General features: G+C 35.4%; 5 protein-coding genes across 14 annotated transcripts; 3 read left to right on the top strand and 2 right to left on the bottom strand.

Moving 5' to 3' along the window:
- The first annotated feature begins 5,355 nt into the window (after window positions 1–5,355).
- On the top strand, window positions 5,356–82,713 carry LOC123563963 (ras-GEF domain-containing family member 1B-like). Of its 6 annotated transcripts, none has more exons than XM_045357161.2 (17): window positions 5,356–5,640; window positions 30,500–30,550; window positions 53,645–53,698; window positions 66,645–66,740; window positions 69,681–69,770; window positions 70,886–70,963; window positions 72,381–72,469; window positions 73,192–73,333; window positions 76,138–76,290; window positions 76,678–76,845; window positions 77,259–77,402; window positions 77,765–77,899; window positions 78,084–78,179; window positions 78,434–78,490; window positions 78,868–78,934; window positions 80,273–80,345; window positions 80,601–82,713. In XM_045357161.2, exons 1-17 carry the CDS (start codon window positions 5,566–5,568, stop codon window positions 80,617–80,619), a joined length of 1,587 nt encoding a protein of 528 aa, XP_045213096.1. In that variant the 5' UTR covers window positions 5,356–5,565; the 3' UTR covers window positions 80,620–82,713. The 6 variants fall into 6 exon arrangements, with proteins under 6 accessions (XP_045213096.1, XP_045213097.2, XP_053392579.1 ...); XM_045357162.2 differs by lacking the exon at window positions 5,356–5,640 and adding an exon at window positions 11,287–12,488; XM_053536604.1 differs by lacking the exons at window positions 5,356–5,640; window positions 30,500–30,550 and adding an exon at window positions 43,830–43,913.
- Window positions 82,714–87,704: 4,991 nt separating this feature from the next.
- LOC123563960 (LYR motif containing protein 1-like) lies at window positions 87,705–104,657 on the bottom strand. Of its 3 annotated transcripts, none has more exons than XM_045357155.2 (5): window positions 104,538–104,657; window positions 98,821–99,036; window positions 97,128–97,188; window positions 91,342–91,373; window positions 87,705–88,132 (listed from the first exon to the last, which is right to left on the bottom strand). In XM_045357155.2, exons 2-5 carry the CDS (start codon window positions 98,971–98,973, stop codon window positions 88,016–88,018), a joined length of 363 nt encoding a protein of 120 aa, XP_045213090.1. In that variant the 5' UTR covers window positions 98,974–99,036; window positions 104,538–104,657; the 3' UTR covers window positions 87,705–88,015. The 3 variants fall into 3 exon arrangements, with proteins under 3 accessions (XP_045213090.1, XP_045213092.1, XP_045213091.1); XM_045357157.2 differs by lacking the exon at window positions 104,538–104,657 and adding an exon at window positions 104,355–104,467; XM_045357156.2 differs by lacking the exon at window positions 104,538–104,657 and adding an exon at window positions 100,922–101,042.
- LOC123563959 (TGF-beta-activated kinase 1 and MAP3K7-binding protein 1-like) lies at window positions 104,652–156,157 on the top strand. The gene is made up of 7 exons (XM_045357154.2): window positions 104,652–104,824; window positions 125,806–125,945; window positions 145,214–145,364; window positions 150,092–150,178; window positions 151,183–151,321; window positions 153,000–153,228; window positions 154,415–156,157. The coding sequence occupies exons 1-7, from the start codon at window positions 104,765–104,767 to the stop codon at window positions 155,295–155,297; spliced, it is 1,689 nt and encodes a 562-aa protein (XP_045213089.2). The 5' UTR covers window positions 104,652–104,764; the 3' UTR covers window positions 155,298–156,157.
- On the top strand, window positions 106,344–113,302 carry LOC123533797 (tigger transposable element-derived protein 6-like). Its single transcript, XM_053536601.1, has 2 exons — window positions 106,344–108,126; window positions 111,697–113,302. The coding sequence occupies exons 1-2, from the start codon at window positions 108,063–108,065 to the stop codon at window positions 112,401–112,403; spliced, it is 771 nt and encodes a 256-aa protein (XP_053392576.1). The 5' UTR covers window positions 106,344–108,062; the 3' UTR covers window positions 112,404–113,302.
- Window positions 156,158–165,894: 9,737 nt separating the features above from the next.
- Window positions 165,895–169,186, bottom strand: LOC123563958 (uncharacterized). Of its 3 annotated transcripts, none has more exons than XM_053536598.1 (2): window positions 169,066–169,186; window positions 165,895–168,313 (listed from the first exon to the last, which is right to left on the bottom strand). In XM_053536598.1, exon 2 carries the CDS (start codon window positions 167,947–167,949, stop codon window positions 166,093–166,095), a length of 1,857 nt encoding a protein of 618 aa, XP_053392573.1. In that variant the 5' UTR covers window positions 167,950–168,313; window positions 169,066–169,186; the 3' UTR covers window positions 165,895–166,092. The 3 variants fall into 3 exon arrangements, with proteins under 3 accessions (XP_053392573.1, XP_053392575.1, XP_053392574.1); XM_053536600.1 differs by having other exon boundaries at window positions 165,895–167,983; XM_053536599.1 differs by having other exon boundaries at window positions 165,895–168,118; window positions 169,066–169,184.
- Between the last annotated feature and the right edge of the window lie 34,698 nt (window positions 169,187–203,884).

The raw sequence follows: 203,884 nt of genomic DNA, 5'->3' as shown, positions 1-203,884 counted from the left end.
TTTTTAAAATAACTTCCAAAAAATTTTTAAAATACCCCCTTTGGAAAAAAAAGACAATTTTTTTCCCCCCCCCCCCCAATAACCAAATTTTAACCCCCCAACCCCCTTATAAAAATTTTCAATAAAACCATTTTCTCCCCCCCCCCCTTTTTAATTTAAAAACCCAAATTTTTCCCAAAAACCTCATTTAAAAATAGGTTTTTTTTAAAAAATTTTTTAAAAAAATTTAAAAAAAAAGGTTAAAACTCCCCCAACCCCTTTATTTAAATCAGCCCTTTTAACCCAGAATTTATTATTGGCTTTTTTTCAAGTCCTTTTTTTCCCCCCCCACCCCCCCTTTAATTGGGGTTTTAGAGGTTTTCATTTAAACTTAAACATAAACCCCCTGATTTTTTTTAATTGGCATCCCCCGGAAAAAGTTTCCCAATTTCCTGGGGGAGGAATTTTTTTGGTATTCAGTGCCCAAACTTCAGCACTTTTTGTTTACCTTATTCAACCTGAAAAAAATCAAAAAGGAAAATTTCGTTATTTTAAAAAAAAAAAAAACCAAGACGATGCATGCCAGGTGAGCTGAAAATAAAATTTACAGTTTTAACCCTGAACTGAGAAACGGACACCAGCTCGCTCACCAATAGATAAAAAATATTTCACGGTACATGATGTGGGTTTTTCCTTGTAAGGAGATGCAAGCGGTATTTGCTGCCCCATGACAATTCTGTGTAAAGTATATAGTTGATAAAAATACTGGGGAGCAACACTGAAAGTACCATCACTGAACCATACCAGGCTGTGACACAGGTGCCTCAAATGCATATCAGTACAAAATATAAGTAGACATTCATTACTTACTAGCTGGTGATCACACAGTAGCCATTGCTCACCAGTGCTAGTTATGTCTCCCACACCACTGTGGTGGGAGACATATTGATTTACTCCTGTCTGTGTGTCCATGCATCTGTCTGTCACAAATCTTGTCCGCACTCTTAAGTTGAACATTTCTCATCCGATCTTCACTAAACATGAACAAAATGTGTTTGCCAATAAGTCCTCAGCCAAGTTTGATAACTAGCCAAATCGGTCCAGGCAGCTCAGAATTATGGCCCTTGAATTACCGAAAATCTCTGTGTGTCTGTCTGTCACAAATCTTGTTTGCACTCTTAAGTCGAACATTTCTCATCTGATCTTCACCAGACTTGAATAAAATGTGTTTGCCAATAAGTCCTCAGCCCAATTCAATAAATAGCCAAATCGGCCTAGGCACTTCAGAATATTATGGCCCTTGAATTATCGAAAATCACTCTGTACACAGATGCCAGTATCCACACACTAAGCATCGGCATGGTTGACTCAGATACATAACTATTCAGATGATTAGGCTGTTGTGGGAGACATATGCTTCTCAAAAGCAGCTCTAGTTTTCTGCCAAATTTTAGGAAGACTGATCTCACTTATGGAGAGAGGTATTTCTGGAAGCACTTTACGGAGCTGATGTTGAATTGTCTGTTTGATGGTAGATTCTTCTGGCCAATATCCGCAATCCTTTGGAGAAAAAGTTGTAGCAAGCTCCTTATTTAGGATTTTAGATGGCGCTTCATGAGAAGATCCCGCAGCATCTCTAATGCGCGCAACCGATTGTTGCACTACCAAATTGGCTATATCTGGCCCATGAAGATCATTCAGATGTTTCTTTAATAACACATTCGTCCGATGTTATTACTCTCCTTTTACATTTACAATTGTTGCATCTCCAGTATATTTTAGTCTCTGTCTTTACAGTAACCGTATCCTTTCAGCCCTAATTCTCTAGCTCCATGAGAACTTAAAAAGAATGTCATTTTTTCTTCCATCTTTACTTTTCAAGTATGCTGTGACAAATTTTACACAAAACCTTATAAAATATAACATAAAAACTTACCTTGATATGAATTCAACATTCTTACACCAGTTCAGTAAAAATGTTCTGTAAAATGTGTTCACATTTATCATAAGCCGATGGCATATTTGATGAGAATTCTACTCAGTGCAATCAAACAATCAAGAAGACCCAAAAATACACATGTACACAAAGAACTGAAAGTAAGTAGGTAATTGTAACTGCGTGCGACAATTTGTCAAATTTCTGCTATCACCTTTCGACCAAGTGTCGCAGTTTTAAATGTTCATTTCGACCAAAGGTTTGGACGAACTTGTCATAATCAACAAACAATTGACAAACTGTAGTATTCGACCAAATGTCTTTTAGTGAGTTGTTGTGCACCGAAATGAGAGACCGAAAGATAATAATTTACCTAAATGGACACTTTATAAGATAAAGATGTAATGTATCAATTTGACAGATATTTTACTGTAAAAAAAAAAACAGGCAATTTTGTCACTTGAGACCATTTGAATGAGTGACATTAAAAATGTTACTACATAATACTTGAATTTGTAATCCTACCTGTTTGTCAAACAAACATGAAAGGCATTTAATTTGTGGGAAGTTTTCATGACAGGTGTTGTAATCTAAGATCATCTCCAGAGTTCTTCCCATAATTGACAAAATAAGGTAAGGTTTAATAGTGTCATCATTAGTGTCTTGTTATACTCCTGTGAATAAAGTTTAGGATATGGGAGTCACCATGCACCATGTGCCCGTGCAGATCAGCGATGAAGAGTTAGACTTAAAATTCAGCATAATGTTGATGTCCGTTTGATAACTTATTCAGTGTGAATGAATTGAATTCAGTTATGGTACACAGGTATACGGTTATAAAAAATACAGACCAAGTTCAATTTCAGTTATAATCTATTGGTGGAGTTATGGCCCCTTATTGTACCCCCCGACAACGAAGTTGTAAGGGGGGGGTATACTGGTTTCAGGTTGTCTGTCTGTCTGTCTGTCCGTCTGTCCGTCTGTCCGTAGACGCAATCTTGTGCGCACCATCTCTCCTTATCCCCTTGACAGAATTTAATGAAACTTCACACAAGTGATCAGTACCAACAGTAGTTGTGCATGGGGCATGTGAGGTTCTTTTAGAAAAAAAATTTGCAGAGTTATGGGACTTTGTTTTTTTTGTTACTATACTATAAACATAGACACAATCTTGTGCGCACCATCTCTCCTCATCCCCTTGACACAATTTAATGAAACTTCACACAAGTGATCAGTACCAACAGTAGTTGTGCATGGGGCATGTTAGGTTCTTTAGAAAAAAAATTTGCAGAGTTATGGGACTTTGTTTTTTTGTATTACTATACATAACATTTGACCAATCTTGTGCGCACCATCTCTCCTGATCCCCTTGACAGAATTTAATGAAACTTCACACAAGTGATCAATACAACAGTAGTTTGCATGGGGCATGTTAGGTTCTTTAGAAATAAATTTGCACAGTTATGGGACTTTGTTTTTTGTTACTATACTATATACATAGACCAACAATCTTGTGCGCACTCTCTCCCATCCCTTACAGAATTTAATGAAACTTCACACAAGTGATCAGTACCAACATAGTTGTGCATGGTGCATGTGACGTTCTTTTAGAAAAAAATTTGCAAAGTTATGGGACTTTGTTTATGTTATATACAAATACATATATACAATCTTGTGCGCACCATCTCTCCTCATCCCCTTGACACAGTTTAGTGAAACTTCACACAAGTGATCAGTATCAACAGTAGTTGTGCATGGGGCATGTTAGGTTCTTTCAGAAAAAGAATAATTGCAGAGTTATGGGACTTTGTTTTTTTGTTACTATACTATATACATAGACACAATCTTGTGCGCACCATCTCTCCTCATCCCCTTGACACAATTTAATGAAACTTCACACAAGTGATCAGTAACAACAGTAGTTATGCATGGGGCATGTTAGGTTCTTTCAGCGACAAAAATTGCAGAGTTATGGGACTTTGTTTCTTGTTAACATACTATGTACATACAGTCTGCATATGCAATCTTGTGTGTGCCTAATCTACCAAACCCTTACACACAATTTAATGAAACTTCACACAAGTGATCAGTACCAACCCTAGTTGTGCATGGTGCATGTTACATTCTTTTAGATAAATATTCTGCATAGTTATGGGACTTTGTATGTATACAGTTTAGTAACAAAAAACAGTCTATATACATACAGTCCACATAATTATGCAATCTTGTGTGCGTCAAATTGCAATGTACTGTGTCAGTGCATGCGGGGGGTACATTCATCACCTTTAGTGATAGCTCTAGTTTACTAAATACTTAAAATTTGATTGTTCAGTAACAGATGACTGGATTGAATTTATTTTAAATACAGAAGTATATGATCACAAAATCTCTTTCAACTTTAGTTTCAATCAACCAATTTTTTGCAGAATTACGGCCCTTTTTTTGACTTAAACTTTTGCAAAATGTCAATGACTGTTCCATAACTTTTGAAAGGATAAATAGATTGAATTCATTTTTGGTACACAGGTATATGATTAGAAGATAAGACCAGGTTTGATGTCAGTTTCAATGCACCAGTGTGTACCAAAGTTATGGCACCTTATAGACTTGAAAATAGGTTTTGTTCAGTAACTCATGAATTGATGAATGGATTAATTCATTATACCCTGTAAACCTGTCATGTCACTGTACAAGTTGTCATTTTACAGCTGTGAAACAGGTCTTGAGTTCATACAAGAAGGTGATGTTACAGGTGCTAAATGACCAACAGTTTTAGTATTAACCTAGTCAGTGAAATAGTCCTTCGGAAGAGCTCCAAACAGTTTCACCAGGTTCACCTTATATTTACATTGAATAGAGATGTCACACCGTTTTCATTGTAGTTGTCATAATTTGTAAGTTTTATAGTTAAAAGCCATCTTCTTAGGTTTTTGACTTGTATGTGGTTTGACATTACAAGGGTAAGACATATATGTTGCATAAACACTGACCAAGCTTTGGGAAACGTAGCTTGGATGGTAAGTGACAATTAATGTTTTAGCGAATGCTAAATAGGAAAAGAAACAGAGTTGGACCAGATCACATCACATGACATTGCTATGGGGACTAACATTTACTTACTAAAGCCATACTTTGCATTTTGTACAACTAAAAGTCACCTGGTGCTGTATCCCTGTAACAAGGTTTGCATATCTTTAATATCATGATACAATTAACTTTTTTTTGTTAAGTCCAGCAGCCAGTATACTACTTGGGACTGGTCAAAGTACAATGGGTATATTTAAAACTGTGAAACAATTTGTTTTGTAATGTTTCATCCCTTCTGACTGTTTGCCAAGAATGTATTTCACACTGAATGGGACCCCCACCTACTTGTTAGGCCACATTCATTTGTCATTTAATCTTTTTTGCAGTAGGGCAGGTGTATGTGATATAATAATACATTTCTAATCATTTAATTGAGAAACTTACTGAAGTAAGTGACAGCTGCTGCATCTCACAGTGCTGCACATCGCTTATACAGGAACAAATACTCCAAGATGCTTGAATAGAACTGGACAGCTTGTTATTTCGTTGTTTTTTTTTGTGTTACTTCTTTCGTAAAGTGGAATTTTATTTTTCATTTGTTTTTGTTGCGGACTATAGACAAGATGTCATTTTGGAGACAGAGAAGGAAGTATACAGTGCAAGCCCGAGATGCTCTCAAAACATGGATGTTCTATACTGTTTGTACATTACTAATGCCTTTTTTGTTGAATTACTTTTATTATACGCCCGAAGGGACGTATTATGTTATGACGCTGGTGTCCGTCTGTCCGTCTGTCTGTCCGTCTGTCCGTTAGCAATTTCGTGTCCGCTCTGTAACTCTTGAACCCCTTGAAGGATTTCAAGGAAACTTGACACAAATGTTCACCACACCCAGACGACGTGCAGAGCGCACGTTCCAGATGTCTCGCTTCAAGGTCAAGGTCACACTTAGGAGTCAAAGGTCATATCAGTTTGTTTCGTGTCCGCTCTGTAACTCTTGAACCCCTTGAAGGATTTCAAAGAAACTTGACACAAATGTTCACCACACCAAGACGACGTGCAGAGCGCATGTTCCGGATGACTTGCTTCAAGGTCAAGGTCACACTTAGGGGTCAAAAGTCATATCAGTTTGTTTCGTGTCCGCTCTGTAACTCTTGAACTGCTGGAAGGATTTCAAAGAAACTTGGCAGAAATGTTCACCACATTGCAACGATGTGCAGAGCGCATGTTCCGGATGACTCACTACAAGGTCAAGGTCACACTTAAGGGTCAAAGGTCATATATGACTTTGCTTTGTGTATATTGCTCTGCATTGCAGTGCTCTTGTTTTTATTTGGCAGATCTCTTTTTTTGTACCTACAATAATTTTTTTTGAATTACTTCCCTTTTATGTTACTATAAATAGCTTATTTTGAAACTTTTTTATTATTGGCCGTAGGGAAAAGCCGAGACCACTTTTCTGTGGTACAACATGGATGGTACCTCCAATTTTAAGGAGTATTTTTACATACCTGTACCTGATAAAGATTTTTTTGTAGACTTTGAATTTTTTTTTTGTGGACTTAGATTTGTTTTTTGAAGTTTTCCTTTTGTTGTTCCAGTCCTTTGGGGCTTCAACAGTCAAGTTCTTAAAATTTTGCTCCTATCCTATGATGTAAGCCTTCGGGCGTATATTGCCCCGCTTGGCGGCGCTCTTGTTTGTAGAAAACATGATATTGTAGGTAAATAGCAGCAGTCATGGTATTCAGAATTTACCATTGAAACTTGTGATGATGTAAGAGTAATGCAGGAAAAGGGTAGAAATAAGCTGTTTACATTTGTTTTAATCTGAAAGTGAACCAGTTATTTCAGGCCTTTCACATAATTATATAATATCTGATGTTTTAATATAAGTTGGGTTTAGTACTTTCAAAATCTGAGGGAACAAGTTCATACCTTGCAGATACTTGAATATAATATGACATTTATACACTTTATTAAATTCTACATACCTTGATAATGACAGTTCTCATTTCTTCAAACACATGGTATCAGTTGATGTTTAGGTAAACTTATCCTCAAATCTTTGAAAGGATTTTATTGGCTCTCTCTGCTTTTATCTATGGATCTTATGAATTTTTGTATTCTTTCTGATTTAAAGTATACCTAATCTTTGCATACATTGTAAGTATACATGTTCAATAAAATGATATATTTTTTGCCCACCAGAGAGGGTTCTGATCAATTGCCATACTGTCATAATCCTTCATACTGTTCATGAGTCTATTTGTCCTAGGACATAATTTTTGCATCATCTGTCTGTCTATGGTATACATGGTTTAGAATCTGGTAGAAATATTAACTGTGATAGTATTAAGCTAGAATCACCAAACCTCACATAGTTATTAATTAGGACATATTACCATTGCTCACTTTTAGTATTATCCCCCTTGGCCCTGTAAAAGCAGTTTTTCTCCTTGATTTTGTAAAAAATAAGGATTTTTGATTGTATCAAAATAACCTATTGATGGATTGTCATAAAACTTTACACAAATGTAGACCACTGTAGGGTGGTGGTGCACTTTCATCAGGATCACTTCATTTACCAGAGTTATTGCCCTGTAAATGTTTAAAAATCCATAAATTTACAGATTACAATATAATCCATTGATTTTCATGAAATTTAACACAAATAAAGATCACTGTAGGGTAGTCGTGCATGAATATCATTCATCAGGATCTCTTCAGATACTGCAGTGTTACTGATTTTTAAAACTTTGATTGTTTTAAAATTCATAAATTCCCACAAAACAAAGTAACCCATTGATGGATTTTAAAGAAACTTAATACAATTATAGATCAGTATATGTCAGAGTTTTCCCCCTTGATTTAGTAAAAATTAGGAACCAACAAATCATTGCACAGCCCTTATTATACATAAATTTTGTGTATCTGGAAATTAAATATCTTTCAAAATAAAGTCCCCTCATTCACAAAAAAAAACAACACATTTGGCAGGGGATATAAATTCACCAAATTTGCTTGTCATTTAAAAATGTAAAGAGTGAGTAAGTCTTCAGGTTTTAGTAAAAGTTAATGCCCATAATATGTTTTTATTAGCTCATCTGATTTTTGAAGAAAAAAAATGAGTTATTGTCATCACTTGATCGGCGTTGGCGTTAGCGTTGCCTGGTTAAGTTTTATGTTTAGGTCAGCTTTTCTCCTAAACTATCAAAGCTATTGCTTTAAAACTTGCAACACTTGTTCACCATCAATAGCTGACTCTGTACAGCAAGAAACATAACTCCATCCTGCTTTTTGCAAGAATTATGGCCCCTTTTGGACTTAGAAAATCAGATTTCTTGGTTAAGTTTTGTGTTTAGGTCACCTTTTCTCCTAAACTATCAAAGCTATTGCTTTAAAACTTGCCACACTTGTTCAGCATCAAAAGCTGACTCTGTACAGCAAGAAACATAACTCCATCCTGCTTTTTGCAAGAATTATGGCCCCTTTTGAACTTAGAAAATATCAGATTTCTTGGTTAAGTTCAACTTTTCTCCTAAACGATCAAAGCTATTGCTTTGAAACTTGCAACACTTGTTCACCATCAAAAGCTGACTCTGTATAGCAAGAAACATAACTCCATCCTGCTTTTTGCAAGAATTATGGCCCCTTTTGGACTTAGAAAATCAGATTTCTTGGTTAAGTTTTGTGTTTAGGTCAGCTTTTCTCCTAAACTATCAAAGCTATTGCTTTAAAACTTGCAACACTTGTTCACCATCAAAAGCTGACTCTGTACAGCAAGAAACATAACTCCATCCTGCTTTTTGCTAGAATTATGGTCCCTTTTGGACTGAGAAAATATCAGATTTCTTGGTTAAGTTTTGCGTTTAGGTCAACTTTTCTCCTTAACGGTCAAAGCTATTGCTTTAAAACTTGGAGCAGTTATTCACCATTAAAAGCTGACCCTGCACAGCAAGTACCATAACTCTACATTGCTGTTTGCAAGAATTATGACCCCTTTTGGACTTAGAAAATCATGACTAGGACAATATTTCTGTTGTACAGAGACAAAAAATCAGATGAGCATGTAGTACTCTTGTTTCATCTTATGTTGAGTTTCATGTTCATACTTAAGGTAATGAAACTGTTTTGAATTATTTGTAGATTCTTCTTGTATTACTATTACAAAATATGGAATCAGATCCTCTAAAGGGTATGTCTGGATCAAAACATAATACAGTGTACTAGAAAAACAAGTGTAAGGTGTGAATCACAAACCTAAGTTATGAGTGGACATGCTGGAAATAATTACCAGTTAGAGCCTTTGATCATCCTACCTGGTCATCTGATACCTGCTCTACCTGAAACAAGATGGGTGTAGGAACAATTGCTGCAATTGTTTTCAATTAAAAAAACAGTTTATGTTTTACTTGAGCACTTAAAGTGTTTATAATTTTATTTCTTAATCATTGAGAATGCATTTCTAAAATTCGGCTTTTACTGCATGATTGTGTAGTTTAAAATATGTCAAGGTGCAAGTTTATATTTTCCTGACTTTGACATTACTCAGTGGTTGCTGATATTTGTACATTCTTAGTAATATTTTTAGAAACAGTAAAGATATTGAGAAAAATATTGCAAAATAATAACATTTTGGAAGCCAGGTCATGTTTATAGAAGAATGAAAAGATAAGATAGGACCAGAAAGTCCCTTAATTTCTTTGTTCATATTGGCACAATATGAAAGTCCCTTAATTTCTTTGTTCATATTGGCAGAATATGACTACTAAAATACTATAATGTTTAACTAAAATTTAGGAAGTTTTCAAGACATCTGTATAGAAAAATGATAATCTAAAAGAGAATATCTTGATAAAGTGTAAACAGTTACAATCAAATTCCCGATCTTTTATTTTTGTTTGAATGTGACACTTTTACAAAAACTATGTTTCAAGGTTCACCCACTTTTTTAGCTGTCATCCTTGGAGTTGTTCTACCTTTATAAGGCTTTTGTGAAATGGTTACAAAATGTAAGATAGTCATCTTTCATCAAGATTTTAAAACTCTTTGAACTGATGATAGTGATCAGAACATTTAAGTTGTTTTTCTTGAATGTTTTGAATCATTGACATGTGTTTAAAATGGGCATCTTAGATATGCACTTGTCAGAGCTACTTTAGAAGGTCAGTCTATTTTGAAGCAATTTATTGCAGCTAATTGGCAAGACCTTGTGAAGTACAGTTATAATAAGGGATTTTGTGCATCTTACAATTTACAACTGTCATGGTCTCCAAAATGTGACACTCTTGAACATAATTATTTGGTGAGAGATATTTCCTTTCCTGAAAATTTTCACAAAATAAAACTGTTGCAATACAGCACTTTGGACCAGAGCTGACACTCTTCATCCCCCACCCCCGCTGGCACCAGACCAGAGCTGACACTCTTCATCCCCCACCCTGCTGGCACCAGACCAGAGCTGACACTCTTCATTCCCCACCCCCACTGGCACCAGACCAGAAAGAAAATGCATTGTAGATGTATAGATGTTTTACCTTAACCCAAAGGTATACTATGAAAACCATTGTACCCCCATTTGGTCAGGTTGCATTATACATGTATATTGACGGGGCCAGCTAGAGCTCCATGGCATTGTATATATATCATGGTCCACTTATTATTCAATGCACAATTAACAATGATAATGGCGCAAGATATTTGAAGGAAGTACGGTAATTCCTTATTTGTATTGTTCAAAGTCAGAACTGAAGTTAGATCAGTCATCAGTTGTCTTTGATCATTACTGTAAGATTTTGATAGTGATCTTTAATTGCCCATACATATTGGATGTCATATAATACATACCAGAAAGGAATATTTTCATAGATCGCAAAATATAACTTACTACACAATTATTCTTAAAAATGCATGTGGAGGTGGCTTTTACTACAGATCACTCAAACATTTCAATGGGCTGGAGTTTGAGCAAACTAAGTTGGACTACTGTATAATGTAAACCTGTAAACACTATGTAGTACACACTCATCAAAAATAAACACATTTTTCGATGTGATTAAACACAGTCATATTAGAATTATTAGTGATAACTGAATAAAAAAAGGTGATCACAATTATATAAAATATTGTAGTACAGTAATCTACTTGATTAGCTTTGCACTCTTCCAAAAAAAATGGGAAATGGATAGTTGAAAATACATTGGTATTTTATCTTTTGGTAATTATAGGGTTGTTGGCTGTCATTCTGTTGAAGAGAAATAACGGAGCTTTTTACAGGGTGGTTAAGGGTAGTAGTTCAGACTATCATTTACATTTTTACAGGTTGCTGGCTACTATTAAATGTATTCACTATTAGGGATTGCTCAGCATTAGGCTGGGATGCGTCATGTTGTTTTGATAAGATTTAATGGATTGTTTGGAGTCTTTTGAATAACTGGAAATGATTGTTTTTAGACATAAACATAAATTCTGTTAAAATATTCTGCTGTTGATGGACAAACTTCAATGTTATCTTTAGGCATTCACTGTGATGTAAGAATTTGAAATATTTTAATTAAAATGTGGAGGAATATAGAGCAAACATAGTGTATAATGACATATGTTTTGTTTAAACGCTGAAAGATGAAATGTGTTTATATTACACATAAGAACATGTGTAGAAGTAATCATTGACATTGAGTTTTAATTGATATTGCTGTTATGTTCTGGATTGTTTTAAGAAAGGTAAAAGTTCATACCTGGCCGTGATAATTGCTTAGATTCAGGAAGAAACAGGACTTAGAAGAGTTTGGTTTTCTACTAGAAAAAAACATGATGATAATGACTTTGCTTTTGTTCCAGAACTGAGTAAAATGTGAAATTAAAATGGAATATCAATAAAATAGATGTGGAATAATATTCATGACATTGGAACAATTTAATGAAGAGCATACTATAAAAAATGCACTTTGAAAATAGTGTTTTATGATGTTGTGATTTTGCCAAGAGTAGAATTTCACCTGTTGGAATTAAAATGTATGATTGTAGATTATCTGGAAGAACAGAGATCCATTGGTGAAAAGTTATACTGAGATGCCTTTTTTAATACTCCAGTGAAAAATATCTTGTCTTACAAAGATTTGGAAAACAACAACTCTGTGTCTTCAATCTGTTAATTGAAACAGAAAAGTTAATTCAGGCAGAACATTATTGATTCCTGTATCACCTTCCATGAAATTAATAACATGTTTTGACGGGAAGCACATGTGCTTTATTGATTTTTATCATTTTACCTGCATGTTGAATAAAGTACATGAATGCACGTGCATAATGAATGCATGGAGGTGTTTTGCCTTGATTCATTGTCATTAGTTTGAATCTTGGTGTTTTGCATAACTGATTTATGTTTGGAGGTTGAAAATAAAAAATTTACTAAAATGACTATCAATAATCTACCCAATTTTGTGAAAACTAAAAGTTGACTGGAGAATAATAGTGATTCATTTGACTTTTAATGGAGTTATCTGGAGTTGTAAGAATTGAAAGGGCAAACCATTATCTGAGAAGGGTAAGATAATTATTGTCTTTTTATTAATAACTAGTCGTATTATCTCCCTTTACTAGGAGGTATCGTTTTTAACTTGTCAGTCTATCCAGTCGCAAGATTCACAAAGTCTTGTCAGCCCATCTCCAAACAGCAGGTCTGATTTCAATAAATCTTCACAGCAATGAATTGTATAAAGTTACAGTGTGCATATTGTTGGCATGTTCACTCATTCAATTTATTTTGAAAAGTCATCTCCTCCCCCCCCCCCCCCCCCCCCCCCACCGTAAATGTTTTTTTCTTAATAATATTTGTCCAGACTACACATACTGTTGGTGGGATTTGGATGATGATATATCAGCATCTATAGTAGTTATCTTCCATTATCATCTCTGGGCAAGGCATTGTACTCCTTGATGATATATCAGCATCTATAGTAAGTTGTCTTCTGTTATCATCTCTGGGCAAGGCATTGTACTCCTTGATGATATATCAGCATCTATAGTAAGTTGTCTTCTGTTATCATCTCTGGGCAAGGCATTGTACTCCTTGATGATATATCAGCATCTATAGTAAGTTGTGTTCTGTTATCATCTCTGGGCAAGGCTTTGTTTTCCGTCATGATATATCAGCATCTATAGTTAGTTGTCTTCCATTATCATCTCTGGGCAAGGCATTGTTCTCCGTGATGATATATCAGCATCTATCGTTAGTTGTCTTCCATTATCATCTCTGGGCAAGGCATTGTTCTCCGTGATGATATATCAGCAACTATAGTTAGTTGTCTTCTGTTATCATCTCTGGGCAAGGCATTGTACTCTTTGATGATATATCAGCATCTATAGTAAGTTGTCTTCTGTTATCATCGCTGGGCAAGGCTTTGTCTCCGTGATGATATATCAGCATCTATAGTTAGTTGTCTTCCATTATCATCTCTGGGCAAGGCTTTGTCTCCGTGATATGATATATCAGCATCTATAGTTAGTTGTCTTCCATTATCATCTCTGGGCAAGGCATTGTTCTCCGTGATGATATATAAGCATCTATAGTTAGTTGTCATCCATTATCATCTCTAGGCAACGCATTGTTCTCCAAGATGATATATCAGCATCTATACTTAGTTGTCTTCCATTATCATCTCTGGGCAAGGCTTTGTTTTCCGTGATGATATGTCAGCATCTATAGTTAGTTGTCTTCCATTTTCATCTCTGGGCAAGGCATTGTTCTCCGTGATGATATATCAGCATCTATAGTTGTTTGTCTTCCAATATCGTCTCTGGGCAAGGCTTTGTTCTCCATGATGATATATCAGCATCTATAGTTGACTGTCTTCCATTATCATCTCAGGGCAAGGCTTTGTTCTCAGTGATGATATATCAGCATCGATAGTTGATTGTCTTCCATTACCATTTCAGGGCAAGGCATTGTTCTCCGTGATGATATAACAGCGTCTTCCATTATCATCTCTGGCCAAGGCTTTGTTCTCCGTGATGATATATCAGCATCTATAGTTGATCGTCTTCCATTACCATCTCAGGGCAAGGCTTTGTTCTCAGTGATGATATATCAGCATCGATAGTTGATTGTCTTCCATTACCATTTCAGGGCAAGGCATTGTTCTCCGTGATGATATATAATCATCTATAGTTAGTTATCATCAGTTATCATCTCTGGGCAAGGCATTGTTCTCCCTGATGGTATTATCAGCATCTACAGTTAGTTGTCTTCCATTTCCATCTCTGGGCAAGGCATTGTTCTCTATGATGATATATCAGCATCTATAGTTAGTTGTCTTCCATTATCATCTCTGGGCAAGGCTTTGTTCTCCGTGATGATATATCAGCATCTATAGTTAGTTGTCTTCCATTATCATCTCTAGGCAACGCATTGTTCTCCAAGATGATATATCAGCATCTATAGTTAGTTGTCTTCCATTATCATCTCTGGGAAAGGCATTGTTCTCCATGATGATATATCAGCATCTATAGTTGACTGTCTTCCATTATCATCTCTGGGCAAGGCATTGTTCTCCGTGATGATATATCAGCATCTATAGTTAGTTGTCTTCCATTATCATCTCTGGGCAAGGCATTGTTCTCCGTGATGATATATCAGCATCTATAGTTAGTTGTCTTCCATTATCATCTCTGGGCAAGGCATTGTTCTCCATGATGATATATCAGCATCTATAGTTAGTTGTCTTCCATTATCATCTCTGGGCAAGGCATTGTTCTCCGTGATGATATATCAGCATCTGTAGTTAGTTGTCTTCCATTATCATCTCTGGGCAAGGCATTGTTCTCCGTGATGATATATCAGCATCTATAGTTAGTTGTCTTCCATTATCATCTCTGGGCAAGGCATTGTTCTCCCTGATGATATATCAGCATCTATAGTTAGTTGTCTTCCATTATCATCTCAGGGCAAGGCATTGTTCTCCGTGATGATATATCAGCATCTATAGTTAGTTGTCTTCCATTATCATCTCTGGGCAAGGCATTGTTCTCCATGATGATATATCAGCATCTATAGTTAGTTGTTTTCCATTATCATCGCTGGGCAAGGCATTGTTCTCCGTGATGATATATCAGCATCTATAGTTAGTTGTCATCCATTATCATCTCTAGGCAACGCATTGTTCTCCAAGATGATATATCAGCATCTATACTTAGTTGTCTTCCATTTTCATCTCTGGGCAAGGCATTGTTTTCCATGATGATATATCAGCATCTATAGTTGTTTGTCTTCCATTATCGTCTCTGGGCAAGGCTTTGTTCTCCATGATGATATATCAGCATCTATAGTTGACTGTCTTCCATTATCATCTCAGGGCAAGGCATTGTTTTCCGTGATGATATAACAGCATCTTCCATTATCATCTCTGGCCAAGGCTTTGTTCTCCGTGATGATATATCAGCATCGATAGTTGATTGTCTTCCATTACCATTTCAGGGCAAGGCATTGTTCTCCGTGATGATATATAATCATCTATAGTTAGTTATCATCAGTTATCATCTCTGGGCAAGGCATTGTTCTCCCTGATGGTATTATCAGCATCTGTCAGCATCTACAGTTAGTTGTCTTCCATTTCCATCTCTGGGCAAGGCATTGTTCTCTATGATGATATATCAGCATCTATAGTTAGTTGTCTTCCATTATCATCTCTGGGCAAGGCTTTGTTCTCTATGATGATCTATCAGCATCTATAGTTAGTTGTCTTCCATTATCATCTCTGGGCAAGGCTTTGTTCTCCGTAATGATATATCAGCATCTATAGTTAGTTGTCTTCCATTATTATCTCTGGGCAAAGCTTTGTTCTCCAAAATGATATATCAGCATCTATAGTTAGTTGTCTTCCATTTCCATCTCTGGGCAAGGCATTGTTCTCTATGATGATATATCAGCATCTATAGTTAGTTGTCTTCCATTATCATCTCTGGGAAAGGCATTGTTCTCCATGATGATATATGAGCATCTATAGTTAGTTGTCTTCCATTATCATCTCTGGGCAAGGCATTGTTCTCCATGATGATATATCAGCATCATTCTATAGTTAGTTGTCTTCCATTATCATCTCTGGGAAAGGCATTGTTCTCCATGATGATATATGAGCACCTATACTTAGTTGTCTTCCATTATCATCTCTGGGCAAGGCTTTGTTCTCCATGATGATATACCAGCATCTATAGTTAGTTGTCTTCCATTATCATCTCTGGCCAAGGCTTTGTTCTCCATGATGATATATTAGCATCTATAGTTGATTGTCTTCCATTACCATCTCAGGGCAAGGCTTTGTTCTCCGTGATGATATATCAGCATCTATAGTTGATTGTCTTCCATTACCATCTCAGGGCAAGGCTTTGTTCTCCGTGATGATATATCAGCATCAATATTTAGTTGTCTTCCATTATCATCTCTGAGCAAGGCTTTGTTCTCCGTGATGATATATCAGCATCTATAGTTAGTTGTCTTCCATTATCATCTCTGGGCAAGGCATTGTTTTCCATGATGATATATCAGCATCTATAGTTGGTTGTCTTCCATTTCCATCTCTGGGCAAGGCTTTGTTCTCCGTGATGATATATCAGCATCTATACTTAGTTGTCTTCCATTTTCATCTCTGAGCAAGGCATTGTTCTCAATGATGATATATCAGCATCTATACTTAGTTGTCTTCCATTATCATCTCAGGGCAAGGCATTGTTCTCCCTGATAGTACTATCAGCATAATTGTCTTCCATTTCCATCTCAGGGCAAGGCATTGTTCTCCGTGATGATATATAATCATCTATAGTTAGTTATCATCAATTATCATCTCTGGGCAAGGCATTGTTCTCCCTGATGGTATTATCAGCATAGTTGTCTTCCATTTCCATCTCTGGGCAAGGCTTTGTTCTCCAAAATGATATATCAGCATCTATAGTTAGTTGTCTTCCATTATCATCTCTGGGCAAGGCATTGTTCTCCAAGATGATATATCAGCATCTATAGTTAGTTGTCTTCCATTATCATCTCTGGGCAAGGCATTGTTCTCCGTGATGATATATCAGCACCTATACTTAGTTGTCTTCCATTATTATCTCTGGGCAAGGCATTGTTCTCCATGATGATATATCAGCATCATTCTATAGTTAGTTGTCTTCCATTATCATCTCTGGGAAAGGCATTGTTCTCCTTGATGATATATCAGCACCTATACTTAGTTGTCTTCCATTATCATTTCTGGGAAAGGCATTGTTCTCCATGATGATATATCAGCATCATTCTATAGTTAGTTGTCTTCCATTATCATCTCTGGGCAAGGCATTGTTCTCCATGATGATATATCAGCACCTTTACTTAGTTGTCTAACTTGTCTTCCATTTTCATCTTTGGGCAAGGTTTTTTCTCTATGATGATATATCAGCATCATGCATAGGCCTCATTAAGCCTTAATTATTATAAAGGAATGCAATAACACAAAAGACATCACCTAATTTCTTGTATGCATGATTAACTAGTACTGTAGATTAGAGCTGCTGTTATTCAGTATGAGCTCATTGTTTTTCTGACCTTATATAGGTTGATTTGGAATTGGAGGTAATTTGAAGCAATAAGTTGAACAATAAGTTAAGCATACGTTTCAGAATTTAGAGTAGATAGAAACTAAGTTTCAATTTTTTTATAGTTGAGATTTACCTTGGGATTTTGTTTGATTTAAAGCAATTATTTAAGATTAGTCCAGAAGAAATTAGCTTTCGGTTAGTTTTGTTTTATTACGCCACGAAAAACACAATTGTTTCTAAATTTTTAAGCATATGTCATGTTGTCTTTTTATTTAAACAATTATTATAGATTATAACAGAAATCGTCCTTTAAGTCATACCGAATTGAGCCGTGCCATGAGAAAACCAACATAGTGCGTTTGCGACCAGCATGGATCCAGACCAGCCTGCGCATCCACGCAGTCTGGTCAGGATCCATGCTGTTCGCCAACAGTTTCTCTAATTACAATAGGCTTTGAAAGCAAACAGCATGGATCCTGACCAAACTGCATGGATGTGCAGGCTGGTCTGGATCCATCTGGTCGCAAAGCCACTATGTTGGTTTTGTCGTGGCACGGCTCAATTAAAGATCCATCAGATAATCGTTTAACTATGATTAGTCCAATAAAGCAGGATCGATACGAAGTGTGACGAAGTTGTTTTCACACCCGCGGACAATCATGACAGATACCGCTCGCTGTGGATAATTACATAAAAAAGGCAAGATTTTGGCACTTTTAATTAAAGCAAAAGATGAAATTTAATGCGAAAAAACTGGTACGGCTGACTACGGCGTTTATTATGCTCGGCCAAAAAAATGGTCTGGTCGGGCCCGTCCACGACGGCCTAGCTTCTTGGGAGTATTTAAAACAAGTTCATGATGGTTTTGAATTGTGCAATACTAGTAGAGAATCAAAGCCTTGAGATGTCTGGTGGTTGCGGGTTTTGCTAGAGTTATTTTCATTTTAAATGCCAATCTATAAATACATGTATAAGAAACAAATACTAATGTGCCTCATATCTAAGATAAACTCTGCCTGACCTTACATGAACAGCTGGAAGTCAGTGATGTAACCATGGGCTGGAATACCTAATCATTGACAGATCCTATATAATCTAAATGACCAGTGTGAATGGCTAGAGGATGAATAAGAACTGCTTGTTCATTGATAATTCATCCACATTGTTCATGAATGGGACTACTTTGTGTAGCACATATACAAATTCCTTTGGATGTGATTTGGAATCAAATAAAGATGCTACATGATTGTCAAAAATACACTTAACTTTGGTAGCGGGATAAACCCGCAACCAAAAATGAATTACTTTAGAAAAAAAGAATTAATAATCAGTGGTGTTAGTTGTTTTAATATGCTAGCATGTATACTATATATATCTAACTTTTTTTTTTAATTACATCTTGAGTGAAAAATTTATTGATCGCGGCCGATGAGGCCACAATCATATTGAATAGGACAAGTATATGCGCGCTGGGGAAAATATTTCATGATGGACCTGTGAATTCTTTACTTGTGGGTGAAACAGGTCTCATAAGCGTAAATACGACTAGCTTCTACTGATTATAAAACATACCGTACGATTTGTTTTGTATTAACTGTTGTTGTACTTTTAGTAGTTCAACCGCCACCCTTGTTTAAGAGCAACATTTAAAAAACACGTTTTTTTTCATCGTCAAGTAATAAGTAAGTAGACTTGCCCAGTTTAATCAATCTAGACGCATAATCTAACTCTATACATAGAGCGCTTACTTCACCCGATTTACATTCGGAACATTTTTACGCGTTTCGGGCTTTATCGTATGTTTAACATGGGATTTTTGAACCGTCCAAAGATGTTGGAAATGTTTGTCTCATTGTTTATTTTTTTTTTAATAAAAATGTTACTGCTTTCATTGTCTACCACTTTTTTTCCACCCTTGCCTGAAAAAACAGTAATGAGTTTGTACACTGTTCAGACAATTGTGCTCTGTTGAAATTTAACCAAACACAAGTTTACCTGCATAAACAGAAAGCATGATATGTCACCATGCGCGGATCCAGAGGGGGGGGGCCCTGGGGTCCGGACCCCCTCTGGAAAATCTTTAAAAAAGGAAAGAAGACAAGAAGGAAAGAAAATGTTTTTCGAAAAAGGCAACATTAGGACTGCATGTAAAGTATATGCGGCTGCTGCTACATACGACCCCGACATAATTCATATTATTTATCTAAAAAAACTAAAAATTTTACCTTCAAGAAAGCTTGATTTTATCATTTTCCCAAATTTAACAGGTTAGTCCATAAAACTGTCCCAGAATGCCAAAAATGAAGTGCTAAATTTCAAAATTTCCAAGGGGGGGGGGGGGGGGCAGGGGATCGGACCCCCTCTGAGAAAATTGGCTGTGTCCGTGCATGGTCACTATACCTGTCCAGTACTGGACATTATGGTAAACGCTTCTTTCCTGCACAAATGACAATTTCGCAATTTCTGTCGGGTTTGTACAAATTTCTGGCCGTGATAAACCATTTGACTTGTCACAGTAATTGAAGCTGTCAACTTCTTAACTTCTGCTTTGTGGTAAACAGGTAGTCGCCCTGCCAAAATTGCCCAATTGTAGTCCCTTCAAATTATACCTCAGAATTTAGGCAGTGTGCATTTCTTTTAACATTCCTTCTGTGCGGACACAAATAGGTAATTTGAAGTGAAATTGAATGACAAATGATAATTTGTACCTTGACAATGGATGGTTAGCTAGTAGTTATCTTGTCATTATGATTTTGAAACAGAAATATTCTCACATTGCCTTAATAATTTTTAAACACAGAAAAGAACAATATGGAGTGTAAGTGGAGGACAAATTATGAGATAGTTACATGTTAATTAAGTGTTTATGTTGCCAAGAAGCAGTTACACTTGACTTTTTCAAGGTACATGTTTGTTATTAATAATTAACGTGGATGAACATTCATACCTAGGGGACTGAAAAGAAGTTTGCAATAACCCTTGATTTCTTTCAACGTTCAGTATGTCTTGTATTTTTGTTAATTAAGTAGAAAAGACTAGAAGCACCTATAGGTTTTGTCAGTGGAAAGGATGCAAAGTACTGGCAGTTCAGCCATGATTTTGTGGCTCCTCAGATATATTGTATCATTGTACAAAAGGGAATCTTGGGCCTCAGAACTTATATAGTCAAACCTTGAAATTGTCTTGCACCTTTACAGTAATTGAGTATGATTTCAATATTGGAGATTCTTGGTATTTGTATGCTTACCTTATCTTTTATTAAAACATTAAAAAAAAGCAGCTATAATAAACATTCACTGAATTAATAATTCACTATGAAATAGCTGTACCCCTGTGAAAAAGGTTCATGAAATAGTTCATGAATAAATATTCATGAGAATCAAAATTTATGTTTCATGAATTTCAATATTCATGAACTTGTTCATGAATTTAAAATAATACATGAACAAGTTCATGAATATTGAAATACATGAAACATAAATTTTGATTCTCATGAATTTTAATTCATGAACAAATTCATGAATATTGAAATTCATGAAACATACATTTTGATTTTCATGAATTTTTATTCATGAACTTGTTCATGAATTAAAAATCATACATGAATTTTAATTCATTAACTAGTTCATGAATATTGAAATTCATGAAACATAAATTTTGATTTTCATGAATATTTATTCATGAACTATTTTGTTAAATAAAAAAGAAAATAAAAGTTCATGAACTTATTCATGAACAAATTCATGAACTAGTCAGGGAAACCTGGTAGGAGTGTAACACTATAAAAACCAGAGAGATCTGCATGTAATGGAATTCTTTTAACAATTTCGGTAGAGCTTGATTCCAGAAAAAATCCTGTAGGTCAAAGTGTTGTTCAGTTAGCCTGGCCAGAGACTGTTTTTTTTAGTCTCTGCTGAGTCACTGTGACAATGACGTTTTCCACCCTCGACAAATGACATGTTGAGTAAAACAGTAAACTAGAGTGGGATTGGGAGCATAATAAGAAGTAAACAATTGCTGTATAAAATACAAGACATTAAGTTAAACAATGTATCATTTACTTTAATCTCAAGATTGAAATTCAGATACTAGCTTTGTTTGAAAACTTGTGACATTTTAAAAAGATTTTATTTTTTTTAAATGAATGATTTATGACAACACCATAATTACTTATTTGATTTTCAGTATACTCATGTTCCTTTTAAACCATTCCTAACTGTAGTATGATAATTATTTCCTTCTTATTTGCTGCACAAACTTCTCAAAAATCGCTGAATCACATGTGCAAAAAATTTCCCAGCATGCAACAAAATAATGGAAACTGATCATGTGACATGAATTTAATGTTCATGAACATTCATGAAAAGTTCATGAACTTATTCATTTATTGTAAAAGGTAATAAACCTAAGTTTTATGTTTAATGAATGAACAGTTCAGAAACTCACAATTGGGTTCCAGAACTGGTTACACTGAACTAGAAAAAGGTTATGAATTTTAGTACTTTTAATGAACCTGTGTTCATGAACAATTTTGGTTCTTAGTCTTAGTCTAGACCAACAGCAACTGTTCAGGAACTGGTAAAGTTCTATAAGTTCTTGAACTTTTGCAGTTTTTGAACCAGTGTTCAAGAACTATCGTTCTAGAATCACAGTCAAAGAACTGTTATGCTGGTTCAAGAACAGTTCTCTAAGTTCTTCAGAAGTTTTTGAATGTTCAAGAACTTAATACTACTTCTAGAACATTTTTACAGGGTCATAACCCTGTAGTTCCTGAATCACAATTTCAATCATTATCTGAATTTCATTTTCATGTTCATGAATTTCTTTAAGTTAAATCATTTAATGGATTTTCTGAAATGTTCATGAACTACATTTACAAGTTCATGAAATGAAAGTAATATTCTTGAACTTGAGACTTCATGAATTTAAGTTAGTGAACTTTTCCTTGTTGTTCATGAACTTTTTTGATAATTAATGAAATAATTCATGAATTCTTACAAATTCATGAAGTTCATGAACATTTTTCCCAAGGCCTTTATCAAGTCACATGCAGAGAGTTGCATTCAGTTATGGAAGAAATTGTGGTTTAACCATCTGGTTATATTTCCATAAAAGATACGCATTTGCTTGATTTACCTGATGCAGGTTTTCGTAATTGGCAGATGACTGCTTTTGCAAATAGAAATTTTTCTACAATGTAGATTTTAGTAAAACTTCTCACAGTTGTAAAATTAATAGACATATGGTCTATAATATGGTGAAATAAAATGTATAGGTCCATAAATTATGTTTGTTTTTGGGGTATTTGCCCTTGGTTAAAATAGATTCACACTTTCTGAATTATTTGGAATTATTTACTGTATAGAAATTTTAAATATCATATTTCATCATTAGAATGACACTTATGTTGTTGTTTTTATTCTTCTTCTTCTTTGCCCTACACTGTCAGACCAGTAGCCTCGATGAAACTTCTGGGTTGCCGCAGATCCTCAATGCCTCCATACAGTTTCAGGTGAATCGAGGTATCTATCAGCCAAGTTGAAGCTTGCTCTTGGTCATGCCTTTTACATTTCTGGAGTACATGATCCGTAGTCTGATCTTCCCCACCACATAGACAGGTTGGTGATTGTGCCAGTCTGTATTTCCTGTACATGTGAGCATTGTGCTTGTTGTGCCTTGAGCGAAGCCTGACCAGCATCACTTGTTCAGACCGATCAAGGAGATGAAAAGCTCCTCTATCCTTGGTCTCGTTAGTGCCTTGATGATGGTGACTTTCTCCTTGTAGCTCACAGGTGTTGTTGGTTGTTCTGACTGAGCTCCTAGCCTAGCCAGTTGTTCTGCCTCTTCATTGCCTGCAAGTCCACAATGGGGTGGAATCCACTGGAGTGCTACTTTGCACTGCATTCTCCTGGCCAGCTGTGGAGCTTTATTGTTGATCAGAGCTTCCATGACAGACAGTGCATCTGTGAGAAAGATGACTAAGGAGCTTTTATCTGCCGAGTCTTCAACCACTGAGATGGCCATCATGAGTGCTTCAGTCTCTGCCTAGTAATTGCTGCAGAGTTTTCCTGTGGCTGCATGATGTGATGAAAACTCCTGCTCCTCCATCTTGATGGCACATGTGGCTCATCCATCTGTATAGACACGAGTCCATGTTTTCGGAGGATAGTCTTCATTGATCGTAGCCAGTGTAAGGCTCTTCCGAATACCTTCATCCTCTTGTTTCCTGCGGTCATGATGAGGAACAGCAAGTCTCACACTCACTTAAAGATGCGCCACAAAATAATTGTATTCTTTTGTATTTCCAGCGCTTAAACGTTTGTGTTGTAATATATCTTAAAAAAATATTTCACCTAGAGACAGTGACAGGTAATAGTCCCTGGGCACCTGTGTCCTTTGGACACGCACCTAGTTTAAAGTGATTTTAAAATTCAGATTATCTTAAAAAGTACCTGTTAGATTTCGTCACAAAGTCTAAAAGTCCATTAAATTTATCAAAATAATCTAAATGTTTTATCCTAAAAAAAAGTTTAATATCATGAGGGGTTAGTTAAATTATATGCAAGTTTAAAGATGATTCAAGCTGTGCCCGGACAACAGACACATTATCTGTTTTAATGTAGGGGCTGGTGTAGGGATACCTGGGTTTTACAATAGGGTCATTCTTCACACCTGGGAAAAGATTAGACCTTCTTAGTGTCATCCCCAGTTTTTAAACTTTTTTAAAGGTTAAGCATTTCACAGTTCTGCCTTTGAGATTTTTCCATTCAGTTTACAGAAAGTTTTGAAAACACTTGATTCTCACAGTTACTGTATGCAGCCTGCCACTTGAAGTGAAAAATTTGAATAATTATATACATTTTCCCATAACAGTAGCTGAACTGTAAAAGTTCACATCAAATTGGTACACTTTCATGCATTGTTTGGGTTTTATTGTAGTGGCAGCTGAGTGGATTTTATAATAAGATTAGAAACGCTTAATTAGGTTCTTTAGAGGTCTGCACTCTACATTCACAGTAATGCTGTCCAAAATTGCCCTCCAGTATTGAAAAAGCAGATCCATTCTTTGATCAGTTTATTATAGAAGAACAAGTAAAAAATTGCTGCAAGATGCAGCAAATAGATGGTCGCACGGCCCAAAAAAACAAAGTGTTTGACCCATATTCAAACTTGACCTAGATTTTATCAAGGCAATAATTCTGATAAAATTTCATGAAGATCAATTGAAAAATAATGTTTCTATCGCATACACAAGGTTTTTCTTTGATTTGACCTATGACCTACATTTTGGCCCCAGATGACCCATATTCAAACTCGACCTAGATTTCATCAAGGCAATCATTCTGACATAACTTTATGAAGATCAATTGAAAAATACAGCCTCTATCGCATACACAAGGCTTTTCTTTGATTTGACATAGTGTCCTAGTTTTTGACCCCAGAAAAACCATTTTCGAACTTGGCCTATATTTCATCCAGATAATCATTCTGACAAAATTTCATGAAGATCAGTTGAAAAATAAAGCCTCTATCGCATACACAAGCTAAATGTGACATCGAGTGATCACAAGAGCTAAAAGCTAAAAAAAATCAAAGTGTACAAATATGCCCCCAAGAGTAAACAAAATAGTGGGGAATAAATTTATTTCAAGGTAAATACAGTATTACAGCAGTATAAGTAAATAAAATGCATTTTTATATTTTACCTGTAGATCTTCTATAAAAAAAAAACTGGAAAAAAGTTAACTTCACAACGTGACAGTTTGCACAGCCAGACCAGGATTCGAACCTGGAACCTCCCCAAAACACAAATTACCAAACGTAATTTCCTCAATTCTGGGTTGCTCTGCCAATTGAGCTATCTGGCCAGTGGTACTGCAATATCCTAGCAATATCACTTAAGATAAATGTTCGATTTGCGGTTTTTAAAGCTGAAAGGGAGCATGAAAATGTGAAAAAATGGTAATGGGGATATTAGTAATCATTCAAGTTTTCTACCATGTCAACTCTGTATATAAGCTGATTTACCACCTTTTTTTCTATTGAGCTGCTGAAATTCTCTCAAAAATATTAATAAAGTTTTTTTTTAACAAAAAGTAGAAAAACTGCACTTTTTATGTTTTAAACATAGTCAGTGATGTTAAAAATCAACTTACTCAAGGTAACTGTAACGATACATCGGAATTCATTTTATCATGATGCATCAGTTTGGCGATACGCATATCGTATCATAGGCCTGTTATTTCGAAATTCATTTTATCATGATACATCAGTTTGGCGATACGGGTATTGAACCATAGGTCTGTTTCACAATACAGAAACGATAAGTGAAAACTAGAAATATTGCATGATATCTTTCATACAATCAGTGTTAAAGATAGTAACTAAAGAAATGTATCATTCCAAGAGTATAGACATTGTTTAATTTTATTTTGTCACATAAATGCTTACTTACGATACTCAATTCGCATTGCGATATGTACCGTATCGTTGCATCTGTATCACGATACATATTGTATCGTGAGACTAGCATATTGTTACACCCCTAGCAGGGGCCCAGTAGCCCATGGTTCCTAGATTTTGGGCTGGGACCCTAAATTGTTGGAGAAAATGCCCATATATCTAATGTTAAACATTTGTTTTTGACAGTCTGGGCCCCTAAATAAAATAGCTAGTTTATATCCCTGTTACTGATGCTCTAAAGGAATAACTCCCTTATTCATATATTTGTACACAAAAATAGTTTCCAAAAGGTCCCACTTGATAATAAAATCCAGATTTTTTTTAAAAATTACTGACCAGCTACCTACCTATTTTTCTTTAGCATGTTACTGGAAACATTTTTTTGGCCTTACAGTACATGTATACCTAAATTGTAGTCATACAGGGTATCTTAAATACTATATGATTTTTAAGACGGGAAAGTGTGCAGATTGGAAATTATACACTGTTTTTCAAAGTGAAAGCACCTAAGTGTATTTGAATGGGACTAAAATTACATTTTCATTTTTCATCGAGTGGTTGCGTAATCTCCCTATAAATCCATATCTACATTTACGGAAATACTCCCAACATTCAACAATTAACTTCTGATCATAACTGGGAGGTCAGGGCAGTTGTTAAAAACTGGGGATATCTTCAAATAAATCAAATAAATGTAGCACAAAATATGCAATTATAGCTGCTGTCACTCATGCAGAAAAACCTGAAAAAAATGTGTTAGTGTCATAATCTAGGGCCTATATAAATCTTTATCACTTTAATTTTATGTCAAAAGCATTGATTTGTCATTCAATACATCCATACACTTACAAGAGTCCAAAACACAATTTTCGTCTTGTAATCAAAACTAGCAGAAAAGTAGTGGTTGTTATTTATCATCAGGATGTACATGTATGTACCAGAAGACAGCGAGTCAAAATTTTTCACGAGGTCTCAAATCGCCTGTTATCTGGACTATCATTGGACCTTATAATAAGACGAAATGCCCCCTTGTGCAGGGCATTGGATTATGTTTAACAATATATAGTTCGCTTTAATAATTGGAAAAACCTTGAACAGCGCCACCTGCCGAGTGTAACATATGTACATGTGTAGTAAATTCGCGCCATAAGTCGCATGGTCTATTCTAGGATTTCTTCGTTTTAAAATATATACTGTACAGTACATATATGGACCCGGACCATCCATGATTTCAAAGATTTTTCTATCTATAATTTTACAGAACCTACAAAATCCTAGACCTGTTATCTCTTTAGACAAGCTTATACATCGGATTATTTCGACTATCTATCTCTTCATACTGCCTCGCGCCTCTTGTTATCAGGAAGTATGTACAAGAGAAATTTCTCTCCAAGACACAGAGTCAAAAGTTCTGACGCGGTCTCAAATTGATAAATTAAAATGCCTTATGTTTCAGTAACTGTTTCAGGTTGAGAATTAGGCCTTGAGAAACAAAACTCATACAACAAAATTGCTAAAAAAATGTGTTCCACCTTGTTAAAAACTCACCATTTTCGAAGAACAATTACACATGTTCGTTTTGATGCATTTGGAATAGCGTGCGAGCGGTGAAATTTCGCATAATAAGATGGAACACAGTTTTCAGCAATTGTTTATCTTTATTTCTTTACAAATGGTATTCATTTTTAAAGGGAGACAACTTTTTCCAATTATTTTAAGTACAAATGACATTCATTTCCAAAGGGAGATAACTTTTTCCGATTATTTTAAGTAATCATCGAGAAAAAGTTGTTTCCCTTTGAAAATTAATGCCATTTGTTAAGAAATAAAGATAAACAATTGCTGAAAACAGTGTTCCACCTTGTTACGTGAAATTTCACCACTCGCACACTATTGCAAATGGCAGTGGCTACAATTACGGTACCGTAATCCTAGCCTCCGGTTCTAGGATTACGGGAGTTCCGTATTCCTAGACAACCCTATGAGAATAGGCTAGGATTACGGAAGTATTTTAAGAGGCATCAAATTTATGTTAGGACATGCATAAATGACATTGTAAACTTACTCATTTCACTTAATTTCACTAAATATTTTGTGCTGTCGATCGGCCGTTTTGGGTTAGTATAATCTTAATGGCGGTGCGCGGAAATATTATAGAAGTATCTATGTTTCGTATATACCTGCATTTTTTTTTCATCAAGTCAACACAAATGGAATTTAATAACATACAATATGGTTATAAATCATAAAATTCAAAGTATAGATTTTTCTTTTTTTAATCTAACTTTGACATTCATATTTCTAATATATTTCCGTGCGCCGCCATTAAGATTATACTAACCCAAAACGGCGGATAGAAAACACGAAATAATAAGGCAGGCATGAAAAATTAAGTGAAATAAGTAAGTTTACAACATCATTTATGCTTGTCCTAACATATACTTTATGCCTCTTAAAATACTTCCGTAATCCTAGCCTATCCTCATAGGGTTGTCTAGGAATACGGAACTTCCGTAATCCTAGAACCGGAGGCTAGGATTACGGTACCGTAATCGTAGCCACTGCCATTGCAAATGCATCAAAACGAACATTTGTAACAGTTCTTTGAAAATGGTGAGTTTTTAAAGACGTTTGACTGTCCGGAAGTGGGGCCCCTATAGGCAGTCATTTTCTGGAATTCAATGTTTATATCAGTATACTGACACTTGTTTTGTAAATTAATATGCATGTTTTACATACTCCTCAATTTTCATGTCAAACAAATCTTTCTTTCTATGATTTGGTGTTGTTTGATTTTTGTTTCTCAAGGCCTACTTCGTAACCTTCATACATTGGGATATGTTTATAAATAGCTTCATTTCATAATTGGAAAAACCTTACACAGCGCCACCTGCCAAAAGTAGCATATGTACATGTATGTGTAGTAAAATCGCGCCAAAAATCACGTGGTCTATTGTTTACATTATTCCGTCTTTAAAAACTTCACATTTGTACACATTAAAAAATGATACCTTGACTGCAACTCACCTCTATAAACCTAATAAAATGCGTATCTAAGCAAAAAGTCTTCTAAAGCATGCTATTTATTTATGTTTCCTATTGATAGTGTAAGTAGGTCATCACTTAGGGTGACTCGCTGAGTTCAGTTTATTCTAAAATTTAGATCAACGCATGTGAACTGGCACTCAAAATGCATTGTTATCAAAAACAATATTGTTGGTAACAACTTACCTTGTTCTTGACAAAATCCACTTCAAAATATTTTAATAGAAAAGGACGTTACACTGACTACACTTTATACAAGAATGACATAATTTTACTGCGCATGCGCGAATGGCCCAGCGCGAATAACTTGAAAGGCTGAAATTGATCAAATCCGATTCAATATAATGCAAATTCTGCAAATATTGCAAAATATAAACCAGAAGAAACAAAATTAAATAATATTATCGCATAGTGCGGCAATTTTCCTTTGATCTTTGCAGCATGTTATACATAGTAACACACATTATTACTACAAAACTGTGCTGATATCTTACAAAACTGTTGCGATATATATCAACACGGAAATCTCTATGGAGTTTCATAAGAAAAAAAGTGTTCCGATATATATCAGCACAGTAAAACTGTTCCGATATATATCGGAACACTTTTTCTCTATTGAGGTCCTATCAAGGGAGTATAATTTTTTCCTTTCAAAGAAAAGATGATTTTAGCTCCAATCTACAGTTCACAGAGAAAGAATTGTCACAAACACCTACATTTATAAAGTAAAAGAATAAATAAACTAGAATATTTCCAAAACTTGATAGTTATTGCCAAATTCAGAAATACATGAAATATATGAAATTCTGAGATTTCTCAAATGTTTCTTTTTCTCTGATTTTTTTTTACAAACAAAACAACAAGTTTTACAATATGTCTGGCCAATGAAATGCAAAGATTTAAAACCAATGCAGAAATTTGTTGGGTACTTTTATCTGGGGAACACATTTTCTAAAACAGAAGTTTTAGTGTTTCAGTCAGCGAGGCGCAGAAAGGGAATCAAAATAGTAAAAATAATAATGAACAAATTTAAATGAAAATAATATATAAATTTTAATGATAAACTATGCGATAAAACAGTTATAATATGTAGTGCTCGTGTGTTACCAGGATATATCAGAGCTAGGGGTACATCTCGTTATTTTTCTCTTCACATATCTGTCTCGGCCTACCGGCCTCGACGATATGTGCAGAGAAAAATACCCTCGATGTACCCCTAGCTCTGATATATCCTGGTAACACACTCTCACACATACTATAACTATTACTTAATTCCATTATTGTTGTGATTACACGTTAGAATATTCACTTTCTGAGTGTCAAACGAAAATTTAACAGAAATATGACTCGAAGGGAAAAAATTGTCAAATCCGAACCCATTTCACATTCTAAAACCACCTCTATATGCCCGGCCCTGATGGGCCGTGCAATAAAGTAATGTCATGAAAGTTATGATAAAGTGGATCCTTTCTATACTTTCAGGCCCCTAGAAGTCAACCAGCAATTGGACTCAAACAGACACCAAAGACTAGAGTAAGTAGAAGACATACAGACATCACACAACAACAATTGGGTTCTGGAACTGGTAAAATCATAATTATGGTCACCTGATGTTTTCAGAAAGTGACCATTACCAGTTTTTGTTAACCAGTTTGAAAAAAATGGACATACATTTGTAATGGCTTATGTTGGCAGTTCAGATTGCTTGATAACTTATTACTTTTAGCTATACAAAAGATTTATGAAGCAGTTCAGTTTTGTGCCCCTGAAAATTTTGTGGAGGGTCTTAGAGTTGCCTTATCCTTATAGTAGCTTTGGCTTTAAATTTCATGCAATGACTAATTACCACTAAAACAGGATCCCTCAAAGGACAAGGTCACAGAAGAAATGCATCAAAATAACAGAATTATCTAGCTAGCAGTTATTAAAGTATTGTATGCTTGAAAAACATAAAATCCTGTATTTACAGAGCTGCATTCAGTCTCCACACGATTGTGATTCTGATCACAGATGACTATGTAGATACTGATACTTCATCCAAATCATTTTGCTTGACAAGAAATCAAATTATCCTTGATGGGTTTATGTTTTATCCATAAGCAAACACACATATTTAGACATTTTCCATTACTGTTCACCTCAAATATTAATAACATTGCTTGTGCCACAGCGGGCAGTGATAATGCTTTTATTGATACGCTGAAAATCAGTTTTTAAGAAGTTTTATTTTTCCATTTATATTGGATATGCAGAGTGATGGATGCTGACCACTTAATGTAAATGACCATTGGCATGTTTGTTGACCATTTACAATCATATATCATCATCAATTATATTTAATAGATACTGGGAATGAAATGGCCATAGTTGATTAATTGATTGATAAAGTAATTGAACAGTCTTGTTCATGGGATGATTTCATTAACCTCAAGTAAGGGAAGTTTAGTAAGTTGCAAAAATAGTGATGACTTACAAATCTGATTAATATTTTGGTCAATATACTGGTAATGACATTACATATTGCAACAGTTTAATTCATCTGTCCATCCTGAACAATATTAGAGTTAAAAGATTAATTTTGGAACCGGTTAAAAAGTGTCAGTTTTTTCCACAGAATTTCTGAAGAAACAGCAATAGATCTGTATGTCTGATAAGCAAATGAAGTAATGTTTAACATATCTGTTTTGGGAGCTGTTTGTTGTATATCTTGGGGATAGCTTTACATTAAGTAAAGAAAAATGGAAACGTAATTGGACTTGGATATGAAATATTGAGGCTGTCATTAATTGGATGATTCCTAGAGTATTGACTAAACTTGTCTTTTTATGGAAAAAGAAAATCTAGGATTTCCTGGTAAAACTGGACAATTGAATATTTGTTATCAGGCTAAGGGTAAGCCACTTTTTTGTGGACTTACAATAGATTTTTTTTTAGGTTTAATTTCTCTTTGTTGTTACTATAAATAACTTATATGATAACTTTTTTTTTATAATTGGCCAAAAAAATTCCATATGAAAACAACTGTAGGCTTTTATATATGCAAATTTGAATCAAAGTGTTTTGTTATAACATATTGTATATATAGTACAATATTGTTTATACATCATTAACAGATATCAGTTCATTATGTTATACTGCAGTAGAAAAGAGGTGCCTTCCAGTAGTGGACTTTATATTGCATGGCATTACTTCATTCACTTGTTTATATTTGGCATGAATGTTACACTCTGTGAGATGGAGTGTCCTATGCAAACGGCAGGTTTTTATCTTAAAGGTCAAGGTCACAGTTACAGGTCAAATGTCATTTTAGAGTTTATCCAGGCCATAACTTTGATAAGTATGGAGCAGTTATTTTTTTCTTTGACGTAAATGTTCACTATGTGACCTGAGTGTAATGCGCAAACCTTGGGTCCCTATCTCAAAGGTCATTTCAGAGCTTGTCTGGGCTGTAACTTTGACATGCATAAAGCAGTCATTTTAGCTCGACTATTCATAGAATAGTCCGCGTCCTGATTTGGTTAAGTTTTTGTATGTAAGCTGGTATCTCAGCAACCACTTGTGGGAATGGATTAAAACTTCACACACTTATTCACTGTGATAAACTGACTTACACTGCACAGGTTCCATAACTCTATTTTGCTTTTTTACAAAATTATGCCCCTTTTTTGACTTAGAAATTTTTGGTTAAGGTTTTGTATGTAAGCTGGTATCTCAGTACTCACTAATGGGAATAGATTGAAACTTCACACACTTGTTTACTGTCATGATCTGACATGCACAAAGTAGGTCCCATAACTCTATTTTGCTTTTTTACAAAATTATGCCCCTTTTCCAACATAGAAATTTTTGGTTAAGTTTTTAGCTCACCTGTCACATAGTGACAAGGTGAGCTTTTGTGATCACGCAGCGTCCGTCGTCCGTGCGTCCGTCCGTAAACTTTTGCTTGTGACCACTCTAGAGGTCACATTTTTTGTGGGATCTTTATGAAAGTTGGTCAGAATGTTCATCTTGATGATATCTAGGTCAAGTTCGAAACTGGGTCACGTGCCGTCAAAAACTAGGTCAGTAGGTCTAAAAATAGAAAAACCTTGTGACCTCTCTAGAGGCCATATATTTCACAAGAGCTTCATGAAAATTGGTCAGAAGGTTCACCTTGATAATATCTAGGTCAAGTTCGAAACTGGGTCACGTACCTTCAAAAACTAGGTCAGTAGGTCTAAAAATAGAAAAACCTTGTGACCTCTCTAGAGGCCATATATTTCATAAGATCTTCATGAAAATTGGTCAGAACGTTCAGCTTGATGATATCTAGGTCAAGTTCGAATCTGGGTCACGTGCCATCAAAAACTAGGTCAGTAGGTCAAATAATAGAAAAACCTTGTGACCTCTCTAGAGGCCATATTTTTCATGGGATCTGTATGAAAGTTGGTCTGAATGTTCATCTTGATGATATCTAGGTCAAGTTCGAAACTGGGTCACGTGCGGTCAAAAACTAAGTCAGTAGGTCTAAAAATAGAAAAACTTTGTGACCTCTTTAGAGGCCATATATTTCATGAGATCTTCATGAAAATTGGTCAGTATGTTCACCTTGATGATATCTAGGTCAAGTACGCAACTGGGTCACGTGCCCTCAAAATCTAGGTCAGTAGGTCAAATAATAGAAAAACCTTGTGACCTCTCTAGAGGCCATATTTTTCATGGGATCTGTATGAAAGTTGGTCTGAATGTTCATCTTGATGATATCTAGGTCAAGTTCGAAAGTGGGTCACGTGCCGTCAGAAACTAGGTCAACAGGTCAAATAATAGAAAAACCTTGTGACCTCTCTAAAGGCCATATTTTTCATGGGATCTGTATGAAAGTTGGTCTGAATGTTCATCTTGATGATACCTAGGTCAAGTTTGAAAGTGGGTCATGTGCAGTCAAAAACTAGGTCAGTAGGTCTAAAAATAGAAAAACCTTGTGACTTCTCTAGAGGCCATACTTGTTAATGGATCTTCATAAAAATTGGTCAGAATGTTCATCTTGATGATATCTAGGTCAAGTTCGAAAGTGGGTCACGTGCCATCAAAAAGTAGGTCAGTAGGTCAAATAATGAAAAAACCTTGTGACCTCACTAGAGGCCATATTTTTCATGGGATCTGTATGAAAGTTGGTCTGAATGTTTATCTTGATGATATATAGGTCAAGTTTGAACTGGGTCAACTGCGATCAAAAACTAGGTCAGTAGGTCTTGAAATAGAAAAACGTTGTGACCTCTCTAGAGGCCATACCCTTGAATGGATCTTCATGAAAATTGGTCAGAATGTTAACCTTGATGATATCTAGGTCAACTTTGAAACTGGGTCACATGCCTTAAAAAACTAGGTCAGTAGGTCAAATAATAAAAAAACCTTGTGACCTCTCTAGAGGCCATACTTTTCATGGGATCTGTATGAAAGTTGGTCTGAATGTTCATCTTGATGATATCTAGGTCAAGTTTTAAACTGGGTCAACTGCTGTCAAAAACTAGGTCAGTAGGTCTAAAATTATTAAAATCTTTTGACCTCTCTAGAGGCCATATTTTTCAATGGATCTTCATGAAAATTGATCTGAATGTTCACCTTGATGATATCTAGGTCAGTTTCGAAACTGGGTCACGTGCGGTCAAAATATAGGCCAGTAGGTATAAAAATAGAAAAACCTTGTGACCTCTCTAGAGGCCATATTTTTCATGAGATCTTCTTGAAAATTAGTGAGAATGTTCACCTTGATGATATCTAGGTAAAGTTCAAAACAGGGTCACGTACCTTCGAAAACTAGGTCAATAGGTCAAATAATAGAAAAACCTTGTGACCTCTCTAGAGTCCATATTTTTCAATGGATCTTCATGAAAATTGTAAAAAAACTAAGTCAGTAGGTCAAATAATAAAAAAACCTTGTGACCTCTCTAGAGGCCATACTTTTCATGGGATCTGTATGAAAGTTGGTCTGAATGTTCATCTTGATGATATCTAGGTCAAGTTTGAAACTGGGTCAAGTGCCATCAAAAACTAGGTCAGTAGGTCTAAAAATAGAAAAACCTTGTGACCTCTCTAGAGGCCATATATTTCACAAGAGCTTCATGAAAATTGGTCAGAATGTTCACCTTGATAATATCTAGGTCAAGTTCGAAACTGGGTCACGTACCTTCAAAAACTAGGTCAGTAGGTCTAAAAATAGAAAAACCTTGTGACCTCTCTAGGGGCCATATTTTTCATGAGATCTTCTTGAAAATTAGTGAGAATGTTCACCTTGATGATATCTAGGTAAAGTTCAAAACAGGGTCACGTACCTTCGAAAACTAGGTCAATAGGTCAAATAATAGAAAAACCTTGTGACCTCTCTAGAGTCCATATTTTTCAATGGATCTTCATGAAAATTGGTCAGAATTTTTATCTTGATAATATCTAGGTCAGGTTCAAAACTGGGTCACATGAGCTCAAAAACTAGGTCACTATGTCAAATAATAGAAAAAACAACGTCATACTCAAAACTGGGTCATGTGGGAAGAGGTGAGCGATTTAGGACCATCATGGTCCTCTTGTTGTATGTAAGCTGGTATCTCAATATCCACTAATGGGAAAGGATTGAAACTTCACACACTTGTTCACTGTCATGATATGACATGCAGTGCAAAGGGTCAATAACTCAACTTCGCATTTTACAAAATTATACCCCTTTTTCAACATAGAAATTTTTGGTTAAGTTTTTGTATGTAAGCTGGTATCTCAATATCCACTAATGGGAAAGGATTGAAACTTCACACACTTGTTCACTGTCATGATATGACATGCAGTGCAAAGGGTCATTAACTCAACTTTGCATTTTACAAAATTATGCCCCTTTTTCAACTTACGAGTTTTTGGTTAAATTCTTATATGTAAGCTGGTATCTCAGTACCCACTTATGGGAATGGATTGAAACTTCACACACTTGTCCACTGTCATGAACTGATAAGCACTATGCAGGTTCCATGACCCTATTGTGCTTTTTTTACTAAATTATGCCCCTTTTTCGACGTTCTTATTGGTTCATGACAAGGTATGTTGATAGTCGAGCGTTGTTCCGTCCGTCAGCTCTTGTTATTGCATAAATTTGCTAAGACAGTGTCACGTGCGATTCCAGTCCTTTTGCAGCGGCGTTCGACATGTACCATTGGCACTATTTTGTTAATCATTCCATCTTTGGGGTAACTCATGACACTGACAATTATGTTGAGAAGATTCAACAGTGTAGATTTAGGAATTGATTTCAATCATTAGTCTAAAGAATATAATGGTAATGTTACATGTAACTGTTGGCATAGCAGCCGAAGTGTAAAAGTCTAATTAAGTGTTTTAATAACAATCTTTGAGGTAAGATATTTGTGAAGAAAGAAATGCCTTTACTTAAAATTAAGTTAGATCATGCCTTCAAGATTGGTATGGGTCTTGTTGTACCATAAGCAAAATCTATAAATCTTGTAAAACTGTAAACTTGGCAAGAAAATGTTTTATGCCCCTGCCTAATTAAATGCTGGGACGCGGGGGTGCATAAGTGTTACCCCGCCCCATGTGTGTTCTGTGTTCGGAAAGGATGTTTGTGTCCGGCATAACTTGACTCAAATAAATTTCACAAAATGAAACAGGAAGCTAGATTGTCTTGCACAAAAACATTTCACTAGCTCAAGGTCAAGGTCACAATCTTGGTTGAATCTTAGCCAAGTTGTCATACATATATACTGCAAGGTGGTCCTTGTGTGTCATAACTGAACGTGCATGTCGATTTCAAAATATTTGAAAACAAATTAAGCTGATAGACATGTCATGCCAAACCATTTACAATGCTCAAAGGATCGAGGGTCACAGTTTGGTAGACCTTAGCCATTTACTTACATACGAAACAATTTCTGTTTTCAAAATTTTTTGTAAATAAATAGCCAAGGTCCTAACTTTTAGTTTGTGAGCGACATGCTATAGACCTTTACCTAGTTGCGGGGCACCGTCGTGACACATTCTAGTTCATATTTTACCCCTGAATGAAATTGATGCGTGTCACTGTTTAGAAAATGCTTGAAAAACATTCAGTCTGAAAATTATATAGAGGCCACTATGACAGTACATTATTTATCTTGCTTAGATTATGCAAGGTGGAAATAACCATTTACAAGAACTTAAAATAATTTGATCGGCAAGATTTGACTCCAGACTAGGGCAATGCTTTTAACATTAGAAATTTTAAATAATTTCCTAAAAAATAAACATAAGCATAAAAGTCTAAGATTATTGAGCATTAGCATTGCTAATAATGCTTATTGAGCACTAAGTTTATTAGACATTAGGGAACCTGGTACATCTAGATTTATTGGTAACATGGTAGGACCTATCCAGGATGGTTCATATTCATGCATTTATTTCTTTCAGAACATCTCAATATACTTTCTAAATTAAACCAGAAGACATAGATGTCCAGCATTGCTATGTTAGGAAAAGATTATGTGAAATGTGTATGATTTACAGTTACTTAAGAAATCTCAATATTGTTAAAAAAATCTTGATTTGAATGTGATTTCTTATTATATAACTATTGTCTCTTATGAAGACTTGTCGTTATTGCGTCATAAGATAACTATGGTGTCTCATGCCTAATACTGTGTGTTTACTAAATTAATCCCTTTTTCGCTTCTTATTGATCATCGCAGGTTGTTGAATAGTCGAGGTTGCTGTCCTCACAGCTCTGGTGTTTTATTCATAAATTTTTGCTTATGAGACGTTCAGTTGCATTCCATCCTTTTGACAGCTGGCGGGTTCGACATGTTACCATTGGGCATCTATTTTGTTAATCTTTCCATCTTTTGGGGTAAGCTTCATTGTACACTGACAACTCTAGTTGAGAATGGGATTCAACTATGTAGATTTAAGAATTAGATTTAATCCATTAGATGCTAATCAGTATATAATGGTAATTGTTACATGTTCTGTTGGATAGCAGCCAGTTGTATAAAGTCTAATTAAGTGTTTAATTAACTTCTTTGAGGAAAGAGAATGTTGAAAGGAAAGAAATGCTTTCATGAAAAGATAAAGTTAGATCTTTCTAGATTGGTATTTGTGGTTTTGTGCTGGTACCATAAGCAACAATTATGCTGTAAAACTGTAAAACTGGCAAAGAAAATGTTTTTATGCCCCTGCCATAAAATGTGGGGGAGGGGGGGGGTGCATATAGTGTTACCCCTGTCCATGTGTGTTTGTGTGTTCGGGAAAGGATGGTGTTTGTGTCCGGGCCATAACTTTGACATCAGAATAATTTCACACAAATGATAAGCATGGATAGATGATGTGTCTTGCACAAAAAACATTTCACTAGCTCAAAGGTCAAGGTCACAGTCCTTGGTTGAACTTAGCCAATTTTCACTACATATATACTGATAATGTGGTCTTTGTGTCCGGTCCATAACTTTGACGTGCATGGTCGGATTTCAAAATAATTTGACACAAATGATAAGCATGGATAGACGATATGTCATGCACAAAACCATTTCACTAGCTCAAAGGTCAAGGTCACAGTCTTTGGTTGAACTTAGCCAATTTTCACTACATATACAGAATACTAATTTTTCTGGTTTTCCTACAATATTTTTTTTGTAAATAAATAGGGCCAAGGGTCCTTCTTTTACTTTGTGAGCAGTACCATGCCTATGACCTTTCTCATGTTGCGGGGGCATCCGTGTCGGTGACACATTTCTAGTTATTTTTTATTTTAATGAAATTAGTGCTTTCACTGTTTGAACAAATGCTTGTAAAAACATACAGTCATGAAATTATATAGGGCTCCACTAATTTGACAAGTACATTATTTATCTTGCTTAGAATTAATGCAAGGTTGGGAAATAACCAGTTTATATGAACTTAAAATAAGATTTGATACGAAGATTGTACTGCCAGACTACAGAGCAGAAAGCCTTTTGCAACAATTTATGAAGTTTATAGTAATTTCCTGAAACAAAGTAAACTTAAGCAGTAAAATGTCTAAAGAGTTCATTGAGCATCTCATAGTAATAGATCTTTATTGAGCAGCTGAAGTTTATTAGACATTAGGGAACTGTACATCATAGATTTTATTGGTGAATCATATTTGGTAGAGGACTTATCACAGAGATGGTTCCATGATTCATGGTCATTTATTTCTTTCAGACTTCTCACTCTATTCACTTTCTCATTTATCAGTAAGACCATAGATGTCCCAGCTTGCATGTTAGGAAAAGATTATGTGAAATGTGTATGATTTATCAGTTTAGTATAAAGCTCTGAATTGTGAAAAGAAAAATCTTGAAATTTGAATGTGTCTTCTTCATTATATAACTAAAGTGTGTCTTCTTCATAAGATAACTTGAGTGTGTCTTCTTCATAAGATAACTTGAGTGTGTCTTCTTCATAATATAACTTGAATGTGTCTTCTTCATAAGATAACTTGAGTGTGTCTTCTTCATAAGATAACTTGAGTGTGTCTTCTTCATAAGATAACTTGAGTGTGTCTTCTTCGTAAGATAACTTGAGTGTGTCTTCTTCATAATATAACTTGAGTGTGTCTTATTCGTAATATAACTTGAATGTTTCTTCTTCATAATATAACTTGAGTGTGTCTTCTTCATAAGATAACTTGAGTGTGTCTTCTTCGTAAGATAACTTGAGTGTGTCTTCTTCGTAATATAACTTGAGTGTGTCTTCTTCATAATATAACTTGAATGTTTCTTCTTCATAATATAACTTGAGTGTGTCTTCTTCATAATATAACTTGAGTGTGTCTTCTTCATAATATAACTTGAATGTGTCTTATTCATAATATAACTTGAGTGTGTCATCTTCATAATATAACTCGAGTGTGTCTTCTTCATAATATAACTTGAATGTGTCTTCCTTATAATATAACTTGAGTGTGCCTTCTTCATAATAAAACTTGAGTGTGCCTTCTTCATAATATAACTTGAGTGTGCCTTCTTCATAATCAAGTGTGTCTTCTTCATAACATAACTTGAGTGTGTCTTCTTTATAATATAACTTAAGTGTGTCATCTTCATAATATAACTCTAGTTCGTCTTCTTCATAATATAACTTGAATGTGTCTTCCTTATAATATAACTTGAGTGTGCCTTCTTCATAATATAACTTGAGTGTGCCTTCTTCATAATCAAGTGTGTCTTCTTCATAACATAACTTGAGTGTGTCTTCTTCATAATATAACTTAAGTGTGTCTTCTTCATAATATAACTTGAGTGTGCCTTCTTCATAATATAACTTGAGTGAGCCTTCTTCATAATCATGTGTGTCTTCTTCATAACATAACTTGAGTGTGTCTTCTTCATAATATAACTTAAGTGTGTCTTCTTCATAATATAACTTGAGTGTGTCTTCTTCGTAATATAACTTGAGTGTATGTTTCTTCTTCATAATATAACTTGAATGTGTCTTCTTCATAATATAACTTGAGTGTGTCTTCTTCATAATATAACTTGAATGTGTCTTATTCATAATATAACTTGAGTGTGTCTTCTTCATAATATAACTCGAGTGTGTCTTCTTCATAATATAACTTGAATGTTTCTTCTTCATAATATAACTTGAATGTGTCTTCTTCGTAAAGTAATTTTGTCTTCTTCATAATATAACTTGAATGTGTCTTATTCATAATATAACTTGAGTGTGTCTTCTTCATAATATAATTTGAATGTGTCTTCTTCATAATATAACTTGAATGTTGAGAAGGAACACTTAGAATTGGTAAGTCACACTTGACTGAGCAACTGACCTCAAAAACTGTTCTCATTACAAGCTGTCAATCAAACTCCGTGACCTTAGAAATAACATCTGACCTTAAAATTATTCTTTCCTAATTGAAGCGACTCTCTGGCTGAACGCGCTGTGCTGATTTCATATTACTAAACCCGAGGATGGAAAAGTGGCGTTGTTGAAACATGCCAAACATCTTATTTGTCACAAAGATTAACATACAACGTTACCTTCCAATAAATGGTCAATATGTAAAAGCAAACCCCATTGCGACCCTCTTATTGTGCGCAACAATTAGCAATACGTAGTATCAATATGTTAGTATAAATGCTTGAGAGTCTAGAGATTTAGGATAGATACTACTAAAATAGCAATGAATTATTTGATCGGTGACCACTAAGTTTGTTGTGTGTGAGGACATAGACTGTTAGCATGTTAAAGAGAATTCCGATAATTTTTTTCCTTTCATAGAATTTTTTTAAATTCATATATATGATAGGAAAATGTGTGCTAAAAACAATGAACAAATAAAAATAATAGGTCACTAGGCTTGTTTTTGTGAAAAATTGCTTCGAACACACCCACTGTTGCTGAAACTGTCAGCGATTTTTGAACATTTTCATAATTTTCTGCTTTTTTATAAATACCAACCAAAATATACATCCAGGCAGCACAATATGGTTTTTTTCTTATTACAGATTTCATCATATACTTACTTGGTATCACAGTCATATTTGTAATACTCTATCCTTACAATGATGGGTACAAATGAAAAAAAAATATTGTTTCATATTTACTTTTGTGAACTTTTTTCAATGAAAAATACCCATAGTGAAGAATATTTTTTTTAATTTTGAAAAAACTCTTTCATAGATTTTTTTCCTTTTTTTCTTGTGTATAGATAATTGTATTGTGAGCATAAAAATGGCTAAAAATGTATGGGTCACCAGGCTTAATTTTATGTTAAGACCGCTAGAATACAAACACCTGTTCGGACGGAAATGGCGCGAACCTGCCCAAATTGATTACATGTATGTCTGCTAAAAGTTTTAAAAAAGTTTTAAAAATTCTTAATTCTTTCTATAATTGCATACTAAATAATCTGAAAGGTGATATTGTCTTATCAGTACTAAGTCAATTATCTTACATTATATGAACAACACTGTCTTTGTACTAAAATGCGATGTGAAAACACAACCACAAAAATAGCAAGATACCTGTCAGGCATGATACTTGTCAATACAACATAAACCAGTATCAACATTTGATTACTGATATAACTTATCAAAAATGTTATTTCATTCAAGATTCCTCATATTTAAGATTGTCTGTAACATGTTTCATCAAATGTTGACTTCAGTTCAGTTTTCCATAGAAAGTGTCGCCTGCGCAGAAAGATGCGCATTAAAAACTATAGGAATTCCCTTTAAATCACTAAATTAGGATGTTAAACAGAAAAAATAAAGCGAATATATGTCAGTAAGGCAGAATTCGTCCAATCCTTGGGTTCCACACATTGATGATCAATATTTAAAACAGACATTACAACCAAAATTTTACAAGATGATCATTATATATTTATATAGATGTGCCCTAGAAAGAACTTTTGCTATGCTTTAACTTGTAACTTGAATGTGTCTTCTTCATAATATAACTTGAATGTGTCTTATTCATGATATAACTTGAGTGTGTCTTCTTCATAATAAACTAGTATATTTTCTCGCAATTGGTGCAGGTGTATTTTTAGTTTAATAGTTATGTTTTGATAACTTGTAGTCTTTAATTAAGTTAATAGAAATGGTTATAATGAAAAGTAAAGAATACATTAATGCAAGGTAATTACAAGCTAGACATTTTAAGGAGAATTTTAAAAGGTTTTATGTAGTATTTAACATATGTCATGGTAAAAAACATCTTTACTTAAGTGGTGGAGTGCATTTATTTATAGTCTTTGGTTACCTCCTGTCTAGTGAACTTTTATCATTTTTCATACATTTTAAACTGAGTTATTGAGAAAAAGTAGGAGATACTGTGTAGAGAGTCATATCTTGTCAATAATGTGTATGACCTCTGTGAGTTGCAATCACCCACTCAGTTCCTGTACAATATATATAGCACTGACAGTTACATCATAGGGAGTAATTACAGTAATGATAGCAGTAATAAAACAACTACCAGTATTTCAAAATTGCTAAACAGCATTGCATTATAATGTAATAAAGCATGGGACTGTGAGTAATTCATACATTGAATACTCATCATCTCCTGTTTGTTGATTGACTCACAGTTTGTATTGAACCAGGAGTTTTCTGCAGAATTTCAGCAAAATGTACTTTGGTAATACCAATAATTGCTGTCTTTTTAAATCCATTGGGATGATGTTCCACCACAGGATAGTGTGGTTATTTTGTGTTGTACTCCCTGTAAGTTGTGTGCAAAGAATTCACTGATAATTTTTGTGTTCTGGGTAAGACCAAACTTTATAGTCAGAAAGTTGTTCATTTCCCTGTTGACAAAACCTGTAATGTATTGACATTCTTCATCACATTTCATGCAGGGAAGTTATCAGTTACTTGCAAAAATGGGTTGATTATTATGTAACTACAGTTTATATAGGAATGTAGGAAAACTAGTGAGGTTAACTAATGTGAGAAGCATTTATAATTCAGTAGCTGAAATGAGTAAACTTACCCAACAAAGCAAACACGTTTTTGATAATTAATACTTGCTGTTCTAAATAAAAGCTTAGAAAAACTAATAATTTTGAATGATGGATAAGCCATATCCTCTTATAATTTCAGATGACCTGTCTTGTCATTTTTTTTTTCCATAAAAAATTAGCATGTAAATAGATTGAATATTCTGCTGCCAACACTTCCAGTCTTTTCTTCTGTTAAACCAAGAAAAGTTACATAATTTGTTAGTTAGCAAAATTTTCTTGTTCTATTTTTAGCTGTGACAATTCTGTGATACCATTTCCAATATTTGTATTTCTCCAGGCTCATTCCGGTTTCCAGATAGGAATCATTAAAAGTTTGTATTCTGGAACTTAAACACAACTAATGTGCTGGCACTTTAATTAGAAGACAAATTGGAGTTGTTTGGATTTAATTTGGTATTATATGAAATTATATAAATTATATAGATAATGTTAATTGTACTGCCATTATTTTTCAACATAATAAGCTCTGAGCTTATTATTTTGATTGCGAAAATGTCAAAATTGTACAATTTTATTTCAGTACTGTTTGAACTTACATGAAATATTAAGTTGACATAAAAATAACATTGTAGTGTTTCAGAAAGGCCAAATAAACTTTCTCACAGTTTGAATACTTTTCCATGATACAAATTACCTCATGAGTAAATATTTATTTAACATGATGAATATTTACTTATGACTTTGTCGCCTATAAGAGCCCATTCATAATTGATTTTTGCTTGTTGGATTGTTCAAAATTGATCTGAAATACCAACAAGTTTCATTATTCTGATTTTTGGAGTAACTACTGGGAATGATTTGTGGCTTAGACTTGGAATAACTTAAATTGTGGTAGACTGGATTTTACAAAGGTAGTGTAGTATTTCTTTAATTGTTCTGAGGAGTTTCACCCATTTGGTACCTATAAGTAGACTAACAACTATTATTCACAGAGTTTATGTGAAAAAATATGTTTAAAACATTTTTAGCTGTTCTATTGAGCTTCATGGTTATTGTAATCATTCCTATAACAACTTCTGAAAAGTCAAACGTACTGTGTAGAATTGTCATATAGTTTATACCTCATCTCATGCTAGTAAAATAATAACCAAAATAATGTTGAATTAGCTAGGACTTTTAATATTTTAACATGACTAATTCATTTAAAAAAATTATATTGGTCAAGGCATTGAGCCTGTAAAAAAATATTTCTGAATTTTCCGAGCACCACTTTATAAGTTACTTTATAAGTTACATCCGTTTAATGGGAGGTATTAAACACCAATTAATTTTGCAGTTCATATACCATTAGGGTGTGGACATAAAACTACTTGTAACCATAACTTCTTGTAATGTTTTGTCAGTATTTTGTACATTTTATTCAGAACAGTGTCTCCTTGAAGTCTGGCATACAATGTTTTCAAGGTCTTGAGTATTTTTTCAATCATCGATGGAATATGTCCCTTGGCCTTCCTGTTTTTCAACAGTCTCCTGAATGTCTGCATTCAGTTGTTGTGCCCCGCCCCCACCGCCAACTGAACAACTGTCCTCCTTGTCTGATGGCTGATTCTTTGACAGCCTCACCACAGTTTCCAAGAAGTCTGATGTGAAGATAGAGTAAGGATTGAAGTGGTTTTCTTATAAGCCACTTCACACTTGATCACCACTTGATCTTTATCATAATACAGGGACACTTCATATTATATATCATAGTGTAGGGGGGACACTTGTCTAGAGTTGGCCTCTTCATTCCTCTCTAACTGATAAAAATATTCATTGATAATCTAAATGTTGGTTGCCTTGACCTCTTTTTTTACAGTTTTGGGTAAAAATATGAAAAAACTTTAACAAGTAGATTTTATACTGATAGAGCTCTGCAGCTATAATAATGTTACTGGTCATAATGAGAGTGCCAATTTACTTACAGCTTCAGATGTGTCATTAATTGTTGCCAACAAATCTTTTTTGGTGGCTAGTGAAAAAGATGAATTATAGATTAGATATAAAGAGAACAGTAATTTTCAGCCTTCCAAAATTCAAAAAGTAATTGGGTTCCCTTGCCTTGAAAACAACAGTTTACCAAAATAGTCATAATGTCTGCTTGTAATCTTGCAGGTTAGCAGAAAATTGGCTCTGTCAGTGGCCAAAGGTTTAAATAATTCTGTTAAAACAAACTGGAACCATTCAGATTAGCATTTTATTTACTTTGGAAGTGAGGCAAAAACAAGTTGAGCCAGTAGGTGCCAATATCAATTACAGGGCTAATTGGTTAATGATGCATGCAAGAAGAGGGTCTTGTACATCATTGACATGGGGGCACTAGTGGTTTCCTTCTCAACAGCTGTGGTTTATGTCATAATATGTCACAGTCATACATGATGTATGTTTATTAGATTTAAAAGCTATATATACTACAACCTAAGACAAAAAATATATTTGCTTTGTTAAAAAATATGTAGACTTTATTGATATTTCAGATGAATAAAAAGTACAATATAATATTTATTTGATGCAACTGCAAGATTTTATAATACTGTAATTTGGCAACAGTCCTAGAAATTATAAAATAATTTAATACCCCAAGGCAGTTCAGTGACAAAGTCTTATCTTCTCAAAGTATCCAACTTCATAATTAATAAGTACATTTAGACTCACTGCTTTTTCCACCGATTTACGAATGGGGCCAAACCTTTACAATTGGAGAAAATTTATAAAACGTCTAAATTGGGAATTAAAAAGTAATATTTTTTACCATGGTGTTACATTTAAGGAAAAAATGGTCATAATTGTGCTAAGTTAGCATATTGCCTTGTAATTCAAATGTTTAAGGTTTCATAGCAACAGTCTTGGCCTCATCAAAAGCTTTATGTGCCTTTATCAATGGGAAGAATTCTATATGAATTAGATACTGTTTTTCACAAAAAATGTATAACTAACACACAGACATTGCGAAATGCCACAAATTAAGGGCCGTAACTCCATTGAAAATCAGTGAATCATAGCATCCCAATGATATACACAACTAGACTTGGCAGTGGAAACTCCACAGACATTATAGACTTTTACAAATAAGGGTCATAACTCTGCTTAAACTCATTAAATCAGACCATGCTGATGCACAACTATGCCGCACACTGATCACTGGTGAAATTCAGCCCAGTTGTATACAGCAGTAGTATAATCACTGTAATATATGATAAATCAAGGGCCATAACTCTGCTGAAAATGACTGAATGGGGACTTGTTGGCATACAGACACTAATTAGGAAAATGGAACGAAAAAAAATGGTAGTCGCTTAATGGCGGATTCAAATAGTCCTCAGTTTTTTTGCTCTGTAGAGCTATTTTCCTTACTTTGCAATTTTTTCCTGAAATCACATGACAGATCTATGCTTGACAAATAGGTAGCATTTTCATAATGAAATACTAACATGACAGAATTTATCATGGATACTTAGATAATACACCACCACTACAATTTGGGGTCTCTTTTTTAATCCCCCGCCACAAGTGGTGGTGGGTGATAGGAATGGTCTCTGTCCGTCCATCCATCCTTCCGTCTGTCAGTGCTTCCATCCGTCCGTAACATTTAATGTCCACTCTGTATCTCCTAAACCCCTTGAAGGATTTTCACGAAACTTAGGTCAAATGATCATCTCATCAAGACAATGTGCAGAAGCCATGAGTCAACCATGTCAGCTCAAGGTCAAGGTCGCAGCTCAAGGTAAAAGGTTTGAGCCTTCCATTTTGTGTCCGCTCTGTATCTCCTAAACCCCTTGAAGGATAATCATGAAACTTGGGTCAAATGATTACCTCATCAAGACGATTTGCAGAACCCATGAGTGACTCATGTCAGCTCAAGGTCAAGGTCACATGTCAGGGTCAAAAGTTTGACCCTACCATTTCGTGTCCGCTCTGAATCTCCTTACCCCTTGAAGGATTTTCATGAAACTTGGGTCAAATGATCACTTCATCAAGACAATGTGCAGAACTCATGAGTCAGTCATGTCAGCTAAAGGTCAAGGTCACAACATGGGGTCAAATTTTTTAGCCTTCCATTTTGTGTCCGCTCTTTATCTCCTAAACACCTTGAAGGATTTTCATGAAACTTGGGTCAATTGATCACCTCATCAAGGCGATATGCAGAACTCATGAGTCAGTCATGTTGGCTCAAGGTCAAGGTCACAGCTCAATGTCAAAGGTTTGAGCCTTCTGTTTTATGTCTGCTCTGTATCTCCAAAACCCCTTGAAGGATTTTAATATGACTTGGCTGTAATATTCCCCTTATCAAGACAATTTGCAGAATTCATAATTCACCCCTGCCAGCTTGTCAAGGTTATAACTCAAATGTTTAATGGTTCCATCCAATACCATCAACCCTTCCACTATTCATAACAGTGGTGGGGGATATAGCTATCTTTCAGACTGCCTTGTTTAGCTGATTTTGCAGTTTGTGTTTGGCTGAAAGTATTTTCCTTGCATCAAACATGACCCCCACTTTTCTTTTGATTTTTAGTCAGCACTGACAATATTCTTCAAGAAAATGTAAATTACAGACATTTAAAATGGGTCCTGATGTGTGCTGCAGCCATTGGAAATGTGTCAATTTTATATAGAATAAAGAAGAACAGCTATTTAGTGTGTTGTAACCTGCTGATGATATGCACTACTAGGCTTCACACTAATCACTTTTGAGGTTTGGTGTAATTCAGCCAAGTGGTTAGTCTGTGTTCAGACCTTATGTTTTGTTCATAGGAGAGAACTCTTGAGACTATTAAAATTTTGTATAATTATGTCCCTTTTCTTCTCAAAACATTACATAATCAGGGCCAGGACTGATGAAGTCAGAATTATTTACAGAATTTTTTTCTAAAAAAAAAAAGATTATCTAGTCGGTAGCCAGACTACCAAGTGGTATACAGCAAGTGGTGTAAACACTGTCAGATACCACAAATCAAGGCAACTCTGCTGAAAATCACTTGACCGGAATATGCTGATGATATGCATAAATAGGCTTGGCACTGATAACTCCTGTAAGATTTGATGGAAATCTGCCCAGTGGTGATAAGGGAAGAAGCCAAAAGATCATAAAATTTGACATAATTATAAAGAGCCATAACTCCACTGAGAATCACCAAACTGGTACATGCCGAATATATGCAAAACTAGGCTTGGCAATGATATATTTTGTGAGGTCTGATGTAATTCCTCATGTTGGTATTGGAGCACAGACAAGGTAAATTACCATGTATCAAGGGCTGTATTACTCGCTGAAAATCATTGAAACACAACATGCCAACAATATGCTTAATTAGGCTTGGCATTGATCACTCCTGTAAGGTTTGGTGGAAATCTGCCCAGTGATGTAAGAGAAATGGCCAAAACGACATAGTATTTGATGAATCTGAGGCAATAACTCCACTGAAAATCACTATGACAGAATCATGCTGACAATATGTACAACAATCACTTCTGTGAGGTTTGGTGTAAATCTGTCTGGTGGTGTTGGAGGAGTTGCGTGGACATACAGACAGGCTGACAGAGAGATGGTGGCACTAAATGATGACTCCCCTACCACATATGGGAGACATAAACAGTGACCCAGTCATATGAATATGGTGGATGGGGTTCACTCTAGATCCAAGAGGCAGTTCAGCTGATTTGTAGTTTTGATTTATTATGCAAAATTACTTCGACAAAGAAAACGGGCCTTTTTATGCTCCCGAAGGGAGGCATATTAATTTTCAACTGTCCTTCCGTTCGTTCGTTCGTTCGTTCGTTGTTAGTTCGTCACAACGTTAACTTTTTGCATGAAGGCACTTTACTCGTGAACCACTGCACCCAGGACCTTCAAACTTCACGTGCTGATAGTACTTATTGAGTACACCACCCCTACTGACTTTGGGGTCACCAGGTCAAAGGTCAAGGTCACAGGGGCCAACGTTAACTTTTTGCATGAAGGCACTTTACTCGCGAACCACTTCACTCAGGACCTTCAAACTTCACATGCTGATAGTACTTATTGAGTACACCACCCCTACTGACTTTGGGGTCACCAGGTCAAAGGTCAAGATCACAGGGGCCAACGTTAACTTTTTGCATGAAGGCACTTTACTTGCGAACCACTGCACCCAGGACCTTCAAACTTCACGTGCTGATAGTACTTACTGAGTACAGCACCCCTACTGACTTTGGGGTCACCAGGTCAAAGGTCAAGGTCACAGGGGCCAACGTTAACCTTTTGCATGAAGGCATTTACTCGCGAACCACTGCACCCAGGACCTTCAAACTTCACGTGCTGATAGTACTTACTGAGTACAGCACCCCTACTAACTTTGGGGTCACCAGGTCAAAGGTCAAGGTCACAGGGGCCAACGTTAACCTTTTGCATGAAGGCACTTTACTCGCGAACCACTTCACCCAGGACCTTCAAACTTCACATGCTGATAGTACTTACTGAATACAGCACCCCTCCTGACTTTGGGGTCAAAGGTCACTAGAGCCAACGTTAACTATTTGCATGAAGGCACTTTACTCGCGAACCACTTCACCCTGGACCTTCAAACTTCACATGCTGATAGTACTTATTGAGTACACCATCCCTACTGACTTTGAGGTCAAGGTCAAGGTCACCAGGTCAAAGGTCAAGGTGCTGCGGGGGCATTTGTCACCATTAGTGACAGCTCTTGTTCTTGTTTCATACAGACTATTTCCAAGTAAAGCACGTATTACATACTTATATAAAACAAACCTGAAATATATTTTACGAAAAAAACCAGAAATAACAGCCATTCTTTCATATATAACACTGTCGTTCCGAAAGTTTGGCAAAAGTTTTCTAGTAAGTAAATAAATACTTAAAGCAGAAATTTAAGAAAAACATTAAATTTTATATACTGTGAGCATTGGTCCCACCACACTTAACATATAAATGCATTACCTATATGAAATTTTATCAAAATTAAGCTGCAAATCAGGGAATTATTGAGAAAAGAAAGTTCACTTCTTCTTTTAACACATCTCTTATATCAGTTAACTGTGTTCCCACCCTTAATGAAATGTCATATAGGCAAAACATATCTGTTGCTGTCCAGAAATGTATAACGAAAAATATCTTTGTTGAAAAGAAAAGTTCAGTTATCATGACTTTAAATATTGACACTACTGCCAATAATGACATATTCAGATATGTTTGTTATTGTTAGTATTTCAATATTTGTGCCGAATTTTGAAATATTTGTGGTAATTATTGATGACCATAACAATACTACGTATACGTATTGACAGTAAACAGGTTATTAGTGTTCAATGATCATGATTGCCTGCTTGACTTGAGGTACTGGACATTACGATAGTTCCCCCGAGGGAGAAATTGTGACGTCCATCAACCAACTTGGTCAGTAAATACAATGATATTATCCTACCACACTATGTTTGGAACATTCAGTTTGATCTTAGATGAATATTATAGTGAAATTTGTGCATGTTGGATTAGCAATGAACTTTTAGTCCTATTGAAGGTACAAAACTACATTTAAAATAATATATGTCTCTTCACTATGGATTGATGTTTCAAACTGTGGAAATTTTGTTTGAAAAGGAAAAACTTACCTCTCTCTTGTAGAATTGGCTACAAAACATTTGTAGGTCTTGTAGCCACTGGAATTGTAGTTTTCAATGGTTCTTTATATTGTCAGTTACTTAGAATATTTATATTCATTATGTTGTTTCTGCTGTTTCTCTGTAACAATCTTTGTAGCATACTTATATCCATTGTGTTGTTTCTGCTGTAGCAGTCTTTATATTGTCAGTTACTTAGCATTTATTGCGTTGTTTCTATGTAACAGTCTTTTTATTGTCCGTATTTGGAGTGTTCAGTCTGTAACTTTCCTCCAAATTTTTCAATTCTTCATTGTTGTTCTCTGTAACTTTCTTTTAATTGAAAGTATTTAATTGATAGTATTAATTTTGGGGTGTTTGCTGTAGCTTTTCTCTTGATTAACTTAGAATCTTTTTCAGTTCTTCAATGTTGTTCTCTATAGCTTTTGTTTTTATGTGATTCAAGGCATCTGGTTAATCAGATGCTGGCAGAGAACCTGACTTTTGACTTTTCTCACTAAAATGTAATATTTGCGATGTGGTAAAACTGCGCGCTGCAGTAGCCAGGTCATTTTGCATGGCTATATTCTGTCTGTTGGAAGTGGAACAGTTGATTCCGTGTTCTGCAATTCCACTGTAAAAGACTGCTTAGTGACTATTAATATAGAGTATGTGATACATGTATTTGCAGAGGCTATACTCTGTTGGAAACTGAACAGTTGATGTCTTGCTCTGCGATTCCATTGTAAAAGGAGTGTAGTGATTCGAGGTCTCTGGTTGGTAGAGCACCTGATTTGCAACAAGGAGGTCATAGGTGCAAATCTTACACTGGGTAGATGTTCTCACTAAAAAACAACAGTTTAATTGACAGTCCTTCGATTTTTGCTTCAGCTTTATTGGGTTTTTTTTTTTTTGGTATGGTCATCTAAACTTGAATTCCCTCATCTGTTAAATAATTTTTGTGTGTAAGTGTGTTGACAGTTGCTCAGGTTACAATGTGTGTAGTTAAATGAAAGTAACTGCTTGTGAGTCATCCTGTATTGGGCTAGTGTTACAGTTTGTCCATTATATACTAGTTAATTGCTTTAGTATAAGTGTTTTATGACCATTATTGACAGTAATGTAATCAAGTCCCCAGTATTTGTCTTATATGACATATTGAGATGTTAGATAATTGCCCTACCCTTGTCCTTTAGTTTACTGGCGTCAGATGCAGTTGAAAGCTTGCACTTGCTATCAGATTGATGTATAGGTTATAACACACTAAATAGTTGTTGTTCTTTATTCTATATAAAATTGACCTATTTCCAATGACCGCAGCACACATCAGGACCCATTTTAAATTTCTGTAACTTAATTTTCTTGAGGAATATTGTCAGTGCTAACTAAAAATCAAAAGAAAAGTGGGGGTCATGTTTGATGCAAGAAAAATAATTTCAGTCAAACACACAAACTGCAAAATCAGCTAAAAAATGAGACCCCAAATTATACTGGTGGTGTATGATCTAAGTTTCCATGAAAAATTTTGTCATGTTGTTATTTCATTATGAAAATGCTACCTACATGTCAAGCATAGATCTGTCATGTGATTTTAGCAAAAAAAACTGCAAAGAAAATAAGGAAAATAGCTCTACAGAGCAAAAAAACTGAGGACTATTTGTATCCATTATGCGACTACCATTTTTTGCGCGACATTTTTCTATTTAGTGTCTGTATGCCTATATGCATTTATCTGAAATTTCAATATTGGTGTTTTTGATGAAAACTTCATTAACCTTTTCAATATTTATGTTTTCTCCCAGACTGCTACTGGACAATATTTTCATAGTTTAAGGTCATCTAGATCCTGTTGATAACAATTATTGGACATGATTGTCCCCTAATGTCTCCATATGAAGATTTTATCTACCTTAGATTTAAACAAACATTCATTCCTACCCCCCAGGACTTTGATTACATCAATTGTTATTTACTTATGCTTTCTATAAACACTTGACAATAGGAATGATTGAATGTATTTATTTTTCATCATTGATGGTATAAGATAAAATGGTGAAATTTTGAAATACTTAGGGCATAGATGGAGATGTATGAGAAAAGGTGGAGATAAATGGCTTTAAATGTGTCATAAGATCATTTGTCCATTAACATCATATTGTTTTTTGTACAGTTAAATGAGGTGTAAATAAAGGTGTTATTGTTTTATAAAGGTGTAAATGTAGTTATCAACATAAATACAGCATATTGCATGATATAAAATTGAGAAATACAAGCACAGGTACATAAAAAGGACATGTTTTTGTTTTCTTTGCTAAAAATTTGTGATATAGTTTGCCAAATTAACAGCCAAAATTCAGTGAATTTCGTGTGAACATTTCTAAAATATTTCCATTTCAGAAATTTTTGATTGATAGATAGAATCGTAGCATTTATGATGACATTGAAGAATGTTTGCATTCACTGTGGGAAATCTAAAATCTAAATTTTCTGAAGGCTCGAAGCCTTGAAAAATAAATTTTATAAAACATTATTATTTCTGTTTTCAGCCTACCATATTTGGAACTATCACTGAAGAGACAAAGAGGGAAGAAAATAGACTGGTACGTAAAATAAAAAAAACAAAAAAACTTCAGGGTTGGATGGAGGTCACAATATTCATTTAAGTTAAATGCACCTTAAAGTAAGGAAATTTTTGTGAAAATATCTTTTGCCATTTACTTTACTGGGAAATACCTTAAATAATGCCCTTATTATAATTGCCAGCTATAATTTCATGAAATCAAAGGCAAAAATAAAAGTATTTTTTGTAAATGCATTTTATGTCATATTGTTCTTATGCCCCCAGTGTCAAGACCTGTTAGGCATGTACGTAGTATTTAAACTGTCTATCTGTCTGTTTGTTGGTCCATCCTTCCATCTGTCACTCTTGTGTACTTAGCTTCTACAGTTTCCATCCCATTGAAATAAAACTTGGTATACATCATCAGCATGAACATATGCATATTGTGGCCTTTCATGTCTGTTTTGTTTTTAGCTCACCTGTCACGTAGTGACAAGGTGAGCTTTTGTGATTGCCCTTTGTCTGTTGTCATTGTCTGTCCACAAAATCTTGTGAACAGAAGAGACCACATTATAAAATTTTTGCAGTGGATTTTAATCAAACTTGCACACAACTTGTATTGGTATTATATCTTGGTTCCTTTCGAAAACTCGCCAGATTTCATCATGGGTTCCAGAGTTATAGCCCCTTAAAGGGCCAAAATACACTATTTTGGCTTTTGCAGCCATATAGAGACTTCATTTATGGATTGATTTGATACAAACTTGCAAGATATCTTTAACAACAATAGATCTTGGGTTCCATGAAGAATCCGTCAGATCCAGTCATAGGTTCCGGAGTTACGGCCCCTAATTGACCCCTGAAAGAGCCAAAATTTGATAATTTGTTTTACCATGTGAACACGATAGAAGTGACATTTTACATTAGATTTTAACCACACTTACACACAACTTAAGTCACAATAAGATCTTGGTTCCTTTCGAAAACCAGCTAGATTCCATCATGGGTTCTAGAGGTACTGTCCCTGAAAGGGGCAAAATTTTCTGTTTTGGCCCTTTCAGCCATATAGAGGTTTCATTTATGCTTTGATTTGACACAAACTTGCACAGAATGTTTATCTTAATGATCTCTAGGCCAAATTCGAAACTGGGCCATGTGTGGTCAAAAACTACGTCACCAGGTCAAATCAAAGGCAAAGCTTGTTAACACTCTTGAAGCCACATTTATGACCCTATCTTCATGAAATTTCATCAGAATATATATCTTGATGTTTCCTATGCCAAGTACAAAACTGGGTCATGTGGGATCAGAAACTAGGTCAACCGCTTAAATCAAAAGAAAAACTTGTTAACACTCTAGAGGCCATATTTATGACCCCATGCTCATGAAACTTGGTAAGAATGTTTATCTTGACGATTCCTAGGCTTGGTTCAATCATCACTTTTGTCTTAAGATGGATGAAAATGACATGGATGAAAAGTTGAAAAGTGCAAAAGTCAAGGATGAAAGAATAAGGTCAGGGTAAGAACTAACTACCCTGTTGAGATGCCAGCTCTTACAATGAGAGAATGATTTATACATGTGCAACATTTTTACAATGATTTAATACAAAGTCGAAAGTTGCATTTTTTAAAATCTTCTTTTAAACATTAAAAAAGTAAATTTCAGTGTCGTATTTTACATTGAAAGATAGACAAATTATGTAAAATGAGCTTTTCTCTTATGTTTCAAACAAAAATTTAATGAAAGGAGTGGACAATGTAGCCTTGGAATTTCCTTGCAAATAAATAACCTTTAAAATAGGCATGAATGTTTTACAATAAAAATAATTCTGACCAGGTCTATAACATGGGTCAAACCTTAATGCCATTTGAATAAGGCTCCTGGAAAAGTTCTATTATAGTATTGAGAACATTGTAACAAAAAAGCTTTAATAGTGAATAATGTCAAACAACAGACAGGACTGTTGCCATTATAAACTGTTTCTTTCTCTTGGGAGATCTTGTCTACATTTTACAACAGTTTCTGCCAGTTTAATAGTTTTTCTTAAAGTTATTCAATTATCCTATTTTACTGTCAGTACTTTACGAAACAATGACACTGTTGGAATACTTTTGATAAATTTCAGAATACAGAATTAGAAAAGATACAGAGGAAAATTCTTTTCATAAAGAAATAAACAAATTGATCAGTGATGAATAAGCTATGATATTACCGAGTTTTATTGTGACCTGTTGTTTTACATTTCATCAGCTTTATTTGTAAATATCTGATATACAAATTATTCTTTAAGAAGGAACTAGGTCAACCGCTTAAATCAAAGGAAAAACTTGTTAACACTCTAGAGGCCATATTTATGACCCCATCTTCATGAAACTTGGTAAGAATGTTTATCTTGACGATTCCTAGGCCAAATTCGAAACTGGGTCATGTGGGTTCAAAAACTAGGTCACCACTCAAATCAAAGGAAAAGCTTGTTAACACTGTAGAGGCCACATTTATGACCCTATCTTCATGAAACTTGGTTAGAATATTTATCTTGATGATTCCAAGGCTAAGATGTGGATTCAAAAACTAGGTCACTTGCTCAACCGTTATCTGCATAGAAAAACTTTTGAATGCTTGTTTACCAAGATTATTCAAATCATGACCCCTGGAGTTGCATAGACATACATAGTATGTTTCACTATTAGAACTTATTCAATGGCAATAATACCCACAAAACAATATTTTTCTTGAAAAGTTTTAGTTGCCTTTTGTCTTTCCTTGTAAGCAGTGTCTGTTTCATGTACATTAATGCTAAATGCAGCACTTCTTTTTACCTGTTACAAAAAAGTTTAATAAGGTATAGCCTGATAATTTTAAGTGCTGTATATTGTATACTATATGTCAGTTTATTGTAGGAAGTCTTTCCTCTGATAATTTTCCTCAGTGTTCAGTATTGCATAAATAACAACCTAGGAGAAAATTGCATTCATTTGCCTGTGAAAACTAATGTGTTGTCTGGCTCATCAATGTTGAATAATTTAACACTCCATTACTGTTATCTACAAAATGATTTGTATTTTCATCAATCTGTTAAACAAAAACTGTAAACTGAACCTGTAAATCAAACTTGCAGTTCATGGTGATTTTTTGCTTATGCAATATTACTGAAAGTTGAGGCTTTAACTTTGTAATTTAAATAATGTTACTGGCAGAGTAAACTGCAAGTTTTTTTCTCCTTATTGCTTGTCAAATTTAGAACAGTATGACAGTGAAAAATGTAATGTTCACCTAAATAGAAATATTGCAGCCTATGTAGGCCACCACTGAATTTATAAGTAAGAATTAAATAGTAACACAGCAATCCACGTTCATTTATCATGCAAAGTCCTGAGCTTGCATTTATTACAAAACAGACTTTTACGAAGTATTTCAGTAAGCATGCTACCAATTAATGACAGTTAAAATTTCATAAAAATAGTTCATTAAAGTCTTTAATTAATGATAGAGGTTATATTTTTCTGGTGTTATTTATGTTTAGTTAAAAAAAAATTTCCCTTCAGTATTAGGTAGGTTATACACTGCTTTTTTAAGTCTCAAAACGATTAAAACTTCCAAGTTGCGTGCAGATAAAACATTACAGACCAAATAAATACCTTATATGAAATGTGGTTTAACCTGGTTTAATAAATTTATGTCAGCATTTTTATGGTATCAATTAAAGCTTGAGGCTGTCACACGAATTGTGGCCGATATCGTGGTTGATCGAGCATTTGTTTATATATCTACTGATATATCTTGCATATGTTAAACTCCGTTTTTTATTTGCTATGCTGTTTTGATTGGTTCAGCTCCAATACTTCATGCTATGTAGTTACAACTTGAGGCAATATTTACCCGCTACATAAAAAACACTGATATTCTTACAGCAGAATGCTGATAGTGATTTTGCGGTTGTTAAGTGTAGGGATATAATAATAAAATATTCATGTGCTCTTAGTATTTAAGGTATCAGAATAGTCATGTTGTGGATATAACATTCTTGGTATGAAAAAAGGTACATTTCTTGTGACATTACACAAAAAATTGATGCATCAGGGATATTGTATACAAACAGGATTTAAGTTTTGCATCGGTGCTTTCCATGTGAAGTAAACATAAATATTTTAGGGGAAAAACATGAAAATTATGCAACAGGATATATGACTTGTGGTTAGATGGTTGGACAGAATATAGTGTATAGAAATGGAGCTGCTAGAAAAGGATTCATTAAATAACAACAATTCTCTCAAGGTATCTTGACTATTACATTTTTTCAGTATGGATTATTATAATCTGTACAGCATCAAGTTGTATGTAAAATGCCAAATAAAATTAAAGAAAAGAACAAACATATATAATCATTGTTAGTAATTGAAATTTGCTTACATATCTCAGTAAAAGCTTTTTCTAAAGGACCACATTGTCAGATAAAAAATCTTTTTCTTGTTAACAGAAAAATTTATACCTAGTGTACATTTTTATTTTTTTTTTGTAAAGAGAATTTGCATGTTTCGACTGTTAAAAAGCCAGTATTCTAAATAATGTGTCTAGTTTTCACAGAGAAATGTAGCAAGCTGTTATACATGATCTTTAAGGTTTTACTTGAGTTTGCACAGAAGTCAGTTTTATTGAACAAGTAGAGAAAGCAACAGCTGCATCTATAACTTACTTTTCTTCTGTCTGCATATTTTTCTTAACTTACAACTCACATATAAAATTTATAGACAGTTTAATGATCCTTTACATTTTATATCATAGAAATACCAAGTTTTATGTTGTTACCACATTGTTTTGTTTATTCAGCCTTCAAAGCATATTTACAGTACTGATTAATTTAATGGAATATTTCAGAAACAACAGGTTTTACTGCATGTAACCAACAACTGTGTAGCTTTTCATATCCTATAAATCATCAGTAAATAGAAAACACTCATTACATTACATGATAATAAAAATAATGGTTTCTGTGAACCACAACTTTGAAATAATTTCAACATTTCCTCATTTCCCAACAAACTGCATTTCTGTGAAACTTCATACACACGCTCCTGCATATAAGAACTTTTCACAGGAGATGACCTTAGTGAAATAATTACTTTAATTTTGTATGTAAAGGGACCACCTACTCGCAATGTTAATGTCATTGTATGTAGAGAATTTGTATTGCATGGTAAAACTTTTCTATCATGTTTATTCTTCATGTTTTAAACAGTTTATAACATATATTGTTTTATGTGCTAATGTTGATAACTTGTAGCCAGTCAGACTAATAAAGTAATGATTAGGTGATTTCTCATATTGCAATAAATATACTTCAGACACAACACTTGGCGGCGTCTTTGATGCTTGCATCAATGAATTGCCTTGTTCGTTGTCTATTTTAGAGAAAAATATTGTTTAGTGTTCACTTTCAAGTGCTGACATTAAAGATGTAAGAAACCATGCAGTTTGTGTAGTAAAGTCTGTAGTAATCACAATTATGCAGTTTTATGCTCTGTCATTTTCACATTTCATAATTCTAAGACAACTTCTTGTTTCTTGGACAAATGTGAAGTAGGAGGAATACTTTCTGCTTGACTGTCATAATTGACACTAATAGGCTTAAACAGGATGTCTCATATGTCAGTGGCAGGGTAAATGTTAAGTACTGCCCTTCTATGCTTGGTTCAATCATCACTTTTGTCTTAAGATGGATGAAAATGACATAGATGAAAAGTTGAAAAGTGCAAAAGTCAAGGATGAAAGAATAAGGTCAGGGGAAGAACTAACTACCCTGTTGAGATGCCAGCTCTTACAATGAGAGAATGATTTATACATGTGCAACAATTTTACTATGATTTAATACAAAGTCGAAAGTTGCATTTTTTAAAATCTTCTTTTAAACATTAAAAAAGTAAATTTCAGTGTCGTATTTTACATTGAAAGATAGACAAATTATGTAAAATGAGCTTTTCTCTTATGTTTCAAACAAAAATTTAATGAAAGGAGTGGACAATGTAGCCTTGGAATTTCCTTGCAAATAAATAACCTTTAAAATAGGCATGAATGTTTTACAATAAAAATAATTCTGACCAGGTCTATAACATGGGTCAAACCTTAATGCCATTTGAATAAGGCTCCTGGAAAAGTTCTATTATAGTATTGAGAACATTGTAACAAAAAAGCTTTAATAGTGAATAATGTCAAACAACAGACAGGACTGTTGTCATTATAAACTGTTTCTTTCTCTTGGGAGATCTTGTCTACATTTTACAACAGTTTCTGCCAGTTTAATAGTTTTTCTTAAAGTTATTCAATTATCCTATTTTACTGTCAGTACTTTACGAAACAATGACACTGTTGGAATACTTTTGATAAATTTCAGAATACAGAATTAGAAAAGATACAGAGGAAAATTCTTTTCATAAAGAAATAAACAAATTGATCAGTGATGAATAAGCTATGATATTACCGAGTTTTATTGTGACCTGTTGTTTTACATTTCATCAGCTTTATTTGTAAATATCTGATATACAAATTATTCCTTAAGAATTCCTTTCCTCAGTATATTTAATGTTGCAATCATTCAGATAAATCAATTTATATAAATTAAGCAGAGGCAAGTTCTGGTTATGTAACCAACTGTACTTGTTTATTCATTGATGGTGGATTAATGATTCAGTTATATATCTTAGATTGGTACATCAGATTATTTCTTACCCGAGGTGCTCCAGATGCTTTAGTGAAGAACTTGAATACCAGATTTTACCTCTAAGAAAACAAGTGCACAAGATAATGTTTGTCTGAAACATTCCTGTTGGTAGGTTACTAGGTTCTAGGAAATACATATCAAATTTGCCACTGTAATGATGTAATAAATGATAAATTGAGATAAATTAAACATGAACTGCAGCCTTTATTATGCTGGTTGCAAAAATGACATGTGTTTGGCATTGTGAGTTGTTTTACATCATAATGTTGTCTGACTAACTTCACACTGAAATTTTGGAGGTTACTATGAGATTTGGCAGGGTTTTCTTGATAAAAAAACTGCTTGTTTTTGTAATGTTTTACAATGTATCTACATCTCAGCTCTAATTTTGACATGCTATGACAAATCAACATTTCAACCACTTCCCTACTGATACATCCTTGTGCTTGTGTATCAACTTTTCAGTAAGTAAAAGTCATTTTTGGTATGTATAATTAAAGTTAACATCATGTTGGTTTCAAAAAGTAACAGTAATTGTTGTTACAGTTTCTATAAGTAAATGTTGTTTTAGTTTCTGTCTGATCATGCTGTTTCTAAATAAGTTAAGGTCTTATGGTTTTAATTACAAGTAAATGTCTTGTTGCTTTTATTAAGCAAATTTAGTCTTGTGGTTTTAATTTGTAAAGCTCATGTTGGTTTCTATAAGTACAAGTCTTGAGAGCTCTTGTTGGTTTCTATAAATAAATGATGTTGTTGGTTTTTGTAAGAATTTTTCTTGTTGGTTTTCTATGAAAGTTTTCATTGGTTAGTTTTGAATAAATGTTTTTGTTGTCTTATAGTTTGCAATGTAGATATTTATTTATATAAGTTATAATCATAGTGTTTTCCATGTTTTAATTTTGTGCAACAAAGAACTTAAAAGAATTGTTATAACATAACAGAAGAAAAAAATTAAAAAGAGCAATCATACAACAAGTTTATCACTATGTATAGTGATTATTTCATTGCGTGTCTACCCTTCTATAAAATGATTTTTACAGGATTCAAACAAGGAACAGTAGATATAGCAATATTTTCTAGAGGGTTTAGCAAGAGAAAGTTACATGAGATATGGCAATATTATCAGAGGAATCCTGTCAGATTTATGCAGCTTCTGACACCTGCCCTGGGCAAGATAATTACAGTATTTGATCTGTCATCATATTCTCATTATTATCACTGTCATATCTACTGATAACAGGGAAAAAACATAAACAGACAATGTAGGTGCTAGGACATGATAATATGCATTCTTACAAACAGAAAACATAAACAGACACATTTCAGGTTGTAATCAGACATGTTGTTCACATATTTTGTTGAAGTATCTGAGAAGAAGACACAGTTTATTGCTTCCTTGCAGCATTCTGGAGCCATTTAGTTCAATGGTAGTCATAAAATATATATAATGCATAAAACATGCACCATTGTGGTAATACATATAAATAAAGGTAGTTAAAAAAAAATGGAATTGATTCGAAAAACTAAGCAGACTTTTTGTCCTTTTCTGCACAGTTGATATCAATGTACTATTTATATATCTATAGCTATTACATATCAGTGTGACACAGTGTATTTACATTGAATAGCACATTTGGTAGCAGATCTGACAAATTCACATCTGTGCTGTATAAGGCAGTTGTAAAACATTTACTCCTACTAAAATAGTCAGTTTTCTCCATTCTATTAATATAGGCCAGGAAGACCATAAGGTTTAGAAGTGATGGAGGGTTTGAGTTGTTTGACAGTTTGCCATTGTACCAGGTGTTGATGTGGGTAGTGGATTACTTAATTGCTAGGGCTTAATGTCTAAATTGATTCATATCAATTTATAAACAGTTAATTACTTTTATTGTTTCATTGTTTCTCCTGCATTTGAATATGTATACTATTCCAAAGAAGACTGACTGCTTTAATACACTGAACTTGCCAAAACTTTGGTGAAAAGTTCATCAGCTATTATGATACCCCACAGAATTACAGTAATTTATTAATTGGAGTAGAAACTTTTACATAGCCACTATATGTTTATCTCATTTTCGGAATATATTTAACATTTAGACATGCTTTTGCTGGCATATCATTATTGCTAAATGTTCCAACAATCTTATAATTACTGCTTTACTACCAATATAAATTATTGAAAGTTCAGATATTTTACATTGTTTGAACAGTAAATTTGTCTTTGCTTATTGTGAAGATGACTATGGTTCGCTTATACATTAGCTGGAACATCTCACATATCATGTAAATGACCACATCAACAGTATGAAGAACTGATGAAACACTAGTCATTCTAGTTCTGACAAAAATGTATTCATGCAGAAGTTTTTTTTCTGAAGCGAAAGTGCAGAAAACTATGGTAGTTAAGATTTGATCAAAGTATATAACTTGCAGGATTATGTGATGCATTCTTTTCTTTTCAGATGTTTGAAACTTTGGATTCTTAAATATTTTTCTAAGATATTTTTTTAAGATGTGAGTTTAGAAAGAAGTTCTTGCATTCAATTTGCCTTGACTATGTGAGTTCAGAAGTTCTTGTTTTCAGACTGCATCATTTGCAGATCAAAGATGTAAGGAATGTTTTCTTTCAAAAAACTGTTTGATCTTTTTGAAAGGAATAATATTTTCATCATACAGGCCAAATATTGTTTTAGATTGCGTGTTTATTGTGGTCAGCAGTTTGCTAATTTACTTCTGCTGTTTCTGTTTATTCTCTCCCAGAGGTATGTTTATATGTGAACAGATTGTCTGAATAAATACACTGTTTGATAGACCCCAAATGCAATTATTCAATTTCTAATTCAAGAAAACATTTTTTTATCATAATGGTAGTCTATAGGGACACAGCTAGAGACTACAAAAACCTCCATAATCACATTAAAGAGATTGCAAATACAACTGTGGAGGTGACTAGATAACTTCTTCTGTGTACCTCCCCTAGTCAGGCCACTGACCATTTAGTGTTCAAAATGTGACACTGTGTGATCCAAATATTAACACATGAATGGAATGACTTTATGTTTGTTTTCTTTTAATCTAAACAAATATTCTTGTAGTTATCTTTGATCTTTCTGTAACACTGAGGTGGTATTTTGAATTTGTTTCCATTACAATGTATCTGAGCGTCACATCAGTGACAAAAGATTGTAATCGTAAAAGTCAACATGTTACTCAAGCCTGAAAATGCCTTTTCATTTTAACATTTCAGTCTTAATTTGATGTCTGTTTAACCTTAACAAGAAAGTCTGGGTCATCTTTGCTCAGTTGTCATTTTTTAGGGGGACAGGAAATAATTATAATAGTTTTTTTTATCAATTAAGTTGACATGAAGAAAGTTGAATGCATCTAAAGATTTATTAAAATGATATAAATCATAAACCTCATTCAGATCATCTTGTGTTAAAGATTGTTATTATCAAAGTTACTAAAAAAATCGAAAGTGTATATTTATATTTAGAAGAATGTGCTTTAGTATGATCATTATGCAAATAGGACAGATTACATCTGTAGAGAAATATCAAAGCATAGTCTGTTAATTGCTTTCTTGATTAGTTCATCTAAATGAAGATCATACTTGTCTGCTTTATTCAGAAGTCCTGAACAAAATAATCCAAATGTAATGAACAAACATATTTATTTTGTTAGGAAGTGTGGGAGGATGGTAACCACATTCCAACATTCTGTGGCTTTTTGTGGTAAAAATAGTAACCACAGACACTTCTTTCAGCCCTTTTAGACAGCTGATATTTGTTATACAGCAACTTGTCAAACTTGAGTACTTGTAGCACTTTTTGAATTCAATGCATACAAAAATTTTCTATGTTAAGAAGTATTACTTATATATTTTTTATGTCATCTGACCCTTATTACATATTATAAATAAGGTAGCTGCTTTTTTGACCATTAAAAGAAGAGATTTAGGTAAGAGTTATTAACTAGATTTCCTTTCAAAGATATCTAAACTGGACAATCATAATTATGTCAAACATTATAATAACTGTGTTTGTTTATGCCTGGAATGCTAGAACATGAATTTGAGTGTGGCAGCCTCTGACAACTACAGTTAACAATTTACAGTAGTACACCTTTTTCTGTTGTCTTAAGATTTTACAATTATGCTGTTGTTTACCTATTTAGCCAGAGGAACAGCTTCATTGATTATGTCTTTTTATAGCTTCTGATCTTGAAAAACTGCCTTTTCCTGTGTACCAGGTCTTAGAATAACAAATATTCCATACTGAATGACAGTATTGGCTACATTCAAGCATTTTATTAGTAGGAAAGAGATCATTTGATTTTTGGGAGGACTGACAGTTCAGTACTTGATAGACCATATTTTTGAACATATGTAACTAATTTTGCTTAAAATATTTTATGATCTCTGTTAAATGCAAAAAAAAACAACTTGTCATCCCATCATGGTTAGAAAAAGAACATTCCATCCATCAGTAGATTTAGTAATACCTTGACTTTTTGGCATTTTTATATTGGTTTGCTGAAACAGTGCATTAACTAAGCTAATTGGTTTCCAAATTATATTATCACCCTTGTCATCACAAAGAGTTTTCAAAAGAGTTTTATTAATTTATTCCATAAGGCTATCAGTCCAACATGGCATAACAAGCATGCATAAATAATTGCCACTGCACATTGCATTTTGCTGGCTTTTTGTGCCCCTCCCATCCCCCAACATTTTTTGTTTGTGTGGTAGGGGTATCACTTAGATCTATATAAAAATGTCATCCGCTGGTCAGAGTTTGTGTCATGCACATCTCTTAAAGTATTCAACCTAAATTCAGCAAAATGTAGCAATTGTGAAAATGTGCATCTGAGGTCACTCAGCTGACCAGAGTTATGGCCTTGGGGCCTAAAAATTTGTATGGCATTTGTCTCAAAAAGTATTTGACCTAGTGATGAAACATTATAGGAATATTATTCAATATGGGAAGTTAATACATAACTGGGGCTTTGTTTGGGATTTCACTCTGCTTGATCAGATTGACTGCTTATGACTTAGTAAAACATATGCATAAAGGGCCTAAGAGTTGTGACGCATATGTCTCAAGAAGTATTTGACCTGGAATCATGAAAACTGTCAAATGGACACCTGTCTGGTTTTTCTGAAAGATCTGTAGCTGCGAGTCAGTTTGAAAAAAATCCCAGTTTCAGTTTTAGAACTAAAAATAGGGGAGACACCATTTCATTCTTGATGCTATAATTAAACCACTTAATACATGATTGCACAATTTAGTTATCCAGTGATGTATTGTAACCAAGATGAGACATCATCTTCAGTGAAGTGTCAAGTCCTTGAATGTTATATTGTTTCCTCAGTCAGTTTCGGTCCTGTGATTGAAGTTTTTGACGTAATACTACTTGAGTTGGAAAAAGATAAATTTTAAAATAGCAATGAAATTTCCCAGGTTTTTCTCCATATAAGACATCACTGTAACAAAATATAACTTTAAAAGTAAAAAGAGAAGTTAGGTTATTTCCTATTTTGAAGTAAAATTTAGAACACTACTGTTTTAACTACATAGGGAAGTAATTTCACATTAGGGATAAAGTGGGCTCTTCTGCAGTGTTTAAGGAATAAATAAGCTCATCAACCTGTCAGAGACTTTACATATACTGCTATCTGATGGCCTCTGCTGTTAACTCAGCAGGGAGTTGGTTCTCTTGATATTATCACAAGTAGCTGACATGTTAGGGACCAATTAGTGGTTTATGATACTTCAAATCATAAGCAACCAATCAAAACCATATTTTTCTCAAGAGACTGCTCAGTTGACCAATCAGAATAGAGGAGTACAACTGTTTGTTTATATTTACCGCCAAGACTAATGAATTGTTCATTTGTTTGAAACGAAACTGCTATTGAAATATAAATATTGACTTTATAAAAATTGTGGAATATTAATTCTGGAATTACAAAAATGAGGCTTTTAGCAAAGGTATGACTTTATGATTTTTTTTTTTTTAATGTTTTGTTTATTGATTTATATGAAAATTATTTGCAACTAAGGTTGATACCTAAGGAGAAAAAGATGAATGCTTATGCAGTGTGCATAATATGCTTTTAGTTGTCAATACAAGCTTGTACAATCTTTCATTATAAAGTGTGTAGTGACTGGATATCTTCATGACTTTTGATTCATAATATAAATGGTACCTATCAAATTTTTTTCTTTCCATTTCAAGACATGTTTTGCTTGTGTATTTTCAGAAGAACGTTGTCCCCCAGATGCAAAGTCTGTCAGCGATGTTTGACAAGGCAGGAGGTGGTTACGACTGCCAGAGCACCAACTGTAATGAGAATGATGTAAGTACCTGATACTTTCCTTCACCACTCTTTTATATATGACATGACTCCTTATATAAATCGTCAATCCATAGTCTGTGCTATTGACCAGTCTACAGACATGCTGGGCTAAAGAGAAAACATAAACAACTTTATTTCTGATATCCTGTAACTTGCTGGTCATCAGTCAGAACTCTCTGCCTTCTGTCCTTTGGACCATGAGAAATAGTTTTGGCCAAGACATTCAATAAGTGTATAACATAAACACCATCCACCTGTATTTTGTCTTTTCTTTCTGCCAATTGGAACCGCTTGCAGATATGGATCAAACTGATTAATTAAAGCATTTATTTACTTTAAAGTGCCATGTGGCAGCTGTAAAAAGTCTCCCAGCACATGGACTGGTGGTGTTGTATTTTCTGTTCAGAGGGTGCATGAGGTTTTGCACATTTTAATACCGTTCTTGAACAGACTCAGTTTGATGCATTTTCTATGGTCAAAGAATTTTCAGATAAAGAAGTTGTTGCCATTTCATTTCTGGTTCAAAGTCAATATATTTTTCATCACAATACCTTGTAACAAAATTCAGTTTTCTCATCACTGAGACAAAAATCATTACTAATGGTTGTACAATTGGAATTTTGTCATTTTCATTTCTTATAATGCAATGGTTGACACTTTCGGTTCTTCCTCATCCATAACAACTTGAAAGAGATCATTCAGCCCAATATGATATCAGAAACAGTACAAACATAGATACAGTAAAATTTCGCTATTAAGACCACCCATGGTTCTTTGTAAAACTGGTCTTATTAGCGGTCTGGTCTGATTAGTGGACCAGGCTGTACGGGAAAGGTCTGGCAGACTTTCCGTTTTCGTTTTTCCATGACTATGTTAGTATCAGATACGAAAGAAGACTGATAAAGATAAGCATTTCATTAGCCTTTAATACTTGATCACTGTGTTAATCAAAGAATTACGGATCAAACTGTGTATTAATTAAGGACGCACTTCACTGATAATGATTTGAATTTTGACCAATTAAAAACAAACGATATCAAACCTTTTTAAACTTCATTCTCTGCTGAAATCCCAAACGTATTTACATTAATAATAACAAACAAACACCGTTTACATCTAATTAAATCCGTTTTAATCTGGTCAATTCGATCAGCGGGCTATCAGCGGGCATTCGTCTAATTACAAATAAATTAGTTATTTCAACAATTTCTTAATATGTTAAATAGCGATGCAAAACACCAAACATCTTTTAACAATTTCAGACAATCAAACAGTTTGATACGTTGTTTTGATAACATTTAAAAGACTTGTTAGCAATTAACACAATGTACACGCTTAACGTGTTAACACGATGTCGCACGTGTTAATTCTCGCGGTGATTCGCGGTAACATACAGAAAAATTTGAGTGGTCGTAATTGCGGTGATTAATTAAGTGTGAAAAAGTCAAACAGTTCTGAAATTGGTGGTCGCATTAGTGGATTAGCGGTCTGGTCGCATTTTCGGACAAACGACAATTGGTTTTAAGAAGGAAATATTCCGTTCTTTGCAAAATCGGTCGTATTAGCGGTGCGGTCATAATTTCGGCGTGGTCGTAAGTAGGAATTTTACTGTATATTGAAACTTGTTTTTATTTTTTTGAATAGCTTTGTTCGTTGTTTTTAAGAGTTCTTAATTTGAGTTACATAATTACAGTCCTATTTTTTTGTTCAAGTGAAAGTTGTTAGAATCAATTGTTTACATTGACAAAAAGTGCCAAAGTGGCAGTTTTTAGCCTGTTTTGAAGTTCTTACAAGGGCAGATTTCCGTAATCTGATCCGTGTTTCCATCATTAATTGCCCTGTTGGTTTCCTGTTGTTGTTGTTTAACACATCAATTAGCCAGGCTCATCTAGTGCCCTGTTGTTAAGAGTTGTGGTGAACAAAATTCAGTGAAGTATCTTGTTACATTGGTGACATATTTGTTACTTCTTCATGTTGCATGATTTGGTCTGTGTATCCACCCTTTGTGTCTTTCTCCTACTCAGGGAAGTCCTGTAAACAGTCAGTTTCAAAATGTTTTACTTAGATGACTGAGACGTAGATTGCTGGTAGAATATTCATTCATCCCCACAGCAGGCATTTTTGTCTTCCCTTTGCCAAAACTGATTGTTTTATTCCAATCTGTTTGATATCTCAAAATACTGTTTTTAAGATAATTGGATTACCTGAACAAATGAAGTTCAGGATTCCTGTAAGAAAATCGTAGGTGGTATTTGTTTGGTAAACAGGAAACCATGTTTATTCATTGAGGTATTCTGGTTAAATTGTGCCCTCAGATCTGCTTTTTTGCTTATGTTGAGCTTGTAAGCATCTGGAAAAAATGTACCAGAAGTAAGGCAAACTGTCAGAATTTCCAAGGTTTGGAAAGTGAATGCTGCCTGGTATATTAAATTTTCAGTAGTCTTCTATAGTTTAAACTCTGCTGACAGGCAAGTTTTAGAATATTTAGTGGTTGTATAAGAAAGTTCATATAGAAATTCTATTCATAATATCTCATAAATCTTGAAGTATTGAAAGAAAGTTTCTTGATATATGGCTAATACACAGACATTTAAGACTTCCTGTTTCCTTGGTGACCAATGTTATATAAGCTTTATTATTCTGTTGTATTGATCCTCAAATAAATGAAAAGATGCTGTCAGATGATTTTGGTTGTTATAGTTGCATGCTTTCAGTTAATTTTGTATTGTCACAGACATTATACAAGAAAGACACAGCTGTTGTGTTTATATAGAGTGTCACATGTTCTATGGTTGTTATATTTTATATATGCTTTTAGCACTGTTTATTGCTAGAGATGATTAAATTCATGAATTTACCTCGATCATATCATTATAGTTCATAGGAACATTTTTAGTACTTTTGATCAATCCTAGTCATAATTATATTTGTGTGTTTCAGGCATTGACATTCAAGGATGGGAATCTTGTGGCTGGTTCCACTGAGGCTCTCATACAACACCTGGTTCCCACAAAGGAATATAACCCAGATGTAAGTCATACTGTTGTGTATACTGATTCATAATGACATGTAGTACTAACATACCGTATAAGGAAGCATTGATTTGATGGTGAAAAATCTTCAAGTGACTGGCCAGCCATTATGTTAGGGATCCAGAATTAGCACCTTTTATTTCTTTCAAAATAATTTGGTAACTTTTACTTTCATTATTTCTGCAGTTTCGCAAATTTTAGTTTATCAGATAGCTAATGCATTGAGCTATAAACCAAAGTACTTGGCACCTAATTGTCTGCAACCAGGAGTAACATAATCATTTTCAGCATGTTTATAATAATCAAAAATGTGTAAGAGCACTTTAACATCTCAAGTTAAGTATTAGGGACATGAAACTCCACTAGCAGTACATGTTTTTGTTTTGAAATTACTTTTATTTTTATTGATTTTGCTGCAACACCGGATGCACCTGTTATTGCTAATCTGGAATCTAATTATTATGCCAACTGAACTATTATCTGAAGAGTGTATCTTTCTATATGTAACTTTCTCTGTGTTTGATTATGACAGTAATTAACAAAAAAACTGAATTCCTCATAGATCTAGACTACTAGTGAAAACAGTAGCATTTCGATATATCTCCAGACCAATTACCAGTGTTTTGCATTTCTGGGAATATCGTCTTGCAACAGCTATCAAAGGAAATATTGGGGGCAACATTTCAGAGAAAATAATGAGAGAAATTGTACAATAAAGCATGCATTTATCATGTTTTCATCCGCCCAGCATTTGTTACAAGATGGAAGTCAGATTTAAGATTATTTGAAGAAAATGAGGGAATCCTGGTTCATTAATATGGGTGGATCAAAGTAGTAATAATTAGTAATTAGTGTATTTGATAAATGATGAATTTCTGAAATATGACCAGTAATAATGTATAAGAGATAAAACAAATGTGAGATGTCAGAGTTGTTTATTAGCAGTCTGAACCTGCTGAACTCTACAATTATTCATTTTATTCATTATAAAACATGCTTTTAAAAGGGCAGTTTGTCTGGAAATGTTTTTGGTGCATGCTTCTGTTTTGATGAATAGATTTTATTGTTTACAGTATGAAGATTATTTCTTATTATTTCCTTTCTATATTTCAGAGGACATATGTGTTTACATTTTTGTTAAGTTCACGGCTGTTTATCCGACCCCATGAACTCCTGTCAGAAGTATGCCAGGTAAGCTTGACTTGAATTATTTAAGTAATTTAAAGCTACTTGCTCACAATTGGAGTGTAATTTTTCAGCATGTTTATTTCCACCTACTTTGGCTTAGAATGTGTAAATTACATTGAAAAATAAGAAATTGTTAAATAATCAGGTAAAAAAAAAAGCAAGAAGAATGTTGATTTTCTTTGTTATGTCAAAAATATTATGTCTTGCAAAAATTATATGTCGGTAAGTACCACTGGTCACCCATAGAGCATTTTATTGTTTTTGAGAGGGAAAAAATTATACCTTAAGTGTGAATAAGTTGCTTTAAATGAAGGAAGATTATGGTTACAAATGCCATGTAAGGGAAAGACTTCAGAATCTGTAGTTCCACAGAATTGCTGACACCATCATGTATGATGATCAGTGATTTTGTAATTTATGCTTTTAATAGTGCTATTAAACCTTAAAATACTACTGCCCTAAATATAAATGTCCTGATGTCTTTGCATAAACTCATCTAATTAACAGTAAGATAAAATTATAGAAACAAAAAGAGAAAGGCAAAGCTAGGCTGAGTGTTCACTTACCAGAATTAATTTGATGAATTATCAAAATGTTTTGATTGAGAACATGCTTTATCTATGCAGATATGTTTTACAAACAATGTGTCACAGTGAATATTTACAGATGAGTTATCATGTGATGTTATATATTACTACCTGACTCTTTATATAAATTGCCAGTCCATAGTTTGTGCTGTATTCAGGCCCCGTGTTCACAAAACATTTTCAGTCTCAGCTGTGTTTGATAATGAAACTTAATTTCTCATTTATATCTAAATAGCATGTTTAACCCAAAATTTTCAGTTAATAATTATTTTAAAGTGATTATTCGGTATTGATGGTCAGTCTCATTTGGAATTTAAGCTTGAAGTTCTCGTAAAACTGATATTAAAATTTCAAACTCAAACTCAGCTGAGATCGAAAAATGTTTTGTGAACACGGGGCCTGGACATGTTTGCTAGGCTAAAGTCAAAACTTGAAGATAAAAGCTCTATGTAAAATCTTTCCTGATGTTGTGTAATATGTGTCATTAGTCAAAATTATTACCTGACTCCTTAAAAAACTTTTAAATTCACTTCTGACTTAATTTAATAAAACACTTATTGAATGCCTTCCTACTGACATTGGGCTTTTGAATTCAGTAAGAATATACCGTTTGACTATTTAGTTTTGACTGTTTAATGGCAAGCCATTCAAAAAAGTGTATATAACAGGCATGTTATCATGTGATATTATTATATTACAGGTAAGTTAACGTGTGATATATATTACAGGTATGTTATCATGTGATGTATATTACAGGTATGTGATATTATATTTTACAGGCATGTGATATTATACAGTAGATGTTTTTTTTCATGTGATATTATATATTACAGGTGTGTTCATTCCAGCAGAATCTCACCAGTGATAATGTACAGAAACACAAGCTTGGCAAGTTTGGTCAAAATATCATACAATTACTCAGGTACAACATGTTTTATATAACCAGATACATTACACTGCAAGGTCGACTAAGTCTGCCATGATGTTTAAAAAATTGTGCAAAAAAAGCATTATCATCTTTTTTGTGTCTAGCATAAAAAATAACCTTTAAAATCTGCCAGATATATTTCTGTATAATAATGAAAAACTGCAAAATTTTAAGAGAACAACTGAGAAAAGTTCAGGCAATCTAGATTTGAAATCCAGCAATGAAATTTACACCCTGCAAAAACCTAAAAAATTTAATCAAAGACAAACTCCCAAGGGATATTTCCATTCTTGATTGAATCACTCTAAAACTAAATCTTCTTGGGCTGTTGATGTCTTAATAGAGAATGATGTGTTATTTGATGGAGTCTCTTATAGACTTCAAGACACTATTATTACAGAATAGACGCTGTTAATCAACAGTGATCCTTATTTGGAAACATATAATATTATCAGTAGAGGAAAAGTCACACATTGCCTTGAAATATCATCAGACAGGTCCTTTAACTAATGTATTTTGAAGCACTTTATTAGACAAGAGTTTTTCTCAATTTAGTTTAAAGTTGAAGGCCATTTCGTCCTTTGGCTTAAAGGTACATTTAAAAGACATTTCTCTTTTGGGATAAAGGTATATTTGAAGGATATACTGTACTCCAGTCTTGTTTTGATTTTGAATTCTGAATTATATGTAATTTTACCATTTATTTGTTCATGTAGTGAATGGACAGAAATGTTTCCATATGATTTCCGGGATGAACGAATGATGAAACAGTTGAAGGAAATCTCACAACGAGTGTTGAAGGTCTACCCAGAATTACGGCATGATATTGGTGCAATCACTCATAACCTACTCAATAAGGTAAACAATTACCCAGAATTATGGCATGAAATTGGTACAGTCCCTTATAACCTACTCAATGAGGTAAATGCTCAGCCAGAATTATGGCATGATATTGGTGCAATCACTCATAACTTACTCAATAAGGTAAACAATTACCCAGAATTATGACATGATATTGGTACAATCCCTTATAACCCACTCAATAAGGTAAATGCTCAGCCAGAATTATGGCATGATACTGGTACAATCCCTTATAACCCACTCAATAAGGTAAATGCTCAGCCAGAATTATGGCATGATATTGGTGCAATCACTCATAACTTACTCAATAAGGTAAACAATTACCCAGAATTATGACATGATATTGGTACAATCCCTTATAACCCACTCAATAAGGTAAATGCTCAGCCAGAATTATGGCATGATATTGGTGCAATCACTCATAACTTACTCAATAAGGTAAACAATTACCCAGAATTATGACATGATATTGGTACAATCCCTTATAACCCACTCAATAAGGTAAATGCTCAGCCAGAATTATGGCATGATATTGGTGCAATCACTCATAACTTACTCAATAAGGTAAATGCTCAGCCAGAATTATGACATGATATTGGTACAATCCCTTATAACCCACTCAATAAGGTAAATGCTCAGCCAGAATTATGACATGATATTGGTACAATCCCTTATAACCCACTCAATAAGGTAAATGCTCAGCCAGAATTATGGCATGATATTGGTACAATCCCTTATAACCCACTCAATAAGGTAAATGCTCAGCCAGAATTATGACATGATACTGGTACAATCCCTTATAACCCACTTTATAAGGTAAATGCTCAGCCAGAATTATGGCATGATACTGGTGCAATCACTCATATCATAACTTACTCAGTAAGGTAAACAATTACCAAAAGTTAACCTTTGTAATATATAGAAATTGGTTGGTGCATATTAGTCTATAGATTTTTAGTAAAAGTCCCTAAGGTGTAACTGCAGCTATTCTATTCAAACCATTCTTTGAAGTACTGGGGTAATTATGATGTTTTGGAAAAATATTTTCCGGATTTTAAGTAAATTCTATAAGAGAAAGTGTTGTTTTTTGCCTTGGAGATTATACCCAGGAGTTCTAGAAGTAATCAACATTCCAGTCATTCATTGAATATTTCTTATATAGAATCCAACAATAAATTGCAGCTGGTAATATCTTAAATTTGCAACATACTCATTTTCTATAATAACATACAAAAACTCCAAGATGCTATTGAATACCTGTAAACATTCCTCACCCACTTTGTTACATGGGATGCTGCAGTTACAAATTCCAGAGATTTTTATTCAATTTCACCTGTATGGGCACCGATTTCTGCTGAGGTCAAATTAACAGGTGTTAGTTTGTATAGGTACCTCATTAATAGTCTTATTGAGGTTACTGACTTCTGTTACATTCTACATTCTCATGCCTTCTCCCTAAATGAACTTGACAGATGTCATTTTCATCAGTTATTAATATTCTGTAACTAACTTTTTAATTGATGCCCTTTATGCCAGGTCTCTTTTTAGATTTCATTAATGCAATAGAATAAATTAAAACAACAGGTGCTTTTATTTTGATATGTTTATGACAAACTAATATTGACAGGTTGAAAGTAGCATTTGCTACCATGTGGTAACCTATATATTTTCAGCATTGGGCAACTGTTTTTATTTATATAAAATAAATTATTACTGCTAATGATCGGTATTTCCTCTAGTTTATTATGATCTAGTTTTAATGAAAGCACATACTTACTCTTATCTACTCACATTATTTATATGATCATGAAAACAGTACCAGGGGTTATTATTTTGTGATAAATTTTGCTAAGGCTCCAAGAATCAAGAATGCAAGGATAAAGCTTTCATGATGTTACTTAAATTTAGATAATGAGCATCTCTGAAAATATTTGTTTACTTGATTTTGTTTTTGACTTGTGTTTATTTAGAATGCTGCTCAAAATAATTCTCTGAAAGATAACATGTTGTTTTGTTCAAATTGCTTCTTTTGAAATTAAGATTCAGATAAATGTTGAAAGACTTTTGTCCAGAATATAATTAAAGGTTTCTTTGAAATTGTAAATTTTATGTTTTTTTGTACAGCTGTTGTTTTGCAAGTAATTCATGCAGCAATAAATGCAAAATAAATGTAACTCATAAGATTAAGATGTATGATAAAAATCTTGTGAATGAAATAGTCTGAGACTGGATTCTCTTTTTCATATTTCATCTGCAATTTTTCAATGATCTAAATGGCTATGCCTGGCGGTTCATATTCAGTCAGTTCATAGCTTCTCGCAGCAAATTGATGGATGTCTAATTTTTAGAGGATGAGCTATTTTTGAAGTTTTTGGAATTTTGTTTTGAGGGCACACACGCTTTCAGTTATCAGGTATTTTAATAATGCATGACGTGATGGGATATGAGGGAGATGCGCCACTGTTTAGGAAATGTGATCTAGTTTGTTACACATAATTGATGTATTCTACCGGATGGAAATGTAATTACACAACTGTTTTGTGGCCTGTTATTGTTAAAAGCTGAAATTTTCTCTCTTTCACACTTTGTTTTTATGTTAATCTGTTTTCAAGACTGAGTAATTGGCTTTCTGTTAAGAACAGAAAAGCAGTATGTTAAGAAAATAATCGTAGACTTTGATTCTTTGGAAAGTTAATTTGTAAAAGGTCCAAAACCCTGAATTTCATGGTATAAGATCAGTTTTTAAATGGTTTCATTTAAGATGCCATATATATTTCTGACCTGATACATGTCTGTTACAGTTGGCACAGTTGAACCGCTATGAGGAAGTTTTGTCAAAACTGAATGCCGAGGCAGTGAAACGTTCACAGACCCAGATCGCACCTACAACAGACATCCTGGAAGTTTGTCCCAGTCCACTAAGGCTAGCGCAACAACTAACACATATAGAACTGGTAAAACATTGCACTGTCACTTTATTTTTGTAAATAATAGGGCATTAAATTTTGTCTGTTCTTTTTATAGATCTAGGTGTTTTACAGTCCGTTAATTGATTAAGCCTCAAGTGATACAAATGACTGTAATATATGGAAGTATGTGTATACATTACATAAAGAGAGAAATAAATTGTCAAGGCCAATTTGCTTTGAAATACTGTTTGTAATTTATACTTATAATGTAACTAAGATTATTTCTTATTCAGGACATTTAGTATTTAAATAGCAGTTGCATATTTCTAGCAAACATATTTTTGCCTGTGTGTAAGGTTATATAGGACAGAATATTTACAGATATCTTGAACAAATCCTAGTTTTACTAATGTCATACTTTCTACATGGCAGGAACGATTAAGTCAGATTGGACCAGAGGAGTTTGTTCAAGCCTTTTCAAAAGAAGAAGTGTCCACTCAACTTCCTGTGTTTCGAGATATGAAAAAAACGCACAATCTGGAGGCGTACGTGCAGTGGTTTAACCGGCTCAGTTATCTAGTCGCATCAGAAATTTGCTCAGTATGTATTTCTTTAAACCTTGGCAACACTTCAGTTATATCATAGGTAAAAGTCTGTAACATTACATCTAGACATGGATCAATCATTATTTATAGAGTATATGATAAGAAATATTTTATTTACAATTTTTTGTCACTTGTACTGATAAGAAAGTGCATTCTGCAATAATCAATAAGTGATAAAGATGAACACAAGCAAAGTTATTTCGAGAATGTTCCAGGATTCACATATTTTAGATCTTTGTACTTCAGGAATTTTGTAAATGATGATGCAATATTGAGAGTTTACGAAGGATGTATTGATCAGTGTAGTGGTAATTAACAAATAGAGGCTTCTTCACATGTTAGAAACGATTAATAAAAAAAGAGTATTAATATTTCCACACTTTGTGATTGTCTTGTATCTTTTTGCAGCATTTAAAGAAGAAGAATCGGGTAAAACTTGTTGAATATTTCATAGACGTTGCCAAAGAATGTATAAACATTGGAAATTTCAACTCACTAATGGCCATTATAGCAGGGATGAATATGAATCCTGTAGCAAGATTAAAAAAGACAGTGAGTTTCTAATTATATAATATTATTTATGGCAAAAGTTATGTAACTTTGACAATTATACAGATGCATTGTCACAAAGGAATTCGAGCGACTTTCACCTAGTATTTACCAATTTCATATTTATTAAATTTCTTGTTCTTTATTTATATACACTTACAATAGTTTTGCACCAAGCCCTCGTAATGCATTGTGCATTTGCAAATAAATTACCATGTAAGCAAACATAGCAACTGTATATTATTCATATTAATGACAGAACTTAACCACCAGAGTACTAAAGAGAGGTTTAACATTAACTTTGTGTATGTGCCCACCTTATTATGAATTAATATTCTAACATAATTCTTACATAAAAATTTCAGTGGGCCAAGGTGAACAAAGCAAAATTTGGAATCCTTGAGTTACAGATGGATCCATCAAACAACTTTGGTAGTTACAGATCATGTCTGAAGGCAGCCATGTGGCGAGCTCAGGGTGCTAGTGATAGCAGGGAAAAGGTAAATACCCTTTCAAGACAGTTTTATTCTCCCTTTCATTCTTAAAAAACAAACATATCTCTTGTATAATTTTAAAAATATTGTCATATGCTGAATGATTCAGATTACTGTGGTTAATGGCTAGGCCTAATGGGTGTTACAGCTGCACTAGAATATCATTGAACTTATATATGTTTGTTTGCAGATTGTGATACCATTCTTCAGTCTGTTTGTGAAGGATATTTACTTCCTCAACGAGGGCTGTTCCAACAGATCTGAAACTGGCAACATTAACTTTCAGGTAACTAAGAACAAATTTTATTATCTGTAAATTTCAGTTTTTACCTGTATATATCAAATAACAGATTATTTTATCCATTTCCTGCAGTAAATGTGTAAGTTTGCTTGATTAAACTGCAGTAAATTGACAGTTGCATTATTGCAGGTAACTTCTAGAGAGATTTTAACAGCAAGACTAATAGACAATCCCGATTGTTTAAATTGTTTTCTTTACTGTTACTTGTTTTTGCAATGGTGTCTGTTTTCACGTTTCAGAAATTTTGGCAGTTAGCAAAACAAATATCAGACTTTGTTACATGGCAACAAGTTGAGGTAAGAAACATAACTCCTTTATTTGAAATGTTGGCAGCTAAACAATAGTTATGTTATCAAAAAACAAACTTTGTTTTTTTCACTTGCTGATGAATTAAGCATCTGAGAAACAGTTGCTGTTGTATCAATCCTTTCAGTGAAATAGTAACATTGATGTGTTTTGTGAATCTTAACTATTTTTGTGGCTTATTGTTATTCACTTTGAGCAAATCTGATGCAAACAGTTAAAGCATAAGAAAGCAGTGTTTTAGAAACAAACATCTGGTGAAAAAGATGCAACATCATTAAGAAAGTATTGGCTGTAACTGATTAAAACTTAACATGTGTACAAATGGAAGATAATGTCTTTCCATATAATGTGTGTTTTTATTTTGCAGTGTCCATTTGAGAAGCACACAGATGTTCTTCACTACATTCTTACCTCCCCTGTGTTCTCAGAAACCAGTAAGTTTTCTTTACTTGACAGTTATTGATATACAAGTTGCTTGATTCAGACTAGTTTCTAATCTCCAGCTGTGAAAGCTGAGAAAAATTTAGTTGAGCTAGGTTTTGATAATTCTGCATCAATGGTTGTAACATCCTTGTCAGTAATGTCTGATAATAATGGTTGTAACATCCTTGTCAGTAGTCTGATAATAATGGTTGTAGTCTGATAATAATGGCTGTAACATCCTTGTCAGTAGTCTGATCATAATCGTAACATCCTTGTCAGTAGTCTGATAATAATGGTTGTAACATCCTTGTCAGTAGTCTGATCATAATGGTTGTAACATCCTTGTCAGTAGTCTGATAATAATGGTTGTAACATCCTTGTCAGTAGTGTCTGATAATAATGGTTGTAGTCTGATAATAATGGCTATAACATCCTTGCCAGTAGTCTGATAATAATGGTTGTAACATCCTTGTCAGTAGTGTCTGATAATAATGGTTGTAACATCCTTGTCAGTAGTGTCTGATAATAATGGTTGTAACATCCTTGTCGGTAGTGTCTGATAATAATGGTTGTAACATCCTTGTCAGTAGTCTGATTATAATGGTTGTAACATCCTTGTCAGTAGTGTCTGATAATAATGGTTGTAACATCCTTGTCAGTAGTGTCTGATAATAATGGTTGTAACATCCTTGTCAGTAGTGTCTGATAATAATGGTGTAACATCCTTGTCAGTAGTCTGATAATAATGGTTGTAGTCTGATAATAATGGCTGTAACATCCTTGTCAGTAGTCTGATAATAATGGTTGCAGCATCCTTGTCAGTAGTCTGATAATAATGGTTGTGACATCCTTGTCAGTAGCCAGATAGTAATGGTTGTGACATCCTTGTCAGTAGCCAGATGGTAATGGTTGTGACATCCATGTCAGTAGCCAGATGGTAATGGTTGTAACATCCTTGTTAGTAGCCAGATGGTAATGGTTGTAACATCCTTGTCAGTAGCCAGATGGTAATGGTTGTAACATCCTTGTCAGTAGCCAGATAGTAATGGTTGCATGCACTTCACTGTCATGAGCTTGATCACAGTCCAAGTGTAAAGTTACTTCATAATGAGAAAACTTTCCAGTTGATTTGCAAAAAAGGCCATGCTTCTGCCACGGTGCCAACTATCCCGGAAACAATGATCAGAGCACCTTGGGTCTTTCATTGCCATCAAGGCTAAATGTTCTAAATAATGCTGACAAAAACATACTTGTAAAGTAAAGTAGTATAATGTGTAGCTGAAACATATAATCTTACCAAATGGTTTCAAAAGATATATATAATCTAAAATGTGTTCTATTCTTTACAGCATTGTCGCTGGCATCGTTTGAATGTGAACCGCCAGAAAACAGCTACGACAAAGAAAGACATAAAAAGCTAAAGTAAGCCTTATTTAAAAATGCGATAATATATACAAGTGTTTGCTTGTCTTGAAATTATGGCAGTAAACTGTTTTTCTTTGCTAACATTTCAATAGGGTTTTAATTTTGAAGGATGGATGTCGATTAATTACAGTCAAACTGTTCATTAATTTTTGTGATACCTCTGTGAACTGCATTTCTCAATCTCGGTTAAAAACTGAACAAGCTTTTATTTGTACTATTGATTATAGTTAAATAATACTAATCAAATTGTAGGTCTGAAGCAGGGTTATGACGAAGGAGCCAGGGTAAAGAAAGATTCCCAAATCTACTGGTCAGTGATATTGCTTAGCATGACAGAACGTAATTAAAAGCTTGCGTACTCAACTACAGAACATTGTAAGCAATTTGTGAACAATCTTACTGAAGGATTGACATTGGTGCTTACAAATGATACAGACTGAAGAAAGTTAGACTGGAGAGGTGGAGATACTACATACCAGAATGTTTTCATATTAAAGCAGTGTGTTCAGTGAAGAATTGTGATGTTGTGAAACTGTAGGATATATTGTTAGTGAAAGATGTGTTGTTAACTGTTAAACATTTTAAATGGCAAACATTGCTCTCTGAAGCCAGTGTTAAGGATTGTATATAATCGTACTTGTAATTTATATGATTGTTAGCAAAATAGGTGGACCATATCCAGTCATTAATTTAAAAAGAAATACTCAAACATTTGTTCGGGTTGGTACATTTATTTCATAATAAAATGATACACTTTATTTTCCTAAGACTTGAGCAGTTGCTTAGTTTTTATTTATAAATGGTTACAAAAGTATGTTAAATTTCTGTAACTATTTGACATTCTGGTCTTATTATAGTTTCTGTTATAAATGTTTGCCCAGTTTTATAGTATTAGAAACTCTTACTGCATAATTTGGTGCCATAGGAAATATATACCAGTGCTAATTTTGTAGGACTTGTGGAAGAATTGATATGATATCATTGTAAATGTAATAATGAAACTTAGGAAATAAGTCAGTGAAAAGTTCATTTATCATGATTTACCGAAGTAAATATATAGGTACTTCTTCGAAAAATCCATTAATTTCTTGATTTGGTGTAGATATTTGTTTGTTTATTTTTATTTATGAAGGGATCAGTGATTTTATGGACCAAACATTGTTAATTTATGTATTCAGTTTTCAGAATGTATATGGATCTGTCATTTAGTTGCACCATTGATTATCATGTTTTGTTTTCAGTGCATTTTTTCCAAACTTTCATTTGACAGCTGCCATAATAAAAACTAGATTACAGTAATTTATTTTGGCTAGCCGTAATATTTTTAACTGATAATGATGAAAACATTGTTTTCTACAGAAATGCATTGCAAAATCTACTCAAAACATAGAACGGTAGTAGATTCTTACTTAATGCTGTCTTTATAAATGTATTTTGGAATCTACCCATTTTGACTGCTTGTGTCAAGAATTTTCCAGTATGATGTCATGCTACATTTCCATCAGCATGTTTTTCATTCACCTTAGAAAATGGAAATTTTTAATTTTTATGTACTACTCTCTAAGTTAAATTATTACTAGAGTTTTAATGTAGAATAAAAAAAAAAGTAATATTTTACATATAGAAACATTTCAACATTGCAACTTTTTAGTTCCAATTCATTGACGGTATTTCAATGCAGGATTTTCTTTTGGGTATAAACATTTATATTTTAATTAAGTTTTTTTCAAAGTTGTCACCATACTTATGTGAAGGACAGCTGTGGATTGTATTTGGTGTTGTTGTTACTAAAAATAGAAAAATGATTTCCATTCAATCACTCTAATTTGGACGTGATATTTCAATGGAACTTGGTATGAAGGTAGGGGATTGTTTTTGCGACCATTAGGGTTAAGGTCACTATTACAAAAAATAGAAAATGTTTGAAAAACCTGGTTTTCATGGAATTTCCACATCTATTGTTCATTTCATATGGCATATACTGTGTAACAAAAGACTTAAGAGCTGTGTAACTGGTTACAGAATTGCAGCAGTATTTTGTTAGAGCTGTGATCTACCAGTCAAAAAATTCTGTCAAGTTTCTTTTTAACTGATTATTTCATTTTATGTAAATTGTGACGATGACCTGTCAACAGAAATTGATCAAATTTCACTCAGTCATATAGATTTTAGCGAATATAAGAAATTGTACATCAATCCTTGAGTCACTGGTAAATTGGATTGTTAAAAATGGGTACCATATATTTATATATGTATACTAATCATGTTCTCATTTCATTCATCAATATATTGCATTCCCATCATTGTTACTTTGATTAAAATGTCTTAAGTTATTGAATAAAATTTATAAGATGCCAAAATAGAAGTTGGTCTCTTTGTTGGTGTATGTATAAAGCCCTTGAATTTTACCATTATGTTGCTGGCTGCATTTGTAAAGTGTGGCAGTTTTACACTCTGAAACTGTTTCGATACAAATGACTTCTGTGCAAGAATAATATACACAGCAAGAATTTAGGCTTACCTAACCCTTAGCCTGCTAAATTTCTAAAATGGGCTGGTCCATCTTTCAATTTGGGCAATACCATTAATTATTTTATGGGGTGTTCATTGAAAATTTACTGACTGAATAGCGAACAATGCAGACCATGATCAAACTGCATGGATGTGCAGGCTGATCTTGGTCTGCACTGGTCGCAAAGGCAGAAGCAGGCTAAAGGTTAAATTATTCTGGATTTTCCCCAGCCAAAGGAAAACAAGATTTATGGCTCTTTGTACTTATATATTTATGCCCCCCTTTGAAAAAGGAGGGGTATATTGTTTTGCAGATGTCGGTCGGTCGGAATGTAGACCTATCCGTTTCCGGATGATAACTCAAGAACGCTTGGGTCTAGGATCATGAAAGTTGATAGGGAGGTTGGTCACCACCAGTAGATGACCCCTATTGATTTTGAGGTCAGTATGTGAAAGGTCAAGGTCACAGTGACCCTGAACAGTAAAACGGTTTCCGGATGATAACTCAAGAACACTTGGGCCTAGGATCATGAAAGTTGATAGGGAGGTTGGTAATGACCAGCAGATGACCCCTATTAATTTTGAGGTCTGTATGTCAAAGGTCAAGGTCACAGTGACCCTGAATAGTAAAACGGTTTCCGGATGATAACTCAAGAACACTTGGGCCTAGGATCATGAAAGTTGATAGGCAGGTTGGTAATGACCAGCAGATGACCCCTATTGATTTTGAGGTCAGTATGTTAAAGGTGAAGGTCACAGTGACCCTGAACAGTAAAACGGTTTCCGGATGATAACTCAAGAACACTTGGGCCTAGGATCATGAAAATTGATAGGGAGGTTGGTAATGACCAGCAGATGACCCCTATTGACTTTGAGATCAGTATGTTAAAGGTCAAGGTCACAGTGACCCTGAACAGTAAAACAGTTTCTGGATGATAACTCAATAACGCTTAGGGCTAGGGTCAATAAAGTTGATAGGGAGGTTGGTCATGACCAGCAGGTGACCCCTATTGATTTTGAGGTCAGTATGTCAAAGGTCAAGGTCACAGTGACCAGGAACAGTAAAATGGTTTCCAGGCAATTACTCAAGAACGCTTTGGCCTAGTATCAGGAAAATTGATAGTTAGGTTGGCCATGACCAGCAGATGACCCCTATTGATTTTGAGGTCAGTATGTGAAAGGTCAAGGTCACAGTGACCCTGAACAGTAAAACGGTTTCCGGATGATAACTCAAGAACACTTGGGCCTAGGATCATGAAAATTGATAGGGAGGTTGGTAATGACCAGCAGATGACCCCTATTGATTTTGAGGTCTGTATGTCAAAGGTCAAGGTCACAGTGACCCTGAATAGTAAAACGGTTTCCGGATGATAACTCAAAAACACTTGGGCCTAGGATCATGAAAGTTGATAGGCAGGTTGGTAATGACCAGCAGATGACCCCTGTTGATTTTGAGGTCAGTATGTCAAAGGTCAAGCTCACAGTGACCAGGAACAGTAAAATGGTTTCCAGGCAATAACTCAAGAACGCTTTGGCCTAGTGTCAATAGGTTAAATGTCAAGATCAGATTAAACCAGAATGGTAGAACTTTTGTTTACAGTGAGCATATAATTTCTGTTCCTTGTGCAATTACTAAATGCATCAAGGGGGGCATTTCGTGTTCGACGAGCTCTTGTTACTTGTAGTATTTATTTGAAATGAGCAAACTGGGCCAAACTGACAGCCCTTTTGAAAATATAAGTGCCTTTTTAAGCACATAATGAAACCTTTATCTGTTTAGCTGGTAATACCACTTTTTACAATTAGAAGAGAATAGTGAAAAGCTCCAGCAATTATTCAAAGATTAGTACCTGAAATAATTCCTCAAGTTTGACATAATATGAAAACACCAGCCACCAACAAATATGACAATGCAACATATTCATAAATCTCCACAGTAAAAAGTGTGCAAAATTAAAATTACAAGCTTAAAAGTGGTCAGCCCTTTCTGCAGTTATACAACTGTCCGCAAAACCATTTCAGTAGCATAATCCATGGCATTGAAAATCACATAATTATAATGCAAGGGTCTAGCGACAAGAAAATATCTGAAACAGATGGAAAAGGATTATTGCATATAAAAGAACTAAAGTGGAAATCACTGCGCACATACAGTTTACTAATGTTGAATAATTAAACGGCAAGAATTCATTAAAATCATCTGACCAGAACAAAATAGTCATGAAGATAATTTGCACACCTCCTCTTGAGAGTGAAGCATCCTATGAATTTTCGATGAATTCCATCCAGTGGTTGCTGAAGAATACTCTGGACAAGAAATGGTACTATAGCATACATGTTAAATAATCAAAGGGCAATAACTCAGTGAAAAAAATCATCCAAACAGAACACAAAGACAATACGCACATGTCTTGATAGTGAAGCTTCCTATGAAATTTCGCTAAATTCCAACCATTGGTTGCTGAGAAATACTCCAGACTAGAAATGGCACTATAGTATAGTATGTCAAATAATCTAAGGGAAATAATTCAGTGAAAAATCATCCGACCTGAATACAATGTGCTCATCTCCTCTTGATAGTGAAGCTTCATATGAAGTGTTGCTAAATTTCATCCAGGGGCTGCTGAGAAAATTGCTGGACAGACTGATGAAGAGGCAATTACAGTGTAACTTCCGAAAACCGAACGACCTCCGGACGAGCCTAAAAGTTCGGTTTTTGGAAGTTTCCGGAATTCAGAAGTTTGAAAGTTTTTAGGCAAAGTGGACGTGGTGCACGAGAGTTATGTTTTCTCACACGTAGGATGAAGGAGATTTTTATCTTTTTTAATTTGACAATTTCATATTGATTAATTGATTAATTAATTAATTAATTAATTAGATAATTAATTAAATTTACAAACATTAAGGATAATAAATACATAAATAACAAATATAAAAAGAAACAACAGAACTTTAATAATAGCATTTACGCAAACAATTTCCACTTTGGAGTCCTGAGTTCGTCAACATTAATTAATGTTGATAATGCATAGATAAATCAATGTAACTAATCATTTAAAACATCTATCTTTCTTTCATTCAAACATTAAGAGAGTTTTTAACACAAGATATTTAATTCATCACGCTTTCATAAATTGAATACAAATGAAAATAATCGCTAATTATTTCCTTACTTTTGCATCAAATGATCATTGTGATTATATAGCGTGTCAGAATAAACGCGCACCGCTAATAAATAAACAAAAGAACATGTTGACAGCGTTTCTGGATTATCAGGTGGCACTTTTAATCCAGCAAATATTTTGCTGTTCGGTTTTCAGAAGTCAATTTTAGTGTTAAAATATAAACGGTGCTTCAAAAATCGTCCGGTTTTCAGAATTCGGAAGTTCCGGTTTTCAGAGGTTAAAAATATATAGAAATAAGAACAGAAAAAACGGGACCTTGAGTTTCGTGCGGTTTTCAAAGGTTTCCGGTTTTCAGAAGGTCCGGTTTTCGGAAGTTACACTGTATATACTTTCCCTTCGGAAGACATAAAAATTAGTCAACTAAAACTAGAATTGTAATTCAACACCTAGATTTCCATCACAAATTTAGCTCCATACCTGCAACAACAGTGATGTAAGTACAGCAATATACAAGATTGTAACCGATCAGTGGATCATTATTGCACACCCTAATTATTGGCTTTATATGTGCATGCATGGTGGATAAGGATGCAGAAAACATGAATAAAATGAAGTACATGTACATGGGCCATTACTTTGCTAAAAACTAATCTTGACAGAAACCAATGTAGACCATCATCTGAAGATCCTCAGTACACCCATATACAACAACAAGAGCTGTCAGTGGACAGCGCGCTCGACTATTCTCAGTGCTTGATAGTTTAATATAAGCAATGAGTAAAACTTTAACATTACAATAAGCATATTCTAAGTCAAAAAGGGGCCATAATTCAGTCAAAATGCTTGATAGAGTTGCCTCCTCCTTTTTACAGACTGGGGTCATGATGGTAAACAAGTATGCAAAATATCAAAGCAAGATCTCAATGGACTTTGAAAATATTTGGGGTGGTACGCAAACTTTAACATTTATTCTAAGTCGAAAAGGGGCCATAATTCAGTCAAAATGCTTAAAAGAGTTGCCTCCTTCTTTTTTCAGACTGGGGTCATGTTGGTAAACAAGTGTGCAAAATATGAAAGCAATATCTCAATGGACTTTGAAAATATTTGGGGTGGTACGCAAACTTTAACATTTATTCTAAGTCGAAAAGGGGCCATAATTCAGTCAAAATGCTTGATAGAGTTGCATCCTCCTTTTTACAGACTGGGGTCATGATGGTAAACAAGTGTGCAAAATATCAAAGCAATATCTCAATTGACTTTGAAAATATTTTGGGTAGTACGCAAACTTTAATATTTATTCTAAGTCGAAAAGGGGCCATAATTCAGTCAAAATGCTTGATAGAGTTGCCTCCTCCTTTTTACAGACTGGGGTCATTATAGTAAACAAGTATGCAAAATATCAAAGCAATATCTCAATGGACTTTTAAAATATTTGGGGTGGTACGCAAACTTTAACATTTGTGTGACGCTCACGCCCACGCTAACGCTCACGCTCACGCAAACGCCGGGGTAAGTAGGATAGCTCCCCTATTCTTCGAATAGTCGAGCTAAAAATAAGCTCACTATTGCGCAAGTTTTGAGGTGAAAACGGTTTTGGACAGACTGACAGCAATAAATTAATTGTTCCACTTTTTCAAACATATATAATAAGCCATAAATGCGAGTCCATTTTGTCTCCATAAAACTTCCATACTTCAAGAAAAACAATTATGACACTGTCTGCACTTGCAACAACTTTATTTTTTACTTTATATTAAGCAGATAGATTTATCAGTTCAGTTCTGTAAAACATATAAAACATGAATTCTATACTGCATGAAGAATCAGAAATGTGTCCTTTAGTTTATGACATTAATGCCCATGCTAACTTCAAAAGTTAATGTCATTTACTAACTCAAATAAAAATTTCTTTATTGATATTCTAGCATTTTATACAAAAATACTGAAATTCTACATGGAGATACTCCAACATATCAAGCTCTTTATTTACAATTCCTTCAATTCCTAAAAGAGACTTTATCTCTAGGCGTGTCAGGATTCATCCTCGTATGATTTTATATAAATAGGTTTTGACTGTTCTAGTTTCCTTCTCTGGGCCTTTAATCTTTTGTCTTTTGGTGAGTGTAATACATGCTGTGGTAAATGTACCTGGAAAAACAATCATACCTTCAATAAAGTAAGATAGTGTAGTTGCTAAATTATTAAGAAGTAGCAATCTTTGTCTTGAAAGAATGTCCCCAAGTAAGACGCAACATAAACCTGTAGGGGAGGGGGGGACCTCGAAAGCCAAAAGAACTGAAGTCATGGTATAACTTTCATATTTTCCTTAACTTGTTTGTATTCGTTTTGATCTACCATATAAAATTCTTTTAAGTATAAAATCTAATAGTAATAAAACATTAAAATTTCAAATGAGTGTGTAGTATGCCAAAACACATTGAATGCATGTCAGCCTTAATATTTGATCAAATCAAGAGAACACTGCCATAGCCTCAATATTTAATAGAGGTAAAACTTAATCTTTGATCAGATTGGATAACACTGTCATAGCCTCAATATCAATAGAGGTAAAACTTATCTTTGATCAAATCGGATAACACTGTCATAGCCTCAATATTAATAGAGGTAAAACTTAATCTTTGATCAAATCGGATAACACTGTCATAGCCTCAATATTAATAGAGGTAAAACTTAATCTTTGATCAAATCGAATAACACTGTCATAGCCTCAATATTAATAGAGGTAAAACTTATCTTTGATCAAATTGGATAACACTGTCATAGCCTCAATATTAATAGAGGTAAAACTTAATCTTTGATCAAATCGAATAACACTGCCATAGCCTCAATATTAATAGAGGTAAAACTTAATCTTTGATCAAATCGGATAACAGTGTCATAGCCTCAATATTAATAGAGGTAAAACTTAATCTTTGATCAAATCGGATAACACTGTCATAGCCTCAATATTAATAGAGGTAAAACTTAATCTTTGATCAAATCGGATAACACTGTCATAGCCTCAATATTTAATAGAGGTAAAACTTATCTTTGATCAAATCGGATAACACTGTCATAGCCTCAATATTAATAGAGGTAAAACTTAATCTTTGATCAAATCGAATAACACTGTCATAGCCTCAATATTAATAGAGGTAAAACTTAATCTTTGATCAAATCGAATAACACTGTCATAGCCTCAATATTAATAGAGGTAAAACTTATCTTTGATCAAATCGAATAACACTGTCATAGCCTCAATATTAATAGAGGTAAAACTTATCTTTGATCAAATCGGATAACACTGTCATAGCCTCAATATTAATAGAGGTAAAACTTACCTTTGATCAAATTGGATAACACTGTCAAAGCCTCAATATTAATAGAGGTAAAACTTAATCTTTGATCAAATCGGATAACACTGTCATAGCCTCAATACTAATAGAGGTAAAACTTATCTTTGATCAAATTGGATAACACTGTCATAGCCTCAATATTAATAGAGGTAAAACTTATCTTTGATCAAATCGAATAACACTGTCATAGCCTCAATATTAATAGAGGTAAAACTTATCTTTGATCAAATTGGATAACACTGTCATAGCCTCAATATTAATAGAGGTAAAACTTATCTTTGATCAAATCAAATAACACTGTCATAGCCTCAATATTAATAGAGGTAAAACTTATCTTTGATCAAATCGGATAACACTGTCATAGCCTCAATATTAATAGAGGTAAAACTTAATCTTTGATCAAATCGGATAACACTGTCATAGCCTCAATATTAATAGAGGTAAAACTTAATCTTTGATCAAATCGAATAACACTGTCATAGCCTCAATATTAATAGAGGTAAAACTTATCTTTGATCAAATTGGATAACACTGTCATAGCCTCAATATTAATAGAGGTAAAACTTAATCTTTGATCAAATCGAATAACACTGCCATAGCCTCAATATTAATAGAGGTAAAACTTAATCTTTGATCAAATCGGATAACAGTGTCATAGCCTCAATATTAATAGAGGTAAAACTTAATCTTTGATCAAATCGGATAACACTGTCATAGCCTCAATATTTAATAGAGGTAAAACTTATCTTTCATCAAATCGGATAACACTGTCATAGCCTCAATATTAATAGAGGTAAAACTTAATCTTTGATCAAATCGAATAACACTGTCATAGCCTCAATATTAATAGAGGTAAAGCTTAATCTTTGATCAAATCGAATAACACTGTCATAGCCTCAATATTAATAGAGGTAAAACTTATCTTTGATCAAATCGAATAACACTGTCATAGCCTCAATATTAATAGAGGTAAAACTTATCTTTGATCAAATCGAATAACACTGTCATAGCCTCAATATTAATAGAGGTAAAACTTATCTTTGATCAAATTGGATAACACTGTCAAAGCCTCAATATTAATAGAGGTAAAACTTAATCTTTGATCAAATCGGATAACACTGTCATAGCCTCAATATTAATAGAGGTAAAACTTATCTTTGATCAAATTGGATAACACTGTCATAGCCTCAATATTAATAGAGGTAAAACTTATCTTTGATCAAATTGGATAACACTGTCATAGCCTCAATATTAATAGAGGTAAAACTTAATCTTTGATCAAATCGAATAACACTGTCATAGCCTCAATATTAATACAGGTAAAACTTATTTTTGATCAAATTGGATAACACTGTCATAGCCTCAATATTAATAGAGGTAAAACTTATCTTTGATCAAATCGAATAACACTGTCATAGCCTCAATATTAATAGAGGTAAAACTTAATCTTTGATCAAATCGGATAACACTGTCATAGCCTAATATTAATAGAGGTAAAACTTATCTTTGATCAAATTGGATAACACTGTCATAGCCTCAATATCAATAGAGGTAAAACTTATCTTTGATCAAATCGGATAACACTGTCATAGCCTCAATATTAATAGAGGTAAAACTTATCTTTGATTAAATCGGATAACACTGCCATAGCCTCAATACTTAATAGAGGTAAAACTTAATCTTTGATCAAATCGGATAACACTGTCATAGCCTCAATATCAATAGAGGTAAAACTTAATCTTTGATCAAATCGGATAACACTGTCATAGCCTCAATATTAATAGAGGTAGAACTTAATCTTTGATCAAATCGGATAACACTGCCATAGCCTCAATATTTAATAGAGGTAAAACTTAATCTTTGATCAAATCGGATAACAGTGTCATACCCTCAATATTAATAGAGGTAAAATTTAATCTCTGATCAAATCAAGAGAACACTGTCATGGCCTAAGTATTTAATAGATGTAAAACATATGGAATAAGACGAGAAAGTACTTACAGGTCTGGGATAGGGATTCTTGTAGTGGATAGCTGGAATATAATAAGAAATGAGTGAAGTAAGTATTTCTAGGCTTACGTTTACTCCAATATACTCAAGTATATTCATTAATAATCTGGCATAAAATGTGCTAAATGTTTCTTACTTGTCAACATTTATCTTAGAGTGGTGGATTATTTTCATGCTGATTAACTTTCTATGGACAAACTTACTCTACACTGAACTTTGTTGATATTTTTATCAATAACCCATCCTTTAAACATCACAGCCTTTGTAGAAAATATATAAATAAATCCTAAGATTTTCAGGAAGCAGACTCATTCAGACCATGTAAATCATTTACTCACCTGTAGAAAGTGGACCTGTGAAACAAACATGTCATCATCCCACACTTTTAAAATGTTAAAAAGTTATTTTGCGATTCCTTCATGCATATAAACAAGAAGTGTGTCCATAGGACACGAGTTCACAGTACATAGTTTCATGAATCAAGGTGAATATTTTTTAGACATATGCAACACAAACTTTTAATCACTTTGTGTATTTTTCACTAGGTCAAGGACCAAAACTCTGGTCTAGTTAAGTGAAATCCCAAACAGAACACCAGGTGCACAACTTCACATGCTATATAATAATCTCTTAATATTTTAAAACTCTTATGTCAAATACTTTTTGAGATACATGCAACACAAACTTGTATGCCATTTATGCATATTTTTTACTTAATTAATCAAGGGTCATAACTGATGGACAGAAATCCCAAACAAAACCCCAGGTGCACAAATTCACATACTGAATAATATTCCCCTTATGTTTCATAAGCCTAGGTCAAATTCATTTTGAGACACATGTGACACAAACATTTAGGCCATTTTTATGCATATTTTTGACTAAGTCAAGGGCCATAACTCTGATCTTGCTGTGTAAGATCCCGGCTAAAACACCAAATGCACAACTTCACATGCTGAATAATAATCCTTTTAGGTTTGATGACTTGGTCAAATAATGTAAAATCATATAATTTCGTGGGCATGAAATTTCATGGTTTTGGTCAGAACGGCAATTTCGTGGGGATATGAATTCGTGGATTTCAACTTTTGAACATAAAATGAATGGGATATTTACTTATTCATTGGGATTAAATTTCGTTGATTGACTAAACCACGAAATCCCTGAAAATTAGTCCCCCACTAATATAAACGATTTCACAGTACATTTTGAGATACGTACTACACAAATTTGAATAGACAGACGGATGGATGGACAGACAAGGGCAACTCTACAACTGCCCCTCCCATCCCCCGCAAAAACAAGAGCTGTCTGTTGACAGCGCGCTCGACTATACAAAGAATTGATGGAAGTACAGGGTCAAAATATTACCAGAGATTATCAGACAAAGGAAAAAAATAGATAAGACAAAAAATGTACCTATATTTGTGGATTTGGATATGTTTAGACAAAATATGGAATGGTAATCGAAACTTTACTAATTTCTATGTCAAAAGAGAGCCATAACTGAGCTAAAGTCCTTGTAATAGTTATGTAGTCTTGCCTACATAATATGTAGACTATGATGGTAAACAAGTGGTCAAAGTTTCAAAGCCATATTACAAACAGATTAGGCAAAATATGGACTGATATGAAAAATTTAACTGATTTCCAAGTCCAAAAAGGGCCATAATTCAGCCAAAACAGTTGACAGAGTTATGTACTCTTGCCTACAGATGCAGATCATGACAATAAACAAGTGTTCAAAGTTTCAAAGCCAAACATCAAAAAGTTTTGACAAAACATTGACTTGTACGAAAACTGAACCAATTTCCAAGTCCAAAAAGAGCCATAATTCAGCCAAAATAGTTGATAGAGTTATGTACTCTTGCCTACAGATAGAAATCATGATGATAAATAAGTGTTTCAAGTGTCAAAGCCACATGTCAAATAGTTCCGACAAAACATGGACTTGTACAAAAATTGTACCAAGAGTGCCAGACTGTCAAAAAATACGCTCGTCTAAATAATTCAAGGGCCACAATCCAATAGTGCCTGGGGCGATTTGGCTGGTTATCAAACTTGGCCAAGATATTATGCCCATAAACATTATCAGCAAGTTTGGTGAAGATCGGATGAAAACTGTTTCAACTTAGAGAGCGGACAAGGCTAAATTTGCAGTTTTTCGATTAATTCAAGGGCCATAATCCAAGAGTGTCTGGGGAGATTTGGCTGGTTATCGATGTTGGCCGAGATATTATGCCCACAAACATTGTCAGCAAGTTTGGTGAAGATCAAATGAAAACTGTTCGACTTAAAGAGCGGACATGCTTTTGGACACCGCCCGCCCGCCACAGGTGATCACATAATACACCCCGCTCTTTCAGAGACGGGCGTATAAAAAGGGCCATAATTCAGCCAAAATAATTGACAGAGTTATGTACTCTTGCATACAGATAGAGACTGTTATAACAAACAAGTGATAAAAGTTTCAAAGCCATATGTCAAACAGTGTACACAAAATATGAACTAGTACAAAAAACTTAACCAAGATTTGTAAGTTAAAAGGGGCCATAATTCAGCAAAAATCCTTGATGGAGTTATGTACTCTTGCCTAAAACTGGACATGGTGATGGTACACAAGTGTTGCAAAGCGTTATCTCAAAAGGTTTTGTCAAAATATGAACTGGTACGAAAGACTTAACCAAGATTTGAAAGTTAAAAGCGGCCATAATTCAGCCAAAATCCTTGATGGAGTTATGTACTCTTGCCTAAAACTGGACATGGTTATAGTACACAAGTGTTGAAAGTTTCAAAGCGTTATCTCAAAAGATTTTGTCAAAATCAAATCTGTTACGAAAAACTTAACCAAGGTGTGGTGAGTACGATAGCTCTACTTATTCTTCGAATAGTCAAACTAAAAATGAAGATAAGAGCTAAAAATTAAGATAATGTCGTTTATCCCTAAGTACAACCTTCACATTGGACAAGTTTAGTGAAAATAGTGTTGCCATTTCATAGATCTTGTTAACAAAGTGGAGTAAAAGCAGAACAATATAAACACAACTATAGATGTCGAGATACTGAGATATTTCTTACAATTTTTCACGAAAATCTACTGGTCTATCTATTTTCTTACTGCTCTGGCAGCCTCTATGTGCTATAAGTGTAACCATTGGAACTGAACTAAAAAGGACTTGTGTAATGATGATGATGCTACAGACAAAATCCATCCATTCCACAGACAGCTGTCTCTATCTTTAGCTTAAGTGGTTAATACAAGGAGTCATAAACTTAATCAAAGTCATAAAAATCCAAATAAGGGAGGATAAAACAGAGTAAGACAAATCAGCAGCCAGATCATTACAATACCAGTACAATATGCTCAATGGACAACTAGCCACTTACAGCTAGATCATTACAATACCAGTACAATATGCTCAATGGACAACTAGCCACTTACAGGCAGATCATTACAATACCAGTACAATATGCTCAATGGACAACTAGCCACTTACAGGCAGATCATTACAATACCAGTACAATATGCTCAATGGACAGCTAGCCACTTACAGCCAGATCATTACAATACCAGTACAATATGCTCATCGGACAGCTAGCCACTTACAGCCAGATCATTACAATACCAGTACAATATGCTCATCGGACAGCTAGCCACTTAAAGCCAGATCATTACAATACCAGTACAATATGCTCATCGGACAGCTAGCCACTTACAGCCAGATCATTACAGTACCAGTACAATATGCTCATCGGACAGCTAGCCACTTACAGCCAGATCATTACAGTACCAGTACAATATGCTCAATGGACAGCTAGCCTCTTACAGCCAGATCATTACAGTACCAGTACAATATGCTCAATGGACAGCTAGCCACTTAAAGCCAGATCATTACAATACCAGTACAATATGCTCAATGGACAGCTAGCCACTTACAGCCAGATCATTACAATACCAGTACAATATGCTCATCGGACAGCTAGCCACTTACAGCCAGATCATTACAATACCAGTACAATATGCTCATGGGACAGCTAGCCACTTACAGCCAGATCATTACAGTACCAGTACAATATGCTCATGGGACAGCTAGCCACTTACAGCCAGATCATTACAGTACCAGTACAATATGCTCAATGGACAGCTAGCCTCTTACAGCCAGATCATTACAGTACCAGTACAATATGCTCAATGGACAGCTAGCCACTTACAGGCAGATCATTACAGTACCAGTACAATATGCTCATTGGACAGCTAGCCACTTACAGCCAGATCATTACAATACCAGTACAATATGCTCATTGGACAGCTAGCCACTTACAGCCAGATCATTACAATACCAGTACAATGCTCAATGGACAGCTAGCCACTTACAGCCAGATCATTACAATACCAGTACAATGCTCAATGGACAGCTAGCCACTTACAGCCAGATCATTACAATACCAGTACAATGCTCAATGGACAGCTAGCCACTTACAGCCAGATCATTACAATACCAGTACAATATGCTCAATGGACAGCTAGCCACTTACAGCCAGATCATTACAATACCAGTACAATATGCTCAATGGACAGCTAGCCACTTACAGCCAGATCATTACAATACCAGTACAATATGCTCAATGGACAGCTAGCCACTTACAGCCAGATCATTACAATACCAGTACAATATGCTCAATGGACAACTAGCCACTTACAGCCAGATCATTACAATACCAGTACAATATGCTCAATGGACAACTAGCCACTTACAGCCAGATCATTACAATACCAGTACAATATGCTCAATGGGCAAAAAGCCACTTACAGCCAGATCATTACAATACCAGTACAATGCTCAATGGACAACTAGCCACTTACAGCCAGATCATTACAATACCAGTGCAATATGCTCAATGGATCATTACAATACCAGTACAATATGCTCAATGGACAACTAGCCACTTACAGCCAGATCATTACAATACCAGTACAATATGCTCAATGGACAACTAGCCACTTACAGCCAGATCATTACAATACCAGTACAATGCTTAACTGACAACTAGCCACTTACAGCCAGATCATTACAATACCAGTACAATATGCTCAATGGACAACTAGCCACTTACAGCCAGATCATTACAATACCAGTGCAATATGCTCAATGGATCATTACAATACCAGTACAATATGCTCAATGGACAACTAGCCACTTACAGGCAGATCATTACAATACCAGTACAATATGCTCAATGGACAACTAGCCACTTACAGCCAGATCATTACAATACCAGTACAATGCTCAATGGACAACTAGCCACTTACAGCCAGATCATTACAATACCAGTACAATGCTCAATGGACAACTAGCCACTTACAGCCAGATCATTACAATACCAGTACAATATGCTCAATGGACAACTAGCCACTTACAGCCAGATCATTACAGTACACGTACAATATGCTCAATGGACAACTAGCCACTTACAGCCAGATCATTACAATACCAGTACAATGCTCAATGGACAACTAGCCACTTACAGCCAGATCATTACAATACCAGTACAATGCTCAGTGGACAACTAGCCACTTACAGCCAGATCATTACAATACCAGTACAATGCTCAGTGGACAGCTAGCCACTTACAGCTAGATCATTACAATACCAGTACAATGCTCAATGGACAACTAGCCACTTACAGCCAGATCATTACAATACCAGTACAATATGCTCAATGGACAACTAGCCACTTACAGGCACTCAACTGAGAAACAAGTTCTACCTCATTACCTAATTCTAATCTTGTTTGGCCTTCTTTCAGGTGTTGTCTTATTTCTTCTTCATCTGTAATCTGAAAACATTTAAATATTTTCATATATTACATTTGAAACAAGAGCTGTCAGTGGACAGTGCGCTCGACTATTTTCAGTGCTTGATAGTATAATATAAGCTATGAGTAAAACTATAACATTACAATAAGCATATTCTAAGTCGAAAAGGGGCCATAATTCAGTCAAAATGCTTGATAGAGTTGCCTCCTCCTTTTTACAGACTGGGGTCATGCTGGTAAACAAGTATTCAAAATATCAAAGCAATATCTCAATGGACTTTGAAAATATTTGGGGTGGTATGCAAACTTTAACATTTATTCTAAGTCGAAACGGGGCCATAATTCAGTCAAAATGCTTGATAGAGTTGCCTCCTCCTTTTTACAGACTGGGGTCATGATGGTAAACAAGTATACAAAATATCAAAGCAATATCTAAATGGACTTTGAAAATATTTGGGGTGGTACGCAAACTTTAACATTTATTCTAAGTCGAAAAGGGGCCATAATTCAGTCAAAATGCTTGATAGAGTTGCCTCCTTCTTTTTTCAGACTGGGGTTTTGATGGTAAACAAGTATACAAAATATCAAAGCAATATCTCAATGGACTTTGCAAATATTTGGGGTGGTACGCAAACTTTAACATTTGTGTGACGCTCACGCTCACGCCGGGGCGAGTAGAATAGCTCCCCTATTCTTCAAATAGTCGAGCTAAAAACCACTTTCAGTTTGTATTTAAAACAGTACTTTTGAATTATCCATACAAGTGTCATTACAAATTTTCTGCATCTCTATTCCAATGCTCTTCTGTGTTCTCTACTACAAGTTTTTGAATATATATATTTAATACCAATCCCTTAAAAAAGCACCTTTGCAAAATTTTCTATTTTTTCTGGGGGGTGGGGGGAGGGTACTCTTACTTTTTCTGATAGGTAAATACAACTGTTTGTTTGTAAATCATTTATAGTTAACCACCACGTAGGATCTTCTACAGCAGAAATTCTCTGTCCAAATAATAGTTTATTAGTTCTTTCATTGCAGAAATTCAGTAGCGAAACAATAATTTTAAAATAAAACAAGAGCAGCAGGAAGCCTGTCTATGGTAAATAATTTTTAGTATGAAAGTATGCAGTGGTCTTGACCTAATGATCCCCTAAAATAATGAGGTTCACTTACTTATCCTAAGAAGTTAAACTGCTAAAGGTCCAAGTATTCTCTCATTTATTTATTGATACAAACAATTTTCAGCCCAAACACAACAGAGGACTTTGACCTCATGACCCTGAACAAATAGGGTTCTACTAATATAACACGCAATCTTCCTGTAAAGACTGTCAGCCATATGCTAAAATAGTCTCCAGTCTAAAAGTCACTGTAACCTTGACCTTTGGACAACTGTCCCCGAAAAAGATAGCAATCATTAGTGACTACAGGCAATCAGCCTATTAAGTTTAATGGCCATAGGTCCAAACATTCTCCTGTTACTGTTGAGAACAGTCTTCAGTCTTGAAGTCACCTTGACCTTGACCTTTGGCCTTATGGTCTACAGATGTACTAACAAACAGACCAATCAAATGAATGACATAAACAACACAATATACCTTCTCTTCTTTTTTGGATGACATGTTAATATGAATCCTTGTAGCAGAGATTTACCTCTTTATTTTTCTTGAACAGTCTTCTGGCCTCTTCTCTTACATATTTTTGTTCCTCTCCATCACTACCTGGGTTACCAAGTGCAGATTCCCATTTGTATGAAAGCCTAATAATATGACGATACAAACTTAGCACTTCCTTTCTTAAAGCCATTTCTTAAACTTGACAAGTTCACATTTACATCTTCTAATTCAGGTTTCCAATCTTTATACAGACCTGAAACATTAAAGTATATTAATATTAGTTGCTTACCTGAATACCTGTGCAGTACTTTACAGGATGCCAAAAAAAATGTTTTAGAAAAGAAAGTAAATAACCCAAGCCCAGCTCCAGTGGGGAAGGCCTGTGTGGCTGAAAAGGGACCTATAGTGAAATTAAGACTTCAAAATGCACCACCAAAGACCACCTAGATTTCTATCATTTCCAGAGGGAGACCCCTTGACCCCCTTAAGGAGGGAATTACTCACTCCTGCACCTACCCTAGAGCTTGAACAACATTGGGGGTTTACCAAAATGATGTGAGGTTGTTACATGCCTTGGTCTCTTTCTGCATCTAGATTAATCATATTTAAGTACTCAAAACTTAGACCCAAAAATGCGCCACAGGCAACCATTTCATCACTTTATTTCTAAAAATTTCTAGGACAGACCCCCTGATCCCTCTCAAGGAGGGAGTTACCACACCTTGAACTGCATATGGGATTCTACCAAGTGTTGTCTGCAATGCAGTTATCATATATCTTCGTGTCTTCCTATGCCAATGGTAAATTAATAATATCAGGGATACTCGCCCCATCCTGTACCTACCCCCAGTTCTTCATCCTAAACTTGTGCCACCACAGTAAATAATTTATGGATCTAGAGCTGTAATCTAATATGAATACAAATTTTCTTGTAGCTTGTTCTCTTAACAAAATTACAATGCAAACTTTGTGTCAATGACTCCCAAAAGTATGGTATTCATCAGGGCAGATGCTTTCTTGTTGAGAACTAATATTACTGGTACCTTCATTCACCAGACTGGGGAGTTTGTACAAAGTATACTTTCAAATTTGTGAACAGATGGCTCTTTGTTTACAGGCATACAGACAAAAGTTCAACGTAATCATTTTTATGACAAAGTGACAAATTAACTGATACCAATTTTTACAACTAACTGTCAAAATTTAAAAGCTATCTTTAAATGCCATGTGGCAGCTGTAAAAAGTCTCCCCATACTTGGATTCAGTGTTTTTATATTTTCTGGTCCTTTGGGATCATGGAGTCCATTCAGTATCACTGTAATAGAGTTCCGCTTAAGCCGGTGCTCAGGGGCATAAGAGTTGTTGCACATTTCATTACCTGTCATAAACAGATTCATTCAAACCGAGTTTGCTAATATTCTTCTTGGTTGCATTCTGTGATCCTAAAGGATTTTCATATAAATTGTTATGGTGGCAGACCACCACTGACTAGCATTTCACTAGGAACTATTCAACCCTCTATTTTCTTTCGATTTTTTCATCAATTTATAGTCACTGTAGTACTTTCACAAGAAGTAGGAAATAGTTATGTTCTGTAAAGTTGCGTAAATCTGATCTAAATTGGTCATTTTTTATATGAAATAAGGAATGCTTTGAATTAGTGACCTTTAAACTATACCAAGAGTTAGTTCAAATGGAGGGAAACTCTTTTAATTGCTGTCCCAAACAAGAGTGTCTCCAGGTCATAATCATTATTATGGTTGATCTACATCTGTACAACCAAATACAGGCTGTTCGCTTTAGCCAATAAAAGCTATATTTTCCCTTAAATTGTTATATTTTCCCCTTGGAATCTGTAACATGCACAGTGAATATGTTTATGAAAGTCTGCGTCTATGTATTGGATATTCCTCTTTTTGGTGTTTATAGCAATATTTTCCCCCTACAAATAGCCAAAGATACTTATGAAAATTTAAAAAAAAATATCTTGCACATAATTTCATATGAGATGATCTGCTATTAATTTTGATCTGAAAATACCATTTTTTTTTATTATATTTTTTTTTTATTTATAGAATGATTCAATCTTCTTGAGTTCTGGTACTCGTCTTCTACATTAATTTACAAATGCCGTTTACCTTTTTCTGGCCACAGGCTGGTATTGATTTCACCTTTACTTCCTGTAAATATCTTGGGTGAAGGTCATTTAACAGCTGACTAAAACTGTACATTTTGATTGGTGGATGAAAAATTCCACAGGTTTTTTCAATGGAATAGGTAAAATTTTCTTAAGGGCTGTGCAGGTGCTCTGAGCTGTATTGTTAGATAGATAATCTGTTGCAAGACTCATGTGGAAATAGCTTACGTCATAAACCTGAATCCCCTCGTTAGTGAAACTGCGGTAGAGTTCGACTACAAACCTGCCAACTCTGCCATGAAGTGATCTCCCATAAACAATTTACAGTCAACTTGTCCCTTAGTAAACTTGTGCCCCAGTCAACTCATCCCCATTTTGGTCATTTCATATCCCTTGACGATTTCAAAAATGGTCATTTCGTCCCCCACTTTTTCAGTCTTATTTTTTTTGTCAAAGTTTCCTAGATTATGATTAATATAATTATGATGTAAAATATGTGTTCTGTAAAATGTGTTCAAAATAAAAAACATGAAAATTTTACTTTAAAAACTTCATTTTGTATTGCTTAATAAATACCCGATCGTATGTAAAAGTGCAGAGTGCATGCACGTTTCATAGCTTAAACAGGTCCCAGAAAAGTAACAAATTAGCTAAATCTGGCTATATATAACAAAGAACTGAGATCTATGCACGTTTGATAAACTGGAAGTGATGGCGTAACATCATTTATCTGGAAAACGTACTAAGAATAAAGCATGGAATCAGCCGACAGAAATGAAAATTATTTAATGAATAAAAGGCAACCTTCCACTAAATTTATCACAATGGCACTGTTACTATCTTCCTAAATGCAAAATATGATATTAAAAGATCTGACACATGAAATAATTCAAAATAATGTCTGAAAATTAGCTTGAAATGTGCGGTTCACTTTAATCATGATCAGATATCTCAAAAATAAGCACATGGACCTATACATTTTATTTTACCAAATTATAGACCATATATTTTTTATGACTGAGAAGTTTCATTGAAGTCTAGGTCTAGACATTGTATGAAAATTTCACGAAAATGTTATTAAAGTTGCAATTTTCCCATATAGATCTACTCCTATTACGAAAATTGCGTGAGGTCCAAATTTTTCAGTGTAGCCAAAGAGCTATAAAAACTTCTTTGTCCTAGCAAAAAATCAAGCACACGGCCCTCTTTTTTATTTTTGCTGAATTTTCTAAGAAGTGTTTCATCAAATTCTACACTTTCTACATCAGTACACTTCTGGTGTTTAATGTACGGCGAACTTGCCCTTTCCGAACCAGTTTTTATTTTTTTATCGTTTTACTTCGTCAAGTTTATATTTTAAATATAAATTTCATCTTAAATGCTGGACAAACATGTCATGATCAAAATAACGTGAAAAGAAGTTCGAAACAAAACATTGTTTGTAACAGATTTCTGTAATTGATCAGACTGGTACTGTGCGTAATCTGGGTCACACTCGCCTATTCCGAATCACCACAAATGAACTGAAATGGTTTTCTTATTACTATCCACAACAACATAAAACTAACATCTTGAATCGAAAACTGAAATTATATATGTTAGGAATAGAAATAATCGTATTTAAGGCCAATTAAATGACTTAAACGATAGGCATGACATCCTTCTCTGGCATTATTGAAATATGTTGTTTTAAAACAGTCATGTGGGCGGTCTTGTCCTTCCTGTGAATAAAATAGTCACATGGTATAAAAATACCTCTGCTTTTTTCTTTAACATCTGGCCATGGGTAAAAATAATAGCATAAATTAATATTTTGGACACAATGAATCGGCATTTTTTCTGCAATCCTTAAACAACATGCAGCAGAACAGAACTGAAAATGTGTGATTCTGAATAGGCACAATGTATGCGATCTATATTTCCTCTTTGGGCATCTCAATGGTCAAGTTGTTTTTAATGTGGGATGTATGACTGGAAAGAGCGTAAAATGTCCTTCTTTTTAATCTCCCTTTCGTTTCATTTCGTTAAAAAACTAGAATGCAAGCGCTTCTTGAATCTGACATTTTTGTTTACATTCGTCAGATTTCCACATAAGATAAAATAAAGCATTTGGACAATGTTTCAAATATGGATTATGTAAGAATAACTTGAACATTTACCAGCAATGAATTATTAGTGTAATGCATTAGATATAAAACCAAAACATAGCTTACGGTTTTTCTTGATGTATTTGCGACAGCTGCTTAAACAGTTAAACGTTTAGAACATATTATATGTGGTCACTTACTAAGGCACTTTGAAAACCATTTAATACTCACAGATAGAAATCACGGTTTCAGGTCAGGATACTCGACAGAAACTCAGTTATTAGTAACTATGATTGACTTATTAGTATCTTATGATAAAAAATGCCAAGTGGATATAGCAATATTAGACTTTTCTAACGCTTTCGATACTGTTCCACACGATAAGTTATTGCAAAAACTAGAAAATTACGGTGTCTGTGGAAATTTACTACACTGGCTACAATCCTTTCTGAAAGATAGAGTTATGAACGTTGTCGTAGAAGGTGAACACTCGGTTAGTGTAGATGTTGAATCCGGAGTTCCCCAAGGTACAGTCCTCGGTCCCCTTATGTTTTTATGTCACATAAACGATCTTCCAGATTCCGTTAAATCTACAGTACGCCTGTTTGCTGATGATTGTTTATTATACAGACCCATCCGTTCACATAATGACTATCTTCTTCTACAGAATGATCTACACACACTAGAAAAATGGGAGAACTTATGGGGCATGAAATTTAATGCCAAGAAGTGTTATATTTTGTGTCCGCCAGAAGTCAAATTTCTTCTACTAGCTAGACAGAACCCTAGGAATTATGCCCAAGACTGTAGGAAACTTGCATATATTTCACTTGTCCGGTCTACACTTGAGTATGGGTCAATTATCTGGGATCCATACTATGTTAAGGATATCAACTCCCTGGAGAAAATTCAACGCCACGCAGAAAGGTTCATTTTAAAAGACTATCACTCCAGAGAAGATGGATGTGTTACTGACATGTTACAAAGACTCAACCTGGACAGCCTGCAAGAAAAAAGACAGCAGGCAAGACTAATTTTTATCTATAAAATCATCTGGGGTATGGTGTCGGCAATCAACAAGACCAGTTATTTAACACCAGTACTTAATAAAAGACGTATACATCCTAAAATTATAAGTGACAGCATCAGCTCAAACATCGTTGAAAAATTTTGCTTTAACCACTCAAACTGTTTCAAAGTAAATAACACCAACTCAGATCAATACAGACATCCTTTTTCTATTAAGGCAGTGGACTGGAATAAACTGAAAGACAATATTGCGTGCGCAGAAACAGTAGAGAGCTTTAAAACAGCTCTCACACATCGTTACTGAACGACCGCACTCACCCCGACGCCTTATACCAGAAGTGGTCCTGCGTCGTATACCCTACAGAGACGTTTGGAAATGAGTCAATTTACACACTGGTTCGGAATAGGCGAGTTCACTGTATAGATTTCATATTAACCACAACTTTTGATTAACAAGACATATCAGATCAAATGAATATCCACATAAAGTTATGTTTTAACCTTGTAAAAGCAACTGTCAAGCGCTTATTTATGTCAAATGCACGTGTTTACTGATGTCCTTCCCAAAGCGGAAGTTTACAAACTGTCAAAGTTGGACATGCGCAAATAATTCAACATACGGGTTATCGTAATGGCTGCGCCCATGGGGAAACAAAAGTACAAGAAGTGAACCTAAATAAATTGGAAAACCCTACAGATACACTCCGAGAGACAACAAAGTTTAGATTATGTCTAAAAGTAGGGTAGCAAACGGATCGGTAAATTCACCCAATCGGCTAGATTTGCAGGTAAACTCGGTAGTCTACGATATATTTTTTTTTTGTCTGTTGGTAAAAATGTTTCGAATGTTATACAGGTCTAGGATATTGATGCGTTTATTGACATTGTGTAAATAAACGGTCAAGCCATAATTAAAAAAAAGGAAGTGTCTAGCTGTCCAGCAATATTTGTGTTAAGAACGCTAGTAAAGGTAAACTTTACCATCGCTTTGAGAAACAGGGTTCGGTCCTCGGGCCTCTCTTATTTCTTATCTACATCAACGATCTACCTGACTTTCTTAAACACTCTTAAGTTCGACTCTTTGCTGATGACACGGGTATCTACCTTTCTCTGACTGTCTCTTTCCATTCAAGCCTACTTACAACAAGACTTACAGCAACTGAAACTCTGGGAAACAAAATGGGACATGAAATTCAATCCGTCTAAATGCCAAGTATTACATATCACTAAGCATAAAACACCCGTACCAACACAGTACTTTTTACACAAAACTGTCTTACAAACAGTACCATCTGCAAAATACCTTGGCATAACTATATCACACAACCTTACATGGAATGACCACATTGACAACATCAGCAAAAAAGCAAATCAAACATTGGGTTTTCTTAGACGTAAAATCAAAGTGCACTCAGAAGGGTTAAAATCACAAGCAAACAAAACACTCGTATGGCCCCAGCTGGAGTACAGTTTCACTATGTGGTCCCCCCACTCTGATTGATCAGCTTGAGTCTGTGCAGCACAGGGCTGCACGCTGGGCCAAGCGTGATTACGGCCGTACATCCAGTGTAGACAACATGCTGACTTCCCTAAATTGGCGACGCCTTGCACTCCGTCGCATTGACCAGCGCCTGGTTATGTTTTATAACATCTTGGATAACCAGGTCTCCATCCCACTACCGGACTACCTAACACCCAATACTAGATCTTCCGGAACCGGAACCACTCATTCCCAGGCATTCGTTCAAGTATCACCCTCATCCAACTATCATAAATTTTCATTCTTCCCTCGTACAGTATATCATTGGAATGCCTTGCCTTCAGATGTTGTCAACTCGTCTGGGCCAGTGTTCAGTCAGGCTGTAACAGGGATCGAATTTAACGGTCGCTAACTCGCAAAATTCGAGTAAGAATAAAAAAATGCGAGTAGAAAATCATGGCACTCGAATATTTTTGCGATCACGTTCGAAAATCGGGGAATTCGCTCAAACTGTCCTTTTCTCTTTAAAAACTCCTTTCGGGCAGTTAATTTACCGATAATCACGTGACTGCTTCTAGACGCTTGTCGCTTTATACAAAAGTAATTATCGGATATGTAAGTAAGCGTCTAGGCAATATTTGTTTTCATTTTGGACGTCTGTAATTTGCAAAGTTCTGTGAAAATGGAGAGGAAATAACATGTTTCTTGGTGCAAAAAAGCCCGCGGAGCTCGAAAATGTTAGCAACACTACCAACAGTGACCTGAGAAAAACTTAAAAGATCAACGTCAAGCCAAAAATCCAAAGAACCATTGAGTACTTTGGTTTGTATCGTACTTACAAAACCAGAAAGTCCCAAGCCTGTCCGGACCGTGAACTTTTATATGAAACCAAACAACAACAAAACAACTTGAATTTAGCACGTAAACAGCTTTTAAATAATTGCTAGTTGAACCCATCATTTTGCTAGTGGAAAAAAATGGCACTAGCAAAAATTTGCTAGTTGGAAAAAAAGTTAAATTCGATCCCTGTGTAAGCCAGATTGAGCACATCCCACCTTAAATACAAAGGTCTGCCCTGTTTTTAACCATTCTCCTTTTTGCTTTTTACCACTACCTTTTACTCGTTTAACATTCTTGCTAAAGTCTAGGTTTGACTAAATGGAAGATAGAGAGTGGGAGAGATAGAGAGAGAGAGAGATCAGTAGTATAGACTAATGGAAGTGTCTAGCGGTCCAGTAACCGAAATCTAGCCTGCGTCCGGTAATAGATTTCCTGATGGATAAGTAATACCTGTATATACAGTCCAAACTGGCCTTACGGTCACCTTGAATAAGCGGTCACCTCACTTTAACGGCCAGTTCAATTCCCCCCGACGAAAATCATTCTTTATTTGCCCTTGATTGAACGGTCACCTGGCCAATGCGGCCAGCGGCCAAGTAATTTCATCCCAAATGTAAAAATTTACCCCTTTAAACGGTCATTTGCAAAACTCTTAGTCAGGCGTGAAAGTTCAATAAACATAGCTGGAAATTCCAGTATGTCGAAAATGCACTAAAATTAGATAACCTTTGACCTCATGTTCAGCGGAGATTGACGAAGTGTTTTCGTCGTATATCGTTAACCAATCAGAAAAGATTTTACGTCTATGCAACACATGTGCCATAAATTATCTATAATTAGGTCGGCAAATGTATAAATGTGTTTTGATGTAATATGTTTGCAAATTAACTGTAAATTGTTGTTTCTGTAATCCAAAAGGTGATGAGAAGTTTGTCGGCAATTAAAGTAAATCAAAGGCGCTCCATTAAAAGGAAACTTACACGTATTGTTGTAATAATGAATAGACGTGATTTTGAGATGATCCTAACTAAAGTGAAATTTCAACATGCTGTTTTGTATCACTTATCAAAAGTTTCTGTCAATGATAACATCAGATTTAATTGTTTGAATTCATGTTGGAATACAAAAATGACTTCTAAACGGGACTGCAAGTGCCTTACTCCTGAGGACCGTGTTAAATGTATAAAATTACTCGAGTCGGGAAAAAGTTCACGTGTTGTGGCTGCTAAGATGGGTGTTGGACGTACGCAGGTTCAGAATGTTTTAAAGCGTAAAAGAGAAATCATGGAGGAGTAAGAATCAAATGGGAATTTATCTCTGAAGCGGCTGAAGAGAGACACTGAGTACAGTGATATAAACAATCTAGTGTACCGTTGGTTTTTGGATGCCACTGCAAGGTTATTCCCGGTGTCAGGACCTCTGATCCAGGAAAAAGCAAGGACTTTTGCTCAGGATTTAGGGTTAACGTTTGTTGACTTTAAGGCAAGCAATGGATTGTTAGAATCTTTTCTTAAGAGAAATAACATTGTTTTTAAGACTCAGTTTGGTGAATGTGGTGAGGTCAAACGTGACACTGTGTCTCAATTAAAGGAATCCATTCCGTCAGCCTGTGAAGGTAATGCTCCTGAAAACATATTTAATATGGATGAGACTGGTCTCTTCTACAAAGACTCGACTAAGTCTACTTTCTTCAAGAAGGGCGAGACATGTGCTGGGGGGGGAAACGATCCAAACAGCATATAACAGTGGCACTCTGCACATCTATGACTGGTAAGTAAAAGAATAAAACGAAAATGATAAATATAATTTGTGATAAGGAAATGAAATCAAAGAATGTACTTCGTACAATCTTAATATCAATTAGTTTCCCAAACCAAAGGATTTTAGGTGTCATACAGAAGCAAACAGTCTTGTTTTAAAAAGTGCGTTCCATAATCATTTACATTAATTATTATTCCTTATAAATGCACACTTTTAATTTGTTTGATTTTTTTTAAATGCACAAATAAGCAACTGCAAATATGGTGATGTACAAAATGTACACAAGTTTATCTTTTTATGTCCCCGAAGGGAGGCATATTAGTTTTCAACTGTCCGTCCGTTCATTCGTTTGTTAGTTCGTTCGTCACAACGTTAACTTTTTGCATGAAGGCACTTTACTCGCAAACCACTGCACCCAGGACCTTCAAACTTCACATCAGGGCTCGACACTAACGCTGGTCCGCTGGTCCGAGACCAGTGCTTTTCAGGGAGGACCACTAACTTCTCGAACCTGTGTGGTCCGACGGACCACCGAAAATTACAAGCAAGTCAACATTGAATTGTTCACGGTACTGCAGTTTAAAAATAGAATTTGGTTTTCCCCGTGTATATTTTTTTGAAATTTGGAATGCCCGGATGTAACACTGGTACTAAATCCCGGGAACGGAACACGATAACTTATCTATCTGCTTGAAGTATTCAGGGGTTCCACTAGACCCGAAAACCCAAGAGTCCCAGGACCCTTGGGCCCAAATTTTGAAGGGTCCTTTTCCAAAATACAGGAGTCCTGTCCCAACACGTCAATATAATTTACTATATTTTTTATTCAGTAATACGTAGATCTTTACCTAAGAAAACAATAAACCCAAGATCATGTTACAGTATAATAAAAATGTCAGTCTCAGATCACATAGTCTCATATTGTAAACTAATATTTAGCAAAATTCATGTTATTTTAATTAGGTTTTTCTTCAATATTTCATTTCATATTTAATAACAGAACAGTGCTATAACACTCTAGAAAAATGTATCCAAAATGTACTATCCGAATACTGTTACACTTTCAGAATGTCATCGGAAAGAAGTTTTTGCTCAGTCTATTTGGCAAACTAAGCTAAATCAGCGATAGTTCCTCAAATAATGATGCTACTTATCATAAAAAACTGCATTGAAAGTCAGGTTTTTTTTTAGGAATTTTGGAAATATGCATATGACATCGGGTGTAATTAGACCCGTGAATGGACATAATTTCTAAACTTATTTTTGCTTTCGAAATTCATCAAAATTTGTGAAGTTTCTTGTTGAAATTACGATATGATCACTAAACAATGGTCTAATTTAAAGTTGGCATGAAAAAATCTTGCAGGGCACTTTTCACATGCTCGGTAATCAGCTGCTTACGATAATTTAATAATTGGCGCCTTTTTTGACAGTACACAGGATTCGCTTTATCAATTAATTTCAACACTTCATTGATTTCTTGTTACCTATGTGCACTCACCGTGACGTAACTTGCTGATAAAAAATCAGCGAGGCATGTCTACAGGAGAAAGGGCGGGATTTAGCAGAGATCAAAGGCAGGAGAGCATGACCGCGAGTGTTTATTTTGAATACACGTGTCTATCGTGGAAAAAGTTTTACTGAAGGAAATTAATGATACGAGAAAGGATTATCAAAGGAAAATGCCCCCGGGTCCCGAAGGACGCACAGGCAAGTATTCTGCCGGGTCCTTTGAGCATCTTTTGAAAATCTCCCGGGTCTGGACCCGGGGTCCCGGGTCAAATGGAACCCCTGAGTATTCATTTACGAACTATTGAGGTATCAGTACAGTATCCAGCGTTCGGTAGAGCCGAGGTTCCAGATTTTGACCCGCGAAAATCGAGAAAAACTCGTATCTGACTCGCACAGAAAATGCCCCATGCGTCGGCGTGACCCGCGGAAATTTTCTTTGATTCGTCTCGAGTTCGAAAGTTCTGCCCCTGTGCCAATTAAAATCCCAGTGAATTTAAATATTGTTTGCCGCCATAAGCGGAAGTATGGCAGTAGGCAGAGCGTCGTATATTAATTAGCTACTGACATATGTCAATTACGCCACGCGCCAACTGACACGTTGTCATCTCGCGGTTTGTATTTAGTGCCCGTCATTATCAAAAGTGTTTATTGGTCAAAAAGTTAAAAGTTAATTGATAAACAATGCAAAAAGCAGCCTATTATCGTGTTTGTACAACTTGTTAATTAGCAGTATACAGCTTCTGCTGTATTGTTGTCTTGCCGATTATTACTGAACAACAAATTGGATAACGAATTTCATTTATTTTATGTGCTTGACACGTTTATATAAGCCGATCGGCCGTTACGATCTATAGCATTTTATTTAATTTATTATCATTACCGAGGCTTTGTTTGGGCAAAAACAAATAAAAATTCTTTTAATAAGCAAAAATTATAAGTATTCAATAGGTATAAAGGAAAAAAAAGAAATTTATAACACGTATTTTATCAAGAATTTAATGTTACTTTTGTTTTCCATATTTGTCACCCGTTTTCACGGCCGTGATTTTCGGACATTCTTAACGAGATTTTCTAGTGCAATCTTAATGAAAAGTCAATAAAAAGTCTGTATTTAAGAAAAAATGACAACTGTTGCAAAAAAAAGCTCTAATTTTGAAGCATTTTTCGAGAAGAGGCACCAAACCCCACCCACTTAAAATATGAATTGCTGAAAAAATCATCTTTATTGACATCTTTATTTTAAATTTGATTTTCAAAATTATTTTTAATAATTAAATGGAAGATGTTTATCAAAATAATAATATAAAAATCACATGTTTTGCAGTGTTTGTAAAAAGTACTCCATGAAAGAAGAGGGGGTCTCATATGTTACTGGTTGCGTTAACTTAAAAAAAAACCACATCCACATCTAGGTAGGACCACCTGAAATTCTGTCGGACCATCAGTTTGCAAAAGCTGCTGGTCCTTCGGACCACCACTGGAAAAAAGTTAGTGTCTAGCCCTGCACATACTGATAGTACTTATTGAGTATACCACCCCTACTGACTTTGGGGTCACCAGGTCAAAGGTCAAGGTCACAGGAGCCAACGTTAACTTTTTGCATGAAGGCACTTTACTCGCGAACCACTGACCCAGGACCTTCAAACTTCATATGTTGATAGTACTTATTGAGTACACCACCCTTACTGACTTTGGGGTCACCAGGTCAAAGGTCAAGGTCACAGGGGCCAACGTTAACTTTTTGCATGAAGGCATTTTACTCGCGAACCACTGCACCCAGGACCTTCGAACTTCACATGCTGATAGTACTTATTGGGTACACCACCAGGTCAAAGGTCAAGGTCACAGGGACCAATGTTAACTTTTTGCATGAAGGCACTTTACTCGCGAACCACTTCACCCAGGACCTTCAAACTTTACATGCTGATAGTACTTATTTAGTACACCACCCCTACTGACTTTGGGGTCACCAGGTCAAAGGTCAAGGTGCTGCGGGAGCATTTGTCACCATTAGTGACAGCTCTTGTTATTTTTTATTTTTAAATTGTTCTTTTTGTTTAATGTTAGGTGAGAAGCTTAAACCTGTAGTCATTGGCAAGTCAAAGAAGCCCCGTTGTTTTGGCTCCGTTTCAGTGGAGAGTCTGCCTGTAACCTACTACAACAACAGGAAGGCATGGATGCTGACCACAACCATGGTAGACTGGCTTAAGTCCGTTGACAGGAAAATGCGTGCCCAAAACCGCAAAATTCTGCTCTTTCTTGATAATGTTCCAGTTCATCCAGATATAACACTTAGTAATGTCAAACTTCAATTCTTTCCTCCAAACACAACATCATTGCTGCAACCAATGGATGCCGGAATTATTCAAACAATGAAGCTGAAATACAGGAAACGCCAAATGCAGCATGTTCTCATGGAAATGGACAAACACACTGCCAAAACTGGTCCTCAGGTGCTAAGGGACATAACTGTGCTTGAGACAAAGGAAGTGACAGTCATAAAATGTTTCAAGAAATGTGGCTTCGGTGTAGATAGTGCTCTACCGGTAGACAGTACTTCCAGTGAGAATGATTCTAGTGATGACGGTGATCTTGATGATGATTTTCCTTTGGCTGTTCTTAAAATGGCCCAGGAATTGTTTGGTTGTGATATGCCGGAATTAATAAAAATTGATCAGGACTTTGCCACTTGTGACAATAACATGACTGACTGGGACCGCCCAGCTCAGGAAATTATGAGAAGACATGACACAAGAAGAGGAGTCAATCAGTGATGACTAGGATGAAACACCAGCACCTGTGACTGTGTCTTCTGCTGAGGCAAGTGATTATCTGGTAAAACTTAAACACTTCGCTCTTACCTCATGTCAGCAGGACATGTTAGACTTGTTAATGAAAGCTGTGGATTTATTTGTGAAACATAGTGTAAACACTAAAGTTACTCAAAGTAAAATAAGTGACTTTTTTAAGTGAAAAAATGTGTAAAACCTGCGATTGTGATTGCAATCTCCTTACTAGCAACTCTTAAATTAGTCGGTATAGGACAGTCTAACTAGTAGACTGGCCCTGGCGTGATGCGCACCGACAAAATTATTACCTGTAGATTAAACTACCAGTACTCATGTATGTAATGACGTTTGTATGATATTGACTTTATTATTGAAAAACTGTTACTGTTTGGTATTTCTTTTTGTATATATGTACGTAAAATGATGATGATTCTTGTGATGATGATATTGACCAGAATTATTATTGAAAAGAAAACAATGAGGAACAATATAATAAAAAGTAACTGTTTTGTATTTCTTTTTGTATTTATGTATGTAAAATGATGATGATGGTGGTGTTGCTATAACACAACAATATGAATTCTACAAAAAATATCCCCAAAAATAACAGCAATATCTACACCTCCGTTAAGTGGTCACCTGCCTTAAGCAGCCACTTTTACCAATTCCCTTGACTGGCTGCTTAAGACAGGTTGGACTGTACCGGTTAGGCCATAATAAATTAATTCCTAGATTATCATCCCCGCCCGCCCCCTCTTTTTTATGCTGCCCCGACCTATTTTATTTCTCTCTCAAAAAAAAAAAAATGTACGAACCGCGATAGGGTCCCGTATATTTGTTTTCATGCTGCCACAAAATACCATTGATAATGCGGTTTTTTTTTTTTTACAAAAAAAACCTGGGACCAGCCCCGACACACAGGTATAGACGACTTTCCAACTTCAAACCAAAACAAATTCGCCATTTTGGTAAAGGGAAATTGCTCTCCGCGCCTACTGTCTACGCTAAAATCTAAGATTGCCGTTACATTCCCGTACAAGATCGAGTAGTTTAAACCTTATTTTTCTTTCAAACAAAATTAATTTCATATAAATTTAAAAGTATTTTGATGAAAGTAATATTAAAAATCACAAATATTAGGATACTTATAAAAAAAATGGAAATTATTTTCACCGAGATCAAACTGTGAACAACAAAATTGACACGAGGTGACATGCTAATTGACGATAATTACAGCCAGGTTATTTGATCATAACAAAAGACTATCACACCTTTTGTTATTGGTTTGAATTGAGAAGCTCATGTCATTTTGAACGATACCATTCCGAAATATTGAAACAGTTGCTTTCTATCTATTCAAAATATTTAATTAAAAAAGAAAAAAACAAAACAAATATAACAATATTTTTAGTCGTCCCACCTCTCCCGCTCCCGTCGGGTTTCTCCCGATTCTGGATGTAAAACCCGGTCAACCCGATAAGAAGTCCAAATCTCCCGATTTAAAAAAATCAAACAACGAGAAAAAAAGATTTAATCCTTTACAAATATTAATCCTCGCTAATAACGAATCTGTGAACAACAGTTTTCGGACATTTTCACACCTATTTACCCCTGTTGATTATTGTTTATTGCATGATATAACGAATTCCAGACGTTTCACCCCCAAGACTTTTCCTCCCCAAGACATTTCACCCCCAAGACATTTCCTCCCAAGACTTTTCACCCCCAATTTTACAAACCCTAGACTTTTCACCCCCAATTTTTAATATAGTGAAAATTTGAAATATTTTGTTATTTGATATTTAAAATCTTTTTAGCTCACCTGAGCACAAAGTGCTCAGGGTGAGGTATTGTGATCGCTCACCGTCCGGCGTCCGTCCGTCCGTCCGTCCGTCCGTCTGTCCGTCCGTCCGTCCGTCCGTCCGTCCGTCCGTCCACACTTTCCTTTAAACAACATCTCCTCCTAAACCAACAGGCCAATTTTGATGAAACTTCACAGGGATGTTCCTTGGATGGCCCCCTTTCAAAATTGTTCAAAGAATTGAATTCCATGCAGAACACTGGTTGCCATGGCAACCGAAAGGAAAAACTTTAAAAATCTTCTTCTCAAAAACCAGAAGACCTAGAGCTTAGATATTTGGTGTGAAGCATTGCCTAGTGGACCTCTACCAAATTTGTTCAAATCATGACCCAGGGTCAAAATTGACCCGCCCCATGGGTCACTTGATTTTACATAGGAAAATCTTGAAAAATCTTCTTCTCAAAAACCAGAAGACCTAGAGCTTAGATATTTCACATGTAGCATTGCCTAGTGGACCTGTACTAAAATTGTTCAAATCATGACCCGTGGGTCAAAATTGACACCGCCCTAGGGATCACTTGATTTTACATAGGAAAATCTTCAAAAAATTTCTAAAAATAAACCAGAAGGCCTAGAGCTTAGATATTTCACATGTAGCATTGCCTAGTGGACCTTTACAAAATTTGTTCAAATCATGGCCCCCGGGGTCAAAATTGACCCTGCCCCAGGGGTCACTTGATTTTACATAGGAAAATATTTAAAAAATCTTCTTCTCAAAAACCAGAAGTCCTAGAGCTTAGATATTTGACATGTAGCATTGCCTAGTGGACCTTTACTAAAGTTGTTCAAATTATGACCCGGGGGTCAAAATTGACCCCGCCCTAGGGGTCACTTGACTTTACATAGGAAAATCTTCAAAAGTTTTCTAAAAATAAACCAGAAGGCCTAGAGCTTAGATATTTCACATGTAGCATTACCTAGTGGACCTCTACAAAATTTGTTCATATCATGACCCCCTGATCAAAATTGACCCCGCCCCAGGGGTCACTTGATTTTACATAGGAAAATCTTCAAAAATTTTCTAAAATAAACTAGAAGGCCTAGAGACTAGATGTTTGACATGTGGCATTGCCTAGTGGACCTCTACAAAATTTGTTCAAACCTTGCCCCCCGGGGTCAAAATTGACTCCGCCCTAGGGGTCACTTGATTTTACATAGGAAAATCTTTAAAAAAAATTCTAAAAATAAACCAGAAGGCCTAGATCTTAGATATTTGACATGTAGCATTGCCTATTAGACTTTTACAAAGTTTATTCAAATCATGACCCCTGGGGTCAAATTGACCCTGCCCCATGGGGTTACTTGATTGTACATAGAAAAATCTTCAAAATTTTCTAAAAATAAACCAGAAGAGCTTAGATATTTGACATGTAGCATTGCCTAGTGGACCTCTACAAAAAGTTTTCAAATCTTGTTTTTAAAGTTACTTAAAGAATATTTCAACTATATTTTCTCATAATTCTTTTGATTGATTTCTATTATGATCTTTTGACCTTGAAGACTTGTCCTTAAGTGCAGTGATAACAGGTGAGCGATATAGGGCCATCATGGCCCTCTTGTTTATATATTTTTGTATAGGTTGTTAGGGCATTTATGAAGATAATTTGTTACTTTACGAACCATAATTCTACAAAATATACACTGAATTTAGGGTAACATACATGTAGTCAACTTAATTGATCTTTTTAAATCTCAATTTGTTGAGACTTCTTAATGATGATTTTTTTTCTATGTTATTTGCAAAATAAATGAATTTTGACAGATTCAGTAATTCCTTCCTATTTTCCGTAGACATCAGATTATCAGATTTACAGAGTAGGCCATCTACAGTAATATGGTTTTAAACATTTTCTTCGTAATTTTTTATATAACGGACATACAAGAAGAAAGTGATATTCATTTTCTAAAGAATTAAGATTACAAAATTTACATTTTATATCATTATGATCCGTGTTGTTATATCTACCTCTTTCTATTTCAAAATTATGTTATGATAATCTAAATCTACTAAGAGCAATTTCAAATTTTTTATCTTCAACTATATTAAAGTATTTTTCAAGATTAAAGGAATGTTTAAATCTACTATAAGAGAGTAATTATTGAGAATTGTTAATGTAAGCATATCAAGTTATTCTCTGAAGATAAAGAATTACTGTTACTATCTTGACTTATCCATATATCCGACAATCCCAGGTTTTCTAACAGCATTTTTATTTGAAACGCCCAGTTTGAATTATTATATGTACAGTAATGTTATTGTTTGCATCATACAACATATGATAAACTCTTTTTTGTAGTGAGTTTTCATTCGAATTCAGTAAACGGAACCAGTAGCTTACCATATAATACTAATTATTTATCTTTTTTTTCTTATTCTATTATACTTAGTACGCATGCTTGTAAAATTAATTCTATTTCCCTCATTTTTGTCTTTCACATGTATTTCTTCCTCTCTTGAAATTATTTTTTGCTATATATGTAACAAGATTCATCAAACCACTTTGACTTATTAGATAATCAAGAATTTGTTATTATTTCAATTTATTGATATAACTTGAACATGTACAGTTTATCATTATAAGGACAAAATATACTAAAACATGCAAGAGAATGCTGCCAATTAATTAACAGTTGATAGACTTAATTTATCTTACAAAAACTAACAATTTAGTTGTCGACAACAAACGATGCGCAATATAAACAATTTTATATAACATTTTTTCCACAATAGATTTATTGCTTATTTCCTATTCAAAATCAGCATAATATTTGGACAAAATTAATTTAAGTCCGAAAATCCCAAAACTTTGTTTTAATCAGCCAAATCATTAATCTTCTAACACTTGATTGACTTATATAATTTATTTTTTCACAATATAACAAACAAGACAAATGGGTCAATTTTTTATTCAATCTTATTTTTTACCATTGATAATTTATTGTACAAAATTTGGAAATATTTATATATTTCTATACTATGATGTAAATTATTTGATAGCGGCTTTTAGCAATGTATTTTTTTTTTATGTCACAACACTGTTAATTGATAGCAAACTTTCAAACCTTGAACAACAAGGCTAATTTTAACATCAATAAAATATTTTACTTTGTAGTTATTATTATCAAATGTAATTTTATTTTTTTCAATCACTGAACTTCAAACAAAGGGATTAAAATATTTTTTAGTTTTGTAATTATTATCAAAAGTACCTTTAATCATTAAAGTCACATTTTCAATCGTTGAACAAACAAATGGATTAAAAGATAACCTGGTAAATAACTTATGTTTAAAAGTTTATGGTCATCTCTACTAACAAACATCATAATTTTTTTTTTTTTAATGTATTAACCTAATTATAATACATATGGAATTTTCATAACTATACAACCCCCTCCCTCCAAAAAAAAACATTATAATCATATTTAATATTATAATAACAAATAGGGGGTGAAAAGTCTTCATATGCTATAAAACACCAGACTTTTCACCCCCAAATTGGGGGTGAAAAGTCTTGGGAGGAACAGTCTTGGGGGTGAAACGTCTGACACCCGATATAACAAAGCCAGGTGTTGATTAATGTGTCACAACTGAAACAGGTATTTAATTTTTCTATCAATAATATCGATTGTAGGACATTTGCCCCCCAGGACATTTGCCCCCCAATGAAAAAATGAACTGCTGGACATTTGCCCCCCAGTTGAAATGGCAGATAGGACATTTGCCCCCCATTGCTTATTATTGGAATGGACATTTGCCCCCCAATATTTTTGTCCTATATGCCAGTATATATAACTGTATTTTTGGTTGTTTTATTATCATAATTACTCTAAAAGGCAATTTTCAGTAAAAAAAAAGTGTTTTATTGATAATAATTTGATAAATATGTTAATTACTTTCAGGTGTTAAGGTAAATAATAGCCTATTATTGAGTAATAAAAGTGCTCATAACTCAATTACAATCAAATTTAGATCAGAAAACATATTGGTCCTACCTTTTTCTACAAGTTTTTGAAATCGAAAGTAGATTACCGCGGTGCCGATTTTGATAAATATTTCTCTTAAATAATTTTAGTAAGAGAAGATGTCAAGGTAAATATTAATATCAGGTGCTGTTAAATGCTGTTAAACTGTCTTTGCATCATAATAGTTTGTCAAACACATCTTTAAATTGGAGATATGGGCAATGTTTACAAAAGCGTAACAGTATCCGGACAGACAATTTTGGATATCCAGATTTTAAAATAATTTTACTAGTTTTATTTTCGAGGAAACTAAGTGGGTTCATCAAAGACGCAGGTCAATCCAGTTCCTAAATAGAATGTTGAATTGTTGATAAACGTAATATGAGAGTAGAAATGAAAGTCAACAAGTTTGTTTTTACTTTATTCTATTTTTGCCATTTGACTTGACTTGTACTTTGGGGTTCAATTTATGTTTAAATAGCTGTCATTTTGAATATGTAAGGCTTCATTTTGTGAGTTTTAACTGAAATAAATCTCATGTTAAATAAATTGATGAAAAGGACCATTCAGCTGAAATCCTAGGAGTCTGTATGTACACTTTTGCTAATTTCAAGAGTCAAAATTCCCGGTCCGGATAGTTGTTTTAAAAATAAAAAATAAAAAATAAAATTCTCCCCCCCGCCCCCTTTTTGACCAAAATTTGGATGATAATCTAGGAATTAATTTATTATGGCCTAATTTACTAAAGATATTGATACTTATCTGTAAACAAAATTTTGTGTGAATACATACTAAAGATTATTTTAATTGTCTCGAATAAATCACTGCATTATTCAGCCAATGAAACAAAATCAATAATGGCGAGATCGCCATGACGTCACTCATTAAAATCTACCGGGTATTCATCTGGTGGCAGGCAAAACAATTTTTTTATGGGATCGGAATTTTTAAATTTTAACAACTTTTTCACTGGATTTTCCAAATTAAAACATTTCCTGAAATGTTGTATTGTAAATATTTCATGCTATTCTGAAAAAAAAATATGTTAAAACTAAATTAAACACTTAGAGGTCAAAGGATACAAGAATGAAAACTTTGTCCGGAGCATTTCTTCTTTGTGCATAGAGGGATTTTGATATAACTCATCACAAATGTTCACCACCATGAGGCGGAGTGTCATGCGCAAGAACCAGGTCCCTAGATCTAAGTTCAAGGTCACACTTAGAGGTCAAAGGATACAAGAATGACAACCTTGTCCGGAGCATTTCTTCTTCATGCATAGAGGGATTTTGATATAAATTGGCACAACTGTTCACCACCACGAGACGAAGTGTCGTGCGCAAGAACCAGGTCCCTAGGTCTAAGGTCAAGGTCACACTTAGAGGCCAAAGGTCAGATACAAGAATGACTTTGTCCGAAGCATTTCTTCTTCATGCATGGAGGGATTTTGATGTAACTTGGCACAATTATACACCATCATGAGAGGAAGTGTCATGCGCAGTTCCTTTCTTTAGAATTACTTCCCTTTGTTGTTACTATAAATAGCTTATATTGTAACTTCTTCATTACTAGTCGTAGGGAAAAATCGAGACCACTTTTCTGTAGTACAACATGCATGCTACATCCAATTTTGAGGTGTATTTTGACCAATCTCTACCTGGTAAAGATTTTTGTGTGGACTTACAATTTTTTTTTGGATTCTTTTTTTTTTTAGCTCACCTGTCACAAAGTGACAAGGTGAGCTTTTGTGATCGCGTGGCGTCCGTCGTCCGTCGTCCGTGCGTCAGTGCGTGCGTGCGTGCGTAAACTTTTGCTTGTGACCACTCTAAAGGTCACATTTTTCAAGGGATCTTTATGAAAGTTGGTCAGAATGTTCATCTTGATGATATCTAGGTCAAGTTCGAAACTGGGTCACGTGCGATCAAAAACTAGGTCAGTAGATCTAAAAATAGAAAAACCTTGTGACCTCTCTAGAGGCCATATTTTTCATGAGATCTTCATGAAAATTTGTCAGAATGTTCACCTTGATGATATCTAGGTCAAGTTCGAAACTGGATCACGTGGGGTCAAAAACTAGGTCAGTAGGTCTAAAAATAGAAAAACCTTGTGACCTCTCTAGAGGCCATATTTCTCAATGGATCTTCATGAAAATTGGTCTGAACGTTCACCTTGATGATATCTAGGTCAAGTTCGAAACTGGGTGACGTGCGGTCAAAAACTAGGTCAGTAGATCTAAAAATAGAGAAACCTTGTGACCTCTCTAGGGGCCATATTTTTCATAAGATCTTCATGAAAATTGGTCAGAATGTTCACCTTGATGATATCTAGGTCAAGTTTGAAACTGGGTCACGTGGGGTCAAAAACTAGGTCAGTAGATCTAAAAATAGAAAAACCTTGTGACCTCTCTAGAGGCCATATTTTTCATGAGATCTTCATGAAAATTGGTCAGAATGTTCACCTTGATGATATCTAGGTCAAGTTCGAAACTGGGTCACGTGGGGTCAAAAACTAGGTCAGTAGGTCTAAAAATAGAAAAACCTTGTGACCTCTCTAGAGGCCATATTTCTCAATGGATCTTCATGAAAATTGGTCAGAATGTTCACCTTGATGATATCTAGGTCAAGTTTGAAACTGGGTCACGTGCGATCAAAAACTAGGTCAGTAGGTCTGAAAATAGAAAAACTTTGTGACCTCTCTAGAGGCCATATTTTTCATAGGATCTTTATGAAAATTGGTCAGAATGTTCACCTTGATGATATCTAGGTCAGGTTCGAAACTTGGTCACGTGCGGTCAATAACTAGGTCAGTAGATCTAAAAATAGAAAAACCTTGTGACCTCTCTAGAGGCCATATTTCTCAATAGATCTTGATGAAGATTGGTCAGAATGTTCATCTTGATGATATCTAGGTTAAATTCAAAACTGGGTCACGTGCGGTCAAAAACTAGGTCAGTAGGTCTAAAAATAGAAAATTCTTGTGACGTCTCTAGAGGCCATATTTCTCACTGGATCTTCATGAAAGTTGGTGCGAATGTTCAGCTTGATGATATCTAGGTCAAGTTCATAACTGGGACATGTGCGGTCAAAAACTAGGTCAGTAGGTCGAAAAATAGAAAAACCTTGTGACCTCTCTAGAGGCCATATTTTTCACGAGATCTTCATGAAAATTAGTGAGAATGTTCACCTTGATGATATCTAGGTCAAGTTTAAAAGTGGGTCACGTGCCTTCAAAAACTAGGTCATTAGGTCAAATAATAGAAAAACCTTGTGACCTCTCTAGAGGTCATATTTTTCAATGGATCTTCATGAAAATTGGTCAGAATTTTTTATCTTTATGATATCTAGGTCACATATGCTCAAAAACTAGGTCACTTTGTCAAATAATAGAAATAACGACGTCATACTCAGTTCAACACTGGGTCATGTGGGGATAGGTGAGCGATTCAGGACCATCATGGTCCTTTTGTTTTTTTTTTTTTTAAAGATTAACTCCCCTTAGTTGTTACTATAAATAACTTATATCTTATATTGTAACTTTTTTTATAATTGACCATAGGCAAAAACCAAGACCACTTTTCTGTGGTACAACATAGATGTTAAGTACTTTCAAATTTTAGGTGTATTTTAAGGTCTCTCTACCTGGTAAGGAGGTTTTTTTTGTGGACAACAAAATTAAAATTCATTTGCAATACAGCAGCTAGGGTAAAGAAATTTGCTGTGACGGGCGTATATTGTGACATTCTGGCACTCTTGTTTTTTAAATGACATTTAATTTCAACAGTGGCAGTGTGATGTTCAAAACTTTTAGAAAAACAGTAGTTAAGCTTTCATAATTAATCCATTTTATTTCGAAATAATAGTCAAAATAAATTAATGAATTCCTTATGTTAAAAGATTTCCATTCATCAAAAAAATTATTTAGAAATTTTTGTTTTAAGAATTAGAGTTTAGGCCATCACTTGAGGATTTGCTAGCAGTCCGGTAATTGGACGACTAGTACGCAGACTAGGCGTCCGGTTACTGGATGGCTGGACACTTCCTAGACTGTAATAGAGTAGTTTTGAGTTTAAAACGTTTGTTGTTGAAATGTTTCAGTTGTTTTGTTGTTATTGTTGTCCTGAGACAAGTAGAAGTTTCAAAGATATGTAAAGATAAAATGTTGTGTCAGAATATTTGGTATGCACAAAGAGCTATAAAAATAAATAGATCAGCAACTTGAAAGGCATATAGAGCAAATCTCGCCAACAATCACGTGGGAACTGATAAAAATTTGTGTTGTGAAAAAATTTCTATCAGATCATTTGTTTATAATGATGATGTTGTTTTTGTCGAGCCCGCTTGCAGTGAGCTGGACTTAGTCGCCACTTTTGGCGGTTTGGTGTATGTGCGTGTGCATGCGTCGGTCCGTCAGTGCACGTGTCCGTCCGCTTTTGTCCCGACCATAACTTTAACATGCATGGACCAATTTTGTTTATATTTGGCATGAATGTTAACCTCAATGAGAAGGTGTGTCATGCGCAAACCCCATGTTCCTATCTCAAAGGTCAAGGTCACAGTCGGAGGTCAAAATTCAAATTGAAGTTTGTCTGGAGCATTTTTTTTAATGCATGGTGGGATTTTGTTGTAATTTGGCATGAATGTTTACCATCATAAGACAGAGTGACATGCGCAAGAACCAGGTCCCTAGGTCTAAGGTCAAAGTCACACTTAGAGGTCAAAGGTCAGATACAAGAATGACTTTGTCCGGAGCATTTCTTTTTCATGCATAGAGGAATTTTGATGTACCTTGGCACAATTGTTCACCATCATGAGACAGAGTGTCTTGCGCAAGAACCTAGAATTACTTCCCTTTGTTGTTACTATAAATAGCTTATATTGTAACTTCTTTATTGCTGGCCGTAGGAAAAAATCAAGACCACTTTTCTGTAGTACAACGTGCATGTTACATCCAATTTTGAGGAGTATTATGACCTTTCTCTACTGGTAAGGATTTTTGTGTGGACTTCAGTCTTAGAGTGTTGTGTGCAACCCATAGTCCTTATGACAGCTGGTGGGCTCAACATGTTGCCCGTGGGCATCTTGTTTTTTAATGTTATTAGTATTTTCTACACGGGGAAGGAATGAATATATGATTGGAAGTCTGAGAAATCAACAGTTGTCATTTGAAAATTGGACCCGATTCGGTTTATTACTACCGGCCATATTGCCAGTGAAATACTTTAATAAGCATCTGTTGATTTGATCTCGAGTGATCAAGTCAGCAAACGCTTCAATAAGATAACACTGTGACACGCGCTTACGCGAGATTATCTCTGTTGCCATTCTGTGTATTTTAAACTTCTTTGGTACGGAGAAAGTACTAATGAGAAATTATAAGAAAAACTTATATAATATAGCAATAAGCATGCAGTGCTCATGCTGTCAATCGCCATTATCACCATTTGCGATTATTTTATTTAAACGGCGAATACTTTTTATTTTGGTGACAGGAACTGGCAGTTATTTTATTTAATAGCTGCATAAATAATTATGCCAAGTGAGACAATAACGCATGATCAGCTAGTGTAGAAAATTGATAAAGGGGACTGTTTATTACCATGTGTATTCCAAACACGTGTCAACTATGTTGATAACATTGCCTAAGGCAGTAGGATGCAGACAACAATTAAACCAGTTACAACGGGAATGCAATCTTACTAATCTAGCATTTAAGTCACATTGAACTGGCTGGCTACTTTTTGAGAAAATTTTCTAACGCCAACACAAATTTTCTTCAGCTCTATATTCGGCAGGTGACAGTTAAACCAATTTCTACATGGAGAGTAGATGACCTCTATTGATTTTGGGATCACTTGATCAAAGGTGAAGGCCACAGGGGCCATCCCGTCGGTCCATTCATCCCTCTATTACACTTAATTTCCAAACAATAACTGGAGAACCATTTGACCTAGAACCTTTAAACTTTATAGGATGAAAGGGCCTACAGAGTACATGACTCCTATTATATTTTGGGGTCACTTGATCAAAGGTCAAGGTCACAGTCTGAACATGGAAAACCGTTTCCAATCAATAAATTGAGAACAATTTGACCAAGAACCTTCAAACTTCCTAGGGTGATAGAAGTTACAGAGTAGAATGATCCCTATAGATTTTGGGGCCACTCAGAGTTCAAGGTCACAGGGGTCTGAACATACATGCCATAATTTTTCAGAATGTTTCCGGGATTCTGAGTTATAATTTCCGGGATTTTTACCTTTTGTCCGGGACATATAACGTGACATTGGTATTCGTTTTTTTTTTTTCATGCAAAAATATCATCATATTACCCGAGATAAACAATGTTCACTGGCTTGTATTATGTGTTGCAAATGTCGCCTAGCTTTCTAAGGGAGGTAAATACATGTACAGGTAATACACATCTATAGTTCGACACGTGAATTTATTGCGTTCCCGAGGTGAACAGAATTAAGAGGCTTACTATATACGAAGAATCAACCTATCTAAGGCTACCATATTTGATCTAGATCTTAAATGATTACAACCTTTTAAAATAATTATCGTTAAATTGACCGTTTTCAATAATCTCTTCCATAAAGGCTACATGCAGCTTTACCGCCAACGTGCAAAAAACAAAGAGATTTACGACTTTGTTCCTATTTTAAGTATCATAAAACAGTTATTGATTGCATAATCCTGTCAGTTCTTAATCAGGGTCATCATAATAACTGACTGTAACTTAATCAGTGTCATCAAAAGATCGTCGCGTGATCAAAGCGGGCTTAATCAACACGTGTCTCGCTCGAGGGCATGAAACTGATTAGGAATAAACAATGTGACACCGCGGACTGTTTATTGTGTAAAATTCAACAGTTTATAGACAAAAAACAAGTTTTTGGGGGGATTGTTTTTATTTGTTCCTGTATTTTTATTTTTCCGGGACATTTCAACCCTGTCCAGGACACCAGGACGAGTATGTAATTTCCGGGACAATCCTGGACAATCCGGGACATATCACATGTATGGGTCTGAACATGGAAAACCGTTTCCGATCAATAAATTTGACCCAGAACCTTCAAACTTCATAGGGAGATAGGACTTATAGAGTAGATGATCCCTAATGTTTTTTGGATCAGTAGGTCAAAGGCCAAGGTCACAGGGGCCAGAACATGGAAAACCGTTACCAATGCATAACTTGAGAACCACTTGACCCAGAACGTTGAAACTTAATGGGATGCTTGGACATGCCAAGTAGATGGTCCCTACAGCATTTCAGTCACTAAGTCACAGATTAATTGAAATGTCAAGAAGAATGAATATACAAACACCTTTGGTTTGTTATCAAGTTTGTCGTAAATTCTTAAATTTGCCTCTGTTTGGACATGCACACATTCAAATTTTATTTCATTCTACTTCCTTTAAGTTTCTGTTGTGAGCATTGTGAAGTTCTAACTAGCTTTTGAGCCTGCAGTGCTTTTTTCTGCCATTTCATTGCAGCAAACTATATTTCAATCATAATATTGATATAAGTTATATCATATAACACTAGAATATATTTTACTTGTAGACAGAACCAACACCATGCTGGACTGATGATTTGCCAGTGTGTCATCATTCCGGTGTAGGTTTCTCCACCAATCAGATCTATAGAGAAGATGGCAATAGACGAGAAGAACACGAGTTTGAGGATAAAAACTTCCACTTCAGGTGACAAATAATAAATTTTAAAGTATCATATGTGTACAACTTTCTCATGTAGCAATTGTTTGAACTGTTGTGAATATCAGGAAATGCCAATGATTTACTTACGGTTAGCCAATTGATTGATGCAGTTATTTCATCTGACTTGTATAGAGGATACATTTGGTCATAATTTTCTGTTGTATAATGGTACAGCTGGAGAATCAACATGCAACACTTTCAAAGGAATTAACTATCAGTAAAACGGAACATCAGCTTGCAATCCTTTCTTAGAAATTAACTATCAGAACAGCTGAAGTATCAACTGCAGTATTTTTTCTAAAAAATATTAAACTATCAGTACAACTGGAACATCAAAATGCATTCCTTCGTAAGATATGGCTCTTTGTTCAACTGGAGCATCAACTTGCATTCCTTCCTAAGATATGGCTCTTTGTTCAACTGGAACATCAACATGCAGTCCTTCCTAAGATATGCCTCTTTGTTCAACTGGAACATCAACGTGCAGTCCTTCCTAAGATATGGCTCTTTGTTCAACTGGAACATCAACGTGCAGTCCTTCATAAGATATGACTCTCCGTACAACTGGAACATCAACGTGCATTCCTTCCTAAGATATGGCTTTTTGTTCAACTGGAACATCAGCGTGCTCTCCTTCCTAAGATATGGCTCTTTGTTCAACTGGAACATCAACGTGCATTCCTTCCTAAGATATGGCTCTTTGTTCAACTGGAACATCAACGTGCAGTCCTCCCTAAGATATGGCTCTTTGTTCAACTGGAACATCAACGTGCATTCCTTCCTAAGATATGGCTCTTTGTTCAACTGGAACATCAACGTGCATTCCTTCCTAAGATATAGCTCTTTGTTCAACTGGAACATCAACGTGCATTCCTTCCTAAGATATGGCTCTTTGTTCAACTGGAACATCAACGTGCATTCCTTCCTAAGAAATGACTCTCCGTACAACTGGAACATCAACATGCTGTCCTCCCTAAGATATGGCTCTTTGTTCAACTGGAACATCAACGTGCAGTCCTCCCTAAGATATGGCTCTTTGTTCAACTGGAACATCAACGTGCATTCCTTCCTAAGAAATGACTCTATGTATAACTGGAACGTCAACCTGCAGTTCTTCCTAAGAAATGACTCTCCATACAACTGGAACATCAACATGCAGTTCTAAAGAAAATGACTCTTTGTTCAGTTGGAACATCAACGTGCTGTCCTTCCTAAGACATGGCTCTTTCTTCAACTGGAACATCAACATGCTGTCCTCCCTAAGATATGGCTCTTTGTTCAACTGGAACATCAATGTGCAGTCCTCCCTAAGATATGGCTCTTTGTTCAACTGGAACATCAACGTGCAGTCCTTCCTAAGATATGGCTCTTTGTTCAACTGGAACATCAATGTGCATTTCTTCCTAAGATATGGCTGTTTGTTCAACTGGAACATCAACGTGCATTCCTTCCTAAGATATGACTCTCCGTACAACTGGAACATCAACATGCAGTCCTTCCTAAGATATGGCTCTAAGATATGGCTATTTGTTCAACTGGAACATCAACGTGCTGTCCTCCCTACGATATGGCTCTTTGTTCAACTGGAACATCAACGTGCAGTCCTCCCTAAGATATGGCTCTTTGTTCAACTGGAACATCAACGTTCTGTCCTCCCTAAGATATGGCTCTTTGTTCAACTGGAACATCAACGTGCTGTCCTCCCTAAGATATGGCTCTTTGTTCAACTGGAACATCAACGTGCTGTCCTCCCTAAGATATGGCTCTTTGTTCAACTGGAACATCAACGTGCTGTCCTCCCTAAGATAAGGCTCTTTGTTGAACTGGAACATCAACGTGCAGTCCTCCCTAAGATATGGCTCTTTGTTCAACTGGAACATCAACGTTCTGTCCTCCCTAAGATATGGCTCTTTGTTCAGCTGGAACATCAGCGTGCAGTCTTTCCTAAGATATGGCTCTTTGTTCAACTGGAAAGTCCTCCCTAAGATATTGTGGCGACCTTGGGAGTATTATAAAATTTGTTTGTTTCGGTAGCGTAATATGGAGGTTTTCATTATTTGAAATTCTTATAAAACTGACATCAAAACAACACAAGTTTCCATTTCAATCATATTTTACTCTTGCAATGATTTAATCATCTATAAGATATGTAAAAGATTTAATTCTCCTCAAATATATCAACTGAATCATTCAAATCCAAATTTCAGTAGTCTACAACTGTATATCAGTAATACTATAATAAATATCAGTTAATTACCATAAATGCTATTTGAGGTAAAATCCTTTAATATTGATTGAACTATTCTTTTCAGTTCTAAAAATAGCCAAATGTAAGCCAAAATATTTATTAGTTAAATCAAATAACTAAATATAAGTTTCAGTTTTCCTGACTGTTCTGCCAGCTTCTGCTGAAATCTGTGCTTATATACCCTTCGCCCCCTCCCTGGCAGAATCCAGCGAGCGGCGTAAATATCACAGAAAAGCTCAGAATCCCGCAGGACTGCAGAATCTCCAGCAGAATTCCGCTGGATTCTGCCGGTAAATAAATCACACTTTTAAAGAAATCTTGAATGAAACATAATAAGATTTTACCCCAAATCAATGCACAAATACATTATTAATCAGTACCTAAAATATCATAAAGATCAGGGTCTTGTAAATTAATAAATCTTCACATGTTTTTGGATCAGTGGTAAATGTAAACAAAACATCCCAATGTTTACTACAGACGACCTACTTAGTGACGTAATTTACAGAGCGCCACCTACATTAACCAGTACACACTATACATGTCTTAAACATCCAACATGTGAAATAAAAGTTTACGGCTTAAATAAATGGATTTATAGGATATTAGGTAGGTAAACATTGAGATTTATCATTCAGCTTTAAAAGGATACAGACTATCCCGCATGACTATTTAACAGTAATGATTTAAACTCCTAAAACATACTATGTTTACATGTACATACCCCACCCATGTTCATAACAAAGCTGGAATTTCAACTTGCAAACATTTATACAGATTAATACATATTTCAGTATCAATACATTTGATAACAGTGAGACTAGGAAATACTGACAATACCTAGGGGTTACATTACCTCCCCTTAAATAAACTTTTTGTGTCCTCACAAACGCTTAAGAAAACGGTGCAGCTGATAGAAGTGTTATTACGGTAAATTTTTCTCAAATGTCTCAAGATACTGCAATCTCTGATATAACAATTTAACTTATCTTGTAACATTACTTACATCACAGAATAAAGGTAACTGATACATATTACAACAATATGTATCTATGAGTAAATAACAACAATAATTTTAAAATAACAGTATGATATAACAATTAGAAAATTTAATACAAATGTTTGTTAACATGTACTTAGTAATATAGTGAAATCAGGCAAATATAAGAATTAGCTTGATTAGTAATTTTATACTACCTTAAATAAACTTTAACAATGTTTGAGCAACAATATGGTTAAAATGTAACAAACTGTAACAAATCTGTAAGAACCATTAACAATTTTATTACGCAAAGTCTTAAAGTCCTAAATACTGGTAAAATCTCAACAGTCAGCATTTGCGTTAACAACTTATTAACCTTAAGTGTAAGCATAAACATAAGTATATCATTAAAATGTATCAGTACATTAATACCTGAAGACCACATAACAGATAACAAATATAATTGAACATCATAAAATACATTCAAGAGCATGCAGTATATCATAAAATACATCATTATGCAAATGTCAATTGTCAATTTTGCAATTGTTCAGCTAATATTCAATGTGTAAAGTAAGTCCATGGTAATTTACACTTAACCTTTAGCCTGCTGGCGGCAAGTTATTCTGCCTTTGCGACCAGTGCAGACCAAGATTAGCCTGCACATCCGTGCAGGCTAATCATGGTCTGCACTGTTCGCTATTCAGTCGGTAAATTTTCAGTGAACACCCCTTCAAATACTAAATGGTACTGCCCAAACTGAATGATGGACCAGTCCATTTTAGGAATTAAGCAGGCTAAAGGTTAAACATATTTTCCATACTACAAATAAAAAGCATTGTAGCTGTGCATTGGCCTTAATGCTAAATGCATAGGCTGAATCCTTATGTTTGGAAACTTGACTAGACAACAAGTGTTTAAGGATTTTGAATTTTCATTATCACCATTAGTATCAATACAATAATAGGTATAACATATATCCCATGAAGTTCACTCAAGTAAAAAAAATATGGGATTCATGTGGCATATGCACTACAGAGTAAAATTAATAGCAACGACAGCATTCACAATGTTAAATACATATAAACAACAACTGGTAATATATTTCATGAAAATTACAATTAATTACTGAACTAATTTCAGTGTGGCCTTCACAAAACAAGGGTTATCTTTTACCCTATAACAAACACAAGTTAGCATCCCCAAGTGTTTTAAATTCTGACCTGCCATTTCCTTTAGCATTCATGCTAAATACTATTAATGTTATTCATTTGACTTAAGATATCTCTATACAATAACACTTATAATTTCCATATATCATAGATATTTACTATTGGTATATTTAATACCATTATTCTGAAGTACATCCATAAATTTTATATCAGCTAAATACTGTATATCAAACTCTTGGTACATATTTGTATCACCTTACTTGTACAATCTGTATTTCATAGATGTTTTCCTATTAGTATGCTTAATATGCTATCGAGCTAAAATACATTCACTTGTCTGTAAATAATAATACCAGTAAGAAACTGTATATAGACTCTCAATACATACTTGTATTCATATTACTTGTACAATCTGTATCTCACAAATGTTTTACTAATTGTTAGCTAAAGTGAATAACTTTATACAACATCATGAATTTTGTTACAGTGAATTACTGTATAGATTCTCTTTACATACTTGTATTCATATTACTTGTACAATTTGTATTTCACAAACACTTTACTATGAATGTGCTTAATATGCTGTTAAGCTAAAGTACAGTCATTTGTACTCATCCATAAATAATATACAAATAACATACTGTATAGTTTCTCAATACATACTTGTATTCGTATTACTTGTACAATCTGTATTCCACAAACATTTTACTATTACTATGCTTAATATACCATTAAGCTAATATTTGTGCTAAACTATAAATTTTGTACCAGTAAAATACTTATTCTGAGATATCAATATTCATTTTACTTAAAACCTAATGTGTGTGTTTAGTCTGTGGTATGGCTGTTCATGAATGTTTGGTATTCTTATGTTGTGACTGTGCTTGTTCTTGTGAATATATGTAGGTTTCTGTGCAAGGTAATTTGACTGAAAGTATGGTCTGTGCGTGAGAATGTGGTTATCTGATCTGTGAGTGAGACTGTGATTGTCTGATCTATATGTGTGACTGTGATTGTCTGATTTGTGTGTGAGACTGTGATTGTTTGAATTTTGTGTGAGAATGTGATTGTCTGTCTGTGTTTGTTGATCTTTATGAGTTGAGAGCCAACATTTTTTGTCACACTTGTCATTCAGTACTCTAACTTCATTAACTAATTCACCCATTGCTAAACCCATCGTGTACATCTCTTTCCGAAGAAAGGCAACTTCTTCTTTAAACTTATGTATAGAAGAATCACTCTGTGGACAATCTGCACAAGATGATGATGACTCTGACAGAGTGTCTTTAACAATAAATACTGGACTCTTTGTTGGAGCCAAAACGGCATCCATGCATAGAAGCTGTGATTGAAAAAGGTGACGACTGGTACCCACCGAGAACTTCTTCAAGAATATTTTCCGTCTTATCAGATTGATGCTTCTTGTATCATTAATTTCTGCCATTGCTTGAGCAAGAAGATCTGCATTCACATTTACTTTATTGATACTAATTTTATGCCGATTTAGAAAAATTTTATCACTATCTTCTTTTGACAGTCTGATTATATCAGTCTCATTTGGCACATAATGGCACAGATTTTGAAGTAGACTGCTGTCCTCATTCACGGCTTCACCATTGGCAATCATGGCATTTACAGTTGCTTTATGTGACGGATAACATTTTGTATTGACATGGTTTTCCAGTTCCTTCTGGGAAGTAGTTACAAATTTACATATACTACAGTAGAATGGTACAGAGTCTATAGCTGTGTGTTTACGGTAGAAGTGTATTAATACTTTAGACCTTTCTCCTTGATATCTGTCATTCAGCTGGCACCTCTGACATTGATACACTCTGCCTCTGGTGTTTATTTCCATATTTCGGATTGGCCTTGTGTTAGGGAATTTACTTTCAGCCATCCTGAAAAAGATGACAGGATTTAGATATCATACTTTTGCCAACATATATTGATAACAATTTTCTGCTTACTGTAAAAACTATAGTTTCTCTGTGTACAATGCCATAAAATGTCAGTTATCTTTATTATGTCTCCCCCAGGAGACATATTGTTTTTGCCCTGTCCGTCCGTCCGTCATTCCGTCCGTCCGTCCGTACGTCACACTTCATTTCCGAGCAATAACTGGAGAACCATTTGACCTAGAACCTTCAAACTTCATAGGGTTGTAGGGCTGCTGGAGTAGATGACCCCTATTGTTTTTGGGGTCACTCCGTCAAAGGTCAAGGTCACAGGGGCCTGAACATTGAAAACCATTTCCGATCAATAACTAGAGAACCACTTGACCCAGAATGTTGAAACTTCATAGGATGATTGGTCATGAAGAGTAGATGACCCCTATTGATTTTGGGGTCACTCTGTCAAAGGTCAAGGTCACAGGGGCCTGAACATTGAAAACCATTTCCGATCAATAACTAGAGAACCACTAGACCCAGAATGTTGAAACTTCATAGGATGATTGGTCATGAAGAGTAGATGACCCCTATTGATTTTGGGGTCACTCCGTCAAAGGTCAAGGTCACAGGGGCCTGAACATTGAAAACCATATCCGATCAATAACTAGAGAACCACTTGACCCAGAATGTTGAAACTTCATAGGATGATTGGTCATGAAGGGTATATGACCCCTATTGATTTTGGGGTCACTCCGTCAAAGGTCAAGGTCACAGGGGCCTGAACATTGAAAACCATTTCCAATCAATAACTAGAGAACCACTTGACCCAGAATGTTGAAACTTCATAGGATGATTGTTCATGAAGAGTAGATGACCCCTATTGATTTTGGGGTCACTCCGTCAAAGGTCAAGGTCACAGGGGCCTGAACATGGAAAACCATTTCCAATCAATAACTAGAGAACCACTTGACCCCGAATGTTGAAACTTCATAGGATGATTGGTCATGAAGAGTAGATGACCCCTATTGATTTTGGGGTCACTCCGTCAAAGGTCAAGGTCACAGGGGCCTGAACATGGAAAACCATTTCCAATCAATAACTAGAGAACCACTTGACCCAGAATGTTGAAACTTCATAGGATGATTGGTCATAAAGAGTAATTGACCCCTATTGATTTTGGGGTCACTCCATCAAAGGTCAAGGTCACAGGGGCCTGAACATGGAAAACCATTTCCGATCAATAACTAGAGAACCACTTGACCCAGAATGTAGAAACTTCATAGGATGATTGTACATGCAAAGTAGATGACCCCTATCTATTTTGGGGTCACTCCATTAAAGGTCAAGATCACAGGGGCCTGAACATTGAAAACCATTTCCGGTCAATAACTTGAGAACCACTTGACCCAGAATGTTGAAACTTAATATGATGATTGGTCATGCAGAGTAGATGACCCCTAACGATTTTGGGGTCACTCTGTGAAAGGTCAAGGTCACAGGGGCCCGAACATTGAAAACCATTTCCGGTCAGTAACTTAAGAACCACTTGACCCAGAATGATGAAACTTCATAGGATGATTGTTCATGCAGAGTAAATGACCCCTAATGATTTTAGGGTCACTCTGTTACAGGTCAAGGCCACAGGGGCCTGAACATGGAAAACTATTTCCAATCAATAACTTGAGAACCTCTCGACCCAAAATGTTGAAACTTCATAGGATGATTGTTCATGCAGAGTAAATGACCCCTATTGTTTTTGGGGCCACTCCGTTAAAGGTCAAGGTCACAGGGGCCTGAACATTGATAACCAGTTCTGATCAATAACTTGAGAACCACTTGACCCAGAATGTTGAAACTTCATAGGATGATTGAACATGCAGAGTAGATGACCCCTATTGATTTTGTGGTCAGTCTGTTAATGGTCAAGGTCACAGTGGCCTGTTCATGTAAAATCATTTTTTGGAAATAACTTGAGAACCACTTGACCTACAATGTTGAAACTTTATAGGATGATTGGACATGCAGAGTAGATGACCCCTATTTATTTTGAGGTCACTTGATCAAAGGTCAAGGTCACAGGAGCCTGAACAGTGACTTGAGAACCACTAGGCCAAGAGTGTTGAAATTTAGCGGAATGACTGGACATGCCAAGTAGATGAATCCTATTGCAGCCAACCATCAGTGTCGCTTTGATTTTTGCTCCTGACCCCTATTGACTTCTTGCCTATAGGACTTTGCATTGGGGGAGACATGCGCTTTTTTTACAAAAGCATTCTCTAGTTTAATTTTGATTCTCTTTCATCCACTTAGGGACTGAATTTCCTCTATAAGGTTTTAGTTTATCATAGTGTATTACTTTGACATCATTTTTTGATTTTGACAACTGAAGGACATAATTATGGTCACTTAGTTTTTTCTGAATGAGGTATGGACCTGTATAAGGTGCTTGTAACTTTGTACATACAGACTCTTTTCTTCTTACATTTAAGTACCATACAGTATCACCTGTTTGATAAATATGAAATGCCTTATCCATGTCTGCCTTATCTGTTTGCCTTTTTGCACAGTTTTGCAAATTTTTTCTACATATCTCATCTGCCTTTTGCATTTTTTCTTTTAAATGAAGTACATATTGCCCGTATGATGATACAGTCGCAGCATTATTTGTTGTGCTGCCAAATGCTATTTCAGCCGGTAACCTAACTTCTCGTCCTAGCATGATAAGGTTTGGAGTTACTTTGGTGGACTCATGTGGCATTGCCCTATATGCTGCAGCTAAGCATCCTAAATTTTAGTCCCAGTCACTTTGACTGTCAGTTAAATATGCCCTTATCATTCTTGTAAGTGTTTTATTGAATCTTTCACTTTTTCCATTACATTTTGGATTTCTGGGAGATGTTCTTGTTTTTCTAATTTCGAGCAAACTGCATAATTCTGCAAATATTTTACTTTCGTAATTTGACCCTTGGTCACTGTGTATAGAAAGTGGACATCCTAACCTTGAAATTACTTCATTTAATATGACTCTAGCAGTAGTTTCAGCACTTTGATCAGGGATAGGGATTATTTCTACCAAACGTGAAAAATGATCACTTACAGTTAAGATATATCTATTTTTTCTAGGCGTTTCAGGCAGTGGGCCTAGTAAATCAGTGGATAGACGGTCAAGTATAGACCCTACTGGCATGCTACCAGAGTAAATAGTTGGGTTTTTTGAAGGAGTTTTGTTTGCACTACAATTGTCACATTGTTCAATCCATAAATTTGTATCTTCTCTTACTCCATACCAGTAATATCTTTGAATTAACTTTTCTCTTGTCTTTTTGCAACCTAAGTGACCAGACAATAGACTGTTATGCATTTGATACAATACATCTTTTTGCAAGTTCTTGGGTACTGTTAACTGCAAGAAAGAACCAGAATTATCTTTCTTATTAAATTTTCTCATTAATAGGCCATCTTTAAGGATCAAGGCATCCCAGCATTGAACATAATGTCTTGTAGCCAAACTTGCTACATTTAATATATCACCGGTAGGTCTAACTCCTACCTGAAACCATTTAATAACCTGACCTATATCACTATCATTCATTTGCATTTCGCGCAAATCTGTAAGACTGTACCCATTTGACCATGGAACATAATTTTCCATAAACTTTGTCTTGGACCTGGTATTTATCGACCGACATATTTTGTTAACTCTGTCACTACAAGTGCCAAACATTATTTTTATTGTGCCATATACAGAATGGCTGAGCCATGCTTCTATTTTGTTTTGTATATATTTTACCCAGTGTTTTAATCTACCCTTTTTCCATGTTCTTGACATTTCTGTGATTAAATACATTGATCTTTCTTTCTGACATAATATCTCGAACAGGGCTGAGTGAACCCAACAATAACTCGTCAACATGGAACTTAAGACTGTAAGTCCATAATTGGTAATGTTTTTTGCCACTAACGACAGTATTGACAGTAAGTGAGAATCCATGTAATGACTTGTGTGCAACAGAATTTTATTTGAAAACTGCTCATGGTGAAGATGCGTCTAGATATATAACTTTGTTTTGCGTAATCAGCATCCATATCAATTGCTCGCTTTTTGCATTTCTTACATGGGCCGCACTTTAAAACTTCTTCAGAATCAAAGTCACTACAGAGACAATCTTGGGGATTTGGGCACCTAGATAGACTATCAGCATTACTATGTTTTGACCCTTTTCTGTATTCAATACTGAATGAGTAAGCTGACAAAATTCCTATCCACCTAGCAATGCGACCATTGGGGTTTTTCATACTGAATAACCAGTGTAATGCTCTGTGGTCTGACCTTACTGTGAATTTGCGACCAAGTAGGTAGTGTCGAAAGTATTCAAAAAAGTATCTTATGGCTAATAGTTCTTTGTCAGTTACGCAAAAGTTTTTTTCTGCTTTATTTAGTGATCTGCAACCATATGCAATCACTCTTCCCGACCATTTTGTACTTGGCTTATTACAGCACCATACTAGTATTACATGCATCACAATCAAGTATGAATTCACCATCATGTGTTGGTAATGCGATAAAATTGGGGTTAGTTAATGCACCTTTCAATGTGTTGAAAGCTTCTTCACATTCTTTTGTCCACTTAAGATTACTATCTTTTTTTGTTAGTTCAAACAGGGGATGTGCAATTGAACTGAAATTTTTAACATATTTTCTGTAGTATGATCCCAATCCGAGAAACTGTTTTACTTCTGTTACATTTTCAGGCGTTTTCCAAGAAAGTACTTTGGCTATATTGGATGGGTCAGGTTTGATCCCATTTTGAGTAACTCTATGCCCTAGAAAAGTAACCTCAGTTTTTACTAGTTCGCATTTTTTAGGGTTTCAGTTTCAAGTTTGCCTGTCTAAACCTGTCTAATACTTCACGTAGCCTTACCATATGTTCGTCAAAGGTTTTACCATATACAATGCAGTCATCAATGTATATTATGCAAATTTGCCATTGCAGACCTTTAAGAGCAAGTTCCATAACTCTTTCAAATGTTGCTCCACTATTGACCATACCAAATGGTAATGATGTGAATTCATACAGTCCATGCTTTGAAGTAAATGCAGATTTGTATATATCACCCTTTTTCAGTGGAATTCGGAAATAACCTGATGTTAAGTCAAGTGTGGAAAATAATTTTGCGCCGCTAATGGAGTCGATACATTCGTCAACTTTCGGTAAAGGGAAAGCATCAACTTTTGTCGCCCGCCCGCTTAGCTCAATAGGTAAGAGCGTTGGTCTACGGATCTCAGGATCGCGAGTTCGATCCTCGGGCGGGGCGTATGTTCTCCGTGACTATTTGATAAACGACATTGTGTCTGATATCATTAGTCCTCCACCTCTGATTCATGTGGAGAAGTTGGCAGTTACTTGCGGAGAACAGGTTTGTACTGGTACAGAATCCAGGAACACTGGTTAGGTTAACTGCCCGCCGTTACATGACTGAAATACTGTTGAAAAACGGCGTTAAACCCAAATCAAACAAACAAACAAATCAACTTTTGTCACCTTGTTTAATAACCTATAATCGATACAGGGCCTGGTCGAGCCATCTTTTTTCTTTGTAAGAAATAGTGGTGATGCCCAGGGACTATTTGAGGGTCTTATAACACCTTGTTTAAGTAATTTGTCTATCGCTTCCTTCTCATCCCTTTCAAAAGCCAGAGGTACTCTTCTAAATGGTTGTTTAATGGGCCGTGCATTGCCAGTGTCTATAGCATGTTCGGCAAGATTTGTAAGACCTAAATCACTATCGTCTTTGGAGAATACATCTTGATATTCAATTAAAGTACTTGCAATTACCTCTTTTTGCTTTTGTGTTTTATTCTGTATTGACTCATTAAACATATCTTTCAAATGGTTTGGTATGCTAAGAGCTTCAGTTGTATTGTAATTTTGTGATGGCATATTTTTGCTATCGGTGCCAACTTTTCTTAACCCTGTTTTTTCTATTTGCTTGTCAAATTGTAACCGTCTGACTGAAAGAAAAGTCATCTGGATTTCCATTTTCATGTTCAACTAAAACAACTGGCTCTGAAGTAATGAATTCTGCTAACTCCAAGCACTGTGTCTTGTTTTATTGAAACATCAGTTGGGAAGGGGTTTATCAACCTTACTTTGACAGTGGGTGCATTATAATGTTGACAACACTAGATGCCATTAAAACTGAGTGATTTTCTTGAAATGCCTTTGCGGCTCTATAATCATGTCTGCCTGTATTCTATTATCATCCATTTCATATCTCTCAACAAATGCATCTGTAACCTGCTCAGTATGCCCTTTCATAACATAATGATCTGCCGAGGTAACTTTTCTCAGTTGTGTCTGAATAATGTAGACATTTAATGTTAATACCATCAAGCACTATTTTGTTCTGGCTTAAAATAATATCAGCCGGTTGACCATTTGACCCTTTAAGTATATCCATACCTAAGAGTACATCATCTTTGATATCAGCTATCATGACCTCTTTTTTGACCTTTCAGTTATCAATGTGAAGGTCAAGTTCACATTTACCTAAATAATTCAGTGGCTCACCCCTGCATGTAACAATCTACCTTTTTTGACCAATGGTGGTCTTTCTGAACTTTTTTTTTTATTGAAAACACTTTCTGAAACAACTGTTTGTTCAGCTCCAGTATCTACTACAAAGTTTACTGTAACATTTTGTATTTTGCCAGAAATATATATGCTATCTGATTGATAACCACGTCTGACTGGGTTCTCAAAAGTTTTGTCAAATTGGCCTATTTTTATCAGTTGGACTGTATCCCGGCCATCCAGATCAGTCCTTAACAGTTTAAATTTTGATTTACATTTTCATTGCCTGTGTAGTATGTGTTCATTTGACCTTGGCCTTGAGACCGTGTTATATCTTGACCTTGACCTACATTTGTACCATTATTTTGTGAACTACTACTGCTCTGTTCCCATTGTTGATATTGGTTCTGGCTTTGAGCAGTTGCTGCTTTAAATTTTGGGCAGTCTCTTTTTATGTGTGATGGATCTTTACAGAAAAAACAGTACCTCTTTGTTTGTCCATTTTTATAATGATATTTTGACTGGTACATATTTTGATCATTTCTTTTATTTTTGTACTGATTTACCTGGTTTGTTTCAGTTAATGCCTTTAATTCTTCCCTCACAATTTCGCGTAACTTTTTTAAGTCATTTAATTCTTTGTCTTGAGAGGGACTACTTTCTTTTGTTATAATCTTAGTTTTGTTTTTTCCAGGAATCATTCTTGCTACCTCATTCTCGTTCTCACTATCATCATTTTCATACACACTTCTAGCTCGCTCAGAAATCATAGATTTATGTTTAGTCTCTTGAAAACAAACCGTAAAATAAACTGCCTCATCTATATCTTTGGGCTCTTTGATAAATTCTACATGAAACCTTGCTTTATCATCTAGTAGTCCATCTAAGTATCTACGCAACAGGTCCTCTTGTCTAGTTTGTTTATCTCTTTTAGAGTGCGCTTTGTCATACAATTTCTTTAATTCTGCGGCATACTCTTCAACGGTTTCACCGTTTTTCTGATTTCTATGACTAAATTGTACCCAGAATGTTTTTGATGTTTCTACTACCCTAAATCTGTTTGATAGTTCTTTGCAAAGTGCTCTATAATTTGTTCTTGTATCATGAGAAAGTTGGCCATAGACGAAATCACCTGCTGGACCCTGTAACCTAGGTAATATTTCATCTAATCTTTCCTCAGTATTCCAATTTTGTCTACTAGCTACATCCTCAAACCTATTGAACCATACATTCCACAATTCTTTCCCTGTAAATGGGTGTAACTTGGGACTTTTTCTATGTTTTCTGTTTAAATGAACTGATGACCTTGATAATACATTCTCAGACTCTGTGTCTGTATCAGTTTCACTTTGTGACCTATTTCTGTCACTTTCTGATCTATATCTATGCCTGTTTCTGATGTGGGACTTTGATTTATTTTTCTGTCTTGATATATGGTTCTGAGTGCCTATACTTCTCAGTGTACTTTTAACTCTTCTGTTACATTCATAATGAGTTTTCTAAACTGGCTAACTTTAGCCTCAATATTACTAATACTTTGATTAATGTTTTTATTGTTCATTTGTTCTTGTTCATAATTGTGTTTATTTACTACATCACCCCTACTGTGGTGTGTAAAATCTCTGTGTGATTCTCTAGCATCACTGTAATTTTCTTCTAACATATCTAATTTGTTTGAATTTATATGAACATTTTGTCTTTCACTTTCATCAGTTTGTCTTTCACTCTCATGTAAACTATGGGAACTATCACCCTCTATCCCTTCACGAGCTCTGTGTCTCGTAATAATCATTTCTCTATCCATACTTTATCAGTATATTGTGTAAATATATATAAAAAAAATTTGAGAACTGTCAGTTCAACATTGTACACAGATATAACTAACACAATGTAAAAATATCTCTAAATAATGTCAGTAAAAATTTTTTTACCGCTGCCACCAGAAAGTTGTGGCGACCTTGGGAGTATTAAAAATTTGTTTGTTTCGGTAGCGTAATATGGAGGTTTCATTATTTGAAATTCTTATAAAACTGACATCAAAACAACACAAGTTTCCATTTCAATCATATTTTACTCTTGCAATGATTTAATCATCTATAAGATATGTAAAAGATTTAATTCTCCTCAAATATATCAACTGAATCATTCAAATCCAAATTTCAGTAGTCTACAACTGTATATCAGTAATACTATAATAAATATCAGTTAATTACCATAAATGCTATTTGAGGTAAAATCCTTTAATATTGATTGAACTATTCTTTTCAGTTCTAAAAATAGCCAAATGTAAGCCAAAATATTTATTAGTTAAATCAAATAACTAAATATAAGTTTCAGTTTTCCTGACTGTTCTGCCAACTTCTGCTGAAATCTGTGCTTATATACCCTTCGCCCCCTCCCTGGCAGAATCCAGCGAGCGGCGTAAATATCGCAGAAAAGCTCAGAATCCCGCAGGACTGCAGAATCTCCGGCAGAATTCCGCTGGATTCTGCCGGTAAATAAATCACACTTTTAAAGAAATCTTGAATGAAACATAATAAGATTTTACCCCAAATCAATGCACAAATACATTATTAATCAGTACCTAAAATATCATAAAGATCAGGGTCTTGTAACTTAATAAATCTTCACATGTTTTTGGATCAGTGGTAAATGTAAACAAAACATCCCAATGTTTACTACAGACGACCTACTTAGTGACGTAATTTACAGAGCACCAACTACATTAACCAGTACACACTATACATGTCTTAAACATCTAACATGTGAAATAAAAGTTTACGGCTTAAATAAATGGATTTATAGGATATTAGGTAGGTAAACATTGAGATTTATCATTCAGCTTTAAAAGGATACAGACTATCCCGCATGACTATTTAACAGTAATGATTTAAACTCCTAAAACATATATATTTACATGTACATACGCCACCCATGTTCATAACAAAGCGGGAATTTCAACTTGCAAACATTTATACAGATTAATACATATTTCAGTATCAATACATTTAATAACAGTGAGACTAGGAAATACTGACAATACCTAGGGGTAACAATATGGCTCTTTGTTCAACTGGAACATCAACGTGCTGTCCTCCCTAAGATATGGCTCTTTGTTCAACTGGAACATCAACGTGCAGTCCTCCCTAAGATATGGCTCTTTGTTCAACTGGAACATCAATGTGCTGTCCTCCCTAAGATATGGCTCTTTGTTCAACTGGAACATCAACGTGCAGTCCTCCCTAAGATATGGCTCTTTGTTCAACTGGAACATCAACGTGCTGTCCTCCCTAAGATATGGCTCTTTGTTCAACTGGAACATCAACGTGCAGTCCTCCCTAAGATATGGCTCTTTGTTCAACTGGAACATCAACGTGCAGTCCTCCCTAAGATATGGCTCTTTGTTCAACTGGAACATCAACGTGCATGCCTTCCTAAGATATGGCTCTTTGTTCAACTGGAACATCAACGTGATGTCCTCCCTAAGATATGGCTCTTTGTTCAACTGGAACATCAACGTGCTGACCTCCCTAAGATATGGCTCTTTGTTCAACTGGAACATCAACGTGCTGTCCTTCCTAAGAAATGACTCTCCATACAACTGGAACATCAACGTGCTGTCCTTCCTAAGATATGGCTCTTTGTTCAACTGGAACATCAACGTGCAGTCCTTCCTAAGAAATGGCTCTTTGTTCAACTGGAACATCAACGTGCATTCCTTCCTAAGAAATGACTCTCCATACAACTGGAACATCAACGTGCATTCCTTCCTAAGATATTGCTCTTTGTTCAACTAGAACATCAACGTGCACTCCTTCCTAAAATATGACTCTTTGTTCAACTGGAACATCAGCATGCATTCCTTCCTAAGAAATGGCTCTTTGTTCAACTGGAACATCAACATGCAGTCCTTCCTAAGAAATGGCTCTTTGTTCAACTGGAACATCAACGTTCAGTCCTTCCTAAGAAATGACTCTTTGTTCAACTGGAACATCAACGTGCAGTCCTTCCTAAGATATGGCTCTTTGTTCAACTGGAACATCAAGGTGCATTCCTTCCTAAGAAATGGCTCTTTGTTCAACTGGAACATCAGCATGCATTCCTTCCTAAGAAATGGCTCTTTGTTCAACTGGAACATCAATGTGCATTCCTTCCTAAGAAATGGCTCTTTGTTCAACTGGAACATCAACGTGCATTCCTTCCTAAGATATGGCTCTCCTTACAACTGGAACATCAACGTGCATTCCTTCCTAAGAAATGGCTCTTTGTTCAACTGGAACATCAACGTGCAGTCCTTCCTAAGAAATGGCTCTTTGTTCAACTGGAACATCAATGTGCATTCCTTCCTAAGAAATGACTCTCCATACAACTGGAACATCAACGTGCTGTCCTTCCTAAGATATGGCTCTTTGTTCAACTGGAACATCAACCTGCACTCCTTCCTAAGATATGACTCTTTGTTCAACTGGAACATCAACGTGCAGTCCTCCCTAAGAAATGGCTCTTTGTTTAACTGGAACATCAACATGCAGTCCTTCCTAAGAAATGGCTCTTTGTTCAACTGGAACATCAACGTGCAGTCCTTCCTAAGAAATGGCTCTTTGTTCAACTGGAACATCAACGTGCAGTTCTTCCTAAGAAATGACTCTTTGTTCAACTGGAACATCAACGTGCAGTTCTTCCTAAGAAATGGCTCTTTGTTCAACTGGAACATCAACGTGCATTCCTTCCTAAGAAATGGCTCTTTGTTCAACTGGAACATCAGCATGCATTCCTTCCTAAGAAATGGCTCTTTGTTCAACTGGAACATCAACGTGCATTCCTTCCTAAGATATGGCTCTCCGTACAACTGGAACATCAACGTGCATACCTTCCTAAGAAATGGCTCTTTGTTCAACTGGAACATCAACGTGCTGTCCTTCCTAAGAAATGACTCTCCGTACAACTGGAACATCAACGTGCTGTCCTTCCTAAGATATGGCTCTTTGTTCAACTGGAACATCAACGTGCTGTCCTTCCTAAGAAATGACTCTCCGTACAACTGGAACATCAGCGTGCTGTCCTTCCTAAGATATGGCTCTTTGTTCAACTGGAACATCAGCGTGCTGTCCTCCCTAAGATATGGCTCTTTGTTCAACTGGAACATCAACGTGCAGTCCTCCCTAAGATATGGCTCTTTGTTCAACTGGAACATCAACGTGCATTCCTTCCTAAGATATGGCTCTTTGTTCAACTGGAACATCAACGTGCAGTCCTTCCTAAGAAATGACTCTTTGTTCAACTGGAACATCAACGTGCTCTCCTTCCTAAGATATGGCTCTTTGTTCAACTGGAACATCAACGTGCATTCCCTCCTAAGAAATGGCTCTTTGTTCAACTGGAACATCAACGTGCATTCCTTCCTAAGAAATGGCTCTTTGTTCAACTGGAACATCAACGTGCATTCCTTCCTAAGAAATGGCTCTTTGTTCAACTGGAACATCAACGTGCAGTACTTCCTAAGAAATGGCTCTTTGTTCAACTGGAACATCAACGTGCAGTACTTCCTAAGAAATTACTCTCTGTTCAACTGGAACATCAACGTGCAGTTCATCCTAAGAAATTACTCTCTGTTCAACTGGAACATCAACGTGCTGTCCTTCCTAAGAAATGGCTCTCTGTTCAACTGGAACATCAACCTGCATTCCTTCCTAAGAAATGGCTCTTTGTTCAACTGGAACATCAACGTGCAGACCTTCCTAAGAAATGGCTCTTTGTTCAACTGGAACATCAACATGCATTCCTTCCTAAGAAATGGCACTTTGTTCAACTGGAACATCAACGTGCAGTTCTTCCTAAGAAATGACTCTCCGTACAACTGGAACATCAACATGCAGTTCTTTGTAAGAAAATGACTCTTTGTATAACTGGAACATCAACGTGCAGTCCTTTCTAAGAAATGACTTTCCTACAGTCCTTCCTAAGAAATGACTCTGTACAACTGGAGCATACTTGCAGTCCTTCTTAAAAGATGACTGTCCACACAACTGGAACATCAGTGTGTAGTCCTTTCTAAGAAATGACTTTTCTATGCTCCTCCTAAGAAATGACTTTCAGTACAACTGGAACATCAGCGTGCAGTTCTTCCTAAGAAATGACTTTCCACACAATAGGAACATCAACATGCAGTCCTTTCTAAGAAAATGACTCTCTGTACATTTGGAGCTTCAACATGCAGTTGTTTCTAAGAAAATAATTCTCTGGCAACTTGAGTATTAATGTCAGTTACCAATAAGACATGTCATTTCTTTGTATAATTATTTTCTTTGTCTGAGTAATCAGAAATTATCCAAACTCATTTTCGTTGAAACAGCTTTAAAGAAGGAGTATTTTATGATATTCCAGTCAGGATGGTGTATGTTTGTATGGTGTATTTGATGGACATGATGGGTCTCGAGCCTCTAACTTTGCTGCACAGAGGATGCCAGCAGAACTGTTACTGGGCCAGCTGTCAGGCAAGACCACAGATGAGGAAGTTAAGGAAGTGCTGTATCAGGTAATATTCTTATCAGCTGGTTTTTATGCCCTCCTTCAAAGAAGGAGGGATATATTGTTTTGCAGATGTCATATGTCGGTCCGTAGACCAATCCGTTTCCGGATGATAAACTCAAGAACGCTTGGGCCTAGGATCATGAAAGTTGATAGGAAGGTTGATCATGACCAGCAGATGACCCCTATTGATATTGAGATTAGTAGGTCAAAGGTCAAGGTCAAGGTCACAGTGACCTGGAACAGGTAAACGGTTTCCGGATGGTAACTCAAGAACGCTTGGGCATAGGACGATGAAATTAAAAAGGGAGATTGGTCATGACCAGCAGATGACCCCTATAGATTTTGAGGTCAGTAGGTTTAAGGTCAAGGTCACAGTGACCCAGAACAGTTAAACCAATTCTGGATGATAACTTGAGAACGCTTTTGCTTAGGATCACAAAACTTGATAGGGAGGTTGGTTATGATCAGCAGATGACCCCTATTGATTTGAGGTCAGTAGGTCAGAGGTCAAGGTCACAGTGACCCAGAACAATTAAACAGTTTCCGGATGATAACTTGAAAACGCTTTTGCCTAGGATCAAGAAACTTGATAGGGAGGTTTGTCATGAGCAACAGATGATCCCTATTGATTTTTAGGTTAAAGGTCAAGGTCACATTGACCCAGAACAGTACAACTTTTGTGTACAGTGACCAAATAATTTCTGTTCCTTCTGCAATTACTGAATGCATCAAGGGGGGTATTTCTTGTTCTACAAGCTCTTGTTTATGAATGATTTTTGGATTCAGGAGACATTTTGGGTTATCTAGGGGAATTCAAGCTTGGGAAAGCCAGCTACTGGCTCTGTTATTTGCTACACATTTAAAGAAACCTTTTGACTTTTATGTTATTACCTCACATTTCTTACTGCTGTACTGCAAGCCTTGCCAGTTGAAGAAAATTATTGCAATAACAGTTTAAACAAGTGAATTTGTGAAAACAATATTGATTAGTGGGAATAGATTGATTACGTGGAAGAAAGGTTTGGAAGGGGCAGGCAATTCATTGAGATTTGCAAAACTTCAGGACAGGGCTCCGAAAATTTTGAGAACTCAACTGGTCCAAAACAAAAATCACGACATCAGCACTACCCCACCCACCGTATACCATATTTGTAAAACGTGATAGAGTAAAGAAATAAGTATGACATGCATTAAAAATGATTTACGGGTCACCACGAGTTACCATACAATGAAAACAATTATTCAGTGTTATATGTGATTGCTACTTTGTTTAAATTTCTATGTTTTTTCCGAGAAAATACTTGGATACAAGGATAAAATTGCTGAGGCATTGTTTTCTTGGCACCGTGTACCTAACTAGTCTAAAAGCCAATGCACGTGACTTCGGTATCGTATACATGGCAGATACTTTGTGATGTTTCCTCATTATTTGACAGAATTTTATCAACTTCAATGCGTCAAATGGATTTACTCGACACATAGTCTCTGCCAAACATCCTCAGTATTTTTTTAATGCTGAGATCGAATTTCCCGTGTGTATAGTACCAAACAGTCACGTGGGTTGGCCGCGGATATTTCATTTCACTGGCGTTGTACTTCAATAAGCAACTACGTTTATAAAGTTATATGTTCTCTTCTGATGTATTTGTTTCTTTTTACCCGTCTTCAAACATAACCTTTTGAAATAAAACAATCCGTCAGCTAATGATCTAAATAAAAGAAGTGGGTCCCAGTCAAAAGCATTTGGATCCAGTCAGAAGCATTTGGAAACCAGTCAAAAATGTTTAATACATTGCAGTTGGCTCCCTGCAAACATTGGATGTACCGCGCGAGAACTGTTGTGTCATGTGCTAATTACGGACCGATTACCAAGGTGACAGTAGGACCTTTTGACACGTTTATTGATTGTGTGAGGGTGTGACCAACAATTTCCTGTTTGGCAAATGATTGTGTATTAAGATTTCAGACCGAAATTTATACTTTTTCTCCATTTTTACAGGACCGATTTTTATGCCCCCGGCATCTACTGATGCGGGAGGCATATAGTGATTGTCCCGTCCGTTCGTTCATTTGTTCATCTGTCCGTCCGTACGAGGTTAACCAAATGGGACCGTTTCGTCTAGCATCAATACCCCTTATTACAATGACTTGATACTAATGCATATGTAACCTGTGACCATTCCTCATCTTCAGACATCACCTGACCTCAGTTTGACCTTGACCTCATTTTGGACTTAGGTTGCTTTATATGGGCCATCTCTTTGTTAAAGGGCCGACTTGGCTATAAATTAGTTTCCAGAGTCTTGTGGTTTTCCCTGACATTAATGTCCATTATATCATAATGTTTATCTCATTTCAATGATCAGCCATTACCAGGTACACACTAAGGCTATAATGCTGGACATGGTTGCTCACTGACCATCTGGGTTCCTCTCAGAATATGTTCATGCTCCAGTGTGGAATTGCACTTGTGATACAGAAATAATATTCAATCAAATGTCATTTGCAATAATATATATACCAGTAATTCGATAATTTACAGTTCAATCACTGTGAATCATTTGTAGTACAATCACTGGGTCTGGGAACTAAAACCCCCATTACTTAGTACTTGAGTTTCTGTTTTTCTGAAATATATCTTTCATCGTTTTCATCATTGGGGATTAGTTTTTTTATGAAACACATACTAAGATCTATTGTATTTCAAAGTAACTTGAGCTTGCAAAACAAAATGTGATATTAGTAATTTATTTACATAAATATGAGACAAATATGGATTTACAGTCAACTCGTCCCCTAGTCAACTCGTCTCCCAGTCAACTCGTCCCCGATTTGGTCATTTCGTCCCCCTCGGCGATTTCAGATTGGTCATTTCGTCCCCCTTTTGAGGTGACACCGTACATTACTATCTATGTGCATGACTGAGATGAATGTGATGATAGTAATTTATTTAAATAAATATAAGACAACTAAGGACAGCATTGGTCTATGGATCACGGGGTAGACAGTTCGATCCCCGGGCAGGGCGTATGTTCTCCGTGATGATTTGTTAAAAGGCATTGTGTCTGAAATCATTCGTCCTCCACCTCTGATAATTCATGTGGAGAAGTTGGCAGTTACTTGCAGAGAACAGGTTTTACGGGTACAGAATCCAAGAACATTTGTTAGGTTAAATGCCCGCTGTTACATGATTGAAATACTGTTGAAAAATGGCATTAAACCCAAAACAAACAAACAAATAAAATAACACAATTATGAATGTGATAATTGTCGGGGCTTTTCCCCCTATAAATCTAACCCTTGGTAAAAGGAGGTAATCCCAAAGCAAAAAAAAAAAAAACACGAAAAAAAACTGCGTCTTTATTCCAGATTCCCAAATGAGTGTTACCTTTTTTTCTTATTTATTTATTTATTTATTTTGCTGTTTTAAAATAGTTTTGATAAATTTTATGTATATTTTGGTTACCAAAGGAACAGTTATACTGTTTAACAGTTTCTGAAATGCTTTATTATGCAATCTATTAATACTTTACACACAAAAATATTTTGACATAGATTTTGAAATTTGAAAATATTCCCACAAGAGCATTATGCCAATTCCACTGGTTTTGATGGCATTCCCAAAATGATGAAGAAAAGGCCTGATAGTAATTTATTTACATTACTATAAATGTCTGCGCATATATATAAACAGATGGAGAAAGAGTAATATACAATAAATTTACATGTATATACAATAAATATATTTACAATAAATTACATATTAAATATTTGCGAAGATATGGATTTACTTCATGGAAAGAATATATCAATATGCATGTATAATGAATAATAATATACTTCAAAAATTTAATAAGCCTAATCAAATAGGACCAGTGACTGGATAACGACATGGAAATAGTAATAAACCTTCTCTTTTGTAGTTTATTTTGTGCTAGAAGAAGTTGCATTACTTCATGTTTTTTTAGTGTGACACAAAATCCATAATATCATAATAACAGTGCTGAAAAGTTTAAATTTGTATATTTTTATCTTGTTTTTTTTTTTTTTGTGAATATTTTTTTGAGATTCAGAGTTCAACTTTTTATATTTATACAGCATACATGCTTGGTGTGAAATTTCAACATGTAACAACACACACCTGATTCCGAAAACTGACCAAATTAATTGCTCTCTTGCAATTCATGCTGGACGTAATGGCTGTAAGCAGATAACTGATAAAAGTTGCCTGGAGAACCAAGTCGGCCCTTTAACCAAATGGGAGCATTTTGTCTAGCATCAGTACCCCTTACTAGAATGACTTGATACTAATGCAGATGTAACCTGTGACCATTTCTCATCTTCAGACATCACCTGACCTCAGTTTGACCTTGACCTTGAACTTGACCACGTTTTGGACTTAGGTTGCTTTGTATCGACAAGGATGCCACAGGGGGCATCAAGCGTTTATTGAACGCAGCTTCTTGATTTCATTTTTTTCACTTCAGGAATCGGTTTGAAAAGTCAAAAATTGGTCCAAATCGACAAACCGGCAAATTTCCGGAGCCCTGCTTCAGAATGCATAGTAACTGGGTGGTAAATTTGTGGCCAAATATTGTACATCCTTAGGAAATGAGGAAGATCAGTCTGTATATAAAGTGCACACTGGATTACAGTATATTGAATTTTGGGTATTGTGCTCTTGCAAGAATATATTTAAGTAAAACATCATAAAAGTTACATTGTTTTCAGGCATTTATAGAGGTGGAGAAAAGTTTTTTTGAGTCAATAGATGAGCAACTTGTTGCCAGAACAACACTACAGTTACAGCTTCCTGAGGTACGTGAGATAATAGAAATTCATGCTCATAATAAAACATGGAAGTATCCCCCCACCTCAACACAAAGTGAGGGTATATGTTGGTTGATCAATAGGTTGGTCTGTCAGTAGGTCAGCTGGCAGACAACATTTGTCAAGCTCGCTTGTGAAAGTGAAGACATAGTTGTCCAAATGGCTGTTTGGTGTATGTGGGTGCATCCGTCCATCTGGGTTTGTTTGTCCGGATCATAACTTTGAAATGCATGGAGCAATCTTGTTTATATATGGCATGGTGTTAACATCAGTGAGATGGAGTGTCATGTGCAAATCCCAGATTCCTATCTCAAAGGTCAAGGTCACAGTTGGAGGTCAAAGGTCATGTCAGATCTTGTCCAGCCCATAAATTTGACATACATTGAGGAATCTTGTTGATATTTGGCGTGAATGTTTAACTAAATGAGACCGAGTGTCATGTGCAAACCCCAGGTTCCTATCTCAAAGGTCAAAGTCACAGTTGGAAGTCAAAGGTCATGTCAAATCTTGTCTGGCCCATAACTTTGACATGCATTGAGGAATCTTGTTTATATTTGGCCTGAATGTTTAACTCAATGAGACGGAGTGTCATATGCAAACCACAGGTTCCTATCTCAAAGGTCAAGGTCACAGTATGGTGTCAAAGGGCGGGTTCAGAGACTGAAAATGGTTTCAGTCTAATAAAACTGGAGAAACTTTTTGCGTCAGTAGACACGTCACCTGATCATTTGAGATTCCTGTAAAAATGTGATGGTATATAAGTGGAGCAATTGAGATTCCTGTAAAAATGTGATGGTTTATAAGCGGAGCAATTGAGATTCCTGTAAAAATGTGATGGTATATAACTGGAGCATTTGAGATTCCTGTAAAGAAGTTATGATAAATAAGCTGAACTTACTCTTGATGTTCCTGCAAAGATTTGGTGATATATAACTTATTATAAGCTGAGCATGTAAGATTCCTATATAACATACTGTGTGCGTTTTATGCAGGGTATCAGTTACCATGAAGCCTGTCAGCAGTACCCAGACATCATCAGTCAACTTCATGCTCTTGACAAGGAAATCTACGGTGGTACAACTGGGACAGTGGTGCTCATATACAAAGATAAACTATATGTAGCTAATGTTGGTAAGTGGCATATACAATATTAAACTGTATGCAGCCCATGTTTGTAAGTGGCATATACAAAGATAAACTGTATGCAGCCAATGTTTGTAAGTGGCATATACAATGATAAACTGTATGCAGCCAATGTTTGTAAGTGGCATATACAATGATAAACTGTATGCAACCAATGTTTGTAAGTGGCATATACAAAGATAAACTGTATGTAGCTAATGTTGGTAAGTGGCATATACAATGATAAACTGTATGCAACCAATGTTTGTAAGTGGCATATACAAAGATAAACTGTATGCAACCAATGTTTGTAAGTGGCATATACAGTGATAAACTGTGGGCAACCGATGTTAAGTGGCATTTGCAGTGATAAACTGTATGTACCTAATGTTGGTAAATGGCATATACAGTGATAAACTGTACGCAACCAATGTTACGTGGTATATACAATGATAAACTATTTGAAACTAATGTTAGTAAGTGGCATATACAATGATAAACTGTACACAGTAATGAACTGTAATGAATATGTAGCTAATAGTGGTAAGTGATATTTATAGTGATAAACTGTACGTACCTAATGTAGGTAAATGGCATATACAGTGATAAACTGTACGCAACCAATGTTAAATGATAAACTGTAAGTACCTAATGTAGGTAAATGGCATATACAGTGATAAACTGTACGCAACCAATGTTAAATGATAAACTGTATTTAGCTAATGTTGGTAAATGAATACAATGATAACTACATGTAGCTAATGTTGGTAAATGGCATATACAATGATAACTACATGTAGCTAATGTTGGTAAATGGCATATACAATGATAGCTACATGTAGCTAATGTTGGTAAATGGCATATACAATGATAACTACATGTGGCTAATGTTGGTAAGTGGCATATACAATAATAAGATGTATGCAACCAATTTTGGTAAGTGGTACATATAGTATTAATGTACGTAGCGAATATTGATAAGTGGCACATTCAATGATAAACTGTTCTTAGCTAATGTTGGTAAGCAGCATATTTAGTGGTAAACTGTATGTAGCTAATTTTGGTAAGCAGCATATACAATGATAAACATATGTAACAAATGTTGTTAAGTACCATGTACAATGATAAACTGTACATAGATAATGTTGGTAAGTGGCTATTCTTTGATAAACTGTGTGTAGCTATTGATGGTTAGTGGCATATACAATAATAAACTGTATGTAGCAAATGTTGGAAAGTGGCATATACACTTTATATAGTACTGTAAAATTGTTGAAAAAGACTCTAAATGGATAAAGAATACTCAATAAGAAGTTAATTCTAAGTCAACAAGACATAATGATAATAATCATTTAAAAATTGAAGAATTTATGGCAGCTGTTTGTAAACTGTTTCTGGACTGTTGCTTGATATTGACATGGTCCAGTACCTTTGTAGATCATGGAATTGATATTTTTACTTAAAATGAAGATGTCTTTTTAATTGGTACTTATTATAGTGTAACTTGAATCCAGGAGTTTACTTTTCTGTTTATGATATCTGTCCTTTCCACCAATAAAAAGTTTATGAAGAGAACAATGAAGTCACTTGTAAACTGTCAGATTCCAGTCATCTCTTTACCTTTATGTGTTGTAATATCAGGGGGCACCATGTGCAAGTTTTTTACAATACATTATACATTTTGCAGGTGATACCAGAGCCTTGTTGGTACAAACAGATGCTGGTGGGATTATGAGTGTGAGACAACTTACCGTGGAACATACCATAGAATCAGAGCAGGAGCAAGCTCGTTTGGCCACTCTGGGGCTTGATGTTGATAAATTATACCAGATGAGAAAAATTGGAACCTCGGACTGCACACGGTGTATAGGGGACTTCCATACAAAAGGCGGTTATAAAGATATTGAAATACTAAGGTAAATGTAGTTTAATGTTTGTTCAGGTTATATGGAAAATATGAATTGTAATTTGTGATTTTTAATATGCCTGACTATACAAAGTATAGAGAGAACTACACTACTCACTCTTGTACTGGCATCCGCGACTAGATTCCTTGTTAAACTTTTGCTGTATAATAACAGAAATTCTTTTAGAACTGAATAACAACTGAGATGTTATCAATAATTTTTCAATACATATTAAGTATAATGAGTTAATTAAATTATTATGTTTTTACAATAAACAAGATTTTTTTTTCAATAACATGCATTTCACTTCGGAAATGACCAGTAATGACCGACCTCTGGGGGAGACATATTGTTTTTTCCCTGTTCGTCCGTCCGTACGTCATACTTCATTTCCGATCAATAACTGGAGAACCATTTGATTAGAACCTTCAAACTTCATAGGGTTGCAGGGCTTATGGAGTGGACGACCCCTATTGTTTTTTTGGGTCACTCTATCAAAGGTCAAGGTCATAGGGGCCTGAACGTGGAAAACCATTTCTGATCAATAACTTGAGAACCACTTGACCCAGACTGTTGAAACTTCATAGGATGATTGGACATGCAGAGTAGATGACCTCTACTGATTTTGGGGTCACTCAATCAAAGGTCAAGGACATAGGGGCCTGAACATGGAAAACAGTTAACAAGTCATAACTTGAGAACCACTTAGCCCAGAATGTTGAAACTTTGTGGAATGATTGGACATGCAAAGTAGATGACCTCTACTGATTTTGGGGTCACTCAATCAAAGGTCAAGGACATAGGGGCCTGAACATGGAAAACAGTTAACAAGTCATAACTTGAGAACCACTTAGCCCAGAATGTTGAAACTTTGTGGAATGATTGGACATGCCAAGTAGATGATTCCTGTTGCAGCCAATCATCAGTGTCGCTTTGACTTTTGCTCCTGTCCCCTATTGACTTCCTGCCTATATGACTATGCATTGGGGGAGACATGCGCTTTTCTACAAAAGCATCTAGTTTCAAGTAGCTTTTGCTCCCTTGGTTCTGCCTAACTGAAAGCAAAGACAGAGAGCATGAATCCTACTGAGATAAGTGTGAAATGTTAAGCAAACAGTATCATGCTTTGCAAAAAATTGTTTTAAAAATCTGTCTCAGTAAACTAGCTAAATTTTTTTTTCTATTTCCTGTACAGTCAAGCAGTACGAGAGCCAGTGATTGCAGAGCCTCATGTGTCTGATGGTTACCCTATAGACAGCTCTAGTAGTTTCCTGTTGATCATGTCGGATGGGTTATATCATGCTCTACAAGATGCTACAGAAACAGCGCGGGTGAATACTGAAGTCGCACAGATGGTGGCTAGTGAGTTTAATGTTCAGTCCACACTAAATGGTGTGGCACAGGCATGTGTTGATAAAGTGGTCAGAATTCACCATGACAGTTTTATGATGGGAACGCTTGAAGTGAAGGCACGTTGTCACAAGAGAGGGGACATAACTTTATTGGTCAGAAACTTTAATTACATATTACCAAATGCAATTGGTACGCCAACTGGTGGGAGCCGGTTTTTGCCAGTTTCTGTGCCTTATTATCCATCACCACGTCCTCCTGTCCCACCATCTATCTCAATACCAGACTCAACTCCATTAACATTTGGTAATGAAAGTACTCAAGATGAGGCTACAACCCCAGTTGCTTCAGATCAGAGCCCATCCAGGAGTCCGGGAACAAATAGTCTACTTGATACGAATCGTGAACAAACCCGTGACTCCCAGGCCAGCACTGAAACATACAGCACCACAAATTCTACACAGAGTAGTGAAGAAACAAGGTTTCCTAGTCGTTTTTATAAACGTGAAAAACTTATTCTTGATGAAAATGGTCGTGTTGAAGCCTATGTTGATTTCTCAGATTTTTATCGTGCTATTGAAGCTATGACTGATTCTCAAAGAGAGACTTTGAATAATGAGACAAAACCAAAGTCAGGTTATGAAACAATTGTGGAGGAACCAACAGCGTCTGCTACCAGTCCTGTCTCTTCACAACCATTGCCTGGAACCTCTACTGCTGATACTTGAACGCAAAAGTCTCCATTGAAACCTAAGTTTTTTCGTTTATCGAGTGACATACAAATCATGTTTTAACAACAGACATACATATAAGTTTGAGCTTTTTCACTCAAGATAATGAGTTTGAAAGTAAGCTCATTCTCAAGGCTGTAGAATGTTTTACTTTGTTGCAATGTTATCATCAGACACTATATGTAGTACTCGCTGAAATCTAGATATTTGAGATCCTTGACTGTACAACTGGTGTGGTACTGTAATACATAGCATTATATCTGCTAGTCAGTTATTAGCTCACCTGACCATAGAGTCAAAAACTGCCAGCTCAGTTTTTGAACAGTTTTACACAAATGTTCCTTTGGTGTCTCTTTACCAAGATTGTTTAAATAATTGCGATCCATCACAAAAGATTGCACCCAGTGAGCATTGTCATATGGTAGAAACCTTTAAATTCTACTAAACGTGTAAAATGCCATCTTCATTTTTCAAAGTCAAAACATGGCTGCCAGGGTTCTCTGTTTTTTCCCTTTATGACTCTATGGAATTCTTTGAAAATTTTCTTTGCTGAATCTGCAAGCCAATTTGCGAAGTAATTTGGCAGAAATGTTAACCTGCTTGAGCTATGGAATTATTGTGAGTGATATAGAGCCATCATGGTCCTCTTGTTTATGTATTTATACTAGATAAAAATCTAGGAGTATGTACTTGTGCTTATGAAACAGCCATTTGTTATGTTACAACCTGGAAATTTCATGCAATCAGTTATAAATGATTTTGCAGCATTATACTCGGTTATAAACACAAATTATCTGCTTACTGTCTGTATAACAAGTTATTTTGTATTACATAAAATAAAATAATCTTTAAATTTTGTTTGACGTTTAATTCATTTGTGTTTGTAAGTGAATGCAAATTCAGATTTAAAATTTTAGTTGTCTGTGTGCAAATTTAATCAAAAGTTGCAAAACAGTGCAGTATTCAAATGGAAACACTTGCTTTTAGCTCACCTGCTGAGTTAAGTTTTTGTGATCACCCTGTGTCCATTGTTTTCCATCGTCTATCTTCTATCAGCGTCAACTTTTTACTAAAACATCTCCTCTGAAACTACTGGTCAGAATTACACCAAACTTGGTCTGTAACATCCTGGCAAGGTTCTCCCTCAAATTTGTTCAAATATTTCAGTTTGAGTGATTTTAGGGGCCTCCAGAGGCAATAATTAGAACAAGGACATTGTATTTTTAGCTCACATGTGACAAGGTGAGCTTTGTGATCGTGCAGCGTCCATCGTCCATCCGTCCGTAAACTTTGCTTGTGACCACTCTAGAGGTCACATTTTTCATGTTTCCATTTTAAGCTCACCTGAGCATGAAGTGCTTATGGTGAGCTATTGTGATCATGCTGTGATCAGTCATCAACAACAATATTTTTAAATGACATCTCCTCCAAAACAACTTTATGGATTTTTATGAAACTTTGCATGGATATTCCTCTGTGGTTCTCAAGATGTTCAGCTTGGTTGCATGTAGGGGCTGCCATAGGTAAAAAATAGAAAATTCTTCAGACGACATCTCCTCCTAAACCGATGGTCCCATTTTGAAATAATTTCACACAAACGGTCCTTGTGTGACCATCTATCAAGATTATTCAAATTATTTTGATTGGTCAAAAAACATGGTCACCAGAGGGTGTGGTCATTTTTCCCTATATGTATATAGTAGAAACTTAAAAAATCTTCTTGTTTGAAACTGCTGGCCTGATTTTAAAATAATTTTACACAAATGGTTCTTGTGTGACCCTCTACCACAATTGTTGAAATTACTGTGATTCATTTAAAAACACGGCCACTAGGGGGCATGGTCACTTTCCCTATATGTATATAGTGGAAATTTTGAAAATCTTCTTGTTTGAAACTGTTGGCCCAATTTTAAAATAATTTTACACACATGGTCCTTGTGTGTCCCTCTACCATGATTGCTGAAAAGATTGTGATTGATTTAAAAACCAGGGCTTAAGCTAAGCTTAGATTTAAGGGAGAATTCACTTCTTCTGCAGCTAAGATTAGGGAGAAGTAGAGAGCTTTTAGGAAGTAATGGAGAGATTTCGGTGCCACAATATGCTGGACAAAAAAGGAATTTGATATACCTGTAAATGTTTTTAAATAATTTCCTGCCTTTGGTTAAGTCTGTTCATTTAAAGTATTTTAAAAATAACACAAAATTAAAAAAAGAAATCAAGCTTCCCCTGCAAAATGCATTAAAAGTTAAATCACAAAAACCCATAAAAGCATTTCACAGTCCTTTGATAATATTAAATGTGTATTGCAATGGCCTTAAATTAAATACTTGTCAACAGTGGCGACGTCACATGGAATAAACATGTTTCTTTGATTTCGCTAGTGTCAGGAAAAGTTGTCCAACAGGTTTATCCCATTTTCTGCTACAGCTGTCAAAATGTGCATAAATTTCAGTTAAGTTGTTTTTGTCACAGCAAGTGTCCAGGGTTTCAGAAATCCCATGTCAGGAGCCCGGGGGCTACGAGAAAACTCTGTCGGGCTACTAAATTTTTTCAGAGCGTGCCCGCCGGACTACCTTGAAACTCCGTATCGGGTAGCCCGAAAATCAATAATTTAGTCTTCAAATATAATTTTGATAGTTGTGTATAATCCCCTTGTTTATCAAGAGATACACGCCCGAGGCTTTAATTATCTTACCACCTACTGTCACAATTGGCAAACAATTAACCGTTTAATTGTACCCGCAGGCAAATGTTTACAAAAACATGTGCACGAATGATTTTAGACTGATCCAGTAACATCAAAGCCGCTGATCGGTATTGTTTAAAACAATATGCAAACCAGTCTTAAAATTACGTCATTTTAGCGCCACCTGCCAAAGTGTACTTTCGGTTTCGCTGACCTCAATATTAAATTTTATCGAGATGTTTGATTTTGAGGCAGTTTAGTGCCTACACTGATTGTTTATGCTTTTCAATTTAAAAACTTGCCAAACATGCAAATAAATCGACCATGATTTAGCAAAATATCAGAAAGTATACGGAATTTTGGACAAACATAATTTCGGATAAGTGAATATACAGTGCCAAGAAACTGAGAGACGTTATATACGCGGTTCTAGTCCGTTTATTAAACCAGACAGACAGATGTTTAGAATCAGACAGAATTATTATGTCAACTTTAAATAATTTTGAGATAAATCACAATTCATACAGCTCTAAAAAAAAATATGCAAGTTTGCATTCCTTTTTCATTGCCATGTTGCAATAATTTAACTATCAGGAGTGCTCCTTGTAATATTTCTCAGTTTAAATACATCTAATTTTATCTTTTAAAATGATAAAAAGGAGTAATGATAATTGCTATTTAAGAGAACAAAATTTATAACGATATGCGTATGGCTAAAATTATGAAATTTAATCATTCCATCCACTGTAGTATAGAAGCACATAGTAAATTAACCGAAATGACCATTGCCAAATAAACTTAAATGTTTGGGCTACCAGATTAAAATTTTGGTAGCCCAAAGGGCTACCAATAAATTTGCAGATTTCTGAAACCCTGAGTGTCTAAATCTGGGTGTTTTGTAGTGGTTTAAAAATACAATTAAGTGCATTTAAAGAAATTATTCAAGGTAAGGCACTTTTTTCATACAAGAAGATCTTTTTAAGTTTCTACTGTATACATCTAGGGAAAAGTGACCACACCCTCTGACGGCAAAGAGAATATATAAGTTAATTAAATATCAGTCCCTACTGCTAAGTTTTAACAACATAAAGTGACGTAACCACCTTCACACTTATCAAGGAAAGTTTCACATGTATCGGAATTACGCAGAGCTTAAATTATTCCATTGTGTATTCGAGTCAGTTTGACAAGCTTGCAAATTGTCAACAGGCCAATAATGGGTAATGATAAAAAATCGAGCGACTTGAATTTCGCTTTGATGTCAGATTTAAGAGAAATGGGGAGCTCCAGAGCGACTATTTTGCTCAAGTCGCCCCCTAGCTCAAGTCCTGAAAACATGGGCGCCAGGGGGCGTGGTCACTTTTCCTGTATGTATATAGTGGAAACTTTGATTTTAAAATAATTTCACACATGGTCCTTTGTGTGACCTTCTACCAAGATTGTTCAGATTATTTTGATTTGTCAAAAAACATGGCCGTCAGAGGGTGTGGTCACTTTTCCCTAGATGTATACAGTAGAAACTTAAAAAGATCTTCTTGTATGAAACTGCTGACCAGATTTAAAATAATTTTACGCAAATGGTCCTTGTGTTACCTTCTACAAAGATTGTTCACATTATTTTGATTTGTCATAAAACATGGCCGCCTGGGGGAATTGTCACTTTTTCCCAATATGTGTATATTGGAAACTTTAAAAATGTTATTGTCTGAAACAGCAGGCCCAATTTTATAGCGATTTTACACAATTTTTTCTTGTCTTTGATACTTGGCGTGTGATGTCAGGTTTTGACTGTCTAATGTAATTGTTAAAATTATTGCTCTAGGTTCCATGTCCATCTGTGTGCCATGTATATAATATACTAGTAGGCTAATGTAAAAGAAACTCTAAATCTATAATAACTAGAGCCTTGATATTTATATAAACCTAACTCTGTACTTGTACCATTACCTTATACAAACACACTTGAAGCCTCTTACACAGCAGAGTGTTTTAGGGCCAATGACCCTCTTGTTTTCTCATTCATGTGTTGAGATGTATGGCCGTTTACTCTACAATATTCAAGGCAATTAATCTTTATAGTGCATTGTATTAAAAACTGATTGAGGGGCTAGTTCCAATGCTGATGGCAATAAAACGTTTTTTAACTTGCACTTCCACTGATAAATACATCTCAGTTTCCTTGTTAATGAAAGTTCTGTATTAAAAGATAATTTGCTCAATGGTTAATGACCATTTTCTATTTCTAACATTGCAGACAGCCTCCCCTGTAGGTAATTATGTCTCCCCCAACTGGGAGACATATTGTTTTTGCCCTGTCTGTCCGTATGTATGTCAATCTTCATTTCCAATCAATAACTGGAGAACCATTTGACCTAGAATCTTCAAACTTCATAGGGTGGCAGGGCTTATGGAGTAGACGACGCCTATTGCTTTTGGGGTCACTTCATCAAAGTCAAGGTCACAGGGGGCTGAACATAGAAACCTCTTTCCAATCAATAACTTGAGAACCACTTGACCCAGAATGTTGAAACTTAATAGGATAATTGGACATGCAGAGTAGATGACCCCTAATGATTTTGGGGTCACTTGATCAAAGGTCACAGGAGCCCAAAAATGGAAAACCGTATCCAATTCATAACTTGAGAACCACTGGGCCCAAAATGTTGAAACTTAGTGAGATGATTGGACATGCCAAGTAGGTGATCCCTATTGCAGCCATCCATCAGTGTCTCTTTGACTTTCGCTCTTGTCCCCTATTGACTTCTTGCATATACAACTATGCATTGGGGAGACGCGCTTTTATACAAAATCATCTTCTAGTTAAGATCAGCCGTTTATTTTTAGCCCAAATCACTCTGCGTCCGTGTTCCGTCCGTCCGTCATTCCGTTAACAATTTCTCGTTATCGCATCTCCTCAGAAACTACTAGGGGGATTTTGACCAAACTTTGTCAGAATGATGTATTGGTACCCTAGTTGTGTCCCCCTGAAAATCAGACTGGTTCAACAATTTTTGAGTGAGTTATGGCCCTTTGTTTATTTTTATAATTTACATAGAGGGAAAAATTTTGAAAATCTTCTTGTCCAAAACCACAGGGCCTAGGGCTTTGATATTTGGTATGAAGCATCATGTAGTGGTTCTCTACCAAGATGATTCAAATTATATCCCTGGGGTCAAATATGGCCCCGCCCCGGGGTCACATGGTTAATATAGACTTATATAGGGAAAAACTTTGAAAAACCTCTTGTCCAAAACCACAGGTTGTTCAAATTATCCCCCTAGGGTCAAATATGGCCCCGCCCTGGGGGTCACATGGTTTACATAGACTTATATAGGGAAAAACAAATCTTCTTGTTCAAACCACAAAGCCTAGGGCTTTGATACTTGTTATGTAGCATCATCTTGTGGTTCTCTACCAAGTTTGTTAAAATTATCCCTTTAGGGTCAAATACGGCCCCGCCCTGTGGGTCACATGGTTCATATAGACTTATATAGGGAAAAGCTTTTAAAATCTTCTTGTCAATAACCTACAACATTCAAATTTGGACTACATGTATAGTTTTGAGTGGCAAGATGAACATTGACATGAGTTGACCTTAATTTTGACCTAGTGACCTACTTTCACATTTCTGTAGCTACAGCCTTCAAATTTGGACCACCTGCATAGTTTTGTGCACTGGAAAAAACTTTGACCTTGACATTGACCTAATGACCTACTTTCACATTTTTCAAGGTACATGCTTCCAATTTGGACCACATGCATAGTTTTGTGTTCCGAAATGAAATTTGACCTTTATTTTGACCTAGTGACCTACTTTCACATTTCTCAAGCTACAGCCTTCAAATTTGGACCACATGCATAGTTTTGTGTACCGAAAAAACTTTCTTGACATTGACCTAGTGACCTTCTTTCACATTTCTCAAGCTACAGCCTTCAAATTTGGACCACATGCATAGTTTTATGTACCGAAAAAAACTTTGACATTGACCTAGTGACCTACTTTCACATTTCTCAACTACAGCCTTCAAATTTGGACCACATGCATAGTTTTATGTACCGAAAAAAACTTTGACATTGACATTGACCTAGTGACCTACTTTCACATTTTTGAAGGTACAGGCTTCAAATTTGGACCATATGCATAGTTTTGTGTACCAAAATTAAATTTGACCTTGATTTTGACCTAGTGACCTACTTTCACATTTCTCAATCTACAGCCTTCAAATTTGGACTACATGCATAGTTTTGTGTACTGAAATGAACTTTGATCTTGAGATTGACCTAGTGACCTTCTTTCACATTTCTCAAGCTACAGGCTTCAAATTTGGACCACATGCATATTTTTATGTTCTGAATTGAAATTTGACATTGATTTTTATCTAGTACCTACTTTCACATTTCTCAAGCTGCAGCCTCCAAATTTGAAGCACATGCATAGTTTTGTATACCGAAATGAACTTTGACCTTGAAATTGATCTTGTGACCTACTTTCACATTTCTCAAGCTACAGCTTTCAAATTTGGACCACATGCACAGTGATGTGTACTGAAATTAAATTTGACCTTGATTTTGACCTTGAGCTAGTCTTGAAATTTGGAACAATCAAAAATGGCTCAATGATGTTCGCCAAGATCACTCTTGTGATCTCTTGTTTCATATATTGTTACTGATAGATCATTTTGCAGGGAACTAAAATTGAAATAATAATTATAGATTAGTGTAAAGATTCATTCTGCAATGTGAAATGTGGACTAGGTTTTTATACAAGAAGTGAATGGATACGAAGTTAAACGATCTGACCATTGGGGTCCAAGTGTCACCTTGACCTTGGATCTAGTGAGCTTGTTTGTGTGCTCTGCACATCTTGATGAGTCAAGTATTTGTTGTTAGTTTTATGAAAATCTTCCAAGCTGTTAAGAAGATATGGAGCAGACACTAAGTTAAGCTATCTAACCTTTAATGTCAGTGTGACCTTGACCTTAGACCTAGTGACCTGGGTGGTGTGTATTGCACATTTTCTTGATGAAGAAAGTAACTGGTGCAAGTTATATGAAAATCTTCCAAGTGGTAAGATATTTAGCGTACACATACATAGATGGACTGATGGCAGGACGTGTGATTCCAGTATAGCCCAATATACTTTGTTTTTAAGGGTATAACAATCTTACAAAATTATGTCAGAAATATTGGAAATTTTGGACAACAGCTAGGGGTACTACACTACACCCTAAATTATTACTGTATTTATACCGTATTCTCTGCTTGTGAGAACCATGTCACAGATTTTTGATATCTAACTTCAATTTAATGTGTAGTGACGGGGTTATTCCCCCTTAACCATACAAAAAGGGTCATAAAATTAACTTCATGACAGATATCACAGTACTGTGACACAATACCCTCAAGTAGGGAATTGTGTATAAAATGCAGTAAAACGGCTACCCCTAGCTATAAGCCTTAGTCAAAATTATTGGTAAGATATTTCATTCCTTTTAGTAATACATATCAGTTTGTATTCATGAGCTCTATGATCATTTTTAGCTTATTTGATTTTTAAGCCCCTGAAGGAGGGGTATATTGTTTTGCAGATGTTTGTCGGTCCGTCAAACTGTAGACCAATCCTAGCACACGATTGGTACCTGAGGTGGTAGGAGGTGTGGCCTAGGACAATAGAAATCCTTTGTATTCATTCCATAACCACTTAATTCTTTTGTTCCCTAAGTGGTCATTCTATTGTTTTCAAACAACTGAATGACCACCTAATACATGAATCGTATGGATGTCCGTTTCCGGATGAGAACTCAAGAACGCTTGGGCCTAGGATCATGAAAGTTGATTTGGAGGTTGGTCATGACCAGCAGATGACCCCTATTGATTTTGAGATCAGTAGATCAAAGGTCAAGGTCACAATGACCTGGAACAGTTTAACGGTTTTTGGACGATAACTGAAGAAAGCTTGGGCGTAGGATCATGAAAGTTGATAGAGAGATTGGTCATGGCCAGCAGATGACCCATATTGATTTTGAGGTTAGTAGATCAAAGGTCAGGTCACATAGACATAACAGTAAAACGGTGTCCGGATGATAACTCATGAATTCTTTAGCCTAGGATCATGAAAGTTGATAGGGAGGTTGGTCATAACCAGCAGATGACCCTGATGATTTTGAGGTCAGTAGGTCAAAGGTCAAGGCCACAGTGACCTGGAACAGAACAGTTTTCCAGATGATAACTCAAGAGAGCTTGGGGCTAGGATCATGTAAGTTGATATGGAGGTTGGTCATGACCAGCACATGACCCTTGTTGATTTTGAGGTCAGTAGATCAAAGGTCAAGGTCACAGTGACCTGGAGCAGTTAAACGGTTTCCGGATGATAACTAAGAAAGCTTGGGCCTAGGATCATGAAAGTTGATAGGGAGGTTGGTCATGGCCACCTGGAACAATTGAATGGTTTCCGGATGATAATTCAAGAACGCTTACTCCTAGGATCAGGAAAGTTAATAGAGAGGTTGGTTATGACCAGCAGATGACCCCAACTGATTTTTAGGTCAGTAGGTCAAAGGTCAAGGTCACAGTGACCTGGAACAGTTAAACGGTTTCCGGATGATAACTCAAGAAAGCTTGGGGCTAGGATCATGAAAGTTGATAGGGAGGTTGGTCTTGGCCACCTGGAACAGTTGAATGGTTTTCGGATAATAACTCAAGAATGCTTGGGCCTAGGATCATGAAAGTTAACAGGGAGATTGGTCATGACCAGCAGATGACCCCTATTGATTTTGAGATCAGTAGGTCAAAGGTCAAGGTTACAGTGACCCAGAACAGTTAAACAGTTTCCAGATGATAACTCAAGAACACTTGGGCCTAGGACCATGAAAGTTGATAGGGAGGTTTGTCATGACCAGCAAATGACTCCTATTGATTATGAGGTCAGTAGGTCAAAGGTCACAGTGACCCAGAACAGTTATACAGTTTCTGAATGATTACTCAAGAACTCTTAGGCTTAGGATCATGAATGTTGATAGGAAGGTTGGTCATGACCAGCAGATGGCCCCTATTGATTTTGAGGTCAGTACACCAGAGGTCCAGGTCACATTGACCCAGAACAGTTAAACCGTTTCAGGACAATAACTTGAGAATGCTTGGGCCTTGGATCACGAAACTTAATAGGGAGATTGAACATGACCAGCAGATGACCCTGTTGATTTTGAGGTCAAAGGTCAAGGTCACACTGACCCAGAACAGTAGAACTTTTGTGTACAGTGACCAAATAATTTCTGTTCTTTGTGCAATTATTGAATGCATGAAGGGGGGCATTTCGTGTTTTACGAGCTCTTGTGCATGACATTAGACTATAATAAACAAATGTGATTTCTGTGTGAAAAAATGTCAGAAGCAGAAACTGTGAAAGCAAATTTAACATTAGAAACAGGATTTAAAGTTGTTGTTCCTTTCATTAAGAGTATAAAGTACAGGTCTATGTTGTCTCTTGGAAGTTCTACAATGTGATAAATAATGATGATTCATTGAACAAAGGCAAGCAGTCAGCTAGTGTTGGTGTATTTCAGGTAGTTTGGCAGGGTGCTTATGTGAACATACTGTAGATTTAAATACCCAATTTATGTAAGATGGAATATCCAGTATGCTTATGTAGTTGTATGTTTTGATGAGCTTAAGTTAGACAGATGTTTTTTCCCTCCTTTAACAATTTTCTTAGTTTTAATCACAGGTAATATTTCACTTTTGTTGCCCTCGCAACTTTATATAGGGAGAGATTTTAGCACTTATTGCAAAACCATAGAACATTATTCACTACGACCCTGATGCGCTGTGTCCTGACTTAGGTCAGTAAAGAGACGTTTTAAATTTTATTTTTTTAGGATATGGACTTCTTTGAAATATGAAGAAATCATTTATGATATAATTATGTTTTGTTTTGTCTTGTGAAATGCCTTCCCTACAGCAAGTACCACAACACAATATACATTCCAACAGATCAATTACAAATGCATATATATTTGTAATACATGTAATCTGAAACAGTACATTTATCAAATATACTACTCATACACAAGACTCAAACTTCATTTGCTTCAAGTTTGTTGAAACATGTTAAACTTCATTTGCCTCGAGTTTGTTGAAACATGTTATATTGTCATGTTGGTTTGAAGCTAGGCAGAAAGTATTTGTTTTGTCACAATAAGCAATGTTATTTAATGGTTTGACTACATCTTTAAGTTTCTGACCCTCAGCCAGATTATCTGACAGCATAAAAATATTGCTCCAACCACACACATATATTTTCCCTGTCTTGTCTGTTGTCATTCCAAATAGCTCTGTAAATTGACTGTGTTTGCAGACTGCTAGAACATTTCCATCCATTGACAATCTAGTTACCTGGCAACAGTGGAAGTCTGACACATACAATGTTTTGTGATCTGGACTGATGACAATATAATATGGAAGCTGAAATAAATTCTCACCTCCAGAATCTTTACTGTAACTTTGCAGTGTGTTCCCATCCAAATCAAGTATTTTAACACAACTGTTGAGTCCTGAAGATGTAATTATCAATTTATTGTTGGCATAAACTATTCCATAGCAGCGACAGCTAACTGATATTGTACGTGTCAGTGAAAGGGAGATCAATTCGACATCAAAGCAGCATGTAAGTTGAAGGAAACATACAGTTTCAGAGTGTGGAATTGTAACAGCTAACTGGTCACCACCTATTTTTGTAACATCCCATGGATTTTGGAAGGGCAGTCTTCCTCCAAGAGTTAGTTCTGTTATCACAGACTGCTGTTCAATATCAATAATTTTTACAGAAGAATTTCTATTATCAACAGCAACCAGGTGTTTTACAGATAGAAAGCACAGTCCAGTGATGTCACACAAGGCATTACTTTTAGTTTTCACATTGATATATCTGGAATGTAACTGTTTGAACCATTCCTGAAGACGGCAAAACAACACACAGTCTTTGACATTTTTATATTTTAAACTCTCCAAAGTCCCTTTTGTTATGTTGATACATACTTCTAACAAATATTTAATCAAATTGTGTCTCAAGTGAACCAAGGAAAGTCTCATCTCAGTCATGAAACATTTTTTTGACATAAGAATTATTACTGCAATAAGGAAAAGTATGTAAAACATGTGGACTTTGATGTCAAACACTGCCAACAAGATCATAGCAATTATTAACATACATGTATATAAATGAGATCTACGTAATTCTCGTACCAACATCATGGCCATTTTTGCTTCTAGATGTATGTATGAAAGAAGTGATCCTGTTATGTCTGTTGATTTTATTTTACCTTCTGTCCTTACTAAACCAAGCTCTCGTTCACGTGCAGAAGTCTCAACTGGCTCATAACTGTAACCATGGACAACAACTTCCTCCTTTATCTCTTTTAGTCTTTCCCTCACTGAATTAACTACCTTATCAGCATTTTTTGATTTTACATAGAGCTTACACCTTTGTAAAGCTCTCTTTGTGTTCTGTATATCTGCTTGTAAAGAAGTAAGTTCTTTATCAACTGTATCAGTTTTATCTGACTGCTTTTGAAGTTCTGCATTGTCATCACTGTAAATTTTATCAATTGTTCTGTTAACTTGTTCTTCTAAATTATCATATCGCAAATTTATGACATCCCTCTGTTTTTTCATGACCTTTGTTACATCAGCTCTTAACATTATTGCATGTTTTTCACTTTTCTTTATCATTCCTCTAACACTACCCAATTCCTTTTTGGCTTTTTGTATATTTTTTTCCAAGTCTTTCAGCTCAGCACTGTTCTCAAAGTCAGCAGATAGTTTTGGTAAGTGAAATACATCAGTACAGTTAGTATGCAGGTCACTTTTACAATGTGGACAAGCAAGGCTATTGCATGTTTTACAGTAGAACTTGACTATCTCCCCAGAGTGTGATGGACAAGGTTCAAGACAGAAATCTTGGGGCATGTCATTTTTGTCTTGTAGATCATGGTCTGGTATCCTAGAGTCATTAGTTTTGACGCCTTTAAGCAGTCTAACATATATTTCATTAGTAATATAGATAAATTAAACAAATAAATAGTGTTGTTATAAACTATGGCATGTCTCCCTTTATTTTATTCTTGTTTTGTGAATTCTGTGGGCAAAAAGGTGTCAATATTTGTATTATTGCTGACTGACCATCGAGGCATCCATATTTTTAAGGCTCATGAGAAATGACGCCTTTTGATTGGCTGGCTCTCTTAACCAAAACTTCACTTTTCTGGAGCCTATATGGCCAAAATCATATTTGGCTGGTATATTTCTATGTGAATGCAGTCGAGACCTGAAACTTAAAAGGACAATAAACAAATTAATATTAATCTTTTTAAGTGACCTTTTTACTATTTCTTTGTAAAATGTGATCTTTTTTATTCACTTTACATATTGTTAATAGCAGTCATTCATTATCAAAACAGTGAGGACACAAAAATATATAACCCTTTCTAACAGCTCTAACTTTGGTATTTTCAGTGAAAACTTATTAGAAACATGACCTTCTTTATTTACAACAAGATTTGCCAAAGAGCAGCAAAACCATATTCAATTAAATTAATTTAATGTTTTCAAATGATACAAGGTGTATAGGGTACAGGAGAGTGAAAAATCTAAAATTTATTCAAAATTTCAGTCAAAGAACTGTCTTGTGACTATGAAAAATAGCTGGGTGAAAGAGAAAACCAAGATCTGAATTCCTGACCAGTTGCTTCTGTAAGAATTAGGTTTTTAAAGGATTGGAGATTTTTGCATTATTAAAAAGACATAAAAATACACCAAAGTACGAAAAAATAATATAATCTTACTGTAGTCTGTTGAATGCATTAATGTTTTATTTGAGCAAGGTAAAATATTGCCTGCTTTGCAAACGTGTGTAATTTGGCATCATAAAGGGTCACTTATACCTATTTGACCGCAAAATAAATAAGGGCGTCAAAACTCATGAGCGTCAAAACAGATGATCGAAGGATAGGTGTTTTCTATGATATCTCACACAAGTTGCACACAAATACTCAACACATGTTTTAAAGAATCCATCAGCTTTACCATTTTTAAATCCATCTTTACGGCACGGCTCACAGTACATCTCCTTTACCTCATCTGATTCTTGTGTGCACATTTTAGTATGTTAAATTTCAATATGTTAAATTTCCATACTGAAGGTTATACACCACTAAAAGACCGGTACTACGTCCGTCCGTCCCGTATTCTTCCTTGTCCGGAGTATTTCTACGTACCCACTGATGATTGTAATCTATTTCGAAACTTCACAGACTTGTTGTTCCGGTCAGATGATTTTTCACGGAGTCATTGCCCTTTGACTATTTAACAGTGCATACAGTAAAATACTGCTATCGTTGAGTTTTCTCAGCAAGCACAATTTGGAATTTAGCCGCTCTTCATAGGAAGCTTTATTATCAAGAGTGTGATGTGCATAAACTTATTTTATTTGTGTTCCGGTCTGATAATGTTTCGAGTTATTGCCCTTTAATTAATCAACAATAGTATACTATAGTACAATTCTTGTTTTGAGTATTTCTCAGCAACCACTGGATGGAATTTAGTGAAAATTGATAGGAAGCTTTACTATAAAGAGGAGATGTCCACTATTATTATCTTCATGTTCCGGTTTGATGATTTTTCGAATTATCGCCCTTCAGTTATTCCACAATAGTTTAATATAGTACAATTCTTGTTAGGAGTATGTCTCTGCAACCGCTGGTTGGAATTTAACAGATCTTTGTAGAAAGTTTAAGTATCAAGAGGATTGTTATGTTTAGGTTCAGGTTGGATGAATTTTAAAGTTATTGCCCTTTCATTATTTAACAGTAATATACTATAGTAGGATTATTTCGCAGCAAACACCTGTTTGAATTTGGTGAATATTTAATGGAAGTTTCAATCTTAAGAGGAGATGTGGATATGATCTAAATAGAGGTCAATATATCACCAAGTACCTATCTGACTAGTTCTATATGGCCACAGTAAATAAATGTCAGTATAACACCAAGTCCCGATATGACTAGTTCAATATGGCCACAGTAAATGAAGGTCAATATAACACCAAGTTCCGATATGACTAGTTCAATATGGCCACAGTAAATAGAGGTCAGTATAGCACCAAGTTCCGATATGACTAGTTCTATATGGCCACAGTAAATGAAGGTTAATATAACACCAAGTTCCGATACGACTAGTTCAATATGGCCACAGAAAATTGAGGTCAATATAGCACCAAGTACCTATCTGACTAGTTCTATATGGCCACAGTAAATGAAGGTCAATATAACACCAAGTTCCGATATGACTAGTTCAATATGGCCACAGTAAATAGAGGCCAATATAGCACCAAGTACCTATCTGACTAGTTCTATATGGCCACAGTGAATGAAGGTCAACATAACAACAAGTTCCGATATGACTAGTTCAGTATGGCCACAGTAAATAAAGGTCAATAAAGCACCAAGTAACAATCTGACTTGTTCTATATGGCCACAGTAAATGAAGGTCAATATAACACCAAGTTCCGATATGACTAGTTCAATATGGCCACAGTAAATACAGGTCAATATAGCACCAAGTACCTATCTGACTACTTCTATATGACCGCAGGAAATGAAGGTCAATATAACACCAAGTTCCGATATGACTAGTTCAATATGGCTACAGTAAATGAAGGTTAATATAACACCAAGTTCCGATATGACTAGTTCAATATGGCCACAGTAAATAGAAGTCAATACAGCACCAAATACCTATCTGATTAGTTCTATATGACCAAAGCAAATGAAGGTCAATATAACACCAAGTTCCGATATGACTAGTTTAATATGGCCACAGTAAATAAAGGTCAATATAGCACCAAGTAACAATCTGAGTTGTTCTATATGGCCACAGTAAATGAAGGTCAATATAGCACCAAATACCTATCTGATTAGTTCTATATGACCAAAGCAAATGAAGGTCAATATAACCCCAAATTCCCATATGACTAGTGTAATATGGCCACAGTAAATAAAGGTCAATATAGCACCAAGTAACAATCTGAATTGTTCTATATGGCCACAGTAAATGAAGGTCAATATAACACCAAGTTCCGATATGACAAGTTCAATATGGCCACAGTAAATAGAGGTCAATATAGCACCAAATACCTATCTGATTAGTTCTATATGACCAAAGTAAATGAAGGTCAATATAACACCAAGTTCCGATATGACTAGGTCAATATGGTCACAGTAAATGAAGGTCAATATCAAACCAAGTTCCAATATGACTAGTTCAATATGGCCACAGTAAATGAAGGTCAATATAACACCAAGTTCCGATATGACTAGTTCATATGGCCACAGTAATATACAGGTCATATTGCACCAAGTACCTATCTGACTACTTCTATATGACCGCAGGAATATGAGGTCAATATACACACAAGTTCCGAATGACTAGTTCAATATGGCCACAGTAAACAGAGGACAATATTTAGCACCAAGTACTATCTCACTAGTTTTTATATGACCACAGTAAATGAAGGTCAATATAACACCAAGTTCCGATATGACTAGTTCAATATGGCCACAGTAAATGAAGGTCAATATAACACCAAGTTCCGATATGACTAGTTCAATATGGCCACAGTAAATACAGGTCAATATAGCACCAAGTACCTATCTGACTACTTCTATATGACCGCAGGAAATGAAGGTCAATATAACACCAAGTTCCGATATGACTAGTTCAATATGGCTACAGTAAATGAAGGTTAATATAACACCAAGTTCCGATATGACTAGTTCAATATGGCCACAGTAAATAGAGATCAATATAGCACCAAGTACCTATCTGACTACTTCTATATGACCGCTGTAAATGAAGGTCAATATAACACCAAGTTCCGATATGACTAGTTCAATATGGCACAGTAAATAGAGATCAATATAGCACCAAGTACCTATCTGACAAATTCTATACGGCCACAGTAAATGAAGGTCAATATAACACCAAGTTCCGATATGAATAGTTCAATATGGCCACAGTAAATGAAGGTCAGTATAACAACAAGTTCCGATATGACTAGTTCAATATGGCCACAGTAAACAGAGATCAATATAGCACCAAGTACCTACCTGACAAGTTCTATATCGCCACAGTAAATGAAGGTCAATATAACACTAAGTTCCGATATGACTAGTTCTATATGGCCACAGTAAATTGAGGTCAATATAGCACCAATTACCCATCTGACTAGTTCTATATGGCCACAGTAAATAGAGGTCAATATAGCACCAAATACTTATCTGACTAATTCTATCTGGCCACAGTAAATGTAGGGCAATATAACACCAAGTTCCGATATAACTAGTTCAATATGGCAACAGTAAATAGATGTCAATATAGCACCAAGTAAATATCTGACTAGTTCTATATGGCCACAGCAAACTGAGATAAATATAGCACCAATTACCTATCTGTCTAATTCTATATGGCCACAGTAAATAGAGGTCAATATAGCATCAAATACCCATCTGACTTGTTCTATATGGCCACAGTAAATGAAAGTCAATATAGCACCAAATTCCGATATGACTTGTTCAATATGGCCACAGTAAATTAAGGTCAATATAGCACCAAGTACCTATCTGACTAGTTCTATATGGCCACTGTAAATGAAGGTCAATATAACACCAAATTCCGATATGACTAGTCCAATATGGCCACAGTAAATTGAGGTCAATATAGCACCAAGTACCTATCTGACTAGTTCTATATCGCCATAGTAAATGAAGGTCAATATAACACTAAGTTCCGATATGACTAGTTCTATATGGCCACAGTAAATAGAGGTCAATATAGCACCAAGTACATATCTGACTAGTTCTATATAGCCACAGTAAATGAAGGTCAATATAGCACCAAGTAACAATCTGAATTGTTCTATATGGCCACAGTAAATGAAGGTCAATATAACACCAAGTTCCGATATGACAAGTTCAATATGGCCACAGTAAATAGAGGTCAATATAGCACCAAATACCTATCTGATTAGTTCTATATGACCAAAGTAAATGAAGGTCAATATAACACCAAGTTCCGATATGACTAGGTCAATATGGTCACAGTAAATGAAGGTCAATATCAAACCAAGTTCCAATATGACTAGTTCAATATGGCCACAGTAAACAGAGGACAATATAGCACCAAGTACCTATCTCACTAGTTTTATATGACCACAGTAAATGAAGGTCAATATAACACCAAGTTCCGATATGACTAGTTCAATATGGCCACAGTAAATGAAGGTCAATATAACACCAAGTTCCGATATGACTAGTTCAATATGGCCACAGTAAATACAGGTCAATATAGCACCAAGTACCTATCTGACTACTTCTATATGACCGCAGGAAATGAAGGTCAATATAACACCAAGTTCCGATATGACTAGTTCAATATGGCTACAGTAAATGAAGGTTAATATAACACCAAGTTCCGATATGACTAGTTCAATATGGCCACAGTAAATAGAGATCATATAGCACCAAGTACCTATCTGACTACTTCTATATGACCGCAGTAAATGAAAGGTCAATATAACACCAAGTCCGATATGACCCCCTAGTTCAATATGCACAGTAAATAGAGATCATATAGCACCCAGTACCTATCTGACAAATTCTATACGGCCACAGTAAATGAAGGTCAATATAACACCAAGTTCCGATATGATATGTTCATATGGCCACAGTAAATGAAGGTCAGTATAACAACAAGTTCCGATATGACTAGTTCAATATGGCCACAGTAAACAGAGATCAATATAGCACCAAGTACCTACCTGACAAGTTCTATATCGCCACAGTAAATGAAGGTCAATATAACACTAAGTTCCGATATGACTAGTTCTATATGGCCACAGTAAATTGAGGTCAATTATAGCACCCAATTACCCATCTGACTAGTTTCTATAATGGCCACAGTAAATAGAGGTCAATATAGCACCAAATACTTATCTGACTAATTCTCTCTGGCCACAGTAAATGTAGGGCAATATAACACCAAGTTCCGATATAACTAGTTCAATATGGCCACAGTAAATAGATGTCAATATAGCACCAAGTAAATATCTGACTAGTTCTATATGGCCACAGCAAACTGAGATAAATATAGCACCAATTACCTATCTGTCTAATTCTATATGGCCACAGTAAATAGAGGTCAATATAGCATCAAATACCCATCTGACTTGTTCTATATGGCCACAGTAAATGAAAGTCAATATAGCACCAAATTCCGATATGACTAGTTCAATATGGCCACAGTAAATTAAGGTCAATATAGCACCAAGTACCTATCTGACTAGTTCTATATGGCCACTGTAAATGAAGGTCAATATAACACCAAATTCCGATATGACTAGTCCAATATGGCCACAGTAAATTGAGGTCAATATAGCACCAAGTACCTATCTGACTAGTTCTATATCGCCACAGTAAATGAAGGTCAATATAACACTAAGTTCCGATATGACTAGTTCTATATGGCCACAGTAAATAGAGGTCAATATAGCACCAAGTACATATCTGACTAGTTCTATATAGCCACAGTAAATGAAGGTCAATATAACACCAAGTTCCGATGTGACTAGTTCTATATGGCCACAGTAAATGAAGGTCAATATAACACGAAGTTCCGATATGATTACTTCTATATTGCCACAGTAAATGAAGGTCAATATAACCCCAAATTCCCATATGACTAGTTCTATATGGCTACAGTAAATGAAGGTCAATATAGCACCATGTACGTATCTGACTAGTTCTATCTGGCCACAGTAAATGAAGGCCAATATAACACCAAGTTCCGATATGACTAGTTCAGTATGGCCACAGTAAATAGAGGCCAATATAGCACCAAGTTCCCTTCATTTATTGTGGCCATATAGAACTAGTCAGATAGGTATTTGATGCTTAATTGACCTCTATTGACTCTGGCCATATTGAACTAGTCATATCGGAACTTGGTGTTATATTAACCTTCATTTACTGTAGCCATATTGAACTAGTCATATCGGAACTTGGTGTTATATTGACCTTCATTTCCTGCGGTCATATAGAAGTAGTCAGATAGGTACTTGGTGCTATATTGACCTGTATTTACTGTGGCCATATTGAACTAGTCATATTGGAACTTGGTTTGATATTGACCTTCATTTACTGTGACCATATTGACCTAGTCATATCGGAACTTGGTGTTATATTGACCTTCATTTACTTTGGTCATATAGAACTAATCAGATAGGTATTTGGTGCTATATTGACCTCTATTTACTGCGGCCATATTGAACTTGTCATATCGGAACTTGGTGTTATATTGACCTTCATTTACTGTGGCCATATAGAACAATTCAGATTGTTACTTGGTGCTATATTGACCTTTATTTACTGTGGCCATATTACACTAGTCATATGGGAATTTGGGGTTATATTGACCTTCATTTGCTTTGGTCATATAGAACTAATCAGATAGGTATTTGGTGCTATATTGACCTTCATTTACTGTGGCCATATAGAACAACTCAGATTGTTACTTGGTGCTATATTGACCTTTATTTACTGTGGCCATATTAAACTAGTCATATCGGAACTTGGTGTTATATTGACCTTCATTTGCTTTGGTCATATAGAACTAATCAGATAGGTATTTGGTGCTGTATTGACTTCTATTTACTGTGGCCATATTGAACTAGTGATATCGGAACTTGGTGTTATATTGACCTTCATTTACTGTGGCCATATAGAACAAGTCAGATTGTTACTTGGTGCTTTATTGACCTTTATTTACTGTGGCCATACTGAACTAGTCATATCGGAACTTGGTGTTATGTTGACCTTCATTCACTGTGGCCATATAGAACTAGTCAGATAGGTAACTTGGTGCTATTTGGCCTCTATTTACTGTGGCCATATTGAACTAGTCATATCGGAACTTGGTGTTTATTGACCTTCATTTACTGTGGCCATATAGAACATAGTCAGATAGTTACTTGGTGCTATATTGACCTCAATTTTCTGTGGCCATATTGAACTAGTCGTATCGGAACTTGGTGTTTATTAACCTTCATTTACTGTGGCCATATATAGAACTAGTCATATCGGAACTTGGTGCTATACTGACCTCTATTTACTGTGGCCATATTGAACTAGTCATATCGGAACTTGGTGTTATATTGACCTTCATTTACTGTGGCCATATTGAACTAGTCATATCGGGACTTGGTGTTATACTGACATTTATTTACTGTGGCCATATAGAACTAGTCAGATAGGTACTTGGTGATATATTGACCTCTATTTAGATCATATCCACATCTCCTCTTAAGATTGAAACTTCCATTAAATATTCACCAAATTCAAACAGGTGTTTGCTGCGAAATAATCCTACTATAGTATATTACTGTTAAATAATGAAAGGGCAATAACTTTAAAATTCATCCAACCTGAACCTAAACATAACATCCTCTTGATACTTAAACTTTCTACAAAGATCTGTTAAATTCCAACCAGCGGTTGCAGAGACATACTCCTAACAAGAATTGTACTATATTAAACTATTGTGGAATAACTGAAGGGCGATAATTCGAAAAATCATCAAACCGGAACATGAAGATAATAATAGTGGGCATCTCCTCTTTATAGTAAAGCTTCCTATCAATTTTCACTAAATTCCATCCAGTGGTTGCTGAGAAATACTCAAAACAAGAATTGTACTATAGTATACTATTGTTGATTAATTAAAGGGCAATAACTCGAAACATTATCAGACCGGAACACAAATAAAATAAGTTTATGCACATCACACTCTTGATAATAAAGCTTCCTATGAAGAGCGGCTAAATTCCAAATTGTGCTTGCTGAGAAAACTCAACGATAGCAGTATTTTACTGTATGCACTGTTAAATAGTCTAAGGGCAATGACTCCGTGAAAAATCATCTGACCGGAACAACAAGTCTGTGAAGTTTCGAAATAGATTACAATCATCAGTGGGTACGTAGAAATACTCCGGACAAGGAAGAATACGGGACGGACGGACGTAGTACCGGTTTTTAGTGGTGTATAACCTTCAGTATGGAATCTTTCGTATGGAAATTTAACATATTGAAATTTAACATACTAAAATGTGCACACAAGAATCAGATGAGGTAAAGGAGATGTACTGTGAGCCGTGCCGTAAAGATGGATTTAAAAATGGTAAAGCTGATGGATTCTTTAAAACATGTGTTGAGTATTTGTGTGCAACTTGTGTGAGATATCATAGAAAACACCTATCCTTCGATCATCTGTTTTGACGCTCATGAGTTTTGACGCCCTTATTTATTTTGCGGTCAAATAGGTATAAGTGACCCTTTATGATGCCAAATTACACACGTTTGCAAAGCAGGCAATATTTTACCTTGCTCAAATAAAACATTAATGCATTCAACAGACTACAGTAAGATTATATTATTTTTTTCGTACTTTGGTGTATTTTTATGTCTTTTTAATAATGCAAAAATCTCCAATCCTTTAAAAACCTAATTCTTACAGAAGCAACTGGTCAGGAATTCAGATCTTGGTTTTCTCTTTCACCCAGCTATTTTTCATAGTCACAAGACAGTTCTTTGACTGAAATTTTGAATAAATTTTAGATTTTTCCACTCTCCTGTACCCTATACACCTTGTATCATTTGAAAACATTAATTAATTTAATTGAATATGGTTTTGCTGCTCTTTGGCAAATCTTGTTGTAAATAAAGAAGGTCATGTTTCTAATAAGTTTTCACTGAAAATACCAAAGTTAGAGCTGTTAGAAAGGGTTATATATTTTGTGTCCTCACTGTTTTGATAATGAATGACTGCTATTAACAATATGTAAAGTGAATAAAAAAGATCACATTTTTACAAAGAAATAGTAAAAAGGTCACTTAAAAAGATTAATATTAATTTGTTTATTGTCCTTTTAAGTTTCAGGGCTCGACTGCATCACATAGAAATATACCAGCCAAATATGATTTTGGCCATATAGGCTCCAGAAAAGTGAAGTTTTGGTTAAGAGAGCCAGCCAATCAAAAGGCGTCATTTCTCATGAGCCTTAAAAATATGGATGCCTCGATGGTCAGTCAGCAATAATACAAAAAATTGACACCTTTTTGCCCACAGAATTCACAAAACAAGAATATAAATAAAGGGAGACATGCCATAGTTTATAACAACACTATTTATTTGTTTAAATTTTTATCTATATTACTAATGAAATATATGTTAGACTGCTTAAGGCGTCAAAACTAATGACTCTAGGATACCAGACCATGATCTACAAGACAAAAATGACATGCCCCAAGATTTCTGTCTTGAACCTTGTCCATCACACTCTGGGGAGATAGTCAAGTTCTACTGTAAAACATGCAATAGCCTAGCTTGTCCACATTGTAAAAGTGACCTGCATACTAACTGTACTGATTATTCACTTACCAAAACTATCTGCTGACTTTGAGAACAGTGCTGAGCTGAAAGACTTGGAAATATATACAAAAAGCCAAAAAGGAATTGGGTAGTGTTAGAGGAATGATAAAGAAAAGTGAAAAAACATGCAATAATGTTAAGAGCTGATGTAACAAAGTCATGAAAAAACAGAGGGATGTCATAAATTTGCGATATGATAAATTTAGAAGAACAAGTTAACAGAACAATTGATAAAATTTACAGTGATGACAATGCAGAACTTCAAAGCAGTCAGATAAAACTGATACAGTTGATAAAGAACTTACTTCTTTACAAGCAGATATACAGAACACAAAGAGAGCTTTACAAAGGTGTAAGCTCTATGTAAAATCAAAAAATGCTGATAAGGTAGTTAATTTCAGTGAGGGAAAGACTAAAAGAGATAAAGGAGGAAGTTGTTGTCCATGGTTACAGTTATGAGCCAGTTGAGACTTCTGCACGTGAACGAGAGCTTGGTTTAGTAAGGACAGAAGGTAAAATAAAATCAACAGACATAACAGGATCACTTCTTTCATACATACATCTAGAAGCAAAAATGGCCATGATGTTGGTACGAGAATTACGTAGATCTCATTTATATACATGTATGTTAATAATTGCTATGATCTTGTTGGCAGTGTTTGACATCAAAGTCCACATGTTTTACATACTTTTCCTTATTGCAGTAATAATTCTTATGTCAAAAAAATGTTTCATGACTGAGATGAGACTTTCCTTGGTTCACTTGAGACACAATTTGATTAAATATTTGTTAGAAGTATGTATCAACATAACAAAAGGGACTTTGGAGAGTTTAAAATATAAAAATGTCAAAGACTGTGTGTTGTTTTGCCGTCTTCAGGAATGGTTCAAACAGTTACATTCCAGATATATCAATGTGAAAACTAAAAGTAATGCCTTGCGTGACATCACTGGACTGTGCTTTCTATCTGTTAAAACACCTGGTTGCTGTTGATAATAGAAATTCTTCTGTAAAAATTATTGATATTGAACAGCAGTCTGTGATAACAGAACTAACTCTTGGAGGAAGACTGCCCTTCCAAAATCCATGGGATGTTACAAAAATAGGTGGTGACCAGTTAGTTGTTACAATTCCACACTCTGAAACTGTATGTTTCCTTCAACTTACATGCTGCTTTGATGTCGAATTGATCTCCCTTTCACTGACACGTACAATATCAGTTAGCTGTCGCTGCTATGGAATAGTTTATGCCAACAATAAATTGATAATTACATCTTCAGGACTCAACAGTTGTGTTAAAATACTTGATTTGGATGGGAACACACTGCAAAGTTACAGTAAAGATTCTGGAGGTGAGAATTTATTTCAGCTTCCATATTATATTGTCATCAGTCCAGATCACAAAACATTGTATGTGTCAGACTTCCACTGTTGCCAGGTAACTAGATTGTCAATGGATGGAAATGTTCTAGCAGTCTGCAAACACAGTCAATTTACAGAGCTATTTGGAATGACAACAGACAAGACGGGGAAAATATAGAACTATTCAAAGTAGTTTTTTGTGCTATATTGAAGTCTATTTACTGTTACCATATAGAACTAGTCAGAGGGGAACTTGGCGCTATTTTGACCTTCATTTACTGTGGCCATATAGAACTAGTCAGATAGGTACTTGGTGCTATTTTGACCTTCATTTACTGTGGCCATATAGAGCTAGTCAGATAGAAATTTCGTTCTATATTGACATCTAGAACTAATCAGATTGTTACTTTGTGTTATATTGACCTCAATTTACTGTGACCATATAGAACTAGTCAGATGGGAACTTGGGGTTATATTGACCTTCATTTGCTTTGGTCATATAGAACTAATCAGATAGGTATTTGGTGCTATATTGACCTTCATTTACTGTGGCCATATAGAACAACTCAGATTGTTACTTGGTGCTATATTGACCTTTATTTACTGTGGCCATATTAAACTAGTCATATCGGAACTTGGTGTTATATTGACCTTCATTTGCTTTGGTCATGTAGAACTAATCAGATAGGTATTTGGTGCTGTATTGACTTCTATTTACTGTGGCCATATTGAACTAGTGATATCGGAACTTGGTGTTATATTGACCTTCATTTACTGTGGCCATATAGAACAAGTCAGATTGTTACTTGGTGCTTTATTGACCTTTATTTACTGTGGCCATACTGAACTAGTCATATCGGAACTTGGTGTTATGTTGACCTTCATTCACTGTGGCCATATAGAACTAGTCAGATAGGTACTTGGTGTTATATTGACCTTCATTTACTGTGGCCATATAGAACTAGTCAGATAGATGCTTGGTGCTATATTGACCTCCATTTACTGTGGCCATATTGAACTAGTCATATCGGAACTTGGTGTTATATTGACCTTAATTTACTGTGGCCATATAGAACTAGTCCTATCGGAACTTGGTGCTATATTGACCTTCATTTACTGTGGCCATATTGAACTAATCATATCGGAACTTGGTGTTATATTGACCTTCATTTACTGTGGATATATAGAACTAGTCAGATAGGTACTTGGTGCTATATTGACCTCTATTTACTGTGACCGTATAGAACTAATCAGATAGGTAATTGGTGCTATATTGACCTCTATTTACTGTGGCCATATTGAACTAGTCATATCGGAACTTGGTGTTATATTGACCTTCATTTACTGTGGCCATATTGAACTAGTCATATCGGAACTTGGTGTTATATTGACCTTAATTTACTGTGACCATATTGAACTAGTCTTATCGGAACTTCGGGTTATATTGACTTTCATTTACTGTGGCCATATAGAACTAGTCATATCGGAACTCTGTGTTATATTGACCTTCATTTACTGTGGCCATATAGAACTACTCAGATAGGTACTTGGTGCTATATTGACCTCTATTTACTGTGGCCATACTGTACTAATCATATCGGGACTTGGTGTTATTTTGACCTTCGTTTACTGTGGCCATATAGAACTAGTCAGATAGGTTCTTGGTGCTATATTGGCCTCTATTTACTGTGGCCATATTGAACTAGTCATATCGGAACTTGGTGTTATATTGACTTTCATTTAATGTGGCCATATAGAACTAATCAGATAGGTACTTGGTGTTATATTGACCTCTATGTACTGTGGCCATATTGAACTAGGCATATCGGAACTTGGTGTTATATTGACATTCATTTACTGTGGTCATATTCAACTAGTCATATCGGATCTTGGTGTTATATTGTACTTTATTTACTGTGGCCATATGGAACTAGTCAGATAGGTTTTTGGTGCTATATTGACCTCTATTTACTGTGGCGATATAGAACTAGTCATATGGGAACTTTGTGTTATATTGACCTTCATTTACTGTGGCCATATAGAACTAGTCATGTAGGTATTTGGTGCTATATTGACCTCAATTTACTGTGGCCATATAGAACAAGTGAGATTGGTTCTTTTTGCTATATTGACATGTATTTGCTGTAGCCATATAGAACTATGTATGAAAAGAATTGGAACCACTGCCTTACCATTGCATGATCGTAAGAGGCGACTAATAGGGTCTTAACACTTGGTTTATCTGTAACTCTGTAATTCCAGCAGGTGCAAAGTTTGATTCCATGCCTCATATTTTTATTTCGAAGTACATGAGATGTGAAACCAAAATTTGCGCCATCTAACCTATACTGTGTTGGTGCGCCGTAAAACCCAAATAAATAAATAAATATGCACCAGGCATGTCAGGGGTATAGTCCAGATAAGCCGTGAAGGTCTGACATGATGTTTTACTCTAACTATTACCTTAACCTTTGAGATAGGACCCTGGTGTTTGCGCATGACACTTCGTCACACTGAGGTTAACACAAATAGCAAATATCAACGATATTTCTCCATGCGTATCAAAGTTTTAGTCTAGACAAACAAATCCGGTCGGACGCATGGACGTACATATTCATCCAGTTATTTGCTGTACAAAGACTTTAGCTTCTTACACCTTATTTATCTTCTTTTTGCTTATACATCTGCTCATATATAATTTTAAATCATGATTTTTTGTCGTTCGTAGCGCAAGTACAATATTGGTGGTATTGTGCCTTTCTATATGGCCGCAGTACTTTCTTCAGTATGGAAAAGAGACGAAAGATTCCCTATTGAAGGTTAACACCACTAAAAGACCGGTACTACGTCCGTCCGTCCCGTATTCTTCCTTGTCCGGAGTATTTCTACGTACCCACTGATGATTGTAATCTATAGCGAAACTTCACAGACTTGTTGTTCCGGTCAGATGACTTTTCAGGGAGGTATTGCCCTTTGACTATTTAACAGTGCATACAGTAATATACTGTTATTGTTGAGAGTTTTTTCAGCAAGCACAATTTGGAATTTAGCCGCTCTTCATAGGAAGCTTTATTATCAAGAGGACATGTGCATAAACTTATATTATTTGTGTTCCCGTCTGATAATGTTTCGAGTTATTGCCCTTTAATTAATCAACAATAGTATACTATAGTACAATTCTTGTTTTGAGTATTTCTCAGCAACCACTGGATGGAATTTAGTGAAAATTGATAGGAAGCTTCACTATAAAGAGGAGATGCCCACTATTATTATCTTCATGTTCCGGTTTGATGATTTTTCGAATTATCGCCCTTTAATTATTCCACAATAGTTTACTATAGTACAGTTCTTGTTAGGAGTATGTCTCTGCAACCGCTGGTTGGAATTTAACAAATCTTTATAGAAAGTTTCAGTATCAAGAGGATGTTATGTTGTTATGTTTAGGTTCAGGTTGGATGAATTTTAAAGTTATTGCCCTTTCATTATTTAAAAGTAATATACTATAGTAGGATTATTTCTCAGCAAACACCTGTTGGAGTTTGGTGAATCTTTAATGGAAGTTTCAATCTTAAGAGGAGATGTGGATATGATCTTCATATCTGATTGTGCATTTTCATATAGTTATAGCCCTTTGATTATTCAACAATAGTATATTATAGTACAATTCATGTCCGGGTTATTTCTCAGCATCTACTGGTTCAAATTTAGCCATATTTCGTAGGAAGGTTCATCATCAATAGGAGATTTGTAAACAAGGTAACTTTATTAACTTTTAACTGTGGCCATACAGAACTGGGCGGGGATGTTTGTAGTATACCTTTACACTCCATTTTCTGTGACCATATAGTACTAGAGAGGGATGTATAAAGGAAAGCATTCACTGCGGCTACGCGACTAGGACACGTTTGTCTTTGGGGCTAATCTAAAGTAAAGTTATACTTGCCATACTGAATTCATCAGGGAGTCTATAGATTATTTCATCAGATATTCACTGAAGGTCTCCCCTGTAAGGGCGCTACTGTATATGTAGTATTAAGCACTGAATTTACTGTAGTCATACAGGTCTCTAAATGAATATATACTGATATAACGTATATTTTCCCTCGATTTTCTGTGCCAACATATCAAAGAAATTTATAATGTTTTTACACTCAATTTGCTTTGGCCATTGAGGACTCATTGATGTATATAGGATAAATTAACTCTTCATTAACTGTAGCAATCAGAAAATGACGCGTTTGTCTAAAGGATAAATAGGGAACTCATCAGGGAGGCCTACAGGTTATTTCATCACTCCATTTACGGCGGTAGCGATAGCTATTATCTATATATATTCATCCTCCATTTACTGGACTGGATAGAGATAGCTAATGTATATTTTCCCCTTTAAATGTGACCATACTGGACTAGGTAGGGATAGCTGTTGTATATATCTACATCCATTAACTGTAGCCATACTGGACTGGATATGAATAGCTATTGTATATTTTCTTCCTGCATTATTTGATTAACATGGCTTTGGCGAGGATGTTTGTACGATATTCTTTACCTCCAGTTTTCTGTGTCTATACATTATTCACGAAGGATGTATATATAGGATGCCTAACCTTTATTTAATGTGCCTATGAGTATTGGGCGCGTTTCCATATACAAATAGGGTATATTTTAATACAAGTAACAGTTGCCTTACCGAACTCGTCAGGGAGGCCTGCAGGTTATTTCAATACTTCTTTACTCGATTGGGACGGAAGTACATATTTTTCACATTTAATGTGGTCATACTGGAGACGTCAATATAGCACCAAGTACTCATTTGACTAGTTCTATATGGCCATAGTAAAAACAGGTCAATATAGCACCAAGTACCCATTTGACTAGTTCTATATGGCCATAGTAGAAAGAGGTCAATATAGCACCAAGTACCCATTTGACTAGTTCTATATGGCCATAGTAAAAACAGGTCAATATAACACCAAGTACCGATTTGACTAGTTCTATATGGCCATAGTAAAAAGAGGTCAATATAGCACCAAGTACCCATTTGACTAGTTCTATATGGCCATAGTAAAAACAGGTCAATATAGCACCAAGTACCGATTTGACTAGTTCTATATGGCCATAGTAAAAAGAGGTCAATATAGCACCAAGTACCCATTTGACTAGTTCTATATGGCCATAGTAAAAACAGGTCAATATAGCACCAAGTACCGATTTGACTAGTTCTATATGGCCATAGTAAAGAGGTCAATATAGCACCAAGTAACAATCTGACTAGTTTTATATGCTCACAAAAAATAGAGGTCAATATAGCATCAATGACCCATCAGACTAGTTCTATATGGCCACAATAAATAGAGGTCAATATAGCACCTAGTTCCCATCAGACTAGTTCTATATGGCCACAATAAATAGACGTCAGTATAGCACCAAATACCTATCTGACTAGTTCTATATGGCCACAGTAAATGAAGATCAATATAGCACCAAGTTCCCATCCGACTAGTTCTATATGGCCACAGTAGATAGAGGTCAATATAGTACCAATTACCCTTCAGACTAATTCTATATGGCCACAATAAATAGACGTCATTATAGCACAAAATTCCTATCTGACTAGTTCTATATGGCCACACTAAATGAAGGTCAATATAGCACCAAATACCTATCTAACTAGTTCTATATGGCCACAGTAAATGGAGATCAAAATAGCACAAAATGTCCCATGAGAATAGTTCTATATGGCCACAATAAATAGACGTCAATATAGCACAAAATGTCTACCTGACTAGTTCTATATGGCCACATTAAATGAAGGTCAATATAGCACCAAATACCTTTCTAACTGGTTCTATATGGCCACAGTAAATGCAGGTCAATATAGCACCAAATACCTATCTGACTAGTTCTATATGGCCACAGTAAATAGAGGTCAATATAACACAAAGTAATAATCTGACTAGTTCTATATGGCCACAATAAATAGAGGTCAATATAGTTCCAATTACCCAACTGATTAGTTGTATATGGCCACAAGAAATATCCGTCAATATAGCACCAAATTTCTATCTGACTTGTTCTATATGGCAACAGTAAATGAAGGTCAATATAGCACCAAATACCTATCTGACTAGTTTTATATGGCCACAGTAAATGAAGGTCAAAATAGCACCAAGTTCCCCTCTGACTACTTCTATATGGCTACAGTAAATACACGTCAATATAGGACCAAGTACCCATTTGATTAGTTGTATATGGCCACAGTAAAGTAATCTGACTAGTTCTATATGGCCACAGTTAATAGATGTCTATATAGCACCAAGTTCCCATCTGACTAGTTCTGTATGGTCACAGTAAATAGACGTCAAAATAGCACCAAAAACTAACTTGAATAGTTCTATATGGCCACAGTAAATGAGGGTCAATATAGCACCACATACCTATCTGACTAGTTCTATATGGCCACAGTAAATGAAGGTCAATATAGCACCAAATACCCATTTGACTAGTTCTGTATGGCCACAGTAAATACACGTCAATATAGGACCAAGTAACAATCTGACTAGTTCTATATGGCCACAGTAAATACACGTCAATATAGCACCAAATACTTATCTGACTAGTTCTATATGGCCACAGTAAATAGAGGTCAATATAACACCAAGTAACAATCTGACTAGTTCTATATGGCCACAATAAATATAGATCAATATATTTCCAATTACCCAATTGACTTGTTCTATATGGCCACAATAAATAGACGTCAATATAGCACCAAATTTCTATCTGACTTGTTCTATATGGCAACAGTAAATGAAGGTCAATATAGCACCACATACCTATCTGACTAGTTTTATATGACCACAGTAAATGAAGGTCAAAATAGCACCAAGTTCCCCTCTGACTACTTCTATATGGCTACAGTAAATACACGTCAATATAGGACCAAGTACCCATTTGATTAGTTGTATATGGCCACAGTAAAGTAATCTGACTAGTTCTATATGGCCACAGTTAATAGATGTCTATATAGCACCAAGTACCCATCTGACTAGTTCTTTATGGCCACAGTAAATGGAGGTCAATATAGCACCAAGTACCCATCTGACTAGTTCTGTATAGCCACAGTAAGTAGAGGTCAATATAGCACCAAGTACCCATTTGACTAGTCCAGTATGGCCACAGTAAATAGACATCAATTTATAGCACCAAGTACCCATTTGACTAGTTCTATATGGCCACAGTGCATAGAGGTCAATATTGCACCAAGTACTGATTTGACTAGTTCTATATAGCCACAGTAAATAGACATCAATACAGCACTTGGTACCCATCTGACTAGTTCTACATGACCACAGTAAATAAACGTAAATATAGCACCAAAGACCCATCTGACTACTTCTGTATAGCCACAGTTAATAGAGGTCAATATAGCACCATAAACTAATCTGACTAGTTCTATATGGCCACAGCAAATACACGTCAATATAGCACCAAGTACACCTCTGACTAGTTTAATATGGCCACAGTAAATAGAGGTGAATATAACACCTAGTTACAATCTGACTAGTTCTATATGGCCACAGTAAATGAGGGTCAATATAGCACCACATACCTATCTGACTAGTTCTATATGGCCACAGTAAATGAAGGTCAATATAGCACCAAATTCTATATGGGCACAACAACTAGAGGCCAATATAGAACCAACTTCCCATCTGACTAGTTCTATATGGCCACAATTAACAGATGTCAATATAGCACCAAATACAAATCTGACTAGTTCTATATGGCCACAGTAAATGAAGGTCAATATAGCACCAAGTTCCCATCTGACTAGTTCTATATGGTCACAGTAAATTGAGGTCAATATAACACAAAGTAACAATCTGATTAGTTCTAGATGTCAATATAGAACGAAATTTCTATCTGACTAGCTCTATATGGCCACAGTAAATGAAGGTCAAAATAGCACCAAGTACCTATCTGACTAGTTCTATATGGCCACAGTAAATGAAGGTCAAAATAGCGCCAAGTTCCCCTCTGACTAGTTCTATATGGTAACAGTAAATAGACTTCAATATAGCACAAAAAACTACTTTGAATAGTTCTATATGGCCACAGTAAATACACGTCAATAAAGGACCTAGTACCCATTTGACTAGTTCTATATGGCCACAGTAAATGAAGGTCAAGATAGCACCAAGTTAACATAACTGGTTTATATATTGTCACAGTAAATAAAGGTCAATATAGCACCATAAACCAATCTGTCTAGGTCTATATGGCCAAAGCAAATCCACGTCAATATAGCACCAAGTACCCGTCTGACTAGTTTTATATGGCCACAGTAAATAGAGGTCAATATAACACCTAGTTACAATCTGACTAGTTCTATATGGCCACAGTAAATGAAGGTCAATATAGCACCAAATACCTATCTGACTAGTTCTATATGGCCACAGTAAATGAAGGTCAATATAGCACCAAATACCTATCTGACTAGTTTTATATGGCCACAGTAAATGAAGGTCAGTATAGCACCAAGTTCCCATATGACTGTTTTATATGGCCACAGTTAATAGACGTCAATATAGCACCAAATACCTATTTGACTAGTTCTGTATGTCCACAGTAAATAGAGGTCAATATAACACCATTTCCCATTTGACTAGTTCTATATAGCCACAGTAAATAGACGGCAATATAGCACCAAGTACCTATTTGACTAGTTCTGTATGGCCACAGTAAATAGAGGTCAATATAGCACCAAATACCCATTTGACTAGGCCAGCATGGCCACAGTAAATACACATCAATATAGCACCAAGTACTCATTTGACTAGTCCTATATAGCCACAGTGCATAGAGGTCAATATTGCACCAAGTACCGATTTGACTACTAGTAGTTCTATATGGCCACAGTAAATAGACATCGAAACAGCACCTAGTACCCATCTGACTAGTTCTATATGGCCACAGTAAATAAACGTCAATATTGCACCAATTACTCTCCTTACAAGTCCTATATGGCCATAGGAAACAGACGTTAATATTACATGAAATGCTCTTCTGACTAGTTCTATATGACCACAGTGAATAAACGTCAATATAGCATGACTTACGCTTCTGACTAGTCCTACATGGCCACAGTAAATAGACATCAATACAGCACCATGTACTCTTCTGACTAGTTCTATATGGCAACAGTAAATAGATGTCAATATAGCACCAAGTACTCTTCTGACTAGTCGTTTATGGCCACGGAAAAAGATGTCAATATTGTAGCAAATACTCTTTGATATGTCCTTTACGGCCAAAGTTAATAAACATCAATACAGTCCGACTTACCCTTCCGACTAGACCTATATGTCTACGGTAAATTGATGTCAATATAGCACCAAGTACCCTTCTGACAAGTCCCATATGTCCACAGTAAATAGAAGTCTATATAAAACCAAATTCTCGTCCGATTAGTCGTGGCCATAGTCAACAAACCTCAATACAGCAAGAATTACTCTTCTCACTAGTCCAGTATGGCCGCAGCTAATATACATTAATATTGCACAAAGGGCTCGTCTGACTATTCCTATATGGTCATGGTAAATAGACGTCAATAAAGCAGCAAATACTCCTCTGACTAGTCCTATATGGGCACGGTAAATAAATGTCAATTAAGCATTAAATACTCCCCTGACTAGTCATCTATGTCTACTGCAAATGGACATCAATATAGAGCGAAGTACTCTTCTCTCTAGTCCTATATGGCCACAGAAAATAGATGTTAATATAGAACGCAGTACTCTTCTAACTAGTCCTCTATAGCCACGGCAAATAGACGTCAATATAGAGCGAAGTACTCTTCCCGCTAGTCCTATATGGCGACAATATGTAACAGTAAATAAACTTTAATATACCAACAAATACCCTTCAGATTGGTCATCTTTGGCCACAGTAAATAGACGTCAGTATAGCACCAAATACGCTTCTGACTACTGCCCTTTGGCCGCAGTAAGTACACTTATTTAATATAGGATTAAATACTTCCCTGACTGCGCCTAAATGGCCAGAGTAAGAAGCCTCCAAATAGCTGTAAATACGCCTCTGACTAGTTACCTATGGCCGCAGTAAAAACATTTAGATATAGCAGGAACTATTTTGTGACTAGTCACCTATGACTACAGTGAATAGACGTCTATATAGAACCAAATACTGACTAGTCATATATGGCCACAGTAAATACACGTAAATATTTCAACAAATCCTCTTCTGACTAGATGACTGTTCTTATTAGTGTCCTCTGGCCAAAGTGAAAACACTTAAATATAACATACTTATTTTCATCACTAGTAACATATGGCTACAGTAAATAGACTTTAATATAGCACGTCTATTTACTGTGGCCAAAGATGACCAATCTGAAGGGTATTTGTTGATATATTAAAGTTTATTTACTGTTACATATTGTCGCCATATAGAACTAGCGAGAAGAGTACTTCACTCTATATTGACGTCTATTTGCCGTGGCTATAGAGGACTAGTTAGAAGAGTACTGCGTTCTATATTAACGTCTATTTTCTGTGGCCATATAGGACTAGAGAGAAGAGTACTTCGCTCTATATTGATGCCCATTTGCAGTAGACATAGAATACTAGTCAGGGAAGTATTTAATGCTTAATAGACATTTATTTACAGTGCCCATATAGGACTAGTCAGAGGAGTATTTGCTGCTTTATTGACGTCTATTTACCATGGTCATATAGGAATAGTCAGACGAGCCCTTCGTGCAAAATTAAGTTTGGCCGTAAAGGACAAATCAAAGAGTATTTGCTACAATATTGACATCTTTTTCCGTGGCCATAAAGGACTAGTCGGAAGAGTACTTGGTGCTATATTGACCTCTATTTACTGTAGCCATATAGAACTAGTCAGAAGAGTACATGGTGCTGTATTGATGTCTATTTACTGTGGCCATGCAGAAAAAAACAAAGACAAATATCAAACAGGGAATGCCACGCACCAAAAACGCAGCCTTCCCAAAACGAAACCCACAGCACGCAAACGTGCACACCACATACATACACACATACACACACGCACGCGCGCACACATACACAAAGCCAACACATGAGGACAAAATGAAGAAACAAAGGAACACAGTGGGGCACCGCCTTGGAACGGTCAGTGGCAAAAAACCACTGGGGAGCTTAAACCGGTTTATGGTGCGCACCCAACCTCACTCTTACCCCCACCATGTTCCAAAGACACAGTCACGGGACAGTGTAACTAAAAGTAATCCCCTCCAGGTGAAACTCTAACACACGTAATGGAAACAAAAAGGCATGGTATATAAAACACAAAAATGCTCGTGTATAAATATATAAAAAGCAAACCATAAGAACCAAAAACGTATGTACTCAATGCCTTTTCAGAAGACAGAGCAACAAGAGAAACACCCTTAAGGGCCCGACGAAACAGGCCAGAAGACAGATATCAAAACAGCTCAGTCCTGGTAGGATATAAAAACTGCTTATCATAGAGTCCTCCCCCTCTTCCGTCACACACAATCAAAGAGGGAAGCGTAGTGTCCAACTGTAAACGGGTTGAACACTAAACATGCGGTATGTCTCAAAACAGTTGGGTCGTAACCTCTTTTAATAAAACGTTTTATAATTTTACCAAATACATTTGGAAAATTACCATGACCCAAGATTTTACGAAGTTTGTAAACGACATCCCCATAAAAAAAACGGGTTTAAAAATACCTTCTCGCAAAAGTGTCTTTAAGTTACTATTGAATTTTAAAACTAAATCAGAATTGCGATAGTAAAATTTAGCAAAATATTTACGCAATTTGTAATAACGGTAGCCTTGCTGAAGAAGTTTACTTGTAATATATTGATTACGTTCATTAAAATGCTTGACATGACTAAACGCTCTGGCAAACCGAATTAATTGAGAAATATATACCCCATAAGATGTAGCCTGAGGTACATCCCCATCCAAATAGTGAAAATTTACAATACTATAGGACTAGTCAGAAGCGTAAGTCATGCTATATTGACGTTTATTCACTGTGGCCATATAGAACTAGTCAAAAGAGCATTTCATGTAATATTAGCGTCTGTTTCCTATGGCCATATAGGACTAGTCAGGAGTGTAATTGGTGCAATATTGACGTTTATTTACTGTGGCCATATAGAACTAGTCAGATGGGTACTAGGTGCTGTTTCGATGTCTATTTACTGTGGCCATATAGAACTACTAGTAGTCAAATCGGTACTTACTATAGTGCAATATTGACTTCTATTCGCTGTGGCTATATAGGACTAGTCAATTGGGTACTTGGTGCTATATTGATGTGTATTTACTGCGGCCATACTGGACTAGTCAAATGGGTATTTGGTGCTATATTGACCTCTATTTACTGTGGCCATACAGAATAAATCAGATAGGTACTTGGTGCAATATTGCCGTCTATTTACTGTGGCCATATAGAACTAGTCAAATGGGAAATGGTGTTATATTGACCTCTATTTACTGTGGCCATATAGAACTAGTCAAATAGGTATGTGGTGCTATATTGACGTCTAATAACTTTGGCCATATAGAACTAGTCAGATGGGTAATTGGTGCTATATTGACCTCTATTTTCTGTGGCCATACGGAACTACTCAGATGGGTACTTCGTGCAATATTGACCTCCTTTTACTGTGGCCATATAGAACTAGTCAAATTGGTACTTGGTGCTATATTGACCTCTATTTACTGTGGCAATATTGAACTAGTCATATGGGAATTTGGGGCTATATTGACCTTCATTTACTGTGGCCATATAGAACTAGTCATATGGGAATTTGGTGTTATATTGACCTTCATTTACTGTGGCCATATAGAACTAGTCATATTGTTACTTGGAGCTATATTGACCTCTATTTACTGTGGGCATATTCAACTAGTCATATCGGAAATTGGTGTTATATCGACCTTTATTTACTGTGGCCATATAGAACTACTCAGATAGGTATTTGATGTTATATTGACTTCTACTTACTATGGCCATATAGAACTAGACAGATGGGTAATTGGTGCTATATTGACCTCAGTTTGATGTGGCCATATAGAACTAGTCAGATGGGTACTTCGTGCCATATTGATCACCTTTTACTGTGCTATACAGAACTAGTCAAATTGGTACTTGGTGCTATATTGACATGTATTTACTGTTGCCACATAGAACTAGTCAGATAGGTACTTGGTGCTATATTGACCTCTATTTACTGTGGCTATATAGAACTAGTCATATCGGAACTTGCTGTTATATTGACTTTCATTTACTCTGGCCATATATAGAACTACTCACATAGGTATTTGGTGCTATATTGACCTCTATTTACTGTGGCCATATGGAACTAGACAGATGGGTAATTGGTGCTATATTGACCTCAATTTACTGTGGCCATAAAGAACTAGTCATATGGGAGCTTTGTGTTATATTGACCTTCATTTACTGTGGCCATATAGAACTAGTTAGAGAGGTATTTTGATGCTATACTGACCTCTATTTACTGTGACCATATAGAACTAGACAGATGGGTAATTGGTGCTATATTGGCCAGAATTTACTGTGGCCATATAGAACTAGTCAGATGGGTACTTCGTGCAATATTGACCTCCTTTTACTGTGGCCATATAGAACTAGTCAAATTGATACTTGGTGCTATATTGACATGTTTTTGCTGTTGCCATATAGAACTATTTGGATGGGTAATTGGTGTTATATTTACCTCTGTTTACTGTGGCCATATAGAACTAGTCAGATGGGTTATTGGTGCTATATTTACCTCAATTTACTGTGGCCATATTGAACTAGTCATATGGGAACTTGGTGTTATATTGACCTTCGTTTACTGTGGCCATATAAAACTAGTCAGATAGGTATTTGATGTTATATTGACCTCTATTTACTGTTGCCATATAGAACTAGACAGATGGGTAATTGGTGCTATATTGACCTCAATTTGATGTGGCCATATAGAACTAGTCAGATGGGTTATTGGTGCTATATTGACCTCAATTAACTGTGACCATATAGAACTAGTCATATGGGAACTTAGTGTTATATTGACCTTCATTTACTTGGCCATATAGAACTAAGCAGATAGGTATTTGATGTTATATTGACCTCTATTTACTGTGGCAATATAGAACTAGACAGATGGATAATTGGTGCTATATTGACCTCAATTTACTGTAGCCATATAGAACTAGTCAGATGGGTTATTGGTGCTATATTGACCTCAATTTACTGTGGCCGTATAGAACTAGTCATATGGGAACTTGGTGTTATATTGACCTTCATTTACTGTGACCATATAGAACTAGTCAGATAGGTATTTGATGTTATATTGACCTCTATTTACTGTGGCCACATAGAACTAGACAGATGGGTAATTGGTGCTATATTGACCTCAATTTGATGTGGCCATATAGAACTAATCAGATGGGTCCTTCGTGTCCTGTTGACCTCTTATTACTGTGGCCATATAAAGCTAGACGGATGGGTAATTGGTCCTATATTGACTTCGAGTTACTGTTGCCATATAGAACTAGACAGATGGTTAATTGGTCCTATATTGACTTCAATTTACTGTGGCCATATAGAACTAATCATATGGGAACTTGGTGTTATATTGACCTTCATTTACTGTGGCCATATAGAACAAGTCAGATAGGTATTTGGTGCTATATTGACCTCTATTTACTGTGGCCATATAGAACTAGACAGATGGGTAATTGGTCCTATATTGACTTCAATTTACTGTGGCCATATAGAACTAATCATATGGGAACTTGGTGTTATATTGACCTTCATTTACTGTGGCCATATAGAACTAGTCAGATAGGTATTTGATGCTATATTGACCTCAATTTACTGTGGCCATATAGAACTAGACAGATGGATATTTGGTGCTATATTGACCTCTATTTACTGTGGCCATATAGAACTATTCAGATGGATTACTGGTGCTATATTGACCTCAATTTACTGTGACCATATAGAACTAGTCATATGGGAACTTGGTGCTATATTGACCTTCATTTACTGTGGCCATATAGAACTAGTCTGATAGGTATTTGATGCTATATTGACCTCTATTTACTGTGGCCATATAGAACTAGACAGATGGGTAATTGGTTCTTTATTGACCTCAATTTGCTGTGGCCATATAGTCATATAATGCCATGTTGACCTCTTTTTTACTTTGGCCATATAGAACTAGTCAAATTGGTACTTGGTGCTATATTGACATGTATTTACTGTGGCCATATAGAACTAGACAGATGGGTAATTGGTTCTTTATTGACCTCAATTTGCTGTGGCCATATAGTCATATCATGCCATGTTGACCTCTTTTTTACTTTGGCCATATAGAACTAGTCAAATTGGTACTTGGTGCTATATTGACATGTATTTACTGTGGTCATATAGAACTAGTCAGATAGGTACTTGGTGCTATATTGTTCTCTATTTACTTTGGCCATATAGAACTTGTCATATCGTCAAATTGGTGTTGTATTGACCTTCATTTACTGTGGCCAAATAGAACTAGTCAGGTAGGTATTTGGTGCTATATTGACCTCTATTTACTGTGGCCATATAGAACTAGTCATATGAGAACTTGGTGTTATATTGATAAATATGCACCAGGTATGTCAGGGGTATAGTCCAGATAAGCTGTCAAGGTCCGACATGATGTTTTACTCTAACTGTGACCTTGACCTTCGAGATAGGACCCTGGTGTTTGCGCATGACACTTCGTCACACTGAGGTTAACACAAATAGCAAATATCAACGAGATTTCTCCATGCGTATCAAAGTTTTAGTCTAGACAAACAAATCCGGACGGACGCATGGACGTACATATTCATCCAGTTATTTGCTGTACAAAGACTTTAGCTTCTTACACCTTATTTATCTTCTTTTTGCTTATACATCTGCTCATATATAATTTTAAATCAGGAGTTTTATCGTTCGTAGCGCAAGTACAATATTGGTGGTATTGTGCCTTTCTATATGGCCGCAGTACTTTCTTCTGTATGGAAGAGACGCTCCCGATAAATTCATGGCATATATGTGTCCAATTGTTTTCGAACTCGGTTTGACAGGCTGGTTCTAGAAAAATTATTAGCTCTATATGCTGTATAAATAAACGAAAGGGAACCAGCAGTGATGTAATTTGGATGTTCTGTCGCTTCGCTAATAATATTAGATTTTTTTATGTTTTTATGCATGAAAGTGTACAGTTTACGTATTTCTTTATGTTGGAAAAATAGTATTTTATGAGAAACTATCAGCGATCGGGGATAATGCGCGTGGAAAACGATGATTTTATGTTTAGAAACTGCAAGAACAATTTTAAAATAATTTCAAATTACTAAACAGATTTAGTTTTTCCAAATTATTCGGATTCTCCAGGGAACATGGTAGTGTATAGTGGAAACTTAAAAAATTCTCTTGTCAGAAACTGTTTGCGTGATTTTAAAAATGTTTTTACACAATTGTAACTAGGGTAAGACTGATTAAATTATTTTGATTTGTCAAAAAACATGGCCACCAGAGCTAAACCATGCATGCACCAGGCCGGGGCCAAGGGGGCCCATGCCCCACCACCCCCAGTTGGCTGAGAAGTGACCTATACTCATTAAAGTTGCACCCAACTATCTTTACAAAGAAATAATGTTTTAAAGGCCACCATTTCATACCTATATTTCAGAATTTTCCAGGGTGAGAACCACCTGACCACCCCTAAAATGAGGGGAATACCCCTCCGGGACCTCAAAATTTAGACCAAACTAGAGGGCCATGAAGGCCCTGTATCACTCACCTGACATATTGACCTAAAGATGATCAAGATTAACATTCTGACCAAGTTTCATTAAGATATGGTCATAAATGTGGTCTCTAAAGTGTTAACTAGCTTTTCCTTTGATTTGACCTGGTGACCTAGTTTTTGATCCTACATAACCCAGATTCAAACTGGGCCTTAATACCATCAAGATTAACATTCTAACCAAGTTTCATGAAGATACAGTTATAAATGTGGCCTCTAGAGTGTTAACAATCTTTTCTTGATGTATCTTCACTGATTGTCCAAGTCCATCTGATGGCATAAATGAAATTTAAATAAAGTTAGGTAATTTGACATAAAATCAGTCCATAGTTATCTACCCTGATTGTCTGAGTCCAACTAATGACAATAATGAAATTTCAAATGTGTCCTATAAGTACTTACTGATATAAATCCATTTTGATTAAAATCAGGGGATGTAATTAGATGTTAAATAACTCCAGAACCTATGATTGGATCTGACAGATTCATAATGGAATCCAAGACTTATTGTTGTTGAAGATATTTTGCAAGTTTGTATCAAATCGAGCCATAAATGAAGTCTCTATATGGCTGCAAAAGCCAAAATAGCAAATTTTGGACCTTTAAGGGGTCATAACTCTGGAACCCATGATGGGATCTGGCCAGTTTTCGAAAGGAACCGAGATATTATGCCAATACAAGTTGTATGCAAGTTTGATTAAAGTTGATTGCAAAATGTTGTCTCTATCGTGTTCACAAGCAAAAAAAAGCAAATTTTGTCCCTTTAAGGGGCCATAACTCTGAAACTCATGACGGGATCTGGCCAGTTTTCGAAAGGAACTGAGAAATTATGCCAATACAAGTTGTATGCAAGTTTGATTAAAGTTGATTGCAAAATGTGGCATCTATTGTGTTTACAAGCCTAAAATAGCAAATTTTGGCCCTTTAAGGGGCCATAACAAATTTTGGCTCTTTCAGGGGTCAATCAAGGACCATAACTGTGGAACCTATCATTGGATCTGACAGATTCATCATGAAATCCAAAATCTATTGTTGTGTAAGAAATTCTGCAAGTTTGTATCTAATCAAACCATAAATGAAGTCTATATGGCTGCAAAAGCCAAAATAGTAAATTTTGGCTCTTTCAGGTACAAGATCAATGATGGGATCTGGCCAGTTTTCGAAAGGAACTGAGATATTATGTGTGCAAGTTTGATTAAAGTTGATTGCAAAATGTGGTATCTATCGTGTTCACAAGCCAAAAATAGGAATTTTTGGCCCTTTAAAGGGCCATAACTCTCGAACCCATGATGGGATCTGGCCAGTTTTTGAAAGGAACCAAGATATTATGCCAATACAAGTTGTGTGCAAGTTTGATTAGAGTTGATTGCAAAATGTGGTCTCTGTCGTGTTCACAAGCCAAAAATAGCAATTTTTGGCCCTTTAAAGGGCCATAACTCTTGAACCCCTGATGGGATCTGGCCAGTTTTTGAACGGAAACCAAGATATTATGCCAATACAAGTTGTGTGCAAGTTTGATTAGAGTTGATTGCAAAATGTGGTCTCTGTCGTGTTCACAAGCCAAAAATAGCAATTTTTGGCCCTTTAAAAGGCCATAACTCTTGAACCCATGATGGGATCTGGCCAGTTTTTGAAAGGAACCAAGATATTATGCCAATACAAGTTGTGTGCAAGTTTGATTAGAATTGATTGCCAAATTGGATCTCTGTCGTGTTCACAAGCCAAAAATAGCAAATGTTGGCCCTTTAAAAGGCCATAACAAATTTTGGCTCTTTCAGGGATCAATCAGGGGTCATAACTCCGGAACCTATGATTGGATCTGACAGATTCATCATGAAATCCAAAATCTATTGTTGTTTAAGAAATTCGGCAAGTTTGTATCAAATCAAACCATAAATGAAGTCTATATGGCTGCAAAAGCCAAAATAGTAAATTTTGGCTCTTTAAGGTACGAGATCCATGATGGGATCTGGCCAGTTTTTGAAAGGAACGGAGATATTATGACAATACAAGTTGTGGTGTGCAAGTTTGATTAAAATTGATTGCAAAATGGTGTCTCTATCGTGTTCGCAAGCCAAAACAGCAAATTTTGGTCCTTTATGGGGCCATAACTCTGGAATCCACGATGGGATCTGGCCAGTTTTTGAAAGGAACCGAGATATTATGCCAATATAATTTGTGTGCAAGTTTGATTAAAACTGATTTCAAAATGTGGTCTATATCGTGTTCACAAGAAATTGCGGATGGACGACAATGGACGGACAGACGATGGGTGATCACAAAAGCTTATCTGGTTAATTTATGACAGGTGAGCTAAAAACACAAACAGAACAGAGTTTGCTATCTTTTTAATGCTTGATAATGTTATCAGTTTACAGTTATATAAATACATTGCAGTAAATATACACTGAGGTAAACTTCAAACCAGCCAAATGGGCTTTTCTTCTTCTTGTTAAACATCAATAAATAAGTCTCCTAGCTTTAAGAAATTTAATGAAAATATTAAAATTGTTAACAAGTGGACCAATGTTTATATACATATTCTACACCATGCACTAACAAATATATAAGAGAGTCATGGCATCCCTAGCTAGGTTGCTTGCCTGATGTTGACTGTTTGTCACAAATTGACATACGGGCCTTATTTTATCTGTAGTGTAAATGCAGGTATTGCATCATCTTTTTGTAAATTTTTGAGTTATTGAGGTAAATGTCAGATTTCACGCATGAAATACCTCTCATGTTTTTCTGTATTTCATAACTTAAATTTCCATGTAAATTTCATTAAATTCTGTTCAGTAATAAGAAAGTTGATATTTTATAAACTTCAGTAATTTATGTTTTTATCCCCAAAACCACTATAATGGGCCTCAAATTGTCAATTTAAATTCGCGCCAAAGTAGTTAGATTCCCCGGCTATATCGTGAATCCCGTGAAAATAGAAATAGTAAGAGTCCACGGCTTAGCCGTGAATCCCATGAAATTTAGTATTTGGCGGGACATTATCCTTTAAATAGACTGGACTAGATATGCCTTGCGCACACCACCTTACGACTTTATAGACGAATCTATGTCTGAATTATTTTCTTGCTAGAAATTTATGCTCGATCGAGGTAAGAAATTTATTTGTTAGATTTTTGTATGATTTTTGCATTACGATTTTTTTGGGGTAAATTTTTGTTCATTCTACAGAATTCTGTAACTTTTACTTTTCGGCATATGATTTTAGCTAGTTTCGGTATGTCAGGATGATTTATTAAATTTTTCAGACTTTTGTAAATTATTTCGAAAGAGGAATCTAAAATGTTTCATTTATATAAGATGTTAGATTTATACTGAAATTTGTATCGTGATAATTGTAAAGCACTGTTTCAAAAACTTATGTCAAACATTTTGTTAATTATGGAACGCCATTACTGCATTGTATTGTTATGTATAAATCTATATGGCAAGTCTAGCACCATGTATGTAATATATTATTGTAATTTGTAATTGTGTGCCAGTCTATAGCACATCTAATTAATGTCCGTTGTAGTGTATGGCATTACATATTATATGGATGCCAACTATCATATAACGTTTGATTTATATTGAATTTTGTTAATTTGTAGTTGTAAATAATAGCTGCAGTTTATCATGTCCGTATCTATAATGTTTCATCATATACTTTTCATATCATTTCATACTTTAACTTTAGTCTTTTAAGTAAGTAATCTTTGTAATAATGGAAGTAATAAGTGACGTATTTTAATCATGTGACGTATGAACTTAGTAGCACATATGTTTTGTATAAGTAGCACGTATTATTTATGGGAGCCTACGGAGGTATGGTGTACCCAAAGGAGCAGTTTTATGCCCTGACTTTTTGTTTTGCTATGGTGCTTACCATATGTTATATATTTTAGCTTCTTCCGCCAGACGATTTTACCTGGTGATGTCATAACCCGGAAGTACAATGCCCGAGGTTCACTTGTCTTCACTCGCCTGGATGTGATATTCCCAGCGCAGAGCTTTCGTCCCATGGTTGTGCCGTAAACCGCAAAGACGATGATTTTTGTTATCCTCTGAAGTCAGCTCAGGGATGCAATCACCTACCACCATAGGGAGCCAATACGGAATCAACGTATTCACGGTTTAAAGGGACTGGATTTTGAGATATGTTTTGTTTGTGCTACTTAAAGTTCACAATTACATTAAAGACCTGTGTCACGTCAGATTAGAATGGACTATAAGAACTTTTGTATCTAGAGATACTGAACTTTCTTTTTTTTTCTTTCTTATAATCAGTTTTTTTTTCTTTTCATATCTATTCATTGTTAATAATCATCTTATGTAAATAAATTTGTAAATATTGTAAAGGGTGTTGATTTGTTTTGATGGTTACTGTCGCCGGTACGGCCTTTCCTGTCACACTGTTTGACCTTTAATATATGTACGAATCAGGACTGGTAACATTTGAGCTGAGTAAAAAAAATATAACAGCTCAAGTGAACCCATTTGAAAATTTCAGAGAGGACCTTACAGGGATGCTATGGACTAAGTTGAATGAAGATTTGCCAAGTCATTTCTATTTTTAGCTCTAATGGCCCCTGAAAGGGGCTATGTGTCCCCATTTGAATGAATTTGGGAGAGGACCTTACAGTAATGTAAAGTGTTTAAACCTTGTGATTTACTTCAAAACAAGTACTCCAATGTTGTTTTGATTCCATGATGCTACGTATAGACTTTGCCTCAGGTGACAGTACACAGCTTTGTTTAGCACTCTGTTTTTGACCGTCAGACAGATCTGCAGAAAGTTTATAGATGGTGTTTAATCCACAAACATAAACTGTTCCTGCCTTGTCAACTGTAATTCCAAACAGACTGGTAAGTTCACTGTGTTTGTAGACAGCCAGAACCTTTCCATCCACTGAGAGGCTGATCACCTGGTTACTCCCATAGTCAGACACATAAATAGTGTTATGATCTGGGCTGGTGGCAATATAATACGGATGTGAAAATAAGTTTCTGCCTGTAACATCTTTGGAATAGCTTTTCAGTGGGTTTCCATCCAGATCAAAAATTTTCACAGAGCTTAACTCGTTTTGAAATGAAATAATCAGCTTATCACCGATACACACAATGCCACGGCATTCTCCACTAACAAACATTTTCCTGTAACAAGACAATGCAGAGTCTGAACCCTTGGATGGCTTAAATAGTAGAAAACAAACAGTTTCAGAAAATGGAAGTGTCACAGCCAATTTGCTCTCACCTACTTTTGTTACATCCCATGGCTTATTCTTCGTTTCTTCCCCAAGGGACAACTCTGATATCACAGACTGTTTAACCAAATCAATAATTTTTACAGAAAAGTTGTTATTATCAACAGCAGCAATATTGTCTGAAGATAGGAGACACAAGCCAGTAACATTACATCTAACATTGCCAGCAGTCTTCACTTTGATATCTTCACAACACAAGTATCTGATAGTTTGAATTATATAGTTCAGTAAACTGTAAACTTGCCAATTGTTTTGTGTACTTTTTTGCAGAATTTTCATAAATGCTGAGAAAACTATCATTTTAGTTCTTTCAGTATAACACAGCAAGACCTCTATTGCGAACAGAAGCGGCAAGCCGACTTTGAAATCCAGCAAAGCTAACAACACCATAAAGACCATGAGGAGCATTTTCTGAGATTTTCTCATCTTCCTTATCCATTGCTCTGTCATCTTTGCTTCTAGACAAAGGGTTGAAATATAAGACCTCTCTTTCACACTTGTAGATTTGAGAGTATCTTCCAGTCTTACGGAGCCAAGTAATCTGTCAGGCTCTGAATACTCTACTGGCTCATAACTGTAATCATGGACAACAATTTTCTCCTGTATCTCTTTTAGTCTTTTCCCCACTGAATCAACCACCTTATCAGCATTATTTGATTTTATATAGAGCTTACATCTTTGTAAAGCTCTTTTCATGTTCTGTATATCTGCTTGTAAAGAAGTGAGTTCTTTCTCTACTATATCAGCTATATTGGATTGGTTTTGAAGCTTTGCACTATCATCATTGTGGATTTTGAAAATCGTACAGTCAAATTGTGAATTCATGTCATCCCTCTGTATTTTCATGGCTTTTATTACATCAGCTCTTAACATTTCTGCATGATTTCCACTTTTCTTTATCACTCCTCATACACTCCCCAATTCTCCATAGCTTTTTTAATTTTTTTATCCAAGCTTTTTAGCTCAGCACTTTTCTCAAAGTCAGCAGATAGCTTTGGTAAGTGAAATACATCTGTACAGTTGGTATGCAGGTCACTTTTACAATGTGGGCATGCAAAGTCACTGCATGTTTTACAGTAGAACTTGACTATCTCCCCAGAGTGTGATGGACAAGGTCCAAAACAGAAATCTTGGGTCATGTCATTTTTGTTCTGTAGATAATGGTCTGGTAGGTGTTTTCTATGATATCTCAAGCAAGTTGAACACAAATACTCAACACATGTTATACAGAATCCACCAGTTTTACGATTTTTAAATTCATCTGTATGGCATATGATACATTTCCCTTACCTCGTCTGATTCTGGTGTGCACATCTCACTACAACAGATTTGAATAAATATCCATAAAATATATCACAGGGTTTACAGTCTTAGAAATTTTTTAAAACAGGTAGTAAACATTGGTGTCGCCTCCTTCAAAAAATACCATAAAATACATTGTAATTTGATGGATTATAAATAATGAACTGCATAAGAAACAGGACATAAACCGCTATCTGAAGAAGAGGGCCATGATGGCCCTAGATCGCTCACCTGAGTTATGCTGCTTTCATGAACACTTAAGGTGGATGGTTATGTAAGGAAAATGTCTCTGAAATTATATTGAAATAGTGCCAGTGTTTTCTGACAAGAATAATTTAAAAGTTTCTACTAAATAAATATGGCAAGGTAATGTGGTGTATGTGTGTGTTTGAGGGGGTGGGGGTATAATTATGGAAAAGTGACCCACACCCCAGCAGCCGTTTTTTGAATGAAGAAAAAAACGAGAGATCACAGTGTGATCTTGGCGCCCACCATTGAGCCATTTTTTAATGTTCCAAATTTCAAGACTAATATAAAAATCTCTA

The sequence above is a fragment of the Mercenaria mercenaria genome, chromosome 2 (assembly GCF_021730395.1).
Source record: "Mercenaria mercenaria strain notata chromosome 2, MADL_Memer_1, whole genome shotgun sequence".
Classification (NCBI taxonomy): Eukaryota; Metazoa; Mollusca; class Bivalvia; order Venerida; family Veneridae; genus Mercenaria; species Mercenaria mercenaria.
The sequence above is the reverse complement of the archived record's forward strand: the minus strand, read 5'-3'. Positions and strand labels throughout refer to the sequence as shown.

Excerpts from the sequence above, each read along its gene's own strand:
- LOC123563963 (XM_045357161.2), top strand. The coding sequence starts at position 5,566 with ATGTCATTTTGGAGACAGAGAAGGAAGTATACAGTGCAAGCCCGAGAT. Across the intron at positions 78,180-78,433 it reads CTGGCAACATTAACTTTCAG|AAATTTTGGCAGTTAGCAAA; the intron begins GTAACTAAGAAC and ends TTCACGTTTCAG. Across the intron at positions 78,935-80,272 it reads CCCTGTGTTCTCAGAAACCA|CATTGTCGCTGGCATCGTTT; the intron begins GTAAGTTTTCTT and ends TATTCTTTACAG.
- LOC123563960 (XM_045357155.2), bottom strand. The coding sequence starts at position 98,973 with ATGGCTTTAAGAAAGGAAGTGCTAAGTTTGTATCGTCATATTATTAGG. Across the intron at positions 97,189-98,820 it reads TGTTCAAGAAAAATAAAGAG|ATTACAGATGAAGAAGAAAT; the intron begins GTAAATCTCTGC and ends AAATGTTTTCAG. Across the intron at positions 88,133-91,341 it reads AGAATCCCTATCCCAGACCT|GTACATTTACCACAGCATGT; the intron begins GTAAGTACTTTC and ends TTGTTTTTCCAG.
- LOC123563959 (XM_045357154.2), top strand. The coding sequence starts at position 104,765 with ATGTCTAAAAGTAGGGTAGCAAACGGATCGGTAAATTCACCCAATCGG. Across the intron at positions 145,365-150,091 it reads TTAAGGAAGTGCTGTATCAG|GCATTTATAGAGGTGGAGAA; the intron begins GTAATATTCTTA and ends CATTGTTTTCAG. Across the intron at positions 153,229-154,414 it reads AAAGATATTGAAATACTAAG|TCAAGCAGTACGAGAGCCAG; the intron begins GTAAATGTAGTT and ends TTTCCTGTACAG.
- LOC123533797 (XM_053536601.1), top strand. The coding sequence starts at position 108,063 with ATGTGCTGGGGGGGGAAACGATCCAAACAGCATATAACAGTGGCACTC. Across the intron at positions 108,127-111,696 it reads ACTCTGCACATCTATGACTG|GTGAGAAGCTTAAACCTGTA; the intron begins GTAAGTAAAAGA and ends GTTTAATGTTAG.
- LOC123563958 (XM_053536598.1), bottom strand. The coding sequence starts at position 167,949 with ATGCCCCAAGATTTCTGTCTTGAACCTTGTCCATCACACTCTGGGGAG.